The 226,080-nt window shown below is 44.1% G+C and overlaps 7 protein-coding genes and 3 long non-coding RNA genes across 24 annotated transcripts; 3 read left to right on the top strand and 7 right to left on the bottom strand.

Moving 5' to 3' along the window:
- Positions 1-4,546: 4,546 nt before the first annotated feature.
- Positions 4,547-15,923, bottom strand: LOC307218276 (embryonic pepsinogen-like). Its single transcript, XM_079980488.1, has 9 exons — positions 15,820-15,923; positions 14,588-14,750; positions 13,592-13,709; positions 11,105-11,223; positions 10,186-10,385; positions 8,843-8,956; positions 8,060-8,204; positions 6,830-6,928; positions 4,547-4,921 (listed from the first exon to the last, which is right to left on the bottom strand). The coding sequence occupies exons 1-9, from the start codon at positions 15,873-15,875 to the stop codon at positions 4,784-4,786; spliced, it is 1,152 nt and encodes a 383-aa protein (XP_079836614.1). The 5' UTR covers positions 15,876-15,923; the 3' UTR covers positions 4,547-4,783.
- Positions 15,924-23,363: 7,440 nt separating this feature from the next.
- On the bottom strand, positions 23,364-29,148 carry PROK1 (prokineticin 1). The gene is made up of 3 exons (XM_079980654.1): positions 28,848-29,148; positions 24,673-24,798; positions 23,364-23,859 (listed from the first exon to the last, which is right to left on the bottom strand). Exons 1-3 carry the CDS (start codon positions 28,917-28,919, stop codon positions 23,740-23,742), a joined length of 318 nt encoding a protein of 105 aa, XP_079836780.1. The 5' UTR covers positions 28,920-29,148; the 3' UTR covers positions 23,364-23,739.
- Positions 29,149-48,767: 19,619 nt separating this feature from the next.
- Positions 48,768-52,636, top strand: LAMTOR5 (late endosomal/lysosomal adaptor, MAPK and MTOR activator 5). Its single transcript, XM_079982475.1, has 4 exons — positions 48,768-48,876; positions 49,039-49,100; positions 50,849-50,966; positions 52,289-52,636. Exons 1-4 carry the CDS (start codon positions 48,842-48,844, stop codon positions 52,347-52,349), a joined length of 276 nt encoding a protein of 91 aa, XP_079838601.1. The 5' UTR covers positions 48,768-48,841; the 3' UTR covers positions 52,350-52,636.
- Positions 52,637-55,269: 2,633 nt separating this feature from the next.
- SLC16A4 (solute carrier family 16 member 4) lies at positions 55,270-71,207 on the top strand (the record flags this gene model as incomplete). Its single annotated transcript, XM_079980402.1, has 8 exons — positions 55,270-57,222; positions 58,518-58,650; positions 59,518-59,661; positions 60,306-60,467; positions 61,019-61,579; positions 63,359-63,570; positions 65,008-65,101; positions 71,080-71,207. Exons 1-8 carry the CDS (start codon positions 57,112-57,114, stop codon positions 71,205-71,207), a joined length of 1,545 nt encoding a protein of 514 aa, XP_079836528.1. The 5' UTR covers positions 55,270-57,111.
- On the bottom strand, positions 62,142-78,981 carry LOC307218320. Of its 4 annotated transcripts, XR_013839881.1 has the most exons (7): positions 78,408-78,981; positions 76,252-76,341; positions 73,212-73,291; positions 65,780-66,057; positions 64,481-64,585; positions 63,469-63,567; positions 62,142-62,847 (listed from the first exon to the last, which is right to left on the bottom strand). It is a non-coding gene; the product is annotated as an uncharacterized lncRNA (long non-coding RNA). The 4 variants fall into 4 exon arrangements; XR_013839883.1 differs by lacking the exons at positions 73,212-73,291; positions 76,252-76,341; positions 78,408-78,981 and adding an exon at positions 68,614-68,891; XR_013839884.1 differs by lacking the exons at positions 73,212-73,291; positions 76,252-76,341; positions 78,408-78,981 and adding an exon at positions 68,041-68,429.
- A 7,827-nt stretch (positions 78,982-86,808) lies between these two features.
- RBM15 (RNA binding motif protein 15) lies at positions 86,809-94,576 on the bottom strand. The gene has a single exon (XM_079980274.1). It carries the CDS (start codon positions 93,664-93,666, stop codon positions 90,832-90,834), a length of 2,835 nt encoding a protein of 944 aa, XP_079836400.1. The 5' UTR covers positions 93,667-94,576; the 3' UTR covers positions 86,809-90,831.
- Positions 94,577-99,700: 5,124 nt separating this feature from the next.
- Positions 99,701-174,724, bottom strand: KCNC4 (potassium voltage-gated channel subfamily C member 4). Of its 11 annotated transcripts, XM_079980335.1 has the most exons (6): positions 173,397-174,724; positions 164,413-165,352; positions 160,291-160,476; positions 118,199-118,297; positions 99,907-100,053; positions 99,701-99,775 (listed from the first exon to the last, which is right to left on the bottom strand). In XM_079980335.1, exons 1-5 carry the CDS (start codon positions 174,036-174,038, stop codon positions 99,941-99,943), a joined length of 1,980 nt encoding a protein of 659 aa, XP_079836461.1. In that variant the 5' UTR covers positions 174,039-174,724; the 3' UTR covers positions 99,701-99,775; positions 99,907-99,940. The 11 variants fall into 11 exon arrangements, with proteins under 11 accessions (XP_079836461.1, XP_079836458.1, XP_079836464.1 ...); XM_079980332.1 differs by lacking the exon at positions 99,701-99,775 and having other exon boundaries at positions 99,786-100,053; XM_079980338.1 differs by lacking the exons at positions 99,701-99,775; positions 118,199-118,297 and having other exon boundaries at positions 99,786-100,053.
- Positions 99,998-106,831, top strand: LOC307218347. Of its 2 annotated transcripts, none has more exons than XR_013839930.1 (3): positions 99,998-100,100; positions 101,920-102,049; positions 106,739-106,831. It is a non-coding gene; the product is annotated as an uncharacterized lncRNA (long non-coding RNA). The 2 variants fall into 2 exon arrangements; XR_013839931.1 differs by having other exon boundaries at positions 101,920-102,053; positions 106,739-106,827.
- An 8,843-nt stretch (positions 174,725-183,567) lies between the features above and the next one.
- LOC307218346 lies at positions 183,568-190,624 on the bottom strand. The gene is made up of 2 exons (XR_013839929.1): positions 190,456-190,624; positions 183,568-190,101 (listed from the first exon to the last, which is right to left on the bottom strand). It is a non-coding gene; the product is annotated as an uncharacterized lncRNA (long non-coding RNA).
- A 39-nt stretch (positions 190,625-190,663) lies between these two features.
- On the bottom strand, positions 190,664-207,955 carry SLC6A17 (solute carrier family 6 member 17). The gene is made up of 11 exons (XM_079982290.1): positions 207,549-207,955; positions 203,748-203,905; positions 202,780-202,906; positions 201,855-202,036; positions 200,565-200,675; positions 198,897-199,138; positions 198,059-198,251; positions 196,896-197,088; positions 194,428-194,587; positions 194,010-194,172; positions 190,664-193,141 (listed from the first exon to the last, which is right to left on the bottom strand). The coding sequence occupies exons 1-11, from the start codon at positions 207,826-207,828 to the stop codon at positions 192,773-192,775; spliced, it is 2,178 nt and encodes a 725-aa protein (XP_079838416.1). The 5' UTR covers positions 207,829-207,955; the 3' UTR covers positions 190,664-192,772.
- Between the last annotated feature and the right edge of the window lie 18,125 nt (positions 207,956-226,080).

Genomic DNA, 226,080 nt, shown 5'->3' with positions numbered 1-226,080 from the left:
TGGTGGAGGCTGCCATCTTGAGTCTCCTAGGTTGTGCATCCACCCAACATGATTCAGACCAGGCCCCTCTTCCCTGGCAGTGGGGAGGGTGCCATGTTTTTGCTCGCCTCAGGTGCCAAAATGTCTTGGGCCAACCCTGGAGGGGGAAAAAACCCTGTAACAATAGCAACTGATTGCATTCTTGACAATTAATAGCAATTCCCTTTATACCAAATAATAATTTGAAATTTAGATCCTTTGATAATTACTGTTACCAAATAGGAGGGCCATTTGCAGTGAAGCCATACTTTCTCATAAAAATGTAAATGAATGATAGTTAATTGTTGTTTCCCAAGTTCCTCATAATTTGATAAATTTTACGTTGTCTTACTTTGGTTTATACAGTATGAATTTTTTGAACTCATTTAATGACCTCAAGGCCTAGATTTAATTACTGATTTTTTTATTAGGACATAGGAATTCATTTCTCAAACATTGCCACATTCTCACTGTTTCCCCAGTAGCTGCTATAGGAAGATGTTGAAACAAAAAAAAAGCTTATATTGGATAAGATACTGATCATTCTTGCATATATTCATCTGAAAAAGCTAGTTTTAAGAATCCCCATGTTTCCATTTTTACTTTATTTATTTTTTCTTCCAAAGTATAATAATTTACTGAGCAGGGAGAATGCAGAAGCAGAAGCAGGAGAGGAGGGAGGCCAAGAGGCAGGGATGAGTCAGGCTGGTGACGAAGCCAGGATGTCTCCCACTCCTGCTGTGACAAGCTACCCTCCCTTCTGATCTCCCAGAACTAGAAGAGGTATGAAGAAAGAGGAGCAAAGACAGGTGCACCAGTGGAGTCTCAGATTCCTTGGGAGGGACCTGGGAGAGGAGGAGACTTAAGTAGCTGTGGGAAGGCGAAGAACTGCAGTCCCCTCAACTGCCTCATAGGGGCAAGATCTGCTGAGAAGAGCTGCTGTGCTCACTAGGCCTGGTACTCTTGAGCAGACCTTGTTTCTTCTGGTAAAGAATTAACTTCACTTAGTCTGTGTGATTTATTGTTGACCTGCTTTTGACACCCACTCCTGGCAGCTAGCAGCCAGGGCAGAAGGTGGGGGGACAGGCCGTTCACTGCACCAGCCTGGGCTTGGGTGAAAGAACATGTCCACCTAATCCATTCACTCTCCCCACAAGCCCAGCGCAGAGAAGGTTGGAGTGCTCTGTTACAGAAGTATTTTAGAGAGCCAAAATTTTATGAAACTGTTTTTTTCCATTAAAAATATTTATTTATCTTAAATAACACAATTAGTTCAGGTCCTGACAAACATCTGTATAGAAGGCAATATACAGCTTATATGAGTCAAAACATTTTCTAATGTGTGGAAAGTCCTCTGTTTTCATTTCTTGCCTCTTAATGGTGCTTTTTTTTGGGGGGGGGGGGCGACAGTCGTACCTCAGAACAGAATCCATTCCAGAAGTCTGTTTGACTTCCGAAATGTTCCAAAGCGTGGCTTCTGATTGGCTGCAGGAAGCTCCTGCAGCCAATCGGAAGCCGCAGAAGCCCCATTGGATGTTCGGCTTCCAAAAGAACGTTTGAAAACCGGAACACTCACTTCCAGTTTTCGATTGTTTGGGAGCCAGAACTTTCGACTCCCAAGGCATTCGGCAGCCAAGGTATGACTGTATAGTTTTATTTCTGTGATTATATATATATAATGATACAGCAGAATACATTGCAAGAGAGTCGTTATGCTTCAAGCCATGTGCCAATTTCATGTTATTAGTCAATTTTTCCACAATTGCTATCTGCCATACTTGATTGTAACAATTTGTCAAAGAGATAATCTCCACATTCTTCCAGTGTCTCCTTATTACAAGCCTGTCCTCTAGCAAAATGGAACCTATTAAGGGTTTGAACTGTAAGTTAGTATTATCTTGTGTAGAAAGATGGAACAGCAGAAACTCTGGACATATTGTCCAGCAATTGCTTTTATTTTGACAAATATTTGGCCCCCAAACTGAACCACTTCCCCACATGTCCACCATGTATGTTGATAAGTATGTTGATCCGTTATTATCAGATACAGTTCTAAAAAGGGACACTTCTTATGAGAGTGGTAGGTCTTCATGAATATTATAAAAACCTCTTCCCTTACAGTGTGGTTCTTTCAGTTAAATTCCGATATTTGCTTTTGAAAGGTGGAAGTTGCTAATAAATTTCTATGCTAAATCTAGGCAGGCTTCTCTGTTCTGAAATCTGGACTGAATGCTGTCCAAAATTCAAGTGAAGCTGGACAGACTACAAGAATTTTTCATATCCAGGCAATTATTCCTGGTTTGGTAGCCACCCCCACCCTCCACCTTTTGAATGTACTAGGAATCCATAACTGTGGGTACTCTGATTTTCAAGACATTTCTTACTGCTATCAGAATTTTCTCTCTGTAACTTTTAAAAAAATACACTGTATATCTCAAATACATTCACATTACATTTTTAGATAACAGAATGTTTGATCGTAACAAAGTTTGAACAAACACAGGGGAGAGGACATATGGCTTTGACTAGGGCTGTTCAATAGTGCTTTAGCAAACAGTGCCCTACTGGCACTGATGATGTCTGTACCGAAAAACCTACACAAGTAACAATAATGATACATAAACAAATGTGGCTATCTTTGAGTGTGGGCTGGGTTTGTTGTTGTCAACCTGAAAAGTGTGATACAACTTTAAAAGCAAATGAGGACTGTGGAGGAATGTGTTTGGACTTCAAAGATCAGTCCCCTCAATATAATGAGCAATTCATCCAATTAATTGGCATTAACTATAGGCTGACATTAACTATAGGTTTCCACACATGAATCACTACAGAAAGCCAAGCTTTGAGCCAGTTTCATAATTCATAATTTTCAGAATGTCTGTGCCATAGCAATGCTTCCATCTACAGGCACTTTAAAGTTATTACTTTTAGAAAGGCACAACTGGATCTACTTTAATTTTTTCTTCCCAAAGTATCACAATTTGCTGTATAAAGTAATTTCTTATGGGGGGGCGAGCGGGCGGCTTACAATATATTTTAGTGGTTTAGATTTTTCTTTTGAAATTTAGTTGTTTCTTCTATATATATTTTTAAGGAAAAGCCTCTTAAAACTTAAAGCTCTCTTTGGTTAATATTAATCTTGCATCCCTGGCTCCACACCCAATAAGCACGGGGCACCTTTGCAGCAAAATACCAGGCAAGGTTTTGCCCAGTATCTTGCCTGTGTGATGGGCTCTTGGGGAAAAGCTATGCAAAACAGGATGCACAGAAACCTAGGTGCTTATTTAATGAGAAATTTCTGTCACTCTTTCAGCATGCCATGCCAGCTGTGGGTTTGCCAGTACAAATGCACATGAAGTGGTGAGCAGAGTTGGGGGAGAAATTCAATTCTGTTCACATTGAAAGGCCACCCAACAAATGCCAAAATGCAGCCACCTTTCAGGATTTGGACTTCTCCAAATTTTGCGGGACAATTCTCCCGCAATGCGATGGGTGCAAAAAAATAAAAACCCACATACCAGGGTTATGCATTGGTGAAAATAACACACAAAAACACACTTATGCATATTTGGCAAAATAGTATGCAAACATGCATATTAGGAAGCATTAGAACTAAAATTATGTGAATTTTCATGAAGACGTTTTTTAAATTCTGGAAATGTGGAGCACTGAAGTTAAGGCTGGAAAAGGAAGAAACTGGGAGAAAGCTAAATGGGTGGATTTGCCCATCCCTAGTGGTGAAGCTTCCTGGAGAAAGGATGTTTGCAGTACAGGATCCAGATATGGTTGTATTTCAGTTGATCCAAATGGATTATTATGAGTAACATCTGATTATACACTCACTTTTCGAACTGTTCTTGCCTGCCTAACAAGGTGGCTCTAAGGATAACTAAGATAGGAATCACCTGAAACTATTAGGGCAGCAAGGTAACACACTTGTGTCCTCTCCACCCAGTTTAGGGCAAAATGTGATGATCAATTAGGAATAGGATGGTGAACCTGTGGTTCTTTGGATGTTGCTGGACTGCAACTCACTTACTGGGGGGGGGGGACACAGGTTCCCCATTCCTGAATTTAGGAGCTCCTATATCTCTGGTCACTCTCCAATTCTGTGCATTGTTTTATTGCACAGTAATTTATATTTATAAGCTATAAAAAAGAAAAGAAATAACAACAAATAAAGTATATTGGTGTGTTTTTTCTCTGTATAACTTGCACTGGAGTGATTCTGAGAGTGGGCCCTGGGCCCTTGGCTTTCCCCTCCCCTGCTCTGCTTGCTGACCTCTGAAATGGCACCCCAACTTCACTCATATCAACTCCTAGGCACCGAGGTCCCTTTGGTCCCCCAATAAAATATTTGAGCTCCCCCCCCCTTAATGGGCATTGCCATTCAAATAGTGTGTGCACACTGCTTCATGTGATTGATTATGCAGGGTGGGGCTTACCTGCCCCCCCTATTTTATTCAAATAGGCACCCCTGACTCACATTAACTATAGGCTTTTACACAGAAATCGCTAACAAAAAAACTTAGCTTTAGGACAGTTTATTAATTTGAAATTCACCATTTTCAGATCATATATGGCATAACAGTGCTATCATCTGCAGGTTCTTTAAAGACATTAGATAGATATTGCTTTTAAAAGTACATAACTGGAGTCGCTGCTTATTTGCTCAGATAAATAGCTATGAAGTTAAGATGCAATCTGAGTAAGTTGATTAGATGAGCAATTACAGGACATGCTGTTGTTTAAAAGCACAGTTATTCTAGACTGCCTTTGCCAGTCCAACTCGGTTGTTCTCCCGGTCAAAAATACTGTAATATTCCCTGATGAACACATCTCCTAGGATCCAGAGGTCCCCAGCTGTGTTTTGGAAACCGCTAGTGCATTCTGCTTGCATCACCTAGAAGGGAAGAAAAGGACAGCAATCAGATAGGGGTTATTCTACATAAATACCCATCTAGGTAAAAAATGCATAGGGTAACATTCCAACATTTAAAAAAGGAAGTTGCAAGATATTCTCTGAAAAAGTCTCAAAAGAAATGGAGAGAAATAACACAAATTCAACAACAAAAGAGACAGTGGTGCACATTATGTATTCACTCTATCAATAAATAATTTGATATCCTAATCAATTCAAATAAGCAAATTGTACAAGTATGGATAGTATTTAAAAGTTATAGGAAATCATTATTCTGACTGCTTTTGTTCTGCTCTGTTGAAAACAATCATTGAATGGAAATGCAATCCTGTCCTTGGAATTTGTATAGGGAAAAGGTCGTGCCAGTGTGGCGAATTTGCACTGCTGCGCTGACATTAACCTTATTCCTGGTTGACATCACAACCACCACAAGGGGGGGGGGCATTTGATAGGGAAAAGAGCTTAGTTGGATGACAACAGAATGTGACAATATGCCTGCAAAAGAAGTTGTCTAAAGGGGGGGGGGGATACTTCCATTGAAGTCATAAGAAGATAGGGAGCTGCCTTATACTGAGACAGACCATTGCTCCATCCAGCTTATTATTGTATACACTGACTGGTAGCAATTCTTCAGGGTTTCGGAGATGCCGCAAATGGAAGATGCCACAAATTGAAACTGGGGCTTTTAGCATGAAATGTAGATGCTCTAGGACTGAGCTACAACCCTTCCCTGTGGCACTCCAGTGAAGGGCCCAAGAAAAATGCATTGATTCCTGCATTGCAGAGGGTTGGGCTAGACGATCCTTGGGGGTTGTTTCCAATTCTGTGATTCTTTGATTCTATTAAGTCCTGCTTGCTTCCTCCCACCTGCCTCTGCTACATCAAAGGATAGGATTCAAGCCAATGCAAGTGGCCTGGCACAGCACAATCATAGAATCAATCTGCCAGGCATCCTATACTGAAAACATATTGTATGCTAGGGTTCGCATGATGTTACGTTGCTGCTGTATCCAGGTTATTTTCTTTTTTCCTTTCGGATGGAGTGGGGAAATTGTTAGACTCCCAACTCCCATCAACCCCAGACAGCATGACTAATGGTCCGATATGATGGGAGCTGGGGTCATACCTCATTGGGAGGGCCACAGATTCCCTATCAGTGCTTTAGGGCAATACTTTGCCTTCAAGCCTTTGGTGTGGAAATGGAGGAGCTATTATACATGGAGCAGTCAGGGGCAGTGGGTGCAAAGGGGCCCTTTTTCTTGCATTGCGTCTCCAAGGTTAAACTTGATACACTGGGAAATAGGATAACGCGGGGAGTGAGATTTTGAAATTCTCTGGATTGTACAATATCTGATAAGAGGAAACAAGGGGAGAAAAACAGAGCATATTTCCACATTCAGCCATCTCTGCAACAGCAAAACAAATAACTTGTAGCATTTGAGCACTGTATTTATAGCTTGATCTCAGGAGGCTATTTTTTGGTGGAAGGTGTAATGTGAGTCCTCCTGGGAGCGACCGGGCACCCAGGTCTTCCACCTTAATGGGGAGCCTTTCCCAGGATGGGAATCATCTGTGGTCAGAGATACAATATTAACAGGCACGAAACTATGTTGGTGGAGAGTCTCTTCATCCTTGCCAGGACAGAGTCATCTTCTGTACCTGGGTTGACCGTTTTTTTCGTGAGATACACAGGTATCAACCCAGCTCTTCTGATAGTGTCTGTATATCTAATAATATTTCTTCCCAAAGATTTCTTTCCTTTTTCTGGTTTGCAGCCCATTTGTTCATAAAGATTTTGCCCTGCTGATAAACCCCCAAACCCTTTTGAACTTGTGCTCCTGGTGAGTAAATACAATTCCGTAATTCAGTAAATACAAATCTGTTTTGTACCTGATTAGTATAGGCTGAAGGGGTGAGAGGATACTGGATTCCGTTGATTACAAAAACAACATTAGGCATATTGGGGAGGTTACCGCAGTTGATTTTATACTGAAAAAGATAAGGAGGAGTGTTGAGTTATTCCGAAGGAAATGAACAGGCAAACCTCAGGTTTGCTCAAGAAATGCAGTGGTTCCCCCTCACCCACAAAGTCTGCCTCAGGAAACCACACCTTCCACTTTAAGTGAAATTCTGAAACTTCTGGACTTCACTCAGATAAACATCTGGTATAACCCACAGGCCTGAGCGGAATATTGTGACATAAAAGCAAAGCAACTCACTGAAAACTACAACTGAATCAACCTAGAATTTCTCATCTAATCTTCATACATAACAGCCATGTGCCCCAACCAATTCACTGCATTTTAAACTCTGGTCTGAGTCTAGATTCTTCATTCTGAAGGTGGAGCTATTTGCATGCTGAAGTAATGAATGCCTATGTATGCTCTGTGCTGAAGAACACTGTCTGAGGGAAAGAACCCCTTTTCACAATTATCAGTCAGGATATTTAGAAGAGAGACAATAGTACAAATGAATGACAGTAAGGTGTGTGTGTCTCTCTCTCTGTGGGCAGTGTGGTCAGATCCAGAACTGGACAGGACTCTTGCACCTTTCATAGTTGTGTAAAAGAGCAAATGTCTTAGCCTGTCTTGCAAGCTTACACCTACTGAAAATCCCTCTTCTATACAACTATAAAAGGTGCAAGAGCCCTGTCCAATTCTGCATCTGGTCCCCTTACATAAACACACAACAGTCCAATAAATTCATGGGACATTCTCAGGTTACCCTTGTCATATGAAAAAGGGAAGGCCACCCAGGTTCAGCCAAACCTCAGCTTGTTTCCTTTTCCTACCATTGCCATTGTCTCTTCCTTCTGCATTCATTATACATGCTCAAAGGGATGCTACAACTCCAGTCTTACACACCGTATTTCCTTATGCTTCTGCACATTTGTGTGCCTCTGCAGTATCATAAAGAAACATGAAGCATGGGACTGAGATGCCAGCAGCTGTAGTCCTGGAGGAAACCGGGATCAAGTCTAATCCTAACCATTTTACGTTGCACGTATCTGAAACCCGAACTCTGGCCCAGGATTTGAGTATTGAGTGTGGATGCTAGGGTGCTTTTGAGTCTTTTTCAGCAACAAAGTGAAGAGAATTGGTCTGAGAGAGTAAATCTTACCTCGCCATACTGTGCTGCGGTAGCTCCAATGGCATTTTGGAGTTTGCTAATTTCATATGCCGGACCAGCCAAGAGGGACGTCCCCGTGTCAACAATTGCTTGACAGCCACCACTGCAGGCAATTGTCTGACCATTCACTTGAATGCTGAGAAATTGGAAATCATTAGATTTAGACATGGAACATACAAAACTGCCATATACCGACCATTAGTCCATCTCACTGAGTAAACTCCAAGCTGACTACCAGGGGCTCATCAGTGCTTCAGATAAGTCTTCCTCCTAGCCCTACTTGAAGTGACTGAACCTGTAACCTTCTGCATGCAAAATGAAAATGCTCTGCCATTGAGCAAAGGACCTTCCCCCAAACATGAACTTAAAACAACATGGATAGCGGGATGTCATAACTGCCTTAAGGTAGCTCTCCATTCTCATTAAGGAAATGTTCTCTCCTGTGTTAGCCGATATTACATCATTGGAAATTGTAGAAGGCAATAAGACCACAGGCACTATAGCTTGCAAGCTGTTCTGGGCAGGGACCTGTCCTCTTACACTCTGTAAAAATGCTGTTAATGAGGATTCTATATAGCTAGATAATGATAATAACTAGTCAGTTCGACCTAACTGCCAACTAGCAAATACGAAGTAAACTGACATTAGTATTCACATCTCATTGTCCTCTATCTCTTCCTTTCTTTTTGTATTTAATCTTTTTAGATAGTAGTAGTAGTAGTAGTAATAGTAATAGTAGCAGCAGCAGCAGCAGCAGCAGCAATTTCTGCTTACCTGTCCACTGCAATCTGCCAATAACCTTGCTGAGTGACAGGAATCCAGTTAATAGGACCAGTAAAGTAAGAGTGATCAACTCCACCAAAAATGACCATGCTCCCACTTGATTTTCTGAAACAAAAATATATGGTGTGCTGTTAGCAATCCATTCATTCAGAATAAGATAAACTGCACATTTAAAATGTGAATGTCACTTACTTCTGTACCTCTGTCCCAATTCCCATTAAGAGAGAGAGAGAGAGAGAGAGAGAGAGAGAGAGCAGGAAGGTATATAATATCTGAAAGTGAATAAGTATCTATTGGTGGTTAACAAATTTTGAAAGGCAAATTCTGTTAATACATTTCTCCAGTCTTGTCAAGTACATCATAATATTGGCAACTCTGGTCTGTATATCACAAACTGATTTCCCCCTTCATAATCTCATAATGTCTTTCAGTTTCCTCCTCCTTAGTTTCAGTGTTACCCTTGTAGTTCTCAGCCAGAAAGAGGACAAGAACTAGAATTGTCACCACCTGGAAGATTGCGGTCTTCCTTTCACAAGACGTCAGTCCTGTGCACACTAACTCATGAGTAGCACTGTCTTCTAAGCTGACATATATAGAACTGGGCTGCATATTATACACACAGTGAGGGGGAACGATTGACACTTTTTGTTGACTCCTCTACCTCAGAAATACGTGAAATTATCTTTGCAATAATGCCCTCCAGTTATTCTAGATGGGGTAAGTTTGTGATTTGGAGCAAAGACTCCATAAGCGTTTTTATAGGGATATCAAGGTGGTTCAATTGAAATCAAAAGGGATATTAACTCTACTGATGAGATAGTAATAAATTAATTATCTATTCTACATTTTTACAAATTATAGAATAGTAAAAGAATTAGAAGCAGAAGTCTTGGCCTCTTCTCTCCCTGCTTAACTCTGTCTACCTCCCTCTCTTCCACATTAACACTTAGTTTCCCTGAGCGTGGCCCATCTCTTCATAGCAAAGCCCTGCTCTCAAGGTACAACAAGCAAGAGGGTGCAGTTATGTCCTAGAAAACTGGATGGACTTTTCCTTCTACAATAGATCATTCACCTCTGGAGGGGCTCAGTGCCCTGGCCAATTGAGGGGGGCTTCCAGCCCCCTCTGCCAATCATCTTCTGGGGTCCCTGCCTTATACCAATGCAAGTACAGCACAGTGGCAGCCATCTTACTTAGAGTAGAGAATTGGCCAGCCTGATTTACAATACAACAGCCAGAGCAATAGCCAATAGACAAGCTGTGTCAGATCAGGCACATGATTCCTCCCAGCTATACAAAACAAATAATATTACCAAGAGATAAAAACACTATTTACCGGCTGAGATAAACAGAAAACAGGTTTTGCTGAACTAAGCCTTGTTCCACCATGTTATCAAAGACCGGAGTCGCGCTATCAACAGCAATGTTTGGGTAGCCTAAGCCCAGGATCCCATCAAACTGAGAATAGACAAATATGATGCCTGGCTCACTGCTGCTCAAGCCAAATGGCTGATCTGAAACGGCAAGACCGGATACCTAGGAGAGAAACAGAGTAGACCTTTATTTTCATGTCAAGCTGTGATCTACAGAGCAGGTTTTTACTACTAATGTATTAAGACTTCAAGTCTATGCAAGCAAACTAAACCCGGTAGGGTTTATTCCTCTTTTTCTTTTAACTATAGAACAAGATTAATCTGTAAAAAGGTGCAGAGCAAGTAGTGGCTCTTTTAAACTTGCTTTTTTCTTGAAGATGAAACTTTTTTATAAGACCAGCTGTGTCTTGACATTTTGAACATGAATCAATAACGTCTCCTATGTACCCCTCATAGTGAACATCTGAGAGGCTTCCCTTTTGTCAGAGAATTTCCACAGGGCATGTGTCTTATATTCATTCATCAATGTTTGTTTCTGTTTAACAGGCTTGCACCTTCTTTTTCAATCTGTTAATTCAGAAGGAAGTCCCATCTATTTCACTGAAATTTACTTTAGGATCCTATGACTTAAGGACTCCAGCTTTAATATTGCACGGCTCTGATTCTCAAAATGGCCATTAAAAATATACACTATTTGGATAATTTGGATAGTTTGTTCTGAATCACTTGATGTGCACCCATCTACACATCTTTAAAGGAAAAACTGCTTTCCAGTTCCAGCATTCAAGCAGACTGAATTGCACTGGTTCTAGAGATGCCTATAACATTGTCTTTGCAGTTTGTACTGTACTCATGTAATGCAACTGAACTGAGTTGAATTACCTTCACTGTATCATATCCCAAGTACCCTTCCATGCTTCCTGTCCCATACTGAATGGATATGGTCTGTCGGGTGCTTTGAAAAGTAGAAGACTGAGATGGGTTAAACCTCTGGTGCTTTTCTAAAAAGAAAAAGAAAACAGTGTTTAATTAATGTAAAAATGGCTTTTAATCATAGATATAAGACTACAGTATAAATTTGGTTGCTTGAAGAAAACTATTGGAACAATGTAAAGTGTAGGGCATTTGGAAAATATCTAGTAAATCTTAGGGATTTTGTTTGTGGTTCGAGGACCCGACCACCGCGACGTGAAAAGAAGACACAGGGACACGTGATATAAGGTTAATGGGCTAGAAAAGGCCACAACTTTATTGATTACAGCAATGAAAAGGTATTGGCTTAGGCATTGGATCGCGAAACAAGTGGGTTTATTCATCAGGGGTTCATCACCTGTTGATGCTAATCCAACTATAGGCTCACCCCTGCTGTCACCGAGGGTCGTGCCATGGCCTCCCGCCAAGCAGGCATCGGACAGAATACACGACCGCCAGATTCCTTTAACGGAATACCCCTAAACATTGAAGGCATAGGCGATGGCCACACCTAGCACTTCGACACACCACAGCACATTATTCCAATGCCTAACCTACCCACCAATACCACAAAAGTTGTGACGATTGCTACGAGGTAGGCGAAAAAACCAAAAAGCCTAATGCCAAATGGAAAAACTCCTACCAGGCCCCCTGGGCAACCAGGGCGACCAACCTAAGGTCCATAGCAAGGCCAATGACCTAAGCCCTAACTCAAAGGGAGTGGAGGGTGGGTGACTCGCACAGGACGACGAAGAGAAATGAGGCCGGGGAGAGGCTGACGCTGCTGCAGCATCAAGGCTGCTGGACACGCCCCCCCATGGCACCTGGTTGGATGGCCACCGGGGGGGCGTGAGCGCCAGCCAGGTGAGCTGGAGGCAGGGGGCTACGCCCCCTGCTAGGGGCGGTGTTCAGGCTCCCGCCCACAACCACTCCCCTCTCTTTCAGGGAGGAGAGTCTTTGTGGTTCGAGGACCCGACCACCGCGACGTGAAAAGAAGACACAGGGACACGTGATATAAGGTTAATGGGCTAGAAAAGGCCACAACTTTATTGATTACAGCAATGAAAAGGTATTGGCTTAGGCATTGGATCGCGAAACAAGTGGGTTTATTCATCAGGGGTTCATCACCTGTTGATGCTAATCCAACTATAGGCTCACCCCTGCTGTCACCGAGGGTCGTGAAATTGCCTCCCGCCAAGCAGGCATCGGACAGAATACACGACCACCAGATTCCTTTAACGGAATACCCCTAAACATTGAAGGCATAGGCGATGGCCACACCTAGCACTTCGACACACCACAGCACATTATTCCAATGCCTAACCGCCACCCGAGCCGAAAGGCTCGCCGCCAATACCCTCAAAGCTGTAACCAATCCCAGATGCATTTGCTGACACTAGCTAACCAACTGTCGTTCCCCAGATCCGATAGGTGGACACCATCATTCCGGTATAAAGCTTGGTCGCCGATCCGGATACGGTCATGATAAATGACTCAGCCATACAAAAAGTGCACCCAACGGGCTATTGCACGATTTAAGAGTTTCCTGGATTTTTCAATGGCCATACAGTTCTGCACACTGCGTCACACAATTCTCTACAGGAAGGAAGACCAGAACACCGTTGTTCCGGGACACAAGGCAGCCACCACATCCAAATCTCTCTTTATGTGCCACGACAAGTCCACACTTCTTCTGCTGATAAGGATGTCAGGAGGGCCAAACGCGGCAACTCTCTCTCTCAACAATGGCATAAGCAATGCCTCATCACGAAAACCAGGGGAGAGGCTGACGCTGCTGCAGCATCAAGGCTGCTGGACACGCCCCCCCATGGCACCTGGTTGGATGGCCACCGGGGGGGCGTGAGCGCCAGCCAGGTGAGCTGGAGGCAGGGGGCTACGCCCCCTGCTAGGGGCGGTGTTCAGGCTCCCGCCCACAACCACTCCCCTCTCTTTCAGGGAGGAGAGTCTTAGTCTACTAACAGGAAAAGTTTAATAAAACTGGCAGCAGAAAAACTCATATATTCAAAAAAGCATATTCTTTTTAGCATTTTCATTTTTGTACACATTACTAAAAATAATTGTGGACAAAAAAAAAAAGGGAATTAAGTTTTGCAAAACCAAATCCACATGATTTGGAGTAAAGCTCCATAACTGAATCTGAAGGAGCTTACTCCCAGGAAAGTGGGTATAGGATTGCAAGCCCACCTTCAATTCTACACATATTTATTTAGAAGTTGGCCTCACTGAGTTCAATCAACCTTACTCATAGATAAATAGAATTATGACCTGAGTGAAATAATGAATCCATTCCTTTACACCACTTCATAGGCCTTCCCAGTCCATTTTTAATATCAGAGTGACATGCTTGAAGACTTTTTTTTATAATCAGTTACTTACGGCATGCTGGACTACTGCAATAGACAGAGGGTACCCAGAGATTGGATGATCCAGTATCAAACACAACAGTGAACTTCTGTGGTGGGGTTCCAATGTAGATTGTTCCATAGTATTCAGTCTGTTAATTCATAAAATAAACACAATTTGCAAAACTTTCCTTCTTTTTAGGCTTTTGAACATTTTACTTCCTCACAGATATGCAAGGTAATCACTTTAAATCTGTGCTAAGTACATGCAACATACCGTGGTACCTCGGGTTATGAACGTAATTTGTTCCAGAGGTCCGTTTTTAACCCAAAACCGTTCTTAACCTGAGGTGCGCTTTCGCTAATGGGGCCTCCCGCTGCCGCCATGCCGCCGACATGCAATTTCCGTTCTCATCCTGGGGCAAAGTTCACAACCTGAGGTACTACTTCCGGATTAGTAAAGGTAAAGGTAAAGGTACCCCTGCCCGTACGGGCCAGTCTTGACAGACTCTGGGGTTGTGCGCCCATCTCACTTAAGAGGCCAGGGGCCAGCGCTGTCCGGAGACACTTCCGGGTCACGTGGCCAGCGTGACATCGCTGCTCTGGCCAGAGCCAGAGCCAGAGCCAGAGCCGCACACGGAAATGCCGTTTACCTTCCCGCTGGTAAGCGGTCCCTATTTATCTACTTGCACCCGGAGGTGCTTTGGAACTGCTAGGTTGGCAGGCGCTGGGACCGAGCAGCGGGAGTGCACCCCGCCGCAGGGATTCGAACCGCCGACCTTTCGATCGGCAAGACCTAGGCGCTGAGGCTTTAACCCACAGCGCCACCTGCGTTCCGGATTAGCGGAGTTTATAACCTGAAGTGTTTGTAACCCAAAGCGTTTGTAACCTGAGGTACCACTATATTATGTTGATTACCTCTGGGTGTCAGGAGAAATATGAAGAAGTATCTCAACTGAGCATCATGAAAACTTTGGGGAAATGTTGTTCAGCAGCACAGCAAATTGATAAGAGCAAAGCATCAACTCACATCCAAGGAGTTCAGGAGTGGTTCTTCAGCCACCAGGGCAGCCTTAGAAAAAGCTGGGTTGTATTTTGTACCAATGTCATAATGGTGTTTCTGAAGAAGATTTTCCAGCAGATTTTTCTTCTTGAGAGTGTCTCTTACTTTTGTCCCTCTCTGCAAGGGAATCCTGGAACATAAGAAACAAAATACTAGGTTTGGATTTTCTGTCTCCCTAAAATTTGCTTATTTTGCAACCTGTCTTTCCACTCCATAACTCCAAACATAATAATAGGTTTAATCTTACCACCTCATCTAAACTCTCTTAACTACTAGATCTAAGCTACTCCAAAAAAAGGGGGGAGCACTTAGGGAGTTGAACTGAAAGTTCACACCCACTCAATGCAATCAAAGTCTTTTTTTAGCATCAAGAAATAGTAACATAGCCTATAATCTTGCACACATTCATTCATGCATCTTTTCCATAGAATGGGTGGGATTTGAACAGCTTTTATGCAGGGGAATGAAGCCTGTGGATCTCCAGAGGTTATTGAGCTCCATGTCCCATCAGCCCCAACCAGCAAGGCAAATAGTCAGGGACGGTGGGGGTTCAAGTCCAGCAACATATGGAACGCTAGGATCCCAGCTCCTGCTGTGATACAAGACAAGGATGTTAATCTGCTTCATCTCTCAATTATTTGAAGGAAGATAGCTGAAAGAAAAACAGCTGTAGGTATGTAGAGTGTTTAATATTTGACTGACATAAAATAAATTCTTTGCAGCACATTTTTTAAGACTCCTTTTGTTTCAATTGGTGTCAGCAGCACTTTAAAGTGTGCTATTGAGCCCTCAATTGCTGATTACAAAGAACAGTTTGACAATTCCACTTTTTCTTGTCACTTCGGACATGCTGTGGTGAGCTTCAGGTGCTGAGTATCATCCTGTTACTGCACTACTGAAGGCAAGGGATAAAAAAGCACACACACAAATGCCCCAAAATATTGTTCCATCTCAAATTAGACGTTAGCCATGCTTTCTTCAGTGAGTCTATGTGCTTCTACCCTTGTAACTGCAGCCAGAAGACCATTTTACATTTACTAATCTCCTCTCAACTGTGTGTATGTGTTTATATATGTGTCTATATCTAAAAAATTCTATAAGATTTGAAGTTATAATTCACACTCCCTCTCCTCTTCATTAGTTAATCAGAAAATATAGCTTTCAGAAGAGTAAATATCAGCAACGAAGCAATAACTTACTTAACAAGACATTCGGCGAGAGCAACAATGGTGAAGAGAACTGCAAGGTACTTCATCCTGCTTGTCCAGTGGGGGCTGCTCTAGTTTTTTCTGCTGCTTGTTGGGGAAACTTCGTTATTTTATAGCTGCTTGAGAAGTGCCCACCGTCATCTAAAGATCATATTTCATCACAGAAAGTCCAGCCCATACTTGGAAACGAGAAGTGAACAGTCACCTTGCTTTGTAAACATGATGAAAGAGGAAGTTATACATCCAGCATATAATAGTGTAAATATAAATATCAATGAAGTCAGTGAATGTGTTGCAATGCATTCTGGTTTCATCTCCTGTCTGAAATTCTGGAGAACTGATTACAGTCAGCATAGGCTATGCTGAGCTAGAGGGACCAGTGGTCTCACTCTGTATTAAAGGTAAAGGGACCCCTGACCATTAGGTCCAGTCGTGGCTGACTCTGGGGTTGCGGTGCTCATCTCACTTTATTGGCCGAGGGAGCCGGCGTACAGTTTCTGGGTCATGTGGCCAGCATGACTAAGCTGCTTCTGGTGAACCAGAACAGCGCACGGAAACGCCGTTTACCTTCCCGCCGGAGCGGTACCTATTTATCTACTTGCACTTTGACGTGCTTTCAAACTGCTAGGTTGGCAGGAGCAGAGACCGAGCAACAGGAGCTCACGTCATCGCGGGAATTCGAACCACCGACCTTCTGATCGGCAAGTCCTAGGCTCTGTGGTTTAACCCACAGCGCCACCCGCGTCCCTTGACTCTGTATTAAACAGCTTATCATTTGAATTTGTATACCACCCTTCATTCAAATATCACAGTGCAATTCAAAACATATAAATAGAAAATAACAACACAAAATATGTAATAAAGCAAAAGCAAAGCAAAGCAAAGCAAAAACCCTCCTCCCTGTAATGACCTGAACTTAAGTGTCATCGAGTATATGAAACATATCATGGTTGAGGACTGGAGTACAGAATGTATTCTTGCATTTGGGTCACCTGCCTTTTCCCTGTGGCAGAAGGCAAGGCGTGTTATGGTGCACCCTACTGCCGAAAGTGTTGGGAGAGGGGTCAGAAGCAAAACCAGCTATGGCTACGCTCTTGAGTTCTTAATGAGCATTTTGCTCACATGACTTGCCCTGCTCTGCAGTCAACAAACAGAAAGACACCGCACAGTGGGGAAGGAAAGAGTTTTATCTAGCAGGCAAGGATGCAACAAAAAGATGGAAGCAAGACTGAAAGGAACCTTTCATAGAAGCAAGATGTCAGTAACACTATACCTGTTTTCGTTTTCATTTTTCATTTTCTGCTCCATGGAGAGTGATCCATTAGTAAAATATTGGAGTAGAACCAGCACAAAGCCTCTACTGAAGGAGCCCTTTACAGCTCTGTTTATGCTCTGGAGAGTCCACTAAAAATCAGAATGATCTCTTGCACTTTCCCAGACAGTTGTGGGGATGCTGTTCCAGCAAAGGAGATGCTGATTCAGGGGGAGGACTGGAGTCCTCCTGGGCAGGTGATTAAGATACAGGAAGAAGTGTTAGTGGATCAGTGGTACACAATGAGATTTATTTGGACCGTCTGATCTAAGTCTCAGTAATTCTGCATATTGTTATGGCATGCTGTTTATTCTTTGGAGGCTAAAGAGCTATGGGGATCTGAACTTTATTGTCAGGATTCATACATTTAACTTTCAGGTTAATAAAGAGCCACAACAAAGGCAGGAGCCTATTATTTTCCAGTCAAAACCATGCATGCCATTAATTTTAGCCGTTCTGCCCTTACCTATCAAGCTAGACTTTTGGCTTCAAATGTTAGCTTCCCAATCTTCCATGACCTCCAGGCCCCTGATGCTTGAAAATGCTGCATCCTTGGGAATAATTTCAATTTAAATCAAGACGATTTACTTCAAATAAATATGTTTACGACAGGGGTGTAACAGAAATACATGACATATACATTGTCTCAGTGAGCAGCCACAGGCTACTTTCCAATGTTGTTAAGAACTGCCAAGGACAAGGAATGCCTAGAAATATTCTTCTTCCCCCCAACCTTGATTCCAGTCTTCATCAAGCCTCCAGGTGCCAAATTTCCTCCTACACCCAGGATCGAAATTTCTGTTCTGATTTTTCACTAGGTTTCCCCTATAATCTACTAGTGATAAATAAATGCAGGCCTGCTCCAGTTTACATGAACTCGATCAATGTTTTATATTTTCAGGGGAAACCATAGTTTTTGTAGGTTTTAGGAAAGTTCTGTTGATTGCGTTTCTTTTTACTTAGCTGCTAGATTAACCATGAGAAAGGTTTTATCTGGAGATTCCGGGGATCTGTATGGTCAGTAAAAATAGCTTTTGTATGAAAAGATAAAAAATTGAAAGGATTTAGTAGAACTGACTCTGGGACGAAAAACACAAGAAAATGTGGTGTCATCATTTCTTGCAGGTGTATTCCACAACAAATTATTGACACAACAACAGTGCATTAGTGGTTGTTTTATTCTATTTATCTATTTGTGTGTAAACGATTTCAGAATATGCACTGCTTGCAAATGAAGCACTGTGGCACTCCAGAACTTTTTTCACGTGCAGACATAATTAAAATCAGGACCACATGTGACCACCTCAACAGCACATGAGCCCAAATCATCATAAATTTCAAAAGAAGAGGAAAAAATGGGGGGGGGGGAATGGATGCCAGGAAGGACCTGAAATTGCACAAAAAGAAATGAATCAATCTTATTTTGGGAGTTGTCATTTCCTTAAGGGTGATGGGTTACTGGGTTCATCGGACGACGTTGTGGAAAAATAACAGCAGTGAAAACAAAACAGGAAAAAGGTGCAATTTCCTCCACACAGTGAAATTTGTACCTTCCAACTTCTCCTGTGACAGCAGCAAATTTATAGGGGCAAAATGGAAGGGGTAGAGGCAGCCAGCCATTTAGGAACAGAGAAAGCTACCTTATACAGATCCAAGCTATTAGTCCACCTACATTATATCAGCCAATGTTCTCATGCCCTTGATGGGTATATCTACAGGCATTGTATGTCCAAAGAGCAAATTTACCACTCTTATCTGAGGTCCTCAACACATATATTTGAGCACAATCACTTTGATGTCTTATTAATAAAGAATGTACATATTTAACACTGCTATTGGACTAAGCACTGTAATGGAAATTTGATAAGCTGCTCAAAATGGAATGAGATAAGATTCTCAATACCTTTGCAGGTGCATGTTAGGCAAAAGGTGAAGGCCCCTGAACGCTTAAGTCCAGTCAAAGGCGACTATGGGGTTGCAGCACTCATCTCACATTTCAGGCTGAGGGAGCCAGTGTTTGTTTGGAGACAGCTTTCCGGATCATGTGGCCAGCATGACTAAACCGCTTCTGGTGTGACAGAACACTGTTTACCTTCCCGCCACAGTAGTACCTATTTATCTACTTGCGCTGGTAGGTTGGTAGAAGCTGGGACAGAGCAACGGAAGCTCACCCTGTCATGGGGATTCAAACTGCCGACCTTCCGATCAGCAAGCCCAAGAGGCTCAGTGGTTTGGACCACAGTGCTACCCGTGTCCCTAGATGTGTGTTAGGGTATATTTGAACTAATTCTTTCTCATGGATTTGCACCTAATCTGAATGTCCTATGATGATCTTCTGCACAACATTCTGAATTCTGCTCTACTTCCAAATGCAAACCTGATGGGTAAATGTCTTTCAAGTGTGTGCTGTTCAATTGTCTCAAACACAAGGGTTAAGAAGACGCTTGAAATTTTTAAGTCAATTGGCAGTGCAAGAAAAACTAAAAATTGTGAAAAGGCAAAAGTCACCCTGCACCTCTGAAAAAGTGGCTTGTTTTGCCTTTAGAGCAGCAATTTTAAGGAGAAAAAATTGTAGAAATAAGTTACATTCTTCAAGAGAGCAAACTCTTACCTGACAGAATGCCTGATTTTAATAATTATTTTAACTGTATAAGGTTAATTTTTTAACCAGATTCCAGATTTCTCCCGTCAACTTGGCCATCTCTACATACTCCACCATCTTGACCTGCCATTCTTCCAGTGTTGGAATTTCCTGCTGCTTCCATTTCTGAGCCAGAAGAATCCTTGCAGCTGTTGTGGCATACATAAACAAGTTTACATCTCTTTTCTATGATTCTATGATGCTGAATCATATAAGGTGTATAAGATGATGCATAAGGTATTTTATTCTGTTTTATGTATTTTGCTTTTTGTAATGTCTTCTGCTACACAAATAAATAATATTTGTATTAATTCATTCAGGTGTATGCAAATATATAGACCTGTCTCCTCCCAATCTTTATTCCTTCATAGTTCCTCCAATATCTGAACATATCTGTTGTTTGAGAGTAACATAAAAAAGCATTTCCAGCTATTTATCTGTCCTCCAACAACATTCACCTCATACAGGTTGTTTCTTACTGACATTTTGCGTGCCATGACGTGGCTCCAACTAATTCTGTATACCAGTCAGATGGAAGTTCTCCACGAGCACCTGTTTGCACTCCAGAAACATTATTGGTAGGAATGACCCGTTTTAATGCAAAATATGTGGTACTGCTTCTCATTTCTCAAATATTCCATTCAATTTGATATTCTGGTGCAATAATATCACATCTTCAGAGCATGCAGACTTCAGTGTTGATAGGAAAATGAGGTCCTTTCTCTTGTTAGCATATTCATTGCAGTATGGAATGTGGTTATAAGAGTTCCAGTGACTAGTGTTAGATATTGCATGTGACCTCTGCACAACTCTGCCAGTTTTCCTTGCCATTTTGTAACTGCATTTTGTGACAAATATTGTATGATTGAGTCTTCTTTTTTAAATGTTGTGTGAATGAACACAGTGATTCTAATCTATCTTAATTTCTGGATAAAAAAGTGCATAGTTTATGAAATTCGCTATCACAAGATGTGCTCAGGGCCACCAGTTTAGATGACTTCTTGGAGGATAAAGTGACTGGCTATCAATGGCAACTAGTCTTGATGACTACACATTACCCGCAGTTATCGGGGTTATGATGCTCATCTCTGTGATACAGCCTCCTAAAAAATTCTATCACATGCTTATGGTTGACATAATTACTCTGATGAATATCAGTAACGGGATCACGCTACTGTTTGTGATTCACATAGGCATCTGGTTTGTCATTGTGAAAAACAGGATGCTGGACTAAAAATAGGCCTTTGGTCTGATTCAGCAGGGCTGCTCTGACGTTCTTAACACCAGAAGGGTATTTCGTCCCGCACAGCTGTGCCCCACAGCTGGACAGATTGTTTAAATCTCAGCAGCTTTTAGGGATTGCGATCTGATGTTTGGTGAATACTTACTTTTCATTGCCAGTGCCCTCACAGAATGGCAGAACTATGGGTGATATCCATATCCCTTGTCCCATCAGTACAAGGATTTCTGTCCATGCAATGGGATTATCCTCCCTCTCCTTACACTTTTAGTCTTCAACTTGGTACAAGATACTGTTGCATTTGAACTAAACAAAGATTTGGCCTGATCCAAGAGGGCTCCCTATTCTCTTGTTCTATTTCCTCAATTCAAATTTATTGCCCATTTCCCTTATTAGATTTGTGCATGAGTTGTCATGATGCAACAGGGCATTTGAATTTGACACTGAAGTACTTAAATGAGTCAAAACACATTCGTTACCAACTTTATCTTAGCGAATAAACAAAGAATGAAACAAGAGCTCTGGTACTGTAGGTCACCTTTTCTAGGGTGTTGTACGTGGGATGTTTAGGATGTTGTACGTGGCAAGTATGAATTCATTTAGCAGGCCATCGCCTCTTGCACAAACCTCTCATTGTCTGGCACATGGAGGGGGTTTATTGCATGATATTTTAAATGTGCAAAGTTGTCACATTCAAAATGATAATGTGAGGAACACCACTATTATTCACATTTTACAGATGGGGAGCCAAGTGAAAAATGGAGACTTGCCCAAGGACAGGGTGGAACGTGAACCCAGGCTTGCCAGAGGGATAGACAACAGGGATATCTATAGGCCACAAACACAGGCACGTGGACCATTTTCCTGCTCCTTAGACTTCTGTGTAAGAGACTAGTTCAATCTCAGTCCCTGTTTTATCCATATTGCAGACAGGGCTGATAGCAGGGACAACCAGCACAACAGTAGACAAATTCATAGAGGACAAGGCTACCCATTGCTACTAGCCATGATGGTCATATTCTACTGCCACTGACAGACACCCCATGCCTCCAAATACCTGTTGCTCAGAATTGCAGGTGGGAAGAGTGCTCAGTTCCTGCTTGCAGGCTTCCCACAAGCATCAGGTTGGCCATTGAGAGAACAGGATGTTGGACTAGATGGGCCATTGGCCTGATCCTGCAGGGTCTTCTTCCCATAGTGCGTTCGCACAATATATATTTTTTTGTCCTATTGCTGAAACAGGTTTCTGAAGCTGTACAAAAACAGTAAAATCTATTTATCAGTGGAAAAAGTAAGAGAATTATCTATGTCATGAGAAGTGGCCTCTTTTTCAAGCATCTATGAAAAGGCTTTGAACTTCTGGCTCCAGCCAAAGAGTTCCCAAAACAACACCACAATTTCACAACGAGACAGAAGTTTCATACATATATAATATTATGAATGACTGCAGGAAAATAATTCAAAGTACAATACAGCACACGTGATGGTTAAAAAAAACAAATGTAACATTACAGAGAAACATTCCGTATTATATGGCATATTCAGGCCCTGTAATTCTGGGCTTCAATCTACAGTCAAAGCAATGTACTTGAGGCTGTGATTTGGATATACACATCTTCAGCAATGAGCCTGCTAGGAATTCACGCTCAGCCCATTTTTCAATAGATGTACACATTGTCAAATTGAGTCAAGATAAAAAGCAAGGCTTTCCTCTTGATTCCAGTGTGAACTAGCTGTGTGGAATGCAGATGTGGTCAGTCCTTGTGGCAATCATATCACTTGTCTTTCTCTTTCCCTCCAGCCATCCCCCTTGAGGAATGTTTCAAGGTTTTTATTAATTTATTTTAAGGATTGGCTTTTTATTTTAATATTTTATTAAATAATCTGTGAGGTGGTATCTACATAAACAGGAAAAACAATTCCACTGGCTGAGTTTCTGGGAGTGGAGGTGGAAGAGTGTTTAAGGGAAGAAGTAAAAGTCTGCCCAGAGCATATGGAAGCCTGGAAACTGGTACTGGAAGAATACAGCACTCCCTCTCCCTCTCTGTGTGTGTGTGTCAGTAGAGGGGGTGCATGTCAACTGCAGAGCTCACCCAATAGCAAAAAAACTTATAATACTTATTCAGGCTTCAATAATGAAAATCGGGGCAGGGCCAAACTAGATGGGACTTTGAACTTTAAAGATTTAATAGCAGTCATGGATGAGGAGGAGGAAGAATATAACCAAGACCACAGTACTAGGGGCAGCTGGCAGTTGCAGAGGGGATTTTATTAGGGGAAATCTATAGGGGGAAAGGTTTGAACCTCCCATATTGCAATCCTGATTTGATTTTTTTCACACACACACACACACGCTCAGAGTGGCATTTGAAAACCTTTAAAAACCAGTGGCTGAGGCTGATGGGGGACGTAGTCTGAAACATGTGTATGGTTGGAGTGTCTGCTCTAGACAAGCCCAACTGATCAACAGCCTTTTTAGGATGGAGTGCAAACAGCAATTCCCCAAACTTATTTCAATTAATCAATTATATTCTAAAATCTCCCCTGATTCATTTGTGAGCACAATTCTTGTGTGTTGATGAATCACTGACTCCATTAATGTTAATGGACAATGCTTGTGTGAATGGACACTGAATTCTTCTCATAGGATGTCAAAGACATAAGGATGTGTTTAATATGCACTGCAGATTAGGAAGGACTATGCAGCTTTCCTTTCCATTAAAAGTCCATACTCTTGAAGTCTATTGAACATCGGTATCGACCATCAATGAATTTGGAGCATATGAAGTTTGGCAAACATGGACAGGTATGATGTTGCCGTTTTCCAAAGAAAGGGACCTTTCAGAGAAAACACAAAATGAAGAATGTTAATAATATGCTGTCAGTGAAACCCAAGGTAAATGCTTTAGAACAGAGCTGAGCAGACTTGTGGAATCTACTTTGTGTTTTTGCTAGAACTCCCAGGTCCACAGCCAGATCTGGTTCAAGGGGTGGAAGCAATTAACTATTGCATCCCAAAAGCTATTCACTGGACTAAACTGCAAATATGAGTACAAATAGACATCTACAAATACTACAAGTTGGACTCTAATACTCTAATACTAGCCAGCAGACATGTACAAAGATCAGACAGAAAGCAACCACATCAGATGTACAGTGGTACCCCGGGTTACAGACACTTCAGGTTACAGACGCTTCAGGTTACAGACTCTGCCAACCCAGAAATAGTACCTCGGGTTAAGAACTTTGCTTCAGGATGAGAACAGAAATTATGCGGTGGCAGCAGGAGGCCCCTTAGCTAAAGTTGTGCTTCAGGTTAAGAACAGTTTCAGGTTAAGAACGGACCTCCCGAACGAATTAAGTACTTAACCCGAGGTACCACTGTATCATGTCCCTCTCCTTCTATTGCTCTTCTGCCTCCACTCTGCCCTTGCCTCCATGCCTGAAGACAAGTAGACAGACAAGCCAACCACTGCTCAGAGACATTCCACACCCCTTCAGGCATGGCAGCACCCTGTCCAAATGTGCTCCCCTCCATCTGACCAACTATGTTTTGTTTTGTTTTGTTTTTGTTTTTTTAAAATAGTGCATCAGCAGTCATTAAGAACATTAAAAACAAACGATGTTGGTTTGTGGGCCACTTGCAAATACCTTATGACTGATGGGGTGGCATTCATCTCCCTCTTGCCCTAATGGCGTGCACATCCGGAGCCCCCGGAGCCACAAGCTGATGGCACAGCATGTCCCAACTCCACACTGGAGGTCCCTTTCACAGGCCTAAAAGTAAGATGCATCACAGTAGTATGAATTAGCAATATGGAGGAAACTACTATTCTTGGTAGCAAACTGATTTGTCTGGAGGTGCAATTGTATCTAGGAAATTTAAAGGTGCCCATCTCTGGTGAAGAGCTTTTTAGGATAGAAAGAAAACCATTATGTCTCAGAGACATTGCAGAATAGGAAGAGTAGCCATGTTGGTGGTGATTATAGGGGTACAGGTTTTTGTGTAAGCAGTAGAAACATTTAGACAAGGCTGGCATCAAGGGTAAGGAACTTTCTGATAAAGTGCCTTCCGGTGTGCCTTCTCCAGTAGCTCCTCTCCTGAAGGCAACAGAATTGCAGCAATCTGTGGTGGGTGCCTGTGAGCTGCCCATTGTTTCTCTTTTCCCCAGCATGTAGCATCTCTCTGTGGCAATGTGGGAACATCCAGAAAGTGGCTAGGATTGTTGCTGTCATATTAACATGGAGGAGCTGAAGGATGCTCACAAATTTATCTGGGCAGCTGATTTTCAGAAGGACAGTCCACAGGGCATTACGATTTACAGTGCCGAAGGCCTTAGTCAGGTCAATAAATGCCATATACAGGGCTTGGTTTTGCTCTCTGCATTTTTCTTGAAGTAGTCGAGTGGTGAAAATCATATCCACTGTCCCCCTAGAAGCTCTAAAACCATTTTGGGATTCAGGAAGAGTAGCCTTCGATAGTGTTATGAGACGGTTTGCTAAGAATTTTGCCGACTGCAGCTAATAAAGAGATGCCTCAATAGTTTCTGCAGTCTGTTCCATCACCTTTTTAAAAGAGATTGATAATTTTGGCATCCCTAAAGTCTGCTGAGATCTCTCTCCCCAGATTTTTTCAATGAGCTTGTGAAGTTGTTGTGTAAGTTCAATTCCGCATACTTTGAAGACTTTGGCAGGTATCCCATCAGGTACACAACTCTCCCAGATTTGGAGATACTGCAAGCTCATCTCTAATTTGCCTTTGGTGCAGCTCTTACTAAATATTTTTCTCTTCGCTCTGCAATCCTACCTGACTACTCCTCATTTGTTTTTCTTTTTCTTTTGGAGCATGAAAAATCTGGTGAATTGGTTACACTGGACTGTATTTGGTATCCCATTGGCACAACGGTTTCCACTTGTGTAATGGGAACTCCCTTCCTGCCCCCCCCGCCCCCCAGTGTCTGCCCTACACTTCCCCAGAGGGTTGGGGAAACATCTAGAAACGCTCTAGGGGGCATGTGGGGAAGGAGTGGAGGAGAGACTCAGTGCTACATTGGATTCCACCCTCTGAAAGGTGGGGAGGACATAATGGATCTTGCCATTGAGCACTCCATTGGATAATATGTCATAAGATCCCTTCTAGCTATAACCTTGCATAATTTTTTTTTTAAATGGTTATTGGTTTATAGATGTAGCCCTAAAGTGGGTTGATCTTTTTAAAACATCTACTTCCACTGTCATTCAAAAACCATCTGACTCACTCACACAGCTGTGACAATTTAAATAGATAAAAGTCAGGACAAATACGTAATAATGCAATTTGCTGCATCTGTTAAAATTCAAATAGTTTAAATTAAGTAAAGATGAGGAAAATAAGTATCAGTCTTATTCAAGGAAATGCCAAACAAATAAAAATCAAGTTCTGCCAAGCTTATTCATGAGACATCACATTGAAGCCATCAGAATTATTTAAGGAACAGGAAGTAACCCATCAATAATGAAACTACCACAACCCAGTTATTAGAATATGAAGTTTGACAGTTTCATCCTTGTTTGAGACGGGGGGCTGGGGAAGATGACTGTGATGGAGTGTTGACGAAACAGTGGTACTTGACACTTGACTTTGAATTAATCTGAGTTCTGCTTGTTTTAGACCTATATAGAATAGCATTTATGAAGTTGTTTAAAAGCATTTATATCACAAAAAATTCCATGCCACATCTAAATAAGTGCTCTGTATCATTGGAAGCAACTTTATTTTTCACAGAAGAATACTGTTTTTTCCTCAAAAGAACAGGCTACTCCAAACCGCGTAATGTTTTTGTCCATTGAAGAAGTGGAAGTCCTTGCATCAGCTGATGAGACTCCTTAGGCAAATCCCATTGATAGTTACACATTTTTGCAAAGCAATTTCCCATAATATGGTGCTTTTTCACTATTTTCACTTATATATGCATTGAAATGCTTAAGTGGTTACCTTGCCTATTTTCCATGCTGTGCTTTTACCTCAATTTTAGCGCAAGCTGCCTTGAGCCTTAGAAAGCCACCTTATTAATGCTTTGTTGCTGTTTTATCAGCTGGCTTTTCTGCCACCTCTATGCCATCTTTATATATATAACAGCGGCTTTCTAAACACTTAAGCAGCCTTCAGTTCTATAGAGATTTCCCAGCAGCTTCATAGGAAGCTGCCTTATTTTGCATCAGACCATTGCTCTATCTAGCTTAGTATTCTCAGCATTGGCTGTCATCTGCTCTCTGGGATTACAGGCAGAGATTTCTCCCAAGCCGTACCTGGAGATGCTGGGAATTGAACCTGCAACCCTCTGCATGCAAAGCAGACAATCTACCATTGACCTACAGCCCTTCTCCAACCACAAACAGGATTTTGCCTTAGAGCTGATATAGAAATCAGCTGCTGTGTGGAAATAGCTGCTCACGCAAGCGCTCTTCTCACATGAGTGGTGTAACATGCAATACTGAGACTTATGAAACATCTCTGGGGCTACCTTTGCCATTTTTCTAAACACAGAATAAACTGCTGCAATCTTCTATAAAGGCCTTAATTAACACATGGAGGTATTAATTAGGTGTTAAAAGATACTTTAAATATAAATTTTGCACCAGCTCTGGTAATAATAGGCATTTTAAAGCTTCTTTAAGTTGTGAAACAGCAGCATTGGGGGGGGGGGAGTTTTCTCATCATTTTGTGTAGGAAATTCCATATTGGAAATAAACAATTTTGATAGAATCAGTAATACTGAGTGGCAAAAACTATGTATCCAATGTTAGTTCTACTTCAAGTAGACCTACTGAAAGTAATGGACATAACTTAGGTTTGCTCTGAATTGATTTAGTGTGATTCCACCCACTATCAAGGAAGAAAAACATTTCAATAATTAAGGTTGTGTTTATAGTGAACATTTAGAGAACTATTCTGCATCGCAGACAACAACAAAAAAAATCTTACTATTCAGTATTGCTAGTCAAATTCAGCATTGTTGTTTTTAAAAATTAAGATGGAAAAATAATTTGACATTTATTTAGCTTGCACACCAATTACATAAATGGGTTAGGGTCACATTTTAATTCCTCACCCTCCTCTGTGATCACAAATATTTTTCAAAAAAAACCAAAACCCCACAAAACCTCAATATTAGCACCCAGTTCCATGATTCCAGGACCTGGAGCTTTGTGAAGCTGAACATATAGCAAGCCTTAAATAATTGAAATATATTGTGTAACTCTTTTCTTCTGATGTTTTATTTCTTTTGTTGTCATTTTGCAGGGTGAGATTTGTCCTCCCCCCCTTTCAGTCCTGAAGTTGCATTAAATGAATGTATGTCCTTAATAAAGGGTAAAGTAACATTTTTACTGTCATATTAAAAAATGAAAGCCATCCCTTCATTTCTTCCACCCTGGCTCTAAACATATTAACATGCAAATGACAGTTCACTTTTTTCAGTCAGGCTTGCCCCATCAACTTTACCAGTGCAGTGGTTAGACCTAAGTAGTGGAGCCCAAATCTGAATCAAGCATGGCCATTTATATCAGCTGACAATAGAAGGTAACACAACTTTCTAATTGCTACTGTAAGTATTGCTGTGACCTTAAATGATAGCAATTCTAGTTTTTAAAATGCAGATTTGGGGCTTCTGCCAAGAAGACTTTTGCTCTGGAGAACAGGCTTCTAGTTTGCTTCTGACCCACACTTGCCAAAATCATGCTCCCATCTTCCTAGCAAACGGGGCACAAGTTCCCACATATCCCAGCCAGACCTTCTGCCACAATTAGAATCAGACGTGCAAAGTAGAAAGAAAAGAACAACTTACCCCTGTGATTACTGCACACTCATACAAGGTTATCAACAGAAAGATGCACATGATTTGGATAGTTATTTTCATGGTGCTTGAAAGAATAAGGAGATCCTTGTCTTTTTCCTCCTCTTCACAGCCTCTCTTTCATGTCACGGCTGCACTGTGGTGTCGCGAGTCCCTCTTCTCCCTCCTGCCTTGTTAGGTTCTCAACGAGAGCTGATCACACCCCTCTCTCCTGCCTCTCTATTTAACATCTTCTCAGCCCCTTTCAATCTCTTTTACTGATGTGAGACTTGCTATGATGATCCCCGATACCACAGACAAGGCTCGTATCCATAACATAGCAAAACAGGAGGAGGACGATGATGACAGCAGTCTGGGGGCTTTGAAAGATTTATTGCACGTGGAATTTAATCACACGTCATTTTTAAGATTGCTTTATTTTTAATTTAATGTTGGTGGATTTAGAAGACGTTGAAGTCCTGTGGCTTTAATTATCCATTTGTATGAATTTACCAATTTATTATCACTTATTATCATTACCTTTAGATCTCAAAGGGTACTCCAAGGAGTTTAAGGTGGCAAACATTTGCCATCACAACAACCCTGTGAGGTAGGTTAGGCTGAGAGACAGTGACTGGCCCAAGGTCACCCACTGAACTGACTGAGTAGGGATTTGAACACTGGTTTCCCAGTTCCTACTCTGACACCCTATCCATTACATTACAGTGGATCACCAGTTTTATGTCCGTATGTGCACCTTTAGGCCTTTGGAAAGGAGTGGGTAGAATATAAACTAGAAGTACATGGTCTCCTCAGAGGCAACGGTGGTTAGATCACACTAATTGATGCAGAGTAGCTGAGTTGGCATAAGCAGTGGGTTACACCACCATAGCTAAAGCTTGAGAACTCTGTACCTGGAAAGAGAATCTCAGCCTTCTAGTCCTATCCAACAAGTAAAAGACAAATACTCTACTGCAGGCATAGGCAAACTTGGCCCTCCAGATGTTTTGAGACCACAATTCCCATCATCCCTGACCACTGGTCCTGTTAGCTAGGGATGATGGGAGTTGTAGTTCTGTTAGCTAGGGATGATGGGAGTATGTAGTTTCTAAAGCAGGGACACTGTTAGAGCTCTGGGACTTAGAGAGCAGGATAGGTTCCACTAACCCACCTCTTTCAATCTCCATTCTAAAAGCGTGCTTTGATCGAGCAGCGTCACCACTGCACCCTCCTTCTGCTGTTTCCAAGACATCCTCCTGAAATATTATTCTCAGAGAAGTGAGGCTTCACTTGTGAGAAACAATGGTCTGGTTGCAGTATCTAGTGTGGCCAGCAACTCTCAAGGGAGAACATGAACTGGGTAGTCCAAGAGCACATGCGATTTCTGTGCTTTACTGTCGTTGCAACAAACTTAGTGCCCCACTACCAACAAGTAGCAGTAGGCTGAGAGGGGTCCCTTCCTTCTTAACTTACCTAGGTAGTTTGCAGGCTGCTTCCCTCATATAGAAGAAGAATGGATGAGAAAACGGTGAACACCTCCCTCCCACCCCAAGTAGCTGATGGCAAAGGCAGAACTTAGAAGGGAAATCCCCTGCACCCAGTTAAACTCTGGGTCATTAAATGTGTCTGCATTCACCATGGACAGCTCTTTGTAAAAATGCACACAATGTTTTGGGGGGTGGTTGTTGCTAATTATCAGAATTGCAGCTGCACTCCAAACTAAAATTGCTCGTCTGAAACTGCTATTTCCATTGGGAGGAAATCCCATATTGGGAGGAAATACCCTTTTGGCACCAATGCAAATAGCCATTTTAAAGTTATATTTTTCCCTTTCTATCTGCTGTGATTCTGATAGTTTTCAGGGAGCCTTCCCCAGGGGCAGTATTTATATATATATATTTTAAAAAGTAATCATGAAATACAATTATGCATCTTTGTATTAAATGCATTTGATGTTACATCTAATTTGGCCCTAATTGTGAGAAGCACTTTATATGCCCGAGGTGAGGGTCACTGCTGTCTGAGATAAGAAGGGGAGTTCATGCTCACCTGAGCAACTTTCTTAAAGTGCCTTTCATGGTATTTGCGGATAGTCACTAAGCTAACAATAGAAGTTGCCTCCCATTTAATACTGAAGAGCCATAAGCAGAAGTCACAACTCAGTGCTGTAAGGGCCCCTCCAGAATGGAGTTTTGTTTTGCTGGTGTTTTCTGCAGCATATCATGTCATCTGGAGGGGTACCGCTGCACTGTGATGCAACCAAAGTGGGACAAGAAAATCCTGGCACATTTTTAGTAAAAAAAAAAAGCTGCAGGATTTTAGCAGGACATTATGGGACATGCAGTGATTGGCAATGAAGCAGTATGTTCACCCCAAAACCTTTGCAGGCAGTATTGAAAGCGGAATGCTGTATAACAGCCCTGATACCATCAGGTGCATAAATCATCATGGCTGCACAGTAAAAAGGATGTCTCAAGGGACCCCAAAGCATCGATCAGCAGCAAGCAAAACAACAGCATCTTCTCATGGCAAATGAACATGGCACACATGACAAGAGCAAGATAAATGTGAAAAAAGCAACCGTCCACAGGGTTCCAAGGTCTGATTGCAGAATAACATGCAAAGTATGGCTTGACTATGTGCAAGGGCATTGCAGGCACAAATTATTTAACTGTGGAGAGAAATGTTTCCGTTTTATTATAAGTCATTTGTGAGTACCCACCTATCTGCTTAAGTCAGAATAGGTAATAAATAAACCACTGATGTATTTATATTGCAGCATCCTGATGAGTGAGGAATTAGAATTAGAATTAGAATTATAAGCCAGGAGCCCCTAGACTCCTCCTATTAATCTTCCTGGCATTTGCCTTAGGATGACATTTATTTTCAACTAACCTTACTTGCTTTTCGCCAGCACTGAAATCCTCCAGTGTGATCCTGGATCTGTAGAGGCTGCTGCTGCTTCAGTTGTTCTGATTCTTCTCATTCCCACCTTCACCATAATCATTGACAACAATCCTGTCCTTCTATTGCATTAGGCTCTATCTTTTTCATAACCAGTGCCCACCATTTACACCCACCTGCACCAAGAGATGTGCTTAATTTGTTTTCAGCACATATGATTGTCTTTCTCCTTCTTTTCTTCCTCCTCTTCTCTTTTTCTCCTGTCTTTCCCTCCATCAACTTTCTCCTCCATCCCAGCTCTGTCCCCTGAAAGAGGAGACTTGGCCCATCACAGGCTACTTTAGCTTTAAAATGTGAAGGAAAGAATCACAGAACATAAGGCGATAGTTTGAACCCTAGTGAGTCAATAAGAACATAAGAAAAGTGGTGTATTCTGGTTGGATGCCAGATGCCACAAGGCAAGATGAGTCGGGAGTTGCAGGACAATGGATAGCTCCAATACAGCTATCCATGGTCCTGAAGCCTGCTCTGACAAAGCCTCTTTCTGAACCCCTGCCCCAGACTACTTCTTCCAGGCTCTGCCTCCTTGTATTGAACTCAGATCCTTAAAGGGCAAATCTGTAAATTGTGGGGGTAAAAATTGCTCCATTCAATCCAATTTCTTTGATTGGGTTGGGAGTTGTATATTAATATACACTAAGAAAATGTTCAAGTATGCAAGACTCCTCAGAAGATCACCAGACACTGTGTAATATGGTGTATTACTCAGTTTGTGATTGATAAGGCAAGTTCCAAGTCTTACTCCAACATAATTAGGAAATGGTAATATGTCAGGGAAATCCTTGTTTAATATGCGTACTAGACCAACCAGATATATGGGTACAAAGCAATGCATGAAGGAGTCTGATGCACTCAGCATAATTCTTTAAAGATAACTCAGTTGAAACTGATGTGTTTAATACCAATATTCATAATGTATTGAACACCTAAAAGATATAAGCCTAAGAAAAATAGGTCTTGCCTAGATGGCGTTGTAATCTAATATATTGTGTAATATGGTGTATTTACAAAAGACAAAATAAATTAAGCTAGAGGAAGAAAAGAAATATGCCGAAATTTAAATTATAACAATTTAACCTTAGATTAGGTGGGAGTCAAACTAGACATTTGTAATTTTATTTAGCCTTATTTGTTTATCTTATTTGTAAATCTCTATGAAGATTTTTTTTTAACAATCAAGTCATAAAATCATAGAAGCATAGAATTGTAGAATTAGATGGGACCCCAAGGGTCATCTAGTCCAACCCCCAATGCAGGAATCTCAGCTAAAGCATCCATGACAGATGGCCACCCAACCTCTGCTTTAAAAGCACATCTTCCTAAGGGAGACTGTTCCACTGTTGAACAGCTCTTACTGTCAGAAAGATTTTCCTGATGTTTAGCAGGAACATCTTACACCCTGCTTTTACTTACCTTGAAGTATGCCCTATTGAACTCAATGGGGCTTAATTTCAAGTAGTTCTGCATGAGCTTGTGTTGTAAAATGGTATCATAGTAATGCAACATGAAGCAAAGTAAAAGAACGAACCAAAACAGAAAGGAAATTCAAAAGAAAGGAAAGAATGAACTCCTTTGTTTGTTAACAATTGAAATGGAAAGACCAGGGCTATGGATGGAATATGAAAACAAAACTGTTATGTAGTGAAGTTTCACCCTGGGCCAGCAGGGGGATACTGTATATAGTTTTCACTCAGGTCTGTAGATAGTTTTCACTCAGGTCCACGTCAGTTATTTTAGGCGGGAAACGCTGGGCTGTTGTTGCTACAATGTTGACAGCCGGCTGCCTATAAAAGCAGGCCGGCTGAGCTGTTTGCAGTCAGTTCTATTCCAGCTTACAAAATAAAGAGCTACTTGGAGAAATCGCTGTGCCGTCTGCTATGTCAACCCACAACTTAACACTGGCGACGAGGATGGGACTGATGGACATCAGAGCACAGCCAGATGCGGCCAGCCTCTGAACTGAGCTGAATCACTGAGCTGAATCACAGAGCGAAATCACTGAGCGAAATCACTGGACAGAACCAATTCAGAGCTGACTGTTCTGGCTAAGAGCACTGTGTTCCATCCATCGCCCTTCACGCCGGCATCGGAATCATGGCTTCACTTGTGCCTCTACCGCCGTTTGCGCCAGCCTCTGAATCATGGGACTCCGACCTCGCTCGGTTCGACTGCTACCTCCAAGCCAACGAGCTGACAGCAGTATCAAAGGATCGGAAGCGGGGCCTATTCCTCAGCCTCTGTGGGCCTGAGGTGTTTGAGATGGCCCGAGCATTGGTTGCGCCTGAAGCAGTCCAGGCAACACCATAGGACACGATCCAAGAGAAGCTCCGCAACCACTACGCACCAAAGCCGTCCAAGATTGCTGCCCGCCATGCGTTCTACCACCGGAACCAGGCAGAGGGGGAGTCAATCAACAACTACACCACCGCCCTGCGACAGGCTGCAATGCACTGTGAGTTCCGAGACTTAGACGATGCCCTGATGGATCGAATCGTCTGCGGGGTCCGGGACATCCATCTGCAACGGCGTCTCCTCGCCCCTCACGCTACAGAAGCCATTGAGGAGGCTGTGGCCTCAGAAGCTGCTGAACGCTCCGCCCAGGAGATCCGCAAGTCCAGCAGCCCACGTCTTGCTAGGGAGCCAGTTCCGGTGCATCATGAAGAGGCCAGCAGTGATGAGGCATCCTTCAGTGAAGACGATGACGTGCACCAGACAAAGCGGGAGCGCAGGAAGTTCCAACAGAAGTCCAAGGGCCAACCGGAATGTGCCGGCTGCGGAGGCAACCATTCCCGTGCCAAGTGTCGATTCAGAGACGCCATCTGTAGGAAGTGTTCCAGAAGGGGCCACATCGCTAAGGTCTGCCGATCGGCTCCGTCTGACACCCCCCCTTTATCGACTCACAAGTCCAAGTCTTCACTCCAGTCTGCCAAGGAAAGTTGTTTCGCTCTCACCAACTGCCGCTGCCCATCTGGAGCCACGATTGGCCAAACCGACTCGCCTACGCGACGCAAGCTGAACGTGACGGTGCTCATTGAAGGAGCTCCATGTGACATGGAGATCGACACCGGGTCTGCCCTGTCCATCGTGTCATGGAGCACCATCAAAAGACTGGTACCCAGAGTGTCCAAAAGGCAACTCGACTCTCACCGCGTACACCTGAGAGACTACCAGGGAAACGACATTCCCGTGGTAGGCGTTGGCCGGTTCCGGATTGCCTTCAAGGATTTTTCGGGCCTGCTCCGGTTGGTGGTGGTCGAAGGTCAGCGGCCAAGCCTCCTAGGGCTAGACTGGTTTGATGCCCTCGGCCTGGAAGTCACCGGCATCAACTGCATCTCTAACGCAGAGACTGAGGGTCTGGTCAAAGACTTTGCCGAGGTTTTCGACGGCACCTTGGGGCAATATACAGGTACGCCCATCTCCTTTAGCCTTGATCCACAAGTCGCCCCCATCAAGCTAAAGCCACGCCGGATTCCCTTTGCTCTCAAGGCTAAGGTGGACGAACAACTGGACAAACTGATCGCCCAAGGAGTTTTGGAGCCGGTTGACCACGCCAAGTGGGAAACCCCCATCGTCACGCCTGTCAAGCCAGATGGGTCAGTGAGAATCTGCGCTGACTACAAGTGCACGATCAACAAGGCACTTCAGCAGCACGCTTATCCGGTTCCTGTTGTCCAACACCTGCTGCATTCCCTGTGTGAGGGTAAGGTCTTCGCTAAGCTGGACCTTGCCCAAGCCTATCAACAACTGCCCATCGATGATGCCACTGCTGAAGCCCAGATGATCGTCACCCACCGGGGGGCATTCCGTTGCCGCCGGTTGCAGTTCGGGGTGAGTGTGGCTCCTGGCATTTTCCAAAGCCTTATGGAGCGTCTCCTGCAAGGGCTTCCGGGCGTGGTACCATATTTTGATGACTTCTTGGTGTCTGCAGACTCACACCAGCAGCTGTTCGAGCGCCTCCGTGCCGTGCTGACCAGGTTCCAAGAGGCTGGGCTCAAGGTAAAGAGGGAAAAGTGCCAGATCGCCGTTCCACAGGTAGAGTTCCTGGGCTATCTTATCGATGCCTCCGGCCTTCACCCGACCACATCCAAGATCCGCGCTATCCAGCAGGCCCCCACCCCAAAGAACAAGACGGAGTTGCAGGCGTTCCTGGGGCTGCTGAACTTTTATAACATGTTCCTGCCCCACAAAGCCACAGTGGCTGAACCTCTTCACCGACTCCTTAGCACAAAGACGCCTTGGGCCTGGGGTCATCGGGAGACGGCGGCCTTCAACGCGGTCAAGGCTCTCCTTTCATCAGACAGTGTGCTGGTACAGTACAGTGAATCCAGGCCGCTGGTCCTTGCCTGCGACGCCTCACCTTTTGGTATCGGTGCTGTCCTTAGTCACCGTTTTCCAGACGGAAGAGAAGCACTGCTCGCCTACTTTTCCAGGACGCTATCTCCGACGGAACGGAATTACAGCCAGCTCGACAAGGAGGCACTGGCACTTGTGGCTGGAGTGAAGAGGTTCCATGAATACCTCTATGGCAGGACTTTTGACCTCATCACTGACCACAAGCCACTCCTGGGCCTCCTCGCCGGTGATCGTCCAACTCCACCGGTCCTCTCGCCACGCATGCTGCGATGGACTGATTTCCTGGCTGCCTACCACTACCGGCTCATCCATCGCCCCGGGAAATCGATGGGCCATGCCGACGCCCTCAGCCGTTGCCCTCTTCCAGCATTTGTGGAAGACCCAGCTCCAGCTTCATCGCTCCTTCTGATTGAGGATCTTCCGGCAGCGCCTGTATCGGCTGCCACTGTGGCCTCCGTGTCTGCCCAGGATCACACCATCAGCCGGGTGCTCAACTGGGTGTGGAGGGGGTGGCCACAAGGGCCTTTTGCATCGGAGTTCCAGCCCTTCGCAACCAGACAACATGAACTCTCAGCTCATCGCAGCTGTCTGCTGTGGGGAGACCACGTCGTGATTCCCCAGGGACTCCGTCAGCGCGTCCTGGAGGCTCTGCACGTTGGCCACCCGGGAATTGTCAAAATGAAGGCGTTGGCTCGGTGTTACGTCTGGTGGCCTAATATGGACGATGCCATCACTGCCTGGGTGTCCGCCTGTCAAGCGTGCCAAGAGTCGAGGCCTGCACCACCGGCAGCTAAGGGACACACCTGGGAGACGCCAAAGACACCCTGGTCGAGGGTGCACATCGATCTGGCTGGCCCCTTTCACGGCCGGACCTTTATGGTAGTGGTGGACGCCTATTCCAAATGGCTGGAGGTCGCCCTGATGCCCTCCACCACTACCGAAGCCGTCATCCGGGTGCTGCGAGGCCTGTTTGCAACGCATGGGTGTCCTGATGTCCTTGTCTCTGACAACGGACCGCAGTTCACGTCAGGCACGTTTGAGCGGTATCTTTTGGGACTGGGCATCCGCCATGCCCTAACGGCACCCTTTCATCCATCCAGCAACGGGCAAGCGGAAAGAATGGTGCGCTCGGCAAAAGAGGCACTGGTGCGCCTGGACCGGGGAGACTGGCATGAGCGGGTCGCCGAATACTTGTTCGTGCAACACATCACCCCTCATGCGGCCACAGGGCGGAGTCCTGCTGAACTGCTTATGGGCCGCCGCCTCAGGTCACCGCTCGACCGGCTACACCCGGACTTTGCCATGGCTGAACCCCCAGGCTGTGCCAACGCGCCACGGTCATTTGTCCCAGGAAACCAGGTCTTTGCCCGGAACTATGTGGGGGACATTCCTTGGGTGCCAGCCACAGTAGTGGGAGTCACTGGACCTCGCTCGTACCAGGTGGCACTCGAAGACGGACGCTTGTGGCGACGGCACATAGACCAGCTTAAGCGCAGGGTTGGGGACTTGGACACTACCGTGGTGCCCCCAGCTGCGCTTGCGGCTCAAGAAGAGACACGTACAGATGGCGAGGCCCCACCTACACCTCCCTCGCAAACTGCCAGCGTGGAGCCGAACCAAGCCGCTTCAGAGGGTCTGCCAGACTTACCACAGACTCAGACCACTCCACTTGCGGAGGCTCCACCCACAGCAGCAGATCCAGGGGAGTTGGTTCCAACGCCACCTAGGGTCGCACCACAGCCTCAGCAAGAACTGTGTGGCCCTCTGGACTTGGCTACCAGTCCCCGGCGGTCTGGCAGAGTTTCCAAGCGCCCAACTTATTTAAAGGACTATGTTGTTGGACATGTATCACTGTTGGTCTAAGTATGGGAAATGTAACCGATTTGCTTTTGTGCCTAACTGAACCATTACGCGTAGTGCTGTATATAAGGAAACCATTACGATTGTAACTAACGCCTTATCTCGGTGGGGAGGGGTGTTATGTAGTGAAGTTTCACCCTGGGCCAGCAGGGGGATACTGTATATAGTTTTCACTCAGGTCTGTAGATAGTTTTCACTCAGGTCCACGTCAGTTATTTTAGGCGGGAAACGCTGGGCTGCTGTTGCTACAATGTTGACAGCCGGCTGCCTATAAAAGCAGGCCGGCTGAGCTGTTTGCAGTCAGTTCTATTCCAGCTTACAAAATAAAGAGCTACTTGGAGAAATCGCTGTGCCGTCTGCTATGTCAACCCACAACTTAGCAAAAACTATCAAAACTGTTTAGCTTGAAGAAGGGGAAATGTCAGAATGGAGCTTATAGTCAAGCCTTTTCATGTTTATTGCAGTTAGAAATCTACTGGAAATTTAGCAACAGATTTGACACCAATGGAATATATGCTAGATAGTTGAACTATATAGCTGGAAGCACATTTCCTGTTCCTAATTTAGATGATCACATGCCATGTTTAATTACCCAGTTCTCTAAAAGTGCATCAGCAACTTTCTCTGCTGGGAACCAGTAATTATTTAGAAGATGGGACTTTTTAGATTGCCCTGGTGCTTCAATACCATCCCAGGGTGCATGGCTGTGAGTTAATTACCGTGAACCACCAAAGAAACCAAGCAAATAAGAGCTTATCCCAGCAAGTGAGCAGAAATCAAATGTGGCAATACAAAGGTACATCCTGTGAGGCAAAGCTGACCTGTTGCCTGTGTTGTGTCCTGTGGTTAGGGTTTCTCATCCCATTGGCAACCACACTTCCTTCATTTAATTTATGAACTGGGATCAATGGATTGTAAAGGCATGTGACTCCACCCTTGGAGGTTGTGTTCTAGTCATTCATAAATGAGATAATTCACATACATGCATGAATATGTGTGTGCGTGTGTGTGTGTGTGTGTGCGCGCACACACACACACACACACCATTCATCCAGTCTCTGGTGTCCATTTATTATTATTATTATTATTATTATTATTATTATTATTATTATACCCCGCCCATCTGGCTGGGTTTCCCCAGCCACCCTGATATGTTACAGCATATATCAAAACATAATAAAGCATCAAACATTAAAAACTTCCCAATACAGGGCTGCCTTCAGATGTCTTCTAAAAATTATGTAATTCTTATCTCCTTGACATCTGAAGGGAGAGTGTTCCACAGGGAGGATGCCACTATTCTATTAAAGAAACAGACATAGGTCCCCCCCGAGAGTACTCAAGGGTACGGAGTACCGGCACTTTTTCCCCCCTAGAAGAAAAGCACTGGAAAAGCACCCTAAATGGCCTCGGCCCAGTATACCTGAAGGAGCGTCTCCACCCCCATTGTTCTGCTCGGACACTGAGGTCCAGCACCGAGGGCTTTCTGGTGGTTCCCTCACTGCAAGAAGCCAAGCTACAGGGAACCAGGCAGAGGGCCTTCTTAGTACTGGCACCTACCCTGTGGAATTCCCTCCCACCAGATGTCAAAGAGAAAAACAACTACCAGACTTTTAGAAGACATCTGAAGGAAGCTTTTAATGTTTAATAGACTATTGTATTTTAATATTTTGCTGGAAGCCGCCCAGAGTGGCTGGGGAAACCCAGCCAGAAGGGTGGGGTATAAATTATTATTATTATTATTATTATTATTATTATTATTATTATTATTATTAAAAGGTGAGGAACATCAGGCCTGGGCGTAGTCCATCTGGCAGTCCATCTGGCCCTTAGAAATTTCCTCAGGCCACATCCCTCACTGGTCCTACTCCCTCCCCACCCACCCACCCACCCGTGCTTTTGCCCAGCTAGAGTGTGAACTTGAACTGTGATTACACCTCTTGCTTGTCTGGATGGAGGATAAAGGAGGGGTGTGAGAGTGCGCATATAACCTAGCTTCTTGTACAAAGGTAAAATTGCCATTCATTGCTCTGCCCACTTCTTGCCTCTGGCCCTGCCCACCACTAGTATGCGGCCCTCAGAACGCTGCCCAGAAATGAATGTGGCTTTCAGGCCACCCCAAAATAGTCCTTAAGAGGAAGAGAACAAAAAAGAGCCCTGCATGCTCAGAGAAAGCACCATGTAGTCTTGTTTCTAATAGTGGCCAACCAATTGCTTCTGGAACCTCCACACGTATGACATGAAGGCACTGACCTGCCTGGGTGTTGTGTGTGTGGTGGAATGAGATCACTTGCCTCAGAAGAGGCATTTGCTCTACTGAGAAAACTTGCCTGCAGCAGTGGCATCAGCCACACCACCCCTGACTCTGGGGTGGGGGACCAAAAGGGTGCCCAAAAGACACTTTGCCCAGTGCCTCTTCAACCAGGCACCTGCCCTGGCAAGGCAGAACAAGGAGCATTTTTCAAACAGAGAGTTTCTCAAAAGCTTTGCTTAGTTTCCCTGATCAATAACATTTTAATTTTCTCATCTGACAAGGCTGGATCTATTGACACACAAGATGGGAATTTACTGTAACTGGCAGTCTATTTGTATCTATCTTTGACTCTGCACATTTACTTTCTGAGAAGAAGAACCTTAGTGGCTTGCAGTGATTTTTTTTCAGTGTGCCTTCTGAAAAACAACAACACTGCTTGAGTCTGAGAGAAGCTTAAAAAATTATTTGCTTTGCGGAGCTTGAATCTACAGCAAAAGGAAACGAGAATAAATAAAACCTAACTGTATTCTCAGCTGTGAGGGGTGGAAAGACTGGGCACAATCCTCTAGGAAGTTCTCCTGCACAGGTTCTGTTGAAATGAGGGAGAGGGAGGTGCAGTGAAGAAAGGGCCTTTTCTGTAGTGGCACCCCAACTACGGAATGCCCTCCCCAGTGAGGATGTGATAACTGTCTTCAAATATCTGAAGGGCTGTCAGGTAGAAGATGAAGGGAATCTGTTCTTGGCTGCTCCAGAGGGCAGCATGAGAACCAATGGGTGGAAGATGCATCTTCCTAAATAGGATGTGTTTGACACTGGACCAAACTGCTTTGGGAGATGGTAGTGGCATCTATGCTGGTGCTATTTAAGCAGAAGTCACATAGCATTCTTCAAGAGATGCTGTTGTTGTATCCTGCATTTTAGATCCTGCATTGAGCAGGAGGATCTAATAGATGATCACCACGGACCCTTCCAAATCTAAAATTCTATCCATCCATCCACTTTGGCAGACACACATTTTAACAGGCTCACAAAACATGCCCAAGGCCACCCAGACAATTTGGGGCTAAGAAGGTATTGTGCATGTTTACTCAGAAGTAAACTGGGACTTACTCATTGTTAAGCATAAATAGGATTGCAACCTGAACCTTCCTGACCAGCATCCAATTCCCTATATCAAATAGATGCATCATTCCTTGGCAAGTTCTGCTACAGCAATATCTTCTTCACAGTGATAGACACAATTGTAAAGAAAAGACTTATTTTAGTGCAGCATCAATGTATTTCAAAGCACTTTGCTTTTGACTTAATGAAGTGAATTACAGGAAGCAGCCTTAACTGCTCAGGCTCTATCTAACAGCAACAGTAAGTCATCTACATTGGATAAGCCAATGAAAATGTATTTCCCGCCACGAAAATAAGACGGGACCAAAAGGCCAATTTAAACAGCTCGTGTAAGCAAATGTGTTTTCATAAAAGCTATATTAGCTTAGCTCCTGACTAGATGCAATAGCAACAGAGCCATTTTCTTCAACAGCAGGTCTAGAATGTATGCCTCACATCAGGAAATGGACCACCAAGGCCAAGAGGGTGCCACAATGGTTAATGAAGAGTCAAGGAAGCTGTTAGAGGTAAGAAGGCTTCAGAAAATGGAAGTCTTGTCAATATGAGAACAGGAGCACAAACTTTTGCCAAATAAACACAGGCAGACAGTGAAGGATGCCACCACTCTGTCTCACCTTGTCAGAGTAAGGAAGAGAGAACAGTTCAGCAGCTCTGTCCCACCACACTAGGCACTATTTAAATACTACACAGTCTAAAGTGTTATAACAGAAAACTGCTTCCAGCTATAGCTGCAGCACCAAATGAGAGCATCCTTGTGGGGGAAGTAATCTTTTTGTTACTGTGCATATGGATCATGTCTGGCTTTTCACACACTAAAACAGAAGATGCTATTGTTTAGTCGGTTCTCTGTGTTCATGCAGTTCTTCCTAGAACTCCTTTATATCATCTGAAGCCCAGCTGCAATTAAATAAGGTGCCTTTGACGCCTCGCAGTGTGAGGTGAACGTCTACTCTCTGTCAGAAATATTTGATGATGAATTGTTAGACCTCACCCTGGATGGGTCTCTCTGGAAATTTGAAGAGCTGCGTTGTAAAGGAAGCACCAGAAACTCATCAGTTAAAATCTACTGATGGCCCCACCAGATTTGGAAGGTCAGAGTCAGAATGGAGGAAAGGGCAGGATTAAGCAGCAGAGCTTCTTTTAATGCCCCTGGGGAAATTAGGCCATATTAATGCAGTTATATTCACACAACAATCATGGCCCACTTGGCAATCACATTAGCAGCTGTATTCATCCTTCTTGCAAACCAAGCACATTGCCTCAACCATACTAAGCAGGTTGAAGATTGTTGGTACACGCTGTTAGGTAGACCTGAGATGGACCGGAGAAAGATGAATAAACTTAATCATGTGGCAGCCAATGCAGAAGACTCGTGTTCAAAAAGCTCAGGAGCAAAGACAACGTATTCAGTGTAGTGCTGTTCTGGGGTGTTCCTGGGATGGGGCAGAGGAGAATATTATTTCTTTTAATATTATTTCTTTTGATTTATTTTAATTAATAACCATTATATACCACTTGTTTGAACATAAAACCTTTAAGCGGTTTTTTTGTTTTTGTCTGCTGCCTGTTGCAACTGTTAAGGAACTTTAGAAATAGTACTTAAGAAACTGTTAAAAATATAAGTGTATGTAGCGATGTTACCTAATGGTTGATGCACTCTCAACCAATATATCGCATGATGTTCCTATAGCTGTTGTTGCTACCCAAAGAGAATTTGAAACAGTTTGGAAACTGCTGCCATCTAGTGCCCAGCAATGGTTCCTCCCTCCTCCAACTGCTACAACAGGGGCTTCTTGCCCTGGGGGAGAGCAGAGAAGCAGCATAAATCAATCTTTCAGTGAAGCAGCACTTATATTCTTACATTCCCTGCCTATTAATAGTAGGCATATGCCTTCTTTGCAATGTTTTGGCACTTGCTAAGAACTTTTTTGTTTGGGCAAGTCTACCTTAAAAAAAACCTCTTGATTTTATTTATATTTTGATAACTTTATGAAGTCTACTGTTTTAACAGTCTGCTTTTATTGCTATTTTTAATTAATATTTCATACCATTTTATGTAAACCACATTGAGACTTTTAAATGATTATGAAGCGGTATATAAATCAATCATTTCTGTTTTTGATAGAGTTACAAGCTTGGTGGATCAGGGAAATGCATATATGTCGTGTATCTTGATTTCAGTAAGGCTTTTGACAAAGTCTCCAGCGATATTTTTGTGGAGAAGCTGGTAAAATGAGGGCTGGTTGAAGCTACTGTTATAGGGGGATTTGTAGCTGGTTGTCTGACCAAACCCAAAGAGTGTTCGCTAATGGTTCCTTGTCATCCTGGAAAAAAGGGACAAGAGGGATGCCGCAGGTCCCTCATTGTTGTTCAACATCTTTATAATGACTTGGATCAAGGTATTGAAGGGACACTCATCAGATTTGCGGGTGTCACCAAACTGGAAGGAGTAGCCAATGCTGCAGAAGACAGAATAGGGATTCAAGATGATCTGAACAGGTTGAAGAACTAGGCCAAAAGTAACAAAACGAATTTCAATAGGGACAAATGTAAGGTTCTACACTTAGGTGGGAAGAGCCAGCTACACAAATATAAGAGGGGGATACCTGGCTTGCAAGTACATGTGAAAAGGATCAAGGAGTCTCAGAAGATCACAAGCTTAACACAAGTCAACAGTGTGATGCAGTAGCAAAAAAAACCTACCGCTATTCTAGGCTGCATCAACAGAAGAATAGTGTCCAGATCGAGGGAAGTAAAACTAGTGCTTAATTCTGCCTTGGTCAGACCACACCTGAAATACTGTATCCAGTTCTGGGTGCCATAATGTAAGTGGAAATGTGTGCAGAGGAGGGCAACCAGGATGATAAAGAGTCTGGAATCCAAGCCTTATGAGGAACAGTTGAAGGAATTTGGTATGCTTTGTCTAGTAAAGAGGAGACACAGCAGATGCTATGGCCATCTTCAGATATCTAAAGGGTTGTCACATGGAAGATGGAGAAAACTTGTTTTCTCCTGCTCTGGAGGATAGGACCAGGCAGGTGTAATACTGATGCCTGAAAAGAGAGCCTTCTATAAAAGTCTGTATGGCATGGATTGATGGATTTAGGAGGATAAGCAGGTGAGATTCTTATCCTGCCCATGCCAGAAACACAAAGGGAAAATATGTATTTGGGGCTTATTTGGGCTTTACACTTTATCTTGTTATCTGAAAGCATTTTGTTCAGTTTTATCCAGGTGTGTTTTTCTTTTAGCAACCTTCATGCTTGTTTGAGAGATAAATCTGTGTCCAACTTGGATTTTGTGTTAACCCCAAATAATAAATTACTCATCTGCACTACAGCTATGTACACATTAGCAGTTTGAAACCACTGAGGTTGTACGTCCAACCCCCCCCCCCTGCATTTCAAGTCTCATTTTTCCCCTGCTGTACACAACAGGGATGTTTTCACTGCATAACCTGATTTGTTTCCCCATGTCTGCACCTCCCCACCAACTTCTAGTTAATGAACCTGTCATCTGCATATGCACTGCCCTAGCTCCTCTGATATCACAGAGAGATAAATAAACTCAGGCCATGTCACTAAATGCTACCTTGGAGGTTTTAGGATAAGAATTCGAAGGTCTGTGTGCAACTTTTGTTAAATACAGCCTCATAAAACTAAAGCTTTTAGATCTACCTGTGTGGGCAAACTACTGGTAAAGGTACAGTGGTACCTCAGGTTACATACGCTTCAGGTTACAGACTCCGCTAACCCAGAAATAGTGCTTCAGGTTAAGAACTTTGCTTCAGGATGAGAACAGAAATCGTGCTCCGGTGGCGCGGCAGCAGTGGGAGGCCCCATTAGCTAAAGTGGTGCTTCAGGTTAAGAACAGTTTCAGGTTAAGAACGGACCTCCAGAACGAATTAAGTACTTAACCCGAGGTACCACTGTAAAGGTAAAGGGACCCCTGACCATTAGGTCCAGTTGTGGCTGACTCTGGGGTTGCGGTGCTCATCTTGCTTTACTGGCCGAGGGAGCCAGCGTACAGCTTCCGGGTCATGTGGCCAGCATGACTAAGCCGCTTCTGGTGAACCAGAGCAGCGCATGGAAATGCCATTTACCTTCCCGCTGGAGTGGTACCTAGTTATCTACTTGTACTTTGACGTGCTTTCAAACTGCTAGGTTGGCAGGAGCTGGGACCGAGCAACAGGAGCTCACCCCGTCGCAGGGATTCGAACTGCCGACCTTCTGATTGACAAGTCCTAGGCTCTGTGGTTTAACCCACAGCGCCACCCATGTCCCTACTACTGAACTGCATGCTAAATTGTCATCTAATAGGAACATCCAATAGATGGTTGGATAGTGTTCTCAAAGCTACCAGCATGAGTTTGACCAAACTGCGGGAGGCAGTGGAAAACAGAAGTGCCTGGCGTGCTCTGGTCCATGGGGTCACGAAGAGTCGGACACGACTAAACGACTAAACAACAAATAGGAACAGGGCTTTCTTTGATGTGCCTGCAGTATTGTGGAATGCCCTCTTGGGGGAAGGCTGCATGTTCTTTAGCAACCTTTCACAAACAGCTATATCATTTATTTTTTATCTGACAGATTTGTGAGGAGCTTCTTCTTCTTCTTCTTCTTCTTCTTCTTCTTCTTCTTCTTCTTCGTATCTTGCTGTTGCTTTAGCTGATTTAAAGTATTAAAGTTGTTGACAGTTGTGTTTAGATTTTTATGAGTTTTAAGTCTTGCTTTGGATAGAATCTTATTTTATGATGGAAACCACTTTCAAACTTTATTTGTTGCTGCTGAAAAGCGGTATACGATTTGGAATAGCACCTTGTTGATATAAATCAGTTGAGCAGAGAGTTACAGTAAATGTTTAGCTTGCTGTAATCAGAATGCATTTGTATGCTGCACATGAGAATGAGGTGGAATATATATGGATTTTCATGTTTGGGTATCCAGTGTGCATAGGTGAAACATCTTTTTCGGATGTTGTTTGTCAGCTGAGTGGCCTTATACAGTATAGCTGCTGAGGTAGAGAGGATCAGAGCTGTTTCCAGAGCTGTTTAACACACTGGATTCTGGACTGTGGAGAATGATGAAGGAACTTTCTCTCTTGTTCATAGTTACTTGTCCACAAAATGATAAACCTTTATTTCCCCCATGTAAGTCAATTGGTTTTTCACTCTCGGCTTGTGCTTTTAAGATGGATGGAATTATATACATCTTACATCCTCATAGGCAATTGGGAGTATCAATAGAGACATCACTCTTTTCGTTTCTGACATGCTCATCAGGGAAAGAGTGCTGAAGCAAAAGAATTAATGTGGCATTTGATTTAATACACAGAACACAGTACTCAATTCCAGTAATGACATATGGCTTTGGGGGCAAGTCAGCTGGAGCTGTAAAGGAGTGGGGATTGCAGCCTGATTCTGCTAAGGAGTTTGCAAAATCAGTTCTGAGAGTAGCCATTTTTAAGAGAAAAGAGTGACCATGAATTTTAGTTTTAAAATACATCCATCTCAGAAGCATAGAACCAAATATCCTTACATTTAAAGTAGGAAATCTAAACAAAAGTAAGTCTTTTTTTAAAGAAGAAGAAGAAGCCTGCAATCATATTTTGTTATGCCTAAGCCACAGAGGGATAGTATGAACACAAAATCTGGGGCAGCATAAAAAGGATAATTTGAGCAAGATTGCTTGCTAATTTTTTGTTTTGTTTTTCCCCTTCCCAAAATTCATTTCAATGTGTCTTTATTATTACATACTCATAGTCAATGGGATCCTGGGTGATTTGGGACTGCATATACACCATAGATTTAAAGCACACACACACACCCCCACAGAATCCCAGGAAGTGGAGATTGTTAAGGGTGCTGGGAATTGTAGCTCTGTGAGGAGGAAGCCACAGTTATAAGGATTCTTCTCTCTCGGTGTGTTACATGCATGGTGCGTTTTTGTGTGTGTGCATGGAGCTGTTTAAGACAAGAGTTCCCTATTCAAACTATTATCTGCACTTTTAAGTGAATATGGATCTAAGAACAACCTTCTGTTTCATTATCTCTGTGCTGATATAGTGTCCGTAAAGGGGATCCAAATAGCTTCACAGCCACCACTTCTCAGAGCACTACCTCATCCCACTTGCCATCCTTAGTAAATACTGGCCTCCTTTACACGGGGGTTGTAATGATTGTTGGGGATTTGCATGCTTGAAATCTGCTATAGAAACACAAATTTCCAATATATATCATTAGAAGAATCAGCAGGACCGGATTTAGGTTTGATGAGGCCCCAAGCTACTGAAGGTAATGGGGCCCTTTATATGTCCAGCTGTCCTCTGTCAACAACAAATTGTCGCTGTTTTATTTGTCTTGAATATATACTATATGGCAGGGGTTCCCAAAGTTTTTTCAAAGAAGGCCAGATTTGATGAAGTGAGCATGCATGAGGGCCGACCAAAGTTCTTGACATCTGACATTTTTTTAGGATTGAAGTTGTTGAGCTTTTTGGGAAACTTTACCCCAGAAAATAAACTGCCACGGGGGCCAGATTAACATAGCTGTCAACGTTTTCCTTTTTTTAAGGGAAATTCCCTTATTCCGAATAGAATTCCTCACAATAAAAAGGAAAAGTTGACAGCTATGTGTATGCGGGTTAAACCAACTGGCAGGACGGATTAAGCCCCCCACCCCGAGACAGACGTTGGACATGTCTGCTATATGGTAATGTATGGACCTAATAGGTATCTAAAGCCATTTGCACATAACAAAATATGTATTTTATCAAAATAATTGTTGAACTGAAATACAGTCAAGAAGAAGAATATTAATAGTGAAATACCTTTACCTTTACCTTTACCTTTACTTTTAAATTTTTGGTGGGCCCCCAAGAGTGGGGCCCTAAGCTATAGCTTGTTTAGCTTATACGCACTGAGTATCAGCCACCTGGCCTGAAACAGATAAAAAAATATAATCTCTGTTTACAGCTCTCTACTTTGGGGCTTAAGAATCTTTCTTACATTTTCCAGCCACTCCCCTTTCCTGAGAGTAAAATCGTTTAAATCTGCACGCCTGGTGTTAGGGTCTGGCCTCCGTTTTATTGATGTGAGCGGATTTTGGGCGACAACACTTGCCCGAAAAAACAGGATAAAAATAAACAGGCTCGTAAATAAAGAAGGACTGTGGTATGAAGTTCAGTGACACTCCGTTACTAAACATGTTCTTTGGGAAATAAGCTCCGCGGATGGACCTCCTCCTAAAAGGAAAAGGAAGGTCCCTTCACCCCCTTGTGATGCGCGAGAGCCGAGCCGGCGTTTAAACTCATGCGGCCCCATCAGCTAACGCTTCGCCTCCAGGAATTCTGACCCTGATGAGCCACCGTACCAGCCCCTTGCCATCATGTGATTACAAGTCAGCTGACAAAAAACACCACTCCCGCATGCGGAAGTGGTCGCGGTGCTCGGCAAGATGGAGGGGGCGTTGGAGCATCATTTAGAAGACACGTAGGTGCTGGGGCTGGGGGAGGGATACGGGCGGGCCTTCTCCCTTTTGCCAAAGGGCCGTCGGAGGAGTCGTGGGGCGGCGGGGAGGGTGACGCGGCTCTTTCCTCGGGTGCATCCGGTACAGTAGCAGTCGCTGATCTCTGCTGTTTCCTCCTCCGTTAGAATGAAGAACCCCTCCATTGCAGGAGTCCTGTGCACCGATTCCCAGGGCCTCAACTTGGGCTGTAAGTAACGCTGACACCTTGTTATCGCATGTTCCCATGACGTCCAAGATGCTGCCTGTTTTTAAAAAATAGCTTGCTACCCCCTTAAAGATCCCTTGCCTTCTTCTGTGGTTCTCCCTCAACTTGTTCTCTCCTCTCGTCTCCTCCTAGTGTCAGACCAAGGTAGAGCTCTTCAAGCACCTAAGCCTGGTCTCTTATTGAATTTATGAGATACACTTATTGGGTAAGAGGAGAAACCCAGACGGTTTCTTTACCAAAATGCGACGCTTGTCCACAACTGGGAACTTAGTGAGATGGCTGGTGTTAGGTACAGTGCTTTTTTTCTGGGGGTACGCATACCCCTAAACATTTTGTGAATCTAAGTTTGGCCTCATTGAGGGGCAGTATTTCAATATGAGTAGGAAAATGAGAGTACCCCTAAACATTTTTTTAAGAAAAAAAGCACTGGTTGGGTGTATGTGCATAACAGTTACCTATGTAGCTGAAAAGCGAAGTCAGATTGGTAGTTATAGCATTAACAGCAAAGAGAGTCAAATAAGAGACCTCCTATTGCTTGCTTATGTGGTAGTTACATTGCTATCTAGACAACTTGTACAACTTAATACAATCTTCTTGTATTGCACAGTTCTAAAGTGCACAGCTATAGTGAATGACTTTAGATCAGCCAGCTAGCTTCAAGTAAATCAGTAATGGATGCTCCTGTATCTTCTGAACACTTCTATTTAAGATTTGTGAAGGCTTGACAAATTAAAACGCACTGCTAGTTAATAATCACTAACCCAACACAGCTACAAAATTCTTGCTGCTATTAGTTTTCTTTAAAGGTGACCTGCAAAAGTGATGACACAGGGATCACTTTGGCAAGGCAGGGACTTAGTTCTCCTCCTCTCGATTCAGCTCATTTATACCTTAACCCCCTATGCACACACTCTTCACTTTCTTATGCAACAACACTAACAGATCTTGCATATCATCTTTCTTCCTCAAGTGGCTCTGTTTCTTAAGGCTGCCTCTATAAAATCTCTGTGTCCTAGAAAACTTGACAGATGTTCCTTATGTCTGAGACCTTCTTGGCCTTCACTTAACCATTGCCTAGCAGCTGTAAACAAGTCAGACTGTCAGATAGTGGTCAGGCAGGGGGGAAAGGAAATATGGGGAAAGGGTGCTAAAATGGGATATGGAATGGGAGTGAGGAAGAAGGGCAGAAGAAGTAGGAAAGGAATAGTTATTTGGGTTTTCTAAATATTTTTTATTTGGAAAAAAATATTTGCCCATTAGGATAAATTGCATCAGGAAATTTTTGTTGCCTTAGAGAGTGATGCAACTTAGTATGTTTATTTTACATATATTAAGTAAACAAAGCTTTTAAAAACCCCTCAGTACTTTCAGATTTTTTGTCTCAGTACTTTCATATATTTAATTTGAAATATTTGATGGGGAAATTAAGAGCCCATTTAATGTGGTTTAAATGTTATATTGTGTAAAAAATATTCATAAAAATGTGAAATGCTAGCACTTGGATGATTGCCTGAAAAACATTAATTATTACTTTGTAACTGCCAAGCTTCCATAATACTGCAATTGGCATCCATTCTTTATTATTTTCAGTTTATGGAATTGAAAATTCTCTGGTTAAGGACTACATTTGGTTTCCCCATTTTCAGTCAGCATTTTTTGTTTTACATCCCTGAACTGACCACATCCTGTATTTCTTTACTCATTTTGAATGATAAACCATTGTGTTCTAGGTCGTGGTACCCTCTCAGATGAACATGCAGGTGTCATATCTGTTCTAGCCCAGCAAGCAGCCAAACTGACGTCTGATCCAACAGATATTCCTGTAGTGTGCCTCGAATCAGATACTGGGTATGTGTATTTCGAGCTATTACTTCCTTTACTTAAGACAAATTAACTGACATGACAGGCCCATTGCTTAAGTTGCCTTCTCATATGGATAAATTGGTTAATCCTTACTGCTCTCTGGGTTCTGTCTTCCATGTGCATGGTAACTTGTTTGGAAAGAACAGCTTCAATTTCTGATCTTTTGTTCTTGGAATTTGAGCCAACTTGCAAAAGTACTCTTAAGAGTGAAGAAGACACAAAGATCTTAACTAGCCTCAGTTAATGTGTTTTGCCATCAGGCTCTCAGTGTAGCTGGGAAGTAGGTTATTGTTCTTCCTACTTTTCTTAGCTATAGTGCTGCACCCTCCTTTGATCATATTGCATGTTGCAAGAGCCTCATCCTTGTAGTTTCCCCTCTGCTATGGAATAATTTGCTCTCTTCTGCTAATGGGTTGTGGCAAACATAAGAGGAAATAGGATCATCTGTTTAGGATGCTGATATCATGGAATAAATTGAAAGATTCTTCCTTGGTGCATGTGGCTTCACTGACTTTGGAGTTCTGTAGGATTAATTTTAAGCTTTAAACATATACTTATTGCAGCCTTGTAAATACACCTCCCAGTTACTAGTCTGCCTGGGGCTGGCAGGTGTGAAGAGCTGCATTCTGTGTTGGGCACTGATGAGGGATGGAGTGTACCATCCCTCCTCTGCCAGTTCACTCAGTTGCCTGCATGAAATGGGTACCAGGCTAGTTCACAAATATAAGGCTGCTTTAAGCCTTATTTTAAGTGTTAGGTTTCTTGTAAACAGGGGTGTGCTTCCAAGCCTTGTCCCCTCCAGCATGCCACCATGACCACATTTGGAGCCTTCCATGAATTTGAAGGTGAAGGTCTGAGGTGGGAAGCTTCTACTTACGGAGTCTCCCTGTGGATTTAGATCTCCAGTTGCACAGGACTTTAAACTGTGTTTGTGTGGAGCCTCAAATTGAAGGGCTCTAAAGATAGTGATGCACCCCAACTCCCATGTTGGTCAACATGTGAGTAGAGCCAATGCCCAAATAGGGCACTGATAAGGTTTACAAGGAAAAAAAGTTTAATAAATAATTCTGGGTTTAAAGTCTACCTGATTTTGCTAATATTTGAAATAATGGCAATTAAAGGGGTGTCATCAAAATGTCTATAGCTGTATTACTAATGATGACAAGTGAAGAGTAGCTATGTGTAATATGAAAAGCAACAAATCTAAAGGCAGCAACAGTGGGCTGCAATTATTTTGGTTAACAGTTGGGACTTGTTTCATTCTATGAAAGTGGTGTGTTTAAAAACAAACCTTCTGTTTCTTTCAGCAATATCATGATCCAGAAGCATGATGGCATCACAGTAGCAGTACACAAAATGGCATCTTAACCTTATACATCCACAATACTCCTTGCTCTTTATGCACCTTTGAGGACTACTCTTCTACAGATTAATACAGGTTGAATATCCAGTATCACTAGGTAGAACCTAGCTGGATTGGACTGTAAACATTCTCCCAAGTTGGTATGGAATCTTAATTGCTCTGAACTTGTGCCATTTCATATTATCATGTGTGGAATGTTTCCTGTTACATGGCTGGGGAGAGCACCTTGTCAGGTGGCCCCAATACTCAATAAATAAATAAACAAACAAACTAGAACACACTGCTTGTTCACACTGCTTGTTTGACTTAATGTTGTTTTATTTGGTGTGTCTAGCCAGGCAATGACATTCACTTGTCTTAAGAAAATGCAGTTGTTTGGTATACCGAGCTTCCTTCTATGTACAAAACTAACAATCACATATTTAAAAGGGACTTGACCATAATAGTTGCCTGACTAATGAGACAAACTGTTTTGTGTCATCTGCTTGTTAGCTGATGGCAGTGTATTAGCTACCATCTGTAAAGCTCTCTCTTCTGAATTTCTTGAATTCCACTAGCTGATCAAGAGATACACACAGGGTTGATAGTAAACCTGGCTATTTCATGAATCAGGGATAGCTCAGTCAGTAGAGCATGGGACTCTCAGAGTTGCAGGTTCAAGCTCCACGGGCAAAGGATTCCTGCATTGCAGGACGTTGGACCAGACGATCCTCGCGGTCCCTTCCAGCTCTACAATTCTTGATTTTATGTTCTAATTCCAGAGACCTATAAATCTAGCATTTAGGATATCCCAAGAACGAACAAATCTGAATCCCCTGTGGAGTCCTGAGGACCAATACATTTCAGACCAAACTCTGCCATAGGTTAACTCATGGAGAGTGTTAATAGAGCCAGAAGCTTAACTCTAAAAAAAGGCACATGACCTCAGTGTGTAAGAAAATAGTGTAGGGACTCATGTCAAGTGTGGAATGTGGGGTTTGTGCTCATCAGAACACTCTCTCAAGTACAACCTAGGATGAAGGGCAGCAGGAGAACCATGACACATAACAGAATCCTTTTCAATCTAGCTTCCATCCCAGTTGAAGTACAGTGGTGCCCCGCAAGACGAACACCTCGGAAGACGAAAAACTCGCTAGACGAAGGAGTTTTTCGTTTTCTTAGCCGCTTCGCAAGACGCATCTCCCTATGGGCTTGCTTCGCAAAACGAAGCTTGCCCCGCAAGCTCCGGGGATAGGGGGAAGCGCAGCGCGTCTTCCCCGCTGTCCCCGGACCTCTTTTGAAGCAAGGGGCGGCGGGGAGAAGATCACTTCTCCCCGTTGCCAGCCCCGCAATCTCCGGGGACAGAGGGGAAGGCGCGCGCACCTTCCCCTCTGTCCCCGGACCCCTTTTGAACCAAGGGGCAGCAACGGGGAGAAGCGATTCTCCCCGCTGCCCCTTCCCTTGCTTTAAAACAGGTCCGGGGACAGAGGGGAAGGCGCGCGGCGCTTCCCCTCTGTCCCCGGAGATTGCGGGGCAGGCAACGGGGAGAAGCAATCTTCTCCCCGCCGCCCCTTGCTTTAAACAGGTCCGGGGACAGAGGGGAAGGCGCACGGCGCTTCCCCTCTGTCCCCGGACGGTCTCCATAGGAACGCATTGATTGATTTTCAATGCATTCCTATGGGAAACCGTGCTTCGCAAGACGAAAAACTCGCAAGAAGAAAAAACTTGCGGAACGAATTAATTTCGTCTTGCGAGGCACCACTGTAAAATGTATTAGCTGCTCTAGCAGATTACTATGCCAGAAAATACAAGATGAAGGTGATCCTGTTGATTCTCCTTTCAACTTTTCCGTATTAACCATATTTTCCTGGACCATCTGTCTGGGTTTGGATTCGAAGCTGTCCTGATTGTTCCTACCTGGTAGGGAGGTTCTGGAAAGTGGGTCCCTTGTGGCAGTTGTGTGGAGTATGCCAAAGTTCATTACCCTCTGCTCCATTTCCCTTTTTAATCTAATCGAGTGTTTCCCAAATCTGGGTCTCCAGCTATTTTGGGACTACAACTCCCATCATCCCTGACCACTGGTCCTGCTAGCTAGGGATGATGGGAGGGCCAAGTTTGGAAAACACTGATCTAATTCATGTGAAGTAGTTGACATTCTACACAGGCTCCTTGCTGTTGAGCCTCTGATAGCTGCTTCTGCAGTTTCAAATCATACTCTACAAGCCAGAGTAAGGATCTTTACCCTATAAAACCGATTATTTGAATAATATGAGCATTCTATCATATGCCTGTACCTGCTTTTTGAGATGTAATTATAAAATATGCACAAAATCCATACATACCTTGCGCTCTCTCTACAAGAAATTATTGTTTAGTAGATGACATACTTATACCTGTGTAGTTGAGAGAGAACATGCTCCCTGTTTAGAATATGGTGCTGTTTATCTATATTCCTTTTATGTATGCATCTCTGCTCATTGTGCAAGTGTTGTGGTGGAAAGGGACTGAAATAGTAGCAACAGTACCATCTAAAGGTGGTTACTAATGAGCATATCAAAACAATTATATGATTAAATGCCTTACCTTGTGCATCATACACTGCATGAAAAATACAATCCAACTTGTATTTTGATGTAACTGCTGTAAAATGAAGTGTTTACCCCAGGGGGATAAATCTTAATCAAATTTCTGTAGTTTTTATTTTAAAAAAACAAGAACACATTTCTAACCTAGAATACTTGAATAAATAAATTTATTTTTATGGATACTTGTTTAAAGAAGGAAATATCACATATTCCTCAAGATGAAAACCAACCTACCTTTTCATGTGCTAGGGAATATTTTTTATTGTGTAATCTAAAAATCAAATAAATTCATGCCGATGGTGGTATGCTGAGCTATTTCTTTAAAAATAATAATAATTCAAAGTGAGCCAGGACAAGGGCTTTACCTCCAGGGGCACTGGCTCAATCCACTTGTAGGAAAAAAAGACATTGTTTTCGCCAATGGTATCAAGACTCTTATAATCAGGGTACAGAGGGCTTCCTCTGAAGCTAGGTTTCAGCTGCTGACCTTCAAACATGCAGGGTTTCTTATTTTAAAGGTACAACGGAGCCATTAAGAGGAAATGGCCAGTGTTTTGACCTGTCACGGTTATTTTGCAATTATTTACTTTCATACCAAAGAACATTGCATAACTAGTCCAAACACACATTTCCTAGTAGGGGTACTGGCACTGTAGGTTTTATAGCTTCTACAGGTACAGGCAGGCATTTAAAATGGAACACTGAACAAAAGGGATCGCTCAGTCAGTGGAGCATGAGACTCTTAATCTCAGGATTGTGCCCTATGTTGGGCAAAAGATTCCTGCATTGCAGGAGGTTGAACAGGGGTCAGCAAACTTTCAGCAGGGGGCTGGTCCACTGTCCCTCAGACCTTGTGGGGGGCCAGACTATATTTTGAAAAAAAAAATTGAATGAATTCCTATGCCCCACAACAGAGGTCAGCAACCTTTTTCAGTCGTGGGCCAGTCCACCATCCCTCAAAACATGTGGCGGGCCGGACTATATTTTTTTGGGGTGGGGGGAGGAAATGAACGAATTCCTATGCCCCACAAATAAGCCAGAGATGCATTTTAAACAAAAGCACACATTCTACTCATGTAAAAACACCAGGCAGGCCCCACAAATAACCCAGAGATGCATTTGAAATAAAAGGACACATTCTACTGATGTAAAAACACGCTAATTCCCAGACCGTCCGTGGGCTGGATTGAGAAGGCGATTGGGATGGATCTGGCCCCCAGGCCTTAGTTTGCCTACTCATGAACTAGATGACCCTTGTGGTCCCTTCCGACTCTACAATTCAGTATAAATGAATCCTGCCTTGCTCCTGAACCCTCTAGCAGGAAGGAATTAAGAATGTGGGAGGCATGGCCAGGCTCCTGCCTCTGCTGTTAGCGCACCTTGGTTGGGAGAGGGACCTGAGCAGGGGAAGCTAGTAAATAAGCAGGGCCTAGTAGAAGTTAGCTGATGCAGCAAGCAGTTGCTTAAAAAGCCTGTGCAGAAGAACAGCAACTGCTTCTTGTCCTCTTCAACAAGCCTTCTTTTCAGGTGCTGGGGCTGTTCCTTAAACTAATGCCTACTGGATGCCTGAATTTTTTGCTCACCAGGTGTATGCTGAAATCAAGAGTTGAGACCAAAGCACAATTAAGATGAAAGGGAAACCTGGAGTTTGAATTAAAAAGCATGCAAGACATGCTAGAGCCCAGGCTTCAGCAAAGCACTATGGAGACAAGCCTTTTTGTGTTATTTCCTGCCCAGGATGTACTAGGGTCAATTCAGAAGCCTTTTCCCTGAGAGGCCTGTATTGTGTGACTCACAATACAGGACAGTTTCTGACATTTACTTCCGAGGCTTCCCTTGTCAAGCAGAAGGATCTTGCTGCAAAAGTCTTAGCTGATAAAAATACCCCTTAACCGCCACAGAGCTTTAAAAAAACAAAACCACTCTGATAATTTTTTTCTTTTAATTTTGAAGCAGTCAAAAACAACTAGGAAGGCAGTAAAATTAAGAGGTCCATCTTGTTCACTAGGGTGATACCACCGTTTTAGTGTTTAAAAACACTGGGTTAATGTTTAAGTTGAAAAACTGCAGACCGTGTTAAAGCAGCAATGGCAGCTTTTATTTTGAGGGTTTGTCAGAAATGTGGACTATTATCTTTTGGGTGTAAGAGCCCTTTAACAAAGTCAATTGCAGCTACTTGCTGGAGCTCAAATCTGCAGCAGGAATGGAGAGAACAGAGGGTGAGCCAGAAGCTGAAGAAAGCACCAAACAACATGACGGTGCAGAAGCTCCCGATGGAGGCTGGGGGTGGATGATTATGCTTAACTTTTTTCTGGTAAGTAAGAATTGTAACAAAGTCTGTGGAGGTTTGGTTATGGAACATTGGAAGCTCCCTTATACTGGGCCAGTTCAGTATTCTCTACACTAACTGGCAGAGGCTCTCCAGGGTTTCAGGCAGGAGACACAAGGGATTGAACCTGAGATCGTCTGCATGGGAGACTAATGCTCTGCCACTGAGCTACAGTCCTTCACCTTTATGTATATTGCATTTTACGTAAAAAAAATGGGGGTATTTGCACAGGGAATGAGGTCCACACATGAAATAAGACCTTACTGTCGACTTTTCTGGGGTTTCTTAACCCTCCCCACAAATTTAAGGGGTTGCAGGGAGTACATAGGGGCAGTGTTCCATTGCACAGGTGGACTTTGTTCCATGCATGCAACCACTTAGTTGAATGCCACTCTGTACATTTTCAGAAGCCACAGAATAAAACTGGGGGCAGCGGGGGGGGGACGACAGAATTTGAATGCTCAACCCCCCAAAACATATTAATAGCCAAGAAGAGAAACATTAAGGGGAGGGGTGCACGCCATGAGATTAAATCTCCCACCTAACATTTTACAACCACAGAGTGGTGGGGGAGACCTCAGACCCAGCAGGGGTCCCAATATTGCCTGTGAGACATTTCCCCAGACCAGACCCATCTAGCCAACACTGGACAACCTATGTAGGCAGGTAAAGACATGGCTGAAAAGGAGCAACCTTGAGCTTAAAAGTCTGCTCCCAATTGCTCCTTGGCAAGTAGGGCTCCCTTTCAGTGCTGGTCTGCACTGACAGGGCTCTCTTACTAAAGCCATTCCCAGTAAGAACTCTCCCCCTTGGGAACTTCCTTGGCAGCCTATGGGACACTTTCAATACTCATGCATAACAAAATTTCCCTTTCAATTTGCCAGGATGGAACTAGACCACCAGCTGCAAATCTGTGTCTTTCAATGCTTGCTTAAAAGCCATAAATTGAGCACAGTGGATGGGTCAGGGAATGAGAAGTGGAGAGTTGGGAGGGATGTTGCACCATCCATCCCTCTCTTCCCATTCCTCTCCTCCCAGGCTACTTTTTCTCCTAGGTCAACTAATTTCTGGACTTGGGAAATCTCAATGGAGTTCAGCACCATTTCATTTAGTTTCATATCAACTGTGATTGATCCAAAGTTAAAAGCCATCACAAATTTGCCCAGGGAATAAGAGGTGTTATTCTAAAAATGGAAAATGCTACATTCTGTAGGGCAGGGACAAGTGGCAGCAGGCAATACTTGTGCTTCAATTTTACTGGATGTTTTGTTTCTTTTAAGGTAAATGTATCTACAATGGGAACAGTGAAAAACTTTGCCATTTTCTTTGTGGCCTTTCAAGAGCATGTTGGCGGTTCTTCTGAACAAATCAGCTGGATTGGCTCTATCATGTCCTCACTTCGATTCCTAGCAGGTTAGCACAAATACAGTTGAATATGACTTGGTGAAGACATACTTTATTTGAAGAAACACTTTTAGTGGTACTTTTTACACCTGTACGGCATTTGTTTGCTGTACCATGGGTTGCTTACAATAAGAAAGAAAAGCCTAAGTAACTACTGTCATTAACCTATGTATACAGCCATCCTGAAAACACTTGAAAGCTTATAAGCATCTAAGACCAGGATGTAAGAACAGACAATGTGTAAATTACTGTTTAGTATAGATGCACATTGATGGCATCCATGTGTCAATATGGTGGCAAAATTCAGGTTTAGGGGAACTACTTCATTTTTTCCTTGAACCCTAAGGTCTCCCCAGTGGAGCAAGAAAGGACATAAACTGCTGCTGGTCTCCCACAAATTGCCCAGAGATAAACCAGTAGATCCCAGACCACCTTTGGGCCACCCCTGATGTAGCGGATAGTGCCAGACTTAAGATGGGGACACCTGCACTGAAATCTTCACGCTGCCCACAGAACTTACTGGATTAATCACTGTCTGTCAGCCTCATCTATCTCACATAGGATAGAAAGGGGAAATGCCATGCATACGACTCTGAACTCCCTGGAGAAAAGAGGATACACATGTGATAAGTAACTCCACTAATATTAAGGACTACTCTCATCAGCCATGTTGAAGCAAGTTTTTTTTCTCAGCTCTGCTTAGGCAGCAGAAAACATTCTCCTGACAGCTCTATTATAGAGTTTCCAAAAGTTAAGCATATGCCAGGTTCAATATTCCCTAAAACTGGCAAAAATGCCTACCTCCAAGTCTCTCCTTCTGCCAGTTGTACCCCTTTCCCCAAGCCACCATGAAGCTGTTTTTCTTCTCTGTTGCAGCACCACTGGTAACCGTAGTATGTGAAATTATAGGAGAACGACCAGCATCAGTGATTGGGGCTTGCCTGGTTGGCATTGGTTGTCTTATCAGCATATTGGCCACAAACATCCCCTTTCTTTGTGTGTCTATGGGATTCCTGACAGGTGAGCGTACCTTGACCATATGTTTAAAAATCAGCCACAGTAACAGAAAAGTGTAACTGGAAATAGAAAAACTGAGTAACAGTCAGGCTAATGTTGGGTTGGGGGGGGGGCTTTTGTTTATTTTTTGCAAAGGCCTTCCCCACCAGAATGAATAATGGTCTCCCTGCACTGCTGAGACACAGGGCCCAATTTAGAAAAAGTTAAGGGAGGTACTCTACCTGCTGGGCTACTGGAGGCACCTACAGGCAAGTGCCCCCTTTCATTCATATGTGCCCCAGTAGGTAGACAAAAATGTTTTGTTGCACATGCCCTCCCCTAAAAAAAAGAAGAAAAGAATTACATTGAAGAAGGTGAGAAAGACATCATCTGGAGTTCTTTTTGTCAGCTCTTAAGATTACTTTTGAAATTGAATATATATATATATATATATACATACACATATTTGCTTATTAAAATATAAAGATGTTACATTTTGGGCTGTATTCAACAAAATAGTTCCACTCGCTCAATGACTTGAGCCTGTACGACAGAAGCTTCCCTCCCTCTCCTTTCGTTGTGTGGCACCCAAATCTAGGGTTGCCTACCACCCTTCGGATGGGCCCAGAAGAAGGAGCATCTTTCTTATGTGTTTCTTTTCATTTTAGGATTGGGTTTTGCTAGCTTGTATCAGGTAGCAGCTGTGATGATTGTCAAGTACTTCAAGAAACGCCTGGCTCTAGCCAATGCAATCGGCCGTTCAGGAATGGGACTGAGTGTTATACTCACACCATTTGTTCAAGTCCTGATAGAAACGTATGGATGGCAAGGTTGGTAGCTTTCACTTCCCACATTTCATGGTAATTACCACCTTATGTGTATCAGCTTTGAGAGTGGGAAAGGGGAGTGCAACCCTGCTACTCTTATTCAATCTCTCAGTGGCTTTTTATACTATTGACCATGGTATCTTCCTGGTCAGGAAGGCACTTTATTAGTAGATTCATTCCCACCAGCAAAGTCAAGTCTAGAGAGTAGCACTGAGGGAGTGTGCTTTGCTCCTTAAAGGAACAAGTGCATAGCTTTGGGGTACTCCTGTGTACGTCTTTGTCATTCAAGGCCCAAATCATCTCCGTACCAGGAAAACCTTTTGCAAGTGGAAGAAGACTCCTTGGGGAGTCCTGGGAAGGAAGTAGAAAAGCCTCTGATATCTTGCCTTAAAGAATGCCAATTCTCCCAGCATGACTGAAAAGTAACTTATTTTAGACCCTCTGAAAGTCATCAAAAGTTCCTTCAGAGGGGGTGCTAATAAAATTTATTAACATTTCTATTTCCCTGTTATTGCAGCAGAATGTCACATCTCAATCTCTGTCTCATCATTTAGGTGCCCTACTGATATATGGTGGTGTGATGTTGAACCTTGTTCCTTCTAGCATGCTACTACGACCGATTGACATGATGAAAAAGAAAGTTGTAAGTATTAAACACGAAGACAAACAAACACCTGTGCACCTAAAAATTGCAGAGACCACTGAAGACAGTCAAGATAAAATTGGCACCACAGAACCGAACAGATCAGATCCCCTCGATCATGAATGCATCAGTATGAACAATCTACAGCATGTTGGACTACAATTAGCCCCAGAAAATGACAAGTGTTCTGAAGTGCCAGAGAACGGGAGCCACAAAAACAAACATCCCAATCGGAATGGTAATCAAAACTGCTTTCCAACAAACAAGGAGGGAAATTCCAAGCCGCAGCCTTTTTCTTGCAAGCAATGCCATGTTGATTTTTCCCAGCTAAAAAACCCTTTCTTCTACATTTTCACATGGTCTTTTCTCTTCAGCCAGCTAGCCTACTTTATCCCCACTTTCCACCTTGCAGCCAGAGCTAAAACACTGGGCATCGAGCCAATGGATACTGCTTACATCATTTCAGTGGCTGGTAAGAAAAACTCAACTTTTAAAGTGGCTTTCTTAAGATCTCTGCATGACAGCTTCACTAATAATTCACTTTGGGTGAAGAGAAACCAATTCCTGTAGAAAAGAAATGTAACACTGCTTATGGCTCAACATACAACTCTATTAAAAAAAACACAACCCAAAGACCTGTTGTTTTTAAGTATGAAATCAAAATATTAGTTATAAAAAGATCTCATAGCAATACAAGAAATGGTAATTTTTTTTACAACACAACAGAAATGATACTGGGAAAACTGAATATGATTTTGGATTAATAAATAGCTCCCTAGAAACATTGACACTGGTGTGCTGCAGCCATCAAGAATGTAAAAGAGTGATGTTAATAGTAAATACAGTACACTGAATAATGGAATATATCTCATCTCTTTGTCTCAAATGTGTGTTTTATATGCCAACTGGTGTGTTTAATCTGCCACCTCATCTATTTTTTAAAAATTGTCTTTATCAACTTCTAAGTAAATTGTTCTGAACAGAATCTGTTCCCCTCCCCATTTGATATTTGTATTATGAAATAAGAAACAAACTCCAGTAATTAAAAAGACTTTATTAAATGAAGCCATTGTCTCCCATTGTAAGACAATGATACATAATAGGGATCAGCAAGTAGAAGTTCCAAGCCCAAAGCCAGTCACCCACCCAAAATACTCCCCTTCCCTCCAATCTGAAATTTGCCAACCAAAAGCCAAGAGTGGCATATGAAGGGAGTAACATCTGTGGCAAATGTACTGTACTTGTCAGCAAGCAATTTTGAGAAGTAGGAGTTGGAGACTTGGGCCCTAACCCAGCAATTGCATGCAACTAAGTGACTGTTTTAAGAAAGCTAGTTACTGAGCAGGGATACAAAATATGAGCCATGCAGACTGAAGGTAATGGCAAATGGCCATAATTTCAAATGTGCAAACTTTCTCTTAACAAAAAAACAAAACACAAAGAAACTGGCTGCATATATACATGTAACCTTCTACATAAACAAGTTTGCTAGACTGCAGCCAGTATACTTTGTTGTAAAATGAAAGGAGGGGAAAAGACAGCCAGGGCTTTGAAAATATTTTTAGTATTTGTTCAAAAAATATTTCACAAATGGCATATAACAATCTGGAAATTCCTGAGACACCCCCCCCCCCCATGGGTAGATTACCAGGATATCGCTGTTGGCAATTAGTAGTGATGGAATACAAAATTCTAATGGATGGCACTTACCTTTCAATTAAGCAGATCAACAAATTAGTCCTGAACAAAAACAAAAACAATCAATGTGAGCCACTGATGTTTTCATAAGAATACCAAGTAGTAAGCTAAATTAGAAGTGGCATAAAAAAGACAGAAAGTTTCCTGAGCTGTTTTTATTTTATTTTGGGAGGATATTTTAAAATTGCACAAATAAATACAACCGAGCTATCCTCAATTTTATTGACAAATTAGAAAGATTCTTCTGACAATACTTAATGCATGTTCTTAACTGTTCTTTAAATCAAAAGCCTTTTTTTTAAAAAAAAAAGGATTAGATCTCAGCAAGGAAATATTAAATGTTAAAGAAATAAAAGGTAGTAAAATAACATTCTTTTTTTTCATGTAAACTGCCACCAACCTCTGGGCTTGAAATTTTGAATTTTCACATGTATTTTACAGAAATAAAAGAAGGGTACAAACTCTTTCCTTTCTGACCTTTTATCTGTGTTTTTCAAAGCTTCTACTACATAAATTCTGTTTGAAAATTCATTATTTTTCTGCTTCCCTTTAGGTATAACAGAGACAGTCAGCCTTTTGCTCTCTGGTTGGATTGCAGATCAGAACTGGATCAAGAAGTATCATTACCACAAGATGTACCTCATTTTTTGTGGTGTCACTAACCTGCTGTGTCCTCTTGCCACAACCTTCCCATTACTTATGACCTATTCCGTAGGCTTTGCCATTTTCAGTGGTGGATACCTGGCTCTGATACTTCCTGTACTGGTAAGCAGAAGAAAGCAATTAATTATCAAAAGGCTAATAGCAAAGCGATCCAGAGTTATTAAAAAACACAGACCACCCAAAACTTTCACCTACTTCAGTACACAGAGGATAAACCAGAAAATTAAAAATGCTTTGAACATGATATACCTGAGGCTCCATTTATACATAGGAACACGAGAGAGAAAACCTTACAGATGCTCTGAACATCTATTTGATTGAACCCAATGCATTTTGAGTCTGCGATTCTTCCTTCAAAGCATTAAATAAACAAGTCTTCTGTACAGCCTCAGAACCAAACTACATATGACTTTTGTCACATTTTTGAAAGTGTGCTTAATTGAACCCCTTTGACTTGAGCGGGGGGGGGGGGGTCAGTTGTAGGGCTCTGATATGAAACGTTCTCCCAGTCTAGATTGCCCTCTCCTCTCCCTGCTGAAAATCGTCCCCTACCTATTCATCCCCTCTAATTTCAGACTGATTAAACCTGTGGTAGCCAATCTTTTTAGCAAGCATGTCACAGGTCTAAAATATGAGACTGTTCCATTCTATTGCAAGCTACATACATTTATAGTCCACTGTGCCTTGGGTTGGTTTGACCTCATATACTGAGCTGGGGAGAATGCAGTGGTATAACACTGGATAAACAGGGAGGAGTAGAGATATGACTCTAGTCCAGGTATGGGGAACTTCCAACTCACAGAACAATTTGACCCTAATTTGCTCTGTGCAGTCATTTCCCCCAAACCTCAACCACCTGATATTATACATGGGGTCAGGAGTGTGGGATAGGTAAACATATGGTTGTGATCTGGAACTTAAAGTGTGCTTCAGGTTGTTCCTCATCAAACGAGGCTTGCTGACAGGAAGCTCATTTGAAGTTGTATGTCTGCTGCAAGTGTAGTTTATGTACCTGTAAATGGACATTTTTCTTCTGTAGACTGGCCTTGTAGATAGCTTTGCCTGTCTGCGGCAGAAAAGTCTCCATCTGTAGGTGCCGTTTGAATCCAAACAGAATCTGCAAATGAAAAAAGTGTGACTCACTGTGGGCAACAAGAAGCTCATTGGGGCTGACAGTGAGCTCTTTTGAAGTTGTCACCTGACATTACCATAAGGGAGTCAGGTGTCAAAGTAGACCTTGGGGTATGTGAAGGGTCAGGATGTAGCCCTCTGGGTGGAAAAGGTTTGTCACCCGCGCTCAAGTCTATGCCAGAGAAAGACCCATGTTCCTATCACATCACATAAGCCTCTACTGGCTGTGCCGGAAATTGGTCACCTATGGCTTAATTGCAGAGGCTACATGGTTTATTTTTATTATTAACTTTAAAAATGTATTTCTAAACATGCAAATGAAGGGAACGTGCAAACTGTTTTCAAAATGGGGGACAATGTGTTGAAAATATTTATAAAATATATAAATAACACTGCTTGCTTCAACAGGTAGAGTTTGTAGGAGCCTCCAGATTCCACAGTGCTTTGGGACATGCCTCATTCATTGCTGGCCTTGCAGTCCTCGCTGGCCCTCCTATTGCAGGTAACTTAAAACAACCTCTTCCTTCCATGGAAAGAGGGCTAGAATTCCTTTCTTGTCAAAAGCAAGGCTGAGTAAAATCTGTATCCAACAAGGTCACTGCACAAACTGAATGACCTCCACTCATGCCACAGAACTTCCCTTCCCTCTCCTCCTCCAGCTGCTTCCCCTCCACATCCCCTGATATCTGCTCTGATGTTTCCCCCAGCAGATTTGAAAGGGTGCCGGGAGTCCACTAGGAGAGGAGAAGGAAGGGGAAATTCAGTTGCACGAATGTTAAGCTGTTCCACTCACACAATGACTTCACTGGATTCAACCCCAATGACTTCACTGGATTCAACCCCAATCCTTAACCCTGTTCAAGGTGTATGTGGAAAAGGAAAATAAAGCATGCATTTGTGTTTTTAATCCTTCCTCTTGCCTGTGGGGTACAAGCTCTCTAGAAGGGGGGGGGGGAATCCTTAGGAATTAACAGTAAACTGTTGCCCACCCACAAGGGAAATAAGCAGCAGCAACTGTGTAGCACCATCTGTTTAAATGTTAAACAATCTCATATCCTTCCACTTCCTCCGTTTCCCTTTTGTCTATTGTAAAGCCCTTTGAGAAAGCAACCTCTTCTCACCTTTGTGAAATGCCAGGTACATGGATAATGCAATATAAATAAGGAAAAATATTGCTCACGGTTGCTGCAGGCTGGGCATTTGCCTCCTACCTTCTTTCTTCACAGCCCTGGCCCTCGCTCGCTCTCACAGTCTTCCCTAGACTGTCTATTCCAGGGGTAGTCAGAGTAGTGTCCTCTGGGTGTTGAGCTGCAGCTCCCATCGTCACTAATCACTGGCCACGCTGGCTGAGGCTGATAGGAGTTGGGAGTTCAACAACGTCTGGAGGGAATCGTGTTGATTATCCCCATGGACTAGCCTTTTCCCTACTTTGTCTTTCCCTTTTCTGTGTAGAGTCATCTGGAATAGAATTAATGGGCACATTAGGATAAATTATGATCATGGAATAAAGCCCTAAACCCCGCCTCACAGCCCCATGTGATAAAGGGTTCCTTTGCCTCATTCCCCTGGAAAAAAATTAATACATCTCTTGCATGTAACTGACACACCAGTAAAAGGAACATATGTAGCTGTTAGCCAAGCAAGTTGCAGCAGCATAGGAAGCAGCTAGGAACAAAATGACAGATAATCCAGAAAAGCTGGGGGGGGGGGAGGATAACCTCTCTATTCAGACATTGACAGTTCAAAATTCCTTGCATGCCTATTGAGATGTAAGCCCCACTGAATTCAATGAGGCTGGAATCCTTTTTTTAAAAGGAGAATGGAAGGCAAACAAACTGTCACATCTACTTTCCTGCTAGGTCTTGCCAGCAAGGTGAGAGAAAAAGTGGAGCAGCACTCTCACTGTGCCAGCTATAGGGCTGACAGTTTCCTCCCTAGATTGAAAGGGTGTCAGGGGACTAAAAAGGATTTGGATCCAATTCTTCCCTTGGTTTGCTCCCAAAACCCTGCAGTGATTTCCATAGCAGCAAGAAGTAGGCACCCCATGTTGGCTCTCCTTTTATGTCCTCACAGGGACTAGAGGAATACAAGGCCCCTTTTCTGTGACATCCAATGTACTTGACTTGTTTGATTTTTAAGGTGGTACAGGCCCATTCAAAACCAGAAATACAATTTTCCAAAAGGTTATAAAGTCCCACGAACACTACACCAGATTATAGAAACCTTGTCGTGTCATCTCTAAATAGAAAGTAAACAATTATCTGGGGCAATGGACTATGAAGCATTTTCTAAGAATAAAGCAATGCAGTTAGCCACAGTTTGCTATCAGAAAATGCTCTGGAAACCTGTTTGAGGGCATTGCAGCCTAACAAATACACACACTTAATGATGTCACAGCACCACACACCAAGTGAGATTTAGCAAAAGGACCAAATACAAGAGAGAAAACAAAGGCACCTCGTTGCCCTCTGAACAGCCTGCATGTGATAGGGGGAGAAACAGAAAGGGGGAGGGGAAGAAAAAAAAATAAATCCCATTTGCCCAGGCAACCAGCCAATATTGGCTTTTCCTGTAACACTGGCAAATTTCATTGCCAACTAGGAGAGACTTTCACCTCAAGCTGTCTTTAGTCCTGCATGACTGGGTGAGAATGTGGATGGGGAAACACACCTACAACCCCATATTCACATTCTTGGAACTGGGTAGTTTCACATTTCCTGTGGTAGTGTTCATGTTGTGGAACCATGTGCCCTCTGAGTTCAGGAAAATGCCAAAGTTAATGTCATTTTGGCAACTTCTAAAAACACATTTGTGCTCCCAGGTCTTTGCTTGTGCTCATCTCCAGGAAGCTGCTATGCCTTTTAACTCTGCCCCGAGTTGCCTGCTTTGTGTGTGATTTTAGTCTTCAATCTGTTTTTCAAAATGGCTAGATGTTGCCTCAGGACTTATGTAGCTGGCAGAACTGAAAACATAATATGGAAGTTGAAAGGATGGCCAAATCCTTTCAGTAACCTTGGAGCTTGTTTAAAACCACTGTAACAGAAACTCAGATAAAATGTTCATTCCCTTTCTAACCTGTGGCATACAAGTCCAACAGGCTACTAGCATGGTTAAACAACAGTGTGAAGAAAAAGGCAACTTGGTGCCCTCCAAATGTTGTTAACTACAACACCCACCATCCCTGAACATTGGTCATGCTGCCTGGGGCTGATGGGAGCTCTAGTCCAGTAGCAACTGAAGGGTACTACACTGGCTACCTGCACTTTTAAAAGCGAAAGACTTGCCCTAATGAGGAAAATAAAGACCACAAGGTTGGGGTGGGGGAATCAAGCAACAAGAAAGCAAACAATTAAAGCAATGAAGAGGAAACTCCTAAAGGCATGAGCAAAACATGTATTTAAATGCAGCAGGTGCAGGAAACCAACCAGGGAGACACAGTACCTTAATGAAAGGCGTAAAAAAATTACTGAATGAGGGAGACTGCAGAGGCTAAACAGAATCTTTGCATCACTAGTCACTGTGGTAGTAGTTGCAGAGAGATCCAAATCAGAATCTATTGTTATCCTGGAGGGCATCTGAGGTGCTTTGCCAATACTGGCATCAAAGCTAACTGACAAATTACAAATTAACAAGTCACTAGAGCGCAACCCAGTCACATTACCTGAGAGTTCTTAAAAGAACAAACATGAAATTACTGAACATGCACATACTGGTCACTGATAGTACCCCTTTAACTAGCACTTTCAAGGTGGCTAATTGTGTGTGTGTGTGTGTGTGTGTGTGTGAGAGAGAGAGAGAGAGAGAGAGAGAGAGAGAGAGAGAGAATATCAAGTTAAAAGACTAAAATCAATTAGAATTATTTGGATCAAAAGCAGCAGATAGGAGAAATCATACAGCCATTATAGTGTCACAAAAGGCAAAGTAAACTTAGCTTGAGATAAGGGGGTGATCTGAACTGCTAACATGGCTAAAGAACAGGAAGGCGAGAGTATAAAGTACAAAGATGGTTCTCACAATGGAGCAGTAGGGTTCTCAAAGGATGTGCGTTGAGGCTGATGCTATTTAACTTCATAAATATTAACTTCATAAACCTGGAGCCAAGGGTGAGCAGTGGAGCTGTCAGGACTGTGGATAACACAAAATTACTCAGAGTGGTGAAACTCAACACAGGTTGTGATGAACTCTAGAAAGATCTCTCTAAACTGGGTGAATGACTAACAGAAGAATAGCAAAGGCAATTCTGAGTACCATATTTTTCGCTCTATAGGACGCACTTTTCCCCCTCCAAAAATAAAGGGGAAATGTGTGTGCATCCTATAGAGCGAATACAGGCTGTGCAGCTAAGCCCAAAGCCAGAACAGTGAGACAGAGCGCTGCAGAGTGCTCCATCTGTTCGACAGTGGAATTTGCTGCCAAGGTGTGTGGTGGAGTCTCCTTCTTTGGAGGTCTTTAAGCAGAGGCTTGACAACCATATGTCAGGAGTGCTCTGATGGTGTTTCCTGCTTGGCAGGGGGTTGGACTCGATGGCCCTTGTGGTCTCTTCCAACTCTATGATTCTATGATTCTATCTCGCTCTTCTAGCTTGGGGTTAGCTGCGCAAAGCCTATGCAGGTGAGCGGGGTGCCTTCACCCCGCTGCCCTGCAGAGGCCAGAAAGGCTGTCCCCGAAGCCAGAACAGCGAGACGGAGCGCTGCGGAGCTGTTCTAGCTTGGGGATGGCTGCGCAAAGCCTCCACAGGGCAGGGAGGCTCCAAAGGCTGTCCCCGAAGCCTGAAGCCTTTGGAGCGCAGTGGGAACTCGCGCTGCGCTCCAAAGGCTTCAGGGATCTTTGAGGCTGGCAGTGGGGGAAAGCAACACTACCCCCCACAGCCAGCCCCACAAGCTCGGGGGGCAGCGGGAAGGCGGTGCACCGCCTTTGCGCTGCTCCCTGACCTGGTCTTTAAGGCTGGCGGTGGGGGGAAAGCAGAGCTTCCCCCCACCGCCAGCCCCAAAGAGCAGGTCGAAAGGAACCTGAAGCCTCCGGAGCCCAGAGGGAACTCCCGTTGCACTCCAGAGGCTTCAGATTGCCTTCACTGAAGTCTGGAGAGCGAGAGGGGTCAGTGCGCACTGACCCCTCTCGCTCTCCAGGCTTCCAAGGTAGCCGCCTGAAGCCTCCAGAGTGCAGCGGGAACTCCGGAGGCTTTGGGTAAATGCACCTTGAACACACCTTGTTTTAGAAGGGGAGAACAAGATTATTTTTTTCCCCCTCCTATGGTCCGGTGCATCCTACAGAGCGAAAAATACGGTAAGTACAAAACTTCTTATACACAGCAACGGGGTCTTAACTGAAACTAATGAGGGGGAAATGCATTTGCTTGAGTGCATAGCTCACTGAAAATGTCAGCTCAGGACACAGTAGCAATAAAACATGAAAGGTTATTATTAGGAAAAGAACAAAAACAGTCACTGTCTCTCTCTTTGGTTTAAATCTCTAGTGTGGTAGCATTTGCAATATTGTGTACAATTTAAAAAGGACTGGAAGGGGTACAAAAAACAACAACTGAAATGACAGGGGGCTGGATAAACTTCCCTAAAATAAAGATTTAAGGCTTTAAGGTGTTTTAGTTTGATGGGAGAAGTTGACTATGGTGTGGCATAAAAGGTTTATAAAATTATGCATGGTGTAGAGGAAGTTGATCAAAAGTAATTATTTAATGGAGTCAATCAGAAAAATGGACACACAGTAGATTCAGAAGGGAGTGCTCTTTCACATAATGGGTAAGACTGCAATCCTATGCACACTTTCCTGGAAAAAAGCCCCATGGAACACAGTAAGACTTATTTCCAACGTAAACCAGCATAGAACTGCACAGAAAAACCAGATTCATAAAACTCCATCAGCAACTATTAGCCTTGATAGCTAAATGGAGCCTGCCTCTGAATGCCAATTGGCCCCTGAATGGAGTAGATCTACTTGCATGTGGAAGCACCCTGTGAATGGAAATCTGTATAAACAGTCCTGCACTGGGAGTTCATTTCAGAATACCTTGAAACAGACATGTATTCCAGTGAAGAAAAAAAGAGTGGGCCCTCTGGTGGCACATTTTAAGAACACCTTGGCAGAGGACAAAAATATTGCTCAGAGGAAACCTGGTAGAGTTACTTAAAAAAGGCGACAGGGATTTATTTATTTGTATGTATAGTACACCAATCAGATATCGCAAAGTAAGAGCATATCTCATCTGATTGCTGTGTGGCCAGACTGGTGTTTGTTTCATGCTCCAAAATGTATTGTACAACAAATGCTTTGGGTGGGACAAAATTAATCTTGAGTATTGTACTGTGGACGTCTATAGTCTTGCAGAATAAACATTTAAACTCTCATCTATTTTCCTTAGCCCTTCTATATAAGCTCTGCAATAGTAATGCTGAGGGGAAATGAAGTGATATTCAACTGAAATATCAAACACTTAAGTAACTGAACTCTGATTCCCTCCTACAGGTTGGCTACATGATTACACTCAGACATATGCTTACTCCTTCATTTTTGCGGGCAGCTGTTACCTTGTTTCTTCCCTTTCACTATTCCTTGCACCGGTAGCCCAAAAATGGAGGCAAGAAAAAAGCTGAACTGACTACATAAGCAAGCAAAATTCTGCAGCAATTGGAAGAAGCCATGTCATGTAACATTTATAACAGTTTGTCGACTATGTAATAAAAAGAAATAAATTAAAGGACTTTTCCAAAAGATATCCTTTTGAAGGATATCCTGGTATCCTTAACATACCAGTGTGATAGTAAATTTATATACTATGAAAACTGAAATTAAGTATACCTTCAAATCCTGAACATACAACTGAATGCCTCTGCCATAAAACCGAGTTTTTAACACATTGTTAGGTACAAACAAAATTGCAAGAAACATTTTTAATAGCCAAGTCTAACAAGCCTGGTATCCCATGCCTTCCCAATGTCCCAAAACACAGAAAAAGCTAACTCACCTCTGAAGGTCCAAATACTAGCAACCTAAATGTGTGGAAGAGGTCACTACTTAAAGAGTAAGCAGAAAACCCAAGGAGGAAAAGCTGCTTAAGGGGATGAAAGACATTTAACAGCAAATGCCCCCCTCCCGCCTCCGAAAGTGAATTCCATTTCAACAGTAATTTGCGAAATACAAACTGTCTTCAGAATCTGGACAGAAGACAACACTGCTGGCTCTCACTACACCGTCTCCTAGAAAGGATTAGAGAGTAAGTTAACCATAGGCATCAAGTTTTAAATTTTATCAAGTACCATATATTGGTGCAACAGACCTTTTCATTACAGAATATGGTATATTGGCCTTTTAGGTTATGTTAAAAGTGGTTTAATGGGGGGGGGGGAATAATAGTTTGAGAATGAACAAGCTTCCATATGTAAACCTGTAATTCTATATGCTACAGGAAAGCATCTTTTCCTATACTCAAAAGGAAACAAGGGCCAGAAAAAGATCAACGATCACGTCACTTCTGATGACCTACAGGGGCTATCACACAAAATGAACAAGGAAATCTCTCAACAGTCCCCTTAATTTGTTTAGTTCACAGGTTACAAATGCCCAGAGTCATTTCTGATCATCACACACATGTTTTGCTGATTGTATATAAACACACAAATCACCACTTCTTGGCATATACTTAAGACTGAGACACACGTTTCGTATTCTATGGGAAGGGACCATAGCTCAGAAGTGAAGCACATGCTTTTCATGCAGAAGGTCTAGATTCAATACCTCACATTCCCAATGTTAAAAGTAAAAAAAGTAGGTGATTCAGTGACAGGGGAAATCTCTGCCTAAGACACTACCAATCAGAGCACACAGCACAAGGCATCAGAGACAAAAGTATCACCTGGTGTGAGGTAGTTTCCTACCTATCAGTAGCAGTGATTATAAAATGTAATAATTCTTATATCAAATAAAAATCCATGTTCTTTCATGTAGGAAGTTTGTAACATGTCAAGTGGCTCCATGTGAGAACATTTTTTCCAGGCAGCAAGAATGAAGTATCCACTTGCTAATCACCCCTGTGAATACCCCACCAGCAAATACCCACTTGATAGCAACAATGGAATATCTATCCTTGTACATAATGCTGCTACTCAAATGGAATGGGATGCACAGAGAGAATTACCGTTTGTATTTAACTTCATGCAGGCATTTAAAACTTCCTAGCCATGAGGGTGAACCAAAATGTGAGGTATTAAATGTGAGGTATTAAACCCTGTAAGGTGGCACAAGCCAATAATATGGTGCATATTTTAGCAGGCAACTCCAGCTAAAAATCTAATGTTTCCCTACAGTGGCTTGTCACACACTTGACAATCTGCTTTCCCAGTTCCAGACACTAGTTTTATCGCGGCCAAGTGGATCACCATTCATGATGGGTGGGCTGGGTTTGACTTGCAAAGTCTTTCACTGTACAGCCTGGTAACAGACAGCACTATAATAGATGGCCTGCTGATCTTAGTTTCATTTGAGTTGGACTGATTAACTATGCTACTACAGATGTTTCAGTAAAATAATGGAACGAGATGAACAGAGAAACATGCAAATCCAACAAAGATACAAAGGAAATTGGGATCATTCATATTTACCTAGACTTGACACTTTGCAGTTAGGTTTGCAGGCCAGATCTGAAGGTGCTTCTACTAAATAGAGGTAGAGTGGTGTTGAACTGCAGACAAAAAGATATAGAAGGGAACCCCATCACCATCACCAGCAATCCCAAGTTGGGCAGACCTGTCCAGCAAAGAGGAACAATTCCTGATATGTACCATCTGTATAGACAGTTTCACAAGGACACCAAAACAGATATCCATTTTATTCCATCAGTGGGCTGCTACCATGTTTACTAGAAATATATGTTCCAGGGAAATGCACTGATTCCAGATTTTCAACATCAGCATGGCAATGTGAAAACTAATTAGGCCAAAAATCTTGCTTTATCTCAAAAGCATCCTATACCTGCCACCTAAACATTAAGTCGCACTAAGATGGCAAAAGCAGTCTAGTTTCTGTTGTTCATGTTTATGTACAGATACACACTTCTTTACTTTGGGTGATAGCTCATTTGCTAGCTATTTTCAGGGCTGTGTGTAGCCCATGCATCCATGGAATCATCAGCTCCCTGTCCTCACCAGAATGTGTATGTGTGCATGAAAATAGATCAGCTGTTTTTCATATGATCTGCTGCTAATAGATACACAATGTGCTGTCAACTACACCATAATGTAGTATTGGTCACCCTTTTTCTGTACACTGCTTCACTTTGGGGGAGTTGTGTAGACATCTGTCATTAAAGACGACAAACATTCCACAACTAGTTTAAAAAGCCATCTCCTTCTTGGCAACTTCCTTTTCAAATGTATTTTCTTGTGCATTTATTCACTGTAGACATCATGCTAATTGATCTGATGTGCAGCTGACTAATGCTAGAACTCAGCTACTTTACAGTCTTAAGTCCCCATGACTTCATCTTTTGCTATAGTGCAACTCATGTACAAACATCTGTACAGAAATAATGGTATGTAATCCATATCATTTCAGCAAAACAAAAGCCTGCAACCTCCTGACAAAGAACCATGTAAGAACTGAAAATGAGTAGAGATTGCATGCTACTGATGGTGGTAGGTAGAACAAGGAAATTCTTCTATATGAAGCAGCAGGAGGGGAGGATGCTACCTGGTTATTCCCACATGTTTTGCTGTATTTTAAAACATAAGCATCATTTTCCCCCTTGGTTCTTTAGTATTTCAAAAGCCTCAAATCCTATTTTTTCTAATAAAAAGTTAAAGGTATATTCATAAACAATGGACAAGGTTTTCTATAATATTTGTGCTGCAGACAGGACAGGCCTTAGTAGACTATGCCCTGCCATTTCTTAATTATGTCTACTGATTTCATCTGGAAGAATGTTAACTGCACAGTGGCTTCTCTTACTTTGCATACTTCTGCTTCTGAAAGTCACTGCAGCCATAATACGTTGATCTATAAATCTCTGCTTTTCCCTTCAAAGCCTTAATCGTACGTCTGCCGTGACATTAACTATTGTTACTAACCAAACACCCTTTTAACTCTGGTCTTGCAAAACTGCTTCAACCCCTGCTTAACAGGGAATCTCACTGGTCTCATTTTAACAATGGTTAAGGTTGGTGAAGACATCATGGCAAAATGGATTTACAGTAGAGAAGGGACCAACATTACACTGACAGGTGCGTAATTTCCTGGATCTCCTCCTGTATCTTGTTTTATAAATTGGCTGTTACATTGGTTATCTTCCAATCCAGTGCTTAAGGAGGACAAGTTTAGTGAAATGAGGTGGTAGGTAAGTAGGTTAGTTTAATAACAGTGGGGTAAGAAAAGAAGCACACAGGAATCCTACAAGTGCAACTAACTTTTGGTACGTAAACAGAAGTTTCATTGATATGTCTTAGCACTGGTGTCACTGAATGTATTCCTGAATTTTCTGGAGTCAGCAGGATGGAGAGTGAAAGACACCCCAAAACAGTCAGTTAAATGTTAATACAACCAAGCTCTCCAGAAAGAGAAAGCACCCTGTGTGAAGAGGGTGAAGTTTTGTGACTGGCAGCTCCAGCTTCCATTTAGGGCTTACTCATGAGTGCTTTTGCGAGTGATGTATCTGAACAATTCCACCAATCTTCATTGTTGTTTGCTAGTTCACTTTTAGAAACAGTAATTATTTTACTACTTAGTTATTAAATTTCTATACAGCCCTTCATCTGAAGATCACAAAGGAGTTTATGGTGATGTTTTGGTGGTTGCTTTTTGTCCTACGTTATCTAAACCAGGGTTGGGGGACCTCTGGCCCTCCTGTGTCCCCAACTCCCATTAGCTCCAGCCAGCATGGCCTACTGCCAAGAATGACAGGCATGTTAGTCAAACATCTGGAGGGCCACAGGTTCCCCATCCAATCTTATTCCAATCCCAACCAGTCATTCCCTATATCCAGAAAAATCATTCTCAAAATCATTCCGTAATTCCCCAACAAATCGCTTGTGCTCTTATTTTTCAGTTCACTTACTGTGTCTTTCTCATTATTCATATTAGTGGGGCATTTATTATTGCGAGGCAGGGCCATAGCTCACTGGAAACGCTGCTCCTTTAATGAAACATGTCCCAGGTTCCATTTCCAGGTAGGGCTCAGAGAGAGCCTTAAAGTCAGAAAAGCTGGACAGCCACTGCCAATCAGTACTAAGCTAGATAAACCAATGGCGTAATTCAATGCAAGGCAGCTTCCTGTGTTCCTATATTGAAGTCACTTGCCTTCACCCCTGACTTCCTCACTGTGACCCAAGTTGTACATGCATTTAAGTTCAGCATAAAAAAAAGAGAGAAAACATTATGTGTGTTTGGGTAGTACTGTACTCTTCCTGTGTGTACTTTGTTATGTGTGAGTGTGCCCTTTCAGATATTCAGAGGTGGTGGAAGGACTTGCATAAAGGTCTTCATCCCCATGTCCCTACTCTCCTCTCCCCTCCCAAAAAGTGGGTCTGAAGGGGGTTTGAATGTGCTTACCAAGCCCCATTCAGACCTTCCACTTCACAGAAGAAGGTTGTGAGTGGAGCAAGCAAGGACTTCGGGTGCAGGATAAGTATGCACATGTCCCCTTCTCACCTGTACCTGTTTTTTGAGCACCTGAAGCCTATGATGTCATAATTGTAGACAAGCAGTATACTTCCATGCTTCAGGAAAATGCCATCCACTCTGTCAAGGAAAAAGTAGGAGGGTGCAAAGTTCACATTGCCCCAAAGCAGTTACTGGGAGGAGTGGCAAAAGTGCCAAATTCAGTTCAAATCCACCCCGCAACTTTAAAGGGGGCCTAGCACAACAACCCCTGCACCTATCTGTATGAAATTTGGCAAGCTTTATCTACTTAGAAGAGGCTAACTTCATCTAATTGTAAAGAGGGGGCAAAGAGCTAGTTGTTGATTACCCCAGCCTGTTCACTGGAAAGCTTTAGATTTTCTGCAGCAGGGCTCTGCTTTGGACCCAAATCCAAGCTGGGATTCTCTGAAGTGGTACAAGGCAAACTAACCTGCTTTGTACATCACCAAGTATTTTCTTCTGAGCAGAGCCCTCAATCTTATTCAGTGCAAATGACAATCCTAAGTACCACACACTCTAACTTTACACATTCAGATGATGTTGATCTAAATTCACAATAACTCTCCAGGAAATGTTTTAAGGTCATAGAAGAACTCTGCTCAGGGTATCACAGCACTGAAAAGGGAAAGTTAGGTATTGGAGAAATTAATGAAAATAAAACTTTACAGTCCAGACATGCCATTACACAGATACATGGCACAGAAACTTTTAGAATTTCATGTAAAGTTCAGGCAACTTATCTAGAAAACATGTATTGTTAGATAGAAAGGAACAGAGAAGGAACTGCAATGATGTAATGGGATGATGCATCTCCCTTAAGTCATAGGGTTACCCAAATGTCCCCGGTTCCCGGGGACAGTCCCTGGATATGCAAATCTATCCCCGGACAAATTCCGACCCCAGAATGTCCCCAAGATTTGCAAATCTGTCCCCGGGAAATGTGGCAGCGGCAGCCTCAGCAGCCCGGAGCCAGCCTGGTAGCGCAGTTGGCTCTGGCTGGCTTCAGGAGCTGCTCGCTGCCACTGCCAAAGGAGAACTGGGGATGTCCAGTGGTACAGATCTCCTGCCCCCTTTCCCCTTTGTTTTGACAGATCAGGGGAGGCTTGGGAGTTGTGGGCGGTCGGTCGTTGCCCTCCTGTGCATTTATGTTTCACAGGGTGTGAAAGAGGGGCTTTGCACCTTGTGTAGCAGAGAAACCACGCGCCTTGCGCATTCCTCCTGGGCAACGGCCACCAGCCTGTGACTCCCGAGCCTCCCCCGATCTGTCAAAACAAAGGGGGAAGGGGGCAGGAGATCGGGGAAGGCTTGGGAGTTACGGGTGGGTGGCGTGCCGTTGCCCAGTTTTTTTAAAACTCTGTGCATTTTTGTTTCACAGGGTGCGAAAGAAGGGCTTTGCACCTTTATACAATATGCATGTGTGCTTGGGCGCCCAGGGTCTTTTGCCTAACCATCCCCACTACTGACTCCCTGTTTCTACTCAGCTTCAAAAAAAAAAAAAAAAAAAAAAAAGTGTCCCCGGATTCATTGAAAAAAATCTAGTAAGCATACCCTGGGAAGAAATTGGCCTTATAGTTTATGAAGTGGGGAGGAGGGAAGTAAATGGGATCACTTAATTTGATTTAATTCAATTCAGTGTTGGACTTTGTTCCTTATCGTTAATGTTATGTTTAAGTGACTTCATTTTATATCACTTTGATATTTTTTGAGTTGACAATTTATAAAAATTATTTAAAATAAATCATTGTAATTTCTAAAAAAAACTGTGAATACTATAAAGAAGTAGAAACTTGTGAATTGTTTTTCTTCTCTCTCACTACTAGAAACTGACATCACCCAACAAAGTTGACTAGAAGTAGATTCAGGACAGACATAGGGATACTTTTAGTTAACATGTATCGGCTACTAATTTAAACTATTTTTTTTTAAGTTTAAAAAAAGACTCTGGACGAATTCATTATCCTTTGTGAACCACTGAATCAATATCCTAAATATATCTGCACCATAAATGTACTGAAATGTCTGTTTTATTTTCAGTCTCTTTCCCCAAACTGAATTGCCCACCTTTGTTAAACTGAGTTGATAATTTCTGTGACTTAGCCACTAAAGATCCTACCATATTGTCAATAGGTAGTCACATATAGTTCAATGGAGAACAAAAATTCTACCTTACTGCAAGTATATATCTATGGTTTGTATCCAATGAAGTCATCCCATTTGTCCAAGGACTTCTCTATGCACAAGAAAAATTGCTCTCCTTCTCCTCTTCTGGCACATCATCTCCAAATCTGCTCTGGAGGGTTGACGGAACCCCCCAGAAGAGATTTGAGGGTGGAGGAACAGACAGGGAGAAGAGAGGAAATTCTGTTGCACAGACAGGATTCCTTGCACTAACACAATGACTTTCCCCTGTATATTGCCTCTGTACTTACACTAAATCTCCTGACATTTTATTGCTCTTTCGTCACAGAATAATTGCACTAGTTACTTCGCAATTTATCCCCACTCTAAATCATGGTCCATCCTGAGTAATACAGGGTGAGATCCAATGTGAGTGTCCACTTACACATTCCCCTGAAGCCCTTTGCACACACCCCAAATCAGATATCATTGAGGGAAAATGAAGGGCACTGGAGAGAAGACAAAGAAACCAGATTGTTGGGATCTGCAGGGAAGAAGTCCATTTCCATTCCACAAGCAGGCATTATCACTGAATGTTTGGTGCCAACCATGTTTATTTTGGCCATGTCAAGAAGAAACAGCTTGGTGCTGTTATACTGCTCCAAACACCATCTTTCTCCATCTGAAAGAACTTTACAGGAAATGGCCTAGGAAAGCAATGAGCAGCTACTCATTACTCAAGACATCCTTGAAGCATTAACACAGGATCCCACTTTTCAATGCCTTGTCAGCCAGGACAGGAATGACTTTAATTGACAAGAGACATCCCATATATCTGAGAGGATGCAGTGCATACTGAACCTCAAATATTGCGCATTCTCAATTGTGTACATAAGAGAATCCTTCAATGCAAACTGAAAGTGGTATACACAATAACAGCAAGTGTGCGCAAAAATGCATAGTTCCTGGGTAGGCAAAGCTCAGATTCACACATCTATTTGCTAACTGGAATTTTCGGCCAAATCACACACTACAGAAAGCATCAGTGATCCCTTTGATGCTTTTATTGCAGCAATAGTCTCCCTTCCCAGTCATTCAGGTCTTCCATAAACCAGTCACATCAAACACAGGGTAACGGTTGGGCATTGTTACTCATGAATGCCTGGGTTGCAGTCCTAGGTCACCCATTTATTATATGCAACCATGAGACTAACAGTAAGATTTCAGAACCCTAGGAGTATATCCTAACTCCTGAAGCTTTCTATGAACAACCAGACTAACTTGCCTGCCCACCATGTAGAAAGGGGGGCATTTATGCCTCCAAAAGTTGAATGACAATAACATTCTCTCACAATCTATAGCCAGGGTATCAATTTTTATACTACTATAAGTATTGGTTCCTAGTGTGTCCTACTACACACAGCAGTCCAAGCAACTAGAGAAGAAAGATCCAAAATGATTAAGGGCTCCAAGAGTCCCAGATCTTCCTTGAAATATGTGCATCAGCATTTACTGAAGCAATATTTGGGAAATTTCCAAAATAACCTAAAGTACCAAGACCTCTAATTCCATGAATGTAATTCTATGTCACAACCTTTTATCACATTTTCTTTTTTTATGACTAAGGCATTTTTAAAGACACTTGTCCTATGCTCCACCTCACTGCCCCAATGCCTGGTTGGCTCCATCAGAAGAAACACTGTTCTTTACACAGCCAGATTTGGTAATAAACAAATTACGGTCTGTTGTTTTGCTCACTACTGGTCCTGTGTTACACAGCAGAAACAAATGACCAGAACATCACCATGCCCTTAAAGTGCTTTTCTACACACTTTGCTCTCTTCCACTTCCCATTAAAATAGCAATTGACTGCTAATTCCTCTCCCACCCTCAGTCATTTACTCCCCAGAGCAAAAATTCTCAAACTCAGCAAGACTAAAGTATTATAAACTAGAAAGATGTCAAGATGAGGTATTTAGAATAGAATTAGGGTATGAAGCAGCTGGAGGAGGGGTGGGTAATCTATTTTTCGACTCCATCAGTGGTAGCCAGCATGGGCAATGTTCAGGGATGATGAGTTGTTTTCCAGTAACATCTGGAGGGCACCAGATTCCCTACCTCTGAGCTACAGAAGTCCTTGACCTTCATGATACCTCTTCTCCCTTACCATCAACTAGGCTGTTATAACAGAATAATTATTTCTCTTTTCCTAGAGTACTGAATATGACAAAGCAGAACGATCCCAAATCCATTCTGTATTCAGTTAACAAGTGAGATGGTTCTCAGATTCCCCAATCCTTGGTGCCCAGAATAGGAAGTAAGAGAAATGCACTATATTGCTAGTGTTCAATGTATCACTGACTGGTGGCTACTGGATAAAACAGCTCAACTGCAACCAGAATCTAACCTGTGGTAGCCTTTCATTTTACACTGGTTTATTTTTTAAACTGTTCCGATTAGATTTGCAGTCCCAATGTGAGAAACGCACACCAAGCAGACTAAAAATCTACCTCCAGCATGCAAGGCTGGATTGAAAGCAGAAATTGATATGCAAGCTATGCAAGACAGCTTGGTGTGCACATCTGAGCTTCTTGTCTTTTGCATCCTGACCTAAGCAGTGAAAGAGGTCCAAGTGATCAGAAAAACACAGCAAGTTAATGTAGGAAAACAAATATGGCATTTTCTTGCATTTACATTTTCTCAGCAGCTCAGGTGCCACAAATGAAGGTGCCAGAGATTAAATTCTGACCGGCTGTAAATGGAGGGCTGTGTGCACCAAAATCAAAATTCTGTACTCAGAAAATCTAAATTTAGCTAACTATAAATTATTCATGTTTACATATACTTGCTTATCTTGCATAATTTATTTTGGTTCCATTATTAATAAGGAACAAGAATCTACACAGGGCATCAAAACCCTATCCTTCTAACCAGTGGGAATTCTATTCACATGTCCCCACTCCTCTACTTAAGATGTAGTAGGCATGTCTGTACACATCTTCACTCCCACTTTAAACCATGAAAGCAGAGTTCCTCAGGATGCTGCCTTCTGGGCAGAATATTTAAAATCTGCCTCTGTGCAGGATTACAGCACACACAAAGCCCTGAATACATCTAAGTGTTGCCCCAAAGAAGACTGCAGTGTGGATGCATTACAGTGGTACCTCGGGTTACATACGCTTCAGGTTACATATGCTTCAGGTTACAGACTCTGCTAACCCAGAAATATTACCTCAGGTTAAGAACTTTGCTTCAGGATGAGAACAGAAATCGTGCAGCGGCACAGCAGCAGCAGCAGGAGGCCCCATTAGCTAAAGTGGTGCTTCAGATTAAGAACAATTTCAGGTTAAGAACGGACCTCCAGAACGAATTAAGTTCTTAACCCAAGGTACCACTGTATGTACAACAAAAGCCTGAATATTAACCAGAGGTGGGGAACATTTTTTCTGTCCAAGGTCTACATTCCCTTCTAGACGACTTTCCAGAAGCCATGTGCCACTGTTGGGGATGCCCAGAGGGGAAAAGCAGACAAAGCAATGCATGTGAACTTTTTACCTTTGTATACTAAGCTAATTTCTTCACATCCACATATGCCTTACTACGTTCCAGCCAGAGAAGCAAGGAGCATGATCAAAAACATTCCAGCCAGGCAAAAGTACTCAAATGAGAGTGCAAACAGGGCTGGTGGCTCAGGAGGGAGTGTGGCTGGAGAGAGTCCCGAGTGCTAGTTAGAGAGGCCTGGAGGGCCACATGCCCAATAAAAGCTGTAAATGGATGCAGCCTATAACTGCAGACACCCCTGACATTAAGTTGCCAACATATAAGTAATTTCACACACAAGGTTGATTTCTTACCAAAAGACCCTCCATTATTTGGATAAGCACTTTTAAGGCCACCTTGCTAGTATTACCTGCTTGTGTGATATACTCTTCAAGTATGAAACCTGGCATACCTTATACGCTCATTCTCCTCTACCTCTAAAGATCAGTTAGTTGGATCACTCTCTTCTGATTCAAAACCACAGATCAGGAAGCATCAGAAGGCAAAGTCCTCACATTGTTAGGATGTCCAAAATGGGATCCATAAAGCTCACACCATCTTCTCGGGTTCAAATGCAGTACTGACACTATGTAATGCAGATGTGGAACCTGTGAAGCTGGACAACTTCCACAATCCCTCACCACTGGCTAAAAACCCAACAACAGCTAAAGGGCTACAGTTTTCCATCCCTGATCTAGTGCTAATTGTAACCGATTTCTCATGATCCAATGTTCTAAAGCGGCCTTCCCCAACCTTGTTCCCAAATGTTGTAGTCCAACAACTTCCATCATCCCATCAGTTGGGCAACTGTCAAGGATAAGGAAATCAGTAGTCCAATAACATCTTGGGGGGAAAGGTTGGAGAAGACGCTTTACAGAGCACAAGGCTCTAAAGCTAAGGGAAGAACAATGTTAGTCTTTCTTACATGTTGGATCTAATCTAGTCTTCACCAACCTGGTGCATGCCAAATGTTTTGGACTGAAACTTCTATCAGTCCAAAATAGCTGGAGGTCACAAATTTAGCGAAGTTTGGTCTAACCATGGATCCCCATGGACCACCAATTTCTTTTAAATTTTCAAAGCAAAAGTACATACGTACTTAAGAGTATCTTTAAATTAGGGCATAACTAACCTGTGCAACAAGTGCCCTGCTGGCTGACCAAGGTCTACACACTCCCAGCTTTCTTTCCAATAACCCCAGAAAGCAGCAGGTACAAGGAGATTTGCCAGAAAATAATCAGTGGTCTATGACCACTCACAGATCACAGTCTACTTTCTGCTATTAGCAACTGCCAGAATATACTGACTTCAGTAAAGATTTTATACTTTTTATCGTCTTAGTTTTAACAAATTACCTAAAATAGAATAACTCGAGACACTAACTTATGTCCATACCTCTACATTTTACCAATTGCTAAACTTAAAATTTGTATTAGATGAGACACTTTAGATAAGCTTCCATTGATAATAGCTTTCAACCAATCAATTTTCCTTTACAACCTAACAAAACAGCAACAGGAGGTATCCAGCTAAGTTATACCCAAGTCCATTGACCTGGAGTCAACTTAGAGTTGGATACCATCCTACGAATAGAGAAAGTTCTTTGTAGCCCTTGTTGTGAAAAGGTAACATAACATCTAGAACTATACACTGGTGTGTGAATTCTATGGCGATCAAATTGATACTTCTTTTAATTAAGAATAGGTGTTTTTCCCAGTCCTCCTTCAGACACTACTAAATGTGAAGTGTAAGCAATTGCTATTTCTCAAATATTCAGAGACAGAATGTAGAAGAGTTTGTATACAACTACAAACCATCTCTTACTGAGGTGCAAAAATATTTTATATTGTTTGGTGTATCGTATATACATTTTATAATGAAATGCTTAGCTTGAAGATTTAGAACTTTAGATTTAAACACTGATCTACCAATCTACTTTCAATTGTGTCAGTTATATTTTTTAAATTGGTTGTACATTATTTTTAAATGTTTTCCTGTTTGTAATCGTTTTCTTATGAAAATTAACTAATGCTAAAGAGCAATGGCTAAGCACTTTTCAGTCCCATTGATTTCTGAGAAAAAATACGTATGCTCTTCACTCCCCCTTAATGAAAGTCTATGAATGAGGCTTAACTTTTGCAGGATCACGCTCTTAATATACTGAATGGCAAACTCGGTGTGCAGTTCAAGATAAGCAAAGAACTTCAAAAATATTCTTACCATAGAATGCATAGTTATAAAGAAGCAGGTTCAGTATTTAAATACTTTTCTGTCTGCTTGGTATGCTTACAGAGTTAAATCCATTTTTTCATATTCTTATATGCCATAGCCCAAGCCAACTTAAGCAGCAGGAATTCAGTATGTTAAGAAAAATGTACAGTTTACCTTTCAGACAAAGATGTCCCTCTAACCAATCCAGAGGGGCTGACCAATCCTGTGAAGAAATAACTCACTATTATGGAGCAGCCATTAGAGCATCCCCCAGCATCACAAATGAACTGCAATTAAAAGATACTGGGGTAAACAATAAGAGGGAAAGTACAAACAACTGTGTAGTTTTAATTCAAAGTGAATCAACTCAATTCACCTGAACGATCCTCTAAGAAAAAATCATTAAAGGAATACTGCAAATACAGCAGACTGCATTTTAAGTGTGAACATCTAAATCAGCTGTGGCATTCGCACCATCAGAGTAGACTGCAATCCTACACACACTTACTTGGAAGTAAGTTCCACTGAACTTTACAGGATTTACTTCCAATGAGTCATGCACAGGATTGTGCTGATGATGGTCTTAATCACTCAGATTTCCATTTCTTTATTTAAAAGGTCTGTTTTCTTGCAGTACTTAAAAGACATTTGAGGGGAAATTCAAATTACTTGCCAAAAGCCAGACAGTTGTGACAAAAATTTAAACTGTGTCTGTTGATACCAAGCTGTGTTCTAATATGCTCCATCATTACTCAAGCAAATCTGTTGTATCACTTGCCAGAATTAAATATCTCACAATATCTGAATCACTTAAAATCTAAGTATGACTATCTCTTCACATTCAATGACCTTCCTATATATATTCCATGCAGGAAAAGGCATGATCAAATGATGAGCATCTGCTTATGTTTCTAGGTATGCACACAACACCAAGTGTGCATTTTCACATGACTGCATTGATTTTAATACAGAAAAGTGATGTCCTGGACCATATAGAAAGCCATGTGTGAAGCAGCCCTTAGAGCCAGTACTTTAATTTACCCAACAGAATTATCCGCATTTATTACTAGGAACAATGGGTGGTATCCAACTAGTCATACTTGGTAGGCTCACTGAAATCAACAGACTTAAGTCAGTCATGATTAACCTAAGTCCATTGATTTAAATGGGTCTATTCTCAGTACTACTAAGTTGGATACCATCCAATAGCTTGACCGCTCAACTATTTGCAGATTTAAAAAAAGGAAATCAGAAATCAACTAAAAGTGACATTAAATGACAAGTTTGAATTAGTACTCAGCCATCCTGGAAGTCATTGCACTTTGGATAAAAGCGAGTTAGTAAGAGATATACCAGTTACCTAAGGACTTAGAAGGCTATAATATAATGAGAAAAGCCTAAAAGCAGTAAACCCAGCTCCCTAGAATTACAATTTAGTTTGACCTCTTAAAATCCCTTACCTGTTTAAGTGTTTTAAACAGCAGTTTGCCTTGGGAACACATAATTTGTGGAACACAATCGTTGCATCCGTGTGTTGATAAGCACCTGCTGCCTAGCAATCATCCTGCGTGAATACAGGACAGCGCTAGTGTTCTTTATCCACAATAGGTTAAACATTTCAAGGCAACCAGAGCAAGCTTGTGTTTCAAGATGTCTTCCATCTGCATGTCAAATGGCAACTAGTTAATTCTAAGACAGTATGGCAAACATATGCGGTTTCTGCAGCCACGGTGCAGGTGCAGCACTGTTCGCTTCCTCTTGACCTCTGGTGGTGTGACGTCAACCGTGCCCCAAAGTCTCCTGCAGCAAAGAGTTGTACTCCTGCACAGTGGGAACAGCTTTCCAAAGCTCAAGGTCCCCAAATGCAGGGACACATTTTTCAAAGTGTCACCACTTTTTTTCCTCCTCTCATCATCTGTACTACAAACTACAAGTTTGCAGTGGTACCTAGGAAACGATCAAGGTTGCATGCACATCCAAGGTGTGTAGACAATTTGCTTCAAAACTGGTCAAGAGCACCAATACCAATGGTACAGGTTTTAATGACAGCATTCTAGCTCTCAGGAACTCTTCATCCATTCAGAACTACACCCAGGACTGCACAACTCTGGTGAAAAGCCCCTGGATGCGGAGGAGCTCTTTCAAGCTGTCTGGAAACGCGCTATCACTTAAATTTTTTTGAGTTACTTTTTCTTTTTTTCAATTTGGTGGAAAGGTTTCTATGCGCAAGATGCAAAGCAATTTCAAACTTTCTTCAAACTAAAATCAGAACTAAGGCCAAACAAGTTAGGTGAACAAAACAAATCAAGAACTTAAAATTCAGGAACTCCAGCTCTTCAAAATCAATGAAGTCCCAGATTTGTACACTGTTCTGAGACTTAAAGATGCTTTCCCTGCTTCTTGCATGCCAGCAACAGCACCATTTCCTCGTAAAGATGAGGAGATAGCAGCCATTGATCCCCATTCACCGTAAACAATGGGACACAGCAACACAACAGACTAGATTCTTCAGATCTGATACAACAGGATGGTCAATATCAATGCGTAGGTCTCCCTGCTTCTTGTCTGAGACCCACAACTATCAGATCGAGGAGGAGGAAGAGCGGCGGCAGTGGCAGCAGCAGCAAAATACCCCCACAGCTGCAAACAAAGGGGTCAAAGGTTTGTTGTCAATTCATTTCCAGGCAGAAAAACCACTTTCCTCAAAAGAAACAATTTATTTAGAATGAAACAAAATTAGCTCGACTGTGAGCGCATGTTTTGAGTGACAGCTAGTTTAAGCTGTGTGAGCCATAAAAAGGTTTTTTTTCCTTTACTTTTGCAGAAATCTTGTGTACACAGCACAAAGCAAAGAGGTCAATTTTCCACTTAAAACACGGGCATTGGCATCACAATAGCAGATACACAACTTTTTTAAGCTGCCATTTTAGTAAAATGCACAAATACTAAACAGATAAGCTTTCTTCCACGAGGCCCATGTAAATTCCACACAAGCCAAAGCTTTTCTTCGCAAAGGTCCATTAGAGCTTGGAATCCCTTGTTGTCTTCGGCAGTTCACCAGCCTTGCTTTCAGGAGGAAAGAAGAGGTTATTCAGTACAAGTGTTTACAACAGAGTTGTCCTCTTCCTACATTAACAGATAATTTATAGAACTACAAGGCTTTTCCTGAATATTCTAGGGAAAGTCTGAAAGCACCAATCACCCTTCACTGGCACAAAACTTTTGAAATGAATTAACATCTATATATAGATGCACAATGAATAGCCCAGGGGTTTTAAAACGTAAAATACAGTTTGAAGTTATTCAACTGAACTGGTAAAAAAGGTAAAAACCCAGGAGGAAAATCAATTCACACAATTTCGCTTTTTCAAAAAGGCAACTCAAACAAGAACATGAAAGTTAACTGTTCTGTTTGTATGTGTATTTTCTCACTTTACTGCATATTACTAGCAGCAAGCCCACTAGTTGCAGGAGGGAGGGGAAGCCAATGATATACATCAAATTCCACCAAATTACATCTGCACAATTCCACCCCCCAGTTTTTCTAAAGTATTGCAGTTTGGTCAAATACAACTGGAAATGTTTACATTCCATGACACATGTGGAGTATCTATTCTTATCTACACAAAATAAATGGAAGCCAGGGTAAATGACTACACATCTTATTTTTACATTGATTTCTTCACTTCTAATTAGTATTCAAATTTTATCAAGTGCCTCCCAAGTATAGTTCCTGAATACACTTTTGTGGTAACCTCTAGCTTTTCCATTTAACCATCTAATTCCAGGTTTTTCCATGCACCTTTTCACTCTAAATCATGGCCAGGCTCCAGCTGCTTGCTTAAGACACCCAAATAAGTTATTTCTTTTGCCTATTATACTCCTAGGGAAGTGATCCACACTGAAGATTGCTTTAAAAATGCTATAATCTTGCCTCCACTTCGATTGCTCCCATTTGGACCGCCCATGTAGGAAGCCATTCTACAGAACACAGAAGTGGATCTCACAATGAGGTAGCCTTAAATTCATGCCATGTTGCCAGCCAACAGCAGTCTTTATGCTGAACTTTCAAGCATGCAGTCACTGGCTAACAGCCAAACCGCTGTTTAAAGTTTCCAATTGAAAAAAAAAAAAAAGTATTAATGGCAATATGCCACTTAAAAGTTTTTTCCCCTAAGCAACAAAAAGTGGCTATTAAATGATGTATCAGAAAAAGATAATTCTCCATTCTAACGCAATACACTGTAATGAATGAAAACAGTTGTGAATATATGCACCAATCAAGTGTGCAGCGCTCATACTGAAGCTCCATAATGCCATATACAGAGAAAATAACTCTGATCTGTTGTGTATAAAAGTGGCATTAAATGCAACATTTGCTAGTGCTGAACTCTTACCCAGATGGCTCAAAAGGATAATTGCTCTGCTATGCACACTCAAAAGTAAATACAGTCCCCCAAACTTGTATTTAGATTTTATGGCGGTTTTAACTAAGTGCTGTGACATTTAATGTTGCTTGTCAATTGTTTTACCCTACAAAGGGCTCCTAAAATGCTAGGTTTCCTTTTCTAGCTAACAAATGAACCAGATTTTTTACTAAATAATAATAATAAAAATCTAAGTAAGGATTAGGAAATTGAAATTGCCCATTTCACATAACCTTAACATACTTCAAGTCATGAAGATCAGCAGCAATGAACATAATTTGTTTCCATTTTCAAAGAGGAAACCCCATGGTGTTGAGTTTTTCTGACACCAGTTATCAGTGGCTTGCTTGTAAGCAAGACTATTCATACAATTTATTGCAAATTCAAGTTCTGTAGGGCTTTTCTCAAAAGAGCACTGCATATTGGAGAATGGGTACTATTGTTCACAAGTATAAAGGTTTTGAAGGGTGGCCTTCCATAAATGACTCAGAAGTCTAACGTAGAGATCAAGCTCTGTTACAAAAACCGTAAGAGAATCCACTCTATATGCCACCATTGCTTGACAAGTGCAATAACATGGATAACTCAGCAATAGTCATGTTATGCACTAACTGGCAACATAGGCCTATCTTTCTGAGACTTCGTCTGGAAGCAGAGAATATATGAAAACAACTCCCTACACAATTCTCATTAATAGTAAGGAAAGTGGCTAGATTTTGCATGCACATTGAAGGGCTCTTCAGCCCACAGTTCAAAGTTTTCTTCCGTTATTACAGGACAGCAGTGTGTGCTGGTGGTTATTTGAAACTTGCAATTACTCATCAATGGGTTTTAGGGTGCTAAAGCTGTTTTTCTGAAAAAGTGAAAGGATTGACTGATTTCAGAAATGAGGCTTCACTCTAAAAAGTGACTTTAACATGCTTCTCAATTTAAGCTTACAATGAGCAACATGTTGCTTTCACCAAGCCACATTTCAAAGAATGTAAATCTTCATACCTGGGCAAAACCATTTTACACCAAGTGGAAAACAGCACTCTTCATTACTCAGAGGCTGGTACAATGCCTTAGAGGGTTAATAAAATGTTTCAATGAAAAGATTAGAAAAATGAAGCCACATGTCTGAACTACTTCCCCCCTACCTATATCAGGATGTTTTTGTGGAGTTTAAAAAACCTCATTTCCCCCCCAAAAAGCAAATTATGTTCTTTGAATAAACTGAACTGCTTCCCCAACACTTGGAAATACAAGACTGCAAAAATGTCAAGATTAAAACAGTGCAATCCAGACTATAAAACCTTGCATAATGCCCATTTTTTACCTGAAAGTAACTACCAGGTAGCATTCACTTCTATTTTCATGGCTATAAAATGATATTGAAATGGTTATGTGGCAGAACTTTTTACAAAAGTTAAGTGCCATCTCAGAAAATTATATTTCCAAGTCACATTTTGGAATTCACTGTCCCTACCACAATTAGCAAAGGGCAATAACAAAAATGCAAGTAATCACAGTTGTCTTAAAAGCACCTGCTTCTTACATACTGAAGCGCAAGATGTTCATGGATTATAGCAATGCTCTTGGTTCTTTATCATGTATCACAACTACACCTGTGTACACATCCTTTATGGGCATGCACTTCTATGAACTTGGCAACAAAACTAATACCCAGTGAAAGAAGCCTAGTGTACCACAAAAGATAAAGTATCATCTGCCTTGGGGACGTCAATCCTGAATCAATTCAAACTCAGATGTTATTTTCAGGTTCTTGATGGAGGGATTATTTTGATTTCAAGGCTACAAGCCCAAGGCCTTCACTTAACCATAGGGCTCACAATGGGCATTTGCTTTAGGCATGTGATTCTGTATGAGCCACAAATGCTTTAAATCTGGCCATTTAGATTTGTAAATGTAGGGAAGTTTTTATGTCTACTTTAAAGTTATGAAATGAAAGAGGACAAGAAGTTAAAGGGTATTTTTTTAAAAAGGGGGAGGGGAGAAAGAAATACGCTTGTTCTGGGATTCATATTTTAGTTGAAGCAGACCTTCCATCCCTGCTACCTGCACATCAGCAAGACAGTCATGGTAGCCTAGCCATACTAAAGAACAGCTAACAAGTCTGCCTTCTAAAGAGTTTATAGAAAACTGAGGGGAGGTAAGATTAACTACATATCTAATTAAAAATTATACTTGGGGAAGTGGCTAAGGCTTATCGCATAGCACCTGGCAGACACTGGAACAGAGGGGAGGGGGGCTGTGTGAAGCAGCAGGAGAGAGCATAGAAAGTATTAGGGCTTTAAGATGCACCACGGACAATGATCATGACCAAATAGTCATCCTCTGATTTAGCCAGGGCCTTGGCTGTAGAATCCAGGAACTGCTGAGAAAAATCACAGGGTGGGAAAGCATGCAAGACCCCGCTGTTTTCTTTGTCTTTATTGCCCCCTACTGGGAGGCTTATCACCCCAGCTGCCTGTTTTTGTTTAAGATAGGACACCAGGTTTCTGAGCGGCCGCTGTGTAGAGGTGGTGTTAGCTTCACCAGCCCCAGATGAGGCACGGTTGTCTGTGGTACCAGGCACAGCCAGAAGAATAGCATATCCATTGGGCCCTGCCACTTTGATACGACGGGTAACTTCATCCAGCTTGGGCTGGTCCAAACGGAGGCGCTGTGTGATCTTTAGCTGGGCCACTTTGCCACCAGTTGCTCCTTCCACCAGGAGACTGCTGGCCACACTCAGATCCCCTTGAAGTAGGTGCATGTTAGACGGAAAGTTGCTGTTCTTCAATAGAAGCATTCCTTGCCAGGCCAGGCACAGTTTGGGGGATGACCCAGACTTTGAGGTTCCATCCTGCTGCTGTTGCTTTTGAGGTGGAGGTTTAAGCCGAGATCCTCCACCACTGCTGCCTTCGGATGCATGCTCATCCTTTTTAGCTGGACTCTTGCATTCTTGGGTGGTAGCAGTGGTAAGTGTGCGATGCTTTCTTTCCCTCTCAGAGCTTTTGCGGTCACGCTTCTCACTCTGGCTTCGCTCCAAGCTACCCCTGCGTGGCTCTCGGATGGGTGAAGGGCGCTCCAGCAACAGCAAACGAGAGGTTGGTCGTTCTGCATCGCTACTATAGCGGTCTCTGCCCAGACTTGGCTCAGGACTACGATCTTGTGGAGAGGCTGCAGCAGGACAGTGACGCTTGCGAGATGAAGATGATCGTTCACTGTCCGGCGAACGGTCCAAATGCCGCCCCCCATCTTCCACTAGCCTTCGCTTCCTGGGTAGATCCCTACTGCTTATGACTAACTCCCTTTCCCCACGAGTTCTTTCTAGAGACCAACCATCTCGTCGGCGTTCCAAACTTTCTAGTGTATCATAAACAGTTGCTCTGCTCCCCCTGTCCCGAACTGGAGGTGGGGGAGGCACCCACTCTGTCTCAGGATAGAGATCTCTGTCACGATCGCCATACACTAGGGGTGGAGTCCTATCCCGAGCACCTCGGAGTGGATCCGATGGGGCTCCACGATGTGCCCCAAAGGCAGATGTCTCTGCTACCAGATCATAGTGAGGAGGGGGTGGAAGTGGCAATGTCTGCAAATAAGGTTGCTGATAACGATGCTCAGTGTCAGCAAAGTCCACCCGGAGACGGCGGTCTGGCCCACCCAAAGGAAAACCACGCATGTGGCTACAAGCAGCTTGTGCAGCATCCAAGCTCTCATACTGGATGTAAGCCCATGAGTCACCTTTACGATAGTCAATGGTGCGAATAGTGCCAAAACGGTCAAACTCCCTGGCAAGAGCAGCCAATGGTACCCAAGGCCCCAGACCACCCACCCAAAGTCGTGTGGTCGGGGTGGCCTTACCATAGCCAATTTTGATAGGGTTACGCAGCAACACTTTACCGGACATAGCAAGTTTAGCCCGGTGGGCCATGTCCAAGTTTTCAAACTTGAGAAATCCATAGGTGCTAGTTTGACCTCGGGATGGCCTCTTGATGTCCACCTCAGTGATTACCCCAAAGCGGTCAAAACCTCGGCGTAGATCTGATTCAGTCACCGATATGTCCAGATTGCCGAGGAATAGGGTACGATTGGCTCTCTGGTCATCTTCGGGGCTAATCTCTTCCTCACTGGCTGTTCCAGTGCCACCAACCCCACGAAATGCAGCTGCCGCCACTCCTGCAACTCGATCCAGACTGTAAGCGGGCCTCACGCGGTCATAGAAGCCCCCATAATCTCGTTCTCTTTCCAACTCCCTAGGCAGAGGTGGCGGTGGCGGAGGAAGGCGGCCCAGGGCAAGCTGCTGCAGCCTGAAGTCTCTGTATCCCAAGCCAGCTCCTCCACCAGCAGGAGAAAGCGCCCTCTGAGTAGCCCCAGTGGAGGGGTGCCTGATGGCTGCAGGTGCCGCACCTGCTACACCCACCGCTGCGGCTCCGTAGGGAGATTCCTTGTCCAAAAGGGCAGGAGAACGGCTGGCGCGACGCCGGCCGCTCCCCCCTCCGCTGCTGCTCCCCACGTAGACAGCCTCGATCTTCAGCGGCCGGTCGTAGAGAACCAGGCGGCCGCGAGCGTGCTTGGCAGCCCGGGCGTCCTCGGGGCGCCGGAAATTGACGAAGGCCACCCGCTCGTCGCCAGCGCCGGTGCCGGGCGGCAGGCGGCTGATTTTGACACTTACGTCCCCGAAGCGCTTGAACTCGTGGAAGAGCCCGTCCTCGATCGCCTCGTCGCTCAGCGCAGAGCCCAGCTCGCTGATCTTCAGCGTCTTGTACTCACTGCTGCTGCCGGAGTCGGAGGGGGGCGCCCGGGAATCGCCGCCGCCGCCGCCGCGGCTGCCCCGCGAGGACGACTCCGCGTTCTTGCTGCTGCTGCTACTGTTGCTGTAGCCGTGGCGGCTGCTGCTTCCGCCACCCCCGGAGCTGCCCACCGTGGCGGAGTCATACTCGCGGCTGCTGGCCCGGCTGGCCTTTTCCAAGTGAAGGCTCCGCCGACTGCTGCCGCCGCCACCTTCGCCCGAGCCGCCGCTCGCCGACTTCCCGCCGCCGTTGCTTGGCTTCTTGCTGCTCCGCTCGCTCCGCGCCGAAGAGGAGTCCTCGCCGCCCCGGGACCGTTTGGCCTTGGCAGGGGAACGCTCCTTGCCCTTCATGGCGGCGAGCGCCAGCAAGAGAGAATCGCGCGCCGAGTATCGCGCCTCACGCACCCGCCGCCATCTTGGAACCCTCCTGCACACGCTAACTCCGCCCACTTCGCATCCATTGGACGACTTAACAGAGGTCCGCCATTCTCATTGCACAGAAAGTCTGTCAGTGTGAGGCGAGGGGAAGGGAAAAATCGGCCCAGAGCCCCGGAAGCGGAAACCCTCTTTCTTAACTAGCGCTCATCATCCTATTAGACGAGGCGCCCGTCACTCCGAAGGTCCGTGAGCTCCGCTGAACGGCGGCAGCAGGAGAGTCACACTATAGGTCGGCTATGGAGAGGCTACGAGTAGGAGCTGGGATTGGGTTGGACAAAAATCCTGTCAGTCGTCTTTATTTCTGCCTCCGTCAGAGCCCGAGTCGCCCAAGCATTCATTGGCCATTTCCTTCGAATCCGGGCTCCTGTCTCTCCCTGTTCCTATTAGCGTGGGACCGGGCGGGGCGGGGAGGTCTCGCGCTGCAACTTTGATTTGATTGGCTATTGGCGATGCCCAACTCGACCGTTTCAACTGGCGGCTGGGATTCAGTAGCCGTCCGCTCATTGGTCTGTCGACGATTGTCGCTAAAGATGAGGCGCGGCCTTGCTCATTTGATTTGGCTGAGGCGCGAAGGCAAGGCGGCGTTGGTGGTTCCGCTGGGAAAAGCTCGGAGCCTGGCGTTTCCTGCACACAGCGTTTCCTCCATCGTCACCGGCCTTCGTCCCTCAGAACTCGCCCTGCCTCTGCTGCAGAAATGCGGAGCACCGCCCAGAGTCCCGCAGTGATAAAACGTCCATAAAAACATCTTTGCCTTGGCTCCCAGAGTAGTATAAAAGACATTAAATAAAGTAAAAACACCGTAACATGAATATACGTTCAGTACTTCGAAATAATAAACGAATAAAAATTGCTTAGGTCCTAAAGCCCACAAGTTCTGCAACTGGGGAGGACTCTTCTGTGCTACCCAGATCCTAAACCTCCACGCAGTCCTAGCAACAGCTGCAGCCCCCCTTTTCTTTTTTTCCGCTAAACATTTTAAATAGGCTGCTTCGTGCAGTAACTGATGCAGGTATTCCAATGGTACAGTTTTCACAAGCCCCGGTGTGCCAGTAGCAGGAGCAGCCCGAGATATTTTGACACCCGAGGTGAACCACAAAATAGCATTCTCCTCCCTGCCAGGGAAGAAGAATGACTGAGTGAAAGTCCACATCAGGAACAAGAGGGGGATAAAGATCTACATCGGGATCTGCTGCTCCTGTGGATCCTGCCGCCCAAGGTGGGCCGGCCCTGGTCAGTAGTGGAGGTTCATTACCCCCACATGCAATTCCTGGGAAGTGGAGGGCTGCTTGCTCTGCAATAAAATGCACCTCCTGAGATGCATAGGCGGAGCAGAGATCACTGAAGACCACATTTGAAGTTGGACAGGAATTTTCCATCCATGCAATATACACAATATTGGCAGGTAATGACCCTGGTTTTCAGGAGCAATTGTACCGTTCAAGCAGAATCCACATAATCTGGTCCTATATATGTATACTTAGAAGTAAGCCCCATTGAGTTTAGTGGAACTTTTCCCCAAGTAACTGTATTAGATGGTACCCAAAGAGGAGTATCAAAATATTTTTCTAGCAGATTTACTAACTTCTCACAGTCAAACCATTTGACATTATTTGTAGCAGGGGAAACCTGATACAAAAACATATACTGTGTATGGATTCATAAATCCGTATAAATACCACCCTACCCTGGAAATGCAACAAATCCTAACACTTCGATGCATCTTTAAGATGCCTGGGGAAGAGTCACGTGATTATTGCCTGCAATAAGTCCCACTGAACACAGTGGGACGTAGATAAGATTGTCTTGTTAGGATGGCCAGATGCAAAGGAGGTCAGGGATTAAGGGTGTAGCTTCTCCCTCTTGTACACAAGTATTAAAGATGCAGGTGTCCTGTAATCTTTTGTATCTGACCGTACATAAAACACTTCTTACATCCTGAATACAGTGGAAGCTGTTAATAGTAATTAGGTAGAGTCAGGGATTTTATATAATTCTTTAAAATAATTCTCCCCTTTCTACTTGGCTTTTTAAAGATTTCATCCAAAAAGTATTCAAACAGAATTCATGTTTATTCAGCTTTAATTTCATGTCCTAGTTCTAATTCAGGCTAGTGGGTTCTCTCTTTAGTAAAGGTTTTAAAGCAGAAAAAGAAGCAAAAACAGGTGAATAAATTATACAGTTTACTGTCTTGAGCCTTTTTTTAATTGATTAAAAAATACATTGTGCATAATGTATTTGTTGTATTAAAACTCGCTGTCTATGAAAGTTCATTTCATCTTAAATGTTTTCTATCTGTGTATACTCAGGAGCAAGCCCCGAAAGTGTTAATAACATCCGGGAGCAAGTCTCATTGAGCTCAGTCTCAATACACAAGCTGCACTGAAATTAGTGGGAGGTGTGGAAGAGGTCTACCATAGTGACAATAATTTCTTACAAGATTTGGTTCATTTCAATGAGATTTGCATAGGAAAATTTCCTGACAGATGGATAGCTTGAGAGTCATGTTCTGCCCAGTGATTATCTCAATCATGATAATCTGTGAAAAGACAAAAGGAACAGTTTACCTAGAAAAAGCCATTTCTGCCAGTATCATAATGCTCTTATATAAATCTATGGTGCTAGCACATGTACAGTTCTGGTTGCTCCATCTCAAAAAACAGCTGGAAAAAATGATAAGGGAGTTAGAGCAATTTTGCTAGGAGGAATGGCCAGTACACTGGGTAGGGGGTTGTTTAGGGGGGGGGGAGGGAGTGGGTAGGAGGGAGATTTAGGAAATTATGTGAAGTGTGGAGATGGTGAACAACATCTCCCGTAATACCAGAACCAGGGATAATCTAATGAAACTGATTAGCAGTAGTTAAGGGCACACTATATGAGGATACAAACCCTTCTAAGATGGCATACAAGTAACAGAGATACTTTAATAAAACCACAGCAATAATTTTGGAATATAATACTTTACCAGGATCCTTTCCACAGGGCATGTGGTAGTAGATAGCCCAGGTTGAGGAGAGGGAGAGTTCAGTTGCACCAGGCTCCGAGATGGTCTTCCTCAAAATACAGAAGGAAGTACTTCACACAATACCAAATTAATTTCTATAATTCATTGTCACAAGATGCGGCGATTACCACCAACTTACATGATTTTAAAAGATTTAAAGCATTCCAATTATTTGTATTTCTTATTATTCTTTCTAATTGCCACTTCTTCACATTTTGTGCTCCAGTTCTCCTATCCAAAAATGCATATGAAATTGTGTACGTGGGGAAATTACATAAACTGCATAAGCAAAATAACATACAAAAAAGAGCATTATATATGGGGAAATTGCTTGCAAAAGGCAAAATTGCATATATACAAAATGTGTATATTAGGAGAAACCTGGACTAAAATGCTGAAGAATTTTCTTTCTTTTTTTAATAATATTTTTTATTGGTTTTCATCAAGAAAAATACATATCACACCACATTACAACTAACAAATTTTCTCATTTTTGGACTTCCTTCAGCCTCTCTGACAATCATCCGAATTAAACTTTTTAATTACACATTTCCTAAATTTGCTATTGCCTTTTAACATACCCTTCCACATCTGTTTTTTCTTTTTTGCAATATTTCTTAGGTTTTTACAGAGCTTCTTTAAATGCCACTAACGTTATTTCATTATCACTTATACATTCCCAATACTCTAATGCTGAAGAATTTTCAGGAGGACTGTAAAAAAATATCAGAAAATACAGTAATTCTGAGATGTGGCAAATTGACTTAGGATCTGAAAAAAACAAAAACAAAGATTGTAATTGACAAATTGATCTGTCCTTACTAAGCAGCTAAGTGCAAGTGATGAATCGGCATCTGGTGTTCAGGAGGGGAGTAAATAAGCTAAAACTTAAGGTGGAGGTATTGTTAATCAGTCATTCTGGTAGCAAGAGCAGGTGCAAAAGAGGGCAGGGCCCTTGCACCTCTAGTAGTTGTGTAAATAATTATAGCAGGTGTAGCTTGCCATGCAAGATCAGAGCTGCTGAAAGTCCCTCTTGTACAGAACTATTCAAGGTACAGAAGCCTTGTCCTGTTTTACATTGGAAGCCCTAAATTCTGGTGATCTAGAAAAGGATATTCCGGTAATCTTACCCTCCATGGGTCTGTACACTCACTGAAAGAGTGGCATACCGCTTGGGAATACAGTGGTACCTCGGGTTACAGACGCTTCAGGTTACAGGCGCTTCAGGTTGCAGACTCCGCTAACCCAGAAATAGTACCTTGGGTTAAGAACTTTGCTTCAGGATGAGAACAGAAATCGTGCAGCAGCAGCAGGAGGTCCCATTAGCTAAAGTGGTGCTTCAGGTTAAGAACAGTTTCAGGTTAAGAACGGACCTCCGGAACGAATTACGTTCTTAACCCAAGGTACCACTGTACTCTTCAACCCAATGCTTTCCCTGCATGCCCAGGTGGAGACAGTTGCCAGGGTACCTTTTATCATTTCAGTAGATTCACAAGTTGCAGCCTCTCAGAAAAGGTGGACCTAGCATCAGCTATCCATGCTATTTTTTACTTCCAGACTAGATTAAGCTTCTGGCCATGTCTGCTCTTGGTATTATATTTACACTTCTTAGTGTGACCCCTTCTTCTGCCCCCTGGCAGATGAATGGGAAGAGGTGGTGGGTGAGGGTGATAGTGATGGGGACATATTGCACCTCCTGTTATGCTCCCTAGCATTGTGTTTGCTATGCATTTTAGTCTCCCTGCCTGCAGATGGAGGAACAGGAGGGACTGCAGGATTGACAGGGACCGTAATGGGAGTGTCTACTACTGGTGTTATGGGAGAGGTCCTGGTCCCTTGTGCCTCCTGAGCCACTATGCCCTCATCAAATGCTTTTGCCTGGGTGGATTTTGTCCATCAATGCTCCTAGCTTGCTGGGATGAAATGGGGGGCAGGGAAACAGGCTGTAGCCTTGAGACAGAGAGGCCTGAAAGGCTGAATTTGGCCCCTAGGCCACAGGTTCCCCAATTCTGTTCTAGCCCCTGCACTGTTTAATAACAGTGTTAAATTGCCTAGTCCAGTATTAAGTGGTATTTGTATTGTAGCCTCATATGTCTGATGTCTGTGGCTGTGATTGGTGAACGGTGACATCTGTTTACCGGTTATACCGATCTGCTCATATGGAGGGGAAACATCCAAGTGAAATACATGAGAAATTTCCATCCAAACGTAGAAATTTCATCCAATGTAGAAATTGGATGTAAATGTCCTTTGGGGGCTAAATGCAAGTATGTTTAGCTTAGCTGTATAGTGAATTGGGCTACAAAGTTTACACTGAAATATTACACTGAATTAGTCCGATATGTATTAATCTTAGACAATAGAGCCAATAACTTCATATTTCAATATAGGTTACTTTCATGTGGATAAAGATTTGCGAATCTGTGTGGGAGACAGGCAGAAGAACATACTCAGTTAGACTGGGTGTCATAGAAACGAATTAATGGTTAGCATGAATCTATTTTCAAATCACATTGACAGAGCCTCCATTAACTTCTATTTTGAGCAGCTTTACTGGGTTTGGAGAAGGATGACATAGCAGAAAAGCATACACAACTAGCTTTGATCTTAATGGGATTTAGACCAGATTGTCATCAGCTGTAAACTGTTTTTCAGCATCACTTCTGAATACAGTATTACTGTATACAGCATTACTGAATACTATGCTGGATCTGTCAAAGTCTCAACCATTTTCCTTGCCCCCATTTCTTTTTTTTTAAGTTTAGCATTCAAATGTACCTAAAGTCTTGAGAGATGCAAAATGACCATTTTATCACTAAAAATGCTTCTAGAGTAAGTTTCTTTACATTCACAAGGAAGGTAATAATGCAACGTTTTATACAATTGCAAATTAGTATTATAAAAAATATTTATCTAAGATATCCTTTGTCAAAATCACATTAAAATATATTTTCAGTCTAGTGTCACGTTGTGTTGTTTTTGTTGTGGTAGGTCTTTCTGAGAGAAGCCGTCCCACAGGTACTGAGACATGGAAAGAGCAGAGAATACTATCAGGGGCAACATTAGCAAGTCTGGTGTACTTCAGCAGTCAGAAAACCGTTGGTAAAGTCCAAGTGCTTTAACAAAAGATTACTGAGCAATCCTTTACTTACATCATGCCAGGAGTGGAGATATGCTGCCTCTGCATCATGGGACAGCCACCATATCCAATGTATGCTCTATCCAATGCATGTTCCCTAGTATGTGATGGGGCAAGCCTTGCAGAATGTAGGATGCAGTCAGTTGGTGAAGAAGAGAGGCTGGGATGATGAGGGGAGAGGACAATGAGATCTGCTCAGCCCATCAGGTAAAATAGGAAGGGGTGGTCACATGGGTTGCCAGCAGTGGGCCAAAAAGGTTGATTGGTCCATGCAGGAGCCAGGCTTTTGATCCATGCAGCACTCCTGATTGGGTCAGGTATGCCTGATTGTTGAAAGGACCTAACCACTTTTCCTAATTTGAGGTAATAACCTAGATTTAATCCTGGGTCGTCCTGAGCATATGTCACAAGCTGCTCCACCTGGCTGGGGTTCCTCCTACAACCCTTGCCCTTCAGGAGTCTATGACTGGATGACTGGAGTAGACAAATGCACTATGATATGTCTAATACATGTACAGTATTGGAACAACCATGTTTTTTCATTGGCACTGACCAGCAGAGGGCAGAAACCGTGTAGGAATTTCCCTGTTGCTTTTCCAAATGTGCTTTTCCATCTGCGGTTGATGACCTGACCTCAGATAATAGTAACAAGAGCCTCCAGAAACAGAACTGTAAAATCTATTGAAATGTCTCATCTCACCAGAGTAATTCTGCCTAATTGTACCAATCCCAGCTCAGTCAAATGACGACTGGTGGTGCCGAGTTTTAATAAATAATGAGAGACCCATTAATGCAATCATTGGCCACTTTCTTCTAGTGTTCTGAGACTAATGGACAGAAGTTGAGGAAAGTGGCAGAACAGGCAGCCCTAGGCAACTGAGCACTCATTGAACCGGAAAGATGACAGAAGTTCCTTCCTTTCCTAGAAGCTGTTGATAATTATATTTTTTAATTAAAAAAAATCCATACCACAATTTGTCAAAAGATTGCATAGCAGTCTAAAATATATTGGGATCGTGAATGAAGTGCTAAAATTCATTCCCTCTCTTTAAACACTTTTTAGCCCCCCGACCCCCAGTGACTCTTTATTGAAGTCTGTACTATTAGCTCTGCTACAGTTGTTAACAACAGAAGCAGTAGTATGACCCAATATCTCTTCATATTGAGAGAAACAAGGAGCTATGCAGTGGTACCTGGTGCCCATTGAGGCTAGTAGGGCAGAACACAGGTAGCCCAACAGTAATTTTGAGCCAGAGCCAATTACAGGTAGTGCCAATTCTAGTTTTGCCCCTACTGAGTTCTATATTGCCAACACTGGTGCTAAGAAGGAAGAAATGGACAGGTAGTCCCCCCCCCCCGATAGGATGCAAGTAAAAAGGCAGGCAGGTAGAGTCTGGCTAAGGGCAGACTGAGGTTGGTTAGTGGAGCACTGTCCCATTTGCCTTGATGGACCAGCCTTCACCACTGGTATGCAGTTGTGGCTGTTGGCTATTGGGACTGCTTGGGCCAAAAACAGTAGGTGAAGCCAGAAGTCAAATGCAGGCAGAGGCAACTAATTCCCCCTCTTCCTTACTGAAGGCAGACTGAGGGTGATGTTACAGTGCTCCCTTCTCCTTAGTGGACCTGCTTCTCTAAATGTGGCATGGGGGAATTCAGCATTGACAGGGGTCTTCCTTGCATTGCCAAACCACTTCAAATCTCATTTGCAATGCAGGCAGATATAGGCCATGCACAAGGTCCAATAGAAATTCAGTTTAAGCAACAACGATGAACTGATCTCTTGCTCAAATTTCACTCTTTCCAGATTTCTCCTAATAAAAACCTTTATAGTAATGCTGCCTTTGTGCCAGCGCTTTAAACTTGGATCATTAATTGCCCTTCCTTTCTTTTATGCATATATCTGACTTATCTCCTAATAGTAAATTAGGAACTACTTGGGCTGGTATTAGAGAATGTTGTGAATACTCATGCTAGAATTGCTTCAACAGTGTCAAGCCTTGACCAGAAGCACCGGTTTATTTTTCAGAAGTAAAAGGGTTAAAAAAATATCCTGAAAGATTGCATGAAAGATACCCTATCATTTTTCTGGCATGGCACCAGTACTACTAATCTCCCAATTTAATCGTATTGCCTTAAATGGGCATTTTTCTGGAGAGGTAGGTAAGTTTATTACTCCCCACCCCCCATTCATACATCAATTTTATATTGATCCCTGCCAAGCTTTTGTCTACAGTGAAGAATATTTCTATCATAGGGTGCTCTGAAGGTAACCATTTGGCATTAATTGCTTCCTGATTTTCTTGTATTCACTATTAATTTTATGTTTTATTGTGTTCTGGCTATTGTGCTCAGAATGTTTTCTCATTGAAATGATGGAAAATTATAGTGCTGATAGAGTGGGCAAGTCATGTAGATTCACACTTTGTGTTGAGGTTGAAGTTCTATATTGGAAACAGAGAATCGGGTGCAATCATATGCATGGTTACACAACAGTAAGTCCCACTCATCGCAATGTGACATAAGAGTACAGTGATACCTTGGTTCTTGAATTTAATCCATTCCAGGAGTCTGTTTGACTCTCAAAATGGTTCAGAAACCAAGGCACAGCTTGCAATTGGCTGCAGGAGCCTCCTGCACTCAATTGGAAGCCACGGATGCTACATCAGACATTTGGCTTCCAAAAAACATTTGCAAACCAGAACACTAACTTCCAGGTTTGCGGCGTTTGGGAGCCGATTTGTTTGGGAGTCAAGCCATTAGACTACCATGGTACCACTGTATATAAGATTGCAGCTGGGGGCACATCCAGCAAATACACTTTCCTAAGAACCCCGGCTGGATGAGATCAAAGTCACATCTAGTCCAGCATCTTGTTCTCACAGTGGTCAAACATTTCTCTATGCGAAGCTCATAAGTAGCGCCAGGATCTCACTCTAGGAGTATTGATGGCATTTGATCAGAGAATAAAGTCTACATACCCAGATTCCCCAGCAGTGATAGTACTGATGCCCCAAACTGTAGGGCATCTGGGATTGCCTTGTGCACTTTCAGTAACAGATAGAAGACCCTTCACTGAGTTTCCGGAGATGTATCTTATCTATGCAGACTTAGCCCTGCACATCTGCAGGAAATTCCTCCATCAAGTTATGTAGGTCCTTCTGGTACTCCTCATCTGGGTATGAGGACAAGGGGACTATAAGATGTACTGTTGGAGAGTTACTTCTCAGACACTCATATGTAGTTCAACTTGCTTATAACAGCCCCTCCCCTTTTTTGGCTTCTTTAATTATGATGTCAGGATTGTTTCTGAGGCTGTTGATGGCATGCTCTGCATAGCTGAGCCTGAGTAGGAAACTTGTCCCAAAGCGGAAAGAAGCAGAAGTCCCAGTAAAGGAAGACTGGATACAAAAACTTATGGAATATGCAGAAATGGTGAAACTTACCGGAAGAATAAGAAATCAAGATAACAAACTTTTTATAAAAAAATGGTTTATTTAATATTTACAGATAAATTGCAAACAGATAAAAACATTAGCAGGATTATTGTAACAACCTGCAGTTTCATAGGAGTATATATTTATAATAGATAATTAAATGAGCAAGTTAAATGAATTTGGATATTCAGAAGATATTTTTAAAAATAAATTTAACCGCAGAAAGAGGGGGAAGGAAGTCAAAATCTGAGATGTTAAATTGATTGTAAAACTAATGAAACTAATGAAATGTATAAACTTGAAAAGTATAAATAAAACCTTTTTTAAAAAAAGACATTTGATAATATTAGAGAGAGAGAAAGGGGGGACTGAGTAGGAAACAATGTTGTTTTCTCATTGCCTCAGCTGGGGCATAGTGGCAGAAGCAATTTGGTAAAATTCAAATGTGTGCTTACTGATACATTTTTGAAAATGATATTGTCAGTGCCCGCAAGGAGTTCCATTATAGCGTGCTTAATCACCCGTTAAAGTTTTCCAGAGCTAAATCCAGGAACAGAACCCGACAGATCCTATTTATGATATTATACTGCAATGTTAGTCTACACATAACTTTTTTATATAGAGGTGCCCATGTGATCACTAGAAAACGTCTGTCCCTGAACACATTGGGCATTTAAATCAGAAATGGCCTTTTGACTGCCTTTAATCTGCCTCCAGCTTGCTTTCGGTGTAGCCTTCCCATATTTCCTTGGCCGTGTTGGACAGGAGAGGCATTTCTAAGGAATAAGGGCAACATTTTGCTCAAGGGGGTTTCCTGACAGAGAAGTACAGCAGTGTGGAAGCATTCCTGGCAGGCAGCCACTGTGGAGGGTTTCCACCCAACCCCCAGCCAAAGCAACAGCTTCTGCTTTGGAATTGCTTTGTGCAAGAGTTGGTTGAGCAAGAGATGGGGAAAGGAAAAGAGAGGCAGTGAGTGCGCCTGTACAAGCATGATAGTGATCTGGAGAGGATACATTAGTGGCTTATGGCTGGTGGGTTGTACAAGTCATCCACCAAATGACAGTGGATTGGTACATTATCAGCAATTGTGTTTGCTGCAGATAGGCTGTGGTTTCCTGCCAAAAATGCACAGTGTTGGAAAACAGGCTCATTTGCTCCTATACCCATATACACTGGTCTGGGAGCCCTGATTAGGTACAGCCCTATGACACATTAAGGAAGAGTATCTGTCACTAACACTTTATGTAGGCATCTGTGGGGAACACCAGCAGTAAGCATGTGCCTGCTTAAAATGTGGAGCTGTGCTTAGATTCTGCTTTGTTAACAGCGGTTCCAAAACATTGTCACAGTGCTTACCTGCTCAGGTAAACTGCCTGATGCGTGAGACATCCTAAAGCCATTTAAGCAGGGAAGGGGGAGTTGAATGCCCATGGCTGCACATGCTACCACTTGTGGTGATGGCAATTCAGTGCTGTGTTAAGATGCAGACAAAATTCGTATTGCAAGGGTGTATGGGAAACGCAGCAGAATGTATATTGTGCATTGAGGCATAGTGGTCTGTCACAATTGCTCCTTCACTGATATGAGGCCTTCACCACTCTCCTAGGCAACAGTTCGCCTTATCTTGCTAAACAGCCTTATTCTGCTAAATCATGTAAGTTGTCTGCTTGCCAGCCTAAACATCTACAAGAGATAGTGTACAGGTCTACAATCAAACCTCGGTTGTCGAATGTAATCTGTTCCAGAAGACCGTTCGACTTCTGAAATGTTCAACAATCGAGGCATGGCTTCCAATTGGTTGCAAGAGCTTCTTGCACTTGAGTGGAAGCCAAGCGTTCAGGTTCTGAAAAACATTCAAAAACCGGAGCATTTACTTCCAGGTTTTCAGCATTAGGGAGCCGAAACGTACGATAACGGAGGCGTTCGGGAACCAAGGTTTGACTGTACCACCTTGGGAGGATCCCAGCCTAAATACCTGTAAGAGATAACAGCTACCTTAGGAGGATCCCACGATTAACGATCATGGGAGTGGTAATAGGCTCATTCTTGGCAGTTGAGAAGGAGATGGGGGAAGGGAAAAAAGAGGAAGTGAATATGCCTGTTTAGATATGATAGAGAGATGGATAGGATATGTCTGTGGGTTATGAGCACTGGGTTGTACAAGTCATCTGTTGACTGACAGCAGTTTTGCACTTTATCAGCACTCATGTTGAAACAACTCTTGGGCACAGTTTGCACTTTAAGTGTGGAGGCTGTATTAAATCAGTCCTCAGGATGGCCACTATCACATGTGTTCATGTGTAGCACCACTTGAGACTTAGTAATTATTTTGTATGTCACAGCAAGCAGCTAAAACGAAGAAGAAGAGAAAGTGGCCACTCTGCACAATGAACCACAAGACACAAATGGTCCCTTATGTGATAACTGCCTTGGGACATAAAGTGGCTTTCATGTGGGGACCATAATATAGAAGCCAACATCACTCAATACACCTGATGTGTGTGTGTGTGTGGGGGGGTAATCTGCCTGAAAACCCATGTACAAGGCTGATTCAATGACACTCATGTCAAAATGCTGTCATTAAACTAAGTAGATTTCTTTCTAAAGATTCAAAACTACTCAAAATATTCCTATGATGGCTTCGAGGCAGCCTGTTTATTGAGCATTAATTCTGATTTGATTGTGAGAAGATTATATTGTATAAAGTTATGACAAGCAATTGATACCTCACACTTTGCAGTGCATTTTCTTGTTACTTCCCTTATCCTGGAAATACTTCTCTTTTTTGAAATGGGTTTGTTGTGCAAGAGCACTAAATCCACTCTAATTGTGCAACCTGAATTTGCTGGTATCAATCAATCATATTATTTGTTTGCTGCCTTTCCAAATTTAAAACCAGGCTCAAAGTGGCTAGCAACATGTAAAGGAAAATCACATAATTACAGACGTAACAAAAGTAGTCATGGACAATAAATAAAACATTTAAAAATACACATTAAATGGTTTCCACATAAATCAGATCTAAAATAAAGATCCAAAAAATGAATAACAATGACAGCAACAATGTTGCCCACCCCACAAAACTCCCTAAGCCATTTTAGAACGTGTCCTCTGATGGGTTTTTGGTTTGGTTTGGTTTGGTTTCATCCATCTGTGAGAAAAAAGTTGAACCAAAGTATGTCCCCTAGTCAAAATGAGAAATTGTATCATCAACCTGTGTATGGGTATAAAAACTTTGAAAGTGTCTGTTCTTCAGTTGCAGTAACAGCAGTGTTTCCCCCTGAGGAGAACTGTGCTCATGTGACTGATGTCAACAGTGTGTTTGCATTTTCTCTTCCCTCACAGTTTCCATCCAACTTAGTCTAATCATCCTGAACACCCTGATTTCATATCCATGTGTTTTCATTCTAGGACACAGGAAGGTTGTTTGGTCTCCTGTCAACACAGAACATCTGTTTTGAATTGTAGCCCCTGGCAGCAAGGAAAAGTGGAGCTGAGAGGCAGACAGGGTGTCTTCCATTCACTCTAGTCTAGCACATTTCCTGCAACATAACACTGAACAGAATTCTAGCCTCCTTGGGAATGAGCACCCACTTGCAGCTCCAAGCTTATGGCAACAAGACAGTGCGTGAACCACCCTAGCTAGGCAGAATAGACAGCCTCCCTGTGGGACCATCCAAGAGCTGCATGACGAGAGAGAAACCCAAGTATCCAAAATGCAAATAAAATACCTCCTCCAAACGGGTGGATGTAGCCAGCTCACTTTCTGAACTAGGACCAGAAAGATACTAGCTCTGGTGCTTAATTCTACATGAGATCACTTGGATCATTAATTCTTTCAATTCAAGAAGTCCAAGGAATATTCTCCAAATAAAATTATAAAAGTCTACAATAGTTATCCTCCAGTCCAACATCACAACGTTGCCTCCAATATTAGGAAACATTCGATGCATTTTCTTTATTTCCTGGATGGAGGAGAAATTTGATTCAGTTCACATTTAAAGGTAAAGTTGCCTAATTAACACTTTCCAAAAGAGAACAGCAACTGAAATGCAGCCATCCTTCCAAACCTGCACATTTCCCAATTTTGCAGTGTGGTTCTCCAGCTGAGTATTGTAAACAAAAATGCATACACTAAGGGAAATGTTTCTGTTAGTGAAAACAATATAGAACAATGTATGATACTGGGGGAATTTGCTTTGCAAAAATGCATATATTAGAATAAATACTCGTGAAAATTCTGGTGAATTTTCATCATGAGAACTTTTTTAAAACAACAAGAACAACTAGGGCCATCTTACCCATAGGTGCAAGGGGTGTGGGGTACCCGGGTGCCAGGCTCTCAGAGGTGTCAGGCCGAGAGTCGAGTCTGGGGAAGAGCCCACCCAGTGGTTGGAGTGCCACGGCGGGCTCTTCTGCTGTGGGCGGCTCTGTGCCATGAGTTTGGGGGTGACCGAGCAGCGAGACGCTGAGGACGCTCCGCCCTCCTGCATGCCTGGGACTGGGCAACCTGGGGGGGGGCACACCAGGTGGATCTTTGCACCCCAGTGCTGCATATGCTTAAGACAGCCCTGACAACAACAACAACAACAACAACAACAACAACAACTTGCAGACTAACATGGAAATGTAGCAAACCGAAGATTGGAAAAAATGAGAAACCAAAAGAAATTGAAATTAACATGTTCACCTATCCCTATCTGGCACTGAGCTTACCGTACATTATTGTTGTGCTGTGAGGTAACCGAGAGTGGTGTGTTTCCTCCTGCTTTCCATTAAACATTTCTCCAATGCTTTGCAGTCTCCCTGGCTGCCCACACTTCCTGATCTGAAACAGCCCAATGGGAGGAGTTGTTTAAACATCTTCCTCCAGCTTGAAGAAGGTGTGGGAAGCCCTTCTGGAGGCTGGTTATCGTGTCTGAGTTCAGTGCACTCAGTGATTTTGTTTCTAAGGGGAGCCTTTTACCATTAAAAACAGTTCCACAATGATTTCTTTGGGAAAATGATGTATTTAAAAAATAAACGGCTGTCTAGAGGATGGTAGACAGCCTCCCAGGATTCCCCTGCTTAAATGAAAGCCCATCCGAAGAAGTTATGGGGTTTTCAGAAAGTGTGGGCACCTGGCAAGGCTGCAGAATGCAGAGCACTGGAGATAAGATTTGGGGAAAGAAAAAAATGATGCTCACTTGGTCACCTAAAAGGCACTGCAAGCACAACAAATACCCTACACCCTATGAATGGGATCGCCACTGGAATTTATCCTCCTATTTGATAATGGTTGGCTTGTATCCAGTGCAGTTCTACGTTAGCATCCCATCAGCACAAGGATTCCCACTTGCACCAAGAGGCTTCCCCCCTTTCCTCCTCCCTGCCCTCCCCCCCATTCACTCCCTAAATCTGTTTTGGGTGTTCCCCTAAGCTTCCTTAGCACTGCATTGGATATAAGCCCTTGAATTCAGTTTCTTCTCCCATTAGTTGATGGAGAATGGCCAAAGAAAATGAAGAATAATTTTTTGGCACAGCCCTAGCTAATTGCCCTTCATTGCCCATTGCTCTATAGAGCTCTTCAATATGTCTGTAAATTAATGTGCATGCCCTATAACATCTCGGAAGTACTTCACCACCACTACTGCTGGGCTAAAGGACAACAACCACATCCAGAAGAGGATGTTGACTGGCAATATTCTAATATTGGGAAATGATATATAATGAATTGAAAAAACATGTTTTAAAGTACCTTTCTAAAAAAAACAAGGTAAAGGTATCCCTGCCCGTACGGGCCAGTCGTGTCCGACTCTGGAGTTGCGCGCCCATCTCACTTAAGAGGCCGGGAGCCAGCGCTGTCCGAAGACACTTCCGGGTCACGTGACCAGCGTGACATCGCTGCTCTGGCGAGCCAGAGCCGCACACGGAAACGCCGTTTACCTTCACGCTAGTAAGCGGTCCCTATTTATCTACTTGCACCCGGGGGTGCTTTCGAACTGCTAGGTTGGCAGGCGCTGGGACCAAACAACGGGAGCGCACCCCGCCGTGGGGATTCTAACGGCGACCTTTCGATCAGCAAGTCCTAGGCGCTGAGACTTTTACCCACAGCGCCACCCGCGTCCCTAAAAAACAAAAACAAACAAACAAACAAACACCCCCCCAAAAAATACCAGAGTCCTTTTGGTTGGGGATAATTCAGAGGGAAATTCCCAGGCGTCAAAAAAGACTATTTATGTATGCCACTACTGCGGCCCATGTCTTGTTAGCCCCCAAATGGAAAATGAGTGAGGTCCTAGTCAAAGAAGAATGGCAACTTAAACTAATGGAATACGCACAGCTTGCAGACTTAACATATAGAATAAGAGAACAAGAAGAATGCACGTTTAAAAAAGACTGGAAAATGTTTACGGAATATATGGGTAAAAACTGTGTTCATTTAAAAATGCTGGTAACATTAAGATAAATTCAACAGTGCAACTAAGTTTTGATAGATGTTACAATGGATTATTGAATGGATTAGTTCATGTAAAATATGCAGGGTTGTACGGTATGCAAAATGAACCGCTGAAAGAGAAGAAGGGAAGGCATTGATTTAAGGTTGTTTAAATGGATATTTTGAAATGTAATTTAGAAAATGTAATAAAAACTATATAAATAAATAAATAAATAAATAAATAAATACTATATATATAGGATGTTGACTGGCAGAGGCAGAGTAGGAGACCAGTACAGGGAGAAGCAATGTTGACATTGTTGTTGCTTTTTCACGTTGAGTATCAACCAGACTACAACCACTCCTTCCCGCATAGCTTCATCACTCCACAGTTCCATTAGTTCTTGTTGCCTGAGAGAGTTCGTGTTAAGCAAACCAGGCAGCTTCTAAAACATCACAGTGGTTTTCCTCTTCTTGCTGCTACAGTTTAACATGACTACTTTTTAAAATGTGTTTGTTGTATGCATGCACACTTTCCATCAGAAGAGAAACAATACCATCTCCCACCAGGGGTGGAGGAAGGGGCGTGCGGTGGGGGCTGGTCACCCAGGGTGTCTTCACTGAGGGGGGTGACATTTGGCAGTCGCGGGCAGGCGGTGCACTGAATGCCCTCCATCGGCAGCCCACTCTGCCCCCGGCTGCAGGGTGCGTGCCCTGCTCCATGCACCCGAGCAGCTATTCCACGCCTGGGAGGGCACCCTCTGCATCCCGTCCCCCTCGGGAGCGCGCCTGCCCTGGGCAGCGCAGGCATATGCTGTCTCCTACTTTGATATTTTACCCCTTGGCTCAGAAAACACAGCTAAAAAACCTTATCAGCATATAAAGACGGACAAAGCTGAAACACCCCACTGTCCCCAGTCTGAGGTGGCAACAGGTACAAACAGCAGGTATGGAGAGCGATTTGTCGGAACTGCAAATGACAGCAATTGAGCCGAAATGCAGGTCCACTGCGACTGCAGCGGGAAGCAATCCAAATCTCAAAACAGAACTTTGCATTTCATATACATTCTGATCCAATGGTGTTTTAAGATTCCAGAGCTGTGGAAACAACCCCTGCTGACTACTCACTATGGGGTGCTGATGAGAAGCAGGGCAATATGCTCTAAGCAGGTGGGAGGGCAGAAAAGCTGGTAGCTGTGTGGAAAAACAGCAGGGATGTAAAGGATTCTCATTATGGAATCAGGAACGGGACTCAGACCACCTTAGGCTCACCAGTCTGGTTTTTATTCTTCTTGCCTAATTCATGCTGTGCCCATCATCACTTCTCAGCCTTTGGGCTAAGATCGGGTGGTATTGTAATAGATAAAGGGCAGTAGGTCAATTCACACATGCGCAAAGTCACTTGATCGCTGGTCTCTATAGCTTGCAGTTGAATGGACGAGCTGCTGGCATGGAAAAGCTCTGCCCACAATGTTAATAATAATAATAATAATAATAATAATAATAATAATAATAGACTTCCGGAGGCGGCGCGAACGACAATGGCGGTCCTTCTCGCGCTGTGAGGAGGAAGCTCTACAGAATTGGGTCGTCCACTACGGCAAAGCGGAGACCCGCGCTGGAAAACCCCAGGCAGCAAGAGCCTGGGGACGTGGGACTCGGCGGGTGCCAGAAGCGACCCTTGAAACGTTGAAGAGACCCCGTAAGGAGCCTCGGATCGTGGAGGGGGTTGCGGCGCTGTGAGTCGATCGCTACTCTGTAGAGTGAAGCCGCGCAGCTGCTGTCGGGGAGCGCTGACCTTTTTTCCTCAAAATATTCGGAACAGAAAAGCAACAACCCATGAGTAAGGAGGGATTTTTCACAATTGGAGTCTAAATTAATGGAAATTTGGCTGAAAGCGGAGAGATGTTAAGAGGAAGTCCGTCCTCTGCTGCTACTTAAATTTCAAAGCAAAAAGAGCTGGAGGAGTGGAGCCATTGAAGAGGCTTTTTAAACTATCTGAATTGAGCACTCATTGAAGCTGTTTTTAGGCAAAGTAAGGACTTAACTTATTTATTGGATTTATCTTTTATTTGGACTGTGTTAATCTTCTGCCTTGGGAACTACAAATTCTGACTGAGAAGCCCAGGTGCTTGGGCTGCCTGAACAGCAGAACTGTCAGTTTGCAGACTTGGCTATTGTGTATTTGGACATGCAACATTTAGAGCATTTTTAGACTTGCTACTTTGAAATACCAGTTGGCACTTGTCAGAAACAATGTTATGCTGTTAACACCAACTCTGCTAAATACTAGTTTCTGAAGGTCTTTGGACATTAAATTTGACTTTATTGATTTTACTTGATTTGACTTCTTCCCTCAAGACATTCTAAGCTCCCTCTAGAGGATTCTGGATTTACAGCAGTGACACTATTTTACTTTCTCTTTCCTTTCCTCCTATTTGACTGTTTGCTCTTGGGCTGTGGCATTCTCATGGGAACAACTTAGCTTGACCTTGACTCCTAGATAAAATTGGAATGAGCGGCACAAGAAAAAGGGGAGCAAGAACTAGACAAACAACTTTAACCTCAGCCTTACAGACACGTAGATCATCTGTACCTACTCTGCCGTCAGCAGGGGAAGAAGAAATTGTGTCTACTCTGCCGTTGGCAGGGGAAGAAGAAACTGAGCAGTTACAGTTGGAAGATATGGCCTCAGGAGCAACTGCTTCAATTTTAGAGAAAATTTATGAAAAATTGGAGTCTTTGGATAAAAGAGTAGAATCTTTGGACAAGAAAGCGGATGAACAAACAGCCAAAATTGACCAAAATACAGCTTGTCTAAACAAAATAACTGGACAGGTGGCACAGAACATACAAGCAATTGGGCAGTTAACTGAGGCCACTGCAGAGAATCGTAAATTGGCTGAGGCTACTAGCCAAAAAGTTGAAAATTTAGAACAAGAGGTAAAACCATTCTGTAAACAAGTCGGAGAACATCAAATGTATTTATCTATGATAGAATTGCGGAACCGGGAAAATAATTTAAGGCTAAGGTCAATACCAGAAGCTGAAGAAGGAAACTTAGTTGAGTTCCTGACCAAAGAATTTTCCAAGTTCTGGCCTATACAGGAAGAAAAGGACTTTAAAATTGTATCGGCTTTCAGACTTGGAAGATTTGCAAAGAAAGAGAAGCCCAGAGATTGTTTGATAACTTTGAGATCGAGGGAGGAAAGGGATAAGATTTTGGGTTTACATTACGAAAAGTCACTGGACATTTTGGACAGAAGAGCTGAAATTTACAAAGACATCCCGAAACAACTGCTGGACCTTAGATCCGCCTATCTTGAATTGGTCAGATTGCTAAGGAGCAACTCAATTATTTTTAGGTGGGAATTTCCTCCGGGATTATCTTTCACCTTCAGAGGGAAGAAAGTCAAGATTAAAACACTTGAAGACAGAGATAAATTTCTGATTGCCTACGGAGAGGACCTTCAGAAAGGAATTGAAACACCTTTGGGGCCTGGAGCATCTGCTGCATTACTACCCTTGGAATCTGAGGACTCAGAGAAAAAGATACCACCCCTAGAGAAATAACAGAATTGTTCAGGATGTCCCTGCAACTGTTGAGTTGGAATATTAATGGGTGCAATTCCCCGGAAAAAAGGAGGAAGTTATTTCACATATTGAAAAAAGAACAATTGGACATTATTTGTTTGCAAGAAACACATGTGACTAGGCTCCACAAAAAAGTGCTAATAAATAAAAGATGAGGCCAAGAATTTATTTCTTCGGATCGAGTCAAGAAAAGAGGTGTGGTGATCTATGCAAAGGAGAACCTGTCACCTAAATTTCTGTTTAAAGATGAGCAAGGAAGAATTTTGGCAATTGAGATACAATACCAAGGAGAGAAGTTTTTGATATTAGGAATTTACGCACCAAATGAGGGGAAATCGGAATTTTATAAGAAGTTGCATGAGAGCATCCTGGACTATTTAGACTATGACAACATCATTATGATGGGAGATATGAATGGCGTGGTATCAACCAACATGGATAAGTCACAAAATCAAAATGTTACAAAAGATGGCAGACTACCTAAGACTTTCTTTGAACTGACCGACAACATGGATTTGATTGACATCTGGAGGACAAAGAACCCCTTGGGAAGAGAAGGAACATTCTTTTCTGAAGCCCAACTGACATGGACGAGAATCGACCAAATATGGATATCTAGAGGTCTGGCACCTAAGACCAGAAAAGTGGAAATCTGCCCAAAAACCTGCTCCGACCATAACGCTGTAAAGATGGATATGACACTACTACCAACCGGCTCCTTTAGATGGAAGATGAATGACAATCTGTTTAGAGACCAGGAGATTACCAAGAAGGCCCAAAAAGTATTGAAGGATTATTTTGAGATAAATTTGAATACTACAGTGGAAAAAAGAATTATCTGGGATGCAAGTAAGGCCGTGATGAGGGAGTTCTTGATACAACAGAATGCTGTAAAGAAAAGGACACAAAATGAGAAAAAAGATAAGATTTTGGAGAAAATTAAAGAATTCGAGAAGAAGTTAAGATCAAATCCGAAGTCACAGCCGATTCTGAGAGAAATTAAACTCTATCAAGCACAATATTCCAAATTGATAAATCAGGAAATAGAGTGGAAAGTTAAACTAATGAAACAAAGAACATTTGAATCGGCGAATAAATGTGGGGAACTGCTAGCATGGCAGTTGAAGAAGAGACAAAAATTAAATACAGTTACAAATTTAGAGATTGAAGGAAGAAATATTCAGAACCCTGTGGACACCAGAAAATGCTTCCAGAGATATTTCAAAAAACTATATACTCAAGGGCCGTAAGACGAGGCTGAGATAAAACAATTTTTGATAAAGAATGGACTACCTAAACTGTCACAAGAAAATAGAGTAATCCTGAACTCAAAAATAACACGACAAGAGATTGAACAAGCCATTCAGAACATGCAATTGGGCAAATCTCCAGGGCCAGATGGGCTTACCTCCAAGTACTATAAGACATTGAAAGACTATTTGATACAACCATTGTTGGAGGTTAGCAACAAAATTTTGGAGGGGAAGAAGGCGCCGGAATCGTGGAAAGAAGCGTTTATCACATTGATACCAAAATCGGAAACTGAAAAGACCCAACTTAAGAACTACCGCCCCATCTCCCTTTTAAATGTGGATTACAAAATATTTGCAGACATTTTAGCAAGTAGATTTAAAAAAGTTTTGAATCAAGTAATTCACAAGGATCAGGCAGGCTTTCTCCCAGGCAGACATTTGTTTGCTAATACAAGGAACATAATTGATATTTTGGAACTTTTGCAAACAAATATCAATACAAAAGCAGTGTTAATTTTCATAGATGCGGAGAAGGCCTTTGATAATATTTCTTGGAAATTTATGAAGGGAAATCTGGAAGGGATGGGAGTGGGACGGGGCTTTGGAAATGGGATTGATGCAATTTATTCAGAACAAAAGGCTAAACTGATAGTCAACGATGTGATTACAGAAGAGTTCAAAATTGAAAAAGGAACACGACAAGGCTGTCCTATTTCCCCATTGTTATTTATTTCTGTCCTGGAGGTGCTCTTGAACATGATCAGAGGGGACCGGCTGGTGGAAGGTATTCAGGTCGGGGTGAAGCAATATAAACTTAAAGCGTTTGCAGATGACCTAGTTTTGACCCTACAGGAGCCAGAATCTAGTACGAAAAAAGTATTACAACTGATTCAAGAGTTTGGTCGGGTAGCGGGATTTAAGTTAAACAAGCAGAAAACTAAGGTATTGGGGAAAAATTTGATAGTTACAGAGTCAGAACGGTTTCAGAAAGAGACAGAGCTAAATGTGGTTAAAAAAGTAAAATACCTAGGGGTAAATATAACAGCAAAAAATCTGAGTCTATTTAAAGATAATTATGAGAAATGCTGGGCAGAAATTAAGAGAGATTTAGAAAGTTGGACAAGATTGAAACTTTCCTTGTTAGGTCGAATTGCTGCTGTAAAGATGAATGTACTGCCTAAAATGCTTTTTTTGTTTCAAACATTACAGATTGTGGACAAAACAGAGTGTTTCCGGAAGTGGCAGAGAGATATTTCCAAATTTGTCTGGCAGGGCAAAAAGCCCAGAATTAAGCTTAAGATATTAACTGATGCGAAAGAAAGAGGGGGCTTTGCCCTGCCAGACTTAAGGCTGTATTATGAATCAGCAGCTTTCTGCTGGTTGAAAGATTGGCTGCTTCTTGAGGACACTGATGTATTAGATTTGGAAGGTTTTGACAATGCGTTTGGTTAGCATGCATATTTATGGTATGACAAGGTTAAGATTAATAAGAATTTTAAGAACCATATTGTCAGAAAAGCAGTGTTTAATGTCTGGACAAAATACAAAGACTTATTGGAAAATAAAACCCCAAGGTGGCTTTCACCATTGGAAGCTAAGGCCCGGAAAAGACTCAATATGGAGGCCAAATGGCCGAAGTATTGGGAAATATTAGAAAAAGATGGAGATAACTGGAAATTGCAGAGTCAGGAGAAAATGAAAGACAAAGTGCGAGATTGGTTACACTATGCTCAGATTAAAGAAGTTTTTAAACTTGATAAAAAGTTAGGATTCCAGGTGGAAAAATCGAAGTTAGAAACGGAACTGTTAGAGCCTAAGACTAAGGTACTTTCAAGAATGTATAACTTGCTGTTAAAATGGAATACACAAGATGAAATGGTTAAATCGGCTATGATAAAGTGGGCACAGGACATTGGGTATAATATTATGTTTGAGGACTGGGAAAAGTTATGGACTACTGGGCTGAATTTCACTGCATTGAAAGAAAATGTAATGAAAATGATATATAGATGGTACATGACCCCAGTCAAACTTGCAAAAATATACCACCTGTCTGATAATAAGTGTTGGAAATGTAAGGAAAATGAAGGAACGTTCTTTCACCTTTGGTGGACTTGCCCCAAAGTGAAGGCTTTCTGGGAAATGATATATAATGAGCTGAAAAAGGTATTTAAGTATACCTTCCTTAAGAAACCAGAGGCCTTCCTTTTGGGTATTGTTGGCCAAGGGGTGTTAAAGAAGGATCGAACATTTTTTATGTATGCAACAACAGCAGCAAGGATACTCGTTGCCAAGCATTGGAAAACTCAAGATCTACCCACACTGGAAGAATGGCAGATGCAACTGATAGACTATATGGAACTGGCCGAGATGACGGGCAGAATCCGAGACCTGGGAGAGGAGACGGTGGAAGAAGACTGGAAAAAATTTAAGATTTATTTGCAAAAATATTGTAAACTGTATGAATGTTAAGCAGGATGCTTGATCATAAACAATTTGGCACCATCGAAACAGACGAAGTGAATTATGAAGATAAGTTAAATTCATGAAAAAAATCAAATTTTTAGATAACTATTAGGCTAAGTTTAAATGTTTTAAAGAGTAAAATGAATATATCTAAAATTTAAGATATAACATTGGAAAATTAGATTGTAAGGTGGGGACAAGGTGATAAATTGCTGGCTTAATTTTTACAAATTTGGAACGCAGGAGCGGGAGATGTGAGGAAGTCCAAAGAGGACAAGAAAATATGTTATAAAATGTGATATTTCTGTATGTTTTGTTTTGTGTGTTGTAACTAAAAAACCAATAATAATAATAATAATAATAATAATAATAATAATAATAATAATTTATTTATACCCCACCCTCTGGCTGGGTTTCCCCAGCCACTCTGGGTGGCTCCCAATGAAATATTAAAAATACAATAAAACATCAAACATTAAAAACTTCCCTAAACAGGGCTGCCTTCAGATGTCTCTTAGTTGTTTATTTCCTTCATGTCTGATGGGAGGGCGTTCCACAGGGCAGGATCCACCACCAAGAAGGCCCTCTGCTTGGTTCCCTGTAACCTCACATCTCGCACTGAGGAAACCTCCAGAAGATCTTTGAGGAGGACCTCAGTATCCGGGCTGAACAATGGGGGTGGAGACGCTCCTTCAGGTATACGAGGCCAAGGCCATTTAGGTCTTTAAAGGTCAGCACCAACACTTTGAATTGTGCTCGGAAATGTAATGTATGACCTGTGTTCTGGCTCTTTCACACATGCATGTTATTCACAGATATTTCAGGCAGGAAGTGATGAAGAGGCCATAGTATTCTCTCTGGCAATGTGTCTGAAGCAGCTGGGTTTTGGATGCTTTGTGCCAGTAAAAACCTTTAGTCATCTGGGCACTTTGCATCTAATTAGGATTCCACTCCATCACGTTTCTTAGCACAAAAGTCAATACCTTATAAAATGTGTGCTAACCTCACTGAGAAGTCTCTTATGATTGTTTGGGCAAACACACCATAATGCCTCTCACTTCAGCTCTTGTCCTAACCCTCAAGCTCCATCTTAATCAAAGCTCCTTTTGTGCAAACCAATCTCTGCATCAAACTCTCTACCTCTAGATGCATATTCTGTTCCATTTCCTTGGTTTTTGATCTCGTGTGGACAAACAAGCATACCCCTCAATTTTGTTTGCAGGAAGGAGGGTGCACCCTCTAGAAAAGAAAACATTTTTGATATTTATAGGGGCATTCAGCTGTTTTATATGCACATTGAGCATTTATAAAAAATAATAACAATAATTCTGGCCAGAAGCCACCTACTGATTCGAAAGGAAGAAACACATTTATTCAGAAAACACATAAAGATGTGTACAGGAATTTCAAGCAACAGGAAACAAGCTCAGATGCTAAGAACAGCCGGGGGGGGGATACAAAACATACCTTCAATCAAACCCAAGACCACCCATTTAGCTTCCTTCAGTGGGGCACCCTCCACTAAACAGCATCAAGCATATTAACACAAAGGGGCTAAGTTGTGCCAAGGCCAGCCAAATACATTTTGGCACCTGAGGTGGAGCCCAAAATGGAACCCCACTCCCCACCAGGGAAGAAGGAGTGAGGGAAGACCTACATCAGGAATAAGGGGAAGAAAGATTGACACTGGGATCTGCTGCCGCAGTGGAGCCTGATGCCTGAGGCAGTCGCCTCACCTTGCCTCATGTGTGGGGCAGCCCTGAGTTGTGCCATCCCCGATGTTGTGCTCTCCTCAGAACTACTAGAAGTGCGCTTCTAGTACCTGCTCTGTATCTGCACACACTCCAGGAAGTTACAGTGGTACCTCAGGTTACATACGCTTCAGGTTACATACGCTTCAGGTTACAGACTCCACTAACCCAGAAATAGTGCTTCAGGTTAAGAACTTTGCTTCAGGATGAGAACAGAAATTGTGCTCCGGCGGCGTGGGCAGCAGCAGGAGGCCCCATTAGCTAAAGTGGTGCTTCAGGTTAAGAACAGTTTCAGGTTAAGAACCGACCTCCGGAACGAATTAAGTACTTAACCTGAGGTACCACTGTACTTTCTCAGAAGAGTTTGATGGCTTGTGTTTCTGATGAAGCACCCCCAAGGATGAATTCAGATGACATGGTTTCCAGAAATGGGACAGCTCCCATGAGGCTCGAGCTCAAGGTTTTAGCAAGAAGCAATTTCCATGCATATGCCAGTCATACAACGTGCGTCAAGTTACAGAAATTATTTGCGGCCGCTGTCCTATGCCTGCCGTAAGAAGGAGCCTTGACCTTGCCTCGTTGGAGAGCTTTGACAAGGTCACGGAGCCAATATGGTGTTGGCTGCTGCAGATTGAACTGTGCCTAATACAAAAAACACAATTAGGATCCTCGATCCAGATACGATACGCATTGTCCTCGAGACAGCCATTTCCACACTGTTCCGTCTACCCAGTAACCTGGGTTATAAATGGACAAGCATTTATTGTACAACAAAAGCTAAGGATAATCTCTCTGAGGCTAGTATAAACCCTTTCACTTCTAGCAACAAACACTCTTTGGACTTCAATGCCTGGTACGATGGTATCACATCCACCACAGAAAAGGGTATCTTCAATTAAATGAAAACAATCTTTTAGAGAATTGTGTTCTCTCTCCCTCCACCTCCACCGCCCCAATTTCTCTTTCTTTTAACTTATAAAGTCATACCCACATGTTGTTTGAGATTGTGCTTTTTTCCTTTGGAAACAAACGTTAGACCTGACAAGAGCTGGCAGGTATGATTCAAAATGTGCAGAAGTCCCCCCCCCCAACCCCCATCCTGATCTTGAAATGTGTTCTTTGTAATATGAAATGTTTCAAAGCTATTTTGTTGCTCAAACATTTTTTAATGATGTGTGCCTTGTCACCTCTGATTGGAATGAAGGCCTTTAATGTCTGGGTTCTATTTTCTTGCACTGTGGGTATCTAAGGTGAGTATTCCCTTCTCTTCCAACATAGAGAGGCTACATTTAGTGCAAGGCAGACATATGAACTAGGGAACTAGGGAACAGATAAATTGTTCACGCACAAAATACAGAATAACTCCAAACCGTCCAAACCCTTTTGTTTCCAGTGTACTTATTTATTCATTTCCATATAATAAGCATGGTTATATCTTTGAAGTCCAATCTTTTTCAGTGATGTTTTTCTACTTCTTTCTTATTCTGGAAGAATGGGCTTGGCTCTTCTGACTTTGGTTGGATTTTCTGGATCCATCATTTGTAGAATGAAAGAACAGTTGTGCTGGAAAAGTTCTGACTGCTGAAAAGTCTGACCACTCATGCTATAGTATCACTTGTTCTGTATTACTCCACGCTATGGCACATGCCACTCAAATACTTATTACATATTAGTCCATATCTTTCGGACTACATTTAGGGGGCAGGTGAATTCCACGGCGAGTGCCAAAAAAACTACAGAATTTGGTTCTGGGTACTGAATCCAGAATTAATTTTTTAAGAACAAGTTTCTAGGCCACATAGTTGCAAAGCTGGCTTGTGGCAACCACTAGTGAAATCTCTGAAACTACAGAGGAACCCAGTAAACTTCCCAATGCTCAGCAGTTATGGCTTCAGTGGCTTACAGTGCTATCTGAACCATGTCTACTCAGATGTAACTCCTCTTCAATTCAATACAGGTTAGTCCCAAGTAAGTGGGGTCAGGGTTGCAGTCTTACATAGCTCCTCATTTCTCTCCATGGTTACCGGAAAGAGAATAACTTGTTCCAAATAAGCAAAATTATGTAAAAAATAATAATAATTTATGCAGATCACAGAATATGGCTGAACATTTTATTTTATTTTATTTTATTAATGCAGAGTATAGACTGCCTTGGTATTATGCCACCCTGTCTGTGACAGCTTAAGCTGAGCTTTGGGAAGGAGATATGAGGGTCCTAGAGCCCACCTACCTCCTTCCCAAAGCCCGATAAGCACTCGCTCAGCTTTGGGAAGAAGAAAGGAGGACTCTAGAACCCTGTCAGAGCCCTACGCCTCCTCCCTGAAGCTGGTCCAGTGCTAAATGGGCTTTGAGAAGGTGCCTTCCTCAGCTGCGCAGTGTGACCGCACCACTCACACTGCCCTAAATCTGCCTCTGTACATAGCCAACAATGTGGTAATTGTGTGCCATAGTGCAATGACTACTTCCTTTACTTTATTTATTTATTTAATTTCTATATACATCTGTATGTACCCTTGAATAAAATGAAAAAGGGAAAAAAACAAAATGGGAGGGTGCAAGCAAAAAGAAGCAGGATTTTAAATACATACCTTAAGCATAAGGGGGTCAGTTATATAATGGAAACATGAACTGCTAACCGGTTTGGGGGGGGGTTGTTTTTTTAAAAAAGCTCAATGCTGATTGCACTTCTGTTGTCACAAAAAGGGAAAAGGTAAAGCCACAAATCAACAACATTAACATAAAGAGGGGAGGGGAGGAAGAAACACACTTCCTGGTAACAAAGAATATTTGCCACATTTGAATGGATTTAAATCACACCTTAGCAGTCAAAAAGCTGAAACAACGAACTGACTCAGAAATGCTGGCAGTTGTTTTGAGCCTTCATTGAAGATAGACATGGTGCTGGGAGTCTGGGAAAAGGTAAGGATAATTCCTATGTTTTGAAATGGGGGAAATTATTATATAGGAAATTATAGACCAATCACTTTAATTTCAGTATTTAACCGTATGCTAGAATATGAAACAGCTGCCCTTTGTGCACATAGCAGTAGTGTGCCATTAGGAACAGCCAAAATGGATTTACTTATACATTGAAGTGGAATGTTTCTTTAGGTGGCATAAAAATGGAGGGATTGCACCAACTTAGGTATGGTAAACTTTGAAAAATCAATAGAATGAAATGCAAGAAACTCATGCGAAAGAATAACTAAACATGCAATGGAGGATAACCAGTTCAATTTCACACTCCTGTAAATGTGGCTAATACCATTTAGAATGCAGCAGGAATAATGAATATATGGCAAGGAGGACTTCCAGGTCCAATGGTGACTCACAAGCAAAGAAAAATGCTTTTGATGGAGGCCATTTGTTGTCAGAGTGGCCTAGTTTGGTCTTTTTCTCTCTCACAGCATGCTGAGCTAAGCCAATGTTTGCCTTAGTGTGTTATCTGAAGCCAGACTCATGGTTAAGCTTCCTCCTCAATAACCATGCACTGTAGCCAAGGTTTTTCTCTAAGCTAGGCTAGGCTAGGCTAGGCTAGGCTAGGCTAGTCAGATGACAAGCTCAGTATGATGTGGGAGGGGGAAAAGACTCTGGAGGAACAAAGTAGCTGTGAGGTCTTCTTTGGGAAGCTGCAGGTTTGCATGGTTTGGATATGCCATAGTTTGACTTACTGTGACAGTCAACATGTCTTGATTGTAATGCTGGGTTTGGGTTTGGGCTAGATCTCTTCTTGGCATTCCTTCCAACTGACTGATTTGTGATTCTGTGAATGGGCTTCCAATCAGCCTAGGTTGCCTGAGGCATGCACTGGACTTGATAATCGTTCTGTGAAAGCTGCCAGTAATGGTAAGGTAAAGGACCCCTGGATGGTTAAGTCCAGTCAAAGGCAACTATGGGGTTATGGTGCTCATCTCGCTTTGAGGCCGAGGGAGCCGGCGTTTGTCCACAGACAACTTTCCGGGTGATGTGGCCAGCATGACTAAACCACTTCTGGCACAATGGAACACCATGATGGAAACCAGAGCGCATGGAAACACCGTTTACCTTCCCGTCAAAGCAGTACCTATTTATCTACTTGCTCTGGTGTGCTTTTGAACTGCTAGGTAGGCAGGAGCTGGGACAGAGCAACAGGAGCTCACCCCATTATGCAGATTCGAACCGCCAACCTTCTGATCGGCAAGCCCAAGAGGCTCAGTGGTTTAGACTTGTTAATAGTTCTGGCAAATCTGCCAGTACCTTCCCTTTGTTGGGTGGAGATTAGCTGATAATAATAATAATAATAATAATAATAATAATAATAATAATTTTTATTTATATCCCACCCTCCCCAGCCAAAGCCAGGCTCAGGGCGGCTAACAACAATAAAACAGTACAACAGTACAACAACACAACACGCTAAAATCATTCATTATAAAATTACTTCAAATCAAGCCACTGGCAACCATAGGGCCAGAGCTCTGCGAAGATTGCCGAGGGAGGGAATCAGGCTGTGCTCTGGCCAAAGGCCTGGTGGAACAGCTCTGTCTTGCAGGCCCTGCGGAAAGATGTCAAGTCCCACAGGGCCCTAGTCTCTTGTGACAGAGTGTTCCACCAGATCGGAGCCACAGCCGAAAAAGCCCTGGCTCTAGTTGAGGCCAGCCTAACCTCTCTGTGGCCTGGGACCTTCAAGATGTTTTTATTTGAAGACCGTAAGTTTCTCTGAGGGACATATCAGGAGAGGCGGTCCCGTAGGTACAAGGGTCCTAGGCCATATAGGGCTTTAAAGGTTAAAACCAACACCTTAAACCTGATCCTGTACTCCACCAGGAGCCAGTGCAGCTGGTATAGCACCGGGTGAATGTGATCTCGCAGTGAAGACCCCATAAGGAGTCTCGCTGCAGCATTCTGCACCCGCTGGAGTTTCTGGGTCAGTCTCAAGGGCAGCCCCACGTAGAGCGAGTTACAATAATCCAGTCTGGAGGTGACCATCGCGTGGATCACCGTGGCTAGGTCAGGGCGAGAGAGATAAGGAGCCAACTGCTTAGCTTGGTGGAGATGGAAAAATGCCGCCTTTGTTATAGCTGCAATCTGTGCCTCCATGGAAAGGGAGGTGCCGAAGATTACACCCAAACTCTTAACGGACGGTGCTGGCACTAATTGCACCCCGCAAGAAATGGGAGTTGCCCCCCCAATCCCATATCGTCCCGTCCAAGCCACAGGACCTCTGTCCTCGAAGGATTTAGCTTTTTTTTTTTTGGAGGTTTTGTTTTTTTTTTAAAAAAAATATTATTAAATTTTCACATTTTGTAAAGACAGACATACACACATATAGACGAAGACAACACATATGAAATTTCATATCCTTACTTTCCTAACCCCAGTTCTTGACCTCCCCCACCCCCCCTTCATACATCCTAATTCAATTAAATTAACTCAGCAAATTCATATCTCTCATCCTTTACATATTATTATTATATATATATATTTTTAAAAAACCTTTTACTTGGCCAGATTTTACTTATCCAATTTTTTTTTATAAATATTAAAACCTTTTCTAAGGTCGGCTCGAGTTCCTTCCACGAATTTCCCTTTTATCTTAAAAATAGGTCATAATAATCAAACACAAAAGTCATAAACATTTTTTTTTTAAAAAAATTCTTTTTCTCCCCCCCCCCCCAGACCCGGTTTCTGTCCCTTCCCAATGTCCCCATGTCCACAAAAACAGTCTTTAGCCTGGATTCCTCACATCTGAGGCCTTTAAGTCCCAGTCAGTCTCTCTTTGCCGATTTTGTTGGTAGCCCTCTTTGTTGGTCCTGGGGTCTCGAGGGAGTTCTAGCTCAGTCTCATCAGAATTTCTTCCATCCAAAGTACTTGATACCAGCTGCTGCAGAAGGTCAGCTAATCCATACTCGAAGAGGAAGCCCCAATCATATTTCTTGTTTCTTTTAAATTCAAATATTCCAAATGTTCCAGGGGCTTCCTCCCTCCTCTTTCGCATCTTTCGCAGATTTGTAATCCAAGGGTCTTCTTCTTTGTATTCTGACAATGTAGGCTTGTGGTTGGTGCTCTCCATCTGTACTGGCCCTTGTTCACTCTCCCCCTGTTCCGAAGTTATCTCTTCTGATTCAGCTGCAGATTTTTCCCCAGTCAAATCCATTGTGCCTTCAGCAGAGTCACTTATTTTAGAGTTCAAGGTTATAAGTTGTTTACTCATGGCCGTAGTCTGCTCCTGCAGCTTTCCCACAAGAAGAAACATTCTTTCTATCTCTGCCTGTAATTTTCCATCTGCAGCCATTGTAGTGTTTCAATGTTTCCCCTAGGGGGATTCTGGTTACTTATTAGCCTTTTCCCAATAGTCCTTTACCTTGTTATTTCCCTACTTTGTTTCCAACCACTTTAGTTCAAATATAGCAAATTAAGTCCAGAAAGGTGTTAAATAATAAGGTTTTTAACTTTCACTGCCCGTTTGACAGCTCCTTTGACAGCTGTCAAACTCCTCGTTCCTTTTTCTCCAGCTCACATAAAGGACACTCCCGGGTCTGGGGAGGTTTAAACAAAAGCTTCTAAAATTCCACTCTTACTCTCCAGCACAAATCTTCTTCTGTCAAATTCGTGCAATGTTATCTTTTACAAAACACCAAAGAAAGAACTCTCCACCTTAGTTCTCCGATCCTTGCTTTAAATTTTCTGTAAGCAGGGGGGGTGCGGACTTCCCTTTAGCACATCCCCCGATCGTGCCGAATTCAAGGATAAAAATTTTAAAGTCCAAATTCCAATCTACTCACGGATTAATTAAAGTCCGAATTTCAGGGAAGAAAGTCAGCGGTCTCCGGCCATGGCTCGCGGCTTCGCTCCACTGCAGTAGCGGTCTACTCACAGCACCACGCCGCTCCCCGTACCCTCTCTGTAGCCTTTAAAAAGGCTCTTCGTGGGTCGGGGGGCGCTTTAGGTGCCCGTCGAGTCACCAAGTCCGCAGGCTTCCGCGCCTGCGGTTTCTGAGGGTCCCCGCGTCGCCGTCGCGGTAAGACCCGTCTGCAACGGAGCCAATTCCCTCCGGAGCTCGGAGGGAATCCGCCATTAACCGGATCGCGCTAACCTGGAAGTCTCGAAGGATTTAGCTTCAACCGGCTCCCACGTAACCATCCAGCCACAGCTTCCAAACATCTGGTCAGTGTGTCTGGGGCCGAGTCAGGATGGCCATCCATCAACAGATAGAGTTGGGTGTCATCAGCATACTGATGGCAGCCCAGCCCAAAACGCCGGACAAGCTGGGCGAGGGGGCGCATAAAGATGTTAAAAAGCATCGGGGAGCGTATCGCACCCTGAGGTACTCCACACACCAAGGAGAGGCGCGATGACAATTCCCCCCCAAGCGCCACCCTCTGTCCCCGACCAGAGAGAAACGAGCGCAGCCATTGAAGGACTGCCCCTGGATCCCCACGTTGGCAAGGCGGTGGTCCAGGAGTTCGTGATCGACCATGTCAAAAGCTGCTGACAGATCTAGAAGAATCAGCAGCCCTGACCCGCCTTGATCCAGCTGTCTACGAAGATCATCTGTTAGGGCAACCAGAACCATCTCGGTCCCATGACCAGCGCGGAAGCCGGACTGGAATGGATCCAGAGCTGATGTTTCATCCAGAAACCCACCAAGCTGTTCAGCAACCGCTCTCTCAATCACCTTACCCAGGAACGGAAGATTCAAAACCGGGCGGTAATTGGATAGATCTAAAGGATCTAATGATGTTTTCTTTAAGAGCGGGCGAACCACTGCCTCCTTCAGTTCCCCTGGGAATGTCCCTGTGTCAAGGGACAAATTGATGATATCCCCCAGGAGGGCCCGCACCTCGTCTGGACACGCTCTAATCAGCCAAAACAGGCACGGGTTGAGAGGACAGGTGGTGGGCTTTCCAGCTCGGAGGAGTCTGTCCACATCGGCTGGGGATATCCGGTTGAAGTGGTCCAATACTGGACCCGAGGACAGTCGAGGGGGGGGGGCCTCCAGTTCCTTTATTGTATCCAAATTGGCAGGGAGGTCATGGCAGAGCAACAAGACCTTCTCCGCAAAAAAGCTCGCAAATGCCTCACAGCTGTGTACCAAATTGTTATTTAAATTTGGCTGTCCCTCAAGGGACGTTAAAGACCTAATTATACTAAATAATTGTGCCGGGCGAGAGCTAGCAGATGCAATGGAGGCCGAGAAGTAAGACTTCTTAGCAGCCTTCACCACCATCTCATAGGTTTTCATAAAAGCCCTATAAGATGTTCTTGAGGCTCCGTCACGGGTACCCCGCCATACTCGCTCTAGCCATCTGAGGTCCCGCTTCATTTTCCGGAGCTCCTTGGTAAACCAGGGAGCCCGATTTCTGCGGGGTTGCAGAGGGCGCTTAGGTGCGATCTCATCAATGGCTGCCAGGAGCTGGATATTCAAGCCCTCAACAAGCTCAGTCAATGAGTCACCAGGGGGAGCAAGGTCCCGCAAGGCTTGGCGGAATCTATCAGGGTCCATCAGCCTCTGCAGGCGAGCCCAAATTGGCTTGCCACTTAAGCAGGGTGGGGGCGGAAAATCAATCCTGGTTTTCAGAGTGTAGTGATCAGACCATGGCACCTTCATCGAAGGAGACATGATCACATCTATACCTACGCCAAAGATCAAATCCAGCGTGTGGCCTGCTTGATGTGTGGGGCCCGAAACAAACTGGGAGAGCCCTAGTGTCGCCATGGAAGACACCAGGTCCAGAGCCTGTGAGGAGGAAGTGGCATCAGCATGGATGTTGAAGTCCCCCAATACCAATAGGTTAGGGAACTCCAAGGCCCAGCCGGCCACCGCCTCCAGTAGGCCTGACAGCGTGGTTGCTGGTGCGCTAGGTGGCCGGTACACCAGCCAGACAGCCAAGCTCTCCTCGGAGCCCCACACTAGGCCAACACATTTAATGCCGGGGATCGATGGCGATGGTAGAGCCCTGATGCGCAAGTTATTGGTCAGAGACAGTTGTAAATGGGGGAGAGTCATTTTGGAGAAGGGAACATGCCTTTCTTTGACAGCAATGTCATCAAGCTGTGTGTGTGAAGAAATCTCAGTTTGGAGAAAGGGAGAATGGGAAACAGGTCCAGCGCAAGATGTTCTACCATCTGAAGCAAAGCCGCTGCCACCCCACATGCTTTTCCCTCCCAGTGCTGACCTCATCCTTTCTCCTCCTCCTCTTGACTTTGCAGCTGCAGCAGCGGTGGCAGTGCAGATGTTCTGTGGCTATCCAGGTTTCCCAGCTGACAAAGCCTCATTCTGATGAATGACCCTCGGGAATGTGGGGTCCTTGCAGAGCAAAGCAAGGTTGGCCAGGCAGCCTCAAAGATATCTCAGTGAATCCTTTTGAGATTTAAAAGTAGCAAGCAAAGTTTAAACATTAAAAGTTAAACCTTAAACAGTATTTGTTGTGGCAAAGCATCAGAGGGGCAGGCAATCTCTGAACCCTTCCCCAGAGCAAGATATGGGTGATCTGCTGCTACTGAAGAGTCCTGTAGGAACACAGCTGACCACTATGCTGCAAGAACAAGGGGGGGGCAGCATTCCTAGAGAGCTAAATGGTGATGGTGGGTGTTCAAATTCTATGCCCTTCCTAACCAGCTGCCTGATGTGAAGACCTCAGTGCAGCGAAGAAATGGGTGGACCTTGTGAGGAAAGGAAATCTTAGGATGCTGGTTGTTCTCCATGAAATCTGACATGGATGCAGCAGGTTTGGGGGCATCTGTTGCAGATTCACAGTGCTAATGCTTAACCTGCATGTTTATAAAAAAGGTAAAGGACCCCTGGCAGTTAAGTCCAGTTGCGAACGACTTGGGGGTTGTGGCGCTCATCTCGCTTTACTGGCTGAGGAAGCCAGTGTTTGTCACAGACAGTTTTTTCCGGGTCATGTGGCTAGCATGACTAAGCCGCTTCTGGCGAAACCAGAGCAATGCACGGAAATGCCGTTTACCTTCCCGCCGGAGCAGTACCTATTTATCTACTTGCACTTTGACATGCTTTCGAACTGCTAGGTTGGCAGGAGCAGGGACCAAGCAACAGGAGCTCACCCCGTTGTGGGGATTCGAACCGCCAACCTTCTGATCGGCAAGTCGTAGGCTCTGTGGTTTAGATCACAGCGCCACCCACATCCTTGCACGTTTATAAATGCACACAAATATTACACAATGCCAGTAAGCCTCCAATGACCTCCTACCAAAGCAAAGCAAACCCGGACAAGCACTGCACCCCTGAAACACTGCATGATTTTGAGAACTGGGGTGTATGCAAAAGTATGTTCAGCCTCAGGGTAGGACATTACCCATTCAACTTTCTGCTGTTCTAATATTGAAATTGTTGTCCTTATTCTAATCTTGCCACTTGTCTATTCTCATTTCATCTACACATTTCTGATTCCTTCCAGGAATGTCTTTGACTCTCTCTCAAGAAGGTCTTTGGGTTTTTGGATCTATGAAAAAAAACAGAGAAATACAATTGGGGGAAATGTACAGTGCTTCAATGGATGCCTTTTGAAGCCTGTTTTCCTGCAGAGGATCTTCAGACCAAGAATCCTAATTCTTGTTTAGCCTGTATCTCCCAGATGGAGTTTATTAAAGACATTTGCTTTGTGGAGATGGACTGTATGACATTCTCTAAGCTGCTTAGGTTTCTGTTGGGCCATATTTCTACCTGTGTAGCCGCTTTCTGACAGGAAGTGCTGTTGCCCTGGAGCCAAGTCTCCATGGTAACACTCGCTTTTCAGACACTCAGTTGAAAATGCTAGTATGAAGAGAGTGAGACTCATGCTGGAATACTGATTCAACCCAAGTGTCTGTAGCACAGACTGAATTTTAATACCACTCAGCTACCCCATGGGCTAAAAATACACACCATTCATTCTCTTCCTGAACTTCAGTAAGCATCTTAAACTGACTCTGCTTTTGCTGTAGCTTCTGCTGAGATTCAGAATTTCTATGAATCAGCTACAATTAAGCCAGACTGGAACACGTGAAGAAGTGTCCCACCAAAGAACTGAAGACTAGATTAGGAATTTGCCATTGTTCATGGGAAAATGAAATGGGCTCTTACCCTAGAAATAAGTGAGGTGCATTGCAGTTAAATCTATCTAGTCTATCTAGGCTAGGAACACTGTGTACTTCTTGTTTGCGTCTCGAGGCCCCAAGACCCACCCCCAAAATAAATACACATGGACACTTATATTAGTTTAAGTTTTGGGGCAATTTTTGGCCACAACTTTATTGAAATACAATCACGTGAGTGGTATTGGCTTAGGCATTGACTCCCCACTATAACTGACTCCACCTCTCAGGGTGATCGTTGAATGGGGTAAACTAAACGAGGGAGCAAGGTCGATGAGGACCAACCTAAGCTCACCCCGGGGTTCCTGTGGTCCTGGCATGGCCCTAGCCCCTCAAGCGGACTTCGGACAAGATCCAGGACCCCCAGAATCCTTTAACAGAATACCCAGTTCCTGGAGGGGCAGGTGATGGCCGCACCTTCCCTCCCCACAATCCAACTGAGCCAATGCCCACCGTACAAGTTGTGACGATTTGCTAAGGGGTAGGCGAAAACCAAATGGCTAAAGCCAATCTGCCAAATTGAAAAAAATTCCTACCCAGGCTGTTCCAAAACAGGCAACCCAAACCAAAGCAAGGGCAAGCAACTCTACCTAAACTAGGGAAGGAGGGCGGGTGTTCAGCCGTGCAAATGCAAGTGCCCTCACACTGCTGTTTTTAAAGCCCCTGGGATCACGCCACCTATTGGCTATTGGCTAAAACTGCCTGGCATGATCCCAGGGGAATGGCCAGAACTTCCTGCTCCTCCCCCCCATTTTAACCCTGTCAGGTGAGCTCTTGGGTCCCGAGCGCAACCAGGACCCTCTGTTATGAGGATCCCATTTCTGAGATAAATATATTTCCATAGCATTTCTGACTGTACGCTGCAATTATTATTATTGTTATCTGATTTTACTGTGTGGTGTGGGCATCTCATGAGAGTGCTCTTCCAGCCTAGAAGGTAATTAAACAGAACTTAACTTTTAGTGTTGGTATGAATAAAGCCACTGGGTTACATCCATAGAATCATAGATTTGTACAGCTGGAAGGGACAGGGAGGGTCATCTAGTCCAACCCCTTGCAATGCAGGAATCTTTTGCCTAATGTGGGGCTCGAACCCACAACCCTGAGATTAAACAGTCTCATGTTCTACCACCATATTTAAACAACTAAATGTAGACCCACTGAAATAAATAGAACTATGTTGTTATTACACAGCAATAAACAAACAACACGTACATTTAAACCAGTATAAAACAAAAAGAAGAATCTAAAGCATATTCATATATATTTTTTTTTAAGCAGGGTTAAAACACCCACTGAAGGAGACCACAGATAATTTAGATCCAAAGGCCTGACAGAAAAGAAAGTCAGGTTCATTAATTTCAGTGGGTCTCCTCAGAGTAAGATCAGCATTGAATCCTCACCTATGACTTTACTTTGTCCTACTGAAAGCAAGACCTAGCCCCAGCGAACTTTAGCTGGATCATGACCATTCATCACCTCCAGGGACAATGTCACATGATTTCATGTTGCAATAAGTTCAGGCACTGGCCTTGTTTCTAGTTTCCATCTCACTGTGCCAAGGCATAGTGAAGATGTATGGAACAAAGCTGTGGCTTTCTGCTTCTCCTTTTAAGGGCACTTGAAAGAAGGGAGAACCAGCGACCTTTGGAGAGGTAGCATGGTTAAACAACCTGAACAAATTCTCTTTGGCAGTTTTCAGTTTCTGAAAGAAAATATGCTCTTTTCTTCACTGACTGCCACCACTGTTATGTCTTGCTTTAATTGAGTTCAGTTGCTCAGATCTCTGCTTCGCACCCCAGGTATTTCTGCTTGGCTGGGATGTGTCTTTGATAATGCCTCTTGCTTGTTTGGATGGAGGATAGAGAGGAGAGTGTGATTTGCAGGAGAGGGCAGTAGGTCGTGTGGATCTGTGCTGCTCTCCTGGCTTCCCAACACAACCTCTTGCTGCTGCTTCCCAAGGGAGAGAGGCAAGGCAGCAGGACGCTTGGCGCAGTGGCTGGAGGGTCAGATTGGCTCTGCCGCCGAATTCACACTGTGCCAAGCTCCCTGCTGCCCTGCCCTGGAGTCATAGCTGTCAACTTACAGATTTGAAAATAAGGGGCCAGCAGCCTCGAAAATAAGGGACCAGCAGCCAAAATAAGGGATTTTCCAAGCACAGTTATATTCAACTTCTGAGTCCCTCCGAGCCAAAGGCAGAAAGCCCAGCCAGCAGCCAAACAAAGCCTCAAGCGGTGGTTCCCACAGCGCAGCAACCCAGCAAAGGAGATGCAGCAAGGAAAACCACCGTCACCTCTCCGCTGGCAAGCGCTGAGCAAAGGCGAGTCCCCAGGCAATGCAGCCAATTTGATTGGCACAAGGCATGCAAGCTCCACCCCCAGTCGTTCTTAGACTCCTTATTGGGTGAGCAGTGCAGCCAAGCAACACAGTTGGAGCCTCCCTCCTCCCTGGCCGGCAGGGAGGGAGGGAGAGAAGCTGCTTCCTTTGAAACCTGGGAGATTTAAGGGACATCATCAATAAGGGACAGCAGCGGGGCACAGCGCTGGGATAAGACTTTTCCGCCAAATAAGGGACGGTTGACAGCTATGCCTGGAGTTTGTCTGCAGACAGCTTTTCTGGGCCATGTGGCCAGCATAACTGAACCACTTCTGGCACATGGAACACCATGACAAGTGTCAGAGCACACGGAAACACCGTTTACCTTCCTGCTACAGCCGTACCTATTTATCTACTCATGCTGGTATGCTTTCGAACTGCTAGGATGGCAGGATCTGGGGCAAAGCACTGGGAGCTCACCCTGTAGTGCAGATTCAAACTGCTGACCTTAGGATCGGCAAGCCCAAGAGGTTTGGTGGTTTAGACCACAGTGCCACCTGCATCCCTCTTGGTAAGCAGCAGCAGCCCATGGTGTTGGGAAGCTGGGGGGGCAGTGCAGCCCCACCCCCCACCTGACACTACTGTGCAAATGTGTGTAGCAATGAACCTAGTGTACAAAAGTAAAAATTACATGTGTTGCTCTGTCCACCACTGGTATGTGGTCCTCTGATTAGAACATGATGCAGAAGGGCAGATTTTGGTTGAACATTAGTAGGAGCATCTTCACAGCAACAGCAGCTCAGCAATGGAAGTAATTGCCCAGAGGCTGGGTGACCTCTTTCCCACAGGAAGTCTTGCAGCAGAGGTTGGACAGGCATGTGTGCATTTGAAGAATACGACCCGTGAGTTTTCTCCTTTCCATGCCAAACTGAAACTGATGGCATGATGTTTCCCCCATAAGGCAGCAACAATCTAGGCTCGGGTTTCAGTTTCGCTCTTTGATTCTTTGCCACAAGTTTGCGATTAGGCTACACAAATACTGTCTTTCAGTTCTGATTGGGGGAAAATATGTCTGAACTGTGCACTAGAAATAAAAAAACAAAGTTGACATCTGTTTGGATTCAATCCCGTTAGATGACGGTTTGGGTTGTTTTCCTAGATCAAAAGTCTTTGTCTCATCAGCTCTTTTGAGCCCCCTTTCAAAGTACTTTTCTTTACCAAAATGTTCTCATTATATTCAGCAACTACTCACAAGTTCAAAAAACCCAGGCATGCTGAGTGAAGATTCTATTTTGGGGTTTGTGAATTCATTCCATTGCTTTCTGTGCTTTCTTCTTTTCTCTTCCTCTGTGTCTGTCTCATGGCCTTTTATCTCCTCTCCTATGCTAGCTAGCTCCCATTACCTTTTAGGTTTCACCTATTTCCTCCCTTCCTTCTCCTCCTAACATTCTCTGTAAAATTTGAACACTCTCAAAAGGCTGCTAATCCCTCTTCTGCCTAGTTTGCTTGTCCCCTTTCTTTCCCTGGGAATTGAATCAGTACTTTTTTCTGCTTAACAAATCTATACACGCTCTCCTTTGATATTGTCTAGGTGCAAATTTATTTCAAAAGACAATGAGCTGCCATTTGTCCTCTAGGGCTTTGTGGCATTGAGGGAACTTTTAAGGAAAACTGTCCCCAATCTTCATAAAGAAAATACCTACTTATGTATACACACACTTAAGTGAACATATACAAGAATCATGGGAGGCCTGGTCAACAGGGACAGAGCCCTATCCACATTTTGCTTTGGGTTGTGTGGGTAGGCTGAATGCCTGGACCCCTTTGTAATTCCTGGATCTAGTGCATATTCAATTGCCAGAATAGACAGGTAAATCGCCTGGGAGATGAGCCATTAAAAAGTCGATGGGAAGGTAATGGGCCATTAAGAAAGCCAAATGAGAGGGGGCCCTGCCTCAACTCAGAGATAGTTTAGAAGACAAAAGAGAGTTTTGAAGTAAGTAGAGTTTTAAAGTTGAGTTTAGGATTTGGCATTTTTGCATGATGTCTGGTACATGTGACATTCTGTAAAAGGAAGCAAGCTGGAGAGAGAGTCTGAACCATGGCTGAGGTCAGTTTGAGTCCAATAGTGCAGCTATGGGAGAAGCAAGACCCTCCTGGGATGTCCATACTGTGAACCCCTCCACCGTAGGCTCAGGTTGTATATATGTGTAAAGAAACAACACCCCAGTCTCTTTCGTGCCTCATTTCCAAAAGGAAACATGGACCCTGTGTAAGCACCTGGAACCCCTGGAATCTCACACTGCTAGGATATTGGGGTGGTGTGTAACAATATCTTTGCAAAGGAGAAGAGTGGGGAGAAAACCATAAAAAGTTGGGGCCCCCTCTGGTGACCCTTTGGCCTTGAGGGACTCCATTAGATGCTCCACCAGGCCCAGTAGCTACCAGCTGCTGCTGAAGAACATTGTGAATGCCTTCTGGCCCTTAAAGCCTGACTGGAATGCTTGATATTTTAGACACTGAATGCATATAGTTTGGGTACATCGAACCCGAACTTGAGGCTCTTGTTCCAGTAAGTAAGACCTGCAAATAAACCGAGCTGAAATATTTATTTGAGTATATAGAGGCAGTATGCAGTGTATGGGGCATTCTCTGGAATTCTTTGTCTCAGTGTGGCCATCATAAGTGAGCCATTAAGCATGGTACATTAGAACCTTTTAGTATCATCACCATGTTTCATCTTGTAATGAGCACCCGCTCTATAAAAATATTTTCAACACACAGTCAGGTCCCCCAAACAAATGCTTAGGCCCATCCCAAATCTAACCAAACGCACACACACACACACACAATATCACTACCCCAGATATATGTGTTTGCCTAGTCCCACGGTTCATGTTGCAACCTAGCTTTTTGTTAACACCCCACCCTGCTAGCACCGTTGGCTCATCTATGTAAGAAGGAATTTAAGGCAAACCATTTGAATTCCACTCAGCACAAGCTTTCACTGTGTTTGACGGAAGCATTCCTAAGTGCTGGTAGAAGGCAGTAAGTGTAAATGTATAAAGGAAGTAAAAAGAGTTTCCTTCCACTGCCAATCAAATTTGGCAGGCAGAGAGATTTGGAGAAGATTCAAACGACAGCTCCTAAGTCTATATGGAGATGTCATTAATGCACGTACAATCTTGCTGGGCTATGATATATTTACAGAGAGTTGAAAGTGTTTCCCAATATCTTACCCTTTGGTGATGAAATTGCAAAAATGTCTTTCCTTTGCAGTGGTATCTGTCGAGAATAGTAAAATGTCATGTAGGGAGCTGGTGGAACATAACCTCTGCAGAGCAACTCTTGGTAGTATAGCCAAGAGTGTTTTGGGTCACAGCAGAGTTCTGAATGTTCATGTTCTAGTCGAATCCAGGGACTTCTAGTCTTTGCATGAGCAATTACAATTGACAACTTAAAGAAGGTTTGGATAGGTGAAAGGTAAAACAGAAATTTGAGGGTGGGGTGAGTAAGAAGAGGAAGGAGGAAGCCACAGGAAAGTTCAGGGAGCAGGTAGCATACAGGAGGGAGAGGTACAGGGAACCCGAAACAGTAAGACTAGAGCACAGTCTGTGGAGTTTTGGTGCAAAAGCACTGCTTATACAAAGCAGGGAGCTTTGATCAATTCAGTATTGTTTGAGGAATAGCAGCAAACAGTGACCGTCTTACAGGGATCATACATGGTACCCAGAATCAAGTTATTTTGGCTCTTGAAGCACAAACTCCCCCAAGCCTTTTCACCACCCCCTGGCAATAAAAAAAAAAAAAAATACAATCATAATAAATTAAGTAACCCTTTGACATCCAAAATCAGCATCTCGAGACAGATGCCTCATTCTGCCTAATGGAAGCATATACATAAGTAAGCATGCACAGTTGCATTTTTAGCTGTATCCTTTGAGTCACTAACCTTGGTTAATAGTTTGATTCCTCCACCATTCTAATGTTCCTTTTATTTCACTGGTGTCAAGTTGGATTTGAATGCTAGTGTGTGAGTTTCATGACAGATTCATTTAAGGAGCATTGTGTACTTAAATAGCTCTTTTGGCTTGTCCACACTGGAGTTTACTGTGTGTTTGCATTCCCATTTAATTTTTATAGTCCACATAACATTACCCTCCAACAACATAATTCTTCCCTTGTAAATTTGGTGTTTACCTGATAGAGGTAATCTGATAAGTTATGGAGACTCAAGCTTCCAACCACTTCACCCAGGGTTGCAGATTATTTGTTTCATTCTTTTGGGGTGGGTGGATTAATTTTCACTTTATGCTATTCCCCTTTCCATGTCTGCTATTTCCTCATTGCTTCCATTACTTTTCTGGCTGTGCTTGGAATGATTTCCAGTGGGGTTTCTTTTTTTTCTCTTTTGATCCATCAGATTTGCACAAAACCAGAACACTGCACAAGCAAACAACATAAAAAACTTCTATGCCAGAATCATATATTGGGCAGCAGTCTGAAAAATTGTGTGCTGAGAATTTACAGTTTCTTTCATTTGTTTTCTAACATGCTAGTAGGGGCACATCACAAGCTTGTGTGTGTGTTTCTTTGGATTTGCACAAAACTAGAAAACTGCACAAGCAAATCTACAATTTCCTGTGCACTTTTGAATATGTCTTGGGTAGACTAGAAAGACAAAACAAGGTGCACATGCATGCCCTGTCATTACTTAATTGGCATAAATGGAATCAACAAATCAGAAGGCGGATAGAAGCACAAAGGGGAATGCCTACTGATATGAACAGGAAAGATTGAAGTTACTCTTCAGTACTCATTCAAATACATGTGGGAATGGACTACATTGGTCTAATTTGCACGGGAGACAAGTGGATAAATTGCTAAATAATGCTCAAATGTGGACAAGCCCTTCAACTTACCTGGACTTAAACCAGTGCCTTGGTCACTGAGTAAGCTGGTACCATGTACAGAGCAGCTCCCATATTTTTCTCAGGCATCAAAAGTTGCATCTGCTTATATTGATCAGCAACAATTTTGGAAACAAGCCCTGCTGTATAATATCATTAGCACCCCAGCAATGCCTTCAATGTCATTATGGACCCAGCAGTGCAGCTTTCAGGCCATCCTGATTTACAAATGGCTTTTCCCCATCTCAGCGGGCACTATACAGTTTCTCTCTGTGCGTCAGAGAGTTTTTATCTGTAATTGAGGCTTGGCCATCAGCCACAAAGCTTGGATTGCTCAGGATTTGATGCTGTTTTTCTTTCCAGTTTAATTGAGGGCCTTGGCTTCAGATGAGCAGGCCTGGTGCCAGCAGCCAGAGAACCTTGGCAGCTCTCCAAGGTCCTTGGTCTCTAGGGCAGGGAGATACAATAAGGGCTGAACCCAGTCTGCTACTGTTGTTGCCAAAGATGGACCTCAGATCAGAGGTGAGGGACAGCTCAGTTCTGGCTCTTGTCTACAGCTTGTTGCCTTCCTGCCCGCAGCAGAGGATGAGAAGGATGCTGCTGCCGGAAAGCTGGAAAGACATTTCTCTCAGTCAAGGTCTGGCACTTGAGGTGAAAAACAGCAGCACACTCTGGAACTCGTGGATCTGGCAATCTCTCTGGCTACCAGCTGCATTCCTAGAACTACAGCACCCACTCGCACTTTGTTAGGGTCCTCACCTTGGTCCTCCTGACACTTCCTCACAGGGTCCTCTTGATCTGGATCATCAAGGGTGCAACTGATGCTGAGAAGCAGCAGTTGTAGCCTTAGGACTTTTGCAGCTGGAGAAAGAGTGTGCCGGGGCGGGGGTGGCAGAATGCCCCCCTGTGTGTGTGTCTGTAAGATTAAAGGTGCAGGCAAGAAAAGAGTGCTCTCCTGTGGAATGTGTTACTGAAGCTACAGTTTCACCTCAGTTCATGGCAAGCAGCAGGGCTGGGTAGGGTTTGGGTTTAAAGCAACATTTCTCAGTTCCAGTCCCATTTCCTTGAATAACCTCAGGCTTTGTGAGAGTTAAGCCACCCGGCTGAGACACTCTGCATTTCACACAAACAGAGCAAGCTCTAGCGCTGCATTGCAATCTGTGGGTGCTGGATCCAGGTTGCTGTGTATAAGGACTCCCCAGCTATGCAAACAATCTAGCATAATAGTTTTGGGAAGGAAGAACTGCTAGATTTATTGTGTGATGTAGAAACACGTAATTGTTGGGGGACGGAATAGAAAAGGGGCATGTCTGTGCTTGGCCTCTTGGCTGAATCGCACCAACCTCAGCCCCATCGCCACCACCCTGCCTGGAACTTCTCAGGCCTCCATAGGGAGGCTGCCAGCTGACTTAGCCAATTCCACTGCTGCTGATAAACAGATAGCATGTGGTGACATCCTTGTGCAAGCCCTTTCAATTAAGCAAGGCTATGAAGTCGGGTTAACACATGAAGTGAGCTGTGCAAAAGGGAGTTGGTGTGTGCCTTCGCTTTTGCTGCAAGAGCACTGCGCTAATGCTGCAGGATGCAGAAGACGACCATGCCACGGGCATCAGAGTCTTCTTGGCTAGATAATTACAGTCCATATCACTGGCACAGCAGCTCAATAGAACTTCACTCTAACGGCTAGGTGGCTTGAACCTTCCCAGTAACCCAGAATAAGGCAACAGCAGGAATACCCAAAAGTTAGAATTCAGCTCCCACATCTCTTTATTAAGATTTTTAGGTACAGTTCGACAGGAAGAGGCATGTGTACAGCACAGGAGATAATAGTACTAAATACTGTCTGGGATGCAGTAGTAGCACTGAGGGGGAAACAACATAGCGACCTCTCCAGTTTAACAGTCCTGCCTTTTTCCTGTTATAATAGTCCACAAAGCTACTTTGTCAGGACTTCTCCTCTCAACATCTCGTGGGTTCCAGTTCCCAAACATTTCCACGAATATCATTTTTAGAAAGGGAACATTTCCATTGAAGAAGTCTGGCGCACATACGGCAGAGTCTAAAAAAACAAGAGCTGCAGACAATGCTTGGCACTAACATACTGAAGCATCTGCAGGAGCCTGCAAGAAAGTTATCTAAGATTAGCAACGTCCATCTATGACAAGGTCCAGGAACCATTTAAGTTACTACAGTGGAGCTCAGTAGCTATGCCAGCCAACAGGTCAGTTAACACAATAAAAAAGAGAGAGGATGCTGCTGCTGATGGAAGAGAGTTCAGGTGCTGGTACAGGACGAGAGCCCATGATGACACTGGCAGTGTGGAGAAACCCTGGGATGCCCATGAGATGTTTTCACACATTGAATACATAGCAAGCAGGATTACAGCAAACAGGAAGGTCCTCCCAGCTTACATTCTCCCAGTTTACATTTCTAACAGGATAATTGCTCGAGCCAATCCCAGCTTCTAGTGACAGTCACTGAGGATTCAACAGTCCTGCAAAAACAAGCATTTTCAGATTCCATCCCAGCAAAAGATTCCAAAAAGGGGAAAAAGAAAAGAAAAGGGGGAAAATAGTTTTCCAATCAATGCTTCATGTATGCTTGTCTCTGTGTCCCATGACAAAAGCTTTCCTCGGAGCTGGTTAGACAGGAAGGCATCTGTCAGAGCCACCCTGGGTCCCAGCTCACAAGAGACCAAAGTCCAGTCCAAGTTATATACAAAAGGTTTTATTGAAGATCATTGTCGTCATTACATCCAAACTCCGTGGCTCCACATCTGTTACCCTTAGATGTTAGAAGTCCCCTCTGAGTCCGTCCCTCCCCTGCACCAATTTAAGAGCCCTGTGCTGCTCCACCTTTTCCTCTCCTTCCTTTTCCGCAGGGTCTTCCTGCCCCCCTGTGTTCCCTCTTTCCGGGACTCCCCAGAGGCTGAGTCTTCTCCTGCCTGCTGCCCCCTCCTTCGTGCTTTAGCACCAGGCTCCTCCCCAGAGCTCTCCCCACTTCCGCGCGCCTCCACATTTGAACTTGGCGCGCGTACGTTGCTCCTGACCTTCCTTTCAACAGCCACACTGCTCCCGGTACTGCTTTCCGCCCCTTCCGGCAGGACGTCTTGCCCCGATCTCCTTCCCCCCTCTGCTCCTTGTTCTGTTCCTCCCGACACACTGGTAACTCCACCCTCTTCACTCCGTTCCGGTGGAGAAGCAGGTCTCGATCTCCAACTCCCACTGGCGGTTCCCCCTACGTTCCCCTGCTCCTGACTGCTTCCCCCTTGGGCTCCCCTTGGCTTGACCAGGGAGGCTCCCTTTTGGGAATCCTCCGATTCACTGGACGGACTCATGGACCATCTCGGGTCATTGTCGTCCTCTTCCTCGTCAGGCTGGAATCCTTCTCCCTCACTCTCGGTCTCCTCCCTCCTCTGCGCCTCACTCCCTGAACCCCTGACATCCATCCCCCCCTCGAAGCCCCCCCTTCCCCCCTCCCCCCCATCGGGTGCGGGTTGTGGGAACTGCAGCTCCTCGGAGGTAGGTGCAGGATACAGTTCGGCTACGTCCATGACCTCTGCTGGCAGCTCGGTGTACGTGTGTTCGAATTCGGGTCCTTCACCCAAAATGTTCGCAGTTCCCTCTTCCATTGCTATTTCGTCTGGTGCTGCCAGCCAAGGCCCCTTCAGCCATTTCTTGCGCCAGGCTTCCTCTGGGTGCTCATCCCACCAATAAGAGGGCTCTGTGTCCACCCCCGAACACGATCCCCTGGGCGAGTTTGAGTTCGGCGTTCTTTCCTCGGCTGAAGAAAAGCCGTGGAAAGTGCTGCCTGAACATGTGGGGGTAAAGAGCCAGTCATCGAAGTACTCGGCTGGCATGGGTCTATGTGGGAAAAGGGCATGGAACTCGTCCTTTAAAAGAGGTTCGTCTAAAGCGTAGTCCGGCACCCACCCACTGGCACTGACTGGTGCACCCTCCCTGACTAGAAAGTATTCTATTCCCTCTTCCCCCCATCTCGAGTCCAGGATCTCTGTGACCTCGTTGAGTGGTTCGACCCTAGGCGATCCCTCCCTCCTGGGTGACTCTGTGCGTGGCTGCGGTACTGTTTCAGACTCCTGAAACCTGTGCGGGGCCTTGTAGGGAGTGAGCACCGACCTATGAAAAACCGGGTGGACTCTGGAACCTTCGGGGAGGGCCAGTCGAAAAGCCACGGGGTTGATCTTAGCCTCCACCTGGTATGGTCCTAGCTGCCTGTGCCCTAGCTTCTTCTTGGCCAACGACTTGGTTGGCATCGCCTGGGCCGCTAACCACACCCAGTCCCCCACCTGGATGTCCTCTCCCACTCTTCTGCCTTTGTCTGCCTGCACCTTATATGCTTGTTTGGCTAGCTCCAAATGTCTCCGCAGCTCCTCGTGCACCTCTTGTAGTTCTGCAGCGAACTGGTCGGCCTCTTGCGGCTCCCCCTCTCTTGGTGCTACGAACCCCGGGAAGGTCCTGGGATGACGTCCATTGTTCGCGAAGAACGGCGTCACCCCCGTCGACGCATGCTTCGTGTTGTTGTAGGCAAACTCCGCCATCGGTAGGTAGTCCACCCAAGCTGTGGGTCGCTGATTTGCATAACATCTCAGGTACTGCTGCATGATCGCGTTGACCCTCTCGGCCTGGCCGTTGGTTTGTGGATGTCTTGCCGACGCTAGGTTGATCTTGACGCGCAGGATACCTAGGAGCTTCTGCCAAAAATTGGAAATAAACTGGCGCCCCCTGTCGGACAGGATGGCCCGCGGCAGCCCATGCGCCCGGAACACGTGGTCGATGAAGAGCTTGGCGGTCTGTTCCGCCGTCGCCACCTTCGCGCAGGGAATGAAGTGCGCCATCTTGGTGAACAAGTCCACCACCACCAGTACCGCCGTCTTGCCTCTGGAACTGGGCAGGTCAGTGACGAAGTCCAGCGCCACCCTCTCCCACGGTTGCTGTGGTGTTTCCAGTGGTTCCAGCAAGCCCGCCGGCTTCTGGTGTACTGGCTTGGACCTCTGACAAGTGTCACATCTGGCGACGTACTCCGCTACTTCTCCTCGCATCTGGGGCCACCAAAAGTCCCTGGCCACCAGTTCTATTGTCTTCTCCCTGCCGAAATGGCCCGCACTGGGAGCGTCGTGCAACTGCTGCAGAACCTTTGCTCGGAGCTCGTCGCTCGGCACGTAGAGGGCACCCTTGTGCGTTAACAGTCCGTCGCGTAACTGGAACTCATCGTCTCTCAGCGAACCCCTACGCAGCTCCTCTATTTTGGATTGTGCAAACTGATCTACCTGCAACGCGCGTCGCACTGCGTCCAGGTCGACAGCGATGGCAGCGCACGCCCACGCCTGCGGTGCAAAAATGTGCCTGGCTGCTATTGGCGCCGCTTCCTCAAGATATTGCGGTTTCCTGGAGAGCGCATCGGCTATAACGTTGGAGTCCCCTGGGACGTACTCTATCCTGAAGTCGAAATCCGCGAAGAACTCTGCCCAGCGCATGTGTCTTTGGCTCTGGAGTTTCGCCGTGCGCCAATACTCTAAATTCTTGTGATCCGTGCGGACCTGCACTGTGTGCTTGGCTCCAATGAGGAAATGTCGCCACGCTTTGAACGCTGCGTGAATGGCTAACAGCTCCCTGTCCCATATGGTGTAGTTTTGCTCCGCTTTGCTGAGCTTTCTGGAGTAAAAGGCACCGGGTCTCCAGTTCCCATGTGGATCTTCTTGCAGGAGTACGGCTCCAACCGCTCTGTCTGACGCGTCGGTCTCTACTCGTATGGGCTTGCCTGGATTCACGTGCAGCAGCTGCTCCTCGGAGGCGAAAAGGCTTTTAAGCTTCTGAAAAGAGCGCTCCGCCTGTTCCGTCCACACGAACCTCTTTTTCTTGGAACTGAGAGTGTCCGTGATCGCTGCCGTCTCCTTTGCAAAACCTCTGATGAATTTGCGGTAGAAGTTGGCGAAGCCGATGAATCTTTGGACTTCCTTCCGATTGCGAGGGCTCTTCCAGTCCAACACCGCGCGGACCTTGGCGCTGTCCATGGCCAGCCCCTTGTCGGACAGCTTGTAGCCTAGGAAATCCACGTCCGTCACATCAAACTGGCACTTCTCTAACTTGGCGTAGAGCTTGTTTTCCCGTAGTCTCTGCAGGACTTCCTTTACGTCCTTCTCATGGGCCTCCTCCGTTTCCGAAAAGATCAGGATGTCGTCGAGGAAACACACGCATTTCTTGTAGAGAAGTCCCGCTAGCACGTGATGCATAAATGCTTGAAAGACGTGAGATCCATTTTGGAGACCAAATGGCATCACTCTGTATTCGTACGTGCCCAGAGGCGTGAACATGGCCGTCTTCCACTCATCGCCCTCCCGGATGCGTATGAGGTTATACGCTCCACGCAGATCCAATTTGGTGAAGATCTTCCCCTTCCTTACGGTTGCCAGGAGATCATCTATCTTGGGCATGGGGAAGGCCTTGGGTTTGGTCTTACTGTTTATGAATCGATAGTCCACAATGAGTCTTTTTTGGGGCGTGTCCTTTTTCTTTACAAAGAAAACAGGACTGCCCCCCACCGCTTTCGATTCTCGGATGAATCCGCGCTTCAAATTGTGCTCTATGAACTCCCTGAGTTCTTGCATCTCGTCCTCAGACATGGAATACAGCTTTGCAGTCGGCAACTGCGCCCCTGGCACCAGGTCGATGGCACAATCATAAGGCCTGTGGGGGGGCAACCGGTCAGCTTCCTTCTCGCAGAAAACCTCCAGGAACCCCTCGTACTTGCGGGGTACTGCCTGCACCATGCCAAGTTGCAACTGCTGCTCAGCTCCCTCCTCCTGGCTGGACTGGATGCAATGTTGAGCACAGTACGATGAGCAAAAGGTGATCTGCCGTTGGTACCACGCTACAGCAGGACTGTGTCTCTCCAGCCAACTCATGCCTAATACTATAGGCGTGTCTGAAAGGCGGGTGACATTGAAGCTGATGACTTCTCGATGATTTCCAATCCTCATCACCATGGGAGGCGTCTGTTGCACAACTTGTCCTCCTAGCAATTTCCTGCCATCCACCGTGACTACGTTCAGAGGTGTTGTCGCTGGCAGAAGCGCTATGCGATGCTGCTTGACAAAGTGCGTCCCCACAAAATCTGCGTTGCTCCCAGAATCAATCGTGATGGGGACTTCCAGGGTGGTTCCATTCGGCAACTGAAGTGTTGCAGTGAGCTGCACCGCTGGCTTGGGTGGTAAAGGGTCTGTGCGTTGCAAAAGCGCTGGGGACTGCTCTACAGATTCGCCTGGCTGAGCCCCAGCAGCTCTGCTTCCAGCCAGGCACTGTCGTTTCCCTGAGGTTGCTCTGCTTGCATCATTTCTGCTGCAACAGTTGCTAAAGCTGCAGTGTGTTTCTGCAGCCTCTGGGGACACTCTTTCGCCATGTGCTGTGCACTGTCGCAAATGTAACACTTCCTGGTCCGTCTAGGAGGCTGTGCCTTTACTGCACCGGAAGCTGGGGCTCTGGCTGTTGCTTGAGCCTTAGCACCACCAAGTTCCATGGGCTCCTCCCCCTGCCTTCCCAGTGGCGAAGGATGTGACTGACTGAACTCCCTGGGGATGAAAGAAGACGTCCTCGCTGGTGGACGCACCTGACGTTCTTCCTCAGTGTGCCAAGGACGTCCCTCGTGCCTTATCCCAATCGCCAAAGCCCTCTGCACAAGCTCCTCCAGGGTCCGGGGTCTGTCTCCCCTGGCAAGTTCATCCTTAATGGGACCGCTGAGCCCCTCCCAGAACAAATCCCTCACAGGTGCACAATCCTTCTCCCAGCTTAGCGCAGTCAGTAAAGCAAAAAATCTGGAATGGTACTGACGCACAGTGGCTTTGTCTTGCCGCAATCCAAAAATTTCCCTGCGTGCAAGATCCACATCTACAGTTGACTGGAAGCAGGCATCCATTGCTTTAATGAATTCATCTGCATCGCGGCGGGCAGGGCCATCTTCACGCCACAAATTGCGCAACCAGTCTCTGGCCGGCCCATGCAAGTGAGAAACAATAAACCCCACTTTCTCCTCCTCATCTTTAAAGTCATGACGAAGCAAGTGCAATGCATACAAAACGTCTGCTCTGAAACTGGGGTAGTGCTTCAGGTTCCCATCGAAGTGGGTGACTAGGCTGCCCCCCCGCCGTCCAAGTCCAATCCCTTCTCTGGACCCTGGGAACCCTTCCCTGCTTGCACGTTCCCACCTGGTTTGCAGGTCCTGGCAGCGCTTCTCCATTTCGTCATGCTTCTTCTGAGACGCAAGGACTGCAGCAGTGAGTTCGGAAACTGTAGTTCGCAGAGCTGTCAACTGCTCCTCCGCACTCATGGCTGTCACCGTTCGTGAGCTTTGCAAAAAAAAATTTTTGCGTTCTTTGGAGGGGACTTACTGTCAGAGCCACCCTGGGTCCCAGCTCACAAGAGACCAAAGTCCAGTCCAAGTTATATACAAAAGGTTTTATTGAAGATCATTGTCGTCATTACATCCAAACTCCGTGGCTCCACATCTGTTACCCTTAGATGTTAGAAGTCCCCTCTGAGTCCGTCCCTCCCCTGCACCAATTTAAGAGCCCTGTGCTGCTCCACCTTTTCCTCTCCTTCCTTTTCCGCAGGGTCTTCCTGCCCCCCTGTGTTCCCTCTTTCCGGGACTCCCCAGAGGCTGAGTCTTCTCCTGCCTGCTGCCCCCTCCTTCGTGCTTTAGCACCAGGCTCCTCCCCAGAGCTCTCCCCACTTCCGCGCGCCTCCACATTTGAACTTGGCGCGCGTACGTTGCTCCTGACCTTCCTTTCAACAGCCACACTGCTCCCGGTACTGCTTTCCGCCCCTTCCGGCAGGACGTCTTGCCCCGATCTCCTTCCCCCCTCTGCTCCTTGTTCTGTTCCTCCCGACACACTGGTAACTCCACCCTCTTCACTCCGTTCCGGTGGAGAAGCAGGTCTCGATCTCCAACTCCCACTGGCGGTTCCCCCTACGTTCCCCTGCTCCTGACTGCTTCCCCCTTGGGCTCCCCTTGGCTTGACCAGGGAGGCTCCCTTTTGGGAATCCTCCGATTCACTGGACGGACTCATGGACCATCTCGGGTCATTGTCGTCCTCTTCCTCGTCAGGCTGGAATCCTTCTCCCTCACTCTCGGTCTCCTCCCTCCTCTGCGCCTCACTCCCTGAACCCCTGACAGCATCTTTCCAGCTCTTTTGATTTAAGAGACCTGGCACTGAAAACACTGTTAGATACTTTTTTTTCCTCCCATTGATTCCTAGACATGAATGGCTTATAAAAAAAACAACAAAAAACATAGTAAGGGAGAAAATCAGAGCTGTGCGCTGGAGAATCCAGAGGTGCTTCAAAGGGAAGAGCGGTGGTGAGTCATTCGGCCTTCTAAAGGCTGGAGAAACTGCCCAGACAGCACATATGGTAGCTTGGCTGAGTCAGAGGGAGAAGACAAAAGCTCAGTGGAGACTGACAGCACCATGCCGAAGCAACCACAGAGAGGGTTAAAGCATTGTTACCCTACCTGTATGCCCCCGACCCTGTACAAATGCCTACTAACACCATATTATCATTTTGTAGACAAGAAGTAGGACCTTCCAATGAATAAAAGTTGTTTTCATAGTAGCATCTGTCCAAAGCCAGGACAGACTCCATGCTTCAGACCTCATGTAAGGATTTTGGAGCATGTATATTTCTGTACAAGTCACTAGTTCTGCACAGAGTGACTATTCTTGATGGAACTTCAGGAGAGTGTTGAATCAGCCTAGGTACTAGGCATGCATGCCAAAAGCACATACTCTTTGATGCCTAAAAGGTGTGCATGGGGCTAGGGGCATTGTCTGAGCTTGATAACTCTGCTGTAGATATTAGGTATTTAAAAAGTAACATCAATAAATGCTCTTATAACACACTGCCTTTCACTGAGGAGGCATGTAATTTCTCTACCTGATTCCTCTGTGGCTTGAGCACTGCATTCTATACTCTGGTTAGGCTGTGATTTGCCCTCTGGACTGAGCCCACTAAAAATATGCAGGACAAACAGCCTGAGATTATATCCTAGGCAGGTATCCCAATTATCCCAACTGAGGGGTCAGATTGCCCTTACTTTGAGGAGCAGAATATTTCAGCACTACCCATCTGACTATTTCATTATACAATATTTCAAAGCTTTTCCCCTTGTTAACTGTACAGAAAGGTCATGTATGAACAGAATCTCCCCCCCCCCTCTCACACACACCCCAGTTGAATGATATGAAACTGGGGCTTAAGAGCTCCTGTAAATTGCAGCAGAGGCTGCTTGGGAAGTCAATTGGAAAGACACTTGTCAGATACAATGCCCATATCAATCAATATTCACTGTTGGTCTAGTTTCTATACCATTGATTCAGGAATTCAAGGAAGGAAGGAAGGAAGGAAGGAAGGAAGGAAGGAAGGAAGGAAGGAGAGATAATTTATTTTAATTATAAATGTTTTGAAGCAGCTTATATTAGATATTAGCAGGACCTGGTCAGGTAGTAGAGCTGGATATATAAAGGAAAGGGACATCAATAGAACAGAATTGTCATGTTCTTTCAGAGTGGTGTTTGGTAGGAATTTTGAAAACATTCTCATAGCTTTTTTTATATTTAGAGTAAAAGTTGAAACAATTCTCATATTTGACAATGCTATAAACAAACAAAATAGAAATATTTTGCACATCTTTAGTAAAAGGGCCTGTTTGAGGCAACTATTTCTCATCATATTTCAGGTACGAGAATTGAAAGTGAAAACACTTAGAACAAACAGCTCCTACCCTCCCTTTTCTGAATGACTGTGAACCAGACAGTAATAGATAGAATATGCCTCTTGCAGAGAATCTATTTGGATGAGAAGAAATTATTGCCTGGATTCCCCTCAATTTACAAGCCAGATACTTAGGTGTAGAGAAATGGAGTGGCTTGCCCAAGCTTTTATGGCATTCAGTCAATAATTAAATGCCAATATCTGGATTTTTCATCCACAGCCTTAATTGCCAGGCCGGTCTTTGCTTGGAATCCACTAATGGTTATCCTTCTGTTACTGATATCACAGCACAGTCAATTATGAGAAGAATAGCTTTCAGTGTGTTCATAACCCTTTTTACGGATGTAAGTGTGTGCCATTAACAGCTTTATAAGAGCTATCCAGCAAGTGCTGCTCTCCCCATTATTGCAGCTTTTTGCTGGGTAATGCTTCTTCTGTTGAATTTTGCCTGTCATACTTCTTTTGGGAGGCATTAAGCAAAACCAGGGTGAAAGCGGCAATCGTGTGCATGAACATGAACATTAATGGAGTATCTTTTGCTTCAAGCATTCATGGGCTTTTAATCTGGCCATAGTCAGAAGTAGCTATGGGTAGATTCACACAAAGAATCACAGAACTGTAGAGCTGGAAGGGACCCTGAGAATCATTCAGTCCAACCCCCTGCAAGGCAGTAATATGCAGCTGTTCCATATGGGGATCAAACCTGCAACCTTGGTGTTATTAGCACCCTCTAACTAACTGAGCCATGCATCATTAATGTCACATCTCTTGCAGACTAAGCACTCTCATTTGCATCTGGCTGTGTGAACTTCGTGGATCAAAAATTCTGGTGTTTGTGATCTGACGTCTCTGCCGCAGTGTTTCATTTGCAATGGCTGTTTCACACATAAAATGCACCGTGTGGTGTGCAGCCATCAAGTGATGAATGTGTGGACTTCCTGCAAGCTTATTGGGGCCTCTACCAGGAAAGAGGCTTCCCACGCAATTCTGCTGTTGCTTATAAAAATGAAGAGGAACCTCTCCTCACTCAGCAGGACAGAGAGGCTCTTTTGGTACCTCAGCTGGCTATCTGGATTCATAGGTCTTAGAAGCCATGACAGCACTGATGCGAAGACTCAGTATTTGACATATCGAGACTCCAAAATACTAGGGCTGCTTCACACCCAATGTTTTCCCTACAAGGGTAGAGTGAGGAAAGTGTGAACCAGAGATGGGGAAACTGTGACCCTCCAGATGGGGTTGGACTCCAACTCCCATCAGCCCCAGCCAGCATGGGCAATGGTGAGGGATGCTAGAAGTTGTAATCCAGTAACAACTGGAGGGCCACAGGTTTTCATGTGTGAAAAATGCACACATGCTTGGAAGCTGTTGCAAGATGCAAATTTCAAGCAAATGTACATGTAGCAAAGGAGACACTTGTGCAATTTCCACACACAATATTGTAGGTATCCCCCTCCTCCAGTCTGTTTATAAAAAATGTAATAAAACCCTCACCCAAACCATTTGAAGGAAAAACGAACCCCGTTTAAACTCCTGGAATCCCTGGAATCCTGCACTGCTCAGAGATTGCGGTAGCATGTAACAATATGCATTTTTGTACATATTCCTTGGCCAGAGAACTGTATTGCAAAATTCAGAGAAGTGCACATTTCAAAGGATGACTGCGCTTTGGTTTGCATGTTGTTTGTAAAGTGCAAAATCAGGTAGGCTTGCCTTTAAATGTGAACTGAAATGTGATTTGCAAAAGCAAAGCAAGTAGACCCAATCAAAGTGCAGGTAAGGAGAATTCCAACATTATCCCCTTGCATGCAGTGGCAGTTGCAATGGCACAAGTAATGTAACTTCAAAAGAAGAATACTAGTTATAGTAATTGGGAGGGCAGACAGCATAAGAGACTGGCTAGATCAGATCAAAGGCCTACCTAGTCCAGAATCCTCTTTCCACAGTGGATGACCAGGTGCTTATGGGAAGCCCACAAACAAGACTCTCCAGCTCATGAACCCCAGCAACTGGCCTCTGAACCCCTGTTGGTAGTATACAACCATTTGACTAATAGCCTCATCCTCCATTAATTTGTCTGGTCTCCTTTTATAGCCAACCGGAGACGGTTGGGTTGTCATTGGGTTAGACCACTTACGCACAAGGTTTTTCCTGAATGCATGCATGCATATGCACCAAATCTGAGCCCACTTCCTGCTCTGAACTGACCCGGGAGAGTTTTTTATGTAGTGTAAGAATAACTCCATCACAAAGGACAGGCACTTCCTTCTTGGTATAGAAGTGTATTAACTTTCCCGAACTACCACGTCTTTCTTGTTTTATGGGCTTAAGATGCTTTCCCAGGTCAGCTCCTCTGGGATTGCTCTGCATTCAAACCTCAGTCACTTGACACATTTGTAGCTGATTGGTTGCAGGCAGCTGCATCCTGTTCCCAGGGATGGGTCAGGAGATCAGCAGTTGCACGGGTGAGCGTGGCCTTTCCCAAGGGATGAGAACTAATCAATCTCAATTAGCAGGGAAGGAAATACCTTTCGGGTTCAGTGGCCTGAACACAGTTTGAAATTAGCAGGTTTAGCATAGCATGCCTAAAAAACATCTCTCTTGCTCCCCTTCCTGATAAGTCTCAATAAAAGTAGGTGAACCTGAAGATCAATTTAGAGCTTTCGGACTAGCAAGACAGCGGTGAAGTGCTCTACTTGCAGATGCCACTTTTGCCATTTTTACTTTGTACATCAGCTAGAGGCGGAGTATTCAGGGCTCTCAGCTCAATTCAGGCAACTAAGTTTTCTCATGCCAGGAAAGGTATCCCTGCCAAAATAAACAGAAGCAAACCCAAGGCGGATGGTCCCAGTAAAACTGAGTCACATGTCTAACACGTGATGGATTGTTGTGCACTGCCCAGACCTGTGAAGAATGCACCACAAAGTGATGCCAAAGCAAGCAAAAACTATGGCAGCCAGATAGCTGAAAAGTAAACATTTATCTTTGAACTGATCACTCAGCTAGAAGGCGAGGTAGCTGCAGATGCTGCTGGCTTTTGTTGGCCCTTCCCACTCCACAGCCTCCTATGGGGTATCCATGTAGCCCTGGCTGGTGCTGTAAGTGGGGTGGGGGAAGAGTGAAAGGCGACAAGGGGGAAACGTAAGATCAACCACTGTCTTTCACTTGATCTGTACATTTAATGGTAATTGCTCGTTCTCTGGGTTGCAGTCTGGCAACCCCTCGAGGCCACCTCTTGATCACTTGAGTCTTTCTTCACCTTTGTGCGTTGGTGTCAGGGGAAAACATTTCAGATAAATAAACTTAAAATTGCAGCCTTCACCAGAAGACAAAGATGAGGGAATGGGGGTTGTGTAATCCCTCTTTTGTGGCTTTAACTCTGTGCCTCTGGCCTTCCATTTTATTCCAAGGAAGTTTCTTCTTAACTTGAAATTTTCCTCTCACTGTGTCTCTTTGGGGAGGCTCATTCTAAGGAACATTTTGCACTGCCATTGTGTGGATATTACAGGCAGATCTCACATGTTATGGCCTTAAGAAGGAGAGCAGGGCAGGGTGGGGAGCAAGACCTATTGATTTATCAACAGCGAGGAGGCTTCCAATAAGCCTCTTGGTATCTCACTCCCTAATTCTGGTTTTTGTTCTCACAGCAGCAGGGCTATTAGTCATGCTTTATATACCAAGTTGCATAATGCCAAGTCTAAAAATTGCATAGCAGAGCTGCATGTCAGTTCTAATAAGCGCTGCCTGAAACAATATTATCCTTGCTGATTAGGAATGCTTGGTCCACAGAGGATTTTCCATGTCAAATAGCAACAGGCTTGTCCTTGGTTCAAACAGAAATCAGATTCAGACCCCCGGCTATCTAACACCAGAAAGCCAATAACAGAAGACACCTGGCTATGTATCTCCCAATTATGGCTCCTAAACCCACTTGGGTGCTCCCACTCATTTGTTCAGTGCCAAAGACCCTGCGAAAACAACTATGAAAATATTTTCCACATACGTTTCAATCCCAGTGTCCTTTCCAGGTTTCCTGCAAGCACCTCATACAAGCACAGAAGTGGAATGGTGAAGGAGAAGGCTCATTGGGGTAATTTAATTGGACTTCCTGCCTGACAAAGGCCACAGCTGTCTCATCAGTAACGAATAAGCTCCTTGTGACTGTGCTAAACCCCTAGTCCTCAGGGCAGGCACACACACGCCTCATTTTACCCTTGACTACTATATTAACAGATAATTGCAACTCATATATGGGGAGCTGGAAGCCTGCATTTAAATGAGACTAAGCAGCAATTTTCTACAAGTTGGCAAAAACCTATCAAGGAACATACGCAGCAGCCCAGCTCCACAAAATGTCAGACCACAAAACCATCACTGTGTATGCTGGCCTACCAGGGCTTTGATAAACTTTCTAGGTTCCCCCTTCCTCCCTGCTTTCATTGCCTGTCTGGGACTGCAAAAGCAGAGGTGTTTTATGCACCCAATAGGCCACAGTATAAAGCTGGAGGTCTGTGGTGGACTTTGGGGGTGGGAATTGTGAGTTGTGCAGAGGTGCTCTAACAAAACACAACCGGCTGCTTCCTTTGTTGTCCTCCCTAACCATTGAAATGTAAGCTTCTGAGGGAGCAGGGAATTTCCATTTTTGCTATGTTAATAGACTGCCCCATATAAAAACAAGACATAATGAAACTAAGGACTTTGTCCAAAGTAGCACTAAGAAAGACTCCCATCAGCACAAGGATTTCTGCTTGTGCAGCAGAACTTTGCCCTCTCTACTGCCTCCATAGGTCTCCTAAAACTGTTTTGGGGTTCCCCAAACCCTCCGGTGCAGATCTATGGATGGGGCAGGAGGAAGAGGAGAGAAGTTCCATTGCACAAGGGAAAATCTTTGTACTGATGGAACACCTTAGTTGAATACCTCTGAAAGTTGGATACCTCCCAGCCCCGCAACTTGCTCAAAAGCTATTTTTCAACTCACAGGTATGGCAGGTAGGAAGGCAGCTAATAGAAATGAGGGTAAGTAAAGGGGCATAGGAGTTTGTTTATGCATGTTCAGCATTAAAAAACCCAGGGCACTGGACAGGAGCTTCAAGTTGCACTGATTTTTGTTTAAGTTCCAAGGTCAAGGGGATTTTCACTGAGCGGCACCCTTTTCTTTCCATGTTTCTGAGTTATGTCCAAATGGCAAAAAGTTCTGGCTAACCAGATACCAAATGTTTCAATTCACAGGGTTGTCCACAGCATTGTTCATTTGGGCATCAGTTCTGTGCTACTGCACCCAGATGAAAGTGCAAGCAGCATGATCTAAATGCCTTGCCTCAACTGGGCATCTACAGAAGCATCTACATATCAAGAACTGGAAGTCTGTACCACCTCCACTGGTCACAGAGGAGACCCACAGTGTACAAGAGCAATGAGGGTGATAAGATGTGAAGCAGAATAAGGCTCCTGTATATAGATTATTTGGGTTTTATGCAGCCCTCGATGTTAAGCCATTCCTTTTGGATGAGCAAAAGATGGAAATGTAGAAACTAATAAAAAAGAAAACAAATTTCAGCAAGGGTAAAAAAAACCATTTGCTGATTCAACTCAGTAGTGCTTTAAAAAACCTATTGAAAATATCCTAAATGGTGGTGTCATAACAAAACAGAAGGAATTAACAAAGCTGACAGTTGATTATTTAAATATGATTGGGCAAACTACACCTCCTACAATTATATTAAAATTAAATTAATCAAGGATGCTATTTCACCTCCCACATCTTATCAGATTGGACTCTTGTGCACACCTGTGGTGGACCGTTTTTGCCCAATGGGTGAGAAAGCCCTGAGTGTACCTTGATAGCATTTCATCAAGTGCAACTTGACCTGCATAACTGTTAAGGTTCCAAATGCCACACCCTCCTTTGGATTTGATCACCTGTAGTGCACCCAATCCCTCAAATGCATGCTTGTGTGACTTCTGACTTGCAAAACTGGCCTTATTCCACATCGGGGTGCTATGCAGCTGAGCCGATTACAAATAATGATATTCTTCTCAGATACACCAGAGTGATGACAAAGAAGCATGTATCATTTCTCTGATCAGCTGAATCCTATTTCTCTCCAATGAACAGAGTGTGCAGTGTTAAGCATATTTACTGCATGACTCACAAAGTGTTGAGAATGGCAAGCTTAATAGGTAAATGAATACACTTAATTTTTAAAAATTGCACAAGTGCCAAGTATGCCCTTATGGAACAAGTGCCTGACAATCCTTTCGGATGTAAGCAGCGAATTATTCACTGGCGTAGTGCAGAGTTCATTCAGAGCTACCAAAGCACAGGAATTACAGGCTGATGGAAGTCTCTATCTTTCACCTTCCTCAAGTTTCAGAAACAGGAAGCTCAGCCACATCCGATAATGATTTCCATTTGATGTTAAAGGGATGTGTGCAGCTAGAAAGCAGAAGCTGAGGAATCTTCTGGCTCAGGCCGTCTAGAAATCCTTGATCAGTCTGCACCAACGTGGTCCCCTCCAAATGCTTTGGACTAAAGCTCCCATAAGCCGCAGCCAACATGTCCATGCTAACTGAGGTTGGTGGGAGCTGCAGTCCAAGATAACAGGATAACTCAGTTGGTTAGAGCATGTTGCTGACAATGCCAAGGTTGCAGGTTCAATCCCTGACTGCTGCATATTCCTGCATTGCAAGAGCTTGGACTTTATGATCCTCAGGCTCCCTTCCAGCTCTAGGATTGTATGAGATAGCTAAGAGGCATCATGAGGGCAGCAGGTTTGACTACCATTGCAAGGCAGCAAAAGCAGAGGCATCCCTTGTGCCACATTCTCACCTGTCTGCCCTGTGGCAGCCTTAAGTGTCCTGCTGGTTGTTTGTGTCTGTACTGTACTTTGCAATGGTAATAAGTATCAGCAGTACAATATTTGTGTGTTTGTTTGAGAGTAGGCAGGAGAGGAGGATGGGCAAAGAGACCAGTGGGGGAAGAGGGAGGGTGTAGAAGGAGGGGATGTGTAGCATGACAGAGCCCAGCCTCTTAGGCATTTCCATTTTACACAGCATAGATGGGAAGTAATAATCAGAATAAAAGGTTGGCAGCTCAATTTTTGTGCCTAAAGCTGTGCCCAAACAATAGCTCTCCATGGCATAAGTTCAGCTTTCATAAGCTAAACTGTTAGCGTGGGAAGCAAATGGAGCAGGAGTTTTGAAAAGACAGCTATCCTTTTTTTAAAAATAGGCTCACTTCAAATTGTATACCTTATGCTGGCATACACCAGCCACTGTCATAGTTATATCTCCACAAGCCTTTGGACCCAGGGGTGGGGGATTTGTGGTCCACTAGATGCTGTGGACTCCAACTCCCATCAGCCTCAGCCAGTGTGGCCAACAATCAGGGATGATGGGAGTTGTAGTTCAACAACATCTGGAGGGCCACAGGTTTCCCAGTCCTGCTTCAGACTGTGCTTGCAGTTGTGCTGTTTCCATGGTGTGACCTAGTTTTGAAATGGATGCCATCAAACTAACAAAACTAACAAAATGAATTTCAATAGGGACAAATGTCAGGTTCTGCACTTAGGCAGGAACAACCAGCTGCACAAATACAAGATGAGGGACACCTTGCCAGTAGTACATGTGAAAGGGATCCAGGGGCCTTGGAAGACAACAAACTTAACACAAATCAACAATGTGATGCAGCAGCAGTAGCAAAAAAACAAAAAATGAATGCTATTCTAGGATGCATCAATAGAAGTATAGTGTCCCAGTCAAAGGAAGTAATAGACCACACCTGGAATACTGTGTCCCGTTCTGGGCACCGCCCTTTAAGGAGGACATTGACAAGCTGGAATGTGTGCAGAGGAGGGCAACCAAGATGATAACGGGTCTGGAAACCAAGCCTTATGAGGAATGGTTGAGGGACCCATGGATTCAAGTTACAAGACAGGAGATTCCAACTAAACATCAAGAAGAACTTTTTGATAGTAAGAGCTGTTCCACAGTGGAACAGACTCCCTTGAGAGGTGGTGGACTCTCCTTCCTTGGAGGTTTTTAAGCAGAGGTTGGATGGACATCTGTCACGGATGCTTTAGCTGAAATTCCTGCATTGCAGGGGGTTGGACTAGATGACCCTCGTGGTCCCTTCCAGTTCTATAATTCCATGACTCCAATTCACAACCAACCTGCATTGACCTGGAAATGCCAGAACCAAAAAAGCAGTATGGTGTTGGAATACAATTATACTGTACCAGACTGCACTTATTTGCATTTTCTCTCTTGATATCTGTGTCAAGAAGGAGCAAGTGAAACTCCTGTCCAGACATAGGCAACTGATATAAAAAAAGCACATGATCCAGAGCTACTTCTGAAACAACTATAAGAAAATTTGCCAAGCAATAGATGGTTGTGAGAAGGTGTTTTTGTTGTTGCTTTGTTTGCTCTGCTAATTGCTATGAGTGCAGCTTAACTAGACAGGCAGCTTTCCCAGCAATGCATACAGATGCTGGTTGAAGTCACCCTAAGTGGTTAAAAATGGGTTTTGTTTGTTGCCAGGGAACTGCGTGAAGGCATTTCACAAAGAGATCTGGGCCACCAGGAAGGGAGCTGAGATCATTCTTTGGTATCACAATACTTCATAGGTTCGGCGTGCAGGCACTCATCGCACAGAAGCACACAGATTTATGGGCATACGTTAATGCTGGAGAAAGAGACATGAAATGAGTTGCATTGCCTCATGATCAATTACTCACTTCCACATCCATGTATGTGCACTTAGACATACACCATCGAGCTCAGCTGAGGACTGCCAGAATCAATAGCAGCCCACAGTCTTCTGCTGTTGTAAGAAGCAGCACCCAATATAACTCCTGGTTCTGCAGAACTATTTACAAGCACAGGAGACCCATCATGGACTGAATCCAAGACCCTCAGTATGCTTTTAAACGATCCTTTCTTGCAACAGAGACCCACTACACTCACAGAAACAAAGGTGTGATTTACATTGTACATCAAATGTAAATATCTCATATGTGGTTTGATCATCTGCATTTTAAATATAGTTAAAATATAATATATAATTAATATATAACTCTCTCTCTCTCTATATATATATATATATATATATAGAGAGAGAGAGAGAGAGAGTGTGTTAATATATACAATCCACAAGTCCCATAGTTAGGGCCTTTCCAGATGATGAGTAGGGGCAACTAGACTGTTATAAGCTAGCAACAGAAACATGTCATGATCTAAACAGCCTGCTCAAAATACCCTTCTTAGTCCCTGTCTGGATACCAGTCCCAAATGAAAGTATTGTTGCAACCTTGTTGATGCTCACCTCACCATGCTATGAAAGCATGGAAACTCCTCTGCTACTTCTTTGCAGGTAGGTGGCACCAGTACCAGCTTCTCATGTCCCCAGTTGAGCACTGGAGAATGCAGCTAGATGTTTCCTGAGACAGACACCTATCCTTTCCTCTTGGGACAAGTCCAAGTGTTCACTGTGGGATGCTACCTCTGAAGGCTACACACCCCATACTGGTCCCTGTCGACTTCATAGGTCAGACAGGAACAAGACAGGCTGACCTGCAGATTTGGAGACAGGGATGAGCAGATACTGAAACAGTATCTGGTGATCCCACTCCAGATTTGTGAAGGGTTTGCTCCTTAGCCTTTTCTTAAAGATGATCTGCAAGGCAGTGGAGGTTTAGGGTCAGAGCTTTCCTTCTCCTAGATCAGCCTTTCTCAACCTGTGGGTTGAGCTCAGGGATGATGGGAGTTGTAGTCCAACAACATCTGGCCAGAGGTCAGGGATGATGGGAGTTGTGGTCCAACAACATCTGGGGACCCACAGGTTGAGAACCGCTGTCCTAGATGAACAACGTTCCAAGGTGGACAAGTCCCATCTTGCCTCTATATCACATGCAAATACAGCTTCCCTGACCATTGGATCCACTATTGGTCTTGTCCACTCCATCTGCTGGAGCCTTTCTTCACATGCAGAGGAAGTCCCTAATTTACCAAGGGTTTGAGACCCATTGGCTACCAACACCTGGCTTAGCTGGCCGGTCGAAGCCATTCCCCAGAGTGTGACTGCTTCTGCATGTTGCCAAGGCTTCAAATCTACGCGGCTGGGAAGGGAAAGTTGTGGGGGGGCCCAGTGGTTGTTGGACTTCGCCAGTGATCATGAAAGATGTGAGCTGTAGTCTAGCAACAAGAACAGGGCCACAGGCTCCCTATCCTTGAGCTATGGCTTGCTTTTCAGTTCTCAACAAAGAGGCACAGAGCCAGCAGAACTGCTCATACTAATGACTCAGCCTTATTTGATTATGTTTTCTCAAATGTGTCTGTCTTAAAAGTACTGCCAATAGCTGCTGACTGCTGGTGTTATTGAAATCAATAAACTTACCCAGGCTAGTTACGGTGAACTGCTTCACTTTTTTAAAAATCTACCCACTGTTCTCCTATGCTTGCTAGTGTAAATCAGAGCTCAAATGCTCTCAACTCATAGGATATTAACAAGGACAAGAGTTGTAAATCAGAGAAAAATATGCCTTTATTGCTGAGAAGGGATATTAAAAAGCCATTTGGAATAAAGGCTGGCAGGCATAAATAGAGCAGAGACTGGAGGAAGTTAACTAAACAGGTAGACGGACTTAATAGATAAAGTGGAAGGGAATCAGATAAATGCATTTAACCTGAGTCTCTATGCAAAGGCAAATCTGAAAGAAAGATGTAAGGGACAGATGCAAGCAAGTGTCCTTCAGATGGCTTGGGGTTGGATAACTCCATACCCTCCAACATTTCTCCTATGGAAATAGGGACGTTCTAAGGAGAAGCAAGATATTCTGGGATCAGATCAGAAACCGGGGTGGCTTCTGTAAATCCTGGACTGTCCCTGGAAAATGGAGATGCTTGGTGGATCTGAAAATGTTGTGATTAATGTAACAATTCTAAGGAAACCCCCCCCCCATGTGAAATTTGATACCACAGTTAAGCAGCTACTCACTTTCCAGAACTATTGCCTATATTTGTGTGTATGTATCTCTCTCAATGTCCTCACCCTATTGTCTCATTTCTCCTCCATTTTCACTGTTTCTCTTCTTTCTACCTATGCATCCACGTACTCTGCCCTACAAGCAGACACCTCATTTTATTTGTTTGTTTTTCATGACATTATACAGCTCCAACGGTTTCTATATTCCCTCAGAGATGGAGGCTGTGTGCAACCTGATATTTTTTCACACTTCAATGAAAATGTAAGAGTACATAGGCATTATTTGGGCCTCTTCAGCATGTAAAATAGCTGTTAACCAAAATAACAGCCTACAGTCAAAGAAGAGGAAGCACACAGAGGCAAGCATTGCACAAAGAGTAGTTAAAGCGACATCAAGGAAGAACAAGGGGCAACAAACCATGAGAAAAGAAACTGTGAAGGACCATCTCTAGAGGGGCTCTGGTGCAGACATATGGTGGGACAGATGGATGAAGAAATGAAGAAGAGTAAAATCAAATACAGCCACTCTCAAAGTCTGATGAAAATTGAAAGAAAGTAGGTGAGGTGGAAGGTTATGAAACCCAGCCTGAACACCTTGACAAATCTGCTCCAAGGACATGAGCTACATAGCCTAAATAGTTGGAGATGGAACAGAAGCACAAACCAGGTGTGACTTTGGTTAAAGATAGTTCTGATGCGCTACCTGAATGTAAGAGGAGAGTATTGCTTCTTGTGGGCAAACGGAGCCGCAGCCCGAGTGTTCATATGCCTTGAAATCTCTTGTTGCCGTGAGGGGCAAGACAGCTACAGCTTCTCTCATGCATTACCTCCCTGATCTTGCCCTCCATCCTCTTCCCAACCATACCTGGAGTCTTGCTTGCCGCAGCAGGTGACAGAGGAGGGTTGCTGACAGGACCAAGAAGGTAGAGGGAAGGAGATGCCATGGCTGCCCTGGTCACATCCATGCCATTTTCTGAATCACTCTTAGGATATTTTAACAGATGTGCCTCCCCCCACCCAAGGCATCCTGGGAACTGGATTTCATGAAGGGTGCTGAGAGGAGACCCCTCACAAAGCTACAATTCCCAGCACACTTAGCAAATTACAGTTCCCAGGGTGCTTTTGGAGGTAAGCTGTGACTGCTAAAGTGGTTAAATACATGGGATGGATGCGACCTTTGTTTACTGCTTCACTGGGAGACTTATATAAACGTCCTCCAGGTCCCAACCTGGCAACTCTATCACAGGCAGGAAAAGAGCATGAAGGGCTGTGGGCTTTAAAAAGCAGTATTTTCTTCCCTTTTCAGCTGTGACAAAGACTGCAAAGCAGCCCAGCTGGGATTCCTGCCTCATGTTTCTTTCATCCACAACCTCCCCTCCATCCACCGGCGCTTGCCTCTAGGTCTCCTTCATACCTTTCCGGATGCCACCATCAGCAGTGGAAGAGAAATCTCCAGCACTCAGAAGAAAGCAGGTAGCTGCTTTCTTGTTTTTGTCCCTGGTACTGGAGCGCCTCATGGGCTGGTTCTCCTCGTGAGGCGGCGAAAGAGGCTGCTCCTCATCTGACAGCACCACGTTGGCATCGCCGTTCTGCTTGGTATCTTGGAAAGGAGAAAGAATAGGCAAAGAGGTAAGTGTTTCGGGGGAGAGGAGACTGGATCTGTACCTGCTTGGCAAAGAAGCGAAAACCACAGAAGGTTCTGGAAAACCTTCTGGCAGGCTCAGTGAGAGTTCGCTCCCCACAGTGTGTGAAGCAATGGGCGGGCGGGCTTAGTGGTTAGTGTCAGACTAGGACCTGGGAGACTAGGGTTCAAATCCCCATTCAGCCATAAAGCTGACTGGGTGACCTTGGGCCAGTCATTGCCTCACAACCTATCTCACAGCGCTGCTGTGGGATTTAACTGAGGGAGAACTATGTACACCACCTCAAGCTCCTTGGAGAAAAATATGGGATATAAATGAAATAAATTGGGGTGGGGAGGTTATTGTCCCTAAGCTCTTCTTTCACCTTGCAAACTGAGGAGTTCTGTAGAGAAAAAAAGAGGCAGTGAATCTGAAGTAAATCTTCACTTTGCTGGAAAATGTTAGGCATATGCTACTGAAAGAGCCAACATAGCATAACCAGCGCATCCATGGCGCACCCAAGGCTTCTCCTTCCTTTTCTCCCCTGCACTTCTCTCCCAGGTTCCCACAAAATCTGCTCTGGTGCAGATTTGGGGATATGTGCAAGGGGTTGGAGGGGAAGAAGAGAAGCCACAAGTCCCATTACAAAAGCAGGTTTTTGTTGTGCAAGCAGGTAGACATAAGAACATAAGGTGAGACTGCTAGATCAGGCCAGTGGTCCATCTAGTTCAGCATCCTGTTCTCACAGTGGCTGACAGGATGCCTCTGAGAAGATGCAAAGTGGACATTAGCGCAAGGGCAAAGGTCCTTGGAGAAGATGAGGCATACCTGGCAGCTGCACAGTATGGAGGGGAGTAGGGAAGGGTAATGCTCTCTTGATGCTAAAGCAGCAGCCGTAGTGTGGAGACTACATGGGCAGCACAGGTTAGACCTACCAAGTTGCAACTCAGTCATGTACTTTAAGTCCCTCAGTGCTGTGGGAAACAAGGCAGTTGTTCTTCTCCCGCCATCTCCCTTCAAGTTTATACCATCGGATGGTCTGGCCATGATCCTGGGATGCTTCCAATACAATCTAGGATCAAATTCTTGTCTTTCAGATTTGGGGGTAGTGGTGGTCTGCATTCAGCTCTTTCGCCAATGCAAAACATATCATACCAAATACTCCCCAATACTGTTATCAAATACTGTATGCTATAGAAAATGTAATGCATATGGAAGATTTGACTCTATAATGCAATGGCTTCCACTAGCACAATGGGGCATCTTCCCCATCACCCTTCTCTGCCCTCACATGCCCCACATCCCCAATTGGTTTGTGGGTTTAGAACCCACAGAATAGGGCACAAGGAGAGGAGAGGGCAGATGGTTCCATTAGGCAAATATAAATGCTTGCACTGGTGGAGCAAGCTGCTTAGTGCTACATTAAACTCCTCCCCATAACTCTGCAGAAAGAGAGAGCGCTTGCAGAAACTGCCTGCCAATATAGCAAATGTTACTGCTATGGCAATGGCTCTATGGTTTCTACAGAAACTGGAGTCTCCTGCAAGCAGCTTACTGTATCAGGTACTTGATAAGCCTCGTATGAGATGCCTCTGATTACATTCCGTCCCTACAGTCCTGTTCCAGTTCATAGACAGGTGTGCTACTCATTACCTCATACCAATGCCACAGTCTGAAGAAACCAAGTGAGCTGCTCAACAGCCATGCTCTGACGTTCTTAGATTCCTCAAGAAGGCCAGTTAGTGCCAGTTATGCTAGTTGTGTCATACCTGGTCCAGCTTTCTGCCAGTAACAGAGCTTGTATATCTGGACAGCTTCCTTCATCTGGGTGGCAAGACTGGCACTTGAGAATGGCTACAATCAGCCTGCCATTGAGCCTCTTTGACAGGCCAGCCTAAAAGCATTATCTGGCCACTAACAAGGTGGGAAATCTTAAGAAGAAAATTGAAAGGCTGGCTTCCTGCTAGCAGTGATGTGGCGGGTGAGCCAAGGACATCCTCCTGAGACCTGTGTCTGAAAGCCCTTTGTTATTACTAAATCTAGAGAGAATCCATTCAAGGCAGATCCTCAGCGGGTGTTAGATGCTCCAGTTCTACTGTTATCAATGCTCTTCTGAGTTCCATTCATGCCTGTGGACATGTGCATGGGCAGTTTCTTTAGGACTCATTTACTGGAAGGCTCTTGCATGCAAATTCTTGCCTCTGTTGTGGCAAAGGACAATAAAGCTAGCTCTCTCTCTCTCTCTCTCTCTCTCTCTCTCTCTCTCTCTCTCATCCCCTTTAAGTGGTGCTGTACACTTAGGATCGTCACAGAGGTCCCAGAGCACTCCCGACTGCTAGACAGGAGCCTGCAAGAGGAATCCCTTAGAGAGCCACAGCCCTGGGCAGCAACTATGCCTCGCTTAACAACAAGTGCCAGCTGCTGAAAGGGGAAAGCACTGCAACAATCAGAAACAAATCACCTGCCTGTCATGTTCACAAGCTTTCCACACGCATGACATATATCAAGGGCTACTTGGCTGACTCTGGGGTGCTGAAGAGCACCCTTTATCAATACTTGCTGCTGCAGAAAAGGTCAAGTGGCATCTTCTTTTGCTTTTACATGGTCAAACTGCACAAACTGCTTAACCTATTTGAATCCCATGGTTCAAAGCAGTCATGGGAAGTACCATGAACAGGGGATTGTTATGCCTCCCACCCCCACCTCCCAGTTTCTCTGTGGAATCTTTCTGCACTATTAACAGCAGCAAATAGCAGCTTTGGGGGACAAATAGCAGCTGGGAGGGGGTGATTTTCCGCGGGAAAACAGCATAAAGGGAACAGCTTAGCTCTCCCCTCTGCCCCTGCCCCTGCCATCAGGGCATGATCCAGATCAGGGTCCCCACAGGTTCTAAAAGGAGAACATCCTTGGAGTAATGTCCAAAGGAGAAGCTTGCACAACTCCCCTGAGAGAGGCATGCCAGCACTGCCCCTTGCAGTGATCCATGGAACGTACTTTTCCCTTGTGTTTCACATGATACTGAGTGGCTTTGGACACTGAGATATGAGAGTAGTTATGCTGAGGATTCACTCTCTTCAGCAGCTCAGGGATTTCTGTTTGTGATTTGGCACTTGGAAGATTAGCCCTTCTTTGTGTGTCCTCTCCAGTTGAAAATGGGCCTTTTCTGTGGTGACTCCCTGTTTGTGGAGTGCTCTCCCAAGGGAGGCTCACCTGGCGACTTTGATGCATATCTTTTCTCAGGCCTTCAGCTAATTAAATAATCTATGGCCATTTAAACTATGGGGGCAGGGTTATTGTTTTTGTTTGTTACTATGTTACATATTTTTGTTTTTTTATATTGTAAACCACCCCCTGATCCTTAGATGAAGGGCAGTATAGAAATTTAACTAATTAATAAAATAAATGTATTAAATAAATAGTGCAAGCAGGCCATTGGTGAAAATGTATCATAATGTCTTTGATCATTGATCATAATGCATCTCTGCCCCCCCCAGCAAACACTTGCTAATTTTGATGCTACATGGAGCCATTAGATATTGAGAACAAAGTCATTCATTGAATAAAGCTACTTCTCATTTACATCAAAGTAGAGAATTTGGCTCAAGATCTAGCTGGTACAATGAGACCATGCTGACATGCTGACCAAGTCAGAAGCTTTGGCTAAACATATCCAATTACCCTGATCCATAAACACAAAAGGGAACATTTAATAGAAGGAGAGAATTGTTCAAAGCCAACTTCTGTTTTAACTATGAATTCAGCATCATGATATGAGTGACCTAATGGAGGAACATACATGATGGAGAATCTACCTATTTACTGGTAGTTTCTGCAAGGTATTTAGCTGCTTCTAGTCTCCTACCACCAATTTTTTTCTCTCTGGCTTTAGCTCAGCCCAAGCTCTTGCACCTCACCTGATCTTTTTCTCTCTATCACCCCTGCCGTTGCAGCTGCCGGAGGGCTGTTGTAACTCTGAATGCTGTTGCGGGGCGAGTTGCCTTCTGACTTGCAGTACGTTGGTGAGTCAAGCGGCGCTGGGCGAGGTATATGCTTCTTTTTCTTCTTTGGCAGCTTCTGCTTGGCCATCGCCAATGAATAATACATTCCAAAATTGTTGACAATAACTGGGACAGGCATGGCAATGGTAAGCACCCCTGCCAGTGCACAAAGAGCCCCCACCAGCATGCCCGACCAGGTTTTGGGGTACATGTCGCCATAGCCCAATGTGGTCATGGTCACCACTGCCCACCAGAATCCAATGGGAATATTCTTAAAGTGGGTGTGCTCACTTCCACTCGGATCAGATGGCTTGGCTCCAATCCTTTCAGCGTAGTAAATCATGGTGGCAAAGATCAAAACCCCCAGAGCCAGAAAGATGATAAGGAGGAGGAACTCATTGGTACTGGCCCGAAGTGTATGGCCCAGTACCCGAAGCCCCACAAAATGGCGTGTCAACTTGAAGATCCGCAGGATCCGAACAAAACGTACTACCCTCAGGAAGCCCAGCACATCCCGTGCAGCTTTGGATGATAGGCCACTGAGTCCCACCTCCAGATAGAAGGGCAAGATGGCTACAAAGTCTATGATGTTAAGAAGGTTCTTGATGAAGACCAATTTATCTGGGCAGCAAACAATGCGCACTAGGAACTCCAGAGTGAACCACAGGACACAAACTCCCTCAACATAGGTGAGGATGGGTTCCGTCTCCAGCTTTCGCATCACAAAGGTCTCGGTTGTGTTGCCCGTCACCAGCGTTTCAGTCACGTTAACATCTATGATGAAGGCTTCGTGCGTCTCCAGGCAAAAGGTTGTTATGGACGCCAGAATGAAAAAAAGCGAGGCAAAAGCAATTATCTGCAGGAGGACAAGAAAATAAGCTCAGTGATTAAAATGAACAGGCCATGGGAGAAGAAAAACAATATATGTAGAAAACAACATCTCTCTCTTTCTCCGGTGCACTTATTAATTGCTACAAAGAAGATACAGAATGAAGATGTATGCTTGATTTGAACCTAGGAAGAGGTATACACATGATCAAATGACAAGCTTGGAGTTTTTCTCTACTCACTTGATGTGGCTGTGCTCTCTGAGGAGAGGAGGAGTCTTTCTTGAATGGATCCTTTCCTTCATGAATGAATCTTAGTTTTCAGTTCCAGCCACACCCCCAACTCAGTGAGATTGATCAGTCAAAGAAGTTGGAGGGAGGAGATTGTGGAAACAGTGAGTGTTCATACCTCAAAATTATGAGCTTGCAGGCAATCTGTCTCCTTTCTTCAACACTATGCTAACCTTAAAGGAATAATACTAATAAGTATGTGCCAAGATTAGGTGAGGACTGAACATGCCATACTCAACTTCCTCATTGCTTTATGATGTCCTTTTTGGACCGAATTGTTGGGCAGCATGAAATTTCCATGCCTCTGATGGCAATGAAACTCTTCAGCAGTTTAGGTTTCTCCTGTATCCCAAAGGCCAGCTAACAATAAACAGGAAGACCTCAATTACCCAGTTGGGACTACTTGTGTTTGTTTGTGTTCCAACCTCATTCTTGTTTGTTTCCCCCCTGCACATTAGTTTGCCAACCAATGCATGGATTAAAACCCACATGAACATATGAAGGCTATTCCTGTGCTTTGGTTGACGATGACTTGGAGCAAAGGTCTGGTAGCTTTGATGAAGAAGTAGTAAGTTTGATCGTTCATATATCATTTTGATGTGATATTAATTAAAGCACTAGTTTGCAATTAAATAAATGATTCATGCTACCTAGGAGTATAATCCAAAACCCTAAACTGTGAGGCTACATGTACTACAGAATATATACAGTACCTACCATTTAGATACAAGGGGATCTGTTGTGAAACTCACAGATTTTAGTTTGGCTTTTCCTGTCCACATGAGAGCAGACTAAGCCAGATGATTTGCTTGAAGGCTAAGGCTAGGATCCTGAGTAAAACTAGTTCAGAGAGCACAGAGGAGTTTTAAGTTTCTTTCCCCCAAACAACACAACTCTCCCCGTCACTTGGCAAACTGCCTTTGAAATTGATAACTTTCCAGAAGCAAGGGCTGGCAGTTATTGGGCAAATCAGTTTTCCTCCATGGTATAGGAATAAATGCCAGATGAGCTGGCCATCTACTCAGTTGGCTTTAAAAGTGGATTAGACAAATCCATGAAAAGGCTATCAATGGCAATTAGTCATGTTGGCTGAGTACTAGCTTCAGTGTCGAGACAATATGCCTCTGAATGCCAGTTGCTGAGAATCCCAAATCAGAAAGTTCTGTTGCGCTCCTGTCCTGCTTATTCAACCTTTAATTCAATGTGTTTCACAGAAAGTTATCAATAGAATTTTCTGAGATTATTAGTGTAAATATTTAACGTATTTATTTGCATTAAACTCAGATTTCATTTTAAAGCAGGCTAGTGGTGTGTGTGTGTACATTAAGGCTGCAGCCATATGTACCTGAGAGTAATTTCCACTGAAATGTAATAGAGCAGTCCTATGTATATCTGTCCACAAATATTCCTCATCCTCTCAGCTAAGTGTGTATAGAATTACAGAGTTACTTGAGAGGTTTCAGTGGGACTTGCTACTGAATATAAGTGCATAGGTTCCTGCTATTCACAAGGTAACGGAAACTTAGAATAAAAATAAAAGCATATTTAAATTTTAAAGCAATTAAAAAATAACAATAGTTCACCCTGCTTTGACGCCCTGCCTCCAAAGCTGATGGCCTTTCCATTCTACATACTAATGAAGAATTCATACTCTTGGCTGAAGCTCCATAGTATGTAAGATGTTTCAGAAAATGAATAACTGGAACAAATGTGAAATAAGCACAAGCACACATGTGCACACACAAGTGTACACCATTTCTCTCAGAATAATTTGATGCTTTATTTAACAAATCAGTGCACCTAACAATTTTACCAACTTGGTGATGAGCCTTGCAGAGCTTTTCATTTTTACTGCTTGACCTCAGTTAACATCTAGTCATTGCATTGGATCATTGATTTTAGCTCAAGAGGAGACTCATCAGCCCTGTGATATGAAGGCAAATATTGATTTCATAATACTTCATGGGGTTGTGGAACATTTGTCCCAGTCTCTAAGCACAACCCCATTAAATTAGCCATCTCCACTTAGATACTTGGAGTAAAGTTGATTCCCATCTGTTCTGAATGGTGGATCAACCACTATCCTAAGTGAACTTTATGAATTAATTCTTTGTATTTGTCTTCACTTTTAAGGCACATGCCTGTGCCTAATTTTCACAGCAAGGGAGTCTGAGAAACTGAGGCAAATAGTGATGTCAAGAGATGACGTTCAATGTCTTTTTGACAAAATAAAAGCTGACAAATCACTGCATCCAGGTAGCCATCACTTGAGAGTTCTTAAAGAACTCAAATGTGAAACTGCTGACTTTATAACAAAAACACATAACTTGCCCCTAAGATCAGTCTCCACACCTGCAAACTGGAAAGTGACCAATGTAACATCCATTTTTCATAAGGTATTTAGATTGGTTCGCTCAACATCTGGGGAAACTGATAGAAAACATTGTTATACAAAATTACCAACCATACAGAAGAAAGACCCTTGCTGAAGCCGAACCAGCATGGCTTCCACAAGAGAAAGTCCTGCCTTAATAACCTATCAGAGTTCTTCAATAATGTCAACAGGCATAGAGACAGACTCTCAGAAAACTTTTGACAAAGTACCTCATCTCACCACAGAATCCTGAGCTTAGCAGTCGTGGAATAAGAGAGGATCAGTAACTGGTTAAGATACATGAAGCAGAGAGTATGGATAAACAGACCCTTCTCTTAATGGAGGGACGTAGAAAGCAGAGGCTCCCAAGTATCACCACTGGAACCTGTGCTTTTAAACTTGTCCATAAATGACCTAGAGTTCAGGAGCAGTGAGGAACCTGCTGACAATACCAAATTGTTTAGGATGGTTAAAACAAAGCAAACAGAGATTGTGAAGAGCTCCAGTAGGATCTCTCCAAAGTGGGTGAATGAGTAGTAAAATTGGAAATACAATTCAATGTAAGCAAGTGTAAAGTGATGCACATTACAGGAGTGGGGAAACACCTTAATTTCACATATGCAGTGTGCTTGTTCCTGTTTTCTAGATCATGCACTTTCTTGATTACACATAGAGTCATTGAAGCCTCTTCCTGTGGCTTGTATATGCATTGCTGGCATGCTCATTTCCTCTTTTGGTGGTTTTATGCACTCAGGTAGAATCTACACACATATTAAAAAATGCTGTGAAAGTGCTTTTTTTAAAAAAAATTGAAAAATATACTGAATTTGCCATAGCTCACCATCGCAATCTAGTGTCACATTTGTATATTGCACTTTACAAAGCACTTAAAACATTTTATTTACCGCTGTATAGCTGAGTCCTCAGTGTAGTTTCTAGGGCTGCCCCCATCTACTTGAACAGCAACAGTAGCTAACATGATTGCCACTCTTACTAAGCATGTTGTTACCTTTTCTGTTACATTTCTCTGTGCAGAGAAAAGAAGAAGAGGAAGAGGAAGAGGAAGAAAAAACCCCACCACCACATTGTTGCAATTGTCTCCCTTTGGCCTGGGGTATATTCCAGGTGTGGAAAAGTGTCATTTTGGTGGAGGCAGGCCTTTTCGGGTATTGTTCCTCCTCCTCCTGTTTCTATGCAATATGCAATGCAACAAAAGCAGTCTAACAGCTTAATTTATTATCTCATTCCCACCCTTCTGTTACTCCAAGGAACCTAAGGGACATACACCCACACACCCCAATGTTTCTCCTCACAACAAGTCTGCAATACAGTTTAGGCTGACAGAGCATGACTAGATCGAGACCACCTAGTGAACTTCATGGCTGAGCAGGGAGCTGACCCTAGATCTCCCCTTGTCTGTGCCTAGCCTGACACAATTACCACAATATCACACTGGCCAACACTGTCAGATCCTAGTATCTCTGCTACTGCTGAAACATTTGCCTTCTAGTGGCAGGCAAAGTGTGAGCAAAGAACCTCTGCATGAATTCCTGGTGAGCTATGCCCACTACACAGCTCTCCCTTTACTGTTCTTCACAGTCCGCAAGTGAGTCAGGATGCAAAATTATGTCTGGCTGTGAGCAGCAGAAATTAAGGTGGGAGATCTGCTTTCATTTGGGGCTTTTAAACTCTGCTCTCTCCTGCTGAGCAGACTGCTGCAATGTTTCATGTCCATGATTACAGCTGTTTGTGTGAGTCTCTAGCATGCTATGCCTTTGTTCATCGCGGCAGGGGGACAGGGCTCCTTCTCGGCACAAAGCGCCAATTCCTACTGTTACTCCAAAGTCAGCTGCTTCCTGCAGCCAAAGCCGCTTTCTCTGCATTTTGTATGGAAGAATCAATTTCTGTTGTGCTGAGGGACTTCCTAACTAGAGTTAGTGTAATTCCAGAAGAAGTATGAACTCTGTCGTTGCCCTGTGCCTCATTGCCCATTTTGTGTTCTGATAAATATCTTCCATAGGTGTGTGGAAAAAACAGCTCTGAAAACCCAACCTTCAGAAGTCAGTGCCACAGCAGGGACTCCTAGCTCCAGCCAAAGCACCAATAAAACTGTCACTTTTGATAATGATGCCACAGGCTCCTCCTCTTCACAGCACAACCTTATAAACCAAGATGTCTTATGATGTTGGTTTGTGGCAGGAGGGAGAGATTGGGGGCAGGCTAAGAGTAATGGGGTCCAGCCAGGAATGGGGCCTGTCTGGGCTGATCCCACCTGCTTGAAAAACCCAGACATTCTTGCTTGCCAGGGAAGCATGAATAATATTGATTACAATGAACAACTTGGCCACAAAGGACTGTCCTTTGCTCCCCACGTTTTCACACAACTACATGCAAAGGGCAACATCTTTTGAGCAGGAACACTGAAGGAGTGAGACTGAGTAACATCACTTTTGTACCTTTCCCCCTATGTTGTCTTAGTCAAGAAAAATACAAAATTGTTATTATTAGAAACATTTTCTGGCCTGAGAAATCAAATCAAAATGTCATGTACCCAATGAAGAACAAGGGTTCATAAGACCAGTTAAGGCCACCTAGAATTTATTCCAGTGATGAAAAAGATGGAATCTATGGCAGTCTTTGGAAAGTCAAGCCTTAGTGGACAACAAAGATCAGAGATCTTGTTTCTGTGACAAATAATGCATCAACACTTGTTTCTTTCAGAGCAGGATTCCATTAAGGGGAGGGGGGGTTATTTCTACACCACCTAAATGAAGCGCAAGGGCACTTTCTAATTCATATTTCTAATTCATATTCATATTTCATATTCATATTTCATGAACCATTTAAAACACCCTTCTCAACACTAGTATGTAACATTAGCAGTACTGGATACTTAGCTGGTACAAATTGAGATAATCTTGCTGGAAGTATCGAGAGCTTGAAATGAGTTGAACAGCACCTGTTTATACCATATGAGGATCCTTATCACAGTTGTAAGGAAGTTTGGAGATGGAGGTAAATGAAGTTTCCTGGGTCAACTGCTCTCAGCTTCCCCAGAGTACAGCAGAGTCAGCCAGGTCATGCCATCTAGCTAATGCCCGCCAAATCTTAATACATATCCTCTCCCTTTTAATTTAGATGCTTTTCGAAGCCATTCTTCTATGGCCCTGTGCCTTGGTCCCTGGGAGAGGACAGTTCTCCATCTGCCATTGACAGTGAGAGCCCCTTAAGCTTTGCTTTCTCCAAGAAACTGAAACCTTCGCAAAAACAAAACAGGTACTGAGATTTTTTCGTGCAATGACTTGGGCTGATCATATTCTTAAATAGTTGCAGGGAGAAGGTAGGGACAGATGTACTTATCACTACATTGGGGCAGGTTTTTTCATTTCTAGCTCTGATAATCATATCATCAGGCATCACCGAGGTCAACGGCTGGGGAAAGCATTTTCCAGGAGAAGACGAGAGACAGGCGAAGGCAGTGTGGGAAAATCCCTGGAGGCTGTTTTCAGCAAGTCTATTTTGGACCCTCTCATAAATTGAGAGCAGCTTTGGAAATCTAAGACCTTTGAGACTACAGAAGGGACCAGTAATGCCATCTTTGGAATGCCTGGTTTTGGGATTTGGCTGTTTGGCTGGAAGAAAACATGTTGGATGTATGTGCATACACCTATACCATACCTGCAATGGAGGATAATGTTTCATGCAGCTGATGAAGTGGACCCCAGTCCATGAATGTTTATGCCCACCAAAACCTGTTAGTCTTTAAGGTGCCAAAAGAGTATTTGCTGCTTATGATGGTTATAGAGAGTCCAACCCCCCACCAACGCACACATTTTAATGTGAACTCTGCCAGGATCTAGGCTGAGCTCAGAGTGTTCCCTTGCATTTTTTACACCTCTAAATGCCAGTAATGCTTCTGCATGTGAGACAGAGAAAGCTAAGAGTATATGTGCCAGCATTTACGTGATAGGTGTGACTAAGGAACCAGAGATATGAACCACTACTTCTTGAGTATAAAAGCAAGAGCGTATGGCTGGATGTGAATAATGCATTTGATTTATGCGTACATTAAAAAGCAAAAGCATGTGGAGATTGCCTCTATAATTTGTGTGGGTTTGGATGGGAATGAAGTGGGTGTGTCTCCATCAGCAGGCATGAAAAAGTATCTCTCAAAGCGAAAAAGCAGGCAAGTAGCAGGTGGCTTCCCGTCAGGCTGTATTTCTTGTTCCGGAACTTGCAAACAGGTAGGAATGGCAGGTATCACTAATCTGCTTGCAAGTTAGAATTCTAAAAGATGAAAATTAAATTTACTGCCATCATGGGTGAAACCGGGGGATTGCATCACAGCTTCCTTAAAGAAAAGGAAGGCTTGTTTTTGAATAGTGGATCAAAGAGGACAATAAATAGAAAGAAAAGTTGGGGGCAATGTACCCTCTTTGGGTCGTCAAGGGCAAACTCCCACCCACAGCTTCTTCTTTCTTTGGCTGCTTAAGAAATGAATTTCTGTGCACACGCATGTAAGCATAGACACAAGAGAGAGGTGTGAAAGGACACATGTAAGCCAGTGGTGAACCTGGAAGAAGCATAGGAGGGAAATATGTAGGTCAGTGGTTCCTAATCAGCTAAGTACTACAGACCCCTGATTTTCAAAAGTCATGGACCCACAACTTATGAAAATTTTGATCTCTCTATGGTAGTTTTTGTTATGTGATCCCCAGTGATAGAGGCAATTATTACTGGGCTTTCCTAAAAATATTTTAGATCTTGAATTCCATGAGTGGAAGAGGGGACAGCATGCATAATGCTGGGGCAGACTGCTCCAAGGCTGCCTTGGGAATCTGAAGGCCTTGTGTATGCCTACTGAGAGTTGTTTTGGGATGATCATTGTCTGGGGTGGGGGTAAGCCACATCCATACAAATTCAGGGGTGCTGTTTTACTCCTCTATGTGTGTGCATAAAAAGAAAAGAAACTCTCACAGAGAGAGAAAATAAGAACCGAGACGCTTCCCTCTCATGTTTGTGCCAGCAAGGGAGAGCAAGGAGAGAAGGTCACATGAAGGGAAAGAGGAAGAGAAAATAGCAGCGAATGAACAGGAGGGTCATCACAAAGAAAAGAAAGAAACTCGACTCAAAAGCCTTCAAGAGTGGATGAAATCCCATACTGCCCATAACAAAAATGTCTCAAACTGAATGTAACTCATGAAAATAATTTAGTAACAACATTTTGAAACAAATTTTAAAAATGAAATGTGAAGCAACTGTTGTCTCTGGAGAGAAACAGAAGACGTAACAATGGGGTAGCGCAGGAAGGGTAACTGAGTGATTGGGGGCCCATAAGGATCTGGCCAGTGTGTGGGGAGCCCCCCCCCGCTCCCATAGGTGCCCCCACCAATTGCCCATCAACTCACCCTGGCTGCCCGGGATGAATAGGGATCCTCAAAGAGTGCCCACATCCGGGGCTGCCAGCTGCGGCAACAGCCTCCTGCTCCCGTGGCCCCCGGTGGCCTGTCGTCCATGCCCAGGCGCTGCAGAGACATTTCCGGGGCTCCTTCCTCCTCGTTCTCCTCGCCAGCCCCGCCAGCCCCGGGCTCCGGGCTCTCGAAGATATCCAAGGCTTCCTCGGCATCGCGGTGCTGCCGGTAGGTCATCCAGCAGCAGGGCTCCACGTCGGTCTCGTCGATGCCCCAGTAGGTGAGCTCCTCTTCGAAGAGGGGGCCGCAGATGTCGGCGGGGCAGTGCAGCTTGCCCGTCCGGTAATAGTTCAGCACGTAGGAGAAGATGCCTGGGTGGCGGTCGAAGAAGAACTCCTTGCTCTGCCCGTCGAAGTCGAAGTTGCTCTGGGCGTCCGGGTCGGCCAGCCAGGCCAGGCGGGTGCCTGGCAGGGTGCGCAGGGTGCTCTTGTACGTCTCATGCCGGGTGCCCCCCACGTTGATCGTGATCTTGTCCGACTCTTCGCCTTTGGCCATCTCTTCCTTCAGGCATGTTTTGGACGGTGGCTTGTTCCCGGATTTGCGCCCGCGATAAGAGGAGACACACACCGAGCTGATCATAGATCAGGTTAGGTGGCCCGCAGGTGCCCTCGGATGACCCTTCCCGTCCGGCAAGGAGCTGCGCTGGGCGGCTGGGCGAGGGCGCGCGCTCTCGCTCTCTCCCAGGCAGGAGCGGTGGGTCTCAGAGGCGGGCCGGGACTGGCATTCAGCTCGGAGCAGGCACAGTCCTTCTCGAGAGGGAGAGCGTCTCTGTGTGCGCGCGTGTCTCTCTGTGTGTGCGTGCGTGGCCGTGGAGGAGGCCAGCGGGAAGTGTTCTGCTCCTCAGCCACCGAGCAGCAACAAGTGCCTCGACGGAGGGGGAGCCGAAGACCAGACACGGAAGGAAAGGGGCCTGGCTGGCGAGCCGGAGAGCTACAGGATTCGCCCCCCCCCCCCGCCTTGAGGCAGAACTGGAAGCAGATGGCAACGGAACTGGTGCGCGCGTGTTTATCGAGGGCACAGGAGTCTGGTAAAGAAAAACACCGTGTTAGGAACAAATCAGACGGATATTGCAGCAGCAGGAACAGGAGGAGGAGGAAATCATCTCCTCTCCTCTTTTCTCTCTTCTGGTCCTCAGCAGGTTGCTGAGTCTTCCCAACGTGGAGAGGAGAGAGGGCTTGACTTGACTTTAAACTTTGAAAGAGCTCCAGTGTTGGATTCCCACGCTGGTTCTCTCTCTCTCTCTCTCTCTCTCTTTGACACAGATCCGCCAACAACTCACTCCCGGGGTCTCGCCGTTCCTGCCGTCTTGGATTGCGGAGCTTCGCCTTGGCTCCCAGGCAGGTCAGACGCGCGATCGAGAAACAAACAAGCAAACCATGGACGTCTCCCGCGCTCGAGGAAGGAGCCGCCGCCACCGCTTATTTCCTAGACGTGAGCCTCCGGGCGAGGAAAGCCGAGCGAACCAGGCGCACCATCCGCCGCTGCTTCTGCTTGGCTGAGCTGGTTCCCCTCCAGCAACCCCCAGGGAAGGAGAGAGGGGGGCGCGGCGTCGGCGAGGTCCAAGCAAGGCGGATGAGGAGAAGCCGCTTCAAGCTCCCGGCAAGACGCGCTTTCCGTCGGTGGCCGTCGTCGGGTCCAGGTGGGACTGCGCTTTCCTCACAGCTCCTGCCGGGAGAGACAGCGAAGGGTCTTGCCGGCCTTCAGGTGCGCCTGCGAAAGAACTGGAGGAAGCCGAGCCCGCTCCGAGCTGCCTCATGGTCGGATGGTGGGAGGGCGAGAGGGAGGGAGGGAGGGAGGGAGGGAGGAAGCACCGCGCACCGCCTGGGCGACTTGGCCTCTTTCTTGCCACCCCTCCCCTCCGACAGGGCTGGGAGGGGCAGCCTGCAGGGAGAGGGGGGGCTGGTCACCAGGGGCAACTGGGGGGCCGCCCAGAAGTTGGGGGCGGGCGGAGAGGGGCCATGGACAGCTGCCGCCCGAGTTGCGCTCCCCGCGCCAGGCGCTGTGTTGCGCGATGCACCGCGGCGTCGAGGCTCCGCGGAAGAGCCGGAGCGCACAGCCTCCTCCTGGCCTTCGGCTCGAGGCAGCCGACGGAGGCGAGAGCATTTCGCCCCTTTGTCCAGAGGGGGCGCTCTGCGGAGGGCAGCGCCAGCAGGACGGCTCCGGCGGCTCCGCAGCCAGTGGCTTCCTGCCGCCTGTTGCCCGGATACTGGGCGCTTCAATTCCCAGCCCGGCTCAGCTGGGCTCGTCTCCCTCGCCTCCCAGGAGCTGCGCGGGGAGAGATTAACCCCGTCGGTGCCGGAGCGCTTTGGCAGCTCCGGCGCCGGAGGGGGTGTGGACGGGGCGGGGCTGCCTGAGCTCTTCGGCGCGGCTTCCTCCTCCTCCGGAGGGGGACAACTCGAGACGGGGAACAAGCTGCCCTCGGAAGGGAGGGGCGAGCTGATGCGGAGAGTCCTCTTTGGGGTCCGAGTGCAAAGGAGCTGGCATGAGAGAGGGGGCGAGCGAGGCCATCCCCAAAACCCCACCAGTGTAAATTTTCCGGCTTTCAGATTCAGAGGAGGAAGTTGCGGTCGTGAGAAAGAGGTTGGAGGAGGGTCTCCCCCCCCCCCAAAAAAAAAACCATCATCCACAGCTTTCGGCACCTTTCGGCGTCTCAGAGGAAGCACCTTCAACGTGGCGAACATCCTGCTCTGCCGCCCCCCAGCTGGAGGTTCGGAGAATGGGGCATCCCAGCTTTCCACCCACAGCTCCCAGGATGGCACGTGAAAGCAAAGTCTAAGTAGGTTGCATGCCTAGAGGTCCCAGTTTCAATCCTGGTCCATCTGGGTGGGGAGTTGGAAAAGTCTTCAGTCCGAAATCCTAGAGATCGGTTAACCAAGCCGTGTAGACAAGGCTGTACTAGATGGATCAATAGTCTGACTCGGTTATAAGGCTGCTTCCTCTGGGCCCCTCTGGACGAGCTGTTTATTGAACAGCCAGTCATTTGCTTGTACAAAAATCATGGGGACGTTCGATTCTTTCTGGTCTTTCTTGAGAGTTTGTTCTGATTTGTTTGTGGGGCAGTTATAGGACAATGAGCATCCACCCTGATTTGCTTGCAAGGTGTTCCCACGTCTTCCTGTTAGTCATTCATCCCATGCTTTTCAATGCATTTCCCAAACTGCAAAATAATAGTAATAACGATTCGTTTTTAAAGAAGATTTGTTGCACTATGAAACCCCTTTAATGCACTTCAACTGTGCAAACTTAAAGTAGCAATGTGCACTTGAATCCCTCCCCCACAATAATGACAGTTTGGAGGCAGTATCAATCTTCTGTGCAGAGTGCCTTGGGCCAATTCACCAGTCTCTGTTGTTTTCAAGCCTGAGAGTTGGATATAGGGAAAGGGTGGGCAGTCTTCAGGCTTGTGAGACCTACTTTGTTCTTCCAATAGAACCCCAAGATCTGACATCTAGAGTCAGGTGCAAAAGGCAGAGAGTTAGCATTAAAAGAACAGGGTGCCTCTGAGCACATTCTGAACCTAGGGATTCTTTTCCAGAACCAGAAAAGAACTGAGCTCTCTGGCTTTCACACAACCCCACTCCACCCCCCCCCCACCTGATTCAGCAGTTAAATTTAGGTGGAATGAATAGTTTTGTTCTGGCTGTAGTTAAACACTTGAAGGTCAGAACCTCTTGCCAATCTACTGCAAACCACCCAGAAATCTATCAGTAGATCCTGATCTGCCCACCCACGATATAGTCTTTAAGTGGGCATGTATTATCTACATAGCAAAGCAAAACTTTGATGCTGAAAAGGCCTTGTGCAGCATAACTCTATTATGCAAAATTACTCAAGGGAAGCCCCATCAGACACAGCAAAATTTGTTTCTAAGGTGACATGTTTGTTGAGCATTCATTCTGATTTGTTCACAGGAAGGTTAGACAGTGGCTGGCTATTTAACAAGCATTTGTTCTGATTTGTTTTCAGGGAGGTTAAATACACTTTCCAGTATATTTCCCTGTCACTTCATTATTTGCCTATAGTCCAATCTTTGGGGAAGAGAAGTCGGTTTGTTGTGCAAACCAACCCCCAGTTAGCTGTGATCATGCAACCTGAGTTTGGAAGCTCCCTAGGCCAATGTGCCTAGACTCTGATCCAACTGTAGCTCTTATTACCATTGACTGTTCCCCTGCTGGCAAGAATAAGAGTGTATCTTCTCGTATATTATTTGTGTACCACTGTGTGTGTTGTTAATGTGGACTAGAAAAGCGTTTCCTCTATTTAAATCTAATGGGCACTTGAGCTGATGTAAGATTTATAATTATGTGCAAACTGCAGACATAGAGAAAAGAAAAATCACTTAAACAGAAAAATTCTATACACCAATTATGCTGGGTGGGGAGAGACGCACTGCTGCTACATTGGCAGAACAGCTGCTGGGCTCAGCTGGAGAAAACATGCAACACACACACCCACACCATCCAAAAATGGTGTGAAAACAACAGGTGCCCCCATCCCTGCAAATACTGCCAAAACCCACCAATTAGGAACTTTGCTAGTGATGATGCCTGCATACAACCCACACAAAGAGAGGACCAATAAACTCACAATGATGGGGTACATCACAACATGCACAATGATGCCTGAGCATCCCCAATTCACCAGTCCCAGCAGCTCAGGCAGCCAGAGGCTGCACAAGGCAGGTGTGGCCTGCCCCAGGGGCCATTCCTGGGGGGGGTGACATTGCTGTGCTCATGGCGGGCGGTGCACCCCCTGGGAGGCTCGCAGTGCGCAGGCGCACCCCACACACCCCCAGGATGCTCGCCCTGCCCCCCGTGACATTTGCCCCACCCCTGGGACGCTTGCCCCCCCACCGAGAGCAGCTAGCCCTGCCCTCCGGGTGCATGCCACTCTGGGTACCAGAGCACCTAGCTCCACCTCTGCAGGCAGCAATGACCCTCAACTGCCAGTCTCCAGGCAGGGATACAGGAATGGGTTCAAATCCCCTTATGCTCCTCCCTGGCATAGGTTTGGTGGGCAGCACACAAACAGGGAAGGAAGGAGAGGCCACATGACACAGTATCCACACAGTTACTTGGGCAGGATGCTGAGCACACACAGCCCTCATAAGAACCTCAGTTCTGCTGGGTCAGGCCAGAGTCCCATCTAGTCTAGCATTCTGTTGTTCCAGTGACCAACCAGATGCCTTTAGGAAACCTGCAATCAGGGCACAAATGGAACAGCACTCTCCCTACTTACCATCCCCTGCCATTGGTATTCTGATGCATATGCATCTGACAGTGGAGGCAGAACATAACCATCATGGCTAGTAGCCACTGCTAGTCTTATCCTTCATTAATTTCTCAGATTCTGTGTTAAAGACATCTACGCTGGTGGCCACCACTCCTCCTTGTGGGAGCAAATGCCATTGTTTAACTGTGCGCTGCATGAGTAAGTACTTTCTTTTCTCTATCCTGAATCTTTTCAACGTTCAGCTTCAATAGTATTATGAGAGAGGGAGAAAAACTTCTCTCTGCCTACTTGCTCCTTATGGTGCATAGTGGAAATTCTGTTTCATGTATAAAACTGAGCCTTTCTTCCAGGTAAATATCTCTCCCTCCCACCCAACTCAGACTTCTCTAGGAAGCCTTGCTGGAAATTTGAAGTTTCATCTTTTAGAGATGATGAGTTTCAGAGATGGGGTAAATTATCTAGAGTAACACACAAGAACATAAGAGGAGCCTGCTGGAGCAGGCCAATGGCTCATCCAGTCCAGCATCATGTTCTCACAATGGCCAACCAGATGCCTGTGTGAAACCCACAAGCAGGATCTGAGCATGAGAGCCCTCTCCCCTCTTGCAGTTTTCAGCACCTGGTATTCAGAAATATACTTCCTCCAGTTGTGGAAGCAGAGCAGAGCAACTGTGGCTAGTAGCTTGCTGTTGGATGTATTCAACATTATATTGCACCCAAAAAACCTGTATATTTTGAGAGTATATTTTGTGTGTGTTTCTGAAAATTGTAGTAACTCTAGCAATGTTATCAACTGAGGTCTATCACCTTGTTGATTTAAAGTAAATGGGCTTATTTCTGTGACATCTATGCATTAATTAATGCTCAGTCAGGTATAAAGTTGACCAGGGGTAGAGGACCTGTGGTCCTCCAGATGTTGTGGGACTCCAGCTCCCATCAGCCCCAGCAAGCATGGCCAATGGTCAAAGATGATGGGAGGTAGGGTTTATCATCTATAAGATTATATTTGGATTTCCCAGAGAGCCCTTTCTGCTTCTCCCCGCTGAGTACCTGCCTATCTAAGTGCAATTCCCTAGCCCAGATTGCCTCATACTTTGGGCTTATTTCCATCACCAAAAGAAAGGAGGTTTTTTTTTTTTAAAAAAAAAGATTGTAATTAAGTCATAAAGAGCAGCTCAGAACTGTATTATGGGGAAAAGGTTCCGCTTAGTTCTGCCTGAGCCAAAGGAGCCTGGTAAATGGAAGGAATTAAATTAGCAGAGCAAGGACTAGCAATCCAGCCAGGCACAGTCTCTGCATTTAGAACTGCAGTTATGCTCACTGTTTGCACATTTGGAATGATGCTTCATCAGCCATTGCTGTCTGCTGTTAAGGGTGCAGAGCTCAGCCCCAAAACTAAAGAAAGTGCCAGCCTGTAACACTGTTATAATTAAGGCAGAAATCTTTGGTATGATGAAAGGATTAGGCATAGATTTTCTACCCCAAATACCATGGTTAACTAATTGGCTAATCTCGAGAAGCAGCAACAAAAACACGAAACATTAAAAGGGAGCCGGTGTAATTGGGAGGATTCCAAAGTAAGTCTTTATCAAATTATCTCTCATTTCTGACTAATTATTAGTGGTGCTGCTCTGCTTTTTTTGGGCTGCCAAGGCATTGTACTCCACTGTCAACATAAAGCAAGGATAATGCCTTGATAATTACTGTACCCTGTACCAAGGCAGCAGAGATTATGGACAGTCACGGAAGTGGAGGGTGGGATGAGGGATCCACCCCAACGTCAGGGTGATAGCAAGAACCAATACAGGTCCAGAGTAGGATTGGTTTTGCATGTATACGTGTGGGGTGAGGTTGAGGGGTTCATCCAAATTTGGGGTGTCATTGTGACCAAAACTCTTAAGCTAGACTAAAATGGAGGGAGTTAATGATTATGGGGAGGAGCTTACAATTGTAGTGGGATGTTCCTCCTGCCTCGTTTGAACTGTTTTCTTCTTTTCTGTAAGATTTTAATAGCTTTGATAGTGTAGCAGCAATGTTCTGACAACCACCCGTGTGCTATGGCAGCAGCAACACGGAGGCAATTTTAGACAAAGTTAAAGAAAAGCAGGAAGGAACTGGAAAGAAAAGAGCAGGAAGGATAAGAACTGCCCCCACTAAAATTTCAAGCCCCCCCAAGAAAACTATTTGGGAGGTATTTTAGGACCCAAATTGCAACCCCCTTCAAATGAAAAAAAAAAAAAAAAGGCCAACCCTCCCCCCTCCCAATTCATCACCTGCAGATGGAGTGATGAATTGAGAGAGCAATGGTTTAGGGCAGGCAAAGGCAAACTCCGGCCCTCCAGATGTTTGAGACTACAATTCCCATCATCCGTGACCACTGGTCCTGTTAGCTAGGGATGATGGGAATTGTAGTCCCAAACATCTGGAGGGCCAGAGTTTGCCTATGCCTGGTTTAGGGCTCACCTTTTGCCCAGGAATAGAAGCACAAAGCTTTGCAGGACCATGGACAGATCACTGTGCGTGATGGAGTCCTAGCTCTGATTTATGCCTTCTATATCCTTTTAGGTCCAGTTCCATACCCACTCCGCTGGCTGAGAAGTGAAGTCCTTAAAGAGACATCCTTGGGCCTGGAAGCAAGTACCTTCCCTTTCCCCACTTGGCATGTTCTGTTTGCTAGTAAGGAGACAGTGAATACTAGTAAACAGTTCTCACCATGACCCACCCTCAAAGATGCTGAATTCTGGAATTGTGAAAGTCAATTGAGCTATGCTGGTTAACAGCTGTTAAGGCAAAGGTTATCTGTTCCTAAAGTAACGGGGTAATATTATCCTGAAATCCTTCAGAAACCACATCAGATTGTTACAGTAAAAAACATTTGGCTCTCTTCTGGTACACAATGTAGGGAGTCTATGCTTTTTGTGCCAAAGTAACAAAAATGCCAACGTATTGGAAAGGGAGGAAATCAACAAGATTAGAGGAGCTTTGGCCAGTTCTCATGGAGCAGGGAGACATCTTGTGCTTATACCAACACCGCAGTGGCTTCATTTCTTTCACCAATCCCAGGGACGAGGCTGCTGTTAGTGCGGAACTCTTCCGACAATTTCTGTAGAATCAATCAGAAATTAAATAATGTTCTCGGCATTTTAAACCTAATAACATGACCACAATATGTTCCACATTAGAAACAACTTGGCAGGAAAATATTTTCCTGTGGCTTGACACTGTAAGTGATGGACCTGCATGCAGAAATCAGCCTGCGCACCTGGAGCCTAGGCATGTTTCCCTGGAGCAGTGGGGCAGTTAGGAAATTTTACATTCTGGAATCAGTGGCAACCCTACTTCCCAACATTGGGTATTGAACAGTGGCTTTTTATCAATTAGCATTTGACACCACTGTTGTCTTTGCCAGAACAAGAGGATGCCCTTTACCTGTAGGAACATCTGGGATAGGCGGAAATGGGCTCTTACCTGGATATGCTGCTAGGACAGAAGAACTGTCAGTGCTATGCTGCTGTGTGTTGCAATGTAGGCTGTGCACTGGGCACGTGCCCCCATTGTCATGAGTTCACTGGCTCCCTCTAAGTTTGGGCAGCATGTGAGTCCAGCGGCTCCTTTCCAGTTGGTGTGTACAAGTCCTTCTTGTTGGTGGTGACCCATTTGTGGAATGCCCACCCTGGATAGGTCATCCTGTCTCCCTCATTATTGACTTGCAGGAGAAATCTAAAAACATACCTGTTTACCCAGGATGGGTAATAGATACTGGCCATGGCAACTATAACATTAATAACCGAGTATATTGGTTTTAAATGTTTTTAGAAGTTCTAAATGTTTTTAAAGTGCTTTTTGTTTTTTAAAGTTGTTTTTAAAGTTCTTTCTGTTTTTAAAAAAACATTTTAAAGTGTTTTAAATGTGTTTTATTTTAAATTGTACCGTTTTTAACTCTTGATGCTTGCCACCCTGGGCTCCTATGGGGCGAAGGCAGGGATACAAAATTAATAATACAAATTTGAGCGTATTACACTAATACTGGTCCGACTGCACTGGCTACCAATTAGTTTCCGGGCCCAATTCAAAGTGCTGGTTTTGACCTACAAAGCCTTAAATGGCTCAGGACTGCAGTACCTCAAGGACCGCCTCTTTCCATATGAACCTACCTGGACCCCGAGATCATCCTCTGAGGCCCTCCTTCATGTGCCTCGTCCTCGGCAACATGAGAACGGGCCTTCTCTGCAGTGGCTCCCCATCTGTGGAATGCCCTCTCCAGGGAATTTCGCCTGCAGTCTTCATTAAACACCTTGAGGCACCAGGAAAAAACTTTCCTTTTTAACCAGGCATTTGGTTGATCTGATTTACATCTTATGCCCTTTTAAAATGTGTTGGGGGGGGGGAGGCTATTGGGTTGTTGTTTTTATTTTTATTATGTATTTTGTGGTTTTATATCTTGATTTTATTCTGTGAACCACCCTGAGACCCCTGGGTATAGGGTGGCATATAAATTCAATAAATAAATAAATAAATAAAATAAACAAACAAAAATTACAAGCATAATCCACAATTTCTGGACACTGACGGAGCTTCCAGGGACACCGCAGTGTGCATGTGTGTTGAATGCCTGCCACTTTGATGCCATTTTTTTTTTTACATTTTCTGGTTGTGTCCCCCCTACCCCCTTGGTCTAGTATGCACTGGATACTACAGCTGTTCTGTTGATGTAGCAGCACCATCTCTCCAGTCCTGGTGTGATCGGAATAAAGGATTTCTTTGTGAGTTAAGAGTTGTGCACCGGGCCATACCCTTCTTTCCTCAAGAGCTTAACGACAAGTGCTCCCCAATGACCTGGCATTATGTAGAAGCAAAAAAGGAGACCCAGGAGACATTGCATGGTAATAAAGAAGAAACTCTTTTAATTGCAGGCTGCTGTGGAGTTGTTACAGTATTTCTCCCATACAACAGAATTCTCCCGCTGACACAGGGTGCATATGGTGCTTACACTGGCTACACTGTATATGAGACAAATCACTACAATCTGTGCTGCTGTTTTTATTTCTACAGCAAAGTTTCATGAGAGACATGTACTTCCCATGTTTTTCATTGCATGAAAGTTTAGAAAACTCGCCAGCGCCACCACACCTGCTCCAAGTTCTGCTTTCCTCACTGCAGTTAGAGGCATCCCAGTTAGGGATTTAGGGCCCAGCTATTGAGGCCAGCCTGTCAGGCACTGGATGCTAGGCTCAAGTGCACCCTCTCGTTGCCTCTTCCCCCAGGACACCCGAGTTGTCTTCAGGCTAACAATACTACTTGCATCTACCTCTTGGGGCTTGCTATGAAGTCAATGGATATTTGTATTCCACTGCTGAATTGGGCCTTTGGTTGCCAAACAACCTCCACAGTGGATTCTGGGAAACCTCCGCCATTCTGCCAAGGTATCGATAGCACAGTGTTTTCCCAGAACAAGACAACATCTCATTGGGGGGTCTTCTTTTGGAACAGATCTCTGAGTGGTTCTGCATAGACCTGCTATATCAAGTACACCAATGTGATGCCACTGTGCTGCGGTGAAGGGGATGCTCCACAGCTGGAGGTAAGAATCCTTTCACAGCAGAGTGAAGGATTCAGAGTTCCTGTCTTGTGCTGACATCCCTCATGGCTACCTGTTGGACCCACTGCTACTTTAAAAATCTAAAAGACATGGCTCTAGCAAGAAGATCGAGTAATAGTTGATCATTTAGAAAAAGCTTGTCCCTGTAAGAGATCAGGGGAAGGGGGGACAATTGGTTAAGAGTGCAGGGTCAGGAACCTGATTCCCTGTTGCATTAGCAGCTACCTTATTTTATTTTAGCTAAATATTTGATTAAAACTGCAGCTCATTATGTTACAAGCAGTTTGATCTAAAGGTGATGGAGGATGGGGTTGCCAAGGTTTATTAAGCAGTTTTGAGGCAACGTGAAAACTATCAGCTGGTAAGAGTAAAGTTAATCCAGAGCGGCCTTATTGGGTAAATGATTAGCATTTCCCTCAACTCCTGGAATGCCAGGTATTGGTAATTTAAAGTAGAAAACACTGGCGAGCTCAGCCAAGCTCCAATGGATGATACCCAAGGACTAAGAACGTTGGGCTCTTTTCTGATGTGGCCAAGTCTACTCAATTTGTCATTGCTACAGGATGAACCCACCATGTGGTCAATGTGCAGGCTGAACCTATGCAAAATGAAGCACATTTAACTCTGCATAGGACTGGACTGTTAATATAAGACTATTTACTCCATCTACAGTCAATTCATTGTTTTACTTCCCCACATGATAAACCAGCCATATCTATGGATTTATGCTTTCAGATTTCATTGGCAACTACATTCCCTGTACTCTTGAAAAGCTCACCTCTTCCACTCTTTAGCTAAAGCAACAGAGGCGCCATGGTTAAAATCGGAAGGCTTTGGCTTCAAGCCCTTCTCATGACAAGATAAAAAGGCGTATATTGTCAAGCAACGAGGGTGTCTGAAGTCCATCCAGCTCTGATCTGACTGATTTGCATTGCAGGTGGGGATGCACACCTGGATCTGTATCAAACCAAAAGCAACACAGCACAAACTGATGGCACTCACATTTAGATGCAGCCAGTTTATGCCCACAGATCTTGATCCAAAGAATTAAACCTGCATGTGGAACTTGGTACTACATAGAGACTTCATTTTCTGGATTGGAATGTAAATTTCCTCTGTTGCCTGTGCTATTGTCTGGAGGCTGCTAGCCAAGTTAAACATATAAAACTAGTGTGCTGAGTATGACTGGCATTCCTCCATAGGGTAAACATTTCAGCAACTTCAGTATTTATGTGGCTACACCAAAAGGCAGAAACCTGGTATGACCTGATTGTGCCTGAAGGATCAGGATACATAGAACGAATGTGTAAAAGAAAAGGACCCCTACCAAGTGGATTCACTCAATAGCTCCTGAGTACTTAGAGTGAAAATACTAGAACTATGGGATACATTCCAGATAGGGGCATTGAATGGAAGGGCCACTGGAATATTGCTTTTTCCCATCTGGGCTTTTGTGCTTTCTGGAAGTTGTAGTGTGTGCTATAAGAAACTAGATATCCTAAGTGGTCGGATCAGGTATCAACTAAAGGGGCCAGCTCAATGACAGATCAGGATTATTATTTTTTTCTGAGAATATTCTCAACTGATCTGTCATCATATGATGGCTACTATTTAGCAAAGTTGGGTCATGCAAACAACAGGTGTGTATATCTATATAAAGGCCACTTGGCCCTCCCCACAATGAAGAGGAAGGTCAAATTTGACTTCAGAAGCGCCCCATCTAACACCACCCATTTCTGTACTTCAGTTCAACAGTGATCATAATTTCTGGCTCATTCTTGTAATTATGAAATATAGCCTGGACATGGTCACAAAAGCATGTAGTGTGCCTGTTTTATCCCTGACAGGAATGAGCCATAAATTTTGGACACCTTCAAGGCATGGTCATCTACTGAGAACATCCATCATAACGTAAAGCTATGGAATGGCTTTGAAAGTGACTGCATTATAGATAGAGCTAACCCTAATAAAACACACACACACACACAACAGCAGTTACAAGCCCTAACACAAGGAGACTCGATGGAGCAACTGCTCAAGGCATCTAACATTTAATCCCACCACTTCCCAATTCTAACGCCTAGCAAAATGCCACAATGTAATACTGTTATATTTCCACAGAAATAATGAAGGCAGTGCCCTTCTGTGCTCTCCCCACCCACCCCACCCCCAAGTGGGCAGCTCAGCAGGGTGTGGTCACCAGTCGTACACTAAAAAATTATAAATATATCAAATATACAGTAAAATAGATCTGTACAGCACTGAGAATGAAAATAGTTCACGGATCACTTTGGAATATGCTTTGTCATTTAACAGAATTTACACCAACATTTACAGAATAAATATACAATAGAAATAGAAACTATAGGTTATTCTATATATATACACACATATACTATAGTGTTTCTTTTTCTTCCCATTGCTGCTGGCATTACGCCACAGGATAAGAGAAGGAAATGCAATGGACCCACCTCAGAACCAGAGGCATGGCCCACTCAAATGGTGGCCAAGATCCATAGCAACATGGCACAGATCTGCTTCACCTGAGCATCTGAACTACTCACTCCAGTGGAGGTGCACTGGTTTACATTGGTTCTAGTCTGTCCTATGGAACTTGGAAAATAATGTGCCAATGTGCATAAGCTGAGAATGCACAGCAACAGAAATACATATAGATGAAGATGTTTGCAAGTCCCTAGCAACCTCCATTCTAAAGGAGATAACATTGGAAGAAGAGGAAGAAAGAGTATAGGCTGGGAAAGAGAACAATGGAACTAGTAATGGACTTCCTATGGGGGCTAATTATGTAACAGCTCATCAGCAGACCTTCTAAAGCTGATTTCCATAGTTCCCCACTAGGCTACAGTAGCCACCTCCTGAGCTCAATTAACCATATTTGTAAGGTAGGAAACAAGGAAACGCCATGGTGCATCTGCAACAGCGAAATTGGATGCCTTCATCTGCCCCAGCTGCAATAAAACAAGTCTCTCTCATATCTGTTCAGGCACAGCAGGTGCTGTAACCCTCCAACGGTTTGGCTTTACCCACAATGGTGCGCTCTTTCATTGCCTCTCAAGACAGATGGATGCCAACGAGGGGCCAGAGAAAGACACACAAAAGGAAGAAACACAAAAGAAGGAAACTTCTAGATTGCAATTCTTTCAGCTACACCCCTCCTTTGTCACAACTCCAAAGTTGCCACCACCACACAGTAAGTGGAAGGCCAAAGCCTCCTCTTCAACCAAAAACATAAGGCCTCAAAATCCCATCACAAGATAGGCATTGTGTTGGGGACAATGTTCCATTTCATTGCTCAGATTCAAAGCTCATTTATTCTCTGTTTCTGACTGACGAAGATGGTGTCGGGGCAAGTCTCTGCCGAGCCTTGATCAAATCAATTATATTGACATGCTCCTCAGTTTTAGTCAAACCACACACGCACACTCCCTAACCTTCTATAAACAGCAACCATCACAAAAGGTAATGGGCTGGGTCTCCTCTGAACCCCTTGCAATTTGTGTAATCCAAGTCCTGCAATAGGCATTCACTACACCTTTACAACCAGCATTCTGATGGTGGAAAGAAGTATCATTGGAATTGATGGGGCTTATTTCCTTAGCAATGTGTTTAGGATTAAGGAAAAAGCAACACAGAGCTGGCAGTCTGTCATGATCTCCAAAAGAGTGTGTCCGGCTGTCATTAGGTAAAAAAAAGCACACTGTGCCTTACAGGTTACCACCATTCTTTCTTCCCTGCAATTTAAATGCTTTTGGGTCATGTCACATATTCAAGGTCTCCCATGTGTTTTCTTTACAGGATCACACCACTGTGTGGGGAAATATTAGTGTAAACCAGCAGTACATGAAGAGGATTTGAACAATTCCCATAATTGCAGGGTGGGGCCTGGGGAAGTGCTGCACTTATCCTGCAAACGTGCTACTGCGTACTGCTTAATTCACATCCTTTGGCCGTGTACTTGCATGCAAAACTGTACAGAGAAAACAAGGGAGCCTCAAATGTGTGGAGCAACCTTGAGGTTGGACGTAGCGAAACACTGCCACCCACTGGCACTAGGGATGGATTGATCAGCTTTGCATGTGTTCATTCATAAGTCTGTTCCTTTATGTTTTTGCAGCAATCAGTGGTTATTTTAAAACAAAACAAAACAGAAAAATCAACATTATTTTTAAATGTATTTTTTCACAGTGCACAAATTTCATACACATTCTAATCTAAAATATGCATTTTATGTATTTGTACATTTTGAGTGTAAAAATCACAAAATCCAGAGAAGTGCAAAAGGATGGCTGCACCCTAATCTATGTATTCATCTAGGAAGTGCAAATCAGGATATTCCTGCTTTAAAAAGCAGACCAAACTAAAACAAACCAGAGTGAAGCCAAATCAGAACAGAGAACAGAAAGAGGGCCATTGTCTTGCCAAAGTGTAAAAAGCGATGAACTACTGGCATGCATATGCAATGGCACAGGCAAACCAAATAATCAGTAAACCCCAAAAAGCAGCTCTTTGTTTCAGGAACCAGAGAGAATGTGGATTTTAGACAGTCTGGTGTTCTGCTCCCTTTTCACATGCCTGGCATTTTCCTGACAACACAACCTGCTGTTCCATAATGAATAAGCCTTGACATTTTTCATTCCCATACAAAATAGACACTAACATTTATTGGTGTGCCTCAGTGTAGGGTTTTCTTTTTTTAAAAAAAGAGGATACCCATACCCTTTCCAGCTATATTAAGCTAAAAGGATAAAGGCAAAGAGAGGAAAAGGTTGTGTTGGGAAGCCAGGCTTCATCGCTTGCTTCTGTTGCTGACTCACACTGAAACAGACTTGACAATCTCTCCATTTCCTCACTTTCAAAGGGCCGTATAGAGTTCAGCTAATTTTTGCTTAGGGGGTTCAGAGATGCATCTATTAAAAAATATTGTCAGGCAAAGGGATTGGTTTCCAAAGCACCTAAGCTCCCCAGAGGCCCAGAGTCTGCATGAAGCAACTCAAGAGAAATTCTACAGGGACTAAACAAATAATACAGAGTGGAATTTATTCAAGGAGGCTGCAAGAGGCCTCCGGTGAATTGAATCAGAAGAATGATAGCAGGCATAGCCATCTGGAGGCATGCCCTTAAGGTGTTGCTGGACTACAACTCCCATTTTCCTGGACCATTGGCCATGCCATGCTGAGTGGAGCTGGAGGGGGTTGGAGTGCAGCTACACCTGGACGACAGCACATTGGTTACTCCTGCCTTAAGAGGGTAAAGCAGAGAGTGGGGAAAGAGTAGCAGGGAGATTTTGCATGCCGAAGAAGAGGCAAAATCAAACAAGGGCACAAGGAGCTTTCCATCTGATATGACGAATTCCCTTCGGTTCCAACAGGACCTAGGATGGATTGCCACCTCACTAAATGTCTTCCTATTTTTTTTGTACTCTAGGTTCTGGGAGTCTAAGAAGTGCTGAAAAGTTTCCGCAAGCCGAGACTCTGCGGAGAGTAGCTACTGCTAATGGCAAAAGACAGCAGGTGCTCTGGTCAGGTAACACAGAACTGTTTGCCATGGCAACTGCCCCAGTGCAGCAAGGCCCACAACACAGAACAGCCAGGTCTGGGGGGTTTCCTGAGCTACAACAAGCCTGTTTGATTGGAGGGGGCGAGGAGAGCTACAGTGATGTGGGGAGAAATTCCCACTACAAGTGCAAGCCTGTACATTTTTTTCTCAGAATTCCCACTATGTTCAGTGGTGCTTACACCAAGGTAGGGATGGAGAAGAATTTGGTTTAGTCTGCATTTTAAGTGAACTGATCTCATTCACACCTCCCAGACTAATACATGGATTGAAATGTAATTATGCTTTGGATTTCGCACTTCTCCAAATTTTACAATTCACTATTTGGCCTAAAAATGTACCAAAATGTGGTTGCTGTTGTTGTTTAAAAAAAAGACTGTGGCACTCATAATTCACAATTGTTTTTTTCTGCAGCAGAACTTGACTTAGTGTTAGTCCTCACTTCTTTTCTTTCTTTCTTTCTGTTTAACATGCCTTTTGCATCTTACTGGATCTGAGTGCCTGTTTTGGGAAGGGGTCTTGCAACTAGAGAAAGTGAAAGGAGTAACATAATACCCAATAAATTTAGTATTTACACTAGCTGTAAATTACAGTACTGTACTGTAAATTACAGTAGCTGGGCTGTAGCATGTAGCCATTATTTTTATTTTCATACTGAATATGTTTTGAAACACTTGAAATATATTTATGTGTAGATATATATATATAATCCAAATAAATATATAAAATTCATATGTTATGATGAACTATGCAAATAATAATAATAATAATTTATTATTTATACCTCACCCATCTGGGCCTCCCCAGCCACTCTAGGTATGTATTTCAATCTACATTTACATTTAATTTTCATATGGATTTTTAAAAAAGAAATCTGAAAATTAATGTGGAAACATGATAGAACTGGTTTATAAATAAACACATGAAAAGCTGACATGGATGAGAAGTAGACCAATCTGTTCAACCCTACTCCCAAATGCCTGAGCACAGGATTGTAAGCTCAGGCTGTGTTGCAATGAATGCATGGAGATAGTATCTGTGGGTAGCCATTTAAATTGGTTTTCACAGCACGGTTGGTTGGATAAGTCAATTGTCACTGGAACCACCACTGCTATCTGCTGCAAGCATGCGCTTCCAGAGCCAGACATGTCCCCTAACTTAAGGCCACAAAAGAGCTGCTCATGAGACAAGCTGCCCCCATGTTAGCAAGCATGAAAAGATTCTCAGAGTTCCATTTTCCTCATCTTATACTCTTCCAGCAGGAGAAAACAATATAACTTTTGGCCATGGATCTTTCTACAGATCAATGACCGTGACTATATACTCTCAAATCACCTTAACCATAAAGCACTTGAAGCAGCTTTTGCACATTTAGCCATTGGCAGCATAAATATCATATGCAACAGCACAAGAGTCTGTTGCACTTTGACATTTTGGGGGCAGGTTTGTGGCAGCGGTGCCCTTCTGCTGTTCTCCAGCAGGCAAAATGTGTGCTCCCACAGACTCACTGTGCAGAGGGGAATGCTCAAACTGCAAATGAAGAAAGAGAGAAAAATCTTTAAGAGATTTTTAAAAATTCAGTGGCTTATATGAGCAACATTCTTTTAAAGAATCCCATTGTATGTACTCCCACACAGGAACTGCATGACCTCTTAGTTACTAAAATGAAAATAATAGAAAACTTTTAAGATAGGGTTCAGTCACCAGCTGAATGTGACTAACCAGAGGTTGGATGGAGCTGAATCACTATTCATTAAAAATGTTATCGGCTGCATCCTAGATGACTGTGACACATGCACAGCCACAGTTACAAGAGTAAAAGGCAATGACTGCACCATCTGATGGAAAATGCAACAGACCCAACACACTTAGACTACCTTGAAAGATGTTGCGCACTCTCTTCAGTAAGAACCTTTATTATTATTATTACTATTTTTAAAGGTGCTTTTAATGTCGCAAAACTGACAGCAAAAAGACTCCAGCATGCACTCACAGTGCTTGCAGAGTATGGCTGCTACTGAAAAAGTTTATGTCAGATGGTGTATTTGATAAAATGGCTGAGGTCACAGCCTGCTCAGAGTTATGTAGATATCAGGAGTGACACCACAAATTCCAGAAAATTTACATTAATGGAACAGTTTTCTGATTCTGGCCTATGCACATGGCACATACCTGAATTTGCACCGCTGCGTGAGCAGACGTTTGGTGAAGGAATACTGCAAGTAACATTAGCACACATACCAATGCAAACTTCACTGAAACAAGATCCCATTGTTCCTTACTGTTTTTGATCCAACATCAGCAATGACATGGCAGGTATCACATGATGGCATCGCCAGGCATTGTAATGTGCTGCCTACATAAAATATATCTTGGCCCAGACTTGCAAGAAGTGTTGACCAAGAATGTGCTATTTGGAGATTATTAGAGTGTAAAACCACAGGTGGTCTGGTAGAATCCATACCAAGAGGATTGCTCTTCCTTGTGCTATGAACGGTGGTGGTTAAACATACTCAGTGGAATGAGGCATATCTCTTTTCCCAACTAGAGGAACGGGATGGACAAGGAGAAAGATCCAGAAAACATGATACTCTTTTCTTTGGCTGTTGCCTTAACTTATCCCCCTTTTCCAGCCTCTTATATAGGAGCAATTTGTGTTTTTCAATGCCAATTGGCTAAAAATTTCCTTATGCCCATAAAAATTTATTGCAATGTCTTATTACTATTATTCACTGAGGAGGGGTCTGGCATTTCAGCTGGAGAAGGCCCCTTCCCACGTCTACCCTCTCTTGACATCATCTAGTTCCTGTCTGCTGTAAATTCTGGGAAGGGGTTCTAAAGCAGAGGTTCCTTCTCCTGGACCTCCTCTCCTTTACCCAGCAAACAGAGGGAGGTTGCTGGCTGACGGTCACAGTTCAGATTCGGGAGTGGTAGCCGTAAGGTACCCGCTACTGTAGCGTCCATTGGCAACGCTGCTCATCTCCATTGGGGATGTGCTCCCTGGGCCTAGATAAGAACGATGTGTAGGCATTGGGGAAGGGGTTTCACTGGGTACTTTACTCAAGATGAAACGTGTCTCATCATTGTCTTCTAAGTTTGAGATGTCCTTCATTATACGCCCCTTCTTGTAAGTAACAGAAAGAGCATTGGAACCATCTGACACCAGGTGAAACTGGCGGAGGATGAAGACAACCGGCAGAGGAAGGGTGGCCAGGATGATCAGTGAGACAAGGACGCCCATTGCCCATTTGGGGTAATAGAGATATTTCTCTGCTGCCTGGAAGAGAAGGGAAAACACAGTTGGCAGTTGACATTCGCCAGCCTCGACACAAGTGAGGTCCTTGAAGTGATCAAGTTGCTATTTCTGTGGCACCAAGGCAAGTAAAGTATGCTGCTTGTATTCCCATCTCCAAGAGAAGGGCCAGCAAGTACTGCAAGGGGAAAATATTATACATGCAAAGGATTTTTGCCAAAAGGTCTTTCTCACCCCTGTGTTCCCTTTTCTGCATACGCACCCTGAAACACCTGCCAAAGGGTTAATCTTTCAAGAGCACACTGCATTAGAACATTTTGCTCTTGCAGGAGGCAACCCCCACTTAAATAAAATACTAATAAAGAGGCAGCAGGTTCCCACAGTTACACAAAGCTGGACCAACAATTTTCCTGCAGAACAAATAAATGTTTAAATGAATGTTCAGGTTCCATACCTTGAACTACTGCTCCTTAACCTTGGACTACCCTAAAAAGCAAGGGAGTTTTTGCAACACTGGGATTTCAACTGCTGTCACTCTACATGGCTAAGATAGCCTCTCACTCCCAATTCCTTGGAAGGGTGATCAGAAATCCATGCCAGCTCTGTCTGGGATCATCTCCAGCAGGATATTGGCTAGTTGGGTTTTATGGTGTATCTGCAACCTCCGGGGCCACAGCTCTGGAAGCAGGAGGAAATGCAAGGTACTCTGGTATAAGGATGATGCCTCTCTGTCCTCCAGGTGGATGCTGGCCTAACAATTGCACAAATGATCACAGCCATTTGCAGTGAGGACCCTGTGGCTTCACTGTATAGTATGTGGGTTGGTTGCCAATTGGTACACAGCCTGTGGATTTGTAGCCTTTGGGGGATGCACTTTTATTTGTCAACTCACCTCCTCTCGGATCCAGGCATTATAACCTGGAGGACTGACAGCTAGCTGGATCACACTGGCTGTCATCAGGCCAGCCATGCAAATGGGTGAGATGTACTTCCATGTGTAGAAGTAAAACCGGTAAGGGCGGAAACCCAGCATCTCTGTTAATTCTTGCATGAATCTAGGAAGAAGAAAGGAAGAAAGCAAACATGTTGAAGCACAAGGTTCCTTGCTCTTTAATTCCCCTTGATTTGGATGGGAACTCTGGTGGGGCCAGAAGTCCAAAGAAGCATCAAGAAGCCTGAGTGCTTCAAGAACAATGAAATCCATGTAGTGGTAGGTAAGAGGGGCAAAGCATTCAAAGCCAAATGCTTAGAAATTCAGACAAGCCTGCAGGAATATGAACAGGCTAACCCTCCTGGAAATAAATGCTTACTTCTTGGTGCCGTAAATCCAAGCCACTGCAATGTTTTCCAGGATGACTACGAGGGTGAGTGGCAGCGTTGCAGAGTAATCATCAAACATGTTGACAAAGTAGTTGCCTGAGCGTTGCACAAAGATCAGCCCCACGAAGAAAGCAAAAATGCAGCAGCCAACTGTAAAGAGCAGATCACAGTAACCGTCAGCTACACGAGGGCATGCAAAACTGCTGCAGGATCCAAAAGGTAAACCGATAATATTATTTCTACCGAAGAGCAGCAACGTATTACAAGGGCCCCTGGCAGTATCGTGAGATGCGTGTGCATGGTAAAGACTTTAAGGGCAGGAATTAGAGAGAGTTTAGAGCTCTTCAGATACGCAAACAGTTCATCAATATGTTAGAGCTGTTCAAACGGACAAAAAGTGCTTCAGGGTATATCTGTGACAAGCGCTCTAATTCGACAGGGGAAAGTTTCAGGCTATACTAGATATTCTAGGAAAGTGTTTGCTCACTGAGATGTAGGGAAACATCTTCTCTTCATTAAGTGTTATTGAGGCTGTGAAGTCCAGCACATAAAATGTCCCAAATTCATGTCTACCTGTGCAGTACTAACTAGATCCCAAGTTCCTTATATTTGCAGAATTGTTGCAAAAATTATTATAACTTAACTTCCTCTTGAAGAGTCACCCATTTCTTGATTCACTTGACGGAAGCACCCTTTTCCCAATTTCCAGGCCAGGATGAACTGGATTTGGATGTTAGTAACCCAGGTCACTCTGACTTTTGCAGTCTAATGCCCTCTTTGAATCTTACAAAACATCTTTCACATCACCTCTGGTCATAATAGTACCCACATGTCAGTTCTCCAACACAACTCATTCAATTCACTTCACCATAGGAGTCTGAATATATATTGAGGTGCATGGAAAAAATGATCCTGTGCTGAAGATACAATAGAGCTGTAATGATGAGATTCCTGATTTTTCAGACTGAGCCAACTTCAAAAAATTATGCATTTGTTGCCCCTGTTTGTCCTATATCATGGAGTTGGGTCAGTGAGCATCAAGTTGGTATGTCTGTTGCTCTATGGCTATAATATCACTCCTGCAGAAAAAGTAACTCCAAAGCCAGTTTCAGACATGACAAAATGTCTTACCTACAAGGCCACATATCCTGCATGTAGCTTGCTGATAAATGAATGCACATCGACTTTGTTAATGTGCATATGCCTGACAGAAGTAGGCCACCACTGGTGCCTCCTGTACTTGGTACTCATGGTAAAACAGACACGTGTGTGGCAAGGTATATGTGGGATTCACTCAGCTTTCCACATGTGCCTTCTATGCAAGAAATTTTATCCTAAATGTAGAAGCCCCAACTGGCCACTATAGGGAAACAGAGTTAAGGCAAGAACAACATTTGGTTTCAGTGAATTTTATGTACTTGATTTCACTATTTAAAAGTTTAAGGTTGCAATCTTAGACACACTTCTTTGAGATTAAGCTCCATTGAACACTGTGCGGCTTATTTCTAAGCAAACATTCATAGGAGTGCCCTATAAATTGCTCTTAAACTTTTAATATGCAATGTAATCTTTAGAGAAATGTAAAACAAAATCTGCTACATACAAATCTGCAAGTATCTAGGCAGGTAGGCATGTGGAGATCACAGAAGGTACTATATACCTCAGAAACACCCCCTTAACTTAACTTTACTGAGCTTATCAGCAATGACAGGTCCTGACTGCAAGGCTCACATCAGGCTTCAGATGTGGATGCTTTGAATGATGAGTTTAAATGCTGGTTTTTGCTTTTGTCACTGCAATGGAATTTGTTACCAGTGCTTCATACCCTGCGTTGCTTAATTGGGTTTTACATAGCTTGCTAATTTGGACATGTGCATTGAATTGATTCTACCAGAGTTTGGCATGCAATGAAGTGTTCAATTCATAACCCGAGGCACATCGGGGCTACAATCCATTTAAACCACTGTGATTTACTTTGAAGTAACCAAAGCATTCTTGGATTGCATGGTGAATATGCTACTAGCAGCCATTTGGATCAGCTTTGTAGTGGTATGATAAATGTAGGGGTTTGATGAAATAATCACAAAATCATTTTGCAACTTTCCAAACTCAGCCCAGATCTACTCACCCATAAACCCTCCACAATTTGGTCTTATGAAATGACCCAAAATCATCAGTTCCCCAGATACTGCCACATTATCACAGTGTGTGAGCTTCCCAACATTGACAGGCACCCCTTAGCCCCCAAATCCCTTTTTGGGGACAGCAAACATATTTCAGCAATAGAAATATTGGTTCAGCTCTGATGTTATGCCATAACTTTTAAGAATTACAATTTTATCCCATCCAGCAACGTATTTTGTAGCACAAGTCATGGCCAGAACTAAATGATGTCATTGCATGCACAACAGTGCTACTCTGTGAATGGTTTCTTGAGTTTCCCCAAGAGAGAACTTACCTGTTAATGCTTCCTTGCGCACTTTGAACATGTCAATGATGGGTGTGGTGATGCCAGCCATGGTCCCAATCATGCTCCCCAAACCCAGGTTTATCAGCATCAAGAAGAACATCACTGACCAGAAAGGAGAAGCTGGAAAGTGGGTCATTGCTTCTGTGAAAGCTATGAATGCAAGGCCAGTTCCCTGCACTGACTGTACACAGCCAAAAGAAGATGCTTGCGTTACTCTGGGCAGAAGATTACATCATAAAAGCAGGTGTGCAGGTATTCATGTAAATAGATTTCTATCTGTAAAATCACAGGCTCTCAGAACCAAACAGCCAAACCATTGTGGGTATAAGGAAAATGATGCATAATGCATACAAATGATTGCACAAGCATCTGTTTCACTACATATGTACATGTTCTGAGAAGTCATGGAAAGTTGTGACTTTTCAATGCATGTATCCCATAGAAATTACATGATGTATTCATTTCTCAGTTTCACCTCCCTCAGTAATCTCATGAAGACAGGAGTCTTTCTTAAACCAAGTCAGACCAATGGTCCATCTAGCTCAGCATCGTCTATACAGATGCTCTTGAGGTTTTCAGACAAGGGACACTCCCATCCCCACCTGGAGATGCTGGGGAATAAACTTGGGAACTTCAGTATATGAAATATAGGCTCTACTATTCATAGCACCCAAACACATCTGTTCCATAACACTGTTATAGTCGGCCACCTCTCACAAACTCAATTCTTGCAATGATTTTGACATACTTCGGTTCCTTATTCCTTATGTCAGTGAAGTCTTCATCAGCACATGGTAAGAACTGCAACCAAGAGTGATCTTAAACAGAAATCACAAGCTTTCTGCCTTAGCCTTCTCTCTAATATGCTAATTTTCTATATGCAAGGTGTTAATTTTCTATATGCAATGAGAGGTGGTTGTTTTTTAACAAGAAAATGGGGTGCGTATGAGCATGAGATCCCCCACTTGCACCATGCAGAAGTGGTACAATCCCAAGAGAGCTCTACCATGTGCTCTTCCCAAGCAAGTTGACTCGCTCTGAGACTTCAGTGATGTACAAGAGTGGAACCAGCATCTAGGGTCGAAAATGTCCATGAAAGGCAAGCCCAGCTATAAATATACTGTGAAAAGCAAGTCTGGCTATAAACATACCTTGTTAAGCTCATCTTCCAGTAGACAAGGATCCAGGCCCAGCTTATCGAAATGATCCTTCTTCACTGTCTTTATCACACCATACATCTCGGTGTAGTCTTTGGCCGTGAGATGGGAGAAGTTCACTTGGGGTGGGATGAGTGCATGGCTGAGGACATTGGTATTCAGATAACCCAGAATCTTCTCAGCATTCCTATGGAGAAGAAGCTAAAGGTCATTACAGAGCCATTGCCTGGCCTTGTTCACCTTGTTCTGGGCGAAGGGCATCTTCTTCCAGCAAAACAGGCAAAATGAACCCCAGCAGTTGATGGGAGCCAGTGTGGTGCAGTGGTTAATCAAGAATGTCAGACTAGGACCAGGGGGACCAGGGTTTTGGTTCCCACTCAGCCATGAAGTTCACTGGGTGAGTCAGTCACAGTCTCTGAGCTAAACCTACCTAACAAGGTTGTCGTGAGGATAAAATGGAGGGAAGAAAATTGTGAAGGAATGAGCTGAATGAATACTGAATAATAATGAATGAATGAATGAATGAATGAATGAAGTGGCAGGATTTAGTCCAGCTAATTCACAGCACATTCTGCAAAAATAATAAGATGAAAAGCTGCTTTCCTAGTTCCAGAGAGCACTCTAGGTTGCCACCTGGCCAGAAGGAAACCACCGTTGCTGGCTATCAAAGCTTCAGGCCAGAACAGAATTGCACCAGCTGCACTGGATGCTTTTTTTAAAGTAACTATAAGGTACCCTGAAAAATAGCTGCTGTGGTTGTGCCCTCTAGAGAAGCCTTTTGGGGCGAAAGAAAGGGAGAGGGAGGGAGGGAGAGACTGGAATGAGTACTTACTCAACCACACACTTTTCATTCATGACATTGGCTTTGAAGCCCAGCACAGCAAAGACTACCAGTGTGGCCAAAATGGAGGTGAAGAAGTTGATGAAGGAGACCAAGGCTGCATCGAAGTGGCAGTTATTGTCCTGCTTGTTGTAACTGGAAAAAGCAATAACTCCGCCAAAGCCCAGTCCGAGGGCAAAGAAGACCTGAGTGGCTGCTTCCCGCCAGACCTGGAGATCCAACATTTTATCTAGCTGTAAGGAGAGATGAGAGGGAAGCCAAGTCATCCATCCTGCATCAGAGATGCTCAGCTTGGTACACATATGGCACATTTATATTTAAATGTATAACATTGGCAGCTGAGAACAGCACACCATTGCCTGGGTATCTGTTCTTTGTGCATATGCTAGAGAGAGCTCTCTATCTTTCTCCTCTGTTGACTCAATTATTGATGCCTAAGGGCACAATAGAAAGGGAATCAGGTCCCATGGAAATAAATGGATCTCAGATGCAGAACTGTGAATGCCCTATTCTTCATTGCATTTTAGATTTTTTACTGCCTGTGCACTTTGTGGGCTTACCCAGCTAGGTATGGAATATCATTCCCTGAAAAAAATGTCACGATCTTTTAAAAGAGAAAAGCAAAACAAAAGCAAAAAACACTAGCCCTTATGATTCCTATGGAAGAAAGCTTGAAAACACAGGTAGTGTCCAAATGAAAGTTGAGAAAAAACAAACTCAGTGTTTCAAAATGACCCCTGCCAGTTAGAATTAGCCCCCACCCCTTTATCAAGAAAAACTTGATTAACCTTATTGATTATGGATTGCTGCTTAAAGAATGCACTTAATAGACTGCACAGGACAGTCACATTTATGCTAGCAAGCTATGCAAGTACTCTCTGCAAACTAATGTACTAGCAAACTATTAAGCACTTTACTCCTTTTCAGTCCACCATGGTTTGTGGCATGGAAAGTGAGCCCTACCAAATTAGAATCATAGAATCATAGGGTCATCTAGTCGAACCCCTGCAATGCAGGAATCTCACCTAAAGCACCCATTGCATGCTGATTGCGTGTAGTGTGATACCGGTGGGACCTTCTGCTGCCAAGAATCTGGACAAACCTGATGGAGATGCCATTTACAGATGGAGCCTATACGGTATTGCAAATGGAAGGTGTGTGGCTGCTAATCATCCTACCTACAATGAGAACTTGGACACTGGGGCTTGTATTTTAGAATATCTTATTCAAAATTAATCAGGATTAATGCCAGCTTCATAATTTCAATCACCTACTTCTTTGTTTAATGAATTAATTAAGCAGCTAATGAGTCAATCCATTTTGCAGCTGTCCTTTGACAAATCTGGTTAATTTGGTACAATTCTGACCCAAGCAGGAAGAATAATGAAACAGACCTTGACTGGCATGCCCAAAGCAATTAATCTTCAGCATTTCAGTTTCAGAGAGAGTAGCACCATTGACTAAAAAAGCAACACCTACACCTACGTAAAATTTGCTTTGCTCTGGTGCCATCCAGGCAGGGCCACAGAGGCATCCGTTTAACATAGGGCATGGATTGTGATGATCACCAGAGACATAGGATTCTTGCTAGCTATAGTTCCCAGTAAGAGACATTTCTCTGACTGGTCTAAAGGCACATGGTGAGTGTGGTGGGCTTACCTTGGGAGTGAACATGTGCAGAATCCCATCTATCGCCCCCCTCAAGAGCAATCCCCGGACCAGGAAACAGATTAGTACCACGTAAGGAAAAAGGGAGCTGAAATACATCACCTGAGTGGGAGAGGGAGAGAAAGCGGGAGATCCTACTTTATATAATCCAGCAGTAGACTGTATATAAAGGAAGTCTTAAGGATGAACAATAAGCCCAAATCTACCCTACTGGAAACTTCTGTCAGTATTTTTCTTTCTGCAAAGCATTTTGGGAACTGTAGTTTGGTGAGATACCGTATTGGCCTGAATATAAGCTGCACTTTTTGCCCAAATTCTAACCGTGAAAAGTTAAAGTGTGGCTTATATTCGCGACCATACGGTATGCAGCTAGGAGCGCAGGGCAAACGGCGCCAGGAGCGTGGTGATGTGGCGCCTGCCCCATGCGTAGTTCCCCATCCTCTCTCCCAAGACTGGGAAGGGAGAGAGCAAGGAAGGAGAAAGGCCGCTGACAACGCAACACAGCCCCCCCCCCCAGTATGCAGCCAGGAGCAGTGAGGAAGGGAGCTGCTTATATTTGGGTATTTTTTCTTTTTATTACCCCCCCTCCAATTTTAAAAGAGTGGCTTATATTCAGGTGTGGCTTATATTCAGGCCAATGTGGTACTTTGATGAATTCACTGTTAGAGATCCTGAGCCCTCTCCCCAAACAGAACTACAGTTCCTGTGGTTCTCCATGGGGAAATAAGTGACTGCTAACTGGTTTGATGTGGATATGCCCTAAGATAGGTAAGCTGAACAGCTGTATCCCAAAAGAGAGGAAGCTGTGCCTGTGATTGCTATTGGGTACTGCTGACTTCATTCAACTATGGGCTCTCTCACATGTTATTCTTACTTTCAGGTGGCTGCTCTCAGGCACAGGCCAAGCAAAATGGAGCAAGCCCTCCTGGACCAAGTGGTTGGGAAGAAAAAGTGTTCACCCTTTCCTTTTTCTTAGCTTCTTATTCCATTATGGTTACCTGGGCCCCATGAACCATTCAGGATGTGTGGAAGCTGCTGAACGCTTTGTTCCTGGCTGCAAGATTGTGTCCCTGGGATGGGGAAGCTGTGGCCCTCCAGACATTGTCAGCCCCAGCCAACATGGCCTATGGGCAGGGATGATGGGAGTTGTAGTCCAGCAGCATCTGGAGAGCCACAGGTTTCCCATCCCTGGATCCACCACTTTATATCCACCACTGGATCCACCTTTTGTCGGTTCTGGCAATCTCTGTTCTGCTTTGGGCTGCCACCATCAACACTTACCTTTCCTGAAGACTGAATTCCTTTGATCATGGCCAAGCCTACAATGCTCCAAGCGGCCAGGAGGCATAAAGTCATTCTCCAGTTAAGCCCACCACTCTCATTAATGGAGTTGGAGATGTCCAGGGCATCCCGGTACCAGAAGTAAGTAGTAGCAGAGCTTTTGTCGCATTCTGGTTCCACAGCTGAAAAGGGAAAAAAGAGGTTTTTTTTACATGCTTTGACTTCTCATTTAGAAGTCACCTGTGCCACAGCACCAGTGCCACAGCAAGCAAGACAGCATTTAAAGGCTAAGTAGAAGAGACAAGCCATCATAGGGCACTTCAGGAAGGATGCCGAAGTTCACATTAGGAGAAAGGAAAAAGAATCCAAGATCTTGCCACTGAAACTAAAAGTTAAATAAATGGGGCAATTTACACCCACTATAAAAGATTTATATATATTCTGGGAGATGTTCACATTCTATTAAATGCTCCATTAACCTCCAGAGTGTCTCTATAGCACTCTTTGGAAAATATCCATTTCCTGCCAACCAATGCCCAAACGCAATTCCCACACCCTATCAGCTGGAAACAAACCTGAACTATTGTTAAGTTGTTGACTGGAAGGTCGTTCTCTGCCACTACTCTCAATACCCCTAGAGAAAGTAATGTTGAATTACCTAACTATAGTAACTACAGAGTACAGGGCAAATGAAGACTTATTTCTCCTTGGGACCCACAATGATGGAAAAGGATAAATGAATGCATCCACCCATCTGTGCTGTGTGGTATCAGCCAACACTGATTACTACTGCAACAACTATCACATTTGAATTATAAGATCCTGGAAGATTAGAAGTCACAGAGCTGAATGCTGTTTATCACCTGAAGAAGTGTGCCTCATTTCCCTTCTACCACATGCAAAGCAGTAAAGAGAAAGGACTCACTTGCCACTGTGCCATTCCTTATGATGGGGCACTCGCTCCAAGGCAGTGGGTACTGGAAGGATTTAAAAAAGTAAAAGATGCTCCATCCTATGATCACATTGTAGTAGAGCCCAACAAACAAGCAGACCTGGCAACAGAAGAATGAAAATGTTTGGATCCTGGACAGCAAAATGTATTTCCAAACAAAGTGATACTAAAATGAATGGTGGAGAATGGAACATTGAAATGCACTGGGTTATATCCAATGCTATGCAATGGGACTTCTCTTTCCTCTTGTCTCCCCATGCATTCTCAAAATCTGCTCTGTCCTGTGATGTGGGCATGTCCGGTGATTGTTTCCCTTAAAATTGCCAGATATCAAGGAAGCAGTGTTGCTCTTGCACAGGTGATCCAGGGCCACATCAATCAAGGGGCTTTGGTTGTCATCCCAGCAGTTTATATAAGATGCTGAATGGCACAATGGTGCTTAGGGGGCATGAGTGAGTTGTGGCACTAAGCTTGAGTTCCAGTATCAATCCCAGAGGGAAAATGGTCTTTTGGCTAGCACCCACCTGCCCATCACTTGACCCTCTGCAGAGTGAATCATCAGGACTAAACTACAAAGAGGTTTATTTTGACAGGTGTGAACAGTGGATCAGTTAGGGCACATTCTTGAAGGGAACATCCTAGTTCAGATATATATAGGATCATGTGGGGAAATCAAAGGAAATCAGAACTTGATGGTAAATGTCTGATCCTGTTCCATAGTTGGGGGGAAAGAACTGTTCAAGGCATCAGTCTTGAGCTTCTAACCAACCACCTTCACAGGCTGGTATCTTCTAATTATATTCTGCAATAACTAAGCCCTCTTTACAGTGGGAAATGGGTCTATTATGCACATGTCTGCTAGATAGTACATATGGAAGACCACCTGTCTATCATCCACACAACTGTCCCAAAGCCACCACAAGCCTTCTGCAAACACTTACAAGGCAGCTGGCAAATCCAATGCCCCCCAACCGAGGGCAGACGTAATTCCACACTCCTATACTGCCCCGGCGGATCCTCTGGCCAACAGCCAACTCCAGAAAGAAGAGAGGGATGCCGATGAGGATGAGCAATACAAGATATGGAACCAGATAGGCACCTGACAGGAAAGGAAAAGGTCATTAGAGATGCCCGTCTTTGATCACACAGGTCCCAGCATGAGAACGTGACCATGACTGCTCCTAGAAGACAATCACTTCTTACTTGTATGGTCCATCCAACTCTCATCAGCTCCAGTTAGCATTTGTCCCTAAACATTATTTGAAGCAAGTCTCCTAATTTAAAATGGTGCTGTGACAATAGAGGGAGAGGTTAATACAACTACAACACACAGGATCACTTTAACACTCCATATATAAATCTATATACAGTGTGGTTATTTTCTGCCTTCACAATGGCTGTTCCAGTGCCAGCTATGCAATTAAAGAGAACAATTCCTGGAAGGGCTAGATGAAAATGCTTCATAAAGGACTGTACTTAAATAGCAGGACTATATATCTCTGGCTAGTTGAAGAGAGTACGAAACAAATGGGCAGTCTGAGAAATATAAACAGCTGGCCAGAGAGGCCAAAAACTCTCATGCTGGAAATCTGAGCTGTTGACCAAAAACTCAAAGCAAAAAAATATCAATATTCCTGGCACGTTCATAATTCTAATAAGACAGGAAAGCTGTGTAGGCAGGATTTTGATCCTGCTTCATATTCAGGGTAGTCAGATAAGCAGGCTGGAAACGATTAAGTGCACCCAGCACAACATCACCGAGTTAATTCTTGACACAACTCACAGCTTCTCAAAAAGATATAAAAATCCTTCACACAACTGGGTCAGCTCCTGACAAGAATCCACTGGAAGACTCTGATCAAAGCAAATGACAACCAGGTTTCTTTTCTTCCCCTTTAGAAAAAGGTCTTAGGTACAATTAATTTATTTTTATTTCTATTTCTATTTTTTCAAATTATTATTATTATTATTATTATTATTATTATTATTATTATTATTATTATCATCATCATCATATCTCACCTTTCCTCCTGAAGCATTTCAGGGTTCTGAAAGGAACCACTATTAGCAAAAGCTACTGTAAACTCAAACTCAGTACTCTACATAAAACTCTTCCACGACACTATTTAAAATAATTTCATATTAATAAATATGAAAAAGACCACAAGACAGAATAAAGAAAACCAACCATTTCACAGCATACCAAGAAACAGAAACTGTGGAGACCAAGAGCAAACAGGTAAGGGTGTTTTTTTTAGCAGAAAACCACTGCAGGGCCTTGATCTGGATGACATTCTGGATCAGGGCCCCTTTTATTTTAAAGAAAAAGCAGCCAGACTGAAGACTCTTATTTAAACATGCAACCTCACATCTCATGTAATTTAGACAGCAGAAGAAGTGAGTGATTGGCTTCGTCTCCGTGGTGCTTTCTGTCAGAGGGCAAAGCCCTTTCTCTACCCTGCTGCCTTCAGGCATTATGACGAACACTACTCCATTGCTAGTACAGTGGTGCCTCGCAAGACGAAATTAATCCGTTCCGTGAGGCTCTTCGTATAGCGGTTTTTTCGTCTTGCGAAGCAAGCCCATTGACAGCTTAGCGGATTAGTGCTATTAGCGGTTTAGCGGCTTTTAGCGGATCAGCTGATAAGTGGCTTATCAGCGGATCAGCTGATAAGCGGCTTAGGGCTTAGGAAAAGGGGGGGAAAGGGGAAAAAACCCCGCAGGAACTCGCAAGACATTTTCGTCTTGCGAAGCAAGCCCATAGGGAAATTCGTTTTGCGAAGCGCCTCCAAAACGGAAAACCCTTTCGTCTAGCGGGTTTTCCGTCTTGCGAGGCGTTCATCTTGTGGGGCACCACTGTACCGCCAGTCCAGTCAGCTTCTCTCTGGGAAATGGCGTGGTGCCATCTTGTCCTTTGCCTAAGGCAGCAAAATATATTGGGCCAGTCCTGGTCAGAGACAGCATGGCTGCTCTCCAACCAAGTTAGGTCAGAGGAACCAGTAAGGGCCTGGCTGGTTCTATGTAACTGTTGACTGGTTTGGTTCGTTACCCTAAGCAGCCACCCCAGCTCCCTTGCCTCAAACTTATTTTCTGCCTAGTCTGGGGCCTCTTGACCCAGTCATCTGCTTCTAGTCCTTGTCTACCTCCTTCCCTGGAGCCTGGAACTGCCTTGTCTTTGATTACATCATTGCCTCTGACTCTGGTGACCCCAATAGGCAATGGCTTTCAAAATTCCATCTACACTAGCAAAGCAATGCACTCCAGTTCCAAAGACAGACAAGTCAGCTGACAGAGAAACTCAGGTGCTTCCTACACATTTAGGGCACACAGTAGCCATCAGTACACATAATGGGAAAACCAGGTTTTGTAACAAGATTACAGGTACAATTAGAGGGTTCCCGTTTGCAACCCTAACCTGGGTGTTCAGCTTTCAAAAAAGCATTCAACCCATGCAGCAGCATTCTGTAAGTTCTTGAGCACACAATGTTCCAAAGAATTGGCCCAATACCACCCTTTTCCTAATGAAAATCTGTTCTCTCTGCTAGACATATGCACACTTTATTACTGAGAAGAAAACAACACACAAATTACTACTTTCACATACAGCAGTATTTTTTAGCAGAAAGAGCTTGCTGAACCAAGAAGCAATACAGACATTATCAACCAAGGAATTGCATTTATCACAAAAGCATCTATCAATAATCCATTCCTGTCGCATTACACACAACTGATACTCAGCCAGCACTTTGCTTCATCCATGGATAATCCAGGAAGCATATGCTTAATAGAAAGCCTTCAAGGTGCAACAACCATTCATTTAATGTTCTATTGACCACATTGAAGACTCAGCACTTGATAGGAGGGAAAACACCAGTGGTCACCTCTATCTGTGCAGCCAACCAAAGGACAATGTGCCTTACACAGTCATCCTTTGCAATTATGCCTTTAATCTGCTTTTCCTGCAACTTGGTGGCTAAAAAAAAAGAAAAAGATTAATGGAATATTATCATCCTATGTCACAGAGAGCAAGAATCACACCATGGAAAGCAAATTTGTTAGGAAATAGAGCACAACCTGTAAATCTTAAATAAATTAACAGTGCATAATCAGCTCAACTAGGGCAAATTCAAACAGATAGAAGAGTTGGCTGAGTTCAACTTTGTGAAAATTATTACCAAGCTATAGAGGAATGCCTTTTGTAGCAAGGGCTTGTTTATATATTCACATATTTTGAGATAATAATGGTTCAGTGTGATTCAGGCATGGATTTGCAGTGCACAATCAGGGAAATACATAGCTGTTTAAAAAAAAAGACACAGTCCAAGAATAATGGCAGCCTTTCACCATCACAAATTGTTACCTGAACTCAGAGTAGTCTTGGTTTGTATAGAATAGATAAACTTAGGACGAGTCATAAGATTCAGGATAACAGTTCTTCATTTAACTCTATAATGAGGTGCCTGATCATGCAGACTACAACAATCCATTGAAGGGAAAGCCATAGCTTAATGGTTGAGCACATGATTTACCCAGAATTTCCAGGAAGAGCCAGGAAAGGATCCTGTCTGAAACCTAGAGGGTTACTACCAGTCAACATGGTCAGTACTATGTATTGTCTGCCTCAGTTTGAGATAGCATCCTATGGCCTTCAAGTCTATGCTCCCTTCCTCTTGTATTATTATATTAGGAAAGCAGAACATGTGTCCATAACAGATGACTTTTATACTACCTTGCTCACTTACCTCCACCATTCTTTTGACACAAATATGGAAAGCGCCAGACATTCCCCAGCCCCACGGAGTAGCCAATCTGAGCCAAAATGTACTGCAGTTTATTGTTCCACGCTGGCCGATCCTCACCAGTGTCATCCACATCCTGCTGCTTGTTCCAATTTTCTCCAGCCACATTTAAGACACTCTGTCTATAGTCCACAGGCTCCTCAAGGGCCAGCAGGTCAGCCACTGATTCAGTGACATGCTCAGTACTTTGTTCCCTCTGGGTCACTTTGCTGTGCTTAGGCATTGAGACTGTCTGGCTCAGCCACTCCTATGTAGGAAGGGATTTTGGGGGCGGAGGGGAGCCCAAGATGGAGTGGGTATCTGCTAGGGCAGGTGCAGGTTTTGAAGGTCAGCTCTCAGATCCTGGTCATCTACGAAAGATCTGAAAAACAAAAAACAAATGAATTAAACATTACACTTCTCTGCTTTCTTTGGTGTTGTTGAATATCCAGAGCCATGTGATTCATCAATATGCAAATTCAGAAAGGGTATAGGCTCCAGAAGGCATCTGCCTGAGAATTCAGTTTTCATTTTAAAAGAGCAAACTTCTAGTCCTCAAGGCTTGAAAGTGTGCAAGCAATGCCCAGTGAAATCTTGGATTCCGGGGAGGAGATAAGACTGAATAGGAGATACAGGAGGTAGAATTGCAGTGCTCTGCATAGGTCGTGCAGAAGCAAATAGATTAAATAAATATGCAAATTTTCTCTATTTGCATAGTCAATAGAGACTGAAGCTTTACTTGCTGCAGAAATTGGGACTTAAGTAGAATTTTTCTGAAGGGGTAAGTATATCTGGGGGGGGGAGAGACTGTGAAATGGTTACATTCTCACAATGCTGTACCCTATAAGGTACTGTAACTCACCACCTGGTTGTCTTTCTTAGTCCCTCCTCCTTGTTGTCTGGAATCTGTGAAAGTCTGAGGTTTGGCAATAGCTAAGTGCTATAACTTCTGTTTTACCTGTGCTTAGTGCCAACAATGTGTCAGGTGCTGTTTAGCTTAAAATATTGCTGCACTAAAAAACTGGGCAGGCTTCGGCAGTTCTTCCATGACAACAGCAAGCACCAAGGTTATCTCTCAGCTGATGACATTATCAGAGCAACTGGGATGACCAGGAATTGTAGGTTAAATTGCCCATGACAGTTTTACAACAGATAGTATCTGCAAAATGTTTGGCACTGCATGCAAAGCCATTGATTACTCCTGCCTCTCCATTAAAGGGCTGCTGTCTTTCAACAGAGCTAAACCAGCCCAGTCTCCTGGACTCCAGTGAAACCCTGCCAGTTTTACACTCTGCAAAATTCTTATACTGAACTATTTCAGGATTTATGGGATTTGGTTTCCTTGAAAGCATGTGTGAATAAGGCAATGAAAAGGTCATTTAAAAACAGCTTTTATTAGCACATTCCTGACAATATTAGGAGCAACTAAGGCCCTTGAATTAAATATCTGTTTCATAAAGGTGACTGATGACTTATACAAAGATTGCACTTATTCTTATGGTGATGATATATTTGGGTAAATACTTAGGATCATGTTACACTCTTGATCCACCCGGCTGTACTTATAAAACAGGGCAGTAAAAAATGAGGCTTTCCTCCTCATTTTTTCAATAAGTAAAATGGTGGCTCTGCTTTAATGGTGTGACATTGTGTCCACATAACAAGATGATTTAACCCCAAAGGAGATGAGATCAGGTTTGGTTATTAAAACAACACTTTACGATTCCCCCTTCACTTGCTCAGAAATTTGTTTTCTGAGAAATTTCACCTCAGGTCCCATAGAGTGGGAGTTACCTTAACAACATCTGACTATACATTATTGCCTTTCTCATGTAGAATGAGCTATCAGTTGTAGATATAGCTCACTCTGCTTATATGGGATGTACCTGCCAAAGAATACTTTCTAAACCAGGCAACAAAGTCTCACTATGATAATTGTCCCCACACTGGCCATATTTATTTATGTTTTGCACCACTCAGAATGCAGTGGTTGCTCCTCATGAAAGGCAGTAACAAGAACAACAACAACAAAGCAGATCATGATCCCAGCTTGGAAAAGATTTTTCTTTCAGAATCCTGGCAGGCAGCCTATGCTGTCAGAAATGCAGAAGGGACAGAATGTCAATGGGAGGTTGATTTTGAGAAAGGTTCATGGGCAAGCACACACATATGCCCTTATAATAAAGTCTCATGTCTCAGGGCATTCTTAAGAAGAAAATAACCATCAAAGTATCATCAAAATACATACAGAGTGAAAAGCTGATATAAGTAAGAATAATTTCTCCCCAGAACACACAGTACCATACTACTAGAGTTCTGAGTCTCAAATTAATGCAGTATGAATCAGTGAAAGGCTTTAGTAACTCTTAACTATTGCAGCTGTAACTGAATGACTCATCAACCATGAAGACAGAAATCCCATCAACCATTATCATTATTGTCAATTGATCCAAAAAATGCACTTGATAAAATAGAATGGGTCTGTGTGTTGTAATAATATAAGTTTGATTGCACTTTGGCACACTTGCTGATCTTGATGCAGTGTATGAATGGTTAAACCAGGGGTTGAAAATCTTTACTGCTCCAGGGACCAGTTTTGACAGATGGGCAGAACAATCTACCTGTGACATCACCGCGGAAATCCCATGATTGAAAGCTGTGTTGTTTGGCCCATCTGTCAAAATCCCTTGTGCATGATTCCCAAATGCACAATAGCCAGTTGGTTGTTGATATTTGGGAACCACAGCACGAGAGGTGTAGCCAGTTCTATGCCTGGAACTTTGGGAAGCACTGAGCATAGGCCTAGTAAATAAGTTCTTTCTCCTGCCCACCAGCTGGGAATGCTGCATTTTCAGGCACTGGCCGCATGAGGGAATTCTTTTTCACACAGCCAATGCCTCCAAAATGCTCCCAGAACAAGGAGTGTCCTCACTGCCCATCAATAGAAACTCCTTGCCCTCTTAGAGCTGGGCGCGCACACACACACACCACCCATCAGCAGAGTTCAGTTCAAGCTTCTGATTATTCCTTTGGACCCACATCTGCACTTACTCCATACCAGATGCCACATATAATGTCGTGAATGTCTGAGATCCATGAATGAAAAGGAACCTACTAATTCATTGAATATGTGACACTATAATTCCCTTACTAACCCTGTGTGTGTGTTTGTGTGTGTGTGGTGTCATCTTCCATAGCTACCTGTAACTGCAATATTTCTGTGCAACAAGTGGAACAGAAGTTTCCATGGCCATTTGCTAGTTTGATCTAACACCCTGGAGAAAAACTGGAACACACAATGTGAGACAGCAGAATGCCGGTAGCTGCATCCCAGCAATCCATTATAGCAGCCTTCCCAACCTTATGCCTTCAACTCCTTTCAGCCACAGCCAGCAGAGCTAATAGTCAGGGAAGACAGGAGTTGTGATCCAAAACATCTGGAGGGCACCAAGTTGAGGAAACCCACATTATAGAGTCCAGGCTTGGGACAATGTTTGTTTATTTATCACATTTGTTTCCAGCACTCTGTCCAAGAAGGTCAAGGTGCAGTGTGTGAGATTATTCCTGTTCTTCATCACACCACTGTGGAGTATGTAAGACCAAGATTTGTGCAAGGTCATCAGTAAAGCCACTGACTGAGTCGGGATTTGAACCCAGCTCTCCCTGTTCTACACTCAGCACTCTTCCTATTATACAACACTGTATTTCAATGTGCAGGGTTTAGTACATTTAACTGCATCATTTAAGACAGGTTTCTTTTTCTTTACCAGCAACCAAGATCCTTCCTAACCCAATAAGCAAGAGAATCTAAAATTACTCTTCATCTGAGAATGGTACACAACTTCATATGGATCAAACTGCAGACACCTCACCTAATTGGCTAGCTACTGACCTGTAATCATAGCAAGAACAATGATTCATTTGGCTTGGCCTTCTCCTTTCATGTGCTGCAAAGAAACGAATGTTCCTAACCAGGTCAGTAGTTCCGTGACTTGGGGAAAGTCACAAGGCTCTGTGGTGGAAAGTCTTCCTTATCACTGAGGTGATGATGTGGAAGTGTAGTGCACCAAGAATAAATCATATTTAAGCCAATATGGAAAAAAGACAACAGAAAGGTTGGATCAATGAGAACCTTTCAACACATCCCGTGGGCCTTAGGTTGAGGAAGGTTTTAGCTGTTTACTAGGTACCAGGAACAAGGTTCCTCCTGATGCTGTGGTGATCCTGCCATGAAACATGAGATCTGAGGGCACTCAGAAAAGGACACACTTTCTGAAGGTGACTTATCCCTGAAGTGACTGTTGTAAGCAGTGAGATAACACAATGGCATGTTTTTACCAAACTAAATCCTATTGTAATTTATATTTAATTTGGGGAAACTAATTAAACTGATTGGATATATCATTCTTAGACACTACCGATACAGCAAGTGCATAGAACTGACAGTGTATCTTAGCAACAGGCAGCTTAAAATAGCATTTCTAATAGAAGTAGGAACCGGATGGTTGAACTGCGAGTTCTCAAAAGGAAGGAAATAATGAGGTGAAGAAGCAAACCAGTCTAAAATATCTCACTGTTAAGCATTCCTATCCCCTCGTGAGGCTCTCTAAAACCCACAAGCAATTCGCTGGATCCTCTGCAAGTTCTCAGTTATTGTCTCAGCTGGTTTCCATAAACATTACTAGGGAGAACTGGGACTCTCCAACAGTACCCACACAAGCAAAGAATAACTTTATCAGCAATGTATAAACCTATAGAAAGTGTGCTGTTTAACAGACAAAGCTGTGCTATACAGAGGCAAATCTAGCCTGGCACTGTCTGACGGGAAACAGCTTTTCAAGATCTCTGGGAGAGGTTGCTCCCGGACAGAAGACCTGATTCTTCTTATTCCACACCTCATGCAATGGCAAAGTAAATATATTTGATTTTGTAAGGTCAGGCTGCCTTGGAGTAAAGGAGGGCGGGGAGAGGCTGGTAAATAAGGAAGGCCTGTGATCATATGGAGGAAGCTGCTGTCCTTGGTGTTGATCCTTCCATCCAGTTCAGCATAGTTATAAATTATAAGACAGAGAGACTGTGTTAAAAAGATGAGACGACTAACCAGCACAGTGCTAAGTAACCATCCCATTAGTGCAAGAATTTCCACTTGTGCAGTGGATAGCTTATTTACTTTTCCTGGACACAGAGGGAAGACCTGTGTGCACCCCACACCCTCCCCAAATTTGCTCAGGAGGTTGGAGGAACTCCTAGGACAGACTGCGCAAAGTCCCATTGTACAAACAGAATCCTTGTGCTGACAGGACAATTACATAGTGCTGCATTTGATACCAGCTTATCTTTTCAACACTAATGCTGCAATATATGAGACGTTCAGCACCAAGGACAGAATTCTTTTTCCATGTGTCATAATTTCCTTCTTTTGGGACAATGTAAGCTTCCTGTTTTACTGCAATAGCATGGCCTGCATATCACATGCAGGCCATATCAGCACATGAACTTTCTTTTGTTTTCTTTTTGCCATACATCTCCTCATATTTGTCAGTAGCCCATCAGAAAGCTTCACTGATCCCAATTATCAAAATATAAGCATAGTAAGCTTATTAGAATGACCTACATTCTTACCATCAGCTTGGTTTGGGAAGTCAACCACCAATACACCTTTTACTACCATCAGATCCAAAAGATTGTGCCTGGATAGCTCAGCTGGTTACAGCATGGTGCTGATAACACCAAGGTTGCAGGTTTGATCCCCGTATGGGACAGTTGCATATTCCTGCATTGGGGTTTCACTAGATTATTCACAGGGTCCCTTCCAACTCTACAATTCTCTCATTCTGTGCCAATATCAAATGAACTGTTTTGAAGCAAGTCTTGAATCAAGATTAGATGTCATGAAAATAATATTATTACAATACAGCTATATGCCTGTAGCATAATAAGCTACATGGTTACTCTCCCATAAAACATATTCTTTGTCTTCTGATGTCATCTGTTCCTGCAAACTCCTCCTTCATCCTGATGTCTGCCATGCCATCCCTCTTAATGATGCCATTGGCTGATCTGCTCCAAAGTCCACATGGGGCTTTGCAAGTAATGTGCCATCAGTCGTCTGGCTGTCTTTGGCTCAGCTGCTCTGATGTTGCAAAGACAGCAGCCTTAAACCATGCAGCTGAGGGCTAAAGAGAACTTAGCAGACACAGTTGGAACCCCAAGGCTACATTCAGCTATGTACGGTAGGCGTGTGTTATCACCATAAAACATATGACTAAGGCAGATTGAGTGTGGAGGTGCCTAAGCCACTCAATAAATTCATGTGAGAGCAGAGATTTGAAGAGAGTAGTTTCCCGTGTCATGTTATCCTTGCACAGCAACCCTCTGCATGCTCAGTAAAGTAGACACACCTGGGGATACTATAGTTTGCCATGCTCATACATGGCATCTGATGATGTTGGCAAAAAAGTGCTGCTCCAAACTGCGTCAGCTTGCAGTGGCACTTCTGTATGAGAGGCATTGTGCTATTGTTGGCATTCCCAGTCTTAAAATGAGTTTTCCTAGTGCAGTTTCTTGTGAGGTCAAGCCATGAGAGCATCTGCTTTGCATGCAGAAGGTGCCATGTTCAATCCTCTGCATCTCCAGGCAGGACGGGGGGTGCCCCCTGCCTGAAACCCTGGAGAGCCACTGTTAGTGTAATACAGAATGGACCAATGGTCTGACTTGGTGTAAGTCAGCTTTCTATAGTCCCACTGATCCTAATTTCTTACACTGATGCTGCACGGATGTGAATAATAGAAATTAACCCAGGGAGTGAGAAGAAATAAATTGAGTTATCCTGTTTCATTTATTTCAGGAACAATTCATGGGGAAAATCTCCTCTGCAAGCAGCACTCACTGAAGTGAGTAAGAATTGCTTAAGAGCAGAGCCCACTCACACTGGTGCTTTACAATGGATAGCACAGAGGTATCACAAGAGACACACTTTGTATGCTAATATGTGCAATGTTAGCACAGGTTCTCTATTCACACCTTCCAGCTTCTTTGGGGAGGGGGATTGTTCCTTATGCTGGTGACCTTTAGCACACAAACAACCCACAAAACTCACCCCACGTGGCCTTGTGTCTGAATGGATATTGCCAGAGCTAAGTATATCCTTCGATGGTGTGATTGTATCTCTCAAGTGCAAAAATGACACTGGGCACAAAATTCAGCACCCTAAAAAACCCACAGTTTTCATATGGGGAAAACAGAGTTTCTACCTCTCAAGAGGCTATGAAGACAAGCTTTGAAGTAGATGAGTGGCACTTCCATATCAAATATCATGGGGAGGGCTGAGCAGGAATTTCAGTGCCTGGATTTGTTCTGTTTCTCCCAGTAATAACCTAAAACAGAAGCAATTCTACAGAACATGCAAAAATAGTCAAATTGGCCTGCTTTAAAAATTTACATCAGTCAGACAATTCAGGAGTGTGATTTTTCAATAAGAATTTGAGCAAAATTGGCAGAGAATTTTGTTGCTGCTGTTGGTTATATTGCCCTAAACATTGTTAACAAAATAATGGATCTTCTTTCCAAAGACTTGCTATCGGATGCTAAAAATGGGCCAATGCCCAGAATCTTGGACCGGACCTTAGAGACTTGAGCTCAAATCCCTGCCGAACCATGAATTCACTGGGTATTGGGCACACCCAATTATTCCTCTGAAAACATGGATAATAACAACATATGGCACAGGTTTGTTGTGAGCTGGAATACAGGGCTGGGGGTGGGGAAATAGTGTTTTTGCATGGTGGCAGAACAATCCTATTGGGGAGAGGGAAGGATTCTGCAGTGGAGCTAAAAACACTTCTTAAACCCTGACAGCTTGCTGCCAGGCAAGGGTGGGGGTCAGGAGACTGATTTTTTTTACCGTTCTCTTTGCCATTTCCCACCACCCTTCCCATTGCCGTCAGTGGGAGGAAATTAAGCATGGCAGTGTACAGGCTGGCAAAGGGCTCCTCTTAAGGCCATGTTACATGAATGAGGGTGCTTAGGATCCTGTGTATCCTCAACACAGAGACACCCAAGGATCCTTTCCCCCCTGTTCCCCCCCCCACTGTGTGGGACATCCCAACAGCAAGCCTCTTTCCACTTGGCAGCAGAGAAGCACTTATGCTGCATCTAAGAGCTGCTCAGCTGGCCTGTGGTCACCTACCTTTAGAATCCTAAAAGTGCTATCGGGCAAGATTCAGCTGTGTTGCTGCACAAGCAGAATCAAGTCCACTCACTGAACAAGAATTAAGCTGCCTCTCCTCCCCTTGTGCTCCCTAAATCTTTGCTCTGGAGGATGGGGGCGGGGTACCCAAAACAGGAGCACGTGGGAGTTCCCTTGGCAAGCAGACCTCGTCCCGCTCACAGATACCCCAATTAATGCCATGTTGAATTCCACTTGTAGGCCTTTATTATTAATAATTTTATTACTAGTAATAAAAGACGTCACAGCTTACTCAACAGCACTCTTATGGGGGGCTCAAGGCAAGACTTATTTCACAGCATTGCATTTGGGAGTCTATCAGAGAGAGCTAGGGAGTTAATTACAAAACACATCTCAACTCTTCGTGTCCCCACATCAATACTTTCATAGATGTCTCCATTTGTTTTCATATCTCAGAGGAGAGAGGGAAAGAATGAGACTTTGCATCATCATTGGCCAGACAATGAGTAAAAAGGGGCTATTCATCAAATACAGGCCATGTTCGTTTCTTGTTTGGTATCATAGCAGCATATATAAGCCATAACAATATGACCCTGTATTTGAAGGCAGTGAAAGCCAGTAATCATATGACTCCCTTAATGCTGTGAATACATTCATAAGGTGGAGTTTTTCTATTTAGAGCCAGAGGGCAAATTGGTTCTTTAGTACAAAAACAGAAGGCTGATTTTCCCATGGAAATCAGTAGCAGGGGACTCAGGATTAAAACTGGGAGCTGCACCTTCATGGAAGACAGCATTGCCAACATAAACTATATTCACCATCTTACTCTCTTGCAGCAAAAGCAACAGTCTTGTGGCACTTTAAATTAGGTCATCAAAACTTACAATGGCAGAAGCTTTCGTGGACTATGGTTCACTTCCAATATGTACCCGCAGGAATACGGTTCACTTCCAATACATACCCACTTCCTCCCCTTGCTCTGATATACATTCCCCTCCCCTCTCTCTCTGATCTTGGAGGGTTGCTGTAGTGATAACAAAGAAAGGAGGCAAAAAAAACAGCTTCTCTAACTCCCCTGGGAGACATGAACACAGAGGAGGAGCAGAGCGATGCAGGTGTGAGGCCCAAAGCTGCTGAAAGAGAAAAGGTCACCCTTGAGGAAGGGCAAGAGGAGAGGGACAGATGGAGAGATGGCACTGCTGAATGATGTCAGGAGGACCCCCGCAGAGGCCACCAGCAATGCATTCTCCATGATTAATAATGGATGTGGCACTTCTAGCTACGCCAAGTGCCTTGCCATTTTAAAACTCATTTTAAATCTCTCATCCTCCTTCTGCGCACGCACACACATACACACACAACCTTGCGAGTTCCATCACTGCTGGGGTAGTTTAGTCAGTAGAGCATGACTCTTAATCTCATGTGGGTTTGAGCCCCATGCTGGGCAAAGATATTCTTGCACCCTTGTGGTCCATCCCAACTCTACAATTCTATGATACTATTATTCTTGTCACATTAGAAATGGGGAGCAGAGCCAGGGCCACGCAGAGGCTAAGCTAGGAATGGAACCCTGAACTCCTAGACCCAACATTCTGTCTGAGAGTCCCTATTGACTCTCAGCATCAGAGAATGAGCTTTCTAGAAGACAGGCAAGCAAATGGAAACTTTATTATTCCCTTGAGAACATCAAGATGGATAGAGATGCCCTTCTAAAAGGATGCTTCTCTGCAGCTAAAAATAAGTCACAGGCTGGGAAGATCCATACGGGCTGTGCAACAGAAGAGACCCTGCTGGATTATCCGACAGTTTTATCTAACCTTAGGATCTGTGAAACATATGTCCACAAACAGGAAGGGCCAAAACCAGGGGAAGGGCCATAGCTCAGTGGCGGAGCATCTGCTTTGCATACAGAAAGTCTCAGGTCCAATCCCTTGCATCTCCAGATAGGCCTAGGAAAGACTCTTGTATGAAGCCCATGAGAGCCGCTATTAGTTAGTGTGGACAGTATCAAGCTTGATATATAAGTCAGCTTTCTAAGTTCATTATTACGTTATAGGGGCATGCTGCATAGTAATTCAATGTCATTTGTAGAGAGAGTCACATGTCGTGCTGGCCTTACAATTAGGCAGTCATGGTGGAGATCTAGGAACATACTAATATGGAACAGCACTTTTGTTGCTGCAGCAGAAGAGGAGGAAAGGTACATCCTGAATTCTTGGCACATGTGCTTCTGCTGCTTATGCACAACAAGGAACAAACAGAGGTTGGAGGACCTGATGCAATGAGCAGACGGAAGATGTGGGAAAGTGGGCTGAGGCTGGATATGAACCATAAATGGCTAAGAAGTCATGGCACATCAAGGCATGGAGTGCAGGGCATATTGGAGGAAATGGAAACCAGATAGTCCAATAAGGGATCAGTTCATCCAGCTGCAGGACCTGGAATGGTAGTGAAGGAGGCCTTATCAGAGATTGACAAGCAAAAGGACCAAGTGAGGTGGGACAGGGGATGATCCTCCAGCAGCCTGAGCATGGTGCCATTAAATGGTGCAGTAGGCACCATTTAAACATTTCTTCTGGGGCACTAAAATTCCCACATAGCTTGCACATAGCTCCAGAGATAAGAATTTGACTCCAGATTCACTCTGGTTTAAGCAAAAGTGTTAATGGAGCTTTGCACACATGCTTCCAATTGCAAATGCAAATCAGGAGCAAACACCATAAACACAATCTATTTTTTAGGCAGTTATGTTACAGTCAGAGCTGCATCTTAATAGGAAGGCTATTTGGATCTGTCACTTTCCACTTCCAAACCCCATTCAAGTACGTACGTCAACAGCTGATGACTTGGATTGTATTTTAAAAGGGTTTATTGATCATTTCAAAAAGAGCATACTAAAAAGGAAGAATCAATGCATAGGATTTATATCAAATACAATGGCAACTTTTTTTCCACCAGGGCTCAAAGCAGATCCAGAACTGGCTTTCCAATGCAGCCACAATTTTCACAAATGCCCAGGCTTTTTTTAAAAAAAAAAAAACGAAACAAGACAAACCTCTAGCATCCTCTCCCCCACCCTAAACCACAGCTTAGGAGTCAAATGAATGCAGCTTCTTGTGGCCCATCTTCTATACCCCTAACTTCTGTGATGAATTGCCCCAGAGAGAGGTGGGGCCAAACGAGCCAGGATTCAAGCGCCGGCGTTTCATTATTCATGAGGACGGAGTGGTTTCTGCTTCCTTTCCCAATGTTACAATCAAGGTCACACTTCAGGCTGCGTGGATTTCAGGATGGCCACTGGCGAGCTATATACCCCCTCCCCACCCCATACTTACTTAAAATGTCAGCTCTCCAAGCATCTCTTCGGAAGGGATCGTGGCAATCCCTCCGGGCTTCAGCAAAGGGCGATTTGCTCGTCTCTCTCTCTCTCCCCCCCCCCATCTATCTCGCCCAAACGTGCCTCCTTCTGTTCCGCATCGCTGGCTATTTTTAGGCTTCAGGTGACGCGCCTCCTCGCCTTGCTCCCTTTTCCCTTTTCTCCACCCTTGGTCCACCTGCCTTCCTCCTCCCCAGTTGCTAGGCGAGATCCTTTTTCCATCCTCGCCTAGCAACCGGGAGTTTCCTCTCTCTCCCCCCCCCCCCCCCGTGTCCTTTTGGTAAAGCGAAACAAGCAGATCCTACCTGCGTAGCGGGAAGAAACAGAGGGAAGACGAAGGAGAAGGCGCGAGGAGGCGCTGCACCTGCCCCCAAAGGGCTCACTCTTCCTTAGCTTCCTTACCAGTGGGCTGCCCGCCCCGTCGGTGCGCCGTCGAGGAACTCCTCCGGGACGCAGGGCGGAAGGCGGCTGCGCTGGGACGCAGGGCGGACCTCTGACCACTCGCCGGGGAAAGTGCTCTGGCGCCTCGGCTTACTCAGGTGGCCGCGCTGCGCTCGGGCCGCTCTTCGCCCAGTTGCTCCGCTGCTGCTGCCGCTTCTCCTCCTACTCCCCGAAGGCTCGCTCTTTCTGCGGCTCTGTCAGGTCCGTCGGCTCGTCGCTGTCGAGAGACCACGGAGCAGGCTGCTGCGTCGCCGCCGCCGCCACGAGAGCACCTTGGCGCTGCTCGCCTTTCCCCAGGCAAGGAGAGCGTCTTTTGGCCGGGCGCGCGTGACGTAGGCTTGAGTCACTCGCCGACGCGCGTCAGTGGGAAAGCGCGGGGCTTCGGCTGGCAACGGGCTCGGCTCGCCGCCCTTCGGGGATCCGGCGGCGGGAGGGGGTCGCGGGGAGCAGCCAGCCGCCTCTCCCGCACTCACACCCGGCGCCCCAGAGCGGTGGCATGGGGGCCCGAGCGGGGTTAGACGCTGCTGCTGCTGCTCCGCGGACCCTCGAGGCCCCTCCCCGGCAGGGCCAACCAACACCTGATGCTTCGGTGAAAGGCGCGCTTTTCCCGGCATGCCTCAGGCGAGCCGCTTGGGCACTGCGGGAAAGGGTCCGCAATCGCGAGCAGCCTGTGGTGAGAATGGACGTGCTGCCACTTGGAAGATCAGAAGAGTTCCAACGCATATAGGCAAGGCAGTATTATCAAGGGCCCAGAGTTTGGGTCTGAAGAATCAGGAACTTCCCAGCTCAGAGAGCTCAACCTCTGGAGCAGTCTAAAGGAAAGATCACTTGAAAAGATCCAGCCAGGGCATCTTCACCACACAGACAGGGATCTGTCTAAAAAGTTGTGTGCTCCGAGAGGAAAGCAGAAAGCAAGAAGCCCAAACCGAGGAACTAGTGCCATCATCAGCTCCTGAAGTGGCACCAATGCCCTGAAGCCGCTTGCCCTTGTTTTGGTGTTTTAAATGGTAAAGCGCCTTTGGCAGAATGGCAGTATTATTCTGAAGGATCCACTAAGCACATTGCATAAAATGATGCAATGTAATCACATTCCTAGCCACTCTTACACATTCCGCTGCTCAGGTAGCATATCCTCCACTCAAAGTCTATTTTCATCTGGTCATGAGTGTCCCCACCCATTGCCCTCCATCCCATCTCACTCCTCCCCCTCCCATTACTGGCGACTGATGGTCTGTTGTCCAGCTGTGAGCTTCTTAATCATTTCCCCCCAGGACTGGAGGCCTACAGTGACCAAGAGCAGGGAGGGAGAGCCAGCTGTGGCAATTGGTTCTGCTGCATGGTGGTGCAATCCTTACTCCCCCAGCCCCCAGAATGGAGGTCTGCTCACTGCTGAAGGGCAGAGTGGAAGGGGCCAAGTTCGGCAGCAATCGATGTAATTAACCACTCATGGCTGACCAAATTCTACCATGACCCACCCAGCCATAAAAAACCAAGTCTCATTCTGGCATCACCCCCCAGTCTGCCAGATTCTGTATTGGTTCTATCTGATCCGCCACCATCCCCAGGTTCCAGGGGAATGTCACTTCTGACATAAAAAGGTGGCAGCTCTGATTCCAAACTGCTGTGCAAATGACAGCAGAGCTTGTCCATAAACCAAATATTCTGCTAATATGCTGCCAGTTTCATGCACCAATCAACAATGGCAGACTATAAGCTTCTGGGTTCAACTTCCTTGTTCACTAAAACCCTAAGGTCCACTTAACTTCAGCCAGATGCAAAGTACAGTACTTTGCATTGTAACAGTGCGCATGGAGAGTGGAGTCAACTGTCTGCTGAGCCCCATGAGCTACGAGATAAGGTAAAGGTAAAGGGACCCCTGGCCATTAGGTCCACTCGTGGCTGGCTCTGGGGTTGCAGCTCTCATCTCACTTTATTGGCCGAGGGAGCCAGCGTACAGCTTCTGCGTCATGTGGCCAGCATGACTAAGCCGCTTCTGGCGAACCAGAGCAGCACACGGAAACGCCGTTTACTTTCCCGTCAGAGCGGTACCTATTTATCTACTTGCACTTTGACGTGCTTTCGAACTGCTAGGTTGGCAGAAGCAGGGACCGAGCAACGGGAGCTCACCCTGTCGCGGGGATTCGAACTGCTGATCTTCTGATCAGCAAGTCCTAGGCTCTGTGGTTTAACCCACAGCACCACCCTTTCTGAGCTACGAGATAGCCTGCATGTATAAGTACAAATCTACTACTGATCAGGAATTCTAACACCAACCCCTAAAACGGGTCAAAGGCAGACAAAGAACACCCTATTTTTTCAGTCAAGGAACACTGAAGCTAAGAGACAAGTGATTAGCCCAAGGCCAGCCATGGCAGATGATTCTGCTGCGTGGGTGCCATTTTTGTGCATCTAATAACACGCCAACTTCACTAATGTATGAAGTTGCTGTTGCTATTACAGTTTAAACACCCTCAGTGTTGTTCTGTACATAACAATATGAGGGCCGTCAATGAAATAACTTTATTTCATCTGTTTTGTAATCTATTAAAAACTGCAGCACCAGGAGCCTGGAGAAGGAAGCGAGTTCCTGAGCACTTTGCTTGCTCCCTGATGAGGCAGTTGGTAAATGCTGCAAGGACTGAGGCAAGTGCCCCCTCCCTGTCTGATGCAGAGCTTGGAGAGAGGGTGCATTCAATCTTGCAGCCTCCTGCATGAGCTCCTGGCTGGTCAAGGAGCATAAAAGCTCAGCTCAACTGCTCGCTGGGACAGGATATTGCCAACATGTGAAGCTACTGGGCCAAGTTCCAGCTGCTGGTTTTGGTGTATAAAGCCTATGCAGCTTGGGACCAGGATATGTGAAAGATCACCTCGCCCCTTATATACCCAACCAATCACTGTGCTGTGCAACTGAAGTCCTCCTGCAGATGCCACATTATCAGGAGGGTCTGCTTCTCACAATTGTGTCTTAGTGCTATCCTTTAGAATTCCCTTCCCTTAAGTATTAGACAAGCGCCATCTCTGTTGTCTTTTCAGCACCTATTTCCAACAAGCCTTTAAGTCAAGATCTTTCCCAGTCTACATCTCTACTGGAATAATGTAAGGACGTTTTATTGTTATATCAGTTGTTGGTTGCTGCCCTGGGCTCCTTCCTTTGGGTGGAAGGGCAGGATATAAGTTTAATAAACAAATAAATATTAAATATAAATGCATTTGCACCCATATTGCAATAACCTCAATATGGGTGTCTTTCTTGATGGTGCTGGTATTTGAAAAGAAAAACTGCCTGTGGGTAAAGATTTCATCCAAGCACATAGCACATTGGTGACTCCGTTAGATTTTCATTATCCATTTTAGCTGCTGGGCTGGGTATCTATAGATGGTTGTTACCTTTCCTTTTCCCTTCTTTTACCTCCACCCTGCCTGTCCAATAAAGTTATTTATATTTTGACATTTGGCTTCCTTGGTTTTTTAAATGGCAATTTATCAGAATTTTCCCTGTGTGCTTAAGACAGTGGGTTATGTCCCTTGAGACATCTCACAAAATACTGTCAAGTTCTGTGTCTTTGGAGACATAAATCAAATGTTCTCTTCTTGTTTATATTTTTTCTAAAGCAGTGTGGAAGGCAGGAGTCTGAGTTAGGGCAAAGTGCTGGACAGCCTTAGGTGTGACAAGAGGTTCATTCTGTTTGGTGGGAGTCTTTTCTTTTCTCTCTTTCTCTTTTTGGTGGAAAGTGGATTATTTTATAAGTAAGAAAAAGGTCCCCACTAAAATACGTTCCAGCAGGGCTATCACCTTATTTATCCATTGTGCAGAACCTAGCTCATTTAGATGTTTAACAAATTTGTGATTCTACACTGACAATTTAAGGGAGAAAGGCTATGCAGCATTAAAAAGAGAAGCCATCTTTCCTATTGCTTCTCATGTCCTACTGAGCAGAGCAATCCTAGTCCCAGATATGTGCTGCAGGAGGGATCCAGGTGTTTCTCTCGGCCGGGGCACTGCTGCTGCTGCTGGTGGTGGTGGTCTGCTTCCACAAAAGCTGATACTCTGTGCCCACTGATGGCACAAACTACTGATGACCTAAGTCCTAAATAGGGTAGAATGGGGGCAGGGCAGGGCTGGGCTAGCAAGGACCCACTGGATCCTAAGCTGGTCTAGCCTCCAGAGAAGAGTTCAATCTGCATCTCTCTGCTGTGCAAGCATGGAACTGGCAAAGCAAAAATTAAGAAAATAATATCCTGACACCTCCACCCATCTTTCCCCATGGCTGGTAAGTTACAGCAGCAATAACCAGCAGTGGGTTAACTCTTTCCCCCTCACCCTCTCCCATCATTTTTCTGCTCTAAGCAGTCCCCACCCCAAACTGTTATTTGCTCTGCCAAAGAAAGCTTATGGATAGTGCTAAGTTCTCCAGATCCAGATACAACTTTCTGCCTGCTGGATCACATTTTTCAAATTTTACCTAGGGGATAACAAAATGTTTAAGGTTGGACTGAATAGATTATGTTCACCTTCTAAGAAAGGGGGCAGAAATGGGTACCTATAGTTAGGGATGGGGGAGAATATTGATTCAGTTCACATTTAGAGGTGAATCCATCAGATTCTCACTTTCCAAAACAAGGCAAGAAACAAAACAGAACTAAACTTTGAAATTTGCACTCATCCAAATTTTGTGATGCAGTTCCCAACCAACCAGTGTTTGCAAAATATCAAATATGCGGTTAAAGTGTGCATAAAAAAGAATATATTGGTGAAAATAGCAAACAAATATGCATCATATTTGGAAAGAATGTTTGCAAAAATGTGTACATCAGCTAAAATTTCATTCAAAAATGTGTTTATTAGGAGAAATTTGCATTAAAATACTGAATAATTTTCATGACAATTTTTTTTAATTCAAAGATTGCTGCAGAAATGTGGTGAACTGAATTTAAGTTTTGAAAAATGAGAAACCGAGCAACCAAAAATTCTCAGATTCAACCCTGTAATAGGTGATCCCACATCTCGCCTTGTGCTGGCTCCTGCTTCCTATTTGCATGGAAAACCCAAAAAGAAATCTCTTTGTTTAAGAAACGATCATGGGTTGCTGTATGGCTTTTCCTTCATGTGTTCATGGAGCAGCCATCAGCAGCTTATGTTCAAAGATGTGGTTTGACCTATGTATTGAGAAGTCTGAGTAGGTTTGTGAGAGGATCTCATGATGAAAAAATTAATGTGAATTTTAAACCAGCCTGATCTAAGCTTGCTCAGAGATTGTATAAGCTACCGAGAACCCTTCCTTCTCTGGATTAATTCATAGACTTGGGGGATTTGTATAATGCACGCTTGTAAAGAATAATGCCCTGGCCCACTGGAATCAGAGTGAATATGAAACATGATGCTCAAAGACAGATGTGATTCCATAAATTCACAAACAGCTACCTATAAATAACTTGCTGGTTATGCAGCCGCCCTCCTATGATCCTGATTCTTACATCTTACAGCTGCCATGTGTCTCCATGGTGATAGAATCACATGACCACCAGCCATTCATTCATAGCTGTTTCAAGCTGATGGAGAGGGAAGGTAGGATGAGGGCGGGGGGGGGGTCAATAATTTGGAGAAATCAACATTTGGGTCTTTGTGGGAAGGAAAGTCAAAACACAAGGAGATAAAGACTGATCTTGGCAAGTATGGATGCTGACGAGAGAGGATTTTGCAGGCTACTGTTTTAGGAAACAGCCTAGCATTCAGGAAAAAGGTGGTGTTTTAATAGTAACAAGACTGGGTCAGAGCTGAAGCTGCCATCTCCTCATCCCATGAGCCCTTTGAGAGTTGTACGCAGCAGGGAAATGCTCAGCAAGCGCAGTTTCTTTGGTTACGATGCAGACATCGTGACTGTCTGAGTTTTCTCTAAATTGCGCCTTTTCAGGCTTCAGCTGCCATCTTTAAGACCAGGAAGTAGCCCACCTTGTCAGGTCAGTAACCCATTTAGATGGCTGTCCCAGCAGCAGACACTGCTAGTGCTTTCTGAAGAAGCAACATGATAAGTGGATGCCCCAGTGTGCTAGACATTAACATGCTAGGAATAAAATGTTATGCCTCCCTGCTCTGGATTGAAGCCCCTTTTCAATGGTACAGAGAGGAGGAGACTGGAAGCAAGGAAATAGCGTCCCCTTTGGAATCTGCACCCTCATGTTATTTTGTCTTTTAGAGATCCTGAGGATGCCTTATAAAATGCCAGCGAGAGTTGACAAAGATGCTTTTCTTCAGGTTTCAGGTGTTTCTCTCTGAGGTTTCTAGAGGCAAGGGGGGGAATGCCCCCCTGACGCTAGTGTACATGCATGCAGTGCAACACTGGTATGCCGACATACAAAATGAGAAATAATTTGCTGCTACATAAAGGCAAAATGAGGAATCACTTTACACTTACAACTGGGGTGGTACAGAGAGTTACACTCTGAACATGAGTCATCATGATGCCATTACGGGAATAGCAAGTGCCGATTTA

This window comes from Podarcis cretensis (assembly GCF_951804945.1).
Source record: "Podarcis cretensis genome assembly, chromosome: 6".
Lineage (NCBI taxonomy): Eukaryota > Metazoa > Chordata > Lepidosauria > Squamata > Lacertidae > Podarcis > Podarcis cretensis.
Note: the sequence above shows the minus strand (reverse complement) of the source record. Positions and strands in the feature narration are given on the sequence as shown.

Bases quoted from the DNA above. Each gene is read 5' to 3' on its own strand.
- KCNC4 (XM_079980335.1), bottom strand. From the start codon at position 174,038: ATGATCAGCTCGGTGTGTGTCTCCTCTTATCGCGGGCGCAAATCCGGG. The intron at 160,477-164,412 runs GTGAGGTGCAAG...CTCCTTTCCAAG, and splicing joins GATAGAGAGAAAAAGATCAG to ATACCAAGCAGAACGGCGAT. The intron at 118,298-160,290 runs GTATGAAGGAGA...TTTCTTTTCTAG, and splicing joins TGATGGTGGCATCCGGAAAG to AGGGTGCACCCTCCTTCCTG.
- LAMTOR5 (XM_079982475.1), top strand. From the start codon at position 48,842: ATGGAGGGGGCGTTGGAGCATCATTTAGAAGACAC. The intron at 48,877-49,038 runs GTAGGTGCTGGG...CTCCTCCGTTAG, and splicing joins GAGCATCATTTAGAAGACAC to AATGAAGAACCCCTCCATTG. The intron at 50,967-52,288 runs GTATGTGTATTT...TGTTTCTTTCAG, and splicing joins TGCCTCGAATCAGATACTGG to CAATATCATGATCCAGAAGC.
- RBM15 (XM_079980274.1), bottom strand. From the start codon at position 93,666: ATGAAGGGCAAGGAGCGTTCCCCTGCCAAGGCCAAACGGTCCCGGGGC.
- SLC6A17 (XM_079982290.1), bottom strand. From the start codon at position 207,828: ATGCCTAAGCACAGCAAAGTGACCCAGAGGGAACAAAGTACTGAGCAT. The intron at 202,037-202,779 runs GTGAGTCCTTTC...TTCCCTTTTCAG, and splicing joins AAGGAATGGCACAGTGGCAA to CTGTGGAACCAGAATGCGAC. The intron at 197,089-198,058 runs GTATGTTTATAG...GGCTGTGTACAG, and splicing joins TGGAAGATGAGCTTAACAAG to TCAGTGCAGGGAACTGGCCT.
- LOC307218276 (XM_079980488.1), bottom strand. From the start codon at position 15,875: ATGAAGTACCTTGCAGTTCTCTTCACCATTGTTGCTCTCGCCGAATGT. The intron at 10,386-11,104 runs GTAATTCAACTC...TTTCTCTCCTAG, and splicing joins TGGGATATGATACAGTGAAG to GTATCCGGTCTTGCCGTTTC. The intron at 6,929-8,059 runs GTAAGATTTACT...TATCTTTTTCAG, and splicing joins CCGCAGCACAGTATGGCGAG to TATAAAATCAACTGCGGTAA.
- PROK1 (XM_079980654.1), bottom strand. From the start codon at position 28,919: ATGAAAATAACTATCCAAATCATGTGCATCTTTCTGTTGATAACCTTG. The intron at 24,799-28,847 runs GTAAGTTGTTCT...TCTTACTTTTAG, and splicing joins AGTGTGCAGTAATCACAGGG to GCCTGTGAAAGGGACCTCCA. The intron at 23,860-24,672 runs GTATTTGCAAGT...TTTCTCTGAAAG, and splicing joins GCCACCCCATCAGTCATAAG to GTCCCTTTCTTTGGAAAACG.